Source organism: Patiria miniata, unplaced genomic scaffold (genome assembly GCF_015706575.1).
Source record: "Patiria miniata isolate m_02_andy unplaced genomic scaffold, ASM1570657v1 HiC_scaffold_5, whole genome shotgun sequence".
Taxonomy (NCBI): Eukaryota; Metazoa; Echinodermata; class Asteroidea; order Valvatida; family Asterinidae; genus Patiria; species Patiria miniata.
In genome coordinates, this window is record NW_024037072.1 from 26,177,792 (window position 1) to 26,395,211 (window position 217,420).

The window sequence follows — 217,420 nt, forward strand, 5'->3', positions numbered from 1 at the left end:
CAAAAATGAGAGTCAGAACGGTGCGAAAGCTGTTATTAGGATACATTCAGGGTGGATAAGAAATGAAGAATGAAGAAGGTATTCTTATCAATCGAGTCCTCCTGAGTTTTAATTGAATACGCTTACACCAGTTTAATGCAAATGAAAATGCCATTAAGGATTTATTTCTGCTCAAAACGAAAAACCTCCATAAAAGTCAAACTTTACGTCACCTAGCTGCTCTTCCAACGACATTCTGAAAATGACATTTGCAACAGGATTATTTCAAAAGATCTACAAATGTGTAATCTTAAATTAAGTAATTTTCTGTTTTTCTTTTGGCCACTGAGTATAAATGCCTTGCACAGCATGGCAGTTGATAACACAGTTACTCCGAGTGATACGACGTCTGTGTTATTTACCACAGTTCACTGACTTTGATTGTAACAGAATACAAATTACGTGACATTCGTGTCATTGCGCGGATCCCATCCTATCACATGTTTCTCATCAGCGAACCTTCCATTTCACTTGCCATATCACCTGCCATTTAAATTTGGTTTTTGACGTTTTATTGTGATTTGCTTAGTACAAGTTATTGGGAAGTGTCGAGTGACGATTACCATGACTGTCATGTTGAAACGATTACAGTGGTGCATGATGTAAGGCCCAGTCCAAATTAGTTTACTACGGCTTGAAATTATACACGAGTCTATGGGAATGGCTGCAGCCGCTACCGTAGACATGTGTGTAATTTCAAACCCTGGCGAAGTAATTTGGACACGGCCTATAGGCACAAAGTTTGGTCTATGATGTCACGGTATGCAAACATTTAATAGAAGAGGCACCATTGCCTCTAGGCGGCGCTCTTAACTCGTCCCGAACATTATACACCTCAACATCTAAACATACACATTCTAGTCCACCCAGGCGATAGTCGTCGACGCGCACCTTGCATCCCCGTTAATAATAATGGTACTTATAAAGCGCACGTTTCCACTTGTACTGGTGCTCAATGCGCTATTTGGGCCAATGAAAACATTTCAAAGACAAATTTCAGCTTCCAAGGGACTGGGAGTATACAGCTCAATGCTGCCATTTCGGCACAAAGCAGCCTAAATCAACCACAATAACCATCTCTGCCCTCACATACAGATACCATTTACTCCTGGGTAGAGGGAAACAATGAGTGACAAAGTGTCTTGCCCTAGGACACACGCATCACAACCCCAGACTGGACTCGAACCCACAACCTGCAGAATTACCCACATACCAAGAATTCAACACTATCTGTTTCGAGTTGTGTGGTTCTGAGAGGAACCGTTAGCGCACTTGTTGTTGTAGACAGCAACAAACATCGACTGCTGGCACGTGATGACAAATTGACAAGCTAGAACCCGGCCCTCACTCGTGAATATCTAGGAGGTTTGGTAATTGACCTATCGCCGTTTGCGAGTTAGCCAAGCCCCTTAGACAACCCTATGGCATTTTTGTACAAGTTTTGTTTGTCCTAGATTTTGCGCGTTCCGCGTCCATTTGTATATCATGTAATTGGACAATATTTCACAAGCTGCGTTGACGCGATTCTAACGCGATTCTACCGCGATAGGTCAATTATAATCAAACTGTGATACTCAGACTATGTTATGAATAGGAGGTCGAAAAAAAGACCTTTTGATAATTACGATTACCTATTTGAAAAGAGCACGGGAAAAGGTAATGGTGCATCTTGAAACCCTGCCACACTTTTGGTTCTTGAGGGGTATGTTCGTTCTGATTCCTCCATGGTTTGAAGCAGCAATACTTTTCACGGAACTTTTTACATTCGTATCGTAGAAAACAGTTTTGAATAAAATATGATTGTGCAAAGATAGACATTGATTACGTTTAGGGTTGATCAGAGAAATAAATATTCTTGTATAAATACATGAAATTGAAATAATCAAATGAATAGTTATGAAATGGAATTCGTATTATATCAAATGCAAAACCGTAATGGCATTATTGAAATAACTGAGGTTGCGCTGTATTTAAGACAAGTTATGTGGTTATTTTGATGAACGTGGTTAACATTTTTCAGAACAGTATATGATTACGACTAAATAAACTTACAGTTAACAGACCTGTGCTACCCCAAGTGCGGGTTGCTCGATCCTTGGTCTGAAATTGTATTTACTTTGAAACCTGAGATCAGCACTTACATTTTTTTTGTTCGCCGGCTGTACGGCTCGAAAAGTCTTTACACGCGAACACAGCATTTTGCCGAAATTATGATTAATTGCGCACACGGACCGCACGATCCCGCCGATTCTATATCTGCTGTCTCGCGCAACTGGATGAACAACATCATACAGGCACTTTCCCTGACCCGTATGCAGGCTATATTATCCACGACTTCCTTACTGGCCAAAAACAACTCACGAACACTAGACAGGTTCAATATTGGAACTGCACGTGTGCAATCACAAGCTCGCCAATCTTGTGGCGCTCAGGGTGACCATGGAGCTATTAAGCTCTATGGGGTGACACCGTGTCCAGCGTAAAACAAACTGATAATTTTATGGTTTGTAACTTTATTCAAAAAAGAAAGTCGTTTGGACTTCCTACAACTCAATCGGGTGAAAAGTATCCTGCACGCTTCAGGGAAGAGCCGCAAGTTGAGGCCGTGTGTAATGCTATCCAAAATGGATTTTACTTCAGGAACATTGTTCCCCTTTTCCGAAAACGAATGAAATGTACAAATAGTTTTCGTGAATATAAAGCCTGATTTGGAATATCCGCATGCATGAAATTGCCTCACACATCACAACGCTATATAATAACTTGAACATTTAAAAAAAAAACAAAATATAAATGTTTTATTCACGACAAGAAGGTATTACCATTAAAATTCATACACGAAGGCAAGAGGCTAGAATTTGTTAAAATAATCACCTAGCTTCCTTTAGCATTACTGATGATAATGAGTTTCCAGCGTGGACTGTTTCTGCTGAATTGCCTTTGGGCGCACCATAATGAATACAGTAATTCAAAACTATCCCTGGCAACTTGTAATTAATTTCGGGCATATTTTGATTTACCGGATACGCAGTCTAGGATTTCATGGCCTTTAACTAGCGACACGTGATAACCCAGGACAGATGGGAATTAATTATATTTATACGTTCTTGTTCCGAACGAGTAATTAAAATACCGGCAAATTGCAAACTTGCGATATTCCGCATCTACTTGTCTTATATTGTGACCTTTCTGTAGGTCACTATATCATCCTCACTGAGTGATTATTATATATAGGCCCTCCCTTTTATTTGCACATGTTGATTGATTTAGCTGTATGGGTGGAAACCTGCAGCAGCGCTGACTGGGAATATTTCAACCGATTGGGCAAGCAAATTGGCACGGTTGTTTAACACACAATCGTAAGTGACAGCGTGATTAACCACGTAGTTGTCAGGCAGTTGTCAAATGCGCCGAGATCGAAAGCTGCGGACAAACGTCTATACATTTAATAGAATCTTCCGATGTTATCGATGGATTTTAATATGAGATAAGACATAATGGACCAATTTTATATATATATAAAATCTTCCGATGTTATCGATGGATTTTCATATGAGATAAGACATAATGGACAAATTTTATATATATATATTTTATATATTATATATATATAAAAAAAAAGTTTTGAAATTTGGCTTGCAAACAAACTTGTCGCAGGCCAAGACCTTCACAGTGTTTTCTCGGCGACTAGATTAACAGGTCAGTTCTGAAAAATCATAAGCAATATAATGTGATATATTCGAAACGTTTATTTCCTATTCGTGGTAAAATGAAAGTATAATAATACAAAATACATTATACACTCTAAAAAGTCCTGGGTCAGAATCGACCCGGAAAAGGGTCATGTGGGGCCTGACCCTTTTCCGGGTCAAAAAATGACACTTTCCTGGGTCAAAATTACGCTGCGTGACTCATCTTACGGGTCATTTTGACCCGGAAAAGTGTCATTTTTGACTCGGGATAGGGTCATTTTTGACCCGAAAAAGGGTCAGGCCCCACATGACCCTTTTCCGGGTCAATTCTGACCCGGGACTTTTTAGAGTGTAGGGCATGAAAAAGGCCAGTAGAGGTGGCAAAACCAAACAGAGCAAAGCTAGTGCGAGGCTTGCCGAATTATGACGAATAAAAAAAACGGCAGTAATTATGCTTGATGTGAGAAAGGTTTACCTGATGTGACATTTGATAGAAGAGAAATGGGCCTATGTGAGTTTACAAGACCGATGGAGCGAGAGCTCTCTGTGAATTCGCCAGTTTTCCCAGGTGCATTTAGCCGATCTAATCCCAGGCGGCATTCAAACGTGCCTCGTCATTGCATTTGTTCTCCAATGGCCATGCTAAATATTTGTGTTGTAAGGACAGGAACCCTCATGCTCCAGTATGGCGATCGAATGTACTTGGAGCGAATTTGGGAACGAGACAATTTTTTGGGTGTTTTTCCATTGTAACTGTATAGTACACATTAATGAGATCAATGTTCCAATGGTGCTATCTGATACTACATACGTGGTACAATCAAATTTAAAGAATTTGAAAACGAAGGCCTATCGCTTCGGGTAACAAACCACATAGATACCCTATATTGCATCAACACCAAGATCGATGGATGTGAACATATACTGCCATGAACTAAAAACGCAGATCTGCAAATAGCCGTGGGACTACTTACTGAAGTACTAAATTTGGAGCCTTTCATTGCACAAACATAGGTACACCCATGAGGAGTCTGAGTTATCGCTTTAGTACTAGTAGGCCTTTATTTTTATTGCTTAATGCTACCAATACGTTTAATATGTCCATGTATTTGTTGCAGAGCATGATTGCAGTATAGGCTTTATTCGTATACAGCTTATGAGTGGCTAGGTTTGTCCTTTTGACACTCGATTACCGAACGGTTTAAAATTTACTAAACGTATTTATCTACAACCTATTTAGGATATGTCAGATCCAGTTAACCTTCCTCTTAAAATGTTCAAAGACAATGGCAAATAAAAGCATGTCCACAAAGTCTTCTGTTCTCTGAATTAGTTTATTAACTTAAAAATCACTCCTACTTACAACAATACATCAAGCTTGAGTTAATTACTCTCAAATGCACCACTTGTGAATTGTAATCAAATATATAAATAGAAAATATTACAGCTGTGATGGACTATCACATCCAAAGTCCGAATGAATACGGGATTAATCACACTGGTCAAATATACAATAAAAATGTTAGACTATCATGAACGGTTGAATCTACCCAAGATTCACCACCGTCTGCAAACTATGAATTTAAACCTTCCCAAAATATATGAAAACAAAACTCCTTAAACTTCACTGTTTAAGTGGAATCAAACTTCTCTCCGCAAGTATCACCAAATTACTAAGTTCTCTGTAACTCCACTCCCCGCAGGGTCTGTGTGAACAAAGTCACAAATTGAAATTAAATAATTTATCCAACTTTTGGTGAAGTTTCACGCCCTCACGTTACTACAAATTCAAAATACACTCTTCAGTAGCAGGTTCAGTAAGTTATCTAGCACATCAAAATTATTATTACAATACTACCAATGAACAATTACATAAATACGGCATGAAAACAACTGACTTCTTCCTGGTAGTTCTCGCCACCCACTCTACGGAGACACTGGAAATACTGTAAGCTTAAGCTGCCTTCAGTCTTTCTGCTGACTTCAGTGCCGGTGGCGTCACCTTTGTGCGTCCATCCTCGTCTGAGTTAGGATCAGAGTAGGCCGTCTGTAAATTTATAATTTTAATTAACTCTCACAATAATTTTGAGTCACTATACAAAATACAGGCCGAATCACCAATCAAATGTTCTTCAAAGCTAATCCTAAAAATGATATCAACTGTACTACTCTATACTTCGATCTCATGTCACTTAGACTTTTCTAATTCTTAAATTAACACAATTAAATCGACATCTGATATATACATACAGCATATTCATGCCCATTATGCGTCTGGAAAATTGATGCTTTAATTTTGAAAATTATCTCGAGAACTGTTAAAATGTTTGAAGACATTATTTTTATGTTTTTAGCTTTGTTATTTATTTGTTAACACACCCGTCTTTGGATTTTTGTGTGTGTGACATTATATAGTTTTATGGTATTCATATTCAATAGCTTTTCTAATAACACAGAGCCTGATTGCCTGAATTTTGTTTTCTTTTGATTGGGTTCAGGACAGGGTCGGCGGTAATAAAAAAAAAAAAAATCTTGGGTCGGAAGCAAACAATACGGTCAGTCGGAAATGAGAACCAAAGAAATATAGGGATGCCCTAAGATAGCAGACCAAATTTTCTATTATTTTTTTCTAGAATAGCGTTACTCATTATGGGACTGCTATCTCCCGTTTGACTGAGTCCGGGGTTCTTACATAAAGTTGCCCCACGCCATGTCAACAAAATGGCCCCATCGAACGTGACTACTGTATTGTTTCACAGCCTAAGGACAATCTTTAATTGAGCGGCCATGCTATATGAACACATAAATAGACTCCGCGCGATGACAACAGAATTGGGTCAACGGTCATAACGGCATGTATTGCTCGCCGTGGCATATTTTCCCATTTGGATATTCAACCGCGGAAGGACACTATAATCAGCTTAATGAAAATCGTCCCGAGGGGTAGGACACATGTCACTGGAGATATTGCCGGGCCCCATTGACGCCTGAAATATCAGTCAACATCAACGCATCAATTCCTGTTGATATATGGCTTGCTTTCATAATCGAGGTGTGTATAATTAGACTTGATCCAAGTCGGTCTCCGCGCTTGGTATGTGCAATGTACGCTATTATAGTGCATGCACGAGCACTGAGCTCGTAAGAAGGTGCGCCTCACGCGTCAGTTTCAGGCCAGCTCATGATGTATTTTATTCGCTCGTCCCACTGCCTTATCCAAGAACGCTGGCGACTGCTAATAACCACACAGATCTTGTAAAGGAAACGCATACGCCGCAATGCATTGTGGTCAGGTCGTTCACCATAACCAATTCACGCACATTCCGTGTGCACGCAACCTCGTTCTCATGGTGTCGAGCAATACGCTACTTTCTCTCTCACCCTGGTATTGGATCATTCGCATGTTCAGAAATCTTGCAAATTATGTAAGCAAATTAGGAATAGTCTGGTGCTATGGCTGTACTTTAATTCAGTGCTTTTTTTTGTACGCAGTGTCTGGGGTAAAAACAGAATCAATAATCCTTGCGGCGTGAGATCCCAAAGCACGATATTTAATTTCCCAAAGCAAAGATTTCCCCAAATGTTGCAATCTTATCCTGCCAATTTGCAGTATCACATTACATGTTATTATAAGCCAATGGAAAAGGGGGATTGTTTTGAGGTAGAGTGGACGAAACATAAAATACATTAAAAAGGAAAAAAAACGTAATACACGTTGGAAATTAAAACACCAAGTACACGATATCAATTCCATTACTTTGCTATATCGAATCAGGATACGGGAAGCACGTTTTCCCACCCAGGGGTTCCTATTGGAAACGAGATTGAAAATAAAGTAACCCCTGACCTATAGGGACGAGGTTGGTGCACACGTGACTGTCATTACGGAAGTGTCAATCTAGGTCATCGGGTAAAGACATTCCTCCAATAAAAGCTCAAATTAGATAAACAAATTAGAGTTGAAGAGGCATTTTGGTGAGGTGGAGGCGCGCGCGCGTGTGAAGGCAGCTTGTGTCGTGGATTCCGACTACTGTACGACTGGTGGTAAGTCTAAGTTATAATACAAAATTTTGCCGTCCGTATGAAAAATTGTCCCTTTCTATGGCGGCATCGTCTCGGCTGGTAATCTCATCAGTTACGCTAGGAAGGATTCTCCCGATCAGAAATACAGGATTACATGTTAGACGACCCGTATACTATATAGGCCATTCCTCCACGGCCGTGCGGCACACTCCCTCGAGTATTATCATTTAGTATATATGCACTGACCTCTTGACCTAGTTCACGTCTTAAGCAAAATATTTACTAAGGAACTGAAATTGCTGTTTTTGCTTGTTTGGCTCTATTTTCAAACTCTATTTAGAAAAAATTACCCAAAGGTTTTTCAATAGAACAAGCAATGGAATATATCTGACATTAATTTTGTTCTGACGAGGAACGACAAGCAACATAATTAGACAATATCACAGAGTATCGTTTTTCACTTAGTAAGTTCCCTTTAAAGTTTGGTCAACTTCGAATTTGGAAGAAGTGAAGAGATAGCGCCCTTGTGAACTTAAAAAAAAAATATATAGAAATTGAAAGAAATCGCCTCAATTTTAGCAATTCATATTCAGGGACACTTTTGCCCGAGATGCGCTCTTTTTGAGCTTTAAAACGCGTACGCCTTTCTAACGAAATAATTATTACAGTCGTTACAAAGTAGAATATAAGAGTTCACACAACTGTACCTTGAAAAGATATTGTTTCCGTGTAATAATTGCCGGAATGAATTTCGGTGTTCAAGGTTTGGGTTCCCGCAAAACCACTTAATTTTCACGATACCAAGACGAAAGGGCAAGTTAAAATCCAATGAGTTCGAACACAATTTTGGATTTCTTCCATTTTATAACATTTAAACTGCAACACCCTTTGTTCAAACAGTGGGTACTACTCTTGCATCGTTAATGTTTACATTGGGCATAATAAACTAACAGAGCATAATTACTTAAGTCAGTCAAACCATCACTCAGACCATCGACTCCATCCAGGCGCAGTCAACAGGGTCATGTGAAAGGTTTTCATTTGGAAAGGTTGGGGAGGCGGAGCCAACCACCCTTCTTAATTATGTGATTCATACAATACTGAAAATCTTGGTTCGTCGCACACATAGACATATTGTTGACTTCACAGTTAAGCCCCCTTGAAAAAAAGTGAACTGCTCTCAACATTTCAGCTATCCCATTTAAGAAATTCTGTGATTGCACCAGACCTCAACATGCAGTGCACCGTGTGGCACGCATTACCCACGCCAATTTTACATTTCCTTTCGGTGATTGAACGCCTAGATCTCTCGAGCCTCTGCCCGTCCAAAGTCCGCTAACGGGGCCCAGTCTTCGTGTTTGCCCATTTCTACGCTGCTTGGAAAACCTCGCACAAAAACCTTCCAATTTAATTACGATAATAAAGATAAAGTATCGGATGAAGTCAATGGGTCTCCAACGGCACTACAACTGTTTTCGCACTCGGGCCCTGCCTATAACGTGTGTAAATAACAAGAGTTTTGTAGTCATAGGCCAGACGCTGACTGGACACACTTCATAGTGTTACTAGGTAATTGTGACCGCACCCTAGCATGTGGACCTTTATGGTATTTATCCTTTTCGACAAATAAGAGGTGTATTTTTGTATAAGTGTCCACGCTAATTCATATTAACAATGATAAAGAAGCCTCAACAAAATGTTGGCTTGTCAACAAGCCGTCACACTGCCCTTTTAATTTCAATTACTAATCAGGCGCGTAGCAAGGTCATTTTGATCGGGGGAAGGGAAGGGCCGGGTAGACGTAAAAATGGACACATTGAGCTTCGCTAGGTCATCCGTGCTGAAAGGAGGGCTGGACACCATCCTCCTATGGGGACGCTGTTCAAAGCAGACGATCATATGCAATATGGGACAATATAGGTTGCGCTCGATCTTCATGGCGGGGCAATTTGGGCGATTCACAATGCAGTGTGCCACTAAGAGTTTACCATGGAGAGTCTATTTTTCAAGTTTACGGTCGACAAAACATGAACAATTTGAATGAGTGTCAGTAGACAACTTGAGCTAGTTTGATATCATACGCTTACGAAACTACTGTCCGGAAAAACAAACAATTTCAAATGTCCCGCGCTTCGAATTTGTCGACCATCTTTCACAATGCACTGGGAAAAATGAACTCTCTGTGGCAAACTCTTGGGGGCGCACTGCATTGTGAATCGCCCGAATTCGGCATAGACATAAAACAAGATTTCATTTTTCTATTGGTGGCGCTCTGCATTGTGAATCGCCCGAATTCCATATGTCTATGGAATTCGGGCGATTCACAATGTAGAGCGCCACCAATAGAAAAATGAAATCTTGTTCACAGCCTAGGACAAGTTCGCGCAAGGACTATAGTTGACCAATGGTTAACTAAGGTTTGCACGAACTCTGTCTAGTCGACGGTGGTTGACTACGCTAGTCGACTATTTGGAACCAGCCAACTGGGGTTGGTTGCTTCGCTGGTAACCAATAGCCGCACGCTTTCATAACGCTAGCAGAGAGCCAGTATCCAGAAGTTTTGCGATGACATTTTGACCAGCGTTTGACTAGAGACGTTCGCACGTTGCTATCAATGCGCAGGCGTAAGGTACGCCACAAATCAACCACTAGTAGACTAATGGTCCTTTCCCGAACTTGGCCCCTGAAGTCCATTTCCGCAAATGGACAGCAAAGAAAGAAGACAGATCTGCAAGACGATTATACATTGTGCGAAAAATCGCTGTGGGCTAAACTGATCGATAGTACCATTACCAGTGGCAATGAATCATCATTATCCAGGTCATTATCCAGCAATAGTCTTGTCAGAGCAAAACCCTCGTTTTAAATGATAATTGTAGATTGAACAAGATAAATATGCAATGAATGTAATCTATCCTACTGGAATATGTGGCGACGGAGAGAATATATATGCTCAGTCCACTATAGTCAGGTCGCATATGGTCGGAATCGTCAGGGTGACCGATTGGCACATATATTCTTATAGCCCTGAAGAAGATATTTAAAGGGGGTGACACCTCAAATTCTTTTGGGAAAGGTGCCTAATTTGCACTGGTCATAAATAGTCTCCGTGTAATATATTTATTCCCATATTTTAGTATATTTAATTGTTTTTCTTCATTTTTTGAAAAGTATATTTTGGGGATTCTACTTATACATAATCCTTGCTTCAATAACATTTTCTAAAGCATATAGGTGAATGGAAGATTGTGTTTCATAAAATTTTATTTAAGTAAGGATGTGTAAGTAGAATCCCCAAAACAGATTTTTCAACAAATAAAAAAATTAAAGATATACCAAACTATGGGAATAAATACACGGCAGCTATTACGATTTATGCAAATTAGGCACCCCTCCCAAAAGAATTTCAGGTGTCCCCCCTTCTAAAGATCTTCTTAAGGGCTATAAGAATCTATCTGCCAAGTTTGGTGCTTTGGACCAGTTGGTCACGATCTTGTCCAAAATTAGATCTAAGCCACTTGACTACACGTGATGATGGTGTTTTACGGTCGAAGTAGATCGTCTATTGACTTGAAGGCAAATGCGTTGCCAGAGACCAATGACACCGCCCTCTTGTGACAAGGTCTTTTACGAATTACGATTTAGTAAAATATCATGTGATTTAAGATTTCCGTCGGAGATCGTGGCAGAAATGTGGCCTGCAACGCTAGGTCACTCGTCACAAGATTGCAGGTTTGGGATTCGAGTCCCAGAAATGTTACATTTTCTTCAAATCCCCCCGCGCGCCCCCCCCCCCCCTTCAAGAAAAGTATTCTTTCCTGAAATGTGTTTAATAAAGTCCTACCGATCGATGAAATAAATTTCACCTTGTTACCTGATTTGTGGCTCTGGGGGATTTTTTGTTGAAAGGAAAGTCCGATAACATTCCGTTACCAACTGACGCATGCGCATTAAGGCCATTGACTCTAATTATTTGGTTGCAGAAGAAATAAAAGCGGGCGGTAGGACTAATTTAAAAAACAACAACAACAACAACAACAACAACAACAACAACAACAACAACAACAACAACAACAACAACAACAACAACAGCAACAACAGCAGCAACACAGCAGCAGCAGCAGCAGCAGCAGCAGCAGCAACAGCAGCAATTACAACAACAACAGCAACAACAGCAACAACAACAACAACAACAACAACAACAACAACAACAACAACAGTATACTTGATAGGGAATGAAAATAGAGGGCGTAATAGCATCCAACCATCCAACCATCTTATCAACTATTACAAAATTGTCGTTTTATCAGTTGATCCGGGTTCGCACTGCCAGTGTTTTTTTTTTTTGGCATACTTCTCATTTTATCTTTTAAATGAATGATTCCGGGGGGGGGGGGGACTTTTAATTCTTATAACACGTTATGCCGGGTTTGTGCTGAAGAAAAGAAGGCATAAGATATGCATTGGTCTTTGGTCACGACTTTTCTAATTCTGGTCGCCGGACGCGGATTCCACTATCCATCTTCTGCCGCAAGAGGGCGTTTCACAAGGAATCACTATCATCCACGAACGGCTATCACAACAACGTCTTGGGAATTTGGTAAAATCTTCTTCGTGTTGCTACACGAGTTGGTACCCCAACCGTCGATCACTAAACCTCTGGCAGGTACATTGTAGTTGGACTATTATTGTGTTAAAGGGAATGTATGAACCAGTGGCGCACCCAGGACTTGGTTTTGCGGGGGTGGGGGTGGGGGGGGGGGGGGATTTTCTTCAATTTATATTGATTTTTGAGAATTTTTTTTTCAAATGTTGCCCACAATTTTTTGGCCGCAGAAAAACAAATTATTTTTTTTTTGGGGGGGGGGGTATTTGGACGTTGGTGGCGCCATTTATACCCCTATTATACTACTCCGGCGAAAATAGGCCACATACATATCACCAGGGTCAACTCGTGGGACTAAACAAAAACAATTGACCCCATTCCCCCCCCCCCCAACAAACCCCCCCCCCAAAAAAAAAAAAAAAATACAACCTATTGGGGGGGGGGGGGCTCAGGCCCCCCGAAGGCCCCCCCCTTGGGTGCGCCACTGGTATAAACCATGTTGCCTGTGACGTCATACCCAACGGGCGCAACCGACGGGCAACCCATACATTTCAGCATCTTTCGCATGTTATTTTGCTCACATTAAACAGTTCATATCAACACTTTGTGTAAAATTTGCTAATGGACTTGGCAATAATTTAATAACAATCACTTGCTTCCCCCTAGCCATGCCATTGAATGAATCTAAGGAACAGTAAACAAATAACGCAACTCCCCATTAGAACCAAGCGCCTTCAACAAAGTCCCATCCCGTACATTATAAACATTTTGAATGCCGGCTGTGCGTGATTTCTTTGTGTGTAATTTTGTGTTTGGGGCATGCTGCCTGCTGCCTCCCCTTTGTTGTTGTACATGTATTGTTCTGCTGGTTTCTTTGGTTTTGTGGGTGTTTTGTTGCATTTTATTGAACTACCTTCCTTTTTGTTGGTATTGTTATGTAATTTTTAACGGTTCCTTTAATTGTATTTAATAGAAATGTCTCTTGTAATTTGGTTCCCGGGCACGAAGTGAGATAAATAAAATAATTGAAAAGAATTGAAAATAAAACTTTCACACCATATCATATTTCAGGAGATACATGCAGAAGAGAACAGTTTACTGAAAGTTGGCATCATTATCCACATACAAATGTAACATGGTGTATATAACTTTTGCATTTGTCGTAATTTTATAAAATGGACCGAGTTAAGGGCTAGATTTTTTTTTTTTTTTTTTTTTTTTACATATACACGTACCTTTTACGTAACCGAGCATACGCCCGAAGTCAGTAGCTGGCCTGTGCCCGTTAACGAATGTAGTATTTGGGGGAAACGCCTTTCAAACGATGGTTTGGGAAATGATGGTATTTTCTGTGTTCCTCTGATTAATTCACTTTTACCATAAGTTTACATCTTAGGCCTACACATTTCTCGCTCTCTTCTTTTTTTGGTTCTCATTGAGTAACACACCAAAACTTGTCAGACTTGCAGCCTGTTAATACCTTTCCAGCCGAGGGTTTATTTTATGTGAATATTGTCTCATCCGCTTGGGTTACATTAAGAACCAATAATTCCCCAGCCGATCTGCATCTTGCTAATAGGAAGGCGTGCACGTCACGCTTAGTCCTCTTGGGAAGGACTTCTTCATCCCTCGGAGCTCATAACCTGTCACATTGACTGATTAAATTCTCTCTTCTTTACAATTAGTCTGGTGGGTATACACAACGAGGTGAGAAACAACGTCAACGGGAAACACAAAAACTGGCTTAATTGGAAAAATACACTCAGATTTTTTTCATTAGCTTCTCATACAGACTTCTGAACAACAACTCTGTTGTGCTGTAAGACAACCGGCTGGTGGGCGTTCTATTTTATAAGACCTCGACTGCTGGCGAAGCCGTGGGGCGGGCGGCATGCCCAAGTTGTTGGTCATACAAAAACAAATGCCCCGAACCCATTTTAAAATTAGCATTAAGCGTAAATTTAAGAATAAAACCTACCGGAAACAGGGTTTTAAACGCGGCGCGGGGGTGGCTAAACAGAGCGTCTCCAAAAAGTGCAACATTCAAAAAACAAACTGTTTAATGTTTTTTTCTTCAATGAAATTATATAATACATTAAAGCCTGACTATTTCTCAATCCATTCCTTTTACCCCATTCCGTTTGGGTCCCTAGATCCAGGAATACAATCAATTAAGTAGAAGGGTGTAAATTTTACATTGGCCACTCTCAACTGGATATGCTGAATCTGGGTTAAGCATTGAATAGGCGTTGAATAGGCATTGAGGTTGTTGACATCACAGGTGAGAGTGGCCCAAGTAAAATTTACACCCTTTCACTTCATTGATTGTATTTCTGGATCTAGGGTCCCAAATGAAACGGGGTAGAAAGGAGTGGATTGGTCAGGCTTTAATGTAATACTTAATGTCATTGAAGAAAAAACAATAAACATTTTTAATTATTTGTTTTCTCGACGTTGAACTTTTCGGCATACTCTGTTGGCTTATGTACACTCTGATAACATTCTTAAATTTGACTGAGAAACGGTCAACTTAACTTGCACCCAGCTGGCCGGCCCTTACTATAGTCGGCCGGGTGCAAGTTGTGCTGCTTTCTAGTAAAATCTAACGAGGTGTTTTTACAGTGTACAAACCACTGCAGCAAACGAAGCGTTCAATATGATGATCATATCGCCACACTTCCTAAATAGTAATAAATAAATATATAAGTAAATTAAACTGAACCAATCGAAATAACTACCGTCCAGATCGAGAAGACAGTTTAGCATGTGCCCCATTGCCTTTAATGCGCGACGTTGGTGTAACCATCGCGTGACTCGATTTTTCCAGAAAAGTCACGCACGGTGCTCAGTCTCCAGCACAGCCGTTCGTGTACACAAGGTCCAGCAGCTAAGGTCTAGCTCCCCATTGCCCCGCGTTTCGCATTGGACAGGGCCGGTCAAGTGTTGCTGAAGCTGGCTGGGCATGTTCCTTGAACGAACCAATCTGTCCTGGCCTGTTTATCATCACATCTTTAAAGAAATATTGCAGAAATAGGACATTCTTCAACACAATTTCGACAACATTTTAGATTCTGAATTTAAACATAAAAACCCAACTGTACAGATGAGAGAGTGCGGAAAGTGACATCACAGCAACATTGCTCTCACGTGTCAGGAAACTTTAAAAAGAGAAATTGGCCATCAAAGACATTTTGACAAGCATCTTGGAGGCACATTGAAGAGTGTTATGGCAAATTATTATTAGTAGTTTTGCTGAACACGATTGGTTGCAAGATATCGCGAGCCAATCGTAACAGTGATTGAAATCAGTGTAGTGGACGAATTTTCCTTCGGAGCCGGCGATTCCAAAAGCAGAGGAGTTTGATAATACCCCGTCTGATTCTGGGACTAGTGGCAGCATAGATGAACGGGTTGATCGCTGAGTTGACCCACACAGTGTAGAAGACACCATTCCATAACAGCCAGCTACCCTCTGTTACCTTCGTGACAAGCAGGAACTGCAAGACATAATAGGGATCCAACATGTGGAAAACACGCCCACGATAAGGGCCAGCGTGATAGCGGACTTCCGTGAATTTTTGTAGGACCTTTTGGTATCTTGGGATGATTGGTCGGTGCTGTGGACGTGTGGCTCGTTTTTAGCACCGGGCTCTGCCGGTGGGTGGATTGTGTCAAGCTGCATTGGAGAAACTGCCGTACGAACCAAGCCTTTGGAGCGCTTCAGGATGTTGGCATATACCTTGAAATTCAAGTAGGCTAAGATGATTGCCGGTGCAACGAACCCTACAACTATTCGAGCAATGTTAAAGGAAAGCGTGTACAGCACGCCGAAATCGCAGGTGACTGAGTAATCAACCTTACCAAAGCCTCTAGCATTGGACCATCGTTCATTGCCTAAAACTGGGAAAGCATTGAATAACAACGCGAGCGTCCAGGTACCTGTTATGAGACAACAGGCAAGTTTCTTGCTCGTGTATTTTCGATACTCCAGGAATGTGGTCACCATGAAATAACGATCAAGACTGATAAGTGTCACTGCGAAGGCGCCCTGCATGCACGCCGAATAATCCACGACAGTCCAGAAGGTGCACACGGCTCGCTGAAAGGGCCAGTTGCCGGTATATCGCCAAATATTACTCACTGTTAGAGAATTGATACCAACACACAAGTCTGCGCTGGCAAGGTTCAGAATGTACATATTGGCTACATTAGACCTCAGCTGCTTGTCTTTGAGAATCACTACGAAGATCAGAATGTTACCAAACACCGCCAAAAAGCACATGAGCCATACAATGGTGGATATGATTATCTCGATGGATAAAGGGTGCGAGAATTCGCCAAGGAGACTATAATCTGAAGAAGATGACATGGAATTGTCCTCTATGATGCTTGCATCGGTGGGTGCCATCTTTCAAAGACAATTTTGAATTAATATTTCGATTAACAGAATTCGAATACACCTCAGTCTATATGCAAACTCACGACTCTCCCACGATACTATTGCGAGATTCCATCCTATGAGCGCTGTTCGATTGACAACGAAGTGACATTTGGATATCGGAGGTGATGTTACGAAACAGTGGCAACAATGGTCCGAAGTTCCCGAGTAAAAGCAATAGACTACATGCGATATTGATAAATGAACTGTTAAGGAAGAAAGTTACAAATATCTCGCGATTGATGAAATTGTCTAAACTCGGAGAATTACCAGGAAAGAAATGTAAGCCATGAACGCCACGGAGCACCTGACGCACACATGAGATTCTCGATGGGTAAAGCGTAAGAATATAGACCACAGAAACTGTAGATCTATAGCAATCGTAGTGGTAGAATGCAGATGCCATTTCCAGGAGCATGCGCGCAATAAGGGCTGTCGTTGTTTCCTTTCATATTGGTACGATGTATATATGAACTATTAGTGAGTGATTTTGTAAATTTTTAACAAAATAGTTAGTTTCTGTTGAATTATGAAATGCTTGCGATGTATTGTTAAACTGGGTCGGTCCAGCAGCATAGTCAGTCTTGTCCACTCGAAGTCACGTTGTATAGAAACAGAGACAGCAATTCGGTCGATGAATCAAATGAAATCACCGTACTTGCTGTGCCAGTCGTTCGGTGCCAAAACTAAAATTTGCTTGCTACATCAGGTAAAACAAACAAATAAGCGCGCGGGAACTGTGAGTTTCAATACAGGCAAAAAAATCATTATGCCAAGTACTTATCAACCTCATATTTAATTTCGTTTGTTTATTAAACGATATCAATCATTTTCTGGGGCAACAGATCTAAGTGTAAAAGGTGGTTTACTGGACTCGGGAGAAATCGCCTTGATGTGACCTTTTCTGATGATAGTTTCCTGCTCTTTTTTTAAGGTTGAGGAAAATAACGGCTCAATCCCGCTAATTAGTCATAAAATTCGTTATAGAATGAAAGCAGCCATTCCCGTGGAATGCCAAGAAAACAAATCTGAAGACATAGACACAGGCCTACGCAAGATTTCCCATCCCAGCTAATAAGCTTCAAATTGTAACCGGTTAGACACCAAAAAGGGAGAGAGAAAAAAGGTTGAGGACCAGTACACTATAAAGTGAGTACATTGTTTTCATGTATTTAGTGCGATTTGTACTCTCTAGAACTCATCAGATTTAGAGAGCGCTGTTTTTAATAGCTGCCATCATTTTTTTTCGATCCTCCTGTTTTAAAACTTCTTTATCGAGTCTGATCTTTACAATTTGTGATCATCTTGTTTCATCTGCGGGATGGAGTGATCCTTGTGTGCTGTACTTTTGATGGGCGTGTATTTGAAACTGTTATTTTTTAAGTACATTAATTTTGAGAGATTTGTGAACTGTTTGAAGTACCTGCTTAGTGCCTCTTTGGACATTACAGCTATACACTAGGCGTATGAGGTGACGCAGTTTCATGTGGCAGGAAAGGTTATCGACCATGCATTACCTGAAACATATCCGAACAAAAGAGGTAAGCATTTTTTTTTTATTGTTCAGGGAGTATTTCACGCCAGTTTTGGGGAAATGCTTCCTCAGTGACCCCTCTTTAGGTGGCATGGGTGGCTTGTGCGTAAAGCGCTCGCCTCTCACCAAGGTGACCACGGTTCGAATCCTGGCCGCGGATCGTATGTGAGTAGAGTTGTGCGTTGGTTCTCTCCTGTGCCACGTGGGTTTTTCTCCGGGCCCTCCGGTTTTCCTCCCTCCGGAAAAATCAAACACTTTCGATCTCAGGCTGTGCTCCGTGGTCATATATGGGTCGATGTGGCCGGCAGCCATAGGCGCCTTTACGTGCCAGCGGCCCGACCACGTTGTAGCCGCGTCCTTCGCAATTCAGCATACCAGCTGCGAGTAAGGATGATTAGCCTCCCAAATTAAAATTAAAATTAAGTACCTCTTCTTGAGCCAAGCTGACCCATTTGTTCAGGAGTAGAACTGTCGCCCGCCTTAATTGCGGTCAAATTGTCACCGACTGAAGGCAACCTTAACCAAATCACACTCGTTATGTGTGCGATAAACAAAGATTCCATAATGTAACGGGGGGGGGGGGGGTTCTGTTTAAGAAGGGGCACAACAATGTCCTCTTTCCGTTGAAGCTGAGCAGTTCCCTATACAGGCAGATGAGCAATGCAGGATATCAGACTATGGAACTCTTCATCATATTAACCTGGATATGTATCTGGCCACCATTGGATATAACGGTCTTCTGCGACATCTCGGAAAACGCAGGGTCTGATGATGATTACTGAACAGCTTATTCTAACTTGCCGGTACAGAGACGAGAATCTTCAATACACAAGTTGTATGACTGTGCAAATACGTACAACCTACCTCTGTCTGGGAATTGAAAGCACTTCGATTTTGATCTCACCGGAGATGCAACTCTATGGCGACCTTCCCAAGTTGACCAACAAGATATCAGGAAGACGAATGCAACTCGCCGGGCACTGTGTCTGCGATACCCAGAGTTTCCCGCCAGCCAAGTCATCATCTGCATGGGCACTGACCCATACTGGAGGATGAACCGTGGGCGTCCTTCTAAAACCATGGTCACGACCCTGATGCAGGGCAGTGGCGATGCGACTGCTGATGAACTCAAGATTACTGATGATGGAACAGGACATGTAGCGCGTCTGTCATTGTGCTCAACGCAAGTGGAAGTTGTAGTCAATCGAAGATGCTCCCTGTTACTGGCTCTTTTTAACAAAATAAAACATTTGGGAATAACCAAACGCCAGCGAGTCAGTTGAAGTGGAAAGCACAGAACTGTTGGCGACAGGAGACCATGAACAACCCTGTTTCGGTTCGTATCAAAATCCGATGTCAGCAAAACTAGTCAATAGAGAGACGTCAGAGAGAGCCACGAAACCTGGTGAGCATTCCCTGTGACCTACAGTTCAAGAGGACGTTAGCTGGTGCTTCTGGTTTACCGATTTTATTGCTTACAAATGCTCAGTCCTTATAAGTTTGCGGAAACTGAGGTTGTTTTCCCAACACTATATTGTAGGTATTGGAGCTATTAGTGAAACATGGTTCTCTGATAATCAGGTGCGGCGGAACCGGGGGGGGGGGGGTTACCCAAATGCCCCCTTTGCGGACATAAAATGTGTAGTCTATTACGTGTGAACAGCTTCACTAATCAATATTAGGCAAGACCCCGCCTCTTTACCTCCTTGATTTTGACCAATCAGCGGGCGCTTTATATATCGGGTCTTCGGTCATTCACCCGTTGCGCGTCATAGACATGGGCGTCGCGAGGGGGACAAGGGGGGCACTTGCCCCTACCCCCCCCCCCCCATAACGAAAAAAAAAAGAGGAAGAAAAAAGAAAGAAAAAAGAGGTGCTGTTAATTTCATGGGGGGGGGGTAGGGCAAATGCTCCCCTGCTCACGCCCGGAAAAATAATAATTTGAGAATATAATGAAAAAGTAAGGAATTTTGGGGAAAATTTACTTTGCCACCCCCCCCCGGAAAAAAATCCTGGCGACGCCCATGGTCATAGAATAACGTGTCACGCGCTCTGTGTCATGCTACACGATATCGCGCCCGGCTGTTGTTGTATTACAAAACACTGCATTCGAATTGACCAATCAAACCATTTAGTACTTATTTAGGAATGAAATGACGTCATGATTCCGTAAAGTCGACTCCGATAGGTTTGTGCATGGCTTGCATAATATCTGCATGTCTATACAAATCACGTTATACAGGAGACTTACTCTGTGGATAACGGGTGATGCTCAGACTACTAAATGTGCCCCAGGCGAGCATAAATGTGCCCTCTCGAGATGAAAACAAAACTGGCCCAAAAATTTCGGATGATTTGTTTTCAGTAACCATTTCCCAAAATGGTATAGAGATTCCTGACATGAACGAGGAATATGAAAACCAAGCCTCAAAACCCTTACAATGCGCCCTGAAAATGGGCACATAATGCGTAGTTTGCATAATGGCCGGTTTTGAAGAGCGCCCCCTAATTTGGAAGATGTTACCCACCGCCCCTCCCCCCCCCCCCCCCCCCACCACCACCACCAATATTTGATTTTACGGAGGCCAAGTGTCCGGTGAAAAAAGCGTGTCAACATTTCAGCACGGAGGTGCAAGTACCCCTTTTTGTGACCCCCCCCCCCTCCAGTTTGAAAACCGTTCCGCCGCCGCTGCTGATAATATGCAAGAGTATGCACTTGCTATTGATGGGTTCAATGACGTCTTTAAGTGTCGGCAGAATAAGAAAGGTGGTAGTGTGGCAGTGTATCCAAAATCACACATATTCAGCTAACATCGTTGATGACATTGTTGTCTCTGAGGATTTTTTGGAATAAGGTATGATCTAACAGATTACCTAGAGAAGTTTCAGTAATGTGTTTTCTATTTAACAACATAATCACCTCATTAACAGTTACTCCAGATATATTTGGAAAAAAGCATTGATCATTTGCGATCTAAATACCCGGATGTATATTTGGCAATCATGGGAGATTTTGACCGTATGAATGTACATCTTTAACCAGGGGCAATGATTTGATTCAAATTACACAATTCCATACCAGGGCCGATACGACATTAGATCTTATTCTTAACGACCGTAAATTGAAGCCATCCTACAACACATTACCGTTATCTCCCATAGGTAGCAATGATCACATTAATGTGTATTATGGAAACCTCAACTTGTGAAGAAGGTTAATCATTCATTCCAAATACAAGTCAGAATTATTCGCCCGATGCGCGATGCTGGTATTCGTGCTTTTGGTCGTTGGATACAGAAACGTGATTGGTGTCAGGTTTCAACTCTGAGTGCACTCAGGACGAGGCCAATTCTGTTTAGTATCTGCTCGATGAAGGAATGGAATTATTTTTCCCTATACAAAAAAAGTCATTAAGTTCATGTTAAAGATATTCCTTAGTTGACAGGTTGTATCAAAGATATGATTCGTTATTGGCAGTCTGCATTTTCTGTATCTGATACAGTTAAAAGACGTTAATTAAGAGTTCATATGAAGAGACAAAATGAAAAAATCACGATCTCATATAATGCCAATCGAATTAGGAACTTTAACAGTTAACAGATCCTCGGCAGTGGCATCAACAGGTCTTAAAGAAGTTGCCAATTTTAACCAAACCTGGACCCAACATTGACATCCAGTGATTGACGCAAGTGATTTGGCAGGGATAACCAATGCAATCAGAAGCAGATTAACAGATGTTTCAGTTGAGCTCCATCAGTTGGATATTTCACAGGTACTTGCTTCTTCGCCTGGTCAGTGTCCTCCTCGCGTTTATCCCTGGCAGGTGTATGCGGCTCTTAAGAAACTAAAAATGGATACATCTGCTGGATCGAATCAGTTCCCAGCTAATTTGCTTAATATGATGAAGAGTGCCATTGTTGTGCCCCTTCTTCAACAGAACCCTCCCGAAATTGACAAACTCAGGCCGATATCACCTACGTCAGATTTTGCTAAAATTGCAGAAGGTTTTGTAGCAAATTGGATTCTTACAAATATTGGTGATAAGAATGATGTGCATCAATTTGGCAATGTTCGAGGGGTTTCAACTTGCCATTATTTTGGTTAGTTTGGTGCATTATCTATTCCACGATACTGAAATATAGAGTACAGAAACTGCAGGTCTGAATCAGTCGTATGGTAGAACCCAGATGATATTTCCAAGAGCATTTGCGCAAAAGCGTTTTTATTGTTTCCTTTCATATTCGTACGAAGTAAATGCACTATTACTTGAGTGATTTTGTAAATTTTTAACAAAATAACAAAATAATTAGTTTATGTTGAATTATGAAATGATTATGCATAGTCGGTCTTGTCCACTTGAAGTCGTGTTCCTAATGTATATAAACAGGGACAGAAATTGGGTGGATGAATAAATCAATCACCGAACTTGCTGTGACTGTCGTTCTACAGAACTACAATTAGCTTGCCAAATGAGGTAAAACAAACAAGTTGAGCTTCGATCAATACAAGCAAATGTTATGTCAAGTACTTATCAACCTCACAGTAAAAAGCCGCTTGTTGGACGACGATTTTCTGGGGCAACACATTTAAGTGTAATAGGGTGGTTTTCTGGACTCGGGAGAAACCGCCGTAGCTTTTTCTGATGAAAGGTTTCCCGTTTGGTTGAGGAAGATGATAGCTCAATCCCGCTAAGTCGGGATATTACTTATAGATTGAGTGAAGCCATTCCTTACAGAATGAGATAAAACAATTATTCAGAAATAAACACAGGGCGCAAAGCTAGGTTTACCGCCGGCCCCAGCTAAGCTTCCATTTGTTACCGGCTAGACAAAATAAACTGATAGAGACAAATGATGTAGGATACACTCTACACAGTGAGTAACTTGTTTTCATGCATTAAGTGTATTTTGTCTACTCGAGGACTCATCAGCCTCAGAGGTAGATGTTGGTAATGACTGCAATTAATTTTTTTTTTTAGATCCTACTGTATTAAAAGTTTTTATCGAGTTTGATCTTCGTTATTTTTAGTCATGTTGTTTCATCTGCTGGATGAAAAGATCCTTGTGTGCTGAAGTTTTTTGGGGTATGTATTTGAAACTGGTTTGTGAAGCTTATTTGTGAGATTTGATGACTGTTTGGTGTGCCTGCTCAGGGCCACTTAGGACATTACAGCTAAACACTGTACGGAAGGTAAGGCAGTTTCATGTAGCTGGAAAGGTTATCGACCATGTGTTACCTGAACTTGAAGTATCCGAACAATTGTGGCGAGCAATTTTATTGTTCAGGGAGTATTCCACGCCAGTTTTGGGACAAATGCTTCTTCAGTAACCCCCCCCCCCCAACCTCAAGTACTTGTATAGGCTCGTGCCAAGCTAACACATTTGTTCAGGAGCTGTCGCATTGAAGCCGTAATTGTCAACGACTGAAAGCAACCTTAACCCAATCACACTCGTTATGGAATGTGCGATCATAAATTGAAATCTTCTATGACAACAATCCATTACCGGTACACATCTGTGTAAAATGGAAACCTAAACTTGTGAAGATGGTTATTCATTCCAAGTCAGAATTGTTCGCCCGATGCACGATTCTGGTATTCGTGCTTCGGTCGTTGGATACAGAGACGTGATTGGTGTCAGGTTTCAACTCTTAGTGCACTCAGGACTAGGCCAATTCTTTTTAGTATCTGCTCGATGAAGGAATGGAATAATTTTCACCTTCGAAAAAAATGAAGTCCTCGTTAACGAAAAACCTCGAACGACAGGTTGTATAGATTTTATTCAAGATTGTCCGACCACTTTTTCTATCTGGTACTTTTCAATGCCGTCAATTAAGAAATCAAATCAAGAGGTAAATTTAAACAATCAAGACCTCATTTATGGCAATCAAATTAGGAACTTACAGTTAACGGATCTACGACAGTGGCATAAACAGGTTTGTTACAACTGATAATGTAGTAACCAAAGGATAACGTATCACCAACCGATAATGTATCACAAATTGACCGATATTGTATCACTAACCGATAATGTAGCAAAAATTGACCGATAGTGTAGTAACATTTGTATCCGATAATGTATCACGTGTCGACGGATAATGTAACTACAAAATAACTGTATCCGATAATGTATCACCACGGAACAGATACTGTATCAACCGATAATGTATCAAAAATCAACCGATAATGTATCAGTATATTTGGAAAAGGTGGGAATAATATTATTTCAAATCAATTAAAGTCTAATAAGTGTCTTTGCTATGATAAGTCCCCACTCGGGAAAGTTTATCATTAAGAATATTTAAATTTTAACTGCATTCGCACAACCGCGCCGAAATGTGGACAAGTTCTTTTCTCCGGACACTTGGCCTCCGTATGGGCTCCGTGCTCCAACCCAAGAGGGCGTGTTTTACCACTTTTGAGAGCACCATGTATGGAGATCACTGGACGGGACACAGCATGTGCGAACTGTACTGTACTGGTTCGCGCGCAAAGTTCAACGCCACTTCCAGAATGTGCCAAGGCTATTAGCCGCAGCGTCTTCGCATGATTGTCAGGCAACGTCGGCGCGCGCATACGTTCAATTTAACTTGCGATGGTCTCACAGATTATTCCCTCCCCCAATAACTTTGCATCATTCAAAATACGCAGTGGATGGACCGGGACCAGTCTAGGTCCTCCCCCAACTCTCCGTTTCTGGCCGTTGAAGGGGCACTTGTGCACGGAGCCCATAGCTCCATGGTAAAATTAAAAAACTGAGGGGGTGGGGGGCTGGAGACCACATGACACTGGGGGCGCTGTTCATGATACAGATGTATCAGCTCATTTTAAGCTTTTTGTGCTTTTTCTCCCTTTCTCAGTACTATTTAATGCATTTCGGCGGTTGGAAAGTTTGAAAAACACCTCAAAATCTGCCCTTTTTTCTCTAAATACAAAATAATGGAGGTGGGGTGATCCAATAGCCCAGACCCCTTTCCCCGGTCAAAAAGTGGGGCGGGATACAAAGAACATAAAACAAACATTTGTGTACACCTTTTTCCCGTACTGATACATTATCGGTTGATTTTTGATACATTATCGGTTGATTTTTTGTACTTTATCGGTTGATACAGTATCCGTTCCCTGGTGATACATTATCGGATACAGTTATTTTGTAGTTACATTATCCGTCGACACGTGATACATTATCGGATACAAATTCTACTACACTATCAGTCAATTTTTGCTACATTATCGGTTAGTGATACAGTATCAGTCAATTTGTGATACATTATCGGTTGGTTACTACATTATCAGTTGTAACACAGGTTTAACAAGTTGCCAATTTTACAAAATCGGAACTCTGACATTCGAGGGATTGACGTGAGTGATTTGGCCGGGAAAGTCAATACAAGCAAGTCAATAGCAGATTCACAAATGTTTCAGCCGAGCTCCATCCTTGGACATGGTACCCGCTTATTTGCCTGCTGTGTGTGCTCCTCATGTTTATCCGTGGCCGGCGGGTGTATGCAGCTCATAAGAAACTGATATCAAAATCTGCTGGACCAGATTAGTTCCCAGCTAAGATAGCTAAGGAATTTGCTTATTGTCTGAATCCCTGAATTGCTAATGGGAACTGTTCAACTTCAATGGGAACATGTTATTGTTTTGCCCATTCCTAAACAGAATCCTCCCCGAATTGGCAAACTCAGGCCAATATAACTTACGTCAGACTTTGCTAAAATTGCAGAAGGGTTCGTAGCAAATTCGATTCTTAAATATTGTTGAAAAGATTGATGTGCATCAATAGCACAATAGCACAAGCCCCCCCCCCCCCAAGTAATTGATTTTCAGAGGCCTACATTTCAGCACGCCTACCTGAAAAATTCTGGATCCACCCTGCTAGCCCCCCCCCCCAAAAAAAGAAGAAAATATTGGCTTTAGAACCGCGCCTGTAATCTCGAAGGCATTTTGATCTTGTTGATCATACAATCTTAACTTAGAAGACTATTGCCGTGAGTTTTCGTGGGGCCATGTTTCTTGAATTTGTGATTTTCTCAATGATAGGCAACGTGTTCGTTATAAGAATGTTCTCTCTCCCTTCATCTCAAAAGGGGCATTCCAATATCAAACTAAAGAAACAGGACACACTACCACATGCTGTCTAATACACATGTACAAGTTAGGCTCAGGATTTGAACAAAACAACTATACAGAAAGTGCAGAAAGGGATATCACAGTACCCTCACGTGTCAGGAAGCTAAGAGACCGGTCGCCAACGACACATTGACGGGCAGTTATACAGGGTGGATAAATAAAAACGAAACCGAGATAGTATTGCTAATTGGAACAGAAGTAGGGCACATGTGAATCAAAGGGAGACATCCTCTGTGAGGGTTGAATCTCCTCTTTAAAAGACACCCTTACCATGTAATTACATTCACGGTTGACTGAGCAGTAACCAATTTTATGAAAGGGTTCATGGTTGCGCAACTTTTCAATTGTGGTTTTTGTGGAGTCATTTGTCTCAGAGTGAAATGCTATGGTTGCCATTCAAGGCAGGTGGGGAAAAAAAGAGATTTCACCATGAAAAGTGGTGCAATTCTCTAAATAGACCCTTGTCACTGCTTAGTCAACCGTGAATGTAAGGACATGACTAGGGTGTCATTTTAAAGAGGAGATTCAACCCTAACAGAGGATATCTCCCTTTGATTTACATGTGCCCTACTTGTGTTCCAATTAGCAATAACATCTCGGTTTCGTGTTTTTTTTATCCACCCTGTATATGTACATTGAACATTGATATAACTGAACATTATGTAAAGTTTGGATGAACACGATTGATTTAGCGAAACCGTCGTCCCTGCGGTAGTGATTGGAATCAGTGCAACGGGCGAATTTTTCTTCGGAGCCGGAGGTTCCAAAAGCAGAGGGTTTTGATAATACCCCGCCTGATCCTTGGACTAGTGGCAGCATAGATGAACGGGTTGATCGCTGAGTTGACCCACACAGTGTAGGAGACACCATTCCATAACAGCCAGCTATCATCTATCCCCATCGCCACCAACATGAACTGCAAGACGTAATAAGGGGTCCAACATATGAAAAACACTCCCACGATAAGGGCCAGCGTGATAGCGGACTTCCGTGAATTTTTGTAGGACCTTTTGGTATCTTGGGATGATTGGTCGGTGCTGTGGACGTGTGGCTCGTTTTTAGCACTGGGCTCTGCCGGTGGGTGGATTGTGTCCAGCTGCATTGGAGAAACTGCCGTACGAACCAAGCCTTTGGAACGCTTCAGGATGTTCGCATACACTTTGCAATTCAAGTAGGCTAAGATGATTGCTGGTACAAAGAACCCAACAACTATCTGGATAATGTGAAAAGAAAGAATGTACAGCACGCCGAAATCGCAGATGACTGAGTAATTAACCTCACCAAAGGCTCTAGCATTGGGCCAAAGATCATTGCCTAAAACTGGTAAAGCATTGACTAGCAACGCCAGCGTCCAGGTACCTGTTATGAGGCAACAGGCAAGTTTCTTGCTCTGATACTTCCGATACTCCAGGAATTTGGTCACCATGAAATAACGATCAAGACTGATGAGTGTCACTGCGAAGGCGCCCTGCATACACGCCGAATAATCCATGATAACCCAAAAGGTGCAAACGGCTCGCTGAAAGGGCCAGTTGCCGGTATACCGCCAAATATTACTCACTGTTAGAGAATTGATCCCAACACACAAGTCTGCGCTGGCAAGGTTCAGAATGTACATATTGGCTACATTAGACCTCAGCTGCTTGTCTCTGAGAATCACTACGAAGATCAAAATGTTACCAGACACCGCCAAAAAGCACATGAGCCATACAATAGTAGATATGAAAATCTCGATGTATGCAGGGTGCGAAAATTCGCCAAGGAGGCTGTAGTCTGAAGACGAATGCGTGGAAGTGTCATCTACGATACTTGCATCGCTGGTAGCCATCTTACAAAGACGATTTTGAATTATTATTTCGATTGGTAGAATTCGAATACACCCTCAGTCCAACAGGGTATCGACCTATTGTGTTATAGAATCGCGTTAGAATCGCGTCAACGCAGCTTGTGAAATACATAATGGACGAGGAACGCGCCACATCTGAGACAAAACTTGGCGTACAAAAATTCCATAGGGTTGTCTAAGGGGCGTGGCTAACTCGCAAACGGCGATAGGTCACTTACATATGAATGCAGACTGTATTCCGGTAACCATGCATACCCAAGAATCTCCCACGATACTAATGCGCGATTACATCCTATCATCGCTGTACGAATCACAACAAAGTGACATTTGATATCGAGGGGGATGAACAGTGGCAACAATGGTCCAAAGGTTCATGTAAAAGCAACAGAGTACATGCGATATGTATGATAAATAAACTATTAGTGAAGTCACAAATACTATCACATGATTGATGAAACTGTCGCCGTTTGCCTAAACTCGTAGAATTACGTGAAAAAGAATACAGGCCAAATCATCAATGCTACGGAGCACTAGGCGCACTCACGACTGAGGACATGAAATTCTCGATGTGTAAAGCATGAGAAAATACACCACATAGAAATTGTAATCTAAATCAATCTCAATGGTAAAATTTAGATGACATTTTCGGGAGCATGCGCGCAAAAGATAATTGCAGTATGTGAGAGTGATTTCGTAAATCTTTACCAAAATAGTTAGTAAGATTACACCCATACCCGAGACAGGCGTTCCAGATTAGTGTCAATATTTGACATATGTGTAGTCTATTATGTGTGAACAGATTCACTAATCAATATTAGGCAAGACCCCGCCTCTTTACCTCCTTGATTTTGACCAATCAGCGGGCGCTTTCTATATCGGGTCTTCGATCATTCACCCGTTGCGCGTCGTAGACGTGGGCGTCGCGAAGGGGGCAGGGGGCACTTGCCCCCCCCCCCCCGGAAAACGAAAAACAAAGAGGAAGACTTGCAAATGCTCCCCTGCTCACGCCCGGAAAAAAATGATAAATTGAGAATATAATGAGAAAGTTAAGGAATTTTGGGGAAAAATTTACTTTGCCCCCCCCGAAAAAAATCCTGGCAACGCCCATGGTCATAGACAATGGATAAAAAAACGTGTCACGCGCTCTGTGTCATGCTACACGATATCGCGCCCGGCTGTTGTTGTATTACAAAACACTGCATTCGAATTGATCAATCAAACCATTTGATCCTTATTTAGGAATGAAATGACGTCACGATTTAGTAAAGTCGACTCCGATAGGTTGGCGTATGGCTTGCATAATCTGCATGTCTATACAAGTCACGTTATACAGGAGACTTACTCCGTTGATAACGGGTGATGCTCAGACTACTAAATGTGCCCCCGGCGAGCATTAATGTGCCCCCTCGAGATGAAAAAAAAAATGGCCAAAAAATGTCGGATAATTTGTTTTCAGTTACCATTTCCCAAAATGGTATAGAGATTTCTGACATGAACGAGGAATATGAAAACAAAGCCCCAAAACCCTTGCAATGCGCCCTGAAAATGGGCACATAATGCGTAGTTTGCATAGTGGCCGGTTTTGAATAGCGCCCACTAATTTGGAAGATGTTACCCACCCCCCCCCCCCCCCCCCCCCCCCCCCCCCACCACCACCACCACCAATATTTGATTTTACGGAGGCCAAGTGTCCGGTGAAAAAAGCGTGTCAACATTTCAGCACGGAGGTGCAATTACCCCTTTTTGGTGATTCCCCCCCCCCCTCCAGTTTGAAAACAGTTCCGCCGCCGCTGCTGATAATACGCCAGAGTATGCACTTGCTATCAATGGGTACAATGGCTTCTTTAAGTGTCGGCAGAATAAGAAAGGTGGTAGTGTGGCAGTCTATCAAAAATCACACATATTCAGCTAACATCGTTGATGACATAGTTGTCCCTGAGGATTAATAATGTTTTGGGATTAAGGTATGATCTAACAGATTACCTAGAGAAGTTTCAGAAATCGTAGTGTGTTTTCTATTTAACAACATAATCACCTCATTAACAGTTACTCCAAATATATTTACAAAATATCATTGATCATTTGCAGTCTAAATACCCGGATGTATATTTGGCAATCATGGGAGATTTTGACCGTATGAATGTACATCTTTGACCAGGGGCAATGATTTGATTCGAATTACACAATTCCATACCAGGGCCGATGCGACATTAGATCTTATTCTCACCGACCGTAAATTGAAACCATCTTACAACACATTACTGTTATCTCCCATAGGTAGCAATGATCACATTAATGTGTATTATGGAAACCTAAACTTGTGAAGAAGGTTAATCATTCATTCCAAATACAAGTCAGAATTATTCGCCCGATGCACGATTCTGGTATTCGTGCTTCGGTCGTTGGATACAGAAACGTGATTGGTGTCAGGTTTCAACTCTGAGTGCACTCAGGACGAGGCCAATTCTTTTTAGTATCTGCTCGATGAAGGAATGGAATAATTTTTCCCTATATGAAAAAAAAGTAATTAAGTTCATGTTAAAGATATACTTTAGTTGACAGGTTGTATCCAAGATATGATTCGTTATTGGCAGTCTGCATTTTCTGTATCTGATACAGTTAAATGGCGTAAATTAAGAGATCATAATATGAAGAGAGAAAATGAAAAAATCACGGTCTCATATTATGCCAATCGAATTAGGAACTTTAACAGTTAACAGATCCTCGGCAGTGGCATCAACAGGTCTTTAAAAAGTTGCAAATTTTAACCAAACCTGGACCCAACATTGACATCCAGTGATTGACGTGAGTGATTTGGCAGGGATAACCAATGCAATCAGAAGCAGGTTCACAGATGTTTCAGTTGAGCTCCATTTAATATTTGGATATTTCACAGGTACTTGCTTCTTTGCCTGGTCAGTGTCCTCCTCGCGTTTATCCCTGGCAGGTGTATGCGGCTCTTAAGAAACTCAAAATGGATAAATATGCTGGATCGAATCAGTTCCCAGATAATTTGCTTATGATGAAGAGTTCCATAGTCTTATATCCTGCATTGCTCATCTGCCTGTATATGGAACTGCTCAGCTTCAACGGAAAGATGCCATTGTTGTGCCCCTTCTTAAACAGAACCCTCCCCGAATTGACAAACTCAGGCCGATATCACCTACGTCAGATTTTGCTAAAATTGCAGAAGGTTTTGTAGCAAATTGGATTCTTACAAATATTGGTGATGAGAATGATGTGCATCAATTTGGCAACGTTCGAGGGGTTTCAACTTGCCATTATTTTGGTTAGTTTGGTGCATTATCTATTCCACGATACTGAAATATAGAGTACAGAAACTGTAGGTCTGAATCAGTCGTAGTGGTAGAACCAAGATGACATTTTCAAGAGCATTTGCGCAAAAGTGTTTTTATTGTTTTCTTTCATATTCGTACGAAGTAAATGCACTATTACTTGAGTGATTTTGTAAATTTTTAACAAAATAATTAGTTTATGTTGAATTATGAAATGATTATGCATAGTCGGTCTTGTCCAGATGAAGTCGTGTTCCTAATGTATATAAACAGGGTCGGTCTTGTCCACTTGAAGTCGTGTTCCTAATGTATATAAACAGGGACAGAAATTGGGTGGATGAATAAATCAATCACTGAACTTGCTGTGACTGTCGTTCGGTGCAAGAACTACAATTAGCTTGCCAAATGAGGTAAAACAAAATCTTAAGCGCACTGGAAAGTTGAGCTTCGATCAATACAGGCAAATGTTATGTCAAGTACTTATCAACCCCACAGTAAGAAGCCGCTTGTTGGACGATATCAATCATTTTCTGGGGCAACACATTTAAGTGTAATAGGGTGGTTTACTGGACTCGGGAGAAATCGCCATGGCTTTTTCTGATGAAAGGTTTCCCGTTTGGTTGAGGAAGATGATAGCTCAATCCCGCTAAGTCGGGAAATTACTTAGAGATTGAGTGAAGCCATTCCTTACAGAATGAGATAAAATAAGTATTCAGAAATAAACACAGGGCGCAAAGCTAGGTTTACCGTCCCAGCTAAGCTTCCATTTGTTACCGGCTAGACAAAATAAAGTGATAGAGACAAATGGTGTAGGATACACTCCACACAGTGAGTATTAAACTTGTTTTCAGGCATTAAGTGAATTTTTGTCTACTCGAGGACTCATCAGCCTCAGAGGTAGATGTTGGTAATGACTGCAATTATTATTTATTTTTTTAGATCCTACTGTATTAAAAGTTTTTATCGAGTTTGATCTTCGATATTTTTAATCATCTTGTTTCATCTGCTGGATGAAACGATCCTTGTGGGCTGTAGTTTTGTTGGGTATTATTACATTATCATTACATTCATGATGCTGACCTCGATGAAAACCTCGGGACGGTGGTCCTCGCAAACTTCTCGAAGGCATTTTGATCTTGTTGATCGTACAATCTTAATTAAGAAGACTATTGCCATGAGATTTCGTGGGGCCATGTTTCTTGAATTTGTGATTTTCTCAATGATAGAATTAGGCAACGTGTTCGTTATAAGAATGTTCTCTCTCCCTTCATCTCAAAAAGGGGCATTCCAATATTAAACTCAGGAAACAGGACACACTATCACACGTCATCTAGTACACATGTACAAGTCAGGCTCAGGATTTGAACAAAAACCTCCAACTATACAGAAAGTGCAGAAAGTGATATCACAGTACCCTCACGTGTCAGGAAGCTAAGAGATTGGTAGTCTGGTTCCCAGACCAAAAGATTCTGACTATTCCTGATGAATCTTAGGTCCGGTAGCCTCCGGTAATACATTGTATTACAATTTACGTCATGTGACTAAAACGGGAGGAATTCCTCCTTTTTCCGAAAATTTCCGAAGTTTGCCGAAGTCGTTTCGTCGACAATCGGATAGTGCCCGAGTATTTCTGAGTATATAATATAGGTTTAATTAACTGCTAATTGCTTATTAATTTTATTTTAAATGAGTTGATAATTGATATTCATTGCTTTCATTTAGAAAACTTGAAATTCAACGACGATTTTGTGCATCAAATATACTCGGATCGTACGGGCGACATTTTTGCTGCGTCATGTACAATTTTGAATTTGACGACCGTTACCGAGATTTTCCAAAACTCGGTCTTCATTCGGCTCCGCCTGCTAACAGTGCTATTTGGGTGCCTAATTTTGAAGATTCCAGATCAACATTAGTCAATGTTATCTTACAGAAACATCAAACTGTATTATCATAACTGTATGATAATTACTAAGCAAGTGTTTTTTTTTTTAAATGTGATCAGAACATTAAAAGCTACAAGCGATAAAGCGAAATCGGAAACGAAGCCGATCTTTGAAAAAAGGGCCATCAATGTCGTCACTTTTATTTTTAGCCACGGAGGCTGCCTGACCTAAGATTCATCAGGAATAGTCAGAATCGTTTGGTCTGGGAACCAGACTAAGAGATTGGTCGTCAAAGACACATTGACGGGCAGCTAAACAGGGTGGATAAATAAAAAACGAAACCGAGATATTTTTGCTAATTGGGACAGAAGAAGGGCACATGTGAATCAAAGGGAGACATCCTCTGTGAGTGTTGAATCTCCTCTTTAAAAGACACCCTGATCATGTCATTACATTCACGGTTGACTGAGCAGGAACCAATTTTATGAAAGAGTTCATTTAGAGAGTTGCGCAACTATTTCCAATTGTGGTTTCTGTGGTGTCATTTGTCACAGAGTGAAATGCTATAGTTGCCATTCGAGGCAGGTGGGGAAAAAAGAGATTTCACCATGAAAAGTGGCGCAATTCTCTAAATAGACCCTTTCATAAAATTGGTCACTGCTCAGTCAACCGAGAATGTAATGACATGATCAGGGTGTCATTTTAAAGAGGAGATTCAACCATAACAGCGGGTATCTCCCTTTGATTCACATGTGCCCTACTTGTGTTCCAATTAGCAATAATATCTCTGTTTCGTTTTGTTTTTTTATCCACCCTGTATATGTACATTGAACATTGGTATAACTGAACATTATGTAAAGTTTGGATGAACACGATTGATTTAGCAAAACCGTCGTCCCTGTGGTAGTGATTGAAATCAGTGCAACGGGCGAATTTTTCTTCGGAGCCGGTGGTTCCAAAAGCAGAGGGTTTTGATAATACCCCGCCTGATCCTTGGACTAGTGGCAGCATAGATGAACGGGTTGATCGCTGAGTTGACCCACACAGTGTAGGAGACACCATTCCATAACAGCCAGCTACAATCTATCCCCATCGCCACCAACATGAACTGCAAGACGTAATAAGGGGTCCAACATATGAAAAACACTCCCACGATAAGGGCCAGCGTGATAGCGGACTTCCGTGAATTTTTGTAGGACCTTTTGGTATCTTGGGATGATTGGTCGGTGCTGTGGACGTGTGGCTCGTTTTTAGCACCGGGCTCTGCCGGTGGGTGGATTGTGTCTAGCTGCATTGGAGAAACTGCCGTACGAACCAAGCCTTTAGAGCGCTTCAGGATGTTCGCATACACTTTGCAATTCAAGTAGGCTAAGATGATTGCTGGTACAAAGAACCCTACAACTATCTGGATAATATGAAAAGAAAGAATGTACAGCACGCCGAAATCGCAGATGACTGAGTAATTAACCTCACCAAAGGCTCTAGCATTGGGCCAAAGATCATTGCCTAAAACTGGTAAAGCATTGACTAGCAACGCCAGCGTCCATGTACCCGTTATGAGGCAACAGGTAAGTTTCTTGCTCTGATACTTCCGATACTCCAGGAATTTGGTCACCATGAAATAACGATCAAGACTGATGAGTGTCACTGCGAAGGCGCCCTGCATACACGCCGAATAATCCATGATAGTCCAGAAGGTGCACACGGCTCGCTGAAAGGGCCAGTTACCGGTATATCGCCAAATATTTTTAATTGTCAGAGAATTGATCCCAACACACAAGTCTGCGCTGGCAAGGTTCAGAATGTACATATTGGCTACATTAGACCTCAGCTGCTTGTCTCTCAGAATCACTACGAAGATCAGAAGATTACCAGACACCGCCAAAAAGCACATGAGCCATACAATGGTAGATATGAAAATCTCGATGTGTGCAGGGTGCGAGAATGCGCCAAGGAGACTGTAGTCTGAAGACGAATACGTGGAAGTGTCATCTACGATACTTGCATCGCTGGTTGCCATCTTACAAAGACGATTTTGAATTATTTTTTCGATTGGTAGAATTCAAATACACCCTCAGTCCAACAGGGTTTTGACCTATCGCGTTAGAATCGCGTTAGAATCGCGTCAACGCAGCTTGTGGAATATTGTCCAATTGCATGATATACAAATGGACGAGGAACGCGCAACATCTGTGACCAAAACTTGGCGTACAAAAATTTCATAGGGTTGTCTAAGGGGCGTGGCTAACTCGCAAACGGCGATAGGTCACTTACATCTATGAATGCAGACTGTATTCCGGTAACCATGCATACCCAAGAATCTCCCACGATACTAATGCGAGATTACATCCTATCATCGCTGTACGAATCAGAACAGAGTGACATTTGATATCGAGGGCGATGAACAGTGGCAACAATGGTCCAAAGGTTCATGTAAAAGCAACAGAGTACATGCGATATGTATGATGAATAAACTATTAGGGAAGTCACAAATACTATCACATGATTGATGAAACTGTCGCCGTTTGCCTAAACTCGTAGAATTACGCGAACAAGATTACAGACCAAACCATCAACGCCACGGGGCACTTAGCACACACACGCGACTGAGGATATGAACTTCTCGATGGGTACGGTAACATACGAGAAAATACGCCACATAGAAACTGTAATCTAAATCAATCTTAATTGGTAGAATTAAGATGACATTTTCGAGACCATGCGCGCAAAATGATGCAAAAGATAATGAGAATGTGGTATTCTGAGAGTGATTTCGTAAATCTTTAACAAAATAGTTAATAAGATTACACCCGCACCCGAGACAGGCGTTCTACAGTCGAACAAACCAAATTAATGTCAATATTTGATTTTAAGGGATATTACGGTCTGGAATACGCCCAATTAGGCCTTAAAAAAACCCGGTTTTTTTACAAAATATTATTAAATGAAAAGTGCATTGACAAGTAGAAAGTAAACATCCACACGACCATCCTTTTTGTGTGTGTTATTTTTGCGAGAACCATATGTGAGAACGAATTTCGGGGTCCCGAAAAGTCGAGTTAGTTATGAATCCAGACGCGCAGTGTTCGGCTTCTGCGGACGTGTAAGAAACCACATTAGTGTATTGGTGCTGTGTGTAATTTTTGTGATACACAACGTGTATCGTACATTGAATGAAAATGACAGGAAAACGTGTGCGTACTCCGTCGTGTCCGATGTAAACGACCGAGTTTTGTCCGTCTTTTCTCGGGAACGTTAAGACATTAGGTTAGTTTTATTTCAATTTGACCTTTTAATTAGTATAAGTAAACACTCCAAAACATGAAATATTCGTTGATTTCAGGCGGTAATGTTCCTTTAAGTTCATGGACAATCTGACGTCTCAAACAATGAGTGACTTTACGCGCTAAATAGACGCCGAAAGATCAACTGTCAGAGTCGTTCAGCACGATGTAACTGTTGTAAATAATAAGGTAACGTGTTGTCAAAGTAGCAGGAGAGAGACCAAGAAGCCAGGTTCAGTATTCTTTTACTCACACATCAACATCAACATAATTAATACATGTACTGATATGTTTTCTGTCCTTCTTTTGTCCTTTTCGGCCATAATTCAGACATGGATTTATCTGTTGATTTTCATGGGTTAGAAACTGCTCAGGCAAAACAACGTCTGAGACAGAAGTAGGGCATGCTCTTCGAAAACAAAACACATATGTGATTGCGCAATAGCGATCTGTTCGTTATTCGTTTGATTGTACATAATTCTCCAGTGTGTTTCGTTAGCCTGTCTGAAACCAATCATCTATTTGGGTCGACTCGAGTCGCTTCTCAATATTTATTTAGTAAGGCGCAACTCTTGACCGTGAAACTGAATCGGGGTTATTTAATTGTGAAATGCTTGTAGATGTGCTTTTAACTTATCTGGGTCGGTCCAGTTCCATAGTCGGTCTTATCCACTCGAAGTCATGTTGTTCCTAATGCATCGAAACAGAGACAGACACTAAGTGGGTAAATATTTAAAGACATCAGACTTGCTGAAGCTTTCGTTCAGTGTTTTGCAAGAACAAATTTACAAAGCTGTAGCAATACATGCCTAATAACAGGAAAATACAACTCTGAAACATTTTCCTTGTTTTTTTAAACGTGCCTGTGAATGTTAATGTTTTGGGTATCAGGTTAAATCTGAGAGCTTTTTATTGCAAATACTGAAATCACGACATTCCGAAGTCTCCTGGGAAGGCATTGTCGTCCTCTCCAATTAAGACTCCTCAGCCACTCATTTGGTGGAATGAGGGTGACCGTCCCGCACTTTGATTCAGAACCCACTCTCACTGTCTGATTTATTTATGTTCCTTTTTTGAAGAAGAAGAATAAGAAGAAGAAGAAGAAGAAGAAAAGAATATACACAAAACCCAGGTAATTGGTCCAATTACAGACCACAGGTACATTAAAAAGACAAACACCAGTGTAAATAGGACCAATTATACCCTACAAAGGAAAATTTCATAAAGTGTACACAAACAAATATACAATTACCAATACATAATGAACAATTAAAAAGATACACTTAAAATTTGACGTACAGTGTTTTATTTTTGGAAAGGAGTAGAAATGATACAGGGAGAATTGAAATGATAGCAAGACTTTATCTGGCTTAATACCTTATAATAACCAGTGGCAGGAAAGAAATCTCCGAAATTTAAAAGGACGCATGAAATAATCGACGATTATAGCCCAAGTAAAAATGTATTTACAAAAAGCCGGTTATCGGGCCTACTTTATAGAAGCGACATATTAACCCACTTTTGATCGGATCTGGCATTATTGATCACATATGAAGTAGTCTTGGCCAAAGACGTCAGTGATCAAGAACGATAGTTGCATTGTTATGTAGTGCCCCATCATATTTTTTTTACTCTCTCTCGCTGATGTCTTGGTCATTTCCTAGGAATGGGGGGGGGGGGCCATGTTGCGCTCATACCGTCGGTACAGATTCCAACAAACACTGTTCCTTTTTACAGCTCCATGCTTGATCACCGCACGTAGCGCGTAAGTTTACAACCGTCGGGTGCGACATTGAACCTTTTTCTCTATCGCTGATTGGTTCCCTAAGAAAGCTTAGGGAGAAAACAACGAAACAGTTAAACCGCTGAAACGAAATGGCCAAGACGTTAAGGCGAGTAAGCCCGCTGGTCCAATTGTTATGCCACTATAGAGGGTGTACTATGCACCGTCCACTATCGACCACTAGCGTCTTGGGCCAAGACTACATACAAAGCTGCTGATTAAAAGCCAATTTGCTAATTTTGTTGAGTACTTTTTGGCAGCCCCTTTCCCCTATGTGTTTCAGAAGCCTTTTTTAACACTGCAGTTCGTTTAAGGGCTTTTTTGTGACAACGCCACGGCTTCCCACTCGTAGGCAGATAAGTTGACAACCAATAATGTCAGATGTAACATCACTTTGTAGTTGAGAGTACCGTTCCAGTTTTCTTATAGTTGAGGTAATTTTACAAATAGGATACAGACTGAATTTTGCCGGTTGGTCATGTCGGTGAATTCAAAAGAACTGATCAGGCTCGAACCGATTGGCTACCGTGTCTGACGTGTCGGCGTCCCGACCCTAACCTCCTCAGTTAAAAAAAAAAATCACCGAAAAGAATCGCCGGTAAAAAATACGAATCTGCCTTTATTTGATAATGTTAATTATACCAGAAGAAATTTGAGTATTAGCCTACACTTACGTGCATCGCTACAAAAAACTTTTTGATCATACGGTAATTTATTGACGATTTTGTTGTCGTATCGGCAATATTTCTAGGAAAACTCCGGCCAATGAAAAACGATCCGTGTCACCAGTTCAAAGTACAGGCTTTCATACACAGCACTCCAAGCGTCACATAAAACCCTCCTCCCACTTTTTGCATTTCACTCTGTTGGTTGAATATTACTGATATGGTCCTCCTTCTTCAAAATATATGGATTTGAAGATAAAACCCCCACTATACAGAGAGTGCGGAAAGCGACATCACAGCAACAGTGCTGTAACGTGTCAACAAAATACGAGCGATTTCTTGCAAGATTTAGCGAATCCGTCGGTGCAACGGGCAAATTTTCCTTCGGAGCTGGTGGTTCAAAAACAGACTGAGAGGGTACCCCGCCTGATCCTTGGACTATAGATGAACGGGTCGATCGCCGAGTTGACCCACACAGTGTAGTACTAGTAGACACCGTTCCGCATAACAGCCAGCTACCATCTATCCCCATTTAAGAAATACCATAATGTTCAGTGCTTCTGAAGATAGCATGTCAGTAACGTCTATCGCATAGCCTATCAAAATTCACAGCAACCGAATAAACCCTCACGCCTCCCTTGTGTGCAAGGGCGGATCCAGGGGGGGGGGCCAAAGGGGGCCATGGCCCCCCCAAAACGAAACCAATTTTTTTTTTTTTTATGTGACATCGCAATAAAGGCAGGCAATGAGTACACCACCATCTTTTCCTCAAAAAAACATTGGTTAAAGTGGTCAGAAATTGCCTCAGATCGCACCACAGAGCATCTAGAATCCAAAAATTTTTCGGGGCCCTTAAGCGGGCCCCGAACCCCACGCCGTAATTTTTTTGACCCACATTTTTGGGGGACCAAATTTTTTTGGCCCCCCCCCCGAAAATTGTGTTCTGGATCCGCCCTTGCTTGTGTGTTGGGTTGATGGTCATTAAACAGACCGATACCAAAGCATGCAATCTAAACGTATTAAGCCAAGTTTGCATCTGACACCGCGCGGTCAGCGTAATTTTTATTCCCAGGAGGGTTAGGGGCAATGTCATGAATAATTCATGTTTATCCATGAGAACGGACAATGACATCAACAGCATTGTTGTTAGTTACTCAACTAGTTACAATACATTTTAAAGAACGGTTGTCGTCGAGCTACCACACAGTAGCCTAGTGGATAGCGAGAAGAGCTATGGATACAAAGATCCCTGGTTCGAATCCACGTCGTCGCTGCTCATTTTCATCAGCTATTTTTCTTCTCCAAATTTATCACTGAGATAATTTTAAATTAAGGGGAAAATAGAACGAGAACCTAAGTCTTGCAATGATTCAAAGGAAAAACTGAATTATTCATGACATTGCCCCTAACCCTCCTAGGAAAACAAATTACGCGCGCGGTCACACCTTCCAACCTGCATTTTCATGAACCAAAGCTGCAAACAGTATTGTTCCGCATATAATGAATACAAAGTGACAACCAACTATGAAATATCAAGTTGAGAAATTCTGGCTTCCTGCTATCATGGCGACAGCCTCCTGACCAAAATAAGAAATCGTCGGCAGAAAATACGATTAAAGCTGTCCTTGTTTGTTCAAGTTTAATGATATCAAAAGTATTTTGAGCAAGTACACTCATTTCAAGACTTAAAAAGCGTTGAGAATACGCTCATTCGGAGCACTTATTTTGAAATGAAACGTGCGACGCAAATTACGTCTTAGTGTGGTCAAACTACTCATTTTTTTTTCGACGAAGATTGTGCACCCCGAAAATATTTTTTTGCCAGATTATTACACAAAAACCGGCAAAGTTGAGAGCATCATTATTTTTTTCCTTATTTCAATAACCTTTTGATTGGGCTATTCGTGGAAATGCGTTCCAGAGCCCAAAACGGCGCAATTGTTTCCCTCCATCCAACATTAAACGATCAAGTATTATGTAACATGCCTCATGGGATCGTCTCTTGGTGAGTACAAAAACAATTGTCCGTTGTTTTGGCGTCATTACTTTCGCATGCCACCTCCTGTACGGATCGACTGGTCAATAGAAACTGCACTTTGTTTTTGCACAACAGGCTCCATTAGTTGACATGCTAAGTGGTGTAAATAAATGGTTTCATACTTTGCATTTGAGTCCACATTACGTAAGAAGTTATTACTGACTCGGGTGGTTATAACGTCAAATTATCTTGTTATCTATTGGCAAGATGGCAACCACCGATGCAAGCGTCGTGGAGGACAATTTGACGTCGTCTTATTCAGACTACAGTCTCCTTGGCGCATTCTCGCACCCTTTACACATCGAGATTGCCATTTCTACGATTGTATGGCTCATGTGCTTTTTAGCGGTGTTTGGTAACATTCTGATCTTCGTAGTGATTCTCAAAGACAAGCAGCTGAGGTCTAATGTAGCCAATATGTACATTCTGAACCTTGCCAGCGCAGACTTATGTGTTGGTATCAATTCTCTAACAATGAACAATATTTGGCGGTATACCGGCAACTGGCCCTTTCAGCGAGCCGTGTGCACCTTCTGGACTGTCCTGGATTATTCGGCGTGCATGCAGGGCGCCTTCGCAGTGACACTCATCAGTCTTGATCGTTACTTCATGGTGACCAAATTCCTGGAGTATCGGAAGTATCAGAGCAAGAAACTTGCTTGCGGTCTTATAACAGGTACCTGGACGCTCGCGTTGCTAGTCAATGCTCTGCCAATTTTAGGCAATGACCTATGGCCCAATGCTAGAGCCTTTGGTAAGGTTAATCACTCAGTTATCTGCGATTTCGGCGTGCTAAACATTCTTTCCTTTAACATTGCACAGATAGTTGTAGGGTTCTTTGCCCCGGCAATCATCTTAGCCTGCTTTAATTTTAAGGTGTATGCCAACATCCTCAAGCGCTCTAAAGGTTTGGTTCGCACGGCAGTTTCTCCAATGCAGCTAAATACGGCCCACCCACCAGCAGAGCCCAGTGCTAACACTAATTCATCAGCCAACATCACTTCCCGAGACACTAAGAGAACCTACAAAAAACACCGGAAGGCCGCGGCGAGACTTGCCCTTATCGTGGGCATGTTTTCCATCTGCTGGATCCCCTACTACGTCTTGCAGTTCCTATTTATCGTCGACAAGATCAAGTTCAGCTGGTTGCTGTGGAATGGTGTCTACTACACCGTGTGGGTCAACTCGGCGATCAACCCGTTCATCTACGCAGCCACATGCTCCAAGATCAGGCGGCGTTTGGTAGAAGCTCTGTGCTTTTGGAACCATCGAATTCTGCGGCGAACTCGCTAAAAATATTGCGTACAAGGAAGGCAATAGACCCCACACATGATGACCCCAAGAACCTTGTTTCCTTGTACTTTTAAGTGTACTTGCTGGTTACATATTGAAGTTCTTCGTAAGTGAATTAATCAATTGCGTTTGTTATTTTGCGCACCTGCACATGTTTTTTAGTACAAACTGATTCACGAAATAATAAGATTCACATTCATTTACTCACGTCTTATATGAGGTGTGTTTGCATAGTTCGTGTCGAACGTTTTACTCGGAGACTTTGTAAATTTTAATATTTTTGGGGTAGTAATTGTTGACAGTTATCTTTGATATAGTCCTACCATAATTGCATGATCTGAGATGGCATTTTTCAACGTTAAAAATGTATTGCAAACAAAATTGGTTGTTGTCCAAACTAGTATTTATCGATCACTTAAAGGGTATATGACATGCATTTTTGTTAGAAACATATTTCGTGCAATTTTCCACTCCTCTTAAATGGAGTGGAGTGCTGTGGCCTCGTGGTTAAGGGCATTGGATTCGTGGTCTGCAGGTAAAGCTACAGGTTGTGGGTTCGAGTCCAGCCTGTGGTCATGGGCGTGTGCCCTTGGGCAAGGCACTTTGTCACTCATTGCTTCTCTCCACCCAGGAGTAAATGGGTACCTGTGAGGGCAGAGATGGTTATTGTGATCGAATTAGCTTCCTTGCGCCTAACATGCTGCATTGAGCTGTATACTCCCCAGGGAGCTGAGATGGTATTTGGAATGTTTAATTGGCCCAATGATCAGGGGTAAGAATAATGTGCTTTACATTATTTTGATCTTTATTAAAAGCGCTTTATATGAACCCGTTATTATTATGCCAACTGTTTGACATCCCTTTTGGTTATTTTTATTTACCAATACACTGTAACAATACCCTTGAAAATGGCAAAACAAAATTTGAAAACACGGTAAAATGGGACACAAAGGTGCATTCTCAAGGATTGCATTAAAAAAACCGCATTGCATGAGCCCTTTAAGAAAAATCGGTACTTATGTTGTTCGGAACTTGGTATTTCATCTGTGTAATTCGGCTTATCTTATACTGCCTGAAAGCCTGTCATGTCTTTCATAAAAATCCAGACATATATGTCAGAATTTCTATGAAAGACATTCCATTGGTTGCGTATTTTAGGAAATGAAACCACAATCCCCTCACAGTAGTATGACCATCTCTGTTTTTTATTCCGTTTTAAAAGAACAACAGTAAATCAGGACTTTTTTGTGGATACGCTACTGCGTTACATTAAAAACATGTTGTTATCCTGGAAGAATATTCTTTTGAGGGACCGCTACATTATGTTATTTTAATTCGGGACCGACGCATAAGCTAATTGTGACCCATTTTAATCTAGGTCTCCCGACACTCTCTTAATATCTGACTATCCTTTTAAGTCCGGAGCGAGGCTTAACACTGCATCGGCCAACTTTATAGAGGAATTTCTTTTTTTGAAATGTTTAAATATAAAAGTGGCATGCTATTAGATATGAAAGCACTCATTATAATTATGTCCAAGATGACATCAGTTGTGTATGGACAGGTTAAACAATAATTACTAAGTAGATTATTATTTAAAAAAAGACCATGGGTTCCCCACAACCGTGAAAATGCGGATCCTTTTTGTTGGTTAATCCTATTTCCCCTGGTCTTCAATGATGCTAGTGCTACAATATAATGTAGTATGCAAAAAGCACGCATAACACGGATTTGGGATCGCACTGGTTGCCTGAATCCCGCCTCTGCCATCGAAGACGAGAAGATAACCCAAGGGGGCTGCGGAGCCAGTCTTCTTTATTTCTTTGCATTTGCTCTCACTTGCATCTGACTATGCCATTGCTATGTCGTAGCAATTGAGGGCTCACACACTTCACTTTATGCAAGTCCATTTAATCATGACATGGGACCGGGACCGCCGTATTGAAACGAGGCTAGATCCTCCCACATCAATACTCCGTATTGCTCAGTAAATCCAAAGTATGGCTAAGCCTTGCAAAAGTCATATAAACCGTGAATGTAAAGGTAATTAATCAATGGTGTATGGCGTGCATTCTTGACATTTAATCAAAAATAAAGATATCTCTATTTATAATAGAGACATCTCTATTGCTAATAGAGATATCTCTATTAGCAATAGAAATATCTTATCTCTATTTTCTAATTGAGATATCTCTATTATTAATAGAGACATCTCTATTAATAATAGATGTATCTCTACTACTAATAGAGATATCTAATCAATGGCCGATACCGACAACATTTTAAACTTGTCAGCTTTAAACGGCGCCAAAATGACAAACCTTGGATAAACAATCACTTACGGAGGCTAATAATGCAACGTGATAGAGCCTTTAAAAGAGGAAATGGTACTTATAGAAATTTAAGGAATAGAGTCCAACGGATGATTAGATCTGCCAAAACACAATTTTACAGTCGTAAAATAGAGCACTTGAAACAATCCGAACCAGGAAAGTGGCACCAGCAGATCCGTCATTTGACCGGGCTAACTAAACGACCTTTATGCCTTCCTAGATGCAACAATCCACCCCTACAGGTAGCCAACGAGATCAATTCCCATTTTGCTGAGATATGTTCAAGGCTACCTCCACTTGACACTTCTACATTGACCCCATACCTGCCAGCACCGCCTGTACCTGTAATACACCGGAATCAGATATACACTCATCTTCGTAAGCTGAACACATCCAAAGCTTCTCATCCTGATGACTGTCCCACAAGACTTTTGAAGGAATTTGCATTTGAACTGTCTAACCCACTTACCATTATTTTTAACTGTTGTCTCAGTTCTGGGATTTTTCCAAATATTTGGAAAAATGCTTCACTTTGCCCTGTTCCTAAAACAACCCGAGTCACCAGTTTCGACCAACTTCGCCCTATCTCCATAACGTCTGTGATAGCCCGAATCTTTGAAGGTTTCTTGGCAGACTGGATTATGAGGGACATTAGACTGGCTATTGATACACAACAATTTGGGAATTTGAAAGGTAGCTCCACTGACCATTATCTCATTAGCATGCTTGATACTATTCACAATGGCCTTGATAAGGCTGGTAACTTTGTAAATTTATGTGCAGTAGATTTTAGCAAAGCTTTTGACCATATCAATCACACAATAGCAGTTGAAAAGCTTATACATTTTGGTGTTGACCGATCTCTCATTCCAACAATATGTAGTTTTTTATCACATCGCTCCCAAACTGTTCGTTTTCGGGGCTTTACTTCCACCCAGACGCGGTTCTAGAACCAATATTTTTGGGGGGCTAGCACGGTGAATCCAGAATTTTTTCAGGGAGACGTGCTGAAATGTTGACCGGTTATTTTTTCCAGACACTTAGGCCTCCGAAAATCAATAGGGGGGGGGGGGGGGGGCTCGTGCCATATTTTCAATGGGGAGCGCCAATAAAATCCTAAAATCATTCACACCTATATTAACTAATGCACACTTGTCAGTGCAATTTTTTTTTTTTACGGAATTTATTTTGGGGGGGGGGCTAGACAAAAAAAAATGGGGGGGGGGGGGGCTACAGCCCCCCCTAGCCCCCCGTAGAACCGCGCCTGCTTCCACCCCTCTCAGTCTTACTTGTGGTGTCCCGCAAGGCGCAAAACTAGGACCAATCATCTTCCTTGCCATGGTAAATGATGCTGCTCAAACACTGGCAAATCGCTGGAAATATGTTGACGACCTCAGTCTTCTTGATCATCGAGTATTCAGTTACATATTGACTCACTTGTGGACTGGTGTTCCAAAAATGATATGAAACCAAACCCAGCAAAATGCAAAGCTATGCAGATCTCATTCCTACGCAACCCACCTCCTGCCCTGCATCTAAAAATCAATGATGTCCAACTTGAGGTCATTTCGTCCGTTAAACTTCTTGGAGTGACCATCCAAAATGACCTTAAGTGGGACCAGCAGGTTCAGCAACTCATTACGAATGCCTCACGTACAGACTTTACATTCTTAGCAAAGTTAAAGGGAATGTACATCATTGGCTTTTGCTGTAATTTTCAGAAATGGACTATTTGAGGGTTTAGTATAATAGATCAAATGTTGTTACACTGACAAATTTGAAGTTTTGTGTTTGAAACTGCTGGAAAAACCAAGAAAAACCAAATATGTTCAAATAGTCTGGTTCCCTGACTGCACCAAAGATGAAATTGATCAATTTATATATGCCGGAAAATTGTAAAGTAAGTGTAACAGTCTCGCTGGCCTGCACCCGTTCATGAACATGTAACCAATAGCAGGCAAAATTTGCACTGAAAAAAATGGTACATTTGGAGCAGTATAGTTAAAAAATAGTTAGGTTTTTCCAACGGTGGTCGGCCGACCACCATTGGAAATTTACACAAAATAGCACTTTTCTATAAAATGACTTCACACCAGGTGCCATAATTTTACAGGATGCTTTAGACTGTCATTTACCAACATCCTAGTAAGATATTTTGTAAATATTTGGTAGTTTTGTTTTTCGTAGTCTGCAAATGTTGTATATTCCCTTTAAGAAAAATGGTGTTAAAATTGACGACCTCATCTTAATCTATAAGAGCTACATTCGTCCTACACTTGAATACGGTGCAGTGGTGTGGTCTTCGGGTCTGACTGTCAATCAAGTTCAAAGTAATGAAAGAATTCAGAAGCGTGCACTCCGCATAATCCTTTACCCAAAAGTCTTGCCATATAACGATGTTCTCAATCTCCTGAACATCCAATCGCTTTCAGACAGGCGTGTTGACCTCACCACTCAATTTGCCAAAAACTTGCTTACCTCTGAAAAACACCGTCACATGCTTCCCAACCCAAGACTCTCTCTCACCAAACGAAATCTCAGGAACTCCAACCACCTTACCATGCCTCGTATCAATACTCAGAGATATAAACAATCTCCTGTCCCCTCTATGATCAGATTAATTAATTGTCAGTAGTTGTGGTTTTTAGGTGTTCATATACATGTACTTGTTCCTCCTATCTTATTCTATATTAATTACTCAAATTTTATCTGTAATGTGAGTCACTGTTATTGTTTTTTATCTGTTCAAAATTTACTGTTTACATGTATGTAATGCTTAGCAATCATTGTAAATATTAATTATTACTGTAAACCAAATATTTTTAGTCCTTGGACTTTTTCTTTGGTCACCATTTTTTTTAACAATAAAACCGAAATGAATGAATGAATATCTCTACGGAGATATCTCTATTATCATTATCTCTATTATTAACAGAGATATCTCTATTTCTAATTGAAATATCTCTATTATTAATAGAGACATCTTTATTTTTGATTAAAATTCAAGAATGCACGCCATACTGGTAAGATGGGTGGCTAATGCGTAAAGTACTTGCCTCTATAGCTCTCACCACTGATGTGGCTTGGGTTCGATTCCTGGCTCGGACCATAATGAATAGAGTTTTATCAGGGAAACTTTTCTCAGGGCTCTCCGGTTTTCCTCCCGCCGTAAAAATGAACAATTTCGATCTGGCTGTGCTCTGTGGTCAGACATGGTTCGTATGGTGGCAGCTTAAGGCGGCTTACATGCATTCGGCTCGCCCACGTTGTAGCTGCCTCTTTCGCAATTCAGCATCTCAGCTGCGAGAAAAGTTAATTAGCCCCCTCCCCCACCCCATAAAGTAATGAATAAATACATAAAAATGAAAATAAGGTATAGCGTTGTTATAGCGTCGTGTTTTATAAGGTTCACGTGGAATGTTCCTCTCTAATAAAGTCGCTCTCATTGAACTTAATTTTGTAAAAAGTAATCTCGTGTGATTGACAATTAATTGTGGTTATTCTACCGTTCCCGCACTTGGATTAGTTTCGTCCTGCGGAAAGTCATTTCTTAGGTACAATTAGGAATGTTAAATCTAACAGTTGTAATTCTTCCGCAACCCAGTTGGCCCTGTAAACCTTAATAATAAATAATTATAATTAACATTGCAGACCATGAAATCTACTTTTGACGGTCGATACTTGACCATTTGGGAAGTTTATCGGTGTCCGCACTGGGCTTAATTTAAGTTGACAATAGTCTCTCCGTAAAGTTTACAAGAGTCTCCGGTAGTTTTACCTAAACAAAGCCTATATGAACACGGCTTAGACTTTGCAAAAGGCCAGCATGGTATTATAATCAATAATGTGACACAAATGTCAGTGTCTATAACCTCAAGCTCTTTGAGTTGTGTTTGGTGACTTTAATAAGATAATATCGATTACTACATCGATTTCAAATCTGACGCAAGTAAAGGTAAATATTATCACTAACATTTGTTCAGTGTTTGTAGCCAATTAAAAAGAACGAAAAAGGGAACTGACTCATGAGAGTTTTTTTGTTTTGAGGAAAATTTGTCCACTGACGTTGTGAATATCCTTGATGTAATACCCTGCGGATTCAATTAGAACCGGATAATCAGCTCCATGGGATTACATTGTCCTTCCAATCTATGGAAGGTCGTGGCGTTGGAGATGGATCGTCTGTGGAAAGGTTTTCATTTGGAAAACGTTTTCTAATAGTTTAACGAATTTACTTTTCAGTAACATTGAAGAAGGAATTGTTGCTGGCTTTGCGGAACGTCCATCTGCCTGTCAATAAACGGATAATAAAAGGGAATGATCGGAAGTTGAGATTCTTCTTACTTTAGCGCGATCAAGACAGGCAGCTTTGACAAAGAAATAATCGAATGTTACAAAGTGACGTCCACCATTTTCAGTTCGCTTGTGCAAAACTCCTTTTGAAACGAGGAGGAGTTGTTTTCCGGTGCACATTTTGTAGTAGAAAAGCCAAACTATAGTTTACAAACGTTTGAATTATTCAAATATGTATGATGGAAAGTTTGTAAATTCTGCTGAAAGTCGAGTTTTTTTTCCAAGAAATAGAAATATAGCGTCCTCTTTTGAAATTTCGAATGCAGTCAAATGACACCAGATAATTTCATACCTGAGGAGCAATCACTCTGCCAAAATATCAGTAAAAACAAAAAATTAGTGTCAGCTGAAGACAAAGTGTAAAATTGTGTAAAACATGTGCTTCGCGTGGTTTGTTTTAGTTTTGGGTGTTTCTTTGGTGCTTCACGTGTTTTTAGGGGTGTTTTTTGTTGTTTTTTTTGCATGTTAGTGCGGCATTCAGACTTGACCAAAATGTCAGGAGGTTTGTACGCGTCCAATTTCTCTTTTTGTGGCGATCAATCAATTTGCAGTACATGACGAACCAGCAATTTGGTTGGAGGCTTCAAAGAGGTTTCATTCAGACTTTCAAGTACAGGGTTTGAGTAAAAAAAAAAAAAAAGCGGAACGTAAACCCCCAAAAATATATTTCATATTAAAAAACGTATAGCACCAAAATTAATAATGACTGGAAAGCCAATTTCATAAGCTACTTTTAGATGAAAAAAATACTGAAATTGCTCAATCCGTTCAAAGAACATTACCATGTAAACGCAATGACCCTTAAATTATTTTGTGTTTTGACTGTTTGGAACAATAAAGAAAATGACACAGAATACTTGTTTCAACAACTGTAGTACACAATATCTTTAACAACCCTGGTTAGGCAAACAACACGATTTATAAAATCAACTTTTGTGAAAGACAGGCCTTCAAAAGGACTTTGTTGAATATTTGTAACTTTCAAACTGAGGTTTTATCGCTGTTGATGTTTGAATACAATTGTGACGACGATTCTTGAAATCGCATTTTTGGACGAGATAGGTTTTAGGGTCAGTGTTTAAAATATCCTTTAACTGATTGAGCAATTTCAGTAATTTTTATCATCTAGAAGTAGCTTTAAATGAAATTGGCTTTTCGGTCATTGTTGTTTTGGTGCTACACATATTTTTAAATATGAAATATAATTTTATGGGTTTGGGTTTCGCTTGTTTTGACTCACCCTGTACTGTAGAAACATACACGGGAATCAAAGGGCACTACGTACATGTAGGCATCTGGACATAATATTTTGAACCATTACAAAAGATGCGCGAACGGGAATGCATATGCGGCTCGGGGGAAAAATAACAACTTGCTGTTTATTTCTCGTATATCACCAGACAAACCTATATCTATCTACATCTCAACATTTTGCTGTTGGCTACGCACCCCACATGGTTTGCCCGATTAAATTATCGTACAAGAATGGTGGTTTAAATGCACTTTTAACGAGCCGCATATAAGTATTTCGTATTTGCTCCATGAAATAGTCTCTAATACGGTGTAGGGTTATTGTATAACATATAGTTTGTCTATTGATTAAGTCAGACTTATGAACCGTGAGCATCTTGATGTAATCAGCATGAAAGTGGACTGGGAAATCTTGAGATGCTTATGTTTTCAGGAACACTGTGTCTTGGAAAGCGCCCAATTGGGCTACAAAACACGTTTTTCACGCGTTTAAAAGTAGAATATAGACGTCTACATAACCATATTTTAAATATTGGCCATTTTGTGTTATTCTTGCAAGAACGAATTTCAGGGGTCAACATTTTTACTCTGAAAACATCGAGCTGTTTCGGTGCTAGTCGTGATTCCATCGATCGTTTGTTCGGAGTTTGTAGCCAATTAAAAAGACAGAAAACAAGAGACTGACTCATGAGAGCTTCTTTTGTTTGGGGAAAGTTTGCTCAATATATTGTCCGCTGACGTTGTGAATATCCTTGATGTAATACCCGGAGGATTCGTTAAAAAGCAACTATCACTGTAACCGGTATTATGGCAGGTGATCAGTTCCTTGGGATTACACTGTACTGCCACTCTAATCAAAGGTCGTGGCGTTGGAGATGGCGGTCGTTTGGTGGAAAATAATACTTTAGCAATTTGCTTTTCATTGATTTTGAAGAAGGAATTGTACAATACTGGCCTTGCGGAACATCAATCTGCCTGTCATTAAACGGATATTAAAAGGGAATGATCGGAAGTTGAGATTCTTCTTACTTTAGCGCGATCTAGACCGGCTGCGTCGACAAAGAAATAAATCGAATGTTGCAAAATGACGTCCACCATTTTCAGTTCGCTTGTGCACAATCTCCTTTTTAAACGAGGATTTTTTGCAGTTCCAATTTTGTTGTAGAAAATCCAAACTAATTTTACAAATGTTTAAAGGATTTGAGTATAAATAATGGGGAAAAAAAACTATCTGAAAGTCGAGTTTTTACAAGAAATGGACAAAATACAGCATCATCATGTGATATTCCAAATGCAGTCAATGGCACCAGATAATTCCATACTCGACGAGCAACAACTCTGCCTAATTTTAGTCATAACAGCAAAGCAAGTTTTTGGTTTTGTTTTTGTTTGTTTGTTGGTGCTTCAGGTGTTTTTGCATGTTAGTGCGGCATTCAGATTTGACCAGTATGTCAGGAGGTTTGTATACGTCCAATTCCTCTTTTTGTAGCGATCAACCAATTTGCAGTACACGACGAATCAGCAATTTGGTTAGAGGCTTCGAAGGGCACTACAAAATGGGCGCCACCAGTATGCGTTTCATGCAGACGCGTGCATAGCTATGTTCCCCAATGCCTATATGTTTCCCGAAATCCTTAACCTAACCCTAACCCTTATCCTAATCCTAAGGATTTCGGGGAACATCGGTATTGGGGAACATAGGTATTGGGGAACATCGGGTAGACCCCCATGCAGACTTATACGTACTAGAAACATACAAGCGAATCAAAGGTCATTACGTACATGTAGGCCTAGGCATCTGGACATAATATTGGGAACCATTGTAAAAGATGCCCAAACGGGAATACATATGCGGCTCGGAAAAACAACCTGCTGTTTATTTCTTGTACATGTATATCACCAGACCAACCTATCTACATCTGAACATGGTTTGCCCGATTAAATAATCATATATATATTTTTTTACCTAGCCAAATAATTATTTCGTATTTGTATCATTAAATAGTCTCTAAAAGGAATATGTGCAAGAGGAGTTATTGTTTCATGTGATCTATTGATGATCATGTCGGAACCGTGAGCATGTACGAACAAGTTTGTTCAATTGTTCCTGAGTTATAAATGAATAATAATCTCGCAAGTACTTTGATACATTATGGTGCAGTGTTATACTCAAGTACATTTCCACGAGAATGGGTATGAGTACGAGTACTTTGTCATGAGTACCAATATTTTTCCACAAGTATGAGCTCATTTCAATGTGTCACGTGATTTAAAAAAAAAAGAGCAGTGAAAATCTTGAACCTTAAAAAACATGACCTGTAAACGTTTTTTTTTCTTTTCGTCGTTTTTCAGAATTGAAGGTCAGCTTTACCAGTAACCAGTATTGACGTTTCGGCATTGATGACGGCGATTTTTTCACTGACATGAAGTTTAGAATTTCTTCTTCAGTTAGAATGTAACATTTCAATCATACCGAGCATATTTTCTGAAAAACACAACGTTCGAAAGGCCATGTTTTGGGGGTTCACGAATTTCAATGCTCTGTCACAGCGTTTTAGTACGTAATTGGATTAGCTTTCCTTGACAACGACCGACGCTTTGCCTTGGCGACCATATGGTTGACAAGGCTGGTGCAGCCTATCTTGGGTTTGTGTTGTGGAGAACAAGGCATTAGATATACATGTAATGGACCAATCAGAAGATGGGAATGTGTGTCGTTTGGGGGGGGGGAAGTTGATTGATCACCCATGCCGGAGTGGAGGATAGTTATTTTCAAAAAAACCCCGCGTGTTTACTGAAGTGAAGCCTTTCTGTTTTATGTTGTCATTTATAATACATTAACCAGTCATCAAGTGCTTGCGTTCTGCCTGATTGAGTACTTAAATGCAAACTGCAACGCCAGTAGAATCGGGAAGATAAGTAAGTTACTGAAACCTCATAGTGTATTAAATTAATGTATAACTTTGAGGTCTTTAAATAAACAAGGCAAGACTTGCTTGTCCATTCAAGCTAGGCCCGAATGTCACAGGAATCAGTGATATTTGAAAGCGGTAACAATTATTCAAATGGTATGAGACAGTGAGATACTGGAAGTCCTTGGTTAATGAGTATGAAAGCAAAAATTGGCTGAGTGCCTTTCAAGTATGAAGCATGCAGTCATCCTAGAAAAGGCATCCCTTTTTCAACAATAACACAAACATTGGTGTCGACGTTGTAAATAAAAATCTAAAACTTGGACCACGTTAGCCACAATTTGTATTAGTATCTCAGAACGTTACACTGCCAAGACCTTTCGGATATTTTTTTCTCTCATCGGCGGGAACGTGGTGTTTGGTCTTGAATGTGTGACAGGGGCTTCAGTTATCCATTTCACTTCAGTTGTACAGTTCGCTGAAGCGCAAAGCCAACATAAAAAACTCAAAAGTGGCTTTTCGTTACTCCCTGTACTTTTTTGTTCATCACGGAGTAGGCGTTACCGCGTTACCCTTTGTGTAACCCGTCTGATACGCAACGATTTCTTGTCAGGATTTGGAGGGTATGGTGTACTATTGACGACACACCGCGTCGCCCCTTCAACACGCGACGCGACGGCACGACGGCTACATTGCGTCATGTCGTCTAGTCGTGCTAGTCTATTGAATAGCCGGTTCCACACAAGCGTCAATGATATTCGCGCACATTCGGTGGCTAATTATGCCAACCAAGACTGCGTCTTGACCTACAGATTTTGACCATTCAGCAGGCTTTCTATCGAGTCTTCCTTAACCCGTTGTTTAATTACAAAAACATGATAACCAAATTGACCAATCAACAGCTTAGCCCACATTTCTGATCGAAATGACATCACAGTTTCTTAGGTAGACTCTGATTGACTGGCACTCGTGGTTGCATACAATTTGCATGCTGGGATATTATTATTAGACGCTCGGTGAGTGGCACTGCACTATAGTGCACTGCACTACTCCTGATCCCGCGACTACACTGTAAACAAAACCCGTAAAAACACTGTCCATTTCCCGTATTTTTTTACGGTTTATTACCGTTATTGCTCGAACCGTCGCAAGAAAGAACGTACTACGTGCATTTCCCGTAAACCTTGGTGCCCTGACGCAGTCTGGCACTCACAATGCTTTGTATTTAACTTTTCAAAACCCCTCCCCTTTCAAACCCTCACAACCGCCTAGTTTTTAAAGCTGTGATTCATGTGCACTCACGCAAGGTTCGCTAAGTGCTGATCATTGTGCTGTCAAAGCCGTAATGCTTTAATATTGCAGAATTTGGAGAACCAATAAGCTAATCCTGCGGCGTTTACCAGCAATAGGTCATAACATTTACGGGAAATTCGTGTTAAAATTACGGTCACCGTCATTTTTGGAAACCCGTAACTGACCGTAAGTTTACGGTCTTTTGTTGGCAACCCGTTTGACAGTGCTTTTACAATTTTAAAATTATGGGCAATTTTGTTGACAATGTAGCGTTTTGCCGTCGTTCACTCTCAATTGTTTTTGTACACAGTCTGGCGTCTCGTCGTGCGTCGCGTTGTGTCGTCCACCGGTTGTGTCCTGTCGTGTCATTGTTGTGCCTTAACGTCGCTCCTTCTTGTGGTCACTTTCTTATGAAATCAGATTTTAATCAAGTCTGCATTAGGCACAAGTACCCTTGAGAATGTGGTGGGAGGTTTAAAAAAATACGTTTGGCAATACAAAAAATAGCTCATCATCAGCAGGAGTACTGAAGCGGAGAGGATTAGTTAGGAGCTGTACAGCCTGTCTCCAAAAAAATGATACAATCGAAAACGATTTTTTTTTTCAATATTAAATCTCAACATCAGTAAGTCGTTTTGAGCATCACATTAAAGAAAAAAGACCAGGCTTTCCAATACTTTTTGTTTCATCTCATTTGCTTTTGTCAATCCAGAGATAACTCCAGTTTACTGCGAAACACAAAAATCGAGTTTGTTTCTTTTGCCAAGTTGCAATCTTTTGTGAGCTTCAAGACAGCATGGCACAGTGCTCAAAACAACTCTGCCCATGCATAAAAGTGGCACAAAATCGATTTTGGTATATCGCACTAAATTGATTATATCTCTGAATTGACAAAAGCAAATGAGATCAAACAAACACTATTGGAAAGCCCAGTCTTTGTTCTTTAACATTATGCCAAGTAAGAATTACTTATTTTGACATTTCATATTTAACCAATTTATTTTCTGATTGTACCATTTTTTTAGACAGGCTGTATAATTTGGAGCGTTGTAGTAAACAACGCCATTCTGGGCGTATAAACCGACGCTAATATCCAAGATTATATTCCTATGCATGTTGCTTTAATATAACCATTACATTTTCATAACATTCCAATTTTTTTTGATTGACGTTGAGTTGATATAATTGCTACACAGGAAAGGCTGCCAATCAGACTGGTTAATGAATAATCATCAGAGCCAGAAAATATTGTGCCCAGTTCTCAATCCTTCCCCTGTGAGTCCTCCTTGTCCAATGGCAATTAAGTTTTATAATTCATCATCTGTGTAAAGGCTTACCATTTCTATTCTTTACCTTAACCTTTACCTAGGCGTCGTCCATCCACTGCAGGATGTAGACCTCTGTCCGACCTCTGCAGGTTGTTCTTTCCTTTGCTGTCCTTGTCCTTGTCCTCCATCCAACTTTGATAGTCATCTCTCCATCTTTTGTGTGGTCTGCCTATAGATTTTGTTCCGTTCAAGGTTGCCATTCTGTTGTACTTATTGTCCATCTGTTGTCTGTCATCCTGTGTTTTATATTCTCTTAAATGGTTTATCCATGCAATTTTCCCCAATTTGCACAACTGAGTTTCAAACAAACAAGCAAGCTTTAAATTTATTGCAGCACCAAATGATGATTATATAATTCCGTTGGGTACTGTAAATTATTACATGTACCTGTTGTACCAGCAAACCTCGTGTAGTTTCCGATTGAAATCAGACTCGGGAAAACTCTACCTGAAGCAAAAAAAGTCAACGGAATTTCAACATTGAATGATGGATTTGCCGTGAAAAGAAATTACGAGTTTACCGAGTGAAATAATGAATTTTCCGAATGGAGTGATCAATTTGCAAATGGAAGCATATATCGTCGCGTTTCATACCCACTCCAGTGAATTCAGAGGGCATTATGTACGTCTTGTTGAATCGTAGAGCTGGATTCGATAACAATCGTTACCCAGGTGATGTCCAAATAAACTGCGTACAAGTGAGGGGTGATATCATGGGGCACTCACGTATATTTTAGTTGAGTGTATTCATGTAAGGTTAATCCATTGTCACCGTTGTTTGTGCGTGATCATTGTAAGTTTAACGAGCGGCGATGTGATGCGATTAAAAAGTGCAATATTAAAAGCGGAAATTTCTCTCGGTGGAAATTTGAAATTTGTAACACTTGCTTGGGTTGGACCAGCACATCTATTCCCTACAATTAAGTTGTGTGCGAATCGTCACACCCTCCGATATCAATTTTAGGGTGGTTGCAAGTTATATTAGATCGTTTGTTTTCGTTTTGAGTACGTGAAACTTAATTGGGTCAGATTTTGTCCATTCTGTGCAGACGCAAAAGAAACTTCTCTTGCTGACAATATGTTTGGTATGTCTTAATTAATTAATTGACATCGGGACAAGAAACGTTGTCAGAGAACAAAGACAATTAAACCTCTCTGTTGAAAAGCGTTATAGCTTGTACTCTGAGAGCCCCATAGTGGGACATATTAAGGGGGTTCTTATCAGATCGGTGCTTATTTCGTCAATATGCTTCCTGAAAGTTTCCTTGTACCCTTTGTTAGACTTTGGAGCTGGCAGAGTACAAGCTACAAAGCTTTTCACAAGAGAGGCTTGTCTTTGTTCTCTGACAAAGGATTTTGTCAGGGTGGAAGGATCTCCAAAACCGTTGGGGGAACTAAGTAGATAACAGGCTTGGTGTAGCTACTGAACCTTGACGGAGTTGAAATGAAGCACTAATCATTGAATCGCGTTCAAGCTGCTGCCGGCCTCCGATATCCCTGAGGACACGATGAACGGATCTGACGCCTTTTTCTACGGTATTTCCACCGCGACCTTCAGTCGTTCACAGTAACAGTCAGTGTCCCATGGGCGGCACTTGGCGAAGGACCGTACACGCTTCTCGGGGAACTCGGATCGCTAATTCTTATCTGATGTCCTTGGAGACGGAGCGCACTTGCCCTTTCGTGTGTTTGCCACGTTTTCTTCGATTACATTTTCCGCTATCATTTGTTTGTGTTTGTTTGCAATTTCGGAGCGGTCTAATAGAAAAGTCTGTATTCTGTGCATGTTGTATTGGGGGTTCAGGACTGGGGAGTTGCTATCTTACCAAATGCGGTACTCACTAACTTGGAAATTCTTTATAATCTTAGAAACGAAATTTGTAAACAAAACTTTCAGCCGATTTTCTACTTCCAGTTTTTCCCAAAGAGCCACCAAGTCTTTATATTTGTCTTTTCAGTCTGTGGTACCTTAATTAATTTCTCCTTTATTTTCAGAATAGACCTAATGTTGAATTAAGTTCGTATGCCAAGATGACGGCCAAACCATTGCAGATAAACCTGTACTGTATGAAATAGAGGAAGACTTTGCAACAATGCACACAGTCTGACAGTTATGTCCGACAAGCCACCTATAGAAATAACAGATCTTGACTTGTACAAATAACATGTCATATCGGGGAGTAATTGTCTCGTACCGATAGGCCTATTAACTTTTCCTTGAAGTATGACAAGAAAGAGTGCGTTGTTTGTTCATGATGTGATTACTTTCCGCCGATCAATTCGTAATGAAGGAGACCGTGGACGTTATGTTGTCATCCCTGGCTTACAACCTGTCACTCTTGATGGTTCATGAGGTGATTTGGATTTATTGGCTTTTTCGCAAATTTGCGAAAAAACCTTTCTTTTTGTTCTTTCCCAAGATCTTCTTCTTCTTCTTTCTGTCGCCTAAATCCCATAGACTTTGTATACGTATTTTTCTCAATGCCACTTTTGGCATTAATCTTTGTCATACATCATTCAAAGTTAATACAGGCATAGTTCCTATGGCTGAGTTGTATGCCGAAGGGTGACGTCATCATGACGTGACCATGGGTCACGTGACGTCATCACAAACGTGCATATTTTGAAGTCCTATATCTAAAGAACTGTAAGTCCTATTGGCTTGAAACTTGGTATGTAGGTAGACCGGGATGTGTTATAGGTAAACATTGAGGTGATGTCATGATGACGTCATCGTCCGATTTTATATGATTTTTTGAATTTTTGGACCTTTAAGCCATATCTCACGAACGCAAGATGCAAAATTCAAAATTCTTTTTGTATTATGTTTGTTAGGTAACAGGTATATGTACAAAATATTGTAAAATGTGTGACGTCATCATAACGTCATCAAAAATGCGATATTTTTTTTTAAAACACATATAAGGGAAAGTCCGATCGTCATGAAACTTGGTAGATAGCTAGATAATAGTACTAGTATGCAAAATCCGGAATGACGTCACCATGACGTCATCGCATGATTTTTAATGATTTTAAAAAAAATATTTACAAATTCATTCCCCTTTCAAAATTAAACACTTCCTTTCGTTGCATTGACTTCAAGCTTGGTACAAACCAAGACCACAATGCAAAAATGTGCATTGACAAGTGTTATCAAGATGACGTCATCGTAAGGCATGTGACGTCATCATAAAGGTGCATTTTTTAAAGGTACGTCTGATTTAATATGGATTTATTTTTTTTTGATGATAATATATCTCACAGACGCTACATGCTAAATTTTAAAAATTCTTGTACCGTATAATTTGAAACGTTGTACATGCATAGTATATGACGTATTATTGATAAAAAAAATTGCATAATGCGAAAAAGCCCTATGTTCTGTTGCAAACAGACATAGATCTCTAGTTAAAATTTGTTACGCCCTGAACACACTGCGCGCAGTAGGGTTACTCTATTGGGTCCAAAGTGCAGAGCAGTAAATTCAGATTCGCGCTGCATGCGCTTTTTTAATACCAAGTACGGTTTAAAGGCTATGAGAAAATCTGGCGCCTGCAACCTATGAAACATTGTGACATTGTGGCCTTGATCTCTTATAGTCCTCCTCTAGGTATCAGTAGGTTTTGTAATTATCGAAATGCATTTTTAAATGTGGATCCTCTCTGTTAAAGTCTGTAGCCAATGAGGCATTACGGAATCCTTGTTCAATTTTTTTGTAACATCTGCAGTAATGCATTGAACCGTAGGATTCCCGTAAAATACGGTATGTAATATACATGTAGCGTATACCTTTAAATCAATTGCGTCTGTACTTAGGGATATGATTGATTTTAGAGACGGCGTCGTTGAATGTGGAATTTTTTAAGGCAAAATGTCTTTGAAATAATTAACGATATCTGTGTCAATTTACTCTTTTTTTTCCTCTGTAATTTTCTTTGGTCTTCTTTGTATATTTTTGGTTGTGTTTATTAAATTTTCTGTACTTTTGTGTCATGAATTTGTGCGAATAAAGATATTATTACTATTACAGTGACAATTAAATGTGGAATATTGGGTACCTCGACAAAAGAACATGTGTTTGAAGCAACGGTTACGAAAAGAAACGTATGGCTGTAATCAAGACTAGCGATCCAACGGTTTGATTTATGAGTACCAACAATGTGTACACCGATATTCATTCGCATGGTATTAATTACACACAAAACCAGCAAAATGTTGAGGTATAATGTTGTGTTGTGTATAATCCTTTGAACTATTTTTCCAAATATTATGATTTCTTGGGAAACATTCTTTGAGAGCCGAACTGATTTGTTTCGACCAACCGTATCACAACGGGTAGAGCGCCGCCCCATCGGTTCCGAGGCTGCATGTTCCCCAATACCTATATGTTCCCCAACCCCGACCCTAAGGATATTGGGGAACATAGGTATTGGGGAACATCAGGTTGATCCTGGTTCGGAAGGATCTGCAATATTAATCCATATATACACAACGACCGTTAGACGAAATACATACCGACTTTTGAGTCGAGATATTTGAAGACTTATACGAGTCTCGTTGCAATGACATCTGAAATACCACACCACTCGGCAGCAGTGATACCGACGTCATCATACGTTGAAAACCAGGCACGCATACACATGTGTGTCGTTTGGCGAGCTTTGGGCACTGCAGAGTTTGCGTTTGAATTGCCGCACACTCTCCACATCTGCCAACTGTCGCGGCACGGTATATTAACTTCAAACAAATTCTTCGTTATCTGTTTGCATGATGGCTACCACCGATGTAAGTGTCGTAGAGAACAGTTTCGCGTCGTCAGATTACAGCCTCCTTGGCGCATTCTCGCACCCTTTACCCATCGAGATTGTCATATCTACCATTGTATGGCTCATGTGCTTTCTGGCGGTGTTTGGTAACATTCTGATCTTCGTAGTGATTCTCAGAGATAAGCAGCTGAGGTCCAATGTAGCCAATATGTACATTCTGAACCTTGCCAGCGCAGACTTGTGTGTTGGTATCAATTCTCTGACAATGAACAATATTTGGCGATATACCGGCAACTGGCCCTTTCAGCGAGCCGTGTGCACCTTCTGGACTGTCGTGGATTATTCGGCGTGCATGCAGGCCGCCTTCGCAGTGACACTCATCAGTCTTGATCGTTACTTGTTAGTAACCAAGTATCTCCAGTATCGAAAGTACCAGAGCAGGGTTATGGCAGGGGGCCTCATAACATTCACCTGGACCGTCGCGCTGGTATTCTACGCCATTCCCATCCTGGGCAATGAGTTATGGCCTAATGCGAAAGCCTACGGTGTTGTCAGCTACTCGGTAACCTGCGACTTCGGTACGCTGTACATCCTGCCCTACAACATCGCCCAGATAGCCATTGGTTTCGCTGTGCCTGCAGTTATCCTGACTTATCTCAATGTCAAGGTGTATTCCAACATCCTGCAGCGATCTAAGGGTTTGGTTCGCGTGGCGGTAGCTCCAGCTCAACCCAGTGCCACTACGGAAGGTGGGAACGACCCAGCCCTGCAGCACGGCCCCAACGCTGATTCAAAAGTGAATGCGGAGCCGGTGGCGTGGAACACCAAACGGACCTACAAAAAACACCGGAAGGCTGCTATAACGCTTGCCCTTATCGTGGGCATGTTTTCCATCTGCTGGACCCCCTACTACGTCTTGCAGTTGCTGTTTGTCGTCGACAAGATCAAGTTTAGCTGGTTGCTGTGGAATGGTGTCTACTACACTGTATGGGTCAACTCGGCGATCAACCCGTTCATCTATGCCGCCACTAGTCCCCGAATCAGGCGGGGTATTATCAAAATCATCTGCTTTTGGAACACTCGCCTGTTGAGGAAAATACGCCCACTTTAAGAAAATTATATTGATTGCTTAAAAATGTGTTCCCCATAGATAACATTAATTCCCAATTTGTACTATTTTGGGTTTTTTTCTTGCTATGAAAGCATGGTTTCCGCAAATTTCTGTAGAATTGTGTGGTTGACGTAAACCTGAAGAAACTCTCGGGGAAGATGATGACGAAATAATTTATGTGGGAAGCAAAACCCGACAATGATAGTCCGGGAATCCATCAGACCCAGACAGGAACTGAAAGCCAAATGCCAGTAACGGCCTTCATGTGAATCGAACATGGATCTCGCCGGAGGAAGACATGACAGTTTCTCTTCTATTCCCTTAGAGCCGACCGACGCCACTAAGCCTATATTTATTGTTTTAGCATCTTTTCAGGCCATTTCTTGAGGTAAGAGACTTACAGTCCAATAAGAATTGACATGAAAAGTAACCAACCCTAACATTTGAGTTAAATTAACAACATACTTTTTCCTCAAAATTTTTACTCAAAATCCTTTATGATGAACGCACACAAAATCATATTGAACCATTTTTGTCGATAGGAAAATATCATTTTTAAGCTCTTAAAATGGCGATTCTACACTCCAGAAATCATATGGCACAATTACAGAAGCCCAAGTTGGATCAATGCTAATCCAATACAGGCTAATCCTAAGTTGGTCACATTCCAATACGGGCAAGAGAGCATGGCAGCTTCCACAAACACCCATGAAACTCACGTAGCAACTTGTTACTAGTAATAACGGAATCACAGACTCAGTTATAACAATTAGTGCAATCCAATCGATATTAATTTAACCGAATTAATATCATTTTATAGTCAGACAAATTATGTTGCTGTCAAGATCCGATTTTAAGCATTTGGGGGACTTTTGTAAGTGTTTATATTTCTGTTATAAAGGTTACTTTGAATAGTTTTACGGCTATTTACACGAAGGTTTACCCCTAATTTTTTTCCTACTATGGACAGTGACATTCTTGAAATGCTTTTATCATAATAAATTTGGTCATAACCTTCACCAGTAGTTTGGACCTTTGACATTTTACATTTTTAGGTTGAAAACTTGCAAGAATCCTTGCCCGTTCATTCAAAGGTAGGATTTCGCTTAGATGTCGGAAATACATGCCTTTTTTTATAAATTGCACATCCCTTCTGTTTTTTAATTAATTAACATATTCCCCCAAGGTTGATTTCGATTGATTTTATTGAGGGACATAGCTTGAGTTCCAATAAACACATTGCCATCAAAATTTGCCTGTTAACTAAAACGTCAGGGTCGTCAATTCGTACTGGTTTATAAATGTCTGGCGAATATTTCTTGATTTATATATTGACAATGGGATAGCTAGGTAATTATCTTTTAGAAGCCTCGAATCGTGCGTAAGGGTCTTATTGTCCGCATGATCAAAGTGCGGCCTTCAAAATCATTATTTATTCACTCGAAATATCTGAAAAGGGTTCAGGAAAAGTAAGAGGCAACAGATTATATGGAACATATTTTGATCTTGTATATTACGTGTACACACAAAGTATATCCTATGTTGATCCTGTGTATGTTTACAAAAATACGTGAAGTATATCCCAGCCACATTGTATGTTTCCCCCTAAAATAATGGTATCTTTGTTTCATATACTTGGATATTTGAGTATGAATGGGTGTCACTTGTGTATTTAAATCGTAATGGTAATTATGCTTGTGCCTTTTATGCAGTGGTTATGTGGAAGTTTTTTTCTTTGTGAAGAAAATAGAGCATAAAATAAGTAAACCATGATTTGTAACGTTATAAACCGTGTGGTATATATGCTTATCCAAATTTGAGTTAAATATTTCTAATGGCCTTATGAGCTAAAAACATGTTCATTGTCATGAGTTTTTTTTTTACCAACACATTTCCAAATCTGTAGGTTTAGGAAACACAACAGAATGAGTGTATTGCATATTGGCACCGACAACCATTTTCTTTCGGGGACGAAAAGGAACTGTTGATGTTCATTTCAAGTTAATGACCATGCCTATTATTATAATAATAACTGTTGTCAATTTTTTTTCATTGAATGTAGATATTCATTTGTCCTGAGTGAACCACGCTGTTAAACTCCAGATTTTTCCTGGCCAATTTCGACTAAAATTCGTGTAATTTTAATATCTGTCTCATTTAAATTTTTATTGAAACTGGCTGCTTAATTCCTGAGGCCTACATCAACATTAGTCGTCAAAAAGGAGTCACCCAATGTCATTGCTTGGCATTCTCTAGACGAAAACGTTCAATCGAATTCCAATGTTCGTTTAGTTCATTCCATTTCGTCGAAGTCAGTAGTCAGAGGCTGGTTGATAAAGAATTCAGTTTTATTGGAAACATTCTCCAGTTGTGAATTCAAATTCGTTACTGTGGTATGTGCTCTCAGACTCATATTCATTATGTAATTGTATTTTTCGTGGAGATTTCATGCTGCGCGGTTCTTATGATAAACAAGTCTCTGTCAAAGCACTGTTGAGACTACCGATGTGTGGCCAATGTAGTTAGGTATAGAAGCTGATTAACGCGTATATAGAGAACAGCGCCCGACTAGCCACAAATAGCAGACACTCCAGGCAGCTAAGGACTGCCTCCAATTTGTATCGTGAATATCAAATTAAAACCCTCAAGTTTGATCTGAACTCGGTAATCTGCGTGCATTTGAAAGCGTTAGAATGAAAATGAACCAACGGGGAAAACCTATATTAGATTAAACTTACGATTCGTCAATATAAGTGCACATTTTTAACAGTGTTATAATAAGGGAATAAATGTGTGCATGGGAGGTGCTAAACACTCTGTTTAAGACCGGTTGAAGTCTGGATGCTGATAATTATACCCGAGCCGAAGGCGAGTGTAAGTTTCAGCATCCAGACTGCAACCGGTCTTAAACAGTCCTGGTACCAGATTTCAAAGGAGTCAATATTTCATGTGACACTGGAAAAGTGTTTAAGACCAGCCAGCCAAGTCAAGCCAACCATTTTAAACCGACCACGTGACGGGCTCCCAACCAATACTGTATGAGGTATTTATGAGTGTGCAGTTTGTCATTGAACGTATACCTTATGGTCCACACATAAGCAGCATGCCTTAGAAAATTACACCAAGTGGTTGGTGCAGTAGATTTTGTGCATCGTATTGTATATGAATTGCAAAATCTAGTTTTATGACAAAAGTGTTATTGTAAGTGTAGTCATCAGTTAATTATTGACTATTGGCATTTAACTGAGTTGTTGATCAGTGTTTTATAGTAAAGAGCAATTCCACGGTAAAGTAAATAACTGTAATTTTTTGGAACACTGTAACATTAATTCCTGTGTATTTATCACACCCAACTCATCGTGAGGTTGTGGGTAAAGATTTAATGTGTAATAATTGAGATTCAAAAAGTTTACGTGGGTCAGTTTGAGGTCAAAGTTTGGTGAAGTACGAAACTAAAGACTTGCCCTCTGAAGAGTGTCATCGTAGAATATAATCGCCCTGTGCCAAAATTACTCAGTAGATGGGAAGATTATTCCTTTAAAGAGAAGCCGAGTCTGAGTTATTTTGAATTTTGAAGGAAGTATAATAGTCAGGTAACTGACGTTAGTTTAAGAAACCTGTGGCTCGTGTACATGGTAAAAGTTGGGTAAACGGGTTGGTAATTGTGCCCAATGTTGGTCAACAAATCAACTGCCGACACTCTTGGGAAAATCACTTTTTACCAGAATAAGTAAACGATTAGTTAACGTCATACTAAGACATATCCCAACACTGTTTTACCTAAACTTTTGTGTGTGTAAAAGTATTAATAGCGACAGGAAACTGTAGAAAGGAACCAATAGGCAATTTGTAAGCATCTTAACACAGGTGAGATTTTTGACTTACAGTTCATATATTTTCCTTATCAAAGAAAACTTTGCATGAATTAAATATTTTATCAAGTTATACGTATGACCTGATTGTCACTGCCTAAAAAAAGCTTCAGTCTATTTTTTCATTGTAAAGACTTTTTGGTGCACATAATGTAATAAACGTATCAAATAAAACGAAAGCCGGGTTTGCAATGGAATTTTTGGGGTAAAACAAATGGAGACTTTTGTCAACTTACCCAAATTAGGCCAGAGCGGGCGGACGCTAAATACTTCCCAAATGGTCAAGTGAAGACTGTCGATTGTAAGTTTCAAGCTTCGCAGCCCCAAGTTTCACAGGGCATACAAGACATCGCGGAAGAATTTCAATAATTGTTAGTTTTACGTATAACGAATGAGTTTCCACGGGCCGAAATCAATCCAAAAACCCAGATGCTGGGTAGAATAACCACAATGGAATGGTAACAATCACACTCGGTTACTTTTTACAAAATTAAGTGCAATGCGAACGATGCTCAACAATGCAATTCTTCCCCAGATCTCTGTCATTATTATGATGCCGATTTCTGAAAGTTCTGTCGAAATTTGCTGACGCGTGATGTCACCAAAGCATTTCGGTGAAGGTTTTCCTTGTAACCCCCCCCCCCATATCTCCTTACGCGAAATTATATTAATAATGTCTATAGTTGCAAATCATTCTGACAGCTAAGCAGGCTGGCAGCAAATGCCTAGATTTCTTAAGATAACTAAAAGTGAAATGGTGTTCTCAGCTTTTCGACAGGTATAAAGCTTCATTTATTTGACGCAGACTGAAAAAACGCCCAACGTTTAGCATCATGTCACTGCGATTGGTATATCGCAGTTCTGCCACAGGTTAGCGCTCTTTGCTTCTGCGGAACCTTGTTTACTCCGTTTATGCATCAACAAACATTGTTTCAAGGAGAACAGTAATCGTGGTTTATAATGGACCTAGAGCCTCAGAAGAAATGACAAAGGGGATCTCCACAGGCTACGGAATAACTCTTCCGGAATATCTGTTCGGACTTTGAATGTCAATCACGTCTCAGCGGCCCTCGTCCGTAACACTGCAGGGAACCTACGTCAACAATGATGAAAAGCAGTTGCCATGGGAGTGTCATGCGCTTGGATTGATAAACAATCATATCGCAGGGAATTGTAATGTTTTTATACTTCCCTTATATAAGTACATCAATTTTTACAGTTACTTCATTTCGAGAAATGAAAATGTGTCTTCTTGATACTATTTGGCTTCTTAACTTTCAAGGAGACCTGAGTTCTTACACAGCCAAAATGAGCTTTGTACACAACTGTGTGTGCTTACGCAACCAGGTGCTATGAACTCTACAAGGCAACTACGTCAGTCTCATGCCCAACTTAACCTTTTGTTTTTGTTTTAGAGAGACGAGACTTTTCTATGCCCTTGTTCAGACGTTTTAACGTTGTGTCAGGTTCTTGTGAAGAAGGCAAATGAAATAAGTTTTGGAGATTGTCCAAGACCCGGGGAGAAAATAAATCACATTTTTTACCGAGTTTTTTGCTAATTTTACAATGAGAAAGGAAGATTTAACTAAATATGTGACTAATCGGTGAATGGACGGCATGCACTGTCCCCCATCCAATCCTGGTCGGTTTTTAAGAGCCCGTCGCGGTTGAAAGATCATTCTGCAATTACCATCCAGCGAAACCCAATGACCAAAGACAACACGATGTAGTAGCCATATGGGTGAGTTACTATCTTCCACGAGTTTTGAGTTGTGATTTTCAGACTTAGTTTCTACAGTTACAGTTGTTCTATAGTTGTAATGTTGATGGAAGTTCATAGGTTTTACTTTTAGTTCTTAAGTCCGATTATTTTGTTTGCAATTGTTTGAATCGAGTTAATATGTATACATTGTACTTCTTAAACTTTTTAAAATAATAATTGAAATAATTATGGCTAGTCAATCGTATGAGACACTGGGTTTTTTTTGCGTTCTTAGGACGAAAGTTACCTTCAACCGTGAAGCCAACTATATGGCATTAAATCGTTATTTTTTCAAGAGGAAGTGGTTTACACATTTCGGATATTTACGGATTTTCTTCATTCATCCATCGAATTTATCAGGCACATCCACAAAATCCAAGAGACAAATGATTGAAAACAAGGTGGTTCTCGGACCGCCTGCTTTCGCTATTATCTTTAAAGAGTGACCTTTGAACTTGGTGTGTGACCTTTGACATCAGTATTATGTGAAGGTTCTCATGTTGCATCTATGACCCAAGTTCAGTTCCAATTGAACCTCAACTTTTGAAATGAGACCAATTTGACATGTTCAGCCTATTTTACAACTTGACCTCAGATGACCTCTGACCTTGGTAAGTGACCTTTTACATTGTCATGTGAAGGTTCCCATGTTGCATCTACGTCCAAAGTTGGGTTCCAATTGCACGTCAACTTTTGAAATGAGACCAATATGACGTACATGGACAACCTATTTTACAACTTGACCCAGATGACCTTTGACATCACTATCATAATGGATGTTCCCATGTTGCATCTGTGATTCAAGTTTGGTTCCAACTGGACTTCAACTTTTGAAAGGAGACCAATTTTACGAAACCAAAAAAATTAACCAAAATACCACATACATACTACATAGGCCTACATACGTACGTACAGACATAGTGATTGGTTCAGTAGTATCTAAAAACACTCCATCTATCCATTAACCTCTTTTTCATTTATTTTCTCACAAAACATGCATACAAAACTCAAGTATATAAAGATCTCGTCGATATAAAGATCCACTCACTGATTCTCTTCGGCCCACGTCTCTTTGCATTGAGAGGAAATCTATTTACCTTTTTATATAGATAAGGGCGTCCTTTTTTATTTCTATGGTTCTCATATTGATGTTTTGCCTGTGAAGTAGTGTCGGTCGGTTGAACAAAAATGTTGCCGAGTGCATATGGTCTCTATAGTTTTGTGTATTGCAATGATTTTATTGTTATCACTGAATACAACTTCCTCTCATCTTCTGGATTGCTACAATACGCCGTACTCCGCGCAAAAAAATCTGGTATTCGTTTTCAATAGCTTTTCAAATATATTCATTATTTTTTATCATTTGTTTTTGTTTTCAATGGGGATTCAGCCAGGGTCGGTGGTAATAAAAAGGCTTTTTTATTATTGGATAGGGACACCGAAATAGGGTCGGTTGGAAATGAGAACAGAACAAATTAAAAGGGATGCCCTAATAAATGTTGTATCGAATTTACATGCATGTGATCTGAAGTGAACCAAAATGAAATGAATTGGAAATTGGTACAGAGCTGAAGGGCAGCATTGCTTAACTCAGTCCACGGACCATTTACACAGTCCATCTCTATGTCTGGTATTTTTGCAGTCCTGACGAAAATGATACCTAACGAAATTTAACACTAGTGAGTAAAACAAAATTAGTATTTTGAATTCTTTTTTATATGGGGATGGGGAAAAACCTTAGAAATGTGGCGGGGATCGGGATCTAACCCAGGTCATCCCGCTCACAAGAGCCGTTGCTTACCCACTACACCAAATGTGCTACACAACTGTTGGTGGAAATTTAATACATCTTATGATTCAGCCCAATCTTAAAGAGTACAACACCCTCTGTTGACATGGTACGGCGCTCCAAGAGTGCCATCCACTTCTTTATTTACTCAGATAATTTATCACGTCATGTTGACATATTGCCGAGAGTAAGGCGACTTAATCACATAATTGTATCGCCCAGTCGACTAACCGAAGTCGCCTTGGTGACTTGTCAGATGCATTCCAAGTCGACTTCCATAAGTCGACATGACGACTTGTCCAGATGCATTATCTCTCCAAGTCTTCTTCCATAAGTCGACATGACGACTTGTCCAGATGTATTATCTCGTCAAGTCGACTTTCCGAAGTCGAGATGACGACTTGTCCAGATGTATTATCTCGCCAAGTTGACTTCTCGAAGTCGAGATGACGACTTGTCCAGATGAAATATCTCGCTAAGTCGACTTCCTGAAGTCGAGATGACAACTTGTCGAGATAAATTATCTCGCCAAGTCGACTTACGATGTGGAGATGATGACATGCAAAAATCTCGTTCTGTATGGATAACCCGTTGTTGAAGCACTGTCGTTGATTCTTTCATGTTCGTCGGTGCATTAAAGGTTTTCCCCACCCGTTCTTATATGAACAATAAACCGGCAGAGGAACAAGAGATAAACTGTAGGGTATTGATTTGATCTGGGTCGAAGTTGATTTGTGTTTTTTTTTATTTTCAACTTGTTTTAAATTACTCCCCCAAGTTTCGTAGGAAATCACACCTCTTCCTAGTTTTCCTCTATTTATCCCGTTGAAAAGTAATTCACTTCACGTTAAACATTAACAATCATAAATTCACAAAAATGTCTTTATTGGCAGGTTGCTAACTGCTCAAAACATTAGCTAGCCTTAGCACACTAAAATCACACTGTGATCATCACATTATGATAAAGTTCTGTTCCTAGCAATATAGAAGTTGTTCACTTTTGAATGAGACTTCGGCCTCAATATTACTGTGACGTTATTCTGATGTCATGAAGTATGAAATTACCCAAATCGACCTAAATCAAATTACCCAGATCCCAAATCGACCTAAATCGTTAAGGCTGAGAAAATCCCTCAGGAAGAATGACATTTTGTCAAACATGTAATTCAAATTTCCAAGAACCTAAACAATTTCCCTATTAATAAGTTAATGATACTTTCCTCCTCGACGAAAGACACCAGGGGGAAGACGTTAAAAGAGAGTACTTTTTTGCTCATCCAGTCAGTGGCGTGAGTTTTAACCTAATTCCGGTGGGTGGGGGGGGGGGGGCACATGGGTGCACACAATTTTTAATGGGGCACTGTAGGCAAATGACAAATTTTTGTTCATTTCAAAATTTTAAACGGGAAGCGCCGGGGGGGGGGGGCACGGACATTCGTTGTGGGAGGGGGGGACAACCCAGTTACGCCACTGATTGTACCGGTATATTTTACCTTTTTTTCAAGAAATGAAAAAGAATTTATAACTGTAAATATATGTCAGCATGTTTTTTTTAATATCCTTCCTTTATCCCCATGCAAACGGTGGCCATATTTTACAGCATAACCGGCTAATTCGACAATATTATATTTTATCACATCTGCCTGTGAGTTGCGCAAAAGGAACGTTTTCCCTTTGGAATGTTGTTGTCAGTCTCTCTTTTTGGAAAAGCCGAATATATATTGGCTAATAGGACATGATGCAAACCGCCTTGCGAGTGGTCGGTTTCAGAGTACAGGTTACTGATGAGGCTACCGTGTATACAACCATGCATGCGGTGCTCAATCGATAACGATTCGCAAGGCTTTCTACCGGCTTCTCCTTGCAGGGGAGTCAAAAAAGAAAATGACTGAATTTGAAAATATTCAAAAATATTCGGCTTGCTCAATTTCATTATTAAAAAATGATAAGGTACATCTTATTGACTTTTAACTGTGAACATTTCACGTCATTTGCATACTTTATTCCCGCGTTATGTCTAAAACAAGATAAGTTTGCGGTAGCACCATGTGAATAAATCTCTTTTGTGAGTATGTGTGGTTCTGAAAAGAACCGAGGGACTCAAAGTTTCGAACAGTATGCTCTGCCCGTCGTCAGGAGAATGTTATTCACATGCTGCTATCGCAAACTTTTCTTGTCTTAGTATCTTTCCACTATGCAAACCTACAAATCTCACGTTATGTCTATTTGAATAAAAAGATCACAAAAAACTCGGCTGTCCACCTCTGATAATTCTACGAACTGGTTATACACTGAGTATTATGAAACATTGACGTTTTCCCACCTCGATGATTGAACGAGAACTTGCAAAGGATTTTTATATCGCTAACGACATTTCAGAAGAAAAAGAGTTGACTTGTTCCTCATATGCAAACCATTACAACTGACAGTAAAAACAATGGTCTTGATTTCAATTATTAATACATTTATCTCATTTTAATGAATGCTTGTGTGTATTATCACTACGCTCAATGGCACTCCAAGGACAGCTATAAAAATTGTTTCTTTAAGTAAAACATGCATAACTTCTGTTGGCATAGATCAATATCAGTAATTGCTTTTTTTTCCAGATGAGTGGAAGAACATGCTCTTATTAGACATACTTCATTGTATCAAATTTGTGTATCAAATTTGATTGCATTTGGATCACCTTGTAGACGATAATAATTGCCGTATATGCACAACAACAATTGGGGCGGAACCAGGAATTTGTGTGTGTGTGTGGGGGGGGGGGGGGTTCATCAGCAAATCAATGCTGAAATGTAGACAGGTTTTTTTGTCCGGACACTTAGCTCCTTAAAATCAATGGTGGGGGGGGGGGCGTACCATACTTTCAAAGCGGTCGCTTTTCAAATCCGACGATTATTAACAATTTGTTACGGGATGTACAAATACCCCCTAACCCAGCATCGTATTTTGGGGAAAGGCGTATAATACCAGTATAATTTGTCGGGGTGTCGGAGTAGGGGCGCTGGGCAGTACTATTGTACAGGATTACCCCGTAACGTCTCACGAATGGGCTATTGTGTACACAGTACAGATGCATGCAAAGGCCTCAATTGAATAGCCATTCGGAGCCAGTTGAATATAATTTTTTATGATTTGGGAAAAGCTTGGCTAGGCTTGACTTGTCTTTTTTATTGCCACAAGAAGATTTAATTTTACCTCAAAATAAGTCATCAACTATTTACATCATTACGATGTTATCAAAATATAAAACAACAAACCAAAAAATTCGACCAAATTTATTTCTTTGTAGATTGTGTTTATCCGGCTTACAAACTCATGGGGCATCGAACAGGGGACATCAGTGGTTTAGTCGAGTAAACACACACAAAGACATGTAAAAATAGAACTAAAGGAAAGTTGAGTGTTCATACGTTTGTGGTACATTTTGAAACGTGTAAATTATTTTCGCAAACGGACTTGATATTTCTTAATTATTTAATAGCATTCGTAGAAACTAATACCCGACGACACCGAGACTAAAAATTGATCAAAATGCGGCGCACAGAGGCAACTAATGGTTGTGTCTCTTTCGTTGATGTTCATAAAAAATGCAAAACGTCTGCTCGTGTATTTCCTTTCCACACATGAAGCGGCACAAAGACGGATGATTAATGATGTCATTAGAGTTGTTTTCATTGAAAAGGTATTGTTGCTTTGATGCAAAGCGTTTGGGTATTATCATCTGTGGAGAAGCAGTTAAGCTTGACGAACATGCAACGCATGATTGTATAGTTTAGGGAATTTGAAAGGTTATTGTTGGTATAATTATATACGTGCTTTTTCAAAATTTAGATTTTTCTTTTCCGAACGAAATGTAAAAGAAATATAATGTCCTGCAACAAATGCCCCCCCCCCCGGCGCTCCCATTTAAAATCTTGAAATGAACACAAATTTGTCTTTGTCTTCAGTGCCACAGATTTAATGTTGGCAATAAGAGCCTTTATAGTGATTTTTTATCAAATTATTTCTCGTAATATATCAGACAAGAGTTTTGCTAGCCGTGAGAGTCGTTTTATCTTAATATGATCTCAATGTGATTTGAAGCAAATCTTGAATTTGTAAGTGTCATTTCTAGGCAACCTGTCAATAAAGACATTTTTGTGAATTTATGATTGTTAATGTTTAACGTGAAGTGAATTACTTTTCAACGGGATAAATAGGGGAAAACAAGGCAGAGGTGTGATTTCCTACGAGCCTTGGGGTTGTAATTTAAAACAAGTTGGAAAAAAACTCAACTTCGACCCAGATACCCTACAGTTTATCTCTTGTTCCTCTGCCGGTTTATTGTCCCCCGGGTGGGGAAACCTCAAATGCACCGACGAACATGAAAGAATCCACGACAGTGATTCAACAACGGGATATCAATGCAGAACGAGATTTTTGCATGTCATCATCTCCACATCGTAAGTCGACTTGGCGAGATAATTCATCTCGACAAGTTGTCATCTCGACTTCAGGAAGACGACTTAGCGAGATATTTCATCTGGACAAGTCGTAATCTCGACTTCGGAAAGTCGACTTGACGAGATAATACATCTGGACAAGTCGTCATGTCGACTTCTGGAAGTCGACTTTGAGAGATAATGCATCTGGACAAGTCACCAAGTCGACTTTATTAAGTCGACTTGGCGAGATAATACATCAGGACAAGCCGTCAAGTCGACTTCGGTAAGTCGACTTGGCGATACATTTATGTGATTAAGTCGCCTTACTCTCGGTGATGTGTCAACATGACGTGATAATTTATCTGAGTAAATAAAGAAGTGAATGGCACTCAAGGAGCGCCGTAATACGGATTGCCACCGGCAAACCTTTAGTAAACGTTAGCTTGCCGGCATTGCTATCCACTATCTTTCAAGTTCTGTCCATGTATCACTGAAAAAAAATGTGTTTTCTTTCAGCAAACCGAAAGAAATTCGCACTCATCCCTATGTGAATTGTTTTCGTTTTGCTGAAGGAACGATTACCTTTTTTGTGATCCGTAGACAGAAATTTAAAACGGTGGTTGGAGAAAAGTACATGGGCGATTTGAATTCTTGTACAAAAAGAAAGCTTATCAATTAGGCTTTCATATCCTAGAATCTGATAGTACTACGTACATGCAGAACTTCATTAAAAGATTGGTCCTACCATTTTGTGTTTCCTTTTTTTGACTCACTCTGTATAGATATTGCCTGTGCACCACATTTCCCCAGTGTTGTAGTACTCGTACTCGGTACTCTCGAGTACTACTTGTGTACTTTTTTTTTTTAGTACTCGCACTCGCACTCGAATGACAAAGTACTCGTACTCGAAATGACGGTACTCGTACTCGGGCAGCAATGTACTCGTACTGGGCATGTCGAAATTGTACTCGATTATCAAAGTACTCGTACTGGAATAGCTGCAGTACTCGGGGAAAATGGTATAGCTTGACTTACCACGGCCTTATTTTATCGATACTTTCAGTTTGCAACAGTTGATTGGCTTACGTCGAAGTTTCCTAATTTTGTGATTTTCGGGTTGGGTCGGTAGGGTCGGTTAATTAGCCATTTGGAAAAATCCCGAAATAAACCGAAATACACCGAAACAGTTCGGAAATTCACATGGTGCAATATACATGTATATTGCAGAGTCACTGTGCCCGGTACGACCCGGTACGATCTGTTTCAGTTCGGATTCGGTTTATATCTACATGTACAGTATAATGTTTCGGGTCAGTTTGGCCTAGTCAACCCGACTCTGTGATGCACAGCAGCAACACTATAGTCAGATGGTGTCCAGCCGCCCTGACCCCCGGGCCCGCCCCCATTTCGAACTTCCAAGCTGCTGCCCATACCACTTGGCGAGGAGATCGCCTCCTTCGTACAGGGATCTCCACTCATCAGGAATTACATGGCCTTCCCACGTCGTATAGACGAAAGTACGCAAGACCGGTGGGATGTAAACGAACTGCTGAAGAGTCTTTACATTGGAATAAAATAGAATTTTTGTCCGGATATGTAGTAAGACTATCTTGTATAATAAAGTATTTATTACCGTGGTGTTGTTGGAAGTCTAAAAGGGAGTGGCATTATATCTATTTCGATGAAAAAAAAGAAGCTCCCCGTCACTAAGTTATTGATACTGAGTCGAGATACTTAAGTCCGTCTTAGAAAGTCATCTGATACTAACGCAGATGCATTTTGCTTGTTTCATGCCGTTGCCAATTGCGCTGCCGAATTCTGCGCCCAAATCGCTAGCGTAACAATTAAAGACCAAATAGATTGACACTGCGTTTTGCATAGGTACATGTACATGTTAAATACAAGTTATATTTTGTATTCCTACACACAAAAAAGCAGTCAATCGGCACAATGAGGACGTACAAATATTAATCATCAGCAATTAGCGTCTAAATGACAAACATAAATGGATTGATACAAAAAACCCGCTTAAGACAAGGCCACACGCTAATACTGTTGGATTCCTTTAGGTCGGAAAACTAATGAATCTTTTTTTTTTTTGGGGGGGGGGGTTATTAAATATTTAATTTTGGTGCACGTTGATCCTCTTTGGCTGCGTGGCCCTGGTGGCCAGGCTGTGATTTTTCCCAAACGACATACGTTTCCCATCTTCTGAATGGTCCATTACATGCATATCTATGATACCTTGTTATGTTCTCCACAACACAAACCAAAGATAGGCTTTACGTCTTGTGAGAAATGTTCCTTCCTTACGTTAGTTATTTGTTAGGTATTAATGAGAAGTGAAAAACGCTCACTGGGGTTTGAACTAGACGACAGGACTACTTCCAACCAGCCCACAAATGAGCTGCATATCATCGGCATTATTCATTGTTGTATTCTATAAATCCTGGACATCGTGAATATGCATATAACGCAGAGAGAGCGCCCTCTTTTGATAAAGTCGGATCTCGTTTTGGGAAAACATAATTCGTGGCCAGGCTGCTTCAATGCGCTGGCACTATTCTCCAGTCCAGAAAGTATATGGCTGTCCTTCACGCTTTGTACAAATCTTTCACGTATCTGTGAATCCATTCTTTGTCTTCCTCTTCTTTAGTGACGATCTCGCCTCCTTCGTACAGGAATTTCCACTCATCAGGAATTATCTGACAGCTCCACCTCGCGTAGGGAAACGTACGCAAAACCTGTCAACGAAAATGAACCGAAATATTGAGTGTAAACACTTTTGAAAAAAAAAGAGACTGCTCTTCAACTCTTTTCTTTTTAAATACCAAAAGAAAATGTTTGAGTCGTTTCGTTATTTATTTATAATAGCAAGTACAACCTTTGGGAGACACTTTGGCGTCATAAGTTATACCTTAGGGAGACATATCAATGTCTGCCTAATTCCACAGCCCCTACTTAGAGGCAACATTTGACAGTCGCAAATAGGCTAGATCGATTGCTCGTGGTCCAATTAGTCAAAATACCGAAATTCGTGGGAGTAGGATAAGGTCAAATTGGGGTCAGGGGTCGTTAAAGTTTGGGGAAAATGTGTGCACAAGTCTATGCGAATGTCTCCCTAATACCCAATTATCGGTAATTATTATTACTATTATTATTATTTATTTGGGGGGGGGGGGGGCATATGTAAGTCTCCGGAGAAAAAAAGCTGAAAGGGCAGTGGGAACCAGTCTGTCCTACGAAAACTGAATTATTGTAGGGCCAACTATAATTTTGTGAACTGAGGGTACTTAATAATTATTGTATTGCTAGAAATAAAAGCAATTGAAATTAACAAAAATCGGGTAGGTGAAACTCGAAATTGCACGGACAGTTCAGGGTGACCGAAAACATATGCAACGCTGAAACAGTTGCCCTTTTTTTTCAAAAACATGAGAGCTTTTTCTTTCAAATCCTGGAGAAAAAAATCATGACAGCACATTGGGTTGTTGACAAAATGCCAAATATGTAAAAGAATTGTTTCCAAAGATGCTTCAAACAGTGAAACATGTTACTGTAAGCCCACCGTGCAATATTATAGTCTTTCATTTGTGCAATTTATTTAAATTTTTGACATTTTAATGATGCTGAAAAGGTTTTAAAATAGAACTTAAAAAGATAAGATACCTGTTCAGGGGTAAAATCAAAGGTTTTTCGTCAAATTCATTAGCACTCTTGTCCTATCATGTGCCGTGTTGTTTGTATGGATTAGGACACAATGGGCCACATGCATTTCATATCCAAATAGGTACAGTGTGAATCCCTTTACTGTGGTAATGCCATTGGAATGGACAAAAAACGAGTTGTGTTACTTAATTGGTATTTTCTCAGCAACTCACTTTGCTGTCTTCATGATTTGTTCAGTATTTGAAAAAAAAGCTCTCAGCTTTAATGTGCTATCCAACACATACAAATTCACAGATCACGTTTTTGAATGTGGCAAATGTTTAAGGGTTGCTTTTTTGGGGAGTCACCCCATGCAAAAGCACTGTCGATTTCCGCCCAAGATACATACATTAGCAGCAATGACGGTCACTTGTTTGAATTCTTCAAACCCAAGACATCGATAATACGCCTCGTTGCTTTCAGAACGGACGCTGACATGGAGGTACCGACTTCCAAGGCAGTTCTTAGCGTAGTCTTCGATCAGTTCGTGGAGCTTCCTGCCAAGTCCTTCATTTCGTCTAGTCCTCTTGATTGCCACTGAGAAAATGTACAACGATGTTGAAGAAATTAATTATCGAGGCATTCCAAATAAAAGGACGAAGTTTTCAGTCGTCACCCATTGGGGCAAGGGAGAACATCGTCCCCATCGCCTTATCTCATTGGAGCGCTGGTCACTATACTGATCTTCGTCACAAATACTTGTGAGGATATGAAGATGTCGCAAGCATTAGTATACAAATAATGAATGTTTGTGAGTGCAATGGTAAGAATAATTTCATGAGGTGACAGATGAAATGTTCCATTCCACGAGGCGTAGCCGAGTGGAATGGAACATTTCATCTGTCACCGAATGAAATTATATTTTCCATTGCACGAACGTGAAACATTCATTATTTGTTTTATATAACACCTGAATAAATCCTTGTCATCTGATTGGTTGACTTTTAATAGCCAATTTTCTCAGGTTAAAAACTGTTTGAAAGTTCGACAACTTCATCATATTTATATTAATGCAAACTGTTCAACAGGTTGAGAACAATCGTATTCAATTTAACTCGATTTAAAACAGCGCCACCACCAGCAGCAATGACCGTGCAATGGAAGTTGTATTCACCGTGCAATAGAACTTCCATTGCACTGTGCGCTGCGCGCCACGCGCGCACCGTGCGTTGGTACGAGGAATTCAATGACATGTGATCAATGATCCACCAATCAGATGAAATTTTATTCAGGCGTTGTATAAAAGGTCACATCGGGAACATGCCGTACACGCGTGTCAGAGTACCAGTATAGATGGCTAAATTAATCGAAGCCAAGTGCGTACCGTCTCTAGTTGTGTATAATTGCAATGACTTTATCATAAGTTGATATTGAACAAATAACGAATGTTTGTGAGTGCGATGGTAAGAATAATTTCATGAGGTGACAGATTGAATGTTTCGCCTCGTGGAATAGAACATTCAATCTGTCACCGAATGAAATTATTCTTTCCATCGCACGAACGTAAAACATTCGTTATTTGTTTTATACAACACCTGAATAAATTCTCGTCATTTGATTGGTAAATTATAAACTACAATTTACTTTGATTTTAAAGATGTTGAACTACCCCTTCACGAAAATGTTCGAACCCAACGCTGTAAGGCTGGCTCTTTGGAACAATACGCGCTACGCTGAACGCGCACACCAGCATGCATTTTGCACGCAAATACCGCGTCATGGAACAAGCGCAAAGTGAAACGGTATAACGCATGGGTATAACGCATGGTCGCACCGTGCATTATACCGAATAATAATATGTCACATGATCTACAATTCACCAATCAGATGACGGGGATTTATTCAGGTGTTGTATAATATACAAATAACGAATGTTTGTGAGTGCGATGGTAAGAATAATTTCATGAGGTGACAGATTGAATGTTCTATTCCACGAGGCGAAGCCGAGTGGAATAGAACATTCAATCTGTCACCGAATGAAATTATTCTTTCCATCGCACGAACGTAAAACATTCGTTATTTGTTTTATACAACACCTGAATAAATTCTCGTCATTCGATTGGTAAATTATAAACTACAATTTATTTTGATTTTAAAGATGTTGAACTACCCCTTCACGAAAATGTTTGAACCCAACGCTGTAGCGCTGGCTCTTTGAAACAATACGCGCTACGCTGAACGCGCACACCAGCATGCATTTTGCACGCAAATACCGCGTCATGGAACAAGCGCAAAGTGAAACGGTATAACGCATGGGTATAACGCATGGTCGCACCGTGCATTATACCGAATAATAATATGTCACGTGATCTACAATTCACCAATCAGATGACGGGGATTTATTCAGGTGTTGTATAATACCGAATAAAATAATAAAACCGTATTTAGCAAGATGTATACTTGACTTACATTATATAGTCGCAAACGTTTTATTTTCTGTAGTGACACCTTAAGTATGATGAGAGGCAACATCCTCTCAACTTCTGGGATTCCACTGGTTGCTTTTACACCGTACTTCACGTACAAATCTGGTATTCATTTTCAATAGCTTTTCAAATAACTAAGCGCCTGTTTGCGTTAAGTTTTGTATTTTGTATTTTGTCCACACACAGGGTCGGCGGTAATAAAAAGTGTGGGTTTGTTGTTGTTGTTGTTGTTGTGGTTGTTGTTGTTGTTGTTGTACTTGTTGTTGTTGTTGTGGTTGTTGTGGTTGTTGTGGTTGTTGTGGTTGTTGTGGTTGTTGTTGTCGTTGTCGTTGTTGACCTCGATTCCACGTAATAGAAGCAGGTAGCAGGTGAGAGACGAGGTAGTGGGAGTGTACTGCTCGCCTCGTCCCCAGGGGAACAAGGCTACCCGCTTCTCATTTACACGTACCTGACTCAATATACACACTCTGCTCACATTGTGGATGGACTTGTACGATTCTCACGTGGCCCAGCACTTCGCTTTTAGCGCCCTCTCGTGTTTCTATCAATACCAGTGAGCAGGGCAGACCAGTACATTTTGACGTTTCAACCACTTGCAGTCTGGAGTTGAGGCAAAAAAAAATTGAATCATTTTTTTTTTCGAAAAAGGAGAGAAAAAGAATCTTGATACCGCATTCAACAAAACAAAGTCCCAGTTGAAACCGAAGGTGTCGGCTTGGTTCAATTAACAGTAGCATCATAAAATGACATAATAATCATTTTAAATATAATCATATAAACGTATAGGGTGCTATCATAATAGCACCCTATACGTTTGATCTACACGCATGTCTGTGTGACTGCAATCAGGCCCGGATTAGGTGTTCCGTAGGCCCTAGGCACCTTTGTTCCGTAGGCCCTAATACTCCACCCCAGGCACCGGCACCAAAATCAAAGTACAAACCACTGTACAAATCAAGCCAGACAAAACTGGTATAGGTCCTAGCTCTATAAGCAAAATACAAAATGGATTCTAGACGCTCTGTCATGCGATCTCAGGCAATTTCTGACCACTTTAACCAATATTTGTTTCAGCAAAAGTTTTTTTAAAACATCATTTTCGAGTTTTGAGTCATCGGATCAGCTATTCTAAGTTTTATAATAAAAAGGAAATATGTACGTTACAATTTTGTTTATTCAGGGACGAAAATAGTTGGGGAGGGGTAACGTCATGTTCCACCGGCCCCCTATCGACGCCCATGGTTGGCACCGCGCTTTACACGACATATACTTTACACGTAAAATGTATGGCCTACATGACGCCTATACATGATGTAGGCCTACATTGTATAGCATCAGTTGGTGAAATCAAACATTCTGAGAGACCCTAAAACTGTTTTCTGCGTGAGTGCGTGTTGGTAGGCCTATTGTGTTTTATGGCACACTGCGGTATTTTCGTAGGCCCCAACATTTTCGTTGGCCCCCGAATTTGTCGTAGGCCCTAGGCACAGTGCCTACGTCCTGTGCCTATTGGGTAATCCGGGCCTGACAACAATCACACAAGGTATTTCAAAGCAAAAGTAATGATTAAATGTCTTATTTTATGCTTCATTTCCAATCACTGGAAACTAACATTATGTTAGAAACTCATCAAAATTAAAGGAAATGTACAACATTTGCTTTTGTTGCAATTTTCAGAAATAAATGGATTTGGAGGATTAGTTTGTTATAGCAAATATTGATAAACTGACTAGTTTCACTTTTTGGGCTTGTAGATGCTAGAAAAAAAAACAAGAAAACCAATCAAGTTCTTGTAGTCTGGTTCCCTGACCCCACTTAAGGTTAAATGGAGCAATTTGTAGACTTTGGGGAATTTTAAGGTCAGAGAATCAGTCTAGCAGGTTTGTTCCCCTTCTAGGTGTGTAATGATCAATTGCAAATAAAGAAAATGCAGAATAGATTAATATGAAAAGTTAGCCGGAGCAGTTTTTGAGAAAAAAAAAATTTCTCTAACGAGTAGTCGGCCGACCAGCTTTGGAAAAATACAATTTATCTTGAAAATGTCGGCACACCAGGAGCCACGATTTTACAGGGTGCTTTAGACTGACACTCCCTAACAATCCAGTAAGGTACTTCGTGATAATTTGATTATTTCGTTTTTTGATGTTTGCAAATGTTGTATCTTCTCTTGAAAAAGTTTTAAAACTTAACAAACAAAACGTGTCCCTCCGCGAATATTGTTTACGCAGTATGTTGCAAGTGGACACCGGAACAGTGCACGTACCATGCGGTAGCCCTGTCCATATCGCGGCGAGCCATCTTTTTGACATGCGCACTGCATCATTAGAATGGATGACAAGCAAGAAATGCAGTTTATGCACAAACTTATGGGGTTATATAGGAACCAGTCAAGCTTTAACCTATTTTTTTCTTCATTATGTTTTTTCAAGATTGAATTTCAACGAAAAGTAAAGAACACATCACAACGATTTGTAGCACCGTACTTGGATCATTATAAGGGAAATAAACCCTGAAAGTTGCATGAAGATACGGTCTTCCAAACGGGAGAAATTAATTTTCAAAGATTTCGCCCCCCAACGTGAACATGATTGTGTGTGTACATGTAGTTTCATTCAAAGTAAAGTGTTACGTAATCTTTAGAAATCGCCCTTCGCAACCGCATGGCTGCGAGGGGGTCGGCGAAATATTTTTTTTTTATATTTGCATACGTGTTCAAACATTTTGCACATGCCAATGATCCAATACCAGGGTGAGAGAGCAGGTTGTGATGGGCGCGTACTGCTCGACACCTTGGGGACGAGTTTGCACATAGGCCATATGCTGCCACATCACAGCGTGGTCACTTCGACCCCTATCGGTGCAGACAAATCGGTCCGAAATTGCCTACGCCGGCCAAATCACGATTAGCATGCCCTAAAAATCTTCAGTATTTGAGCATGCTGTGGACCATGAACTAGAGGGTTTGTAAAAAATATGGGTGGAAGCCGTGCACAGGACTGTGAGCTCGCAGTTCCGTTCAATTTGGATGAAATTGGGGCCCTCAAAGCGCTCTATTTTACAATGGAGTGTAGGCATCGTCTTTCAAAATGGCGATAGATTTCAAGACTATTTTAAGGGGTGATCATCTTCGAATGGTAATTTCTCCTAAAAGTCATCATTTAACCCCCCTTAGGCCAACAAAAAAATAAGTCGGTCCGTTGGTCAGCGCGCGCGTCGATTTTATTCATGCGCGTCAATCTTTTTTTTCCAAAATGTTCCGCGGTTGCTCCAACAGCGCCCTCTATTGCCGCACCTCCTCAATTTTTTTTTACCAAAGAGCACCAAGGAATGGGAAATTGCACCACGGCAAATGATCGAGAGCACCAAGGTAAATTATGAAGGACACCAATGTACATGAGGACACCAAAAAAGCAAAATAGTACCCCACCTTGTCTGTACAATCCAAGCTTGAAGAAAAAAAAGAAAAAAAAGAAAAAAACCCGCGTCGCCGCGTCAATTCCGGAACTTTGGTCTGACCAGAGACCGAATATTTTTTTTTTTTGGCCTTAAATTGAAAAGAAAATGAAAGATGATGAAATAAGCTTTAATTTGATGTGTGTCTCGAACACTTTGGAGAGTTGTGAGTATTTTCCCCGAATTTCTGTAGTGGGAGCATTTATCATTGGGGTCAATGGAAGTTTATTTACTTGTCTGCAACCCTATGACCGTGGCAGTCATTTACACTTGCTTGCCGGCCACAAACCACATTCGTAAATCACGACCGGCGAGGCGTGTCCATGGAAGGCCATCACGCAGCTAGCTGATCGGTCAGATAGAGGTCACTGCTACCGATCATGCACAAAGCAATAGCCTCGTTGGTGTGTGTACAAACTTACCAAAAGCATCGAGGCCGTTTCTGTATTAATGCACTGTTGATGTACTAGCACATGAGGAATTGTTATGTATGTAATTAGGGCTCCCCATTCCCCTCCTCTTGCTCGAGTCCCTTGCCACACACTTGTGCCCCTCTACGCTGAGAATTTGGATTGGAGAAGGCTAAATATAGCTGGTACAACTATAGAATACAGGGCCACTCCATTCTATATCCGCGCATCCGATATGGCTGCGTGGAGGCGTGGAGGCGCAGTCGACCTACCTCCGAGAATTATAGCTTTGTACTTTTTTTAAACTAAGACTAACCCCTGTGTGCCCACCTCAATAACTAGTGAGCCCCTCCCCGGCCCCAAGGCCCCTTGCGAATGAGACCAGTGTTGCGCTTCTGGCAGCATTTTTTTATCATGCACACATGCAGGTTCTTACCTTTCGGCCAAGCACATTGGCCACTCTTCTTTGAGGAGTCTTACAGTGTCTTCAATCAAGTCTTGGCGGGAATGAAGAGGTTCCAAGGTGTACGTCATTGCGGTAAACAAAGTGCCTTTTCTGAATTAAAGGAGTGGTTATAGCAGCATGTACCTTCTGAATTGGAACAATGGTCAACCACAAAAAAAATGACCTTTGAGCATAATTGCGGGCCTGGGGGTCGGGGGCGGCTGGACACCATCTGGCTTTAGTGTTGCTGCTGTGCATCGCAGAGTCGGGTTGACCAGGCCAAACCGACCCGAAACATTATAGGCCTACATGTAGATATAAACCGAATCTGAACCGAAACAGATCGTACCGGGTCGTACCGGGCACAGTGACTCTGCATTATACATGTATATTGCACCATGTGAATTTCCGAACTGTTTCGGTGTATTTCGGTTTATTTCTGTTTTTTTCCAAATGGTTAATTAACCGACCCTACCGGCCTAACCCGAAAATCACAAAATCAGGAAACTTCGACGCAAGCCAATCAACCGTTGCAAACTGAAATTATCGATAAAATATTATAAGGCCGTGGTAAGTTAAGCTATACCATTTTTCCCGAGTACTGCTATTCCAGTACGAGTACTTTGATAATCGAGTACAATTTCGACATGCCCAGTACGAGTACATTGCTGCCCGAGTACGAGTACCGTCATTTCGAGTACGAGTACTTTGACATTCGAGTGCGAGTGCGAGTACTCAAAAAAAGTACACAAGTAGTACTCGAGAGTACCGAGTACGAGTACTACAACACTGGGGAAATGTGGTGCACAGGCAATATCTATACAGAGTGAGTCGAAAAAAAGGAAACCCAAAATGGTAGGACCAATCTTTTAATGAAGTTCTGCATGTACGTAGTACTATCAGATTCTAGGATATGAAAGCCTAATTGATAAGCTTTCTTTTTGTACAAGAATCATTCAAATCGCTCATGTACTTTTCTCCAACCACCGTTTTAAATTTCTGTCTACGGATCACAAAAAAGGTAAGCGTACCTTCAGAAAAACGAAAACAATACATATGGGGATGAGTGCGAATTGCTTTCGGTTTGCTGAAAGAAAACACATTTTTTCAGTGATACATGGACAGAACTTTACAGATAGTGGATAGCAATGCCGGCAAGCTAACGTTAATACTAAAGGTTTGCCGGCGGCAATCCATATTACGGCGCTCCTTGAGTGCCATCCACTTTTTTATTTACTCAGATAAATTATCACGTCATGTTGACATATCACCGAGAGTAAGGCGACTTAATCACATAAAATGTATCGCCAAGTCGACTTACCGAAGTCGACTTGACGACTTGTCCTGATGTATCATCTTGCCAAGTCGACTTAATAAAGTCGACTTGGTGACTTGTCCAGATGCATTATCTCTCCAAGTCGACTTCCATAAGTTGACATGACGACTTGTCCAGATGTATTATTTCGTCAAGTCGACTTTCCGAAGTCGAGATTACGACTTGTCCAGATGAAATATCTCGCTAAGTCGTCTTCCTGAAGTCGAGATGACAACTAGTCGAGATGAATTATCTCGCCAAGTCGACTTACGATGTGGAGATGATGACATGCAAAAATCTCGTTCTGCATTGATATCCCGTTGTTGAATCACTGTCGTGGATTTTTTCATGTTCGTGGATTTTTTCTTGTTTTAAATTACAACCCCAAGGTTCGTAGGAAATCACACCTCTGCCTTGTTTTCCCCTATTTATCCCGTTGAAAAGTAATTCACTTCACGTTAAACATTAACAATCATAAATTCACAAAAATGTCTTTATTGACAGGTTGCCTAGAAATGACACTTACAAATTCAAGATTTGCTTTAAATCACATTGAGATCATATTTAAGATAAAACGACTCTCACGGCTTAAATTGGAATATCGGAAAATTAGCAAAACTCTTGTCTGATATATTACGAGAAATAATTTGATAACAATTCACTATAAAAGCTCTTATTGCCAACATTAAATCTGGGGCACTGAAGACAAAGACAAATTTGTGTTCATTTCAAGATTTTAAATGGGGAGCGCCGGGGGGAGGGCATTTGTTGCAGGACATTATATTTCTTTTACATTTCGTTCGGAAAAGAAAAATCGAAATTTTGAAAAAGCACGTATATAATTATACCAACAATAACCTTTCAAATTCCCAAAACTATACAATCATGCGTTGCATGTTCGTCAAGCTTAACTGCTTCTCCATAGATGATAATACCCAAACGCTTTGCATCAAAGCAACAATACCTTTTCAATGAAAACAACTCTAATGACATCATTAATTATCCGTCTTTGTGCCGCTTCATGTGTGTAAAGGAAATACACGAGCAGACGTTTTGCATTTTTTATGAACATCAACGAAAGAGACACAACCATTAGTTGCCTCTGCGCGCCGCATTTTGATCAATTTTCAGTCTCGGTGTCGTCGGGTATTAGTTTCTAGGAATGCTATTAAATAATTAAGAAATATCAAGTCCGTTTGCGAAAATAATTTACACTTTTCAAAATGTACCACAAACGTATTGACACTCAACTTTCCTTTAGTTCTACTTTTACATGTCTTTGTGTGTTGTCTCGACTAAACCACTGATGTCCCCTGTTCGATGCCCCATGAGTTTGTAAGCCAGATAAACACAATCTACAAAGAAATAAATTTGGTCGAATTTTTTGGTTTGTTGTTTTATATTTTGATAACATCGTAATGATGTAAATAGTTGATGACTTATTTTGAGGTAAAATTAAATCTTCTTGTGGCAATAAAAAAAGACAAGTCAAGCCTAGCCAAGCTTTTCCCAAATCATAAAAAATTATATTCAACTGGCTCCGAATGGCTATTCAATTGAGGCCTTTGCATGCACCTGTACTGTGTACACAATAGCCCATTCGTGAGACGTTACGGGGTAATCCTGTACAATAGTACTGCCCAGCGCCCCTACTCCGACACCCCGAGAAATTATACTGGTATTATACGCCTTTCCCCAAAATACGATGCTGGGTTAGGGGGTATTTGTACATCCCGTAAAAAATTGTTAATAATCGTCGGATTTGAAAAGCGACCGCTTTGAAAGCATGGTACGCCCCCCCCCCCCCCCCCCCACCATTGATTTTAAGGAGCTAAGTGTCCGGACAAAAAAACCTGTCTACATTTCAGCATTGATTTGCTGATGAACCCCCCCCCCCCCAACACAAATTCCTGGTTCCGCCCCGATTGTTGTGCATATACGGCAATTATTATCGTCTACAAGGTGATCCAAATGCAATCAAATTTGATACACAAATTTGATACAATGAAGTATGTCTAATAAGAGCATGTTCTTCCACTCATCTGAAAAAAAAAGCAATTACTGATATTGATCTATGCCAACAGAAGTTATGCATGTTTTACTTAAAGAAACTATTTTATAGCTGTCCTTGGAGTGCCATTGAGCGTAGTGATAATACACACAAGCATTCATTAAAATGAGATACATGTATTAATAATTGAAATCAAGACCATTGTTTTTACTGTCAGTTGTAATGGTTTGCATATGAGGAACAAGTCAACTCTTTTTCTTCTGAAATGTCGTTAGCGATATGAAAATCCTTTGCAAGTTCTCGTTCAATCATCGAGGTGGGAAAACGTCAATGTTTCATAATACTCAGTGTATAACCAGTTCGTAGAATTATCAGAGGTGGACAGCCGAGTTGTTTGTGATCTTTTTATTCAAATAGACATAACGTGAGATTTGTAGGTTTGCATGGTGGAAAGATACTAAGACAAGAAAAGTTTGCGATAGCAGCATGTGAATAACATTCTCCTGACGACGGGCAGAGCATACTGTTCGAAACTTTGAGTCCCTCGGTTCTTTTCAGAACCACACATACTCACAAAAGAGATTTATTCACATGGTGCTACCGCAAACTTTTCTTGTTTTAGACATAACGCGGGAATAAAATATGCAAATGACGTGAAATGTTCACAGTTAAAAGTCAATAAGATGTACCTTATCATTTTTTAATAATGAAATTGAGCAAGCCGAATATTTTTAAATATTTTCAAATTCAGTCATTTTCTTTTTTGACTCCCCTGCAAGGAGAAGCCGGTAGAAAGCCTTGCGAATCGGTATCGATTGAGCACCGCATGCATGGTTTTATACACGGTAGCCTCATCAGTAACCTGTACTCTGAAACCGACCACTCGCAAGGCGGTTTGCATCATGTCCTATTAGCCAATATATATTCGGCTTTTCCAAAAAGAGAGACTGACAACAACATTCCAAAGGGAAAACGTTCCTATTATAAAATATTCGGTAAGTCGACTTGGCGATACATTTAATGTGATTAAGTCGCCTTACTCTCGGTGATATGTCAACATGACGTGATAATTCATCTGAGTAAATAAAGAAGTGGATGGCACTCAAGGAGCGCCGTAATACGGATTGCCGCCGGCAAACCTTTAGTAAACGTTAGCTTGCCGGCATTGCTATCCACTATCTTTCAAGTTCTGTCCATGTATCACTGAAAAAATGTGTTTTCTTTCAGCAAACCGAAAGCAATTCGCACTCATCCCTATGTGAATTGTTTTTTAGTTTTGCTGAAGGAACGATTACCTTTTTTTGTGATCCGTAGACAGAAATTTAAAACGGTGGTTGGAGAAAAGTACATGAGCGATTTGAATTCTTGTACAAAAAGAAAGCTTATCAATTAGGCTTTCATATCCTAGAATCTAATAGTACTACGTACATGCAGAACTTCATTAAAAGATTGGTCCTACAATCTTGTGTTTCCTTTTTTTGACTCACTCTGTATAGATATTGCCTGTGCACCACATTTCTCCAGTGTTGTAGTACTCGTACTCGGTACTCTCGAGTACTACATGTACTTGTGTACTTTTTTTTTGAGTACTCGCACTTGCACTCGAATGACAAAGTACTCGTACTCGAAATGACGGTACTCGTACTCGGGCAGCAATGTACTCGTACTGGGCATGTCGAAATTGTACTCGATTATCAAAGTACTCGTACTGGAATACCTGCAGTACTCGGGGAAAATGGTATAGCTTGACTTACCACGGCCTTATTTTATCGATACTTTCAGTTTGCAACAGTTGATTGGCTTGCGTCGAAGTTTCCTAATTTTGTGATTTTCGGGTTGGGTCGGTAGGGTCGGTTAATTAGCCATTTGGAAAACCCCCGAAATAAACCGAAATACACCGAAACAGTTCGGAAATTCACATGGTGCAATATACATGTATATTGCAGAGTCACTGTGCCCGGTACGACCCGGTACGATCTGTTTCAGTTCGGATTCGGTTTATATCTACATGTATAATGTTTCGGGTCGGTTTGGCCTAGTCAACCCGACTCTGTGATGCACAGCAGCAACACTATAGTCAGATGGTGTCCAGCCGCCCTGACCCCCGGGCCCGCCCCCATTTCGAACTTCCAAGCTGCTGCCCATACCACTTGGCGAGGAGATCGCCTCCTTCGAACAGGGATTTCCACTCATCAGGAATTACATGGCCTTCCCACGTCGCATAGACGAAAGTACGCAAGACCGGTGGGATGTAAACGAACTGCTGAATCTTTACATCGGAATAAAATCGAATTTTTGTCCGGATATGTAGTAAGACTATCTTGTATAATAAAGTATTTATTACCGTGGTGTTGTTGGAAGTCTAAAAGGGAGTGGCATTATATCTATTTCGATGAAAAAAAGAAGCTCCCCGTCACTAAATTATTGATACTGAGTCGAGATACTTAAGTCCGTCTTAGAAAGTCATCTGATACTAACGCAGATGCATTTTGCTTGTTTCATGCCGTTGCCAATTGCGCTGCCGAATTCTGCGCCCAAATCGCTAGCGTAAAAAATTAAAGACCAAATAGATTGACACTGCGTTTTGCATAGGTACATGTACATGTTAAATACAAGTTAGATTTTGTATTCCTACACACAAAAAAGCAGTCAATCGGCACAATGAGGACGTACAAATATTAATCATCAGCAATTAGCGTCTAAATGACAAACATAAATGGATTGATACAAAAAACCCGCTTAAGACAAGGCCACACGCTAATACTGTTGGATTCCTTTAGGTCGGAAAACTAATGAATCCTTTTTTTTGGGGGGGGGGGTTATTAAATATTTAATTTTGCTGCACGTTGATCCCCTTTGGCTGCGTGGCCCTGGTGGCCAGGCTGTGATTTTTCCCAAACGACATCCGTTTCCCATCTTCTGAATGGTCCATTACATGCATATCTATGATACCTTGTTATGTTCTCCACAACACAAACCAAAGATAGGCTTTACGTCTTGTGAGAAATGTTCCTTCCTTACGTTAGTTATTTGTTAGGTATTAATGAGAAGTGAAAAACGCTCACTGGGGTTTGAACTAGACGACAGGACTACTTCCAACCAGCCCACAAATGAGCTGCATATCATCGGCATTATTCATTGTTGTATTCTATAAATCCTGGACATCGTGAATATGCATAACGCAGAGAGAGCGCCCTCTTTTGATAAAGTCGGATCTCGTTTTGGGAAAACATAATTCGTGGCCAGGCTGCTTCAATGCGCTGGCACTATTCTCCAGTCCAGAAAGTATATGGCTGTCCTTCACGCTTTGTACAAATCTTTCACGTATCTGCGAATCCATTCTTTGTCTTCCTCTTCTTTAGTGACGATCTCGCCTCCTTCGTACAGGAATTTCCACTCATCAGGAATCATCTGACAGCTCCACCTCGCGTGGGGAAACGTACGCAAAACCTGTCAACGAAAAATGAACCGAAATATTGAGTGTAAATGCTTTTGAAAAAAAAAAATGCTCTTCAACTCTTTTCTTTTTAAATACCATAAGAAAAATTGTTAAAGTCGTTTCATTATTTATTTACAATAGCAAGTATAGGCCCAACCTTTGGGAGACACTTTGGCGTCATAAGTTATACCTTAGGTAGACATTTCCTGTCTCCCTAATTCCACAGACCCTACTTAGAGGCAACATTTGACAGTCGCAAATAGGCTAGATCGATTGCTCGTGGTCCAATTAGTAAAAAAAAAAATACCGAAATTCGTGGGGGTAGGATAAGGTCAACTGGGGTCAGGGGTAATTAAAGTTTGGGGAAAATGTGTGCACAAGTCTATGCGAATGTCTCCCTAATACCCAATTATCGGTAATTGTTATTACTATTATTGTTATTTGGGGGCCGGGGGGACATATGTAAGTCTCCGGTGAAAAAAAAGCTGAAAGGGCAGTGGGAACCAGTCTGTCCTACGAGAACTGAATTGTTGGAGGGCCAACACTAATTTTGTGAGGCTGAGAGTGCTTAATGACTATTGTATTACTAGAAATAAAAGCAATTGAAATTAACAAAAATCGGGTAGGTGAAACTCGAAATTGCACGGACAATTCAGGGTGACCCATAACAAATGCAACCCTGAAACAGTTATCCACTTTTTCAAAAACATGAGAGCTTTTTCGTTCAAATACTGAAAAAAAATCATGAAGTCAGCACATTGGGTTGCTGAGAAAATGCCAATTATGTTAAAGAAGTGTGTTTTCTTCCTTTCCATAGGTGCTTCAAACATTAACAGTGAAACCTGTTACTGTAAGCCCGCTGTGCAATGGTATTGACTTTCATTTGTGCAATTTATTAAAAAATGTTCTCATTTTAATGATTCTGAAAAGGTTTAAAATAGATTTTTAAAAGATAAGATACCTGTTCATGTGGAAAATCAAAGGTATTTCCGTCAAATTCATTAGCACTCTCGTTATATCATGTGCCGTGTTGTTTGTAAGGTTTAGCGCACAATGCGCCACATGCATTTCATATCCAAATAGGTTCAGTGTGAACCCCTTTACTGTGGTAATGCCATTGGAATGGACCAAAAACGAGTTGTGTTTAATTGCCATTTTCTCAGCAACTTACTTTGCTGTCTTCATTGATTCGTTCAGTATTTGTAAAAAAAAACTCTCAGCTTTAATGTGCTATCCACACATAAAAAATCACAGATCACATTTTTTAATGTGGCAAATGTTTTAGAGTTGCATTTTTTTGGGAGTCACCCCATACAAAAGCACTGTCAATTTCCGCCCAAGTTACATACATTAGGAGCAATGACGGTCACTTGTTTGCATTCTTCAAACCCAAGACATCGATAATACTCCTCGTTGCTTTCAGAACGGACGCTGACATGGAGGTACCGACTTCCAAGGCAGTTCTTAGCGTAGTCTTCGATCAGTTCGTGGAGCTTCCTGCCAAGTCCTTGATTCCGTCTACTCCTCTTGATTGCCACTGAGAAAATGTACAAGAAATTAATTGTCCAGGCATTCCAAATAAAAGGACAAGTTTTCAGTCGTCACCCATTGCGACAAGGGAGAACATTGTCCCCATCGCCTTATCTCACTGGAGCGCTGGTCACTATACTGATCTTCTTCACAAATACTTGTAAGGATATGAAGATGTCGCAAGCGTAAAGCCCGGTTCATACTTCACGCGAAAGCGAAAGCGAAGCGAAATTCGTGACGTCAACAATACATTCGAAGCGCGTCCACCATTAATTGTTGACGACATGAATTTCGCTTCGCACAAGCTTTCGCGTGAAAGTATGAACCGGGCTTAAGAAGGTACACATCGGGAACATTCCGTACGCGCGTGTCACAGTTACAAGTATAGATGGCTAAATTAATCGAAGCCAAGTGCGTACCGTCTGTAGTTGTGTATAATTGCAATGACTTTTTCATAAGTTGATATCACCGAATGAAATAATAAAACCGTATTTAGCAAGATGAATACTTGACTTACATTATAAAGTCACATACGCTTTTTTGGCTGTAGTAACACCTCAAATATGATGAGAGGCAACATCCTCTCATCTTCTGGGATTCCACTGGTTGCTTTTAAACCGTACTTCACGTACAAATCTGGTATTCATTTTCAATAGCTTTTCAAATAACTAAGCGCCTGTTTTTCGTAAAATTTTGGATTTTGTATTTTGTTATTTTGTAATGGGTTTCCACGTCCACACACAGGGTCGGCTGGGAGGCTAAATGTGGGTTTATTGCTGCTGCTGCTGCTGCTGCTGCTGTTTTTTGCTGCTGCTGCTGCTGCTGCTGCTGCTGCTGCTTGTTGGGGTGTTTGTTTGTTTGTTTGTTTGTTTGTTTGTTTGGGTTTTTTTTGGGGGGGGGGGTGGTCGGGAGCCCAAAGGATACTCTTATCGATAGATAACGTCTGGGACCAAGACTAATGCAAGTGAAAAAAATGTAGGCTATCCCTTCTGCAAAAACCTCGTCCCCAGGACCGACTTTATTTTCGACCTCGATTCCATGCAATAGAAGCAGGTAGCAGGTGAGAGACGAGGTGGGAGTGTACTGCTCGCCTCGTCCCCAGGGGAACAAGGCTACCCGCTTCTCATTTACACGTACCTGACTCAATATACACACGCTGCTCACATTGTGGATGGACTTGTACGATTCTCACGTGGCCCAGCACTTCGCTTTTAGCGCCCTCTCGTGTTTCTATCAATACCAGTGAGCAGGGCAGACCTGTACATTTTGGCGTTTCAACCACTTGCAGTCTGGAGTTGAGGCAAAAAAAATAGAATCATTTTTTTTTTCATAAAAGGAGAGAAACGAGTCTTGATACCGCATTCAACAAAAGAAAGTCCCAGTTGAAACCGAAGGTGTCAGCTTGGTTCAATTAACAGTAGCATCATAAAATCATTTTAAAAAATAATCATACTAAACATACGGTGCTATCATAATAGCACCCTATACGTTCAACACGCATGCCTGTGTGACTGCAATCAGGCCCGGATTAGGTGTTCCGTAGGCATAGGCACAATTGTTTCGTAGGCTCTACTCCGCCCCAGGCACCGGCACCAAATTCAAAGTACAAACCATTGTACAAATCAAGCCAGACCAAACTGGTATAGGTCCTAGCTCTATAAGCAGCGGCAAAGGGCGTCAATCGCTTCTCAAAAGTGGGGGTGGTACATACAAAACAATTCAAAACCATGAAGGGCCCCGAAAACAAAATGGATTCTAGACGATCTGTCTTGCGATCTGAGGCAATTTCTGACTACTTTAACCAATATTTGTTTCAGCAATTCAGATCTTCATATATTTAAACATCATTTTCGAGTTTGGAGTCATTGAATCAGCTATTCTGAGCTATAGAATAAAAATGCAAAATGCATGTTACAATTTTGTTTATTCAGGAACGAAAATAGTTGGGGAGGGGTAACGTTATGTTCCCCCCCCCCCCCCCCCCATCGACCTTCATATGGTTGGCACCGCGCTTTACACGACATATACTTTACAAGTAAATTGTATAATTAGGGCCTACATGACGCCTATGTAGGCCTAACAAGAAAGTATTTATAATTGTGTTGACTGGCTATACACATTTGTTTTGTACTGATACAAGGCAAATATCCACACAGAGGGTTAAGGCTACCTTTGTTCTTATGCCTAAAATTGAAAACTTGGTCCCATGGTCAATTTGACCTCTCTTGGAAAAATTACTCATGACTGTCAAAAAATATCAGATTTTGACGTTTGATGTCACGTTGGAAGGGCGTATCTTTCAAACCATATCTATATTATCTACGTTGGTTACACATCCGACGTCTGACAATCCGTTTTATTTTGCTTGCATTTTGTTTGATTTATACACACTGTATTATGTCAAATACTTTGACCTCCACGCACTCAAACCACGGATTTTCGTTCTGTCATGCAGTTATGCACATATGTGTACCTGCTATGATACCGTACCTTTCTGCCAAGCACATTGGCCACTCTTCTTTGAGGAGTCTCACAGTGTCTTCAATCAAGTCTTGGCGGGAATGAAGAGGTTCCAAGGTGTACGATGTCATTGTGGTGTACATGTACCGCCTCTTAAACGTACCACGAAGTTAGAAACACAATTACTCATTCAGTACAAAATGGTCCAAAATCTTCAGCATATACGTGTGTATAATTATATGTACATGTACATGTATCCGTCGTTAAAAGCACTGAAGCGTAGATCAGTTCAAAGGTCGTTCCGTGTCCCAAAATATCGCAAATCCCCGTATCAAGCGAACAACAGAGGGAGAATTTGCGAGATGAGGCGCCCATTTTGGGGCGATATATAATGAGTTATAAGGAAAGTTGCATATGAATAATTATGCTGACCATGGGAAACTCCTGTGGATTTTCATCAATTGAACACAATGGAAATACATGGGACATTGGGAACACCATGGGACACCATGGGACACCATGGGACATTTTTGTGAGAATCTGTGTATTGGAGCCGGTAACTGAAGTGAGACAATACATATGTGAAACTGCAAGCTTCTGTCGAGACCCTTGTTTTTTTTGTTCTTCTGAATTTGCGTAACACTGCATCCCTTAGTGGCAGATCGACCGAGACCACCGACTTCCGCAACACAGACAGTTGGACAGCATGCATGGCCATCGATCCAAGCCGCATGGGTGGGACTAGAATGGTAGTCATTACCAAGGCCGTTGGTTCGAATTCAACGCTTGTCAATTCTCTGTGTCATCAAGGGGGGGGGGGTGGAGAGAGAGAGAAAGAGATGAGAGATGAGAGAGCAACATAATTTTTGGAAGATTCTTGGATGCCTACATGAATAGAAGAAAATTTCCTTATAAATAGAAGAAAATTGTGTTTTTTTCTACTGAGAAACTTTATTCCATATGATTATGAATATTGATGACACTCATACAGATTTCTCTATACTAAAGTTTAAAATGTAGTTCTTAACTAATACAAAACAAATCATACTGCTATAATGAACTTGAAGATACTTTACAAGTACAAGCATATAGGGAGACAGAACTTACAGATCCACCAGAATGTGAAGTGATTGCTCTGTCAGAGTTGCTCACTTCACATTGATTTGTGTATTAAATACATGTGGAGGGAAATCGGAAAATTGCAGACAGTTCGAATAAATTCTCATTTTCAATTTTGCGATTTACTCCATACCGCAAAGACTCAACAGGTCTATGCATGATTTGTGCACATTCAGATTACAATTGCTTTCTTTGTGTGTCCTGCACAGGTATGATGGTCATATAGTGGCATTCTTCTACCTAAGCAAAGTCTGAAAGTTACCAATCCAGTTCATTGCTAATCCTGCTCCAGGACCTGCAGTCGAATCTCGTTAGTACAAACTCTGTTAATACCAAATTCTGGTTATAACAAACATAAAGTCTTAGTCCCGACTGTGCATTTATATGAACAATGAATGGGACTGATGTTTTTTTTCTGATATAACAATTTGACTAGGTCCAAACGAGTTTGTATTAACGAGACTCGACTGTATTTCGAATTGCCGCTTTAAAAAAGGAATACACATTGAACTATATTCTTAGACTAACTATGGCTTAATCGTTTGTTTCTTTAGTATTGAAAGATCCATATTCATTTCAAAATCATCGGTATTTCAGTATGTCATACAATTTCCAACTGTATGCCTTCTGAACAAATCTTTTGATGCCTCTTTGAGGCCAACATATAGAAAACTTGTTTTCATATTCATTTCAACTTGAATCAGCGGTATTTTACTACAGTGTTGTTTTTATACAATTTCCAACTGTATGCCTTCTGAATAAACCTTTTATGCCTCTTTGAGGCCAAGATATAGCCAACTTGTTTTCATATTCATTTCAAAATCTGCGGTAATTTACTATTTCACACATTTCCAAGTTTGTATGCCTCTTTGAGGCCAAGTTGTAGAAAAAGTTTGTTTTCAACTGCCAATAAACCTTAGAGACAGATACAATGGTGAGACCATACAAGTATGCTGTGATAATGCGTCATGATACAAAAATATATATATTGTGATATCTTGCCAAGTTAACGAAACAAACGTGAACTATTTTAGGCACCACATGTGTGTCCGAACACATCTTGTAACTGTGTATACAAAATATAAACCGTTTGAATATGTACCTGAGATGAAAGCACCTTTGGCAATTTCCACACAAAAAATACAATCCAGTGCATAAAAACAGAATACAATGTACATTGTGTGTGGATACCTTCAAAATGAATAAAACAAATGCGTAATGCATGTCAAACAGCTGACCTACACATAACTATCGCAGATTCACAATGCATATATTTGCATGTGGTACTATGACCCAGTGGCACATGCAGGATTTGGCTTTAGGGGTGGGGGGGGGCCCTCACAATTCTTTTTCAATTTTTTTAGAAAAAAATGGCAGACCATTTTGACTTTGGTGGCGCTACTTACTAATACTACTCGAAAATAGGCCACATACATTATCACCAAGGTCAAATCGTGGGACTAACAAAAAATATTACAAAAAAAAGTAAATTAAAAAAATTGACTACCTCTGGGGCTCATCCCCCCCAGAGGACCCCCCCCCCCACACACACACACACACACACACACACCGACATTTTGGTGCGCCACTGCTGTGACCTCAGTAATGTGTGAGATTTTATTTTTCCTCCCCCCCCCCAAAAAAAAAAAAAAAAAAAAAGAAAGAGTATACACAAAACCCAGCTTATTGGTCCTATTACAGACTATTAAAAAAAACACCAGGGTAAATAGCATGAACTACAAAAGAAAAATGATTAAGGGCATGCGCACGAGCAAATACAAAATTACCAATACAAAAGAAACATAAAACAGATACACCTAAAATCAGACCTCCAGGTTTTTTTTAAGGACTGGATATGATAGAGGAGGAAAAATTGAAAAAAATGGCAAGAATGAAAATATACCTCGCTCAAAACCCGAAATTAAACCGAAGCAAAAAGAAACCCTGAAACGTAAAAAGGACGCATGAGAAAATCGACGGTCATAATAACCCAAGTAACAAAAATATTTTTAAAAGCCGTTTATACGGCCTCTCTAGAAGTGACATATCAATCCACTGTATGTGGCTAACATACGGAGCTGCTACAGCCAATTTGCCAATTTTGTTGGGTACTATTTTGCAGCCCCCATGTATTTCAGAGGCTAATTAACACTGTACTTTTGTGTTTGTTTGTTTCTTGTGACAATGCCACGGCTTCCCACCTCTAGGCAGATAAGTTGACAGCCGAAATGTCATGTCGCTAATTGACTTTTATCGCACTAAGCTACCTATCAGTAAAATCGCTGGATGTGTCAAAATGCTAAAACCATATTTTCTCAATACTACCAAAGTGTTGACATTATCACCAATCACATAAACATCCTTGATGCAACAGTCAGATTGATTACCAAAATATACATATACAGTGTACATCTGTCAATGAAAGTCTTACCAAAAAAGTCACCTGCATCAGTTTGAAACTGAAAGGCACAAACTACTTTGACACACATGTATTGCTTTCCAATACCTATCCACATAACATGTACATCTCTGAATTGTTGTATGAGTTGAATCAATGTGTCAATATAATTTATACATAGATTTTCTTTTTAAAAATTGTTAAAACTTCCTAATCACAAGTAGATTTCAGTAGACTTCAGGACTGTGGCATGCTAGTGCCTTTAAATAATAATACATGTAATAGTACTGAGTATTGAATCCCTGAGTGGTTCACCTGCCTAAAAAGTGAATTTCTGAGTAACACCCTTGAACAAGTAAGTAAGTAAAGTCTGTCGCGAGCCAATGTGGCTCATCAGGCCGGCGTTCATCTCCGGTTTCAGTAGCATGAAACGACTGAGAATATTTCTACTCCCCCTGGATGGGATGCTAGTCCATCGCAGGTTACTCCCCAGCTAATGCCAGTACCCATTTATACTCCTGGGTGGAGAGGGACAAGTGGGGGTGAAGTGCCTTGCCCAAGGACACAATATATGACCAGCGGCTGGATTCGAACCCCGGACCCTCTGATCATGAGTCAAGAACCCTAACCACTACGCCACACACTCCCCCTACCCTTGAACAAAGAAATTGAAAAAAGTGGGAAGCCACCAACATACATGTAGGGCTGAAAAGCTCAGACAGACAAGCGCTGGTACAGGTAACCTGGATGTCGCAGTTTTAAATCCTGCTCCAGTCAATTCCTTTGTTCAACTTTATAAAATAAAAGTTCATAACTCAAAAAGCAATTAAAAGAACTACCACCAAAGTGTAAATACTAATTAAGAAAGTGTATAAAAAAACACCAAATATTTTACATTAAGTGGGTAAAGAAAACACCATGGCCCAATTTCATGGATCTGTTAAACATGAAATTCTGCGCTTACAATATCCTTGATTAATAGATGCATACATGCACAATATCCCAAAATGTCTGGCTTACGCTTGAAATAGTGGGCATCTACTTGACAAGCAGTGCTTTTGGGGAATCCCCACCCACCTTTACTCCTCTCCAATTTGTTGTGATAGTAATTATTGTTGACATCGCTATCATATCTTGTAATGTGGAAATCATGTAAGGTAAACTTGGTTTTTTTTTATTGGTTTGCAGAAAGTCTTTGCTTATAATGTGCAGAGCTACGAAATTTACCCACGTCACTATTCCTTCATAACTTCATTGGACCTCTCACTGTTACGGCTTGTTCACGAATTTGATATCACGAACAAACCAAACTAAAGCGGAAATGTGTTCCAAATGCTAAAACGCATTCAAAATTCAAGTTTGCACCGAGTATGAACCGGCCTTTCTTGCCTAAAGCCCGAGTAGTGAAGTGCACATTGCAATCAGAAGTCCGAGAGTCTCAAGTCAAGTCACAACTTACTCAAATGTATAAAGGCTTTCCTTTGCCCAGGGCAAAGGAAAGCCTTTGTTCACCTCCTGTTTGTGACCTCCATGGACCGATCCAGTAAGCCCCTCCCACTGTGCGCATGGGCAAATTAACAAGTGCTCCTCTCCAATGCCACACTGCATTTTCCTGCCGCGCGCATCATACGCGCGTGCACGCATATCGGACTTTTGTGCACGCATGTCGGACATAAATCACGGCTGTGATTGGTCAGAATACCATGGGGTGGTGCTTACTGGATCGGTCCATTGTGATGGACTACTGACTTCACCCATAAAAAATTTGTATCCTTGTGGAGTCATTTCTTTGTTCTCGTGTACTTAAGTTTTCGAGTTTGAAAGTGCACTTTCAAAATGCTCTGTTTTTAACCAGAATTAATTTCCTGGGCTGAAATTCGGACTAAATATCCCTTACATAAAATACTTCAATTTGCGACGGATCAACACACCTCGGATATTCCTAGTTTTTGAGTAAAATCCATATATCTACATTTGTGTGTATTTCGTGATAACTTTGTGGAGACGTATTCAACAATAGAAATTGCTCTGGGGAGACATATATATACAATCTTTTGTTCCCTATCGTGCACATGTCTCCACAGGGTACCGTGTGCCAGATCACTCGTGCTGAACTTGAGCTTGACCTGTGACTCTGTGACTCTCAGGACCAGTTCATGCTCGGCGCAAACATGCATGGAAATTTGTGAGGTCATTTCAATTGAGTTGAAATGAGTTGAACGAGTCAAATTGAGTTGAACACATTTCAACTCGGGAGAATATTGCTGCAATTGTTATGTGACGTCAAATTCACTTCACATTTGAATAAAAGGCGAGGCATGAGCCAGCCTTATACATGACTTTATAGTGAGTGATAAATCCTCCGTGTATTTTAGGCGGGACATTTAGCCAGGTCCGTTTCGGGCCCGTCCACTTGGAATCTCCCCATCAACACATTGGAGTTCATCCGCCCACCAGTACTTGGGCCTGGCTGCTGACCGCCGGCAAACACATCAAAGCGTCCCGGCTGAAGGACCAGGCGGTCAGTGTAGGCCGCTCTCACACGGGCCGGAATGGACAAAATGACCGTTGTAGTCTGAAGTGTGGTGATGCTGATGCGTTTGAAGGCTGCCAACTGGATCTTGGGCACTGGGACGGTCGCGTCCAGCCACTGAATGTAGACTTGGACCACCTACAAAATGCAAAAGATCCCTTGGGTAAAACGAATGATTAGGAGGATCAAAGCAGACTTTCCTCTTGAGGTATGTTTAATGCTTGGTCCTTTTGGGGGGGGGGGATCCTACTGTTATTCAATGCTGGGAAGGTAACAGACTCGCTGTGGAGATGTACTTGAAAGCCTGGTGTTTATTCATTCGAGAGCTGTGTCCACACGGTGATTTTGGAAGAAAATCTTATCCCTCCTACATGTAATGCACACTAAGAGAGTTTGCAGGCCATTTTGCATAGCTTAGCGATATTCTGTACATGTACAATGTTGAATTCAAAGTCTACAGCAGTGGCTATTACCAGTATGTTGGATTTTAATGGTACCCTATGTTACCTAAAAGTGTTGAAACATTATTTGCAACCAAAATATTGTCTCCCTGTCAAAGCAGTTTAATATTGCTTTTAACATGCTTAAATTTAGTCAATGTTAAATTCTAGACCACCATTGGAGCTTGTAAATTTTTTGAATCTAACAAATTTGGAAACAAAATTCCTTACCGGTACCTGCCTCAAATTGTTTGGTTATTTGAAACTTTCCCACCATTTTTAACCTACATGTATTCAATAAACATACATTGTGTGATATTAAAAAACAACAACTAAATTTCCAGCTCATCAGGGGACAATGGTGCATAAATTTTCCACCTTCAAACAAAATTTCGGAGACGGATACATGTATATATAGTGGCAATTTCACAACCAGCTAAAGCATTTAAAATTGAACACTCGTGACAGGGAACCTCCATGCCACTTTATCATTAATCTCTTCAAGATTCATAGCTATGCTAATTTCATCAAAAAGCATGCAAAGGCTTTTACAAAGTGCATGTAATCCAAGACATTGTCATTAAACCTACCTCCTCTCCTGAGTATGCTCCCACATTTTTCAGAGTCACATTAACGAAAACGTCATTACACGGAGAGATGCTGACAGGTTCCACGACAAACTTCAAGTACTCAAACTTGGTATAGGAGAGTCCGTAACCAAACTGATAGAGCGGTGTTCCACTGAAGTAACGATAGGTGCGGTTCACCATGGAGTAGTTTATCATTGGGGGTACCTGATGATAGCCGAAAAAGATAATGCAGTGTGAGTTTCTATTAAAACAAGCAGTACGTGTTATAGTAGAATCCAAGTCCGAGTCAAAAAAATCAATGGGTCGGTTGGCTGCTTCAATGTAAAATTTACATCCCCCGACACTCGGTTTTAATTTCAAACTAGTAGTGTCATAGTTGATTTACTTGACTTGAGTCTGAGACCAAATCTCAAGTAATTTGGTTCAGGTCCGAGCTCGAGTCTGAGTCACGACTTCTTTGCGAGTAACCTCCACTAGAAACCTCTGAGAGAAAACAGTCAATTTAACTGTAAACTGGCCAGTCCTCTCATCTTTATCTTAATCCTTTGTCCAAACAGTGGCTTTATAATCCCTAACACTTACACCGCGTTCCCACTTGAATTGGAAAAAGGTGGATCAAGATCCGGCATTTTGGTGTGATCGTTATCTTACCGCAACGAAACCGCAAGTCGCGTTCCCACTTATGCTTGATCCACCTTTTCGTATGGAAATGTTGGGTCCGAAAGGTCACTGAGTTCGGAATAACGCGCGCTCTGTGGGAATGCCATTGTTGCATGGTTGCATGCTAGGCCAGGATGGGTCAGTTTTCAAACAGCACTATCAGAATTCACAGACAAAAAATTACGCGAATTCACCAACATAAATCACGGATCCGTAGAGGATCCGTGCGTGCATAAATTAACAGGTGAAATCCAACAGAGCCGCTCATTGTGTGACATCACGGCAGAAACCAATGCATCGATAAGGGATTCCCAGGTTCTGAAGCTTCTCATTGGTCACATGATGTACTACGACATCATTTTCCAATTTTCTATAATCAATACTTCAGATTTGTCACCTCCGTACGTACCGCGTTATCGGCACTATTCTCATCGCATACTTGGCTTTTCCATGATTCTGTGCCAAAGTGAAGTCTTTTGGTGAGTGCGGACTCAGAGTCATTTATGGATGGAAAAATAAGTAAAATTTCAGGAATGAAAAAGGTTTAGTAATGGACGAACACGCAACAAAAATAAGGCCTATAGTGTAGTTTTAGGATACCACGTGCGCTTTTGCATGCGCGGTGCTAGCCCGTAGTTCAGCGGTTGTTTATTGTGCATGTTGTTTACGCTGGAAATGTTCACATGAGCTACACGCCTGAAAACGTGTTTCTTCGTTCATGAGACCGCAACATTTTCGCGCCACTCGTGCACCGGGCGGATGTTAACAGGTCAAATTGCCGGATCAGATCCACCTTTTGCGTTCCCATCTGATCGTGATCCGGCAATTGCCGGATCTGATCCACCAATTGGGGGATCTGTATCCTGGTCCAGAGGTGGATCAGAAAAGGTGGATCTGATCCTGATCCACCTTATAACGGTTAGCGTTCCCACTACACACAATTGCCGGATCTGATCCACCAATTGGGGGATCTGATCCAGGAATTTGGCAAAAGGTGGATCAGATCCCCCAATTGGTGGATCAAGTGGGAACGGGGTCTAAAGCGCACGTGGTATCCTAAAACTACACTAGGCCTTATTTTTGTTGCGTGTTCGTCCATTACTAAACCTTTTTCATTCCTGAAATTTTACTTATTTTTCCATCCATAAATGACTCTGAGTCCGCACTCACCAAAAGACTTCACTTTGGCACAGAATCATGGAAAAGCTTACGAGTATGCGATGAGAATAGTGCCGATAACGCGATACGTACGGAGGTGACAAATCTGAAGTATTGATTACAGAAAATTGGAAAATGATGTCGTAGTACATCATGTGATCGTTTCTAACCAATGAGAAGCTTCAGAACCATGCATTGGTTTCTGCCGTGATGTCACACAATGAGCGGCTCTGTTGGATTTCCCCTCGTTAATTTATGCACGCACGGAAATACGGATCCGTGATTTATGTTGGTGAATTCGCGTAATTTTTGTCGGTGAATTCTGATAGAGCTGTTTGAAAACTGACCCATCCTGGCCTAGCATGCAACCATGCAACAATGGCACTCCCACAGAGCGCGCGTAATTCCGAACTCAGTGACCTTTCGGACCCGACATTTCCGTACGAAAAGGTGGATCAAGCATAAGTGGGAACGCGTCTTGCGGTTTCGTTGCGGTAAGATAACGATCACATCAAAATGCCGGATCTTGATCCACCTTTTCCCAATTCAAGTGGGAACGCGGTGAAAGTGTAATAAAGCCACATGTGCTGTCACACAGCTGATATTGACATGTGCAGGGGATTAGCAGCAGTATCTGAAAACAGGGGCCAGATTGTTGACAAAGGGATTAACAAGATAAGAGTGTACAGCCAGAAGTACTATATTCTTTCTGAGTTTACAGGCCATAACTGGGAAAGCTGCTAGAAGCACTTACACCTGATGTGCAGGAAAAAACTTATCTGAATTATGTTTTTAAAAGCTAATTTTGAGTAAAAAAGTGACTCAAGACAAAAAGCAGTCGAAAAGTCGGTCAAGGGTTCGAGTCTCACCGAAGGATTCTCCATTACAACTCTTGGAAGCACTGATCATAGTGCTTATAAAACCTGAGTTACTGTAGGGTAAAAAGAAATAAGTAAAAAAGGGGAATAACTAGAAGTATTGCTTCCACATTACCTGGTCCATGGATGCAGGCCATGTGTAGGGAAGCCTTCCTGCTGGGTTGTTGACACCAAGGTAGTTGGTAAACATGTTTCTGATGGCCACACCAGTAGCTTGGGCTGGAAAGAAGCACTGTACGATCACCTGGACAGCGGTGTTGTTGATGGCCCAGGAGATGTCAAATGGTCCGGCAGTGAAGAGCAGCAAGACAACTGGCTTACCATTGGCTGGAGATAAGGGTAGAAATGAAGAAGGACATCAGCCATCCAACTAATCACAATGAGGACAACATTGCTGAGGCAAGGCAACATGACAATTTTTGTCCTAATTTCAATAATAGGTTTTGCCCTTCAATGACCTTTTAACACTGCATACTCAGTGTGCTACCCGCCAAGTGAAAGTGAAAAAAAATCACTCGGGTGGGACTCGAACCAAAGACCTCCTGCTTTCTAGTGCAGACGTCTTACCACTCGATCATAGAGCTTTAGGATCAGCTGGCTGGTTCGAATCTGATGTAGCAGCGAGTACCGCAATGAAACTATTCATAAGATGGAATTTCCGTCGGGGTGATGTAAATTCAATATTAGGCTTTGCCCTTCACCAACATATAAACACTGTATACTCAATGTGGTCCCCCCCCCCCCCCCCCCAAGTGAAAATGAGAAAAAATCACTCGGGTGGGACTCGAACCCATGGCCTTCTGCTTTTTAAAGTGCAGACGTCTTACTCCACCATCGAGCTTGCCAGGATCAAATAGCTGATCAAATAACGATCAAATCGCAAGGAAACTATTCATAAGATAGAATTTGGGTCAGGGTGATATAAATTCAATAATAGGTTTTGCCTATCACCGACGTTTAAACACTATAAAAGTGTGTTACACCCGAGTGAAAGTGAGAAAATATATCACTCGGGTGAGACTCAAACCCATGACCTCCTGCTTTCTTGTGCAGACTCGACCACTGAGCTTGCCGGGATCAGCTGGCCGGTTCGATTGTTTGCAGTGGCCAATACAAACAAAACTACATGATTATTTTGATTATTTTTCAATCATGTGAACACATTTCATTGCACAAAACAAAGTGCAATGGTGACAACATTGAAAGCCTTAATAAGTTACATTACGAATCAACAACTACATGTAGTTGATCATCAATGGTCTATGAAGGAACTTCCTTGTAATGGGAATCTTACCAGCTTTGACAGCATCCTGCAGAAGTTGTAGTTGGCTGCCGGGCAGGGCGAGGTCTTTCCTGTCTCTACCCTCACTCTCCACCGTCACACCTGAAATAAACAATAACAATTTGGGAGGCTAATCATCCTTACTCGCAGCTGGTATGCTGAATTGCGAAGGACGCGGCTACAACGTCGTCGGGCCGCTGGCACGTAATTGCGCCTATGGCTGCTGGCCACATCGACCCATATATGACCACGGAGCACAGCCTGAGATCGAAAGTGTTTGATTTTTCCGGAGGGAGGAAAACCAGAGGGCCCGGAGAAAAACCCTCGTGGCACAGGAGAGAACCAACGCACAACTCTACTCGCATGCGATCCGCGGCCAGGATTCGAACCGTGATCACCTTGGTGAGAGGCGAGCACTTTACGCACAAGCCACCCATGCCACCCAATAACAACCAATGGTATCCAATGATTTACAGTTCACAGCGTACTCATAGTGTGGTAAATCAAAGTAGCGGTGTACATTGGAACCGGGTACCCAAGTACCTGACCGCTGATGTCGGGAACTGGTTCAAGCTTTTGGGATCGGGTACCCGTATTCAAACATTGCAAATAAGTGACTTCTCAGACAATGAATAAGAAAGGTTTGGAATGTCGTTGGTGAGGAATTTTCAAAATGAAAACCAGGCAACAACAATGTGCATGGAAAATTATAACAGATGTCATGTTTATTTCCATTTTAATGTGCCACAGATGACACTCACAAAAGTTGCAGTCACACAGTAAAGCTAAAACCATTCAGACACTACCAGTATAAGACCGTTTTTAATTCAATTGGTACCTGGATACCCGTGTTTTACATCAATAGGGTACTGTAGTCTCAAAACTCATGAGAAAAACCAATATACATGTACTGCTGATTTCGTTTTTAAATCACAAGGCAAATAGCCACTTACACATGTACCGGTACATATAAATGTAAAGATAAAGAGCTTTACATGTCTGTACTAAAATGCTCCTTTTTTTCATGGCCTAAACTGAAAGCATCCATGGCCAGGGACCCATAAAAGATTGTGTTCATCGATGAACAAGACAGGGCAAGCTTAGTAAAACTGGCCACAGACTGCACACCATTCTCATCAACTGTTTCAGAATGGCTATCACTGGAAACTTCTTTTCATGCATCTGGTGTGCCCAATTGGCCAAACTAACTTAACTATAAAGCCAGAATCGCTGGTGTTACAGGGTAATCCTACATGTATATGTTAGCACAAGTAGGTGTGTTCTTGGGCAAGACACTTCACTACAATTGCCTCTCTCCACCCAGGAGTATAAATGGGTAACTGTGTCGGTAGAGACTAGAATGAGCTCATCTCAGGCTGTCATGGCTGTGGCCACACATCTCATGGCCTGATGAACACGGTAACAATTGTGAAGCACTCGAGACCTTTTGTATAAGCGCTACATAGCACCACATTATAATTATTATCATAACCAGTAAGATGACTATCGGTATATCTCTACTCCCCTATTACAGTCGACTCTCGTTAGTACAAACTCTGTTAATACAAAATTCTGGTTATAACAAACATAAAGCCTTGGTCCCGACTGTGCATTTATGTGCACAATGAATGGGTCTGAATTTCCTCTTAATACAAAATTCTGATATAACAAACAATTTGGCTACGTCCGAATGACTTTGTTATAACAAAACTCGACTGTATAGGTTTTTAAAATAGAATTGGTGTCAGGAAATGTAAATTTTCTTTTCTATATTTAAAAGCAGAGTAAATCATCTGCAGTTACCCCAAAAGTAACTGACAAAATTATTGTTCAGAAGCATACTTGGTTTAAAAATGGTAATGGTACTAAACTCTGCGAAATAATTCTTTCTGGCATGCTGTCATGTTGAAGAAAACAAGAAAAGAAGGCATTTTTCAACGACGCATTTAAAGACACATTTTGGAAATTGTCCATAAGTAGTTCGTTTTTAATTCGGCAAAGCCGTAATGAGTGCACGCAAGCGTTGACATGATGCAGACGCACACCAGGCACAGTTGCTATTATTCGTCAGTTCTGTGCGTGACATCACGAAGCTGCAATCGATTGAATGAGAACGTGTCCTGGATGCTGATTTCGAGCGCAATTCAAAACATGACTTGGCAACTTTTGAATTGAAATCGAGATCCTAGAATATTGTTTTCTCGGAATATACAGCATTCACTGCGCTGAGACTTCATCAGGTAGTTGTTAAGCACTATTGTTGCTTCAAACGAAACAAATGCACAAATGACAAATGATGTACTCCACCTAAACACTGTATACTCATTGTTGTCCCGAGGGCTTGCAAGAAAACAATTCGCAAGCTTACTCGGGTTGGACTTGAACCCACAACCTTCTGCTTAATAGTGCAGACTTCCTATCACTCGACCATCGAGCTTGCTGGGGTCGGCTGGCTGGATACTGCAACCAGACATTTTATAAGACGGAATTTGCATCGGGAAATTTATATAAATCTTATATTGGTTTTGCCGACATAACTGTGATTTTTTTGTTCTTGTGGGCCTTGGGACAACACTGAGATTACAGGTTTTTATAAACTACATTGGCAAAGGGCAAAAGGCTAAGAGACAAGATTAACAAAAGGTTAATCTCCTTGATTCTGCTATATAATTTAGTTTCTCACCTGAACCCAGACAGACGACGACAAAATCAGAGCCGTTTATTGCCTGAACAACACTGGACTGGTTGTACAGCGCACACGCACAAACAGGGTTGTTACATCCTGCAGCAAAGCGAGTTTCATTGGCCAAGGGTTGCAGGCCAGCCAGTGGTGTGGTGACGTATTTTGGCAACGGTGTGCCTGCATAGTCCCCAAACAACTGACCGGAGTCATTTCCAAACGGACCAACAATCTACGACCAAGCAAACAGTACCACTACATGAGTGCATTAAATTGTTTGAAAAAGAGGGAGCGTTTTAAAAGAAATCTATTTGTTCAATGAAGGTGCTACCAGTATTTAGGACTTGTGATGACCTGCGAGGACTTACGAGATCTAGTGAGGACTTTGACTGCAACGTGTTCTTTTAAACACTTACCGCAAGCTTCAAAATACTTTTCACTGGTAGTATGCCATCGTTCTTCAGCAAGACAAAGCTCTTGACAGCAGCTTCTATGGCAAGATTCTGGTGTGCAATGCTTTCAACTACATCCTCGGCACGCAGCTTGGTGTAAGGGTTTCTGGCTGGTGGGTCAAACTCCCCAAGCCTCATTCGGGTGTAGAACAATGGACGCACCAATGCCACCACGTCATCGTACGACACCATCTTCTTTAACACTGCCTCTGTGATGTAGGTATAGACGTTAGCTGTCACTGATGCGAGGTCCAGATTGACTCCAGCCTTGACGCACACTGCGGCAGTCTCAAGAGGTGTAGACGTGTATTTGTGCGCAGCGTAAACTGCTCTCAGTGCACCCGCATCACTAACAACGTACCCCTGAAAGCCAAATTGGTCGCGGAGGATGTCTCGCAGGAATCTTGTGTTGGCACAAGCTGGTACTCCGTTGATGCTACATGTACATAAGATGTAATTAAAACAAAAATTAAAAGTGAACAAAACTGCTGGAAACTGCCGTCTGAATGGAGATGACCTCAAGCACGCAAACCAAAACAGTTTGAGCAGCTGACAATTCAATCTCAGCAGGATGTTTCTCAAGGGATTTATCGCTGACCACAACCTCAGGTAAAATCAGCTGTTAAAAAAATTAATTAAGAAGAAAAACAGTCTCCAAGGCCAAAAAAAAAAAGTCTCCGGTTTCTGGTATGCGCGCGCGTCGCCGTAGCCATGCGCGTCGGCAAAATGAAAAAGTTTTTTTTTCAATACAAGATGATGTTTCAAAACCGCCAACTTCACTGGTTTGACTGGAATTCTGCTGCTGCACAATTTTAACGTGTTTTTAGATGGGGTTATGATCGAGAATAAGATTTATGTGGCCTCTCTGGACTCCCATATATTTGCACTAAGTTTAGTCGGGGCTGTCGGGCACCATTTGCAGTCATCAGCCGACATTTGAAGCCCAAAAGAAAAAAAAAAAAACAGGTAAAAAAAAAAAAAAAGCCGCGTCGCCGCACCACTTTTGGGGCAAGCTCCATACCAGAAACCGGAGACTTTTTTTTGTGGCCTAACCAACTTCATTAACGTTTACACTTGCATCGGTATATGCAAGCATCTACATGTACTCATGATTAATAAAGTAAATTAAAAGTACCAACTAATTTTTCACAACATTCTCCAGCATGTCCAGAGAACTGATAATGGCATCGGTATTTATCAGAAGTGAGAAAACCACTAGACTACTGACCAGTGTAATTAAATCACAGAAAGAATGTACACAGAATCACTATCTGTGCAGTTGCCTAATGAATACATGCACATTTGTATGTATGCGCACATGTATTCATAGCCCGCACTGTGTAAAATAACACATAATTCAATGAATGAGTAGGCCTACATGTGTGTATTTTTTTGTAACAAATAACAAGTACCTGTTGTAACTGCACATGATGCTGTAGCTACCAGCTTTGACGCACTCATGAAACTGAGGTAGAAAGGTCATGAAGAGGTCACGGTCTGATACCTGGACAAGGTGAAAAATGCCGGAAAAAAATTGACTTCTCTGGGTTCTTCATAATGTTCAGAAAATCTGTGCTACTAATTAAACATAACAAGTAGGAAGTTACACTTGTGCACATGCATGCATCTGGTACAGGTCTACTGGTACGTGTATGATTTCGGTCAGCTATATGTATTGTATGGTGTCCCAGCTAGTGCACGCCATCAAAGTAATCACATTAAATTACATCTCGCGAGATGCGAGATGCGAGACACAAGATGCGAGACGGGAGATGCGACGAGACGCGAGACACGAGACGCGAGACACGAGACGCGAGATGCGAGAAGCAAGACGCGAGATGCGAGATGCGAGATGCCAGACACGAGACGCGAGATTTTGATGGCGAGATGCGAGATTTTGAAGGCGAGATGCGAGATGCGAGATTTTGAAGACGAGACGCGAGATGCGAGACGCCAGATTTGGGACACCATAGTATGTATCGTAGGAAAGGTGATCAAAGCATTTTGTGGGAACTACAGCCCAAGGGCACTGCATGTTTAAGCTGTGACATGTGACACTTTTGTATTACCTACATGTAGTACTTTAACCCTTACCCTACCAGACCCTCCAACGCATGCCAATATGTGCCTCAAGAAAATCTCCTATGTTTTTTGCATGGCCCTCCAATATCTGCCATGTCATTTCAAGGGTAACTGGACAGGCACTCCAATACATGCCACAGAGAACAATGAGAGTCCTCTGATAACAAAGTGAGTGCCCCCAGCTGGTCAGTATCAGGCACCCTCCAGGGCCTCCAACTCCTGCCAATTGGAGCCTTCACTGTTAAATAAAACTATCTGCCAATAAACTGCAGCTGGAGGGCATTGGCATAACCAACTGACATGCAGTAAACTACCCTCAGAGAGTAAGGGTTAAATTCAAACAAACCCTGCTTTATCGCATATATTGTACCATGGTCCACATCCTCCACTCTCCTCGTATCGCACTATTCCATGATGATGCACGTGCCATTCCTGAGTGCACGTGTGGATGTATAACTGCTAAAAAATTCCTGTACAGTGTGTGCCTGTTCCATTTTTACTGTGAGTCAAGTTTACTTGAAGATAAATTTGTTATCCCACTTGCGCTCATGGAACATGGAAAATGTATTGTGTCTGTGTCCCATATGTGGGACACAGACGTAATGCATAATTATTCCATGTTCTACTCACACTCCAGGATAACTAATAGTATGTATACAGGTAGAGTACGCATATCACTTATTCATATTGACAATGTAGTCGAGACGTCAAATTCTGAGACCAAGACCAATTAAATCCAAGACTAGGACGATAAGAGGCCAAAGCAAGTTCACTACGGATCCATCAATAATACAAAAATAATACATGTACAACATTCCGTACATACTCACTTTGAATTGCACTTGTTGGCTTATCCTTTGGAACACTTTTCTTCGTTTAATGATTTACTCTTTTCAGCAGTATTCTTTTTCATGAATTATGTCACTTTTATATGAACAGAATGTTGTAAAATTTGTTTGTCATCACCGTGAAAGACGGTAAAAGCCACAATGTGGATAAATGTCTTTACTGACAGATCCCGATCTCAATAAAGGCCTGTTGTTACTTGACCATGCTAAAAATGTCTTGAGGAAAACTTAAAGATGAAACAAAAACCGGAAAAGTGAGAGATCATTTAAATGTACCGGTTTGAGTTGTTTTACAACGTGAGGTAATCTAGTGTAAAGTTCAACTAACAAGCACAGTCTGCGGTAATTCTTTATTAGGCCCAAAAAAATTAATAATACATGTAGTTCTGCTTACAGTGGCAGATATTTTTTTTTTTTGGCCTATTTTCATTTTGAAAGTGTAATCTACCAATGGATCCTTCGGCATCAAGCTACTGCAGTGTGATTCGGCAAACTGCCCAATTCACATTGAAAAGGGAATAGCAGGGCACCGATGCAGGTCAGTGAACATAAAAGGATTTCACAAATACAGAAAGTACTTGCACACACAAAAACCAGTATGAACGTGTACAATGTACCGTAGGCCTACTGTGCATTTACACTGATCATAGTAAATATTGACTGCTTCTTGTGAAGTAGTAAAACTAGCCTCCTGAGGTGATCCATGAAGCATTCCACTCAAAATGCAATCAAATCAACCAAACTGCATGAAATTATGGCACACATCACATGATTCACATTACACCATCAAAATCAAACTTAAGTGTGCGTTTATGAGAAGACCATGCAAAATCCTGAAAAATCGACAAGGTGGGGGGTCAGCGAATTAAGTTCAAATCTTGGCCATTTGATCCCCACCTGAGACGATACCACTCGGTGGAGTAGCTCGATAAATAATCACACGGTGGCCGAGTACGGGGCACCAACAATTTTGAGCAAAAAGGGTGACTTCCGGGGAGTAAATTTGTGTTGTTTCTGGTGTAAAGTTATAGCCTCGTTTATACCCTTAAACTAAATCGTTTACTGTCGACCTACATATCAAAAGAAAGGGTTTAATCTCCTCTAAACGATGAAATATAAATCTTTGATATGCAAGCATTCACTGCGGAGATATAGGCGTAAGAAAAACACGTATCAGCTCTATTACGAAATGAAGTCCTTTACGCGGTAAACCATAACTTAATTAATGCAGGGCTGAGAGTCAACAAACTTGGAGGAAATATAGTTCAGATATCCGACTACAATAATAAAAAATAAAAAAACTGTCAGCTCTTCTTGTTTTTGTTTGCTCACGGTCAACAAAGTTGAAAAATTCCTAATTTTCAAGACCAAACCTACATAGCCCCCTAGACAGTTCCGAGTGCAATTGGTTGCCCTTAATTGACATTTTGCAGGAATTGTTGTAAGAGCATAACAAAATGTACATTTTGCAGACTTCACCTATTGGGTGGGTGGGTGAGTGGGCTACCTTTGGTGGTGCGCACTGATCCGGTAGGAGGGGAACGTCCTGTTGCCGCCCACCCAGTTAGCGCGCGGTATCGAAAGAGGGCGCCCTCGCATTACATTACCGTCAAAATGGCAGCCATGGACATGCCGTCTGTGCGGCCGGCTGCAATGTGATTTTAGTAATTTTGAGTATAGCAAAGCCATCGAATGTGGTGTAAATCCCTCTTATCTGCGCGAACTAAATACAGTGCAACTTAATCGATGCACAAAAGACATACGGAGCCATTTGCAGAAGTGGAAAGTCGCTGCATATGATGTGAATGTCGAGTGGAAACTGATCCTCCTGCGATGTGGTTTGTGCGACGTCGATGCATACACTGATAAGACAATACGTCCAGCGCATAGATACAAGTTAGGGTTGAGTTGGACATCATCAAGGAAATGTTGTCATCCACTCCATAAAGGGAAAGGCAAACCATTCCGTGGTGTGAATAAAACAACTAGCCGTGAGATCATAGATGTTTGATCGATGGGGTACCATGATCACTGTTGGAACAGGTAAGAAGACAGAAATCAAACAAAAATACATTTTTGAAAATTAAAATGAATTAATCATGGTCAAGGTCCATTTCTGATCAACTGACTTTGTTCCTGGGTAGGTTATATCAATTAAATCCCTTATCATGCAGTTGACTTGGGACCAGTGAAATTTATTATTGTGCGAAAAATTAATACTGGTTGTCACAGCTCTGGACCACACACATGGTTTTCGGCAGTGGACACACATGAATTTATTTTGTTTTATATAAAGAAAGTTAAAACTGCACTGAACATGCGCAGTTTGGGGAATAAAACATATATATTTTTTTTGCACTTACATTGTTTTTTTTTTTACTTTTATTCACGAGATGTGACTCATCAGACCATTTACAACTTAAAGAACAATTTCAGATTTGTTTCCCCTTTTATACAAATCCTCCAGAGCCAGCCACATCAGAAAAAGAAAAAGTAATAAGTGCAATTAAATACAGGCAATATAAAATAATAAAAGAAGATTTCTTATTTTTTATTTATTTATTATTTTTTTTTTTGGGGGGGGAATTTATGACATGGGTTTTGTTCAAGGCATCTATTGCTCAATATTGTTGGCTACATACGCCCCGCTTTATATCTTTTACTTTAAAAAAATATTAAGCCTGCTGCGGCCTTAACACTTTGTTAATTCTCACTGTTCATATAACTTTCAGGTATCTGTAGAGGTTGTCTATCTTAGCACAAACAAGCAGTTACGCACCAGACAGCGGAACAATTACCATCTAGCGATGTGCTCTCTAAGGAACAAGAAGAGCATCAGTGTACAATCAGTGATTTCACATCGCCGGCTGGTGTACCATCTCTCCAACCCACCGACACAGCGTGCACTTCAGTTCATGAGGTAAAGAGAGTGAACTAAGAATGGACCTTGACATATTGCATCTCATTTATCACAGATGAATTGTAAGCACTCTTCTTTGAGTACATCAATTTGTATTTCAACCCTATATGTAGCATGCATCTCACTGTTTTTATTTTCTTATGATTATTTCTAGCATACATCTGAGTCCTCATCAACTGATGGAGATATTACACAGGATGTAGGTGCACTTGACTCTTCTTGGGCTCCAACCCCCTGACCAAAGAATGTGGAGCTGCAATTCCTGAACACTTTCCTTACTCAGGGGGGAATGTCTGCTGTTGATGGGCAGCTTCATATGTCATTAGAATAAGCATCTGATAGCACCATCCATTATTATAGAAGGAAGGCAAAGGAAGCCTTTGGTTTAGTTGTTCATTGTTTAGCACCACGTCAAGAAGATGGGCTCATGAAGATTACAATCGGTGAAACAACTGCTTAATCATCACAAAGTGGTCAAAATTTTGATAGTAGTGCCCGTTTTCATTTTTTTTTATTGCATCCTTTTTTACCAACATTTTTGCATTAGTGGTTCCATGTTCTCTTCCTTTACGTATTTTGTGTTTAAACAAAGGGTTATCATGGTTTGTTATTTGAAGACAGTGACTGTTTTTGTTTTTTAATGTTAATTTAAGAAGGAAAACAATTTCTTGATTTATATTCTATTGTTTTTTCGAGTTTGATCGTTAGGTTGTTCCATGTGTCATTCTATTTTGATACTGTGTTGGTTCAGTTTTCTTCTTTCAACTTCCATTTAAGTTTAAAGTTCAATTTAGTTTTGTACAGTTGACTCTCGTTATAGCAAGGTCGGTGAGACTGCCCAAACTACCTCTTTAAACAGAAATGTTGCTTTAAAAGGACAGAGAAACAAAGAGACACAAAGAGAACTAGAGATTCGAGACCTCAGAATGTGCTCTATATAAGCAGCAGTAGGACATCTTTGTAAAAGTGTTCTTTATAACAAAAGTCGACTGTAGTACTACCATTTTACTTATTTGGTGGGGTGGATAACAGGTTTAAGGTTTGGATAAAAGTTAATTTGGATCCTTTTTGATTATTGGTTTTTTGAAAGGTTTTCTTCAAATTTTGGTTGGTAAAATAAATCATTCTTTTTTGGTCTTTCTAAAACTTTGTTTGTCATTGTTTCTATTTATTCAAATTCCTCTCTACTTGTTCCTACCCCATCTAGGTGTGTCTCATTTTTGACGAGTACCCCAACATTTAGCGTTTTTCTCATTCAATTTATTATTTTCCTAGTTTATTAATTTTCCGGGTTACATTAACATGCCAAAAAAATAACAGAATTGTCATCCAAGCCTCATCATTCCCACATTTGGTGCGCGATATGTGGCAGGGTGTAACCCCCCCCCCCCCCCACCACCCCCATTGTGTCTTCATTTTGTTCTGGTAATCTCGGGAATTCTTTAGATGATTATTGGGGGATACTTCTGTTAACAAAAAGACAAGTGTGTGTTGAGTATAGGAACATTTGTGGGGACTCCCTCTGCCACAAATCGGGCAGGGTATACATTCCATCCTGGACTCTGAAAGGTGGCGGCCATATTGATTTAAAGTGAAACCCCCTACCCTAAAAATGGGATAAATTAAGGAATTATAGCACCCCTTATGGCGTCTCCAGTATTAAAATATGTTTTAATTTTTTTGATCATGAATATATACACGTTTGCCAATTTTCATAACATTCAAGCAAAAAAGAAAAAAATGATGTGAAAAATACACTTTTTGACCAAAAAGGTGCCCAAAAAAAAGCCCTCTGTTAAAGATTTTTAAAAATATTTTTGACGTCATAATTTACAAATTGGAAATATAAAACTTGGTAGCAAATTTCATAAAAATTGGTTGTCGACTTTTGAAAATACAGAAAAGGGGGGGGGGGCACTGTATGCCCCTCCCCCGTCCCTTTACTAGCGAAAAATAGGGGTAAAACAGACTCCTGCCATTTTATACTAAAAACTGCTGACAATGTTTTTATTCTTGATACTTAAGGACCATGATAAGAACTCTCTTTCACCTGAGTGTCATTGTTCAAAGACCTGCACTAATGACGCTACGGCGACTTAAAGATCGCTATTTCTATGACTCAACTTTGGGGGTACCCTTAGTGCCGTTGCCTCCTAAGAGCAATTTTTTTCTAAATTTTGAGTACCTGGTTTTAGGTCAGGATACAACCTCAGGACCCTGCAAATTTCATTTCTCTGCTGCTTTCCCCTGTTGAGCAGCACGCGTTTAAACGTTTGTACCCCAAAATCATAAAAATCACCATTTTTCACTAATAAAAACACATTTTTGGCTCTTTTTTCTGCTACGGAGGTCAGATTGGCCAAATATTTTGTACAACCTCAAGGCTACCTATGACCCACCTACCCCCCAAATTTTAACCAAATCCGCCGACCCCCACCTTGTCACGGTCTGCATGGTCCTCTCGTGGACATACTCTTAAACAATCATAATTTTAATATCTAATCTTGCCTGTATGGCGAAATGTACAGTGTATGTAAACCTACATGTTCACATGTACCACGTTTAAGTAAAAAAGTCACTCAGTTAAGGCGGCCATTTTTTAAAACTTTGTCAAAACGGCCGCCATATGGGTCAAAATGGCCGGCATATTTTGTCATGGGACAAATCTGTGCTGACAAGTATATCTGGAGGTCTTTAATTAGGTGCAAAATGTCATGCTTTTATAATAATAATAATAATAATAACAGGTTCTTATATAGCGCTTTTAACTAAGATCAAAGCGCTTTACATTATTATTACCCCTAATCATTGGGCCAATTAAACATTCCATTTACCATCTCAGCTCCCTGGGGAGTATACAGCTCGATGCTGCCTGTTAGACGCAAGGAAGCTAATTCAATCACAATAACCATCACTGCCCTCATAGGTACCCATTTACTCCTGGGTGGAGAGAAGCAATGAGTGACAAAGTGCCTTGCTCAAGGGCACACGCACCATGACCCCGCCAGGACTCGAACCCACAACCTTTTATGGGAAAAAAAACATTTTATTCACACCTAATGCGCCAAATATATTGTAAATAACGAGCAAATGAAATGGCCGCCATTGTTGTCATACTAGGCCAAATCTGCGATGGCCCTATAGCCAAATATCTTTCTTAGGACATGCTCTGCATGACTGTGTGCCTAATTTTATCATGATCATCAAAAGCACGATTCCTGCACCTACATGTATGATAATGGCATGACGAGATCTTTTCAACGGTAATGTACACGCACCTTGGCGTCAAAGGTGAATCGAGAAACAGGGTAGTTATCAGGCCCATCGTAGGCGGCATAGTGTTTGCAGCCAGCGTTGGCCCGGACGTAGCGCGAGTCATTTCCTTGCAAGCCAGTCACATACGCTCTGGTCATCTCCCCGCTTAGAAACGGACCCTCACCGTATGTTTCCTATATAGTGTAATAAAAATGAGAAAAGCAAGATAAGTTGGATGTGTATACACTGCATGACTGTATGTGTTCGCAAGTTGATTGCAAGCTTACATGGTATAAACATGAAACTTTGAACAAAGATCAACCATACATGATCCCGAAGTGTTACTCCGCCGTCAAGATGATGTCAAGTATTAAATTGCAAGCGATTTTACATCAGAAAGTGACCACCTTGTTTCACTTATAACTCTTGAACAAAATGATCAATCATTTTCATACTTTGTAATCTGACTGACCATGACTTCATAAACTTTTCCTGTGTACGTAAAGTCGCTTGACCTTTCCATCTAGGGTTACAGGAAGGCCAAAGTTAGGTGAAATCAAAATGCACAGAAGCCTCAATTTAAGGGATTACGATACGATCTTGTACGAACTTGAATCCTGGTCCAAAGATATAAATATTTTGTAACGTCATCATGACATCATTACCTGTTTCAAATTACAAGCGATTTCACTCAATGTAGTGAAGGCCCTACCGGTACGTGTACATGCTTACTGAAATTTATCATGTACCCCAAAAGGTTTGTTTTTTTACTGTAAAGGCTGAAATTCGTGATCCTTTTTCTGTTCTGACATACATGTAAAAACACAACTTTACTGGTCCATAAAATAGTTGTACCGGTAACTCAACAAATGCTAAACCGGTAGCTCTAGTTATATGCTTAATAATACAGCCTGTCCTGATCTCTGAAATCATAGCCACCGCCAAAGTGATAGGGACGCTATCATTAAGATGAATAAAAAAGGAACTGGGCCTGGGAAATGTTGAATTCACCTAAGGCCCAAAAAAAAAAGTCTCCGGTTTCTGGTATGGAGGTTGCCCAAAAAGTGGTGCGGCGACGCGGCTTTTTTTTTTACCTGATTTTTTTGCTTCAAATGTCGGCTGATGACTGCAAATGGTGCCCGACTAAACTTACCGTAGTGCAAATATATGGGATTCCAGAGAGGCCACATGAAGCTTATCTCGACCATAACCCAATCTAAAAACACGTTAAAATTGTGCAGCAGCAGGATTCCAGTCAAACCAGTGAGTTTGGCGGTTTTGAGACATCATCTTTCATTGAAAAAAAAAATTGGGGACTCAGTCCCAAAACTTAAGGTATCCATATCGTGCAAAAGTTTGTGCTGCATAATAAAACCAGTGTGAATCAAATTTGCAAGCTTCTCACTGATCATTACAGTTTCCTCAATGTTCCCCAAATCTTCTGCCTCGCAAAGTTGCTGTTGTGAGCATTGCATCACCAAAAATTCAGCTTTTAATTATAATTTTGCAGAGAGTTATCGAAATCCAAACGTGAGACATCACGTTGATGTGTACTGCAATGCATTGTGCAAAAAGACTCCTCAGCTATAACATTTTCACCGTGTAGATAAAACAGCGCCCTCTTGTTGATCCGAGTGAATGCAGAATGTTTAATGGTTTAACAGGGGGCGCTAAGTTCTTTTGGCCATCGATTAAAAAACAAGTAAGCTGCAAGGCACTTCGTGCATCTACCCAGAATACCTTGTGAATCACATGCACGTTTCTAGATCGTGGAGAATGACGTGGATGGTTTCTGAACTGCCAAAGACTTGCCTTAAAATTGGATTTAAGGTCTCAAATTTCACTGGTGATGTGCTTGCAACTACATGTATAGCATTTTGATGTTTGTGTTGTGTGGGCATTAATATTTTATAATAAGCCGAATGGTGAGTAAAAAAACGTCAGTTTCTTGCTTCCGAGTGCCAAATTTGCCAACACTGGATTTGAGTTGTCAAGTTATTGAGAGCACCATCATGATCTTCGGCAGCTACACCATTCTTACACAAGTTACAGTGCTTGTTGGGATTCGGGGGCTGATTGCATATATTAGGTCAACAAGATGTTTGTAGCCAGGTTTTTTTTTCATCGGTTGGGAAAGGGGAGAGCTTGGGGGGGGGGCACAAGTATGATATGGGGGACACCAATGGCAGCCCCGCAAACAATTTCCACCAAATTTCCAGGCACCGACTGGCAACAGGGGTGTGAGTGACCACTGATAAAAATAGCTGAAAACAGCTGAAAAAAAGTGTACAAAAGCTGAACTTTGGAAATCTCCTATACTTTTATACACAGCAAGTGAGGGAAAAAGCTGAAAAAAAGCTGAAATCCAAAACAAAAAAAGCTGAAATCAGCTTTAAAGCTGAGATTTCACACCCCTGTGGCAAGGTAGGTGCTGGAAATTTGAAAATTAGAAAGGGGGGGGGGGGAGGTGGAATTGCTAGATGGTGATATGTTTTCATAAAATTGATAAATTCACACATAAAGCCGTAGGGTTCAAATATAAGGGGTTTAGAACCAAGCACCAAATAGTCATCTACATTCCTCTTGTGTTTAATTACTCATAAAAGATACTTTAAGTAGACACTTCCTTGGCAAGCGGCAAATTTTGTTGGTTTATTTGTCTGGAGGGCACGGGGGGGGGGGGGGGGGGGTCGCAAACTGGCAATTTGTGTGTGTGGGGGGGCATGTTCCTCCCAGGCACCCCCTCCCCCCTTGGCTACGCCCCTGTAATTGCCAAATGTGGCAGCAGCATTCTACAGTCTGCACATGTATGCAGATTGTTTCTGTTATAAAACGAGCGTAATTTCCAGTACTTCCAACATCTGGTAAAGTAGTATGATATTCTGGGGACTTCCTACCTGGTTGCGGCCCCACAGTGGATGCCTCATGATGTTGATGACAGGACTGAAGCAGCTCAGGCCACCTTTGCTTACATAGATGCCGTGCTGGGTCAGGTTGTTGTGCCTGGCTCGGACCTCAGAACCAATAGCTTCAGCAACTCTGTACAGCAGATCTGTGCTAAAAGGCAAATAAAAAAATGACATTGGTTCTTGGTTCTTGGTTGGTTCTTCTCCTAAATACTCCACGTGGGAGTTTATACAGGAGGCCAGAAACACCGGGGCAAACCCCTTCAGGCCAAAAAAAAAAATAAGTCGGTCTCTGGTTAGCGCGCGCGTCGATTTTAATCATGCGCGTCAACCATTTTTTTTTCCAAAATGTTCCGCGGTAGCTCCAACAGCGCCCTCTATTGCCGCACCTGCTCAATTTTTTTACCAACGAGCACCAAGGAATGGGAAATTGCACCAAGGCAAATGATCGAGAGCACCAAGGCAAATTATGGAGGACACCAATGTACATGAGGACACCAAAAAAGCAAAATAGTACCCCACCTTGTCTGTACAATCCAAGCTTGAAGAAAAAAAAAAAAAAAAACCGCGTCCCCGCAACAATTCCGGAACTTTGGTCTGACCAGAGACCGAATATTTTTTTTTTTTGGCCTAACAAAAATTGTTTATTTCTTTGTTTGTAATTATTTGGCAATTGGCCAGGATAGCCCACAAAAGTGTAGGCCTAAGAAGAAAGTGGCGTCAGGTTGCACTATTAATCTTTTCATGTTTTCCATGGCATGAGATAAATTTAACGACTATAGTACAATTACCTAAAAGTTGCAGCCAATCCAATAGACTGCGGGAATGATGTTGCATTGTAGACCAGATCTCCGTGTAGGCATTCGTCGTCCCAGATGAAAGGGTTGATGTTTAGGCGGGGGATCGGTGGCGCCGGGTCGTTCTTGAGGAAGCCGCCCCGCGCCATCTGAAGGGTCATTTCGTCCAGGGCCAATCGAGACATCAAGTCATCCAGTCGCTCATCCCAAGGGAGTGAATCGTCTTGGAACGGGAAAGTGGTCGTCACTACTCCCGGCAGGACGCTCACTTGCATAAAGACGATGTAAAATAGGCCCCCTAGTAGAAAATTGCAGGCTGTCGACATTGCGAATATTGTGAACACTAGAACATTAACAGGTTACGTTGTTGATGAATTGAGAAGTCTAACTGTGCATGGCGCACGCACGCACTCACTGCCACTGCTCGTGCGTGTGAATGGTCGGAGTGGGTGAAGAAAAATAAAAAAATATTGGAACAAAAGTCGAGTATTTACACAGTGCTGCCTGTCAGTTTTCACGCTTTGGTACAACTATAGAATGCAGGGCCACTTCACTCTACATCCGCGCCGCCGTACGGCTGCGTGGAGCCGTGGAGCCGCCGGCCGTCGAGTCGCTCGACCTACCTCCGAGAATTGCGCCCTCTGTCGGCGGCGCGCTTCTCTGCGGCGCGCGTCTCTGCGACTCCGCGACAGCCGCGTCTCCGGTCCGCGTCTCCCTGACTCTGCGTCTCCCTGACTCCGCGCCTCCGCGTCTACACAAAGAAATATCTTTATCTTATTCACGCATGACTGAATATCGTTGAAAATTACAGCAAACGTCAAGTCCATACCCAGACCAATGGACCGATCCAGTAAGCCCCGCCCAGTGCGCACGTGGGAAAATTAACACGTGCTCCTCTCCAATGCGCGTGTGCACGCATGTCGGACTTTTGTGCACGCATGTCGGACATAAATCACGGCTGTGATTGGTCAGAATACCATGGGGCGGTGCTTACTGGATCGGTCCATTGTTGCCCCGTCGCCCTCGTACCTTCCTTTGCGAGGAAATTAACAATGGATATGGATGCTCCGTTCTCTAAAAAATACCTCCGAGAATTGCGCCCTCTATCGGCGGCGCGCGTCTCTGCGGCGCGCGTCTCTGCGACTCCGCGACTCCGCGCCTAGCCTCCGCGTCTCCCTGACTCCCCGCCTCCCTGACTCCGCGACTCCGCGCCTCCGCGTCTCCGCGACTCCAGTGCCTCGTTGCCATCCTACCTTCCTTTGCGAGGAAATTAACAATGGATATGGATATGCTTCGTTCTCTAAAAAATACCGCCGAGAATTGTGCCCTCTATCGGCGGCGCGCGTCTCTACGACTCCGCGACTCCGCGCCTCCGCGTCTCCCTGACTGCGCGACTCCCTGGGCGTTTTCGAATCCCTGTTCTTGACAACACGCGTGTAACACGAGGACGTGTTCTCGAGCTGGTTGTTACGAACGCGCGGGTGCGTGTTGCATCGATATAAAGCAATGCAAAATGGCCGACAATCGTCTGAATTTGTACTTAGGCTATTCCAAATGAACGAGGACGACTTTTGCAAAACCGGACATGCGGGGATAAAATTGCAGACCTGCATTATAATGGTATTCTTATTCCAATCATTAGGGTATTAGCAAAAAAAAAACACAAACAACTTGAGAATCTGCACAGTCCGCCATTTTGTTCAAGCTGCACCTCGCGGAACCCTCCATCAACCGGGGAGTGAAAAAATCGATCAGCGAACGCCCTCTCGGGTCTGTTCGTTACGTTCGAGACCGCTGTTCTCGTGTCGGGTTCACCCGAGTGTGGTCATGAACAGGGAATCGAAAACGCCCCCTGACTCCGCGACTCCCTGACTCCGCGACTCCGCGCCTCCGCACCTCCGCGTCTACACAAAGAAATATCTTTATCTTATTCACGCATGACTGAATATCGTTGAAAATTACAGCAAACGTCACGTCAATACCCAGAACAATTGTTGGCTGAAAAAAAGGCCTTGTAACTTTACAATTTTCTGTGAGAGACAGGATCGAATCCAGAGGGACATTTTTTGTACTCACCCTATACAGTTGATTTGTAATTGTTGATGTTTAAGCAGCATGTGTTAATGCTGACAAGTTAAAAGTTTTGCATATGACAAGCTGATTTGAATTTTAGATTTTTGATGATGAACAATCTCCAGTGTGGTCCCGTCCATGTAAAGAACTCCAAATAACCATTTAAAAACTCTATGCAACAGGGCTCTGATCTGTAAGATGTTGTTGGAAACATCGTGGCAAGTACACTGATTAAAAAGTAAAATTGCTTGAATTTGTACACTTGGATGATTTAACACAGCTTAACATGGAAGAAGTTTGCGTTGAAAATGTCTTCAATGTAAAACATCATTTTGTGAGCCTTACATTTGGCTGGTCCTCAGCAAGAGTTCACTTTATAGCAGAAACATTTGAGTATTTTTTGTGGTAATCCATTGTGCCAAAATTGACACAGCCAAGGGAATCCAGCAGTTTTGTGGATAGATACATGTACTTTAATGTAATGTATTTGTGTTTTACATTGCTAGATGACGTTGATGGCATTTAATTGTTGATATTCAAACAGCAGCTTTTAATGCTGGTAGTTCGAGCGAGCACATCCTGAGAAAAATAAATATAACATGGTAAATGATTTGTTTGCTTTGATATGGTTCGCGAGTCTGTAGTATGATTGCTTTGGACTACCAGTACATGTGTAATGTTTGCATGATAGTCACAGAGATTGGTGCACAATATAATGGAAATTGTTCATTTTTATGATGAAGGCATGAAACTTGACACACATTCAGAGTATCATGGGAAAGATATTTGGCTATAGGTTTGTTGATATTCGAACAGCAGCTTTTAATGCTGGCAGTTCGAGCAAGCACATCCTGAGAAAAATAAATATAATCCGGGTTGACAATTTAATAACCAAATCTTAAAATTAATGTGGCCTGACGTTGCGAACTTAGCAAGTTCTTCTTCAGAGGCTAAAACAGCCTCTGAAGAAGAACTTGCTAAGTTCGCAACGTCAGGCCACATTAATTATAAGATTTATATATTTCAGGTCCATCCAGTCAGTAAGCAGTTTGCAGCAGTTTTACTTTTTTTCAATTTAATAACCATTTAAATACCTCTACATGTATGTAAGTTGGCTCTGATCTGTTACATGTAGATGTTGGAGATGTATTTTGACAAGTTAATTGCCAAAGGGAATGATGCCGTCACTATTGCAATGTATTTTTGAATGATTTAACAATTGAATGTTAATGCCATTTGTAAGGCAAGGCAGGGCAAATTTCATTCCAACAAACACACCTTTATGTAATTGCCCTGCATTGTTTCGTTATTATTCTAATTTGCTCAGACTTAGGCAGTACTCATAGTCACTGAAAATATTTGATGAACACTATCACAATTCATGCATGACTCAGGAGGCTGCAGTCTTGAAGACTATTTTATGTGCAATATTTTGTTATTTGAATTGGTGGTGAATGTTTGTAGCACTGAAATATTGGCAAATCTATTTTTTTTCCTTGCCAAAATGTTGTCATCTTGCCACAACATGACATATCTATATTATATACAGTAGCCTCTTTTTCTTTTCTTTTTTAAATTAACATGGTAAATGATTTGTTTGCTTTTATATGGTTCGCGAGTCTGTAGTATGATTGCTTTGGACTACTGTTTGCATGAAAGTCACGGAGATTGGTGCACAATATAATGGAAATTGTTCACTTTTATGATGAAGGCATGAAACTTGGCACACATTCAGAGTATCATGGGAAAAATATTTGGCTATAGGGCCATCGCATATTTGTTCTTTGAAAAAATATAGCTAGAATAAAAAGCAAAGGTAGCCATTTTGAAAATTGCTTGTTATCCTATATACATTTTTTCAAAGTACAAATCTGCGATGGCTCTATAGCCAAATATCTCTCCCATGAAATAGATGTACTCTGACTGGGTGCCAAATTCCATGTCTTTATCATAAAAGTGAACAATTCCATCACAAATCTGCCGTACTATGAAAGACATGGTCAGCTTCTCATAATGCTTTGGTCACTTTCTCAAAGTCGTGAAGGGTTCGTACTTGGAAAGTGTGAATTGGTACGATAGGCAGACATGACTCTAGGCAATTTCCATTGGATGTAAAATAAGAATTGGACGGCGTTAAAAAGGATTCTTTTTAATAATGTTGCGAGAATTTCATTAAATTGGAGCAGTATTTATTTTGTATTCATTTATTTGATTCATTTTATTTACAAGGGTAGCCCCACCAGTTAAAAGGAAATCTCACTGGGCCATGAAATGCATAAAAAAAGTCATGTTTAAGCATGCAATGAAGGATAACTTGACTTTTTAAACAAGTTAAAAGAACTGACAAGAAGCTAAAAGAAATGTTTGTGCTTTTTTAGAAGATGATGAAAATGTCTGAATTTAATTTAAAGCAAGTAATTGCAATCCAAATGGTTTCAAACACTTCAATTCGTGGAAATTCAGATGACAATATGTTCTTGAAAACATTTTAGTGTTGATATGGAATTTAAAAGGCAATTACCATCCCCACCATAAATACACAACACAAAGACCAGCCGCTCCACAAAATTGAAACATGCTGACAAGTTGGCATGAATCCAAAAACACACCGGACCTTAACCTCTACCATTTTGACAAAGTTTTGAGTGTGGTGACATTGGGATTTCGGTGAACGTGGCTATTTGTCGGTGTACGCGTTACTGAATTTCCAATGTGTACTTCTGAAACAGTGAGTAAAACCATGAGAACTGTTATTCATTTACTAGACATACTTTTAATCCTTTGAAATAATATTTGTTTGCATAGTGCTTACGTTTGTCTTCGCAATGTTGATCGCATGGAAGTCCTCAGAAATATGGTAATAAATGCCTTGTGTTAGTCCTCGGTCGAACTGCTTTTATTGTGCAGCTATTGAACACGTATACTATCCTCACAAATATAGCAGTTCTTGAAAATATCCTCGGTTGTATAGTTCAATTCAAGTCGATGAAAAAATAAAATTCTTAAACGGCAATTAAAAAAAAAACGATGTTAAGTTCAATTTCTCAGTAGATATGCTATATTGTTCAAATAAAACGCCCTCAAGGGCATGTCCTCAAACAGAAGTATATTTCCAGTGTCCTCGCAGATAATTGCGAAACGCGTATGTGTGTTCACACATACTGCACAATGGCGAGTGGTTCTCGAAAAAGCTGCAAAAAGTAGCGCAGATATTCACCCCTACTGGACAATGGTATCGCCCGGCAGTAAGGTTGCTCAGTCAGTCGACCGCCTACAATGGTCGCTCAGTCGACTGCAATAATAATGTGCCCGCGCAGCCACCACGGACGTGTACATACGGAAACATGGTACGCAGTGCTATTCAGCCATGCTGGCCTATAGTATCTCCCTACAATGCACGTGCCCGTCCTTTTTGCATTGTTTGCGTCATATTGAGCGCGCGCGCTTAAGCTCGAGCATGACGTAAACAATTGAAAAGAACATCATTGCGTGGTGGTCTAGGCTATATACTGGCACGTTTGCCTCAGAAAAAAACTGCTTTTTTTGCAGCTTTTTCGAGAACCGCTCGTCCAAACAACTTCAAACTTGACACTGCACATTCCGGTGTCCCAAGCAATGGACCCGCCGATTTTCAACTTCATACGGTGCCCGGTTCTGGAGATAATCGACGTACAGGCAGACAGACACACACACGCGCAGAGATTCCCAAGGGCGGATCCAGAACACAATTTTGGGGGAGGCCAAAAAAAAAAATTTGGTCCCCCCAAAAAATGGGTCAAAAAAAGTACGGCGTGGGGTTCGGGGCCCGCTTAAGGGCCCCGAAAACTTTTTGGATTGTAGATGCTCTGTGGTGCGATCTGAGGCAATTTCTGACAACTTTAACCAATGTTTTTTTGAGGAAAAGATGGTGGTGTACTCATTGCCTGCCTTTATTGCGATGTCACATAAAAAAAAATTGGTTTCGTTTTTGGGGGGCATGGCCCCCTTTGGCCACCCCCCCCCCCCTGGATCCGCCCTTGGAGATTCCTCGAATTATAGTAAGGATACGGGAGCGATACGTATGAAAGTTTGTCGATGTTACACCAAACTTGTGCCAAAATGATGTCTCTAAAACTTCTCACTTCTAATTACATGACGCATAAGGCCAAAAAAAATTAAATAAGTCGGTCTCTGGTCAGCGCGCGCGTCGATTTTAATCATGCGCGTCGATCTTTTTTTCCAAAATGTTCCGCGGTAGCTCTAACACCGCCCTCTATTTCCGCACCTCCTCATTTTTTTTTTACCAAAGAGCACCAAGGAATGGGAAATTGCACCAAGGCAAATGATCGAAAGCACCACGGCAAATTATGGAGGACACCAATGTACATGAGGACACCAAAAAAGCAAAATAGTACCCCACCTTGTCTGTACAATCCAGGCTTGAAGAAGAAAAAAAAAAAAAAATCCGCGTGGCCGCGTCAGTTCCGGAACTTTGGTCTGACCAGAGACCGAATTTTTTTTTTGGCCTAATACATCTCACATTGCTTTGGGAGTAATTTTGAGGGTACATGTTGCGGAAAATGTAGGGATTTTCGTAGATGTTGAGGCATGAAAGTTGTCTGGTTTATGCATAATCGTTTGTGCGTTAATAATGGCAGCTTGAGGCCAGCGAAGCGTGATGTTATGCACATGTACAAAGTACTGTACTACGATACCTATAGCTGTGTGTGGGAGTTCAATACAGACACGTATACTACTACCAGACGGTGCCTGAGGCTTTTTGTTTGTAGACATGTTTTCGGGTCCTCAGAAGATCTCTTAATTTTAAATGCAGGTCATTTGTTTCAGAAACACATCTATATCATAAGGCCCATGTGATAAAGTAGTGTAAGTCCCAATATGGAGTGGTAAGCTCTTTCTACGTACTTCTGAGAGAAGGTAATTAATAAAACAAAAATAAATTTATAAGGAAAGTAGGCCCTACGTGTACGTGGCTGCGCGATGCTGAAACTGAATGTTACATTCCCGAAACGTATGCGTATACGTGTGACGTCATACGGATACATACATGTATACGGATACGTGAAATTTTTCCCGTTTGCCGAACCTCTCTAATACATCCTTTTATAATAATAATAATAATAATGAAAATAATTTGGGAGGCTAATCATCCTTACTCGCAGCTGGTATGCTGAATTGCGACGGACGCGGCTACAACGTGGTCGGGCCGCTGGCACGTAAAGGCGCCTATGACTGCCGGCCACATCGACCCATATATGACCACGGAGCACAGCCTGAGATCGAAAGTGTTTGATTTTTCCGGAGGGAGGAAAACCGGAGGGCCCGGAGAAAAACCCACGTGGCAAAGGAGAGAACCAATGCACAACTCACATGCGATCCGCGGCCAGGATTCGAACCGTGGTCACCTTGGTGAGAGGCGAGCGCTTTACGCACAAGCCACCCATGCCACTTGTCCCAGTTGACTAATACGGAGGAATGTTTTTAATCCACTGACTGACTCAATGACTGACTCAATGACTGACCGTCACTTGTGGGTGGACGATCCGCTGTTCAATTGGGCCGGTTTTTTCTACCTATTCATGTACATGTATGTGAATTAGCATCTATACCACATGTACATTAGGTCGTCTCAATTGTTCTTAATACCATCACTTCGCTACTTCAGCTTATTCTGCGTTCTGTTGAGTCATTCTAAATCAGTTGAACTTAATTAAAGTTTGTCTACTTTGGGAACATTCTTGCCTTATTTCCTTTTAAAAGATAAATAAAGACCAAAACCTATTCCTTTGACAACAAGCGTATTCGAGCTTTTGTGACTGACTGTATTTGTCTGTATATTAATTTCTTTTGATTCAATCCTTGAATATGTATCTTTATGTCCCACTAACCTTGTTTTCCATTTTCATTTGCCATTTTAAGGGTACTTTTTGGTTTGTATGCTTATGCAAATTTGCATATTCATGAGTATAAGTGTGATGTCATTTTAGACACAAACCTCATCTCACAGCATTACAGGGGGACCAGGGTTTTTTTCAGAATTTGAGAAATCTTCTGAGATACTTTATAGCGTCACAATTAGAACATCAATCATTATTCCTATGAATACATGAAATACAATACTGCTGTTGGATTGAAATGTGACAGTTCTGACTTGGTCTACCAAAACATGTTTCAAATTACATTGCATTATAAAATGAAAAGAAATATCCATCGACAAAGATATCAAATCAAGAGGGTTTTTTGCGCTCAGTAATGTTGCACTTTCACCCACTCAATCACTCGCTGAGTCGGCGACAGCCGAGCCCTGGCACGGATCTCCCATTGCACTTCCCTGTGTCATGCAATATACCGGCATAAGTGACTATGCAGATGGGATCGCAATAGGATATCTGAAAACTAGACGAAATTTACTTCACATAAGTTCAGATAACAGGATTTATTACAAAAACTTAATTTCTCTTGAGAAAGGTGCATGAAACTGCATGAAATCTAAGTACATGTAACAAGATCGATGCACCATGTTTCGCGTCGCAACCTTTTTTTTTTTTTTTTTTTTTTTTTTTTGGTAGTTGTTTCGGAGTAGGGCCTAAACTCTCCGAAGCAGCTCTTGTTTTCGTTAAAGTTTTATATTTTTTTCCTTTTCCCCCTTTTCCCCATCACCCCCCCCCCTTTCCCCTTTCATGTTTCTTTTTTTTTCTTTTTTCAGACTCCGTTTCTTCTACCCATACAATTTTGGCACTTTCGTAAATCCGATCGACTTTAGACTTGGCACACACTTAGGCCACATTTGAAGATGCCTGCCGAAGATTTTCATTGCGATGATGTAATCAGACGTCAAGTTACGTCACATTAAAGATGCATTTTTCTAAGCGCGATATCTTCTGAAGTACAAGTCTGATTCGGTTGAATCTTTAGTTGGGTATATAGACAGCAAAGTGTTATACATGTGAATCTAAGTGACGTCATGATGAATTATGATGACGTCATCACGTGTCATATGACCTCACATTATATGGGCATGTTTCTTAGGCATATATATAGAGAATTAAAAGTCCAGTTCACTTATAATGTTATAATTAGTGACATCATGAATTCATGATGAAACATTTTGTCATCTCGCCACAGAGCCATTTCAAAAACAGACAAAACAGCTAGCTTGTGCTCGTACACGAACACATTTCTAGGGTTTTGGCCTCAAATAGATCCGTTAGTTATTTGAAAGACACACCTGGAAAAAACATACAGCCTGTAAAGAGTTTTGGGGTTTTTTTAGAAAATTTTGCTGGCTCGGCGCACTATAGTTCTCCGAGTTCAGTATACATTCGTGCTCTGACAATACAACGCCAACAGTCAACGAACAATGCCTAAGTGCATTCCCTGTGTCACGCAATACTGGCATGCGTGGCTATGCAGATGGATCGCAGTAGGATCTCTAAAATATATATATATATATATATATACATCAAACTCAATTTACTTCACGCCAATTCAGACATTAAAACAGGATTAATTACAAAAACTGACTGCCAATCATGGGCGTCAATCGGTGGTGGAGGATCGCCAGTTACTTGAAAGACACACGCGGTAAAACGTATAGGGTATAAAGAGTTTATCTGAATAGAAAAGTTTACTGGTTTGGCGCACTATCAAATAGGCCTACGAGTAAGGATTTAAGAACGTTGCGTTGTTTGACCCAAGCCAGGAAATAATAGTCACAAAAGCTACGTTCAATCGAGTCTGATAGCAGCGGGTACCGCATTAACTATTCCTAATATGGCATTTTTGAGTCGGGGTGATGTTAATCAAAATTATGTTTTGCCCTTCTTATGAAATGCCATCTTATGACTAATTATCATTGTTTCTCACTCAAATACGCGATTTGAAAACAAGCGTGATCGAACAAAGAAACCTATCCCGATGTGAAAAGTCGCAACGTGAAATTCGTTTTAACTTATCTCCAAGTGATATCTTGTGAAATGCTGAGATATAATTCCAACATGAAATTTTCTTGGGTGATTGTGGTTAGAATTCTTTCTGTCAAAATTATAGCAACAGAAAGGGCAACCCCGTGTAAAATGCCGCTCGACGTGTTGAGGAGGGTACGGAAACTCAAAGACAAAATGGCGTACTTTCAGGTCGGAAAGAAAGCACTTTCGGCAGCCGTCGTACCGCAGTGAGGGGTTGAGTGTGTATTATGTGTATACTCAGCACGCGGACGAGTCGGGTCTACGTTACGCGACACGAACAGGCATTCTGGAAAAGTTGGCCGATCGGACTGCCGGTAAGATGAAGCCGCCAAGGGGCACACGGTAGCCAATAAGATTGAAGCAGCTTTAATTGAGCGCGTTAACTGTTCTGTTATGTGCCGTGATGTAAAGTCACATTTCAAGTCTACAACAAGCGGGAACTCACGCGAAAGGCCAAACGGCACCATTCTCTGTTCATGGACGTACCTCCCAAACCGGATCTCCAATACATGTACGTACAGAAGCGCAAGGCTATACACCAGTATATCAAAGGGAAAACAGTTAGGGCGAGGAAATCAAAAAGAGAATTGGCACTTTGCCAATGATGTGAGTATTTTATTAACCCCCCCCCCCCCCCCGAATAATGGAGGGTTCCAATTTGTTCTGATTCCTATATGGCTGTATTACTGTAATGAACTCCGCATTGATGTACCTTCAAAGCTATAAAAGATGCTGTTCATGTTGCTTTGACGCATCTCGAACTCGATCACCATAAAACACAGATACAAGCAGAAAGAGCAGTCAGTGGGTGCACAACACTTCGACCTCAACTAGCTCAATAATAACGTGAGTACATATTTACGTTGAACTAATAAACTTACGCAAAATGAATTTGTCTTTTTGAATCATGTCACGTTTGGTTGTATCATTGTCCGTTAATTGCAAAGATATCTTCTTAGTTGTAATATGTATACAGAGCACAATTCGTACCTATTTACCCAATAAAGTGGATGGTAAATTGTAAACTGGGCTTATTTCTAAGTCTGAACGTCTCCTTAAATTCCTTGGATCCTCGGCCGATGGCGTAAGTTGGTTTAAGAAGGAGCTTCATGCGTTTGTTCTTTGGGAAAAGCACATTACGACATTGTAAAGTTTACCACACTGGAAAAGAAAATTCTGAACGTGTTCACATAACTATTGCAAATTAAATATACATTATTATTATTTTTGTTTGTTTCAAGTTTCACGACGATTCTGTCAATTCGTTTTGTAAACTTGTACTTAAATTGTGTACTTTTTTACCATTTTTTTTTAACTAATCATTTTGTGTGTATACAACAACACTGTATTTTTGTCCAACGAAGCTGGTTCACGATGTTGGTTGAACTAGCGATTCTGACGATCATGACCGCCCTGGGTCCCTTCGGTGCTCTGTGCGAAAATCCGCGGGTCAACATCAACGGTCTCGGTGCCGTGGTCGGAGAGACCGTACATTTCAAGCGTGAGACCTATCCTGTCCTGGACACCTTCGTAGATGTCTACCGGGGAATCCCCTTCGCTGAGCCACCAGAGCGCTTCGCCAAACCCCAGCCTAAGAAGCCATGGTCTGGTGACCTGGACGCGACGGTGTTCGGATCCATATGCCCGCAGCTGGATTCCACCCTGATCGGCGTCATTGGCGCAGAGGACTGCCTTTATATGAACATCTGGGTGCCTAACCAGGTATTGCCAAATGATATCACATAATATGTCACAGCCTTTTAGAGGCCTTTCAAAATGTTCGATGTTTTTAAATTTCGACAAAGTGGGTGGGATGTGGTCAAATTAATTTATTGAAATTTTTGTTAATCGAAATTCTTTTTTTTTTCAATTAAAAAGATAGAAATAGCTCTTTTGACTTCCGATTCAACTCTCTGCGTTCCGATTCGGAAACCCTTTGCCCGTACCGTACGGGTACAGTATGCATCCGGTACATGTACAATGTACCGTGTATTGTGTATACGTCCATCGGAGCACCATATGCATGGGGACCAGTGAAGTTAAAACATGCGTAAAATCAGTGTGCCGCTCCAATGGAGAAGGATACCAGGTTCATTTTGTCTTAATACACGCCACGAGTGTCGGTTACGAATCGCGACAACGAAATAACCCTACTTGTGTTCAAGACTAAAGCGCAAGTTGAGAGTTCAAATTTGCTTTTTCTATCAAAACGACTGAAATTTCTAAATAAACTTCATGAATAATGGGAGTCATTACACCTCTTTACGCCTAGACAAAAGTTTTTTTTTAGAGCGACCTGATACTTATTATTACCGTTTAGAATGGACAAGTTGTACGTATTTCCAGGTGTATTCCCTATACGTACGGGAATGCCAGTGGGCCGTGTTGTTGCAAATGTATTGTATACGGACTGCAGCTGCATTCCGCCGTCAATAAACTGAACATTCGTTATGTTTTTTTTATTGAATGGAAAATCAATATTTTAAGATCGAAAATTTGGGTGGGTGGGTGGGTGGGTCAAAACAATTTAAAAAAAAAACACCGAAATTTAAAAACATCGAAAATTTTGAATGGCCCCTTAGAGGCAACGGACATACTTTGTTACCACACTCAAGCCCATGGGTACAGCGCTGGGTATTTGGGTATAAATCCATTCCATGCTCAGCCGCGGATCCAGAGGGGGGTGGTAGGTCAAACTTAAATTATTATTTAAAAAATATTATGACAAGTATACCGGTAATAATGTTCGCCAGTACACAGCATTCGGACTGAGCCAGCTGGGGGTACCCGTAGTATTTTTATACACTATTCTGTAATATAGTGTACATCATCGTCAGATTTGAACAGCGCTCCCGTTGAAAAGTAAGACCCCCCCCCCCCAGTGATTTTACGGAGGCCAAGTGTCGGGAGGAAAAAAAACTGTCTACATTTTCAGCATTGATTTGCTGATAAACACCTCCTCCCCCTACATGCCCCTGCATGTTGAGCTCGAAATTGGTGTGTTTATATCCCACATGTTTGTTAGGCGAGCAATGCTGCCGTAATGCTGTTCATCCACGGTGGGGCGTTCCTGGTGGGCTCTGGTTCCATGGAGGGTATCAGTGGGCTTCCCCTGGCCGCCTATCATGACGTTATCGTGGTCAATTTCAACTACCGACTCGGACCGTTCGGATTCCTCAGCACTGGTAAGTCTGGCGTTCTGCCATTTATGCAAAATACAAATTTTGTTAAAATTATAAGCGACATCATTTCCCATCAAGGATACAATGTATATAGCAAGTTTCCACATTTGACGACTTTTCAGGGGCGAACAAAATGATTTTGGGCCGCTCTAGGGCAAAATGTCATTCGGACTTTCCCCTTTGGAACACAGACCCGAAAGAAATACTTTCTTAAGATCTAGGTTCGAGAAGAAGTATTTTTGTGACCGCTGGTGGATTTTGAGGATGGAAGAAAAATGCCTGGAAGAAAAATGCCGACGGCCCAAAATAACGGATTTTCTGTACTCCAACGAGCGCAGTATATTGATGCTGCACTGCATGCAATCCGTTCCCTTATTATTTGGCCTCCACTCATTGCAAAACTACATTTTCCCCTCGCGAAGTTTGGTTTATTCTAATTCCCGAACTATTCAAATGATGCTGTCCGTATTTTGAGCGCACTCCACTTTTTTGCAGGGGACGACAATTTTCCAGGTAACATCGGAATGTGGGATCAGCTTGAAGCACTCAAATGGGTCAAGGAACACATCGCTGGTGAGTGTGTGACTTTAAGACGATAAGCAGTGGTGCACTCAAGAGAGGGGCGGGGGTTGACCCATGCACTCCAAGATCTTATTGATTAGCTTCTCCTATAGCATCCCTAATCGCAAGAGAAATAAAATCTGATATGTTGATACGTCCCAGATATAGGAACAAAGATTGATTCAGTGGAAAATGGTTGATTGCTGTGGCCCCATGTGGCGTAGCAAGGCCATTTGTATTGGGGGAGTATTTCCGTTTGGTTCAGATATTAAAATCTTGAAATGTGTCTGATACCATCAATGAAGTACACGGTCAGGGACGAAGCCACGGTTTGTCAAACACCCAAATTGCCGCCCTTTTCATCTCATTGAATAATCGTCATTGTTCCAGACTTTGGAGGAGACAGCAGCAGGATCACAATCTTCGGACAGAGTGCTGGTGGCGCATCGGTCAGCCTCATGACTCTCGCCAAGCAATCTTGGGGTTACTACGACAGGGCTATCATGGAGGTAAGTGGGCATGTGATTAATGTGTGTGATCCACGCCTTTGAAGACTGAGACTTGGTCGGACACTTGGTGGCAGCAGACTTAAGTGCTCCCTGACCACTCAAATGGAGGCTGCGTATACCGATGCAGTCTCTCCTTCCCCCACCAGCGTCCGTCACACAGCATTTCCGTACAAAATAAATGACTGTGATATCCCGACTTGAATAGCTCGTGACTCGGAGTCGACCTGCGTAAGTCGTGACTCGGACTCGGTGACTAAATGTTTGGTGACTCGAATACAAGTCTGTGCAATTGCTCAGTAAACGACTATATAGTGTTTACATTTTGAGCACTTTCATATTCGGGTGTCATAGGGTAAGGCACTCAATGAAAGCGTTGAATAGATCAGCGGGAAAAAAATAGAAAAGCAAGGGGGCGTGATTTGACGCTTGGAGGCGCTGTTCATAACAGTTTAATTACGTATTTACCAAAACCGCGTTTTGGAGTTCTTTAAGCAGTTTCTCCTGCTCAGTATACATTAAACAGTAACATATTCACTTCGAATCTCTCCTGTTCTTGTCATTATTTTTCTCCTTTTTCAATTTTTCCCCCCCCCCCCCCCCCCCCCCCATCCTGGCGACGCCCATGCTTTCATTGTAGCCTAAAACACATGAATATTATCCATTGCAGTAAATTCGATTTTCTTCATCTCAGAGTGGAATAGCAACAGCACCGTGGGCATTAATGGCCACAGCCAAGGCCCGAGAGGACGCCTTAAATCTCGGTAAGGCTGCGCTCTGCTGGTTGCCAGGGAGCTCGGGGAGTAGTTCCCGACTTTTATCTTGCCTCAAGAGGAAATCCATGGTCAATATCATGAAGGCCGCGTCTTGGGTAAGTTAACTAGAGAGAATGATACAAAAGGACCGGCGGAGAGGAAGCATAGAGGTTTTATTAACTGCGGGAACGCAGCTAAGCAGGTCATTGTGTCTCTCCGTTTTAGTTATTTGTAACAAATACTGGAAACGCACCTGTGTGTACTATATTGGCCAACTACTCCCTAAGGCCCTGTGTCATTTTAATGCGTTTCCAGTGAGGGAAGACAGAGTTGCATTATCAAGCTCGCATTGTGACGTTCAAAAAATGGGAAATCCTTTATAATTAACAATCACGACTAAGGGAGCAATTGTGCATTAAAAGTCCTTGCAGTGTTGCATTATCGTGGCACAAATACGTCACTCGTGCATAAACTAGGCGCGGTTCTACGGGGGGGCTAGGGGGCTGTAGCCCCCCAAAAATTTTGTCTAGCCCCCTCCAAAAATAAATTCCGTAAAAAAAAAATTGCATTAGGAAAAAGAAGGATTGTAATGTGCATGCGAATGTGCACCCGTGACAAGGGTGCATTAGTTAATATAGTGTGAATGATTTTAGGATTTTATTGGCGCTCTCCATTGAAAATATGGCATGAGGCCCCCCCCCCCCCATTGATTTTCGGAGACCTAAGTGTCTGGAAAAAATAACCGGTCGAACGCCTCCCTGAAAAAATTCTAGATCCACCGTGCTAGCCCCCCAAAAATATTGGTTCTAGAACCGCGCCTGGCATAAACACATACTCAGTGGTCCGCAGCTAGCACCTGAAATCAAAGCTAAGGTTCTACCGTGGTTATAATGTTCCAAAATTGACACCTTTTTGTTGTTCGTCTTCTGTGATGCATAATACTCGATATCCGAGGAATGTTATCCTTTCAGATTGTACAGTTTTCCCCTGCATTCGTGGATGATCACAAATATCTCCCAGCAGTCAAAGTCTATATGTGCCGTAGATTGGTTACGTCATACGCCGTTGAGGTCACGCGTTGCTTGGCGTTATGTTTCAATACTAACCTCGCCTTCAAGACAATAGCACAGTGCCCATTTTTTTGTCGTTTTTTTATCCGTTGGAAATTTGAAGGAAAAAAAACATATCCGTCAAGTTCTGTTTGCTACGAATCGAGCACTGCCCCATTTTACAATCTTTTTTATATTCTTACTATCTGAGAAATCTCAATTGTAGTAGTGTTCACAGTCACCCGTGACATTGCGTGGAACGGTCAATACGACCCCGCGTGACGTCACACTTCTACGGCGTATTTTAGCCTGTACAATCTTGCGTTCAAATGATCACAATTTTTAGTCTAGTTCCCTGGCCTTACAATTCCCCGACGCCCTCTTGTCTATGAATTGTAGGTCTGGCACCCATTACCGGGCAAAAAAAAAATAAACATGGCGGTCCTGTTCCAAAGCTCGGCTTCATTTCCAGTTTGGCTTTATCATTAAAAGCTTTCACTGTTCTCATCATTTTTTTAATTATTATTTGCTGCATACGTCATGCACTTTGACATTTGTGTAAAGAAACATTGACCGATGTTGAGCAAGAATCTTCAAAGTTAAAGATTGAAATAGCAGGCGAAGCCGAAAATGGAGAAAATGCTAAGGTTTGGGAACATATCCCGGCAATCGTCAGGCTCCAAGCAGTGCATGGCACAGCACAGCTCGCACCTTGTACAATCTGAGTGCATATTCACAAAATTTTCATTGGATTTCTGTTCTTTTAATGGAAGCAATCAATATCAATTATCTTTTTCTTTTTTTTAAATAACATGGCAGGTAAATAAAACCTTCTCTATACCCAGAAATACCCGAGCGCAATCCGAGATTGTCGACGAAATACATTCAGCAAACTTCGAGCATTTTCAGAAACATTGGGTCACGTGCCGTAGCGGCTACCTGACCTTAAAGATTCATCAGAAATAGTCAGAATTGTTTGGTCTGGGAGCTAGACTGCGCCATTTTGAGTGCAATGAACGGATCGTCACGCTCAACCTGAGGCAAACGTTTGCAACAACAATACAATAGGAGGATTTTTTTTAGAAAAGTAAATTTTCTGGTTCTCAATTATTTCCAAGGGAGGCAGTTTAGTTTACCACCGACGTTCCCAAATGTCTCTTTCAATTCTGAGTTCGCAGTGTCATGTTCGAACTCACCCCGTTTGTTTTATGTCAAATCAGTGTTTCCGTGATTATTCTTTTCGTCAGGTGTTGCGTTTCAGGCTTGTTAACTTGGAAAAAGCAAACGAGATCCCATTCGTACCTACCATCGACGGGGAGTTTCTGACCAAAGATCCGGCCGAGCTCTTGCGACTAGGTGATTTCAAGAACAGCGACGTCCTGCTGGGCACCGAGCGGGACGATGGCACGCTGATATCCATGATGGCCGTCCTATCTGACTCCTTGAGACACTTGCATCTCCCCCCGAAACACCCCGTAATCGACAAGGAGAAGTTTGACGAACTGCTCAACATTTATGTCTACATCGAGCACGACCAAGAGATGTTGGACTTGATCAGCGCGAACTACACGACCGCGGACCAATCCAACTACTTGAAGCCGTTGTATCACACCGCTAATGATGAGGGCTTCGCCTGCCCCACCGATACCGTCGTGAAAGCCTTCGCTGCGGCCAACCCCAACACCTACCAGTACCAGATGACTCATGTGTCCTCCTTCCATTTGCAAAACCAAACCTGGCCCGACACCGTGCAACACGGGGACGAGCTTGGCTACGTCTTTGGTAGCACCTTCAATCCAGACCTAAAACCACCCCTTCAGTTGACGGAGGAAGAGGTAGACATGTCGGTGGATGTGATGCGATACTGGACCAACTTTGCCAAAACCGGGTAATGAAATTTGGCTTCAATTACGCTGCGATACTCTTTCTTTTTCTTCTCTAAATACGGGTGTGGGTTTATCCAGTTTTCCAAAACAAACAAGGAGAAAGAAGCAATTAGCATATAGAAGGAGAGCCTATTCAACTTTACAGCCATCCTTTTATAGTTAGAAGTATTGCTTCGAGCTTCGTTATCATTTCTTTTTATTGGACAACCCCCTTTCTAGTTTGAGAGTATTTGTTCCCTTTTGGAATATTCAATGGTCTCTCTCTTTTTTTCCTGATCAGTAATCCCAACGACAATGAGACACCTGTTGCCAAGACTTGGCATAAGTTCAACACGCAGACCATGTACTACAAGGACCTGTCCCCGCCAATGGTTGACAAGCAGTATCTTCTGCAAGACAAATGTTATCTCTGGAATGTTGAACTCCCCGATATGGTACCAAGGTATAATGACCGTTCTTTTAATCTCCTTTTCACAATGAACAAGGTTCAAAATAGGTATCGCAAGGGGCCTTGATGGTCAGAACGTTTTATGAAACAGGTAGGGTACAAGATACGATAGGGCCTAGTTCAATTTGGAGAACACTTTCCGGAGTTATACGGCAGCCTATAAACGCTCAGACAGTGCACAGAAACGTTGTAAAATACGGACAACCTGATACAAGCAAGAACCTGAACAGGACAGTGAAAATGTGAACCTTATCTATAAATCCAATTTCAAATTCACTGAGTTAATTCTTTTTAATGGATGTCCTATTCTGTTCTTCCTTGAATTTCCCTCATTTTCCAGAGGCCCATTGTTGCCAAAGTTGTGTTGATAAATGGAATATTCCATGAATAATTGTGTTAGTAGTGTTTTGGGGTAATCACAAAGAGAGGTCTGTATCTTTTGCATGCATGGATGAATATCAGTGAAACTGTTACCGTTCTGCGGCAGACAAAAACGTACCCAAAGGGACTTTGCTTTTTTGCTCACCATTTAGTTTAACACAAGTCTGAACCTTTATTTAATTTTCATTGGTCCACCAGCATTGTATACCAGCCGAGCAGCGAGGAGAATGAGCCATTGTCTGACATCCCCTGCCAAGTGATCGACCGCAACTATGACGGAATAGTGCGCCGCATATCGGATCGTCTCAACAGAGGTTCGTAAATATCCTGCACATGAGTCGGCTAAAGCGATTGGCTATCTTTGGTATCGTTTGGGTTTTATTTAATCAGCTTAGATTTTCATTTCTTTTACAGATTTTGTTGGTTCTTTCTGATGATAGGGCCTAATGATTTAGTATGGGAATACGTTTTTCTTTGTTTCATCATCTAAAGCCTTATTAGAATTAACAAAAGAAATAAAGTTGACCGTCAAGCAACTACAAGAGCTTAATTTGTCAATTTATTTAACTGCTATACATTTTTTGGGATAAATAGCTATACGATTACCCCTTTATTACAAGGGACTCTATTTTGGAGAAAAAAAACAGTAGAATGCAAACACAGCATAATCCCAATCCGGGGGCCTAATGGACAAGTTCTGTTCTTTATTGCTTACAATTTTGTTTTACAGGTACACTTCTTCTATGTGTAATACTTATACAATTATTCTCAAATTATCAAAAGAGTTTTTCAAATATGCAAGTATACCTTACTTTACGGTACACTCTTTGTAGTGTTGTTTAAGGTGCAGTACAGTGACTAGATTGGTTCCCAGTCCCTTCATTGTCCTTAGGATAAAACGCCCACCTGAATTACAACGAAGATTTATTCTAATAGATAATTTCATTTCTTAAAGTTCTTTTTTCCCAAGTTAACGGATGTTACATCAATTAAAATCATGAAATCTAAATCTTCTTCGTAACTGTTCGTAACTGTTTAGATTATACCTGTTTAAACATTTGGCTGTTTCGTAACAGTAATTGTGAAAGCTGACAGGTCATTCGTTAACAGAATCCACTTTTTTGATTGATGTCGTTTTACTATACCATCCATCTTTGCTCACGTCGTTAAGATCGTTGAATCGATGTTTAGTGTACTGATTGGAATCAAAGGCTAATAATGTTTACCACGTGACCTTTTATTTAAAAAAATCGGTAAGGGTAGATTTTGTTTCTATCGAATGGTTTGAACAATCGTTCAGCGCTTGATGATTTCCGTTATTTTCGTTTACTACTGGTGTTGTGATTCTCTCTGTGAAGTTGTTTCACATTGCAACTCACCAGGACACACATTAAATCAACCGATGGGATCTCAATGATGGGTAGAGAGGGAAACGGCAGAACAAAAGAACATTATAGACTGGACTGCATATTCAATAGGCCTCAATAGGGATCGTGGCTTTTTGTCACACTATTCACCATTGATGACTGATTCATGATGTTTACCACACTCTGTGTTTAGTGTACAGTATGATGCCCCTCTTCATTGCATCTGATGAAGCAGTTGTAAGTACGAAAGCTCACGCACATTTTATTCTCTAGTTAGTCATTGATGACTAGTGATCGACTTTTATTCAACTCATCTCCGTGAGCCTTACAAGATGATTCACTAAAAATGCCACGAAGGCCAAATTAATCCTTTCCTTTTACAGAGTATATTTGACACAATTCTCTAATTCCAATAAGTGCATGTCGAATTGGGACAATATTTCATTTATTTTGATCATTTTGGTGAAGGTTATTAAAACATGATATTCACTCGACCTGTTCGAACCTATTCTTTATTTCAGGTTTGTTTGGTTTGTCGGTCTTTTGGGCTATTTGTCTGTTGGTTTGTTTGGTTGTAAGGATTGTTTGTGTGGGTGTTTGTTGGGCTGTAAGTAAAATGGGTGAGTCAGTTTTTGCGATCAATAGGGGACGTTGAACAACAGAGGATAATAGGGTCCACAATTCTTGAAAGTCCACACCGATGGGACAATATATAAATATTGGGTATTATATTAAAAAATCGTAGTGTTAATTCTTCATGCTCTGTACAGATCCTTTGCATAAAAACGATGCCAGATTTTGTCGTCCTCTTCCTTGGTGAGCGATTCGCCTCCTTCGTACATGGATTTCCACTCATCGGGAATTATGTGGCCTTCCCACGTCGTATAGACGAAAGTACGCAAGACCTGTGGGTGTATAAATTGAACTTTTGAGTCTGATGGGCCATCATTTTTACTCTCAAAGTTAATCATCATGCACTGAAAAATTGCCTGGGTTAATTTTACCCGAGAAAGGGTGAAAACTGGAACTACCCAAACTTGAATTGTTCTATAACCAATTGCTTGGGTTAAAATTTCTGCTAAATTCAACCAAAACTTGTGGTCATTCAAGACCAAATTTAATTTGGTCTTGTATGACTACAACTTTTGGTTGAATTTAACATAAATTCAAACCCAAACAATTGGTTATAGAACAACCCAAGTTTGGGTAGTTCCAGTTTTCACAATTTCTTGGGTAAAATTAACCCAGGCAGTTTGTCAGTGTGGAGGGTTCTTACAGCGTGATATCTAGTACCAGTTGTCTGTTATGGTAACTTAACCGTCATAATAAAGCAACGAGTGTGATGATGTTTACAGCCGTATATAATTGGGAATGGCCCTTTATTTTCTCTCTTATTAACAAAAAGAAAGAAGATTAACCACCGAAATGTGAGAAATAACGTAGTTTGGACTTCTCCTTAAAATGTTAAACGTGTTGCCATTTGTGTTAGCGATAATATCAGTTATCCTGCGAGCGCTAGTGGAACCCGTACGGAATTCACCCGAAAATGATAATTTATGCAAATGAGGGCCGTAAGGCAGAAGCGTAAGTACCATTGAAAATTCTAAACATTAAGGTCATTTTCGGTCAATTTGTCCAGGATTTCTCGCATTTTTTTAATCGTAATAAGTAATGTAATCTGGCATAATTGTTTCTTTTTATTCACAAAATAAAACAATTGAGAAATGTTTTTATCTCGTGCGCACAATATATAGCAGGGCCCCTTTCCGCACGAGTAAAACAAAAATACCCGTGTTTCAGGGTACATTCCTTCAAAGTTTTGGCCGAATCGCGGGCTGAATCACGGGCTGGCTGCGCCGACACAAGCGATGTCACACGGTTCGCAGTGTACGGGCGCCCAGCACCCGGGAACTGGTCACACAGTACACGGGCAGTGGGCACGGTAAAAAAAAAAGATTACCTGGTCAAAAGTGAGAGGGGCTCAAATAATTATATCACCGTGGGCCTTATTCACGAGTCGGCCAAATTGAATTGAAAGTTAGGTAAAATCTTAATTTTCTGAACTTGCGAAGAGAAATGAAAGCAAGATAATAACTAATTAATTCCAGTCTGCTTCAATGAATAATTTTTTTATTTGTAATTAAACATTCCCTGATGTTTAAAGCCATATTAAAAAAAACAAAAAAGGCCAGTAAGATAAGGCTGCATTGTGCCTGCATAAATAGTCTGGCGCCATCCCATTCAACAGTTAACAATTAATGAAATACATTCAGGGAACTCGACAAAAATGGCCAACTCGTGAATAAGGCCCATAGGCTTCGCCTCGGGTGCTATGCCTCCCCCCCCCCCCCCCCCCCGAGTGTTAAAAGCGTCATATCCCCCATCAGTAAAAATAAAATGTGTTAATTTGTAGCACGGCTTGTTGTAGCCTAAGTGGATCGACCAATTAGGACGGATGATTCAATTTTAGTTGAAGATAATAATTATGAAAATGCATAAACGTATACCTACATTAGCTGCGATAAGAGTCGTTTCTGGGCAGTCTTCAAACCCAAGACGTCGATAAAACATCTCGTTGCTTTCAGTAAGGACAGTGGCATGGAGGTACCGACTTCCAAGGCGGTTCTTAGCGTAGTCTTCTGTCATTTCATGGATTTTCCTGCCAAGTCCTTGCTTTTGTCTATTCTTCTTGATTGCCACTGAGAAAACGTACAAAGATTTTAAAGAAATTCATTGAAGCATTCCGAAAATAATGACGTATGGTGATGATCGGGTTAGGCTAGTCACCCATTGCAGTATTGGGAGAAGGCGAAGTCGTACTATGGTAAAATAAATTGTCATTCGCTTGTCCGGCGCTCTATCGTACTGAAGCGTTAAAGGGACATAATACAAACTAAAAAAAAAAAGAACTAAGTCATAATTATGACTTATATCTCATAATTATGACTTATTATTAAGTCATAATTAAGACTTATTATCTCATAATTATGACTTATTATTAAGTCATAATTACGACATATATCTCATAATTATGACTTATAATTAAGTCATAATAACTTATTACTAAGTCATAATCATGACTTATATCTCATAATTATGACTTAGTATTAAGTCATAATTACGACTTATATCTCATAATTATGACTTATTATTAAGTCATAATTATGAGATATCCTAAGTCGTAATTACGACTAAATACTAAGTCGCAATTATAAGATATAATTCATAATTATGACTTAATAATTAGTCATAATTATAACCTTTTTTTTTAGTATGTCCCTTTAACGCTTCCGTACTATCGCAACTGGGAAGCTAGGGAAACTGATCTCATCATGAAGACATCGTACACATCAGTGAACGCGTGTCGATGTCACACGCACACCGAAGTGTTGTCCCCCAGTCATGCCTATAAAGAAGTCGCTCGTTTCCAAAGTCCTCCCTGCACAGGGAGCTGGGAAGGGCTAAGGTTTCTTCGGGGTGCATGAAATTTCTTCGAGCCCCCGTTGGATAACACGGGTCAACACTTCCGCTTGCGCATGACAGGTGCGCACAAAATGTACATGTCAGTGAGGCAGTTATAGCCGCCCACAATTCTTTGCAACGTCTGTGCTTCACGAACTGTTGCGAACGAGCGAAATGCAAAACCCATCCAATACTTTGTTCCTAGATCACACGCTGAACAAATCCGTGCGAAGGCGCACCACTGTTGTGCGGCGGCAGTCTACTAACTTCTTGGACCATGCGAGTGAACAAAAGGACTTCCCTTAGTCTAGTTCGTTCCCATAATATGGGAACCGGCAGTCATGCAGTTCCCTTTTAAGGTGTTGGATCTCCTAATAATAAGCGCGTGCACAGTATGAAAATGATGTTTACGAAGTTGCGCATGGATGACAGTTAAACATGGCTATCAAAAAAACTGTCTCTAATAAACCAGTATAGGCACAATCGCCACAGCGTCTGCACGAAGGCAATTTTCAAGCATTTCAACTGCATGGGTTTCATTTAATTCAATGATACTGAAAAGCAGTGCCCCACTCTTTATTGACGGTTGCCAGCGACACTTTTGAATTCAGCGAAAATCGAAACCACAAACTTCCATTAGTTGTAGCATTGTTGCCATTTTGCGATACGCATTGTTCCGCGTTTATATACATTATCGTAGAGGTCTTGTATTCAAGGGCCAGCAATTAGTCGTACAATGTAGTTGCACATGATGGGTATTATCTTCCTAGTCCTTCATATAATTTGCATACGTTAGCCTGAGGAAATCCTCCCGATGTATTCCTAATCCATTGGCCACTGCCGGTCCCTACATTCGAAGTCCTCAGGACAATGGAGGGACCGAACCAGTGTAGAAATCCCCTTCGCCAACCTACGTCCCCAGGGCCTTCTTTGAGTGGTCGGGCACAACCCAACCACTGTCTAGAATTGTTCTCATAAATCGTCTTTGTTTGGTTCTTTCTTTTTTTCCCGGACAATACTTCTCCGCGGGTTTTCTCCTAAACGGTTCATGATATGAACTTGTAACTTTCAGTATACATCGACCCTCATCCAAAGTGGTGCATATTACTCTGACGTCATGATGACGTCATAGGGTGTCAAATTACAAGCGATTTTACATGAAAAAGGGTCCAATTACTTTCACCCATAACTCTTGAACAAAATAACCAGTGATGTTTATATTCTGTAATCAGGTAGACCATGAATTGATAAACATTTCTTTTCTGTACATGAACTCACTTGACCCTTTCTTCCGGGTCAACCGGAAGGTTAAAGTTACTTAAAGTTAAAGTTAAAGTCTTAAAGTTAAAGTTAAGACTTGAGCCTGAAATCAAAACAAAGCAAAATTTCTTACGTACGGTTTACGGTATGATCATAAAACCTAGTGTGAACTTGTACCACGTTACGAAGATACTATTATATTTGTTACGTCATTATGACGTCATCATGTATCAAATTACAAGTGACTGAAGGGCAAATTTTGATGAAATAGTTTGCGCTATATCTTTTGAACTAAATATAGTATCGTGTTCGTTTTTTCGTGAGTCTGTAGACTTTGCTGTGAGAAACATTTCTTGTCCCCGGACACAAAACCGCTTGACCTTCACTTCCGGTGTTACCGGAAGTGCAATAAAAACCGAGTATAACTCAAAAGCGGAAGCATTTTACTACACCCATATATATTATGAAAGTGTTTATTGAGGAATGCCAGACACAAAACAGTGTGATGACGTCATCTTTCGAAAGGGCGCCCCCTAGCGGCATATTAAATATTGTTTGCTTTCTTTAATTTGAAAATCATCCGTTAAAATGTTACCAAATCGCCCCTTGAAATTCTTTGATTAACAACAAATAATTTGGCAAGGTTTCAAATTCATGACGTCATCAGACCGGAAGTTACATCTATGAGAATTTGAAAACGATAATATTTTAAATTTAATTGCATCTTTTGATTCATGCCGTTTATCTTCGTACCCCAAATAACGATATCCATTTGATTCATGTCGTATATCTTCGTAGCCCAAATTACGATATCCACAATGTTCACCCTTTGCTTCCAAATACTGTGACGTCATCAAACCGGAAGTTAGGTGTTATGAATACATTCAGTTATATTTTCCATATTTTCATACGTTATTAAACTTCACAACAAACATTTATCCACTCCGAAATACATCAGTATTCAGTTCCCGTTTTTGAATAATGACGTCATAAAGCCAGAAATAACTTGTATGTGTACATAGAATGTTTACTAAAATTTATCGCACCGTTAAAGATGCATTCTAAACAATGAATTGATTGTACTGGAAAGGATTTAATTTGTGATCCTTTGTTCTTACATAAACATATTCATAACTCAACTCGGCAGTGTTTAATGAACAAATTGCCTGCCCGACCACTCTGCGTTTGTAACAACAAACGCGAACCTCTAGTTATAGTTTTTAATCTTGTTTCCAATATTATCATCAGGTAGCGGGTGAAAGAACAGATAGAGGAAGCGTACTGCCCGCCACCTAGGGAGCAAGGTTGTCCTCTCCGCACTATTACACGTATAGGCCCTACCCAATCTCGTCCCCAGGGTGTCGAGCAGTACGCGCCCACCACTACCTGTTCTCTCACCCTGGTATTGGATCATTTGCATGTCCAAGATTTTTGAAAACGTATGCAAATGAGAAATAGTCTGGTGCCTGCCTGTGCGTCACAGTTGCGTTTGTTTTTGTATACGGTGTCTGGGGTAAAAACAGAATCAATTCGTTGCAGCGCGAGCATGGCGTGAGTTACGAAAACACAATTTTATTTTAATCAAGCTGTTACGATCTTAACGAGACAACCATGCAGTATCACATTTCATATTAATATTAACAAAGTGGAAAGGAAATGAATTATTTTCGAGAAGGCGTGGACGAATGATCGCGAAAAACACGTACTGCACGTTGTGAATGACAACACCAAGTACACGATATAAATCCATTTCTAGCAAATTGCGGTATCGAATCAGGATACAGGAAGAAAGTTTCTTATCCAGGGCTTTCTATTGGAAACGAGGTTGGAAATAAAGTAAGCACTGGGGACGAGGTTAGGCCCTACCTGACTCGAGATACACACGACATTCACTTTCTGGATGGACTGGTACGAGTCGAACGTGGCCAAGAACTTCGCTTGTAGCGCCCTCTCGTGTTTCAATCAATACCAGTGAGCAGGGCAGACCTGTGCATTTCGACGTTTCAACCGATTTCAGTCTTGAGGAAAGGTAAATCGAAAAAGGAAAGAAAGACAAATATTGGTGCCACCATCAATAAATAAAATTCTTTGGGAAAACCGGAGATTTCAGTGGTAGCTCCCTCATAATTCGTCGCCGTTTTTACGAACCGGCGAAACAAGCATTTCACGTAAAAACTAGATTTCGAGAAAACCGCTTTCAAAGTTATACGAGTTTTCAGATGACAAATTTTATAGTTCAACATTCACAATTTCGGGTAAAATTTTGCAGGTCACCTCCACAGAAGGTGTTTTTAATAACACACCTACGGGTTAGATTCATAATCGGAATTTTAGTGGAGAAAATGAACTCTAAACAAGTTTTTCGGTTCGTAAATCCATTTTTTATGCGCTTTTGTATGATGTACGTTGTGAATGTGAGAGCTTTTTTACGAACTGGCGCACGTACTATTTTATCACTTCGTAAAAACAACTTGACAGCTTAGGACATGCATGATGCAATGATGTTTACGAACTGACGCTATACGTGGAAGTTCGCCCCAGATTGTTTTTATGTGCTGAATTATTGTTTGCAAACCAAATTATCCATCGGCGAAAGTAAAATAAAAATGTTGTTCCCACATGTATTATTATTGACAAAACATGATTGATTGATTGATTGATTGGATGCCCTAGACGGTTGCGAAGTTGATGTCTACGTCACGGGGTGTTCAAATTAGTTTATTAATCAATCCGGGTTGCCAAATACTAGAGCAGACATTAATACAGACATCACTACATATCCACTGGGTGATTTTCAACTACAATACAATGTACATGTTATTTTATTCATATTTAATTAGGTCTTAATTTTAATCCATTGCCATCATCAATCTCCATTTACTTACTAACTTTTAGCATGGGGGTATGTTAATTTTTGTTTAATTTCAGGCCCCTTATTAAATTCTAGTGAGAATGACGCAAGCGTGTGCACGCATGGAATCCACGAATCGACTATACAGTATACATGTATTATGGACATGTTGAGAAAAATATCTCTCTCATCATCCCTTTAGCTAACTCTACGTACGACTTATACAATCCATAAATACGACTTATACCTCAGTACCTACGACTTATGAAATGTAACTTGTACGGGACGTATGATTTTTATGTCGTACGCACGCCTAAAATATCGTACACTCGACTTGCATGTCGTGTGTACGATTTATATATTGCCTTCGTACGACTTATATCTCGTACGTCAACTTATATCTTGTACGTACCATGTATCTCATACGCACGACATATGTCGTACCTACGACTTATGAATTGTAACTCGTACGTACGACATATGTCGTACCTACGACTTATGAAATGAAACTCGTACGTACGACATATAAGTCGTACCTACGACTTATGAATTGTAACTCGTACGTACGATGTATAAGTCGTACCTACGACTTATGAATTGTAACTCGTACGTACGACATATAAGTCGTACCTACGAGTTATGAATTGAAACTCGTACGTACGACATATGTCGTACCTATGACTTATGAATTGTAACTCGTACGTACGACATATAAGTCGTACCTACAAGTTACATCTCGTACAAACCACTTATATGAATTGTAAGTCGTACATACGAGATATAAGTCGTAAGTACAACATAAGTCGTACGGGTTGCAATTCATAAGTCATACGTTCGTATTTGCGAGTTATAAAGTGTACGTACAAGTTATTACTCGTAAGTAAGTACGTGATATTATTGTTGTGTGTACGACATAAGTCGTAAACACGAGTTACAATGCATAAATCGTACGTAGGTATGAGTTACATCTTGTACATACGGGTTATGAATTGTAGGTCGTAAGTACGTTCAAAGTACGTACCTTTTACAAATTATAAGGCATACGTATAATTATGAGTCGTACATACCAGTTTATAAGGCGTACGTACGAGTACTTATAAGTCGTATACCTACATAAGAGATTGTAAGTACGACATACGAGTCGTATGTACGTTCATACAATTCATAAGTCGTACGTACGAGATTACGTTGTATTTACGAGTTATAAGTAGGCGAAGGTACGAGTTAAGAGTCGATCATACATACGAGATATATATAAGTTGTACGTACGTACAAGATATAAGTCGTATGTACGACATATAAGTTGTATGCGAGTTACAATTCATAAGTCGTATGTACGAGACTAAGTTGTATTTACAAATTATAAGGCATCCGTACGAGTTATGAGTCGTACATACGTAGGAGATACTTACATGCTACTTATGAATTTTAAGTCCTACGTATGAGATATGAGATCTAAGTCGTATGTGCGCCATATACATGGTATGTACGCGTGGCAATTCATAAGTCGTACGTACGAGATTAAGTCGTATTTACAAATTATAAGGCATATGCACGAGTTATGAGTCGTACATACGAGTTATAAGACGTACGTATATGTCATACATACAGATGATGCATATTTACATGTTACATGTATACAAGACGTACATATACGAGTTATTAGTCGTACGTATGAGTTATAAGGCATACGTACGAGTTATGATTCCCAAGGCGTTTGTTCGATATATAAGTCGTACGTATGAGATAAGTCGTACGTACGAATTACAATTCATAAGTCGTACGTATGACTTATATGTCGTGCCTACGAGTATATGTCGTGCGACGAGATATAAGTCGTACACGTTACAATTAATATGTCGTATGTACGACTTATATGTCGTACGCATGATTTTCAAGGCATACGTACGATATTTAAGTTGCATGGTACGACTTGTTAGTCGTATGTACAAGTTAGTCGTACATACAGTTGTACGTATGACACCGTAAGACATAATTATAAGTCGTACGTACGAGATATAAGTTGTACGTACAGCTTTCAAGTCGTACATATTACAATTCATAAGCCGTACGTATGACTTATATGTCGTGCCTACGAGTATATGTCGTGCGACGAGATATAAGTCGTACACGTTACAATTAATATGTCGTATGTACGACTTATATGTCGTACGCATGATTTTCAAGGCATACGTACGATATTTAAGTTGCATGGTACGACTTGTTAGTCGTATGTACAAGTTAGTCGTACGTACAGTTGTACGTATGACACCGTAAGACATAATTATAAGTCGTACGTACGAGATATAAGTTGTACGTACAGCTTTCAAGTCGTACATATTACAATTCATAAGCCGTACGTATGACTTATATGTCATGCCTACGAGTATATGTCGTGCGACGAGATATAAGTCGTACACGTTACAATTAATATGTCGTATGTACGACTTATATGTCGTACGCATGATTTTCAAGGCATACATACGATATTTAAGTTGCATGGTACGACTTGTTAGTCGTATGTACAAGTTAGTCGTACGTACAGTTGTACGTATGACACCGTAAGACATAATTATAAGTCGTACGTACGAGATATAAGTTGTACGTACAGCTTTCAAGTCGTACATATGAGTTAGCTGAAGGGAGAGTGAATGGGAACCCCCTCGAAAAGCCAAAAAAAAAGAGAAACAATTTTATGAAGGAAAAAAGAAAAGAAAAAGAGGCGCGAAGTTATATTGCTGTTAATTTAAGGGGGGGGGTGGCAAATATACATGTATTGTCGCTGCCTCCTTCGAAAGAATATGATGAAAAAGTACAGGGTTTAATATGGGGAGCCTGAGCAAATTTGCTTTGCCCCCTCTCGAAAAAAATCCTGCCTACGGCCATGGGAGAGATAATGTTTTTTCTCACTATTTCCCTAATACAGCTTCGTTACATAGCATTGAACTGCGTCGGTTCGGGGCAAGCGCGTTCAGCGCGCTCCCGACAGGAATCATTGTATGGGCGGGTTTTACGAACTGACCGCGTATTGTTTTGTCACTTCGTACAGACCGAGTTTCAACGCTTTGACTATATTTCGGTCACAAGATATTTTCAAGATTGTTTGTATCTTAGAATCTAGCGCGTTTTTAGAGTTGAAATTTCACGTGAAGGTAGATTTTAATAAGTAAGTTAGTAATATGTAAAAATTAGAAAATCGAAAAATTCATGCAATTTGCCTATATTGCCGGTTCGTATAAACGACGACGAATTTATCTACACGCGTGTCTATGTGATTGCAATCATGCAAGTTATTTCATGATCACAGAAATGATGTTTAAATTACTTATTTTATGCTTCATTTTAATTTCATAACAATTTAACTTTCATAACAATATTAACCAAATTAATTAACTTACTTAACTTCCACCTTGTATGAAGGACCGTCAATCAAACTTTCTTTCTATAAGTTTCATAAAGATCAGTGCTGTCGCTTTGAAATTAAAAGCATGTTTTAAAGAAACATACATGCCCAGCTTCTACATGTAGTAGTTTCTGGTATACCATTCATATCCACACACAACGTATCTCGAACGTGCATCAATCAAGCCATCAGCTTTAAAGTCCCTAATTTTTATATACCCTGCTACCAATGAGGTTGAGATCAAGCGATTTGTTTTAAATCACCGATTCAATACAATTTTGTTCATTAAAGGCATTTTCGATGTTAAGTGGGAATTTGGTTTGTACGGAAATTTCTGAATACTGAATTGAGTTTCGTAGATGATTGGTATATGAACGTGAAAACTCCTTGTTGATAGGTGTAAAGGTGCATGGGAAGATTTCGACAAATTATGAGACAAGTCAATGTTTTGAAAGATAATTTTTTTTTTAACAATTCCGATTTAAAGTTTAAAATAAAATCAGATTTTTCGATTAAAGAAACTATAAATGAATATATAAACCGTCAACCCTGACGTGATAGGCCTATGTTTCACGAATGCGTATAAAATGACTATAAGAAAGAAGAAATTTAAAATTTGCCGGTGGGTATAGAACCAAAACGTTGGTATAATTACCGACTTCAATAAAAGTCTATAGTGTTAAGCTTACTTGCACCGGGCGCATGACGTCCGTCTGCGTACTGTATCAGCCAGATTTTCGTTCCATTTGTCATGCATGCCATTTTTTACACAGGTTCTTACCTTTCGGCCAAGCACATTGGCCACTCGTCTTTGAGGAGTCTTACAGTGTCTTCAATCAAGTCTTGGCGAGAATGAAGAGGTTCGAGGGCGTATGATGTCATTGTGTTGTTCATGTACGTGCCTCCCCATAAACAAAACTTACAAATATTCCGAAATCGTTGGCATATTCAAGTATAGGCCTACCACATGTACATGGGTTTATATCAGTCGTCACACCGACAAGCGCAGAGAATGTTCAAAGGTCGCCACGCGTCTAACAATAACGCCGTATCATCTCGTATAAAAACTCCTGGGACAGATTGACCCCGATCTGAGTCTACTTTATGTTCTGCACGGATCTTTTTCGGGTCAACACTTCTCTGGATCAAAATGATATAGAAATTGCCATTTTTTTACCCGGGAAAGTGTAATTTTGACCAGAAAATATCATATTTTTTATCCGGAAAAGGACTGTGCAGATATAGACTTAGATTTTGGGTCAAATCTGACCCATAAACTCATTAACTGCATGAGTTTTACCGCAAACCGAAAGGATACTAATTATGTATTCGTATTAATTAAAGACGTCGTGCTCAATGTTAGAATATTGGAATGGTTTCAACTTCAGTACGTACTTCGGTTTTCTAGTGTTATGTGCTCAGGTCATCTCCGTTTGGGGTTTTATATGAAAGTTGTTTATTTAATATTTTTAACTGTAATTTTTATGTTCCCGGCAGGCCCTGGATATTTCATAATATATTTGTATGTGCTGCTTTTTATTGTATTTAGCTGTTCCCAATTTCAATTGGGAACAGCTATTGTTTTCGTTAAAGTTTTTTTTTTTCCTTTTTTTTTTTTTTTTTTTTTTTTTTTTTTGGCTTTTTCGCAATTTTGCGAAAAAGCCTTTCTTTCTGTTCTCATTTTTTTTGTATCTTCTTCTTCTTCTTCTTCTTCTTCTTCTTTTTGCCGCCTAAATCCCATAGACTTTGTACACGTTTTTTCTCAGTGCCACTTTTGGTATTAATCTTCGTCTTACATCATTCAAATTAAGCATAGTCATAGTCCTTATAGCAGAGATGTGCCCCGAAGAGTGACGTCATGGTGACGTCATTGACTAATTTATTATAGATTTTTGAATATTTAATTTTTCCCATAGACTTTGTACACAAAAATTAAGAAAAAATTGTCGATTTTCAAAGGGCATTTTCGACTCTTTGCCAGTAATTCATTTACACCAATCTTTGTCCAAGCAAAGACCCTAATTCAAACAACATTGTGGAATGATGACGTCATGATGACGTCATCCAGTGTTTATTTATAGGCAATTAAATTGTGACACTTTTAATATTTAAAAATGCATAAGAAATCAACCGTCCGCGTCCGCGGCATTCTGTTGCCGGCAAGTGGTAGAGTAGGTTGAGGTCTTTATTTCATTCAGTGTGCGTGCAATCACGTGACCCTTGCTTCCGGTCGAAAAAGGCCCAAACCGGAAGTGGCTTATTATTTAAAAGTGGTAATAGAAATGAACTTGCTTTTAACGGTGTTAGTCTCTTGGCTAAAAGTATTCTTCAAATCATCTACCAATGACGTCATGCAATCTTCGAGCGCCCTCTAGCGACAGGTTGAAAATTAGCAAAAATGTATTTTGAATAGATGTCTGTGGCGAAGTTTGTCGGAATCGCCTAAATATTGGTGTATATAATGACCTTGACCCACTTAAGACGTGTGCGAAGTTTTAGGCAAATGACGTCATCAGACCGGAAGTTATAATAAAAAGACCCTTTTTCATTTGAAAATTCCTGAAAAATCAACCATGGCAGTTTTTATGTTAGTTTTTACTTTAATCGTCGATTTAAGGGTAGGTCTAAAACATATCAAAGCTTCGAGGCAATAAGCGAACTCGGACATGCCCTGCGCACGCTTAAAACTTCAGGTTGACAATACCTCTGCTCTAAAACATGCACAGAACGTCTATATGTACATGTACATACACGTACGTTACGCACATACTGTACATCGTATGTCAGTCAGCCTGCAGAGCACGTGTTGACGAGGTCAAATCCTGTCCACATCACAGTGACCGTTTTAGCCGATTTTCGGCTAACCTTGACAGATTTTATGTTCATGCATACGCATAGTCAGGGGCGTATAATAAAAAATCATAATGCCGAAAAGCCCTATGTTACGTATTTAAAGGTGCAGTTTTTCTGCAGTGGGATTTTCCACAAGTCTTTTCCTATACAACACTGATATCTTACTGAGTAGTTCTGAACCTCAGCCGAGAATTACTATGAGAAGGAAAGAGAAATCGTATTTTTTTCGGTCTGTCATTCGATTGAACATATTCCTAAGGGTCAGAATATCAAGTAATATTTCATAAAAATGTTTCAGTTCAAAGGCAAATTACAAATTAAAGGTGCAATTTTTCTGCAGTGGGATTTTGTTTAGCCCGTTAACTTTGTACACGTGTTAGCCCATTGACTTTGTACACGTTTTCAAGCCACCATTTCTATAACTTGGCGATCTGGAATCGTCATCAATGTAACAGCCAAGGAAGACCCTCATACAAAAATTATGCCAAGACTATGACGTCATGATGACGTCATCACCCAATTTTGTTTATTGATTTTTGAAAATTTACGTGCATATTATGTTGTCCTATATCTACAGAACTGTAAGCCTGATTGGGTTGAAACTTGGTATGTGGCTAGACCGGGATGTGTTATAGGTAAAAAAACCAATTAGGTGACGCCATGATGACGTCATCCGGAGATTTTATATGAATATTTGAGGTTTTTGACCTTTTAGCCATATCTCATGAACGTAACATGCAAAATTAAAAATTCTTTGTGTATTTGGTCTGTTAGGTAAAAGGTATTTGCACAACATTTTGAACAAAATATCTGACATCATTATGACGTCATAAAAATGCGATTTTCAAAATACACATATAAGGAAAGGTCCGACTGTCATGAAACTTAATGGGTAGGTAAATAATGGTACTAGTATACAAAGTTTAAAGTGACGTCACGATGACGTCATCGTTTGGTTTTTATAATTTTAAGATATTTTAAATTGTATTGTGCTTCCACAAATTGCACACTTTCTTTCACCGGATTGAAATTAAACTTGGTTCAAACCAAAATCACAATGACAAAATGTGCATTGAGAAGGGTCTTAAGGATGACGTCATTGCAGGGCAAGTGACATCATTTGATAAAATTATACTTTAGGAATTATTCTAAGCGTTTTGAACAACCTTTAACTGCATAAAGCACTCTGAAAAGTGACTGCAAAAGGACAAACGAAACAAATATTTGTAAAATGCGTAAAAGCCCTGTGTTCTGTTTGCAAACAGACATACAGCTCTAGTTTTTTTTTCTTTTTCCACTTTTCCCCATAGGTTTTGTACACGTTTTTATTCTACAAGCCACTTTGGCAATTATTTTAAATCTGATCAACTTTAAACTTGGCATAGTTATTAACCATCATCTGAGGATGTATGCCGAAACTTTTCGTCATGCTGACGTCATCACGTGATTTATTATAGAATTTTGAATATTTAATTTTTCCCATAGACTTTGTACACAGAAATTTTTTTTAAAATGTCAATTTTCAGAGGGCATTTTCGACTCTTTGCCAGTAATTCATTTACACCAATCTTTGTCCAAGCAAAGACCCTAGTTCAAACAACATTGTGTAATGATGACGTCATGATGACGTCATCCGGTGTTTATTTATAGGCAATTAAATTGTGACACTTTTAATATTAAAAAATGCATAAGAAATCAACCGTACGCGTCCGCAGCATTCTGTTGCCGGCAAGTTGTAGAGTAGGTTGAGGTCTTTATTTCATTCAGTGTGCGTGAAATCACGTGACCCTTGCTTCCGGTCGATAAAGGCCAAAACCGGAAGTGGCTTATTATTTGAAAGTGGTAATAGATATGAACTTGCTTTCAACGGTGTTAGTCTCTTGGCTGATAGTATTCTTCAAATCATCTACCGATGACGTCATGCAATCTTCGAGCGCCCTCTAGCGACAGGTTGAAAATTTTCAAAAATGTATTTTGAATAGATGTCTGTTGCGAAGTTTGTCGGAATGGCCTAAATATTGGTGTATATGATGACCTTGACCCACTCAAGACGTGTGCGAAGTTTAAGGTGTATGACGTCATCAGACCGGAAGTCATGAATATTTAATGAGACACTCTTTACAGTCTTATAACTATGGAACTATTTGACCGATTGATCTCAAATTTAGTAGGTACACAGACAGGGATGTGTTATAGATGAAAATTGATATGTCAAGGTCATGTGACCTTCACTTCCGTTTTTACCGGAAGTGGTCATTTTAGACCCCTAAATCATATTTCATGAATTATTACTCTGATTAGGTTGAAACTTCACATTAATACAAAGCTATATTGACAGATAATTTTCTTGCATTATTATTACTGTGCACTTAATTATTGTCATGTCATGACGTCATGAATATTTAATGAGACAATCTTTACAGTCCTATAACTATAGAACTATTTGACCGATTGATCTCAAACCTGGCAGGTATACGGACAGGGAAGTGTTATAGATAAAAATTGACATGTCTAGGTCATGTGACCTTCACCTCCGGTTTTACCGGAAGTGGTCATTTTAGACCCTTATATCATATTTCATGAATTATTACTCTGATCAGGTTGAAATTTCACATTAATACAAAGCTATATTGACAGATAATTAAATTGAATTACTATTACTGTGCACATAATTATTGTTATGCTATGACGTCATGAATATTTTAAAGGTTGTATATTTAAAAGTAATAATTTCAATTTATTACTTTCATTTTTTGTTAATCATTAAATCATTTTGTTTACGGTCCAATAGAGAATCAAAACTGGGAACAGCTCTGTGGTTGTTCACAACCACAACCTCTAGTTTTTTTTTTTTTTTCTTTTTCCACTTTTCCCCATAGGTTTTGTACACGTTTTTATTCTACAAGCCACTTTGGCAATTATTTTAAATCTGATCAACTTTAAACTTGGCATAGTTATTAACCATCATCTGAGGATGTATGCCGAAACTTTTCGTCATGCTGACGTCATCACGTGATTTATTATAGAATTTTGAATATTTAATTTTTCCCATAGACTTTGTACACAGAAATTTTTTTTAAAATGTCAATTTTCAGAGGGCATTTTCGACTCTTTGCCAGTAATTCATTTACACCAATCTTTGTCCAAGCAAAGACCCTAGTTCAAACAACATTGTGTAATGATGACGTCATGATGACGTCATCCGGTGTTTATTTATAGGCAATTAAATTGTGACACTTTTAATATTAAAAAATGCATAAGAAATCAACCGTACGCGTCCGCAGCATTCTGTTGCCGGCAAGTTGTAGAGTAGGTTGAGGTCTTTATTTCATTCAGTGTGCGTGAAATCACGTGACCCTTGCTTCCGGTCGATAAAGGCCAAAACCGGAAGTGGCTTATTATTTGAAAGTGGTAATAGATATGAACTTGCTTTCAACGGTGTTAGTCTCTTGGCTGATAGTATTCTTCAAATCATCTACCGATGACGTCATGCAATCTTCGAGCGCCCTCTAGCGACAGGTTGAAAATTTTCAAAAATGTATTTTGAATAGATGTCTGTTGCGAAGTTTGTCGGAATGGCCTAAATATTGGTGTATATGATGACCTTGACCCACTCAAGACGTGTGCGAAGTTTAAGGTGTATGACGTCATCAGACCGGAAGTCATGAATATTTAATGAGACACTCTTTACAGTCTTATAACTATGGAACTATTTGACCGATTGATCTCAAATTTAGTAGGTACACAGACAGGGATGTGTTATAGATGAAAATTGATATGTCAAGGTCATGTGACCTTCACTTCCGTTTTTACCGGAAGTGGTCATTTTAGACCCCTAAATCATATTTCATGAATTATTACTCTGATTAGGTTGAAACTTCACATTAATACAAAGCTATATTGACAGATAATTTTCTTGCATTATTATTACTGTGCACTTAATTATTGTCATGTCATGACGTCATGAATATTTAATGAGACAATCTTTACAGTCCTATAACTATAGAACTATTTGACCGATTGATCTCAAACCTGGCAGGTATACGGACAGGGAAGTGTTATAGATAAAAATTGACATGTCTAGGTCATGTGACCTTCACCTCCGGTTTTACCGGAAGTGGTCATTTTAGACCCTTATATCATATTTCATGAATTATTACTCTGATCAGGTTGAAATTTCACATTAATACAAAGCTATATTGACAGATAATTAAATTGAATTACTATTACTGTGCACATAATTATTGTTATGCTATGACGTCATGAATATTTTAAAGGTTGTATATTTAAAAGTAATAATTTCAATTTATTACTTTCATTTTTTGTTAATCATTAAATCATTTTGTTTACGGTCCAATAGAGAATCAAAACTGGGAACAGCTCTGTGGTTGTTCACAACCACAACCTCTAGTTTTGTTCTGTTTTTTTTATGTCCCCCAATTTTTCTGCTTTTAGTGACTTGCTTACTATAATTTGCTTGGTTTATATTTTTTTTTCCTCTGACTCCCGTGTATTTTATCTTGATTTTTTTTCTGAAATAGTATCTTTTTTATTCTTTTAGTTATTGTATCATATTTTTAAAGCGCCTGGGTGCATTTTATTTAAATGGATTTGGCGCTATACTTATAAATGTACTTATTATCATTGTTAGGGGCCTAAGTACGTGCGTGTACACAATCGATGACCCATTTTTGCGCAAAATGAAATATCCACTGTCAGAGGGTTGCAGACGCCCAAAATCGGAATGAAGCAGGTTGTTTTTTCCGTTAAAACAAAACATACAAATCGAAAGTTCGTAAGGAGAAAAACAATCCGTTTCAGTTTAAGGAGTTCGCTCGTACCCTCCGCCCTGCAAACAGGGCGCTGGGATACTCTGATGAGCTTCACAGAATATTGTGGAGGAAGTGCCCTATGACCTACGTATAAAGCATCTGGCTGCAGCTGTTCAAGACCGCAGTTAGACAATGTGCGCAAATGCTATCCGAAAACTTCCCATAGAAATGCTCGCATTCCATACTGGATGTGACTTCTGTTTCATTGCGCACCATGTGGACAAAATTTTGAGCATCGCATAATACAATCCGACCGTTCGTGATTCAAAAACGGAGCCTGAGCAAGTGACGGGAATTGTAAATTTACAACACAGATAAGTTTTACAGAATTTCCTACATATTATTACGATTTTCAAAGAAAAAAATCATCTCTAAACTGGAATAAAAGAGAAATTAATCCGTCTTAACGGCCATTTCAAACCTTGCAGAGTCATGACTGTGATGACGCGAAGGTCACAGGTCACGCAAAATCCAACCAATCAGAGCGTGAATTCATCAAAGTATCCCAGCGTCATGTTTGCAGGGCGGGGGGGGGGGGGGGAACGGACGGGCGTACGAGCGAAGGGTTATCTTCGCTCGTACCCCCCGCCCTGCAAACAGGACGCTGGGATACTCTGATGAATTCATGCTCTGATTGGTTGGATTTTGCGTGACAAGTGACCTGTGCGTCTAGGTCATGACTCTGCAACGTACGGCCGTACGTTAAGACTGATTCATTACTCTTTTATTCCAGTTTAGAGATTTTTTTCTCATTGAAAAGCGTAATAATGTAGGAAATTCTGTAAAACCTATCTGTGCTGAGTTTACAATTCCCCTCACTCGCTCAGGCTCCGTTTCGAATCACGAACGGTCGGATTGCATTATCCGACGCTCATAATTGAGTCCACATGCGGATCCGCGCTGAAACAGAAATCATATCCGGTATGGAATGTGCGCAATTCTATGGGAAATTTTCGGATAGCATTTGCGCACATTGTCTAACTGCAGTCTTAAACAACTGCAGCCAGCTTTATACATAGGTCATAGGCCATTTCCTTCACAAGATTCTGTGAAGCTCATCAGAGTATCCCTGTTCCCAGCGTCCTGTTTGCAGGGCTAGGGCGGGGGGTACGAGCGAAAGGGTTATCATCTTTAATAGTTGCCAATGGAGGGCAGCACCCCCAAAACAGAAGAGGGCGCTGTTTTTGTAAAGCAAACATGGTGACCGTTTTAGCCGATTTTCGGCTAACTTGACAGATTTTTTTTGTTGAAAAAACGAGTTTGACAGAAAATTTGATGGAATGGATTTTTTTGCAGATTTCTGGCAGAATTCTGCAAAATGGTTATTTGACAGAAAAACATAGCAAATTAAAAAAAATGGTACATTTGTTTAACAAAAAGCTTCAATCTTTTCAAACATACCCTTGCATAAATGGGACAGGTTAGCTAGTGGTGCTGAGGTTTACTGGGAACCGGACTTTGATCGTGACGCAGGCACGTTTTGCCTGAAAGCGATGCAATTTCGTAACATATTTATGTGACTTATATATTGTTTATAATGTAATTTGAAACTTAATTAAGGCAATACTACAACATCTGCATGTGATTTTAAGTGTTTATAGTATATTTTGAGTAATTCTGGGGAATTTGGCAGATTTTGATAAATCTGACAGATTTTCGAAGTGCATTTAGCAGAATTTGGCCATGTCCTTACGGTCACCCTGAAAGCAAACGTGAAAAAAACGAGTGTGTTCTGCATGCAACGTAACGTTGCGTCTGGGATAGAATCCGGTAAATCCTCTCCTTTTATACTTCTTATAGCATGAATATAGTATGAATCGAAGTGTGAACCAATTATTCAAAATCTGAACTAAGTAGGAAAGGCATGGGCTCGTCCAAGAAGCACAAGGATCGCGACAGGGACGAAAAACGACACAAGCACAAACGCGACAAGGATCGCGACGCAGATGAGCGCAAAGAGCACCGCGAGAAAAAACGGCACAAACACCGGCACCGATCACGGTCACCGAGGGACGACATCGGAGAGGCCGACAAACGGGACAGACACGACAGGAAAAAGAAGCACAGGCATGACAAACGGGACAGAAGCTCCAGTCCAAGTGAGGACGGTGGCCGTGCTGGCCCCGTACCGGACACTTTTGTGGACGAGGTGTTTCAATTGGTGAAGGAAGAAATCGACGGGGAATCAAAAAAGAAGATTGCTCCATCATCAGCTGGAGCAAGTGGTGAGTTCTGTCTGATATTGAAATAACTTCCAGAACTGAATTTTTTTCCGACCTCCAAACTCTCCTGTCACAAAATGTTCAGCCTCAGTATACATTTCACAAAATGATCTTCTATAGACTCTAGAGGTTTCTCTTGTAAATTTCTCCACATTTCCCCTGAACATTTTCGGTTAAAAAGGAATTGTGGTACGACCCCGATGTCTCGCTATACATGATATTATTGGTCATGAATTTTGTTTCAGTATCCATTTCGAATTTCACTCACTGACTGACTGATGCAGTTAATTTTATAGGCACTATATTTTCGATATGTAAATTTATGTACCGGTAGGCCTACCCTGTACTTTAATTTTACCCAGGCTGACTTAAAAAGGTGGAGGAGTGAATTCAGTGTACATGTAGCCTAGTATGTAATGATCATGTTTTATCACTTGTGTTGTGCAACATTCTGGCAACGCATCCTACATGTACATTGTACATCCCAGTTTTAAATTCTTGCTTCAATATTTTGTTATCAGGTGGCAGTGTAAAAGTTGAGAAAGACCAAGAACCCATTAGTGAGAAAACTGGCAGCGGTTATGTTGAGTCTCTCAGCATAGCAGAAACAAAGTAAGTCGAGATTTTTTCCTTAAAACATGTTCTAGTATAAAACTTAAAAATTGCCATGACAAAGACATTAAAGAGATGGAATTTGCATCGGGGTGATGTTAATTCACTATGGGGTTGCCCTCCACTGACGTATTTTTTTTTAATGAACACTGTTTACTCAATGTTGTCCTGAGTGATAGTGAGAAAAAATCAATCAGGTGAGACTCGAACCTACGACCTCCTACTTACTAGTGCAGACGTCTTACACTCAACCACCGAGCTTGCCAGGGTCGGCTGGCTGGTTCATATCATGACATCACTCACACATGTACATGCATTGTGCACTGTTAGAGTTAACAGTGCGCTGTTAGAGGGACTTGAACAAAGACATTTGTTAGGTTACATTTGCACTTTTAGCCAACTTGTAAATGACACCTGCCTCTAGACTGTGCTGCTCAGGTAAACAACAAGGCAAGCAAAACTATTGCAAAGGAATTTGTCAGTAATTGATTTCAATAACCTCTTTGATTATTTAAAGGAATCTTCAACCCTTACAGTGCCCTTTTAGTACAAGTGGATACTATGAATGACATGAAAGGTGTAAGATACTTGCTATTTCTTTTAGCAAGTGGGAGTAAAGTAAGCTTCTTACAAGAAAGCAGTGTCTTCTACACCTCAAAATTGGGCAAATTTTTGTAATGGGCAAATTTGTATCATCACGAGCACTGTAGAGATTGGCACTTGGACTAATACATAGGTGTACATTACACTTGCACACTGTTAGAGTTAATCCAATAATAATAATAATTTATCGGCATTTAAGAACGCTCTTATTAGTAAACTAAATCACAGCGCTTACAGTATTATTATTACCCCTGATCATTGGGCCAATTAAACATTCCAAGTACCATCTCAGCTCCCTGGGGAGTATACAGCTCGATGCAGCCTGTTAGGCACAAGCAAGCTTATTCAATCACAATAACCATCTCTGCCTTCACAGGTACCCATTTACTCCTGGGTGGAGAGAAGCAATGAGTGACAAAGTGCCTTGCTCAAGGGCACACGCACCATGACCCCGGCTGGACTCGAACCCACAACCCGCAGCTTTACCCACAGACCACGAATCCAGTGCCCTTATAACCACGAGGCCACAGCACTCCACTGTGCAATCCAATGTGCATAGTGCATAGTGCCAGTGATTTTGATAAAGATTTGTTGAATTTCTTTTTACTAGTAAAATCCGAGCCAAGCTCGGCCTGCCCCCTTTGAAGGTGGACGGGAACGCAAGCCAGCCGACAGCGGAAGGCGGGGATGGAGCGAAGAAAGAGGGGGAGGATGTCCACAAGCCAGCCGTCAACCTCGGGGAGAAGAGAAAGGCTGAGGAGATCAAAGCCAAGCTGGCCCTCATCAAGGAGAAACGCAAGATCAACCAGAAACTCCAGTAAGACTTGCAGTGCAATGGGGGTGTTAGGGATGCAATGGGGTGATTGGTTGAGTAACGTTGGGTTGACTGAGTCAGATTAGACTGCAGGTTGATTGCAATGGATTAAATCGGATCGACTTGATGAGGCTGGACTTGATTGGAATTGAGCTATGCTGAGTCAGCAATAGCATCAGTTTGTTTAGGTTTGGATGGTGTGTTATGTGACATGATTCTGGTGTGGGTAAGGGCTCTGTTAGCAAACACTTTCGAGAGCTCAGTGGACAGGACACACAGTGTACGCGCACTTGTTCGCAAGGGGTAAATCACGAAGTTCGCACACCTTGTGTTCATTTTGAATCTACTCAAAGCCATTGCATCTTCAATTAGAGACAATTAGAGACCGTGGAGCAAATTGGGGAATGTTCAGTTGTTTTTTATTTTAGCCTTTGTCGCAAGAAAATGGAAGACCTAATTTTTTTCAAGGTTGGTTTCAAAAACACTGTTTCCAAAACCAAAACCAAATTGTGGAATTCCAACCAAATTTTAAAAATATCCGGATTTAATTCCTACCACTATTTAAATTTCAACCAGGCCTAAAACAAGTCACAAACAAACCATGTTCTTGTGTCTTAAGACGGAGTTAAAATGTGTCCACCCTTTTCTCCCAGGAAAGTCAAGAAGATAGCACAGCAAGAGGAGGACCTTGACGATGTAACGGCCTGGGTGGAGCGTAGTAGGAAGAACCAACTGGAGCGAGACATGGCTGCCAAGCGAGCCAAGATGTTGGAAGAGATGGATGAGGAGTTTGGCATTGGCACACTGGTGGAGAATGAGTTCGCTCCCAAGAAGGATGAGGTAGGTCAAATTTTGGTCACAGTACATAATAGTAACATTGATAAGGCGAAGTAAAAAAAAAAACAAGTTTCTCGTCCCTGCCCGCTTCCTTTTTGGAGGCCGCCTGGATTTTGTTATTATTTTTTATTTTTGAAAAATGTGGTAGAAAAACACCGAAAAAGTCTACAAATTCATCGGAAAATAAATACCAATACCAATACAACTCTAAATGACACTGTAAATATGTTCAGTTCTCTTGTCCAACTTGTCTTTCATCTTTAAAAGTGTCTTTGAACAGTGGAACACCAACGGTTGCAGGAAATTTTGAAAAGGCGGTCATCTTGAAAAAAATAAAAAATAAAAAATAAAAAGCCCCGCTTCCTCCCTTTTTTCAAAAACCCCGGACGAGAAACTAATTTTTTTTTTTACTCGGCCTAATTATCATAGTAATAATTTGGTGCTTACATGTATGCAAATGTAACTAAGCACTGCACAATTATTACCCTAGTCTATCGGGCCATGAATTCAGTTATTATCAGGGCAATCTGTTCTCTACCATCACTGCTACCATTAATACCCCTGGTAGAGGACAGTTGTTGTAAAGTGTCTTGCCCAAGAAACACAAGTTCTGTGATTCCCAGCGGGGTTTAAACATATGTACCATCATAACTTGGGTAGGGTGCTCTACATTTCAGGCCCATCTGAGGCATCCCCGGGCTTGGGGCACCGGAAATTTCATGTGATTTAGAAGGGGTTCAGGGTGTACCACAAGTTTATCAGAACTCTGCAGAAGTTTTGCAGAATTATGTCTTTATGTTAGAAAGGACACTGTAAGAGAGCATCTAAAATTTTGAAATTTTCCAGTTCCATTTCAAACTTGAAAGTACCAGTTTACAGAAGTGTTCTCCACTGGAACAGGGAACAAGCCAGTACTTATTTCACAGTCATTTCCTTCTGGGAAAAAGAAATTACTTACTGTTCTAACAGCACTCATGTCCAAGTATTTTAGAGTTTTTGAAACAGCACCCAAACAAGCGGTAGAATCAGTTCGCACATTGAAGTGGAATTGGGAAACATCCTTCAAACTTGACTCTCAAGTGAATATATCGTCATGTCCGTGCAACAAGGATGTATCTCCTAAAATGGCATGTGACGTCATGTATGTGAAACGTGAGCTTTCATTGTCTAAAGGTCATACCATGCTTAAAATAACCCGGATACACAAAGTCAATGGACATCGGTATGTGCGAGATACAACGTTGTTGCACTGTTCGTATTTTTCTGCCATTATATAATACAGAACTTTGACACTCTTTACCTTGCAGGCGTATTCCTCCAAACACATCCGTGACTTGAAGGTCTTGCACTCAGTCGGCTCTTTCAAGGAAGGCAAAAATGTCATCCTGACCCTCAAAGATGCAGGTGAGCCCTGTCCTCGTCAAGATATTTTTACCTTTTGACTTTTTCATTCTTCCCATTGTGTTTTGTCACGAAAAAGTGGTGCTTAAAAATTGTCAGTTCAAATCTGGCAGTTGGAACTGTACATGATTGTAATCAAGTTATTGCAAATAAACCATGGTCAATCACAAATAAGCCAGTCTTAAAGGTAGTACATCATTTGTCATGTGTTGCAGATGTCTTGGGAGAGGATGAAGACGAGTTGATGAATGTCAACATCCTGGATGATGAGAAGGCGGCTAAGAATGTAGAACTCAGGAAGAAGAAGAAAGACTACCGGCCCTACGAGGGAGACACCATCGATGAATATGGGATTGTATGTGATTTTATTGTGCTTTATACAAATGTTTCAAATTCGTGACGATTACCAGCTTTTTGTCAATCTATGAGATCAGTTCTATGCAGCTTGTTCAAGATCAGCACAGTCTGTTCTGTACCTTCATGAGTACTCATATGTACTCCTGGGAGAGACAATCATAGTAGAGTGTCTTGCCTGAGAACACAAGCACCATGAACCTTGTCAGGGTTCAAACAAATGGTTCAGACACTATATCCATTGGACCACGCTGGTCAGATATAATACTTTACTCTGTGCAGTCTTGTATCTTCTTTTTTTTTGAAAACATAATAATAATAATACCAGAGTCTTATATAGCGCACGTATCTACCAACAACTAGGTACTCAAAGCACTGGAAATTATGTCTATTATTAGAGACAGGTGAATGAAGTACATGAGAAATATGAGACCCATTATGTAGCACCTTTATAAGGGTTTACAAGGTGCCGCGGCGCATATTGCAGCCACTGCAAGAAACACCAGCGCAAACCCCTTCTCTTAGCGATAAGTGTTACTGGGTTCTTTAACACCCTGAACCTACGGCTTTACGTCCCATCCGAAGGACGAAGCAATAATGGTAAAGTGCCTTGCTCAAAAGCACAACCACCATGTTCCCACATTCAGGAATCGAACCCATGTACCACGGCACACGGCACACACGTCGAACACCGTAGCCATTGGACCACAGCACCCCACTATAAGGACATAAAAGAACCCCTATTAGGAAGTGGGGAAAACATTCTCCCAATGACTGTTTTGAGTCCACGATTATTTTGATTGGCAAACCGTTTGTACCTTTTCTATTTGGTTTGTTACAGATGAAACCGCGTGACGTCTTAACCAAATATGATGAAGAGATCGAGGGAGCTAAGATAGAATCCTTCAGGCTCGGTGACTCGGCATCTTACGATGATGAAGAAAAATGTCTGGAGAGAATACGAGCAAACCTCCAAGCTCAAGCGGTGAGGCTGGTGGCTTATTCGGTTTATTATTAGTAGTATTATTATTCTATTGTATCCTGTCCATTTAGTTATTCATTTATTTAAAGGGAATATACATCATTTGCCTTTGCTGTAATTTTCAGAAATGGATGGAATTGGGGGGTTGGAAATATATAGAAAATATAGTTACACTGACTTTTTTTAGGTTTTGGGTTCGAAAATGCTATAAAAACCAAGAAAAACAATCATTTTCCTGTAGTCTGGTTCCCTGACTCCATATAAGAAGAAACAGAGCAGTTTGCATACATTGGGGAATTGTAAGGTCAGGGAACCAGTCTAGCTGGCTTGTACCCGTTCATAGGTGTGTAATCGATTGCAAATAAGTGCGATGGTCAATTGGGGCCAGTATTTTAAAAAAGCCAGTTTTTTCCAACGCTGGTCGGCCGACCAGCATTGGAAATTGATACAAAAATACCACTTTTCTTGAAAATGACAGTATACCAGGTGCCATGATTTTACAGGATGCTTTACACTGTCATTCACTAACAGTCCAGCAAGGTATTTCAAAATGATTTGGTAGTTTTATTTTTTGATGTTTGCAAATGTTGTATTTTCCCTTTAATTCTTATTTTAACTGGGTAGCCCATTCAGTGTAATCCACCGATCTCCCATGGGGCCCAGTAAAGAGAAGAAGACAATGTGAAGAACTTACAGTTTTAGATGTGGGTTGAAAACCACAGAAGAATATTCTGTGGAAAACCCACGGAATCAGGCAGGGACTGAAAACCTAAATCACATAATGGCCCAGGTGGGAATCGAACCCAGGTCACAGCGGTGGAAGGAGAGGAAAGTACCGCTACACCAACCTGACTCCCCGACCCATGACATTCCTGTTTCTGGATGTGCTGTCAGAATAAGCCTCCATTTCACCATAGTTGTGAGGCTTTCTGGCAAAATGAGATCGAACTGGGCAGACAGAGGTCCAAAGGAGGGATTTTGGGTTTTAGGAAAGAAAAGAAAATGCTCTTCACAATACTGTTTGTTGCACTTCAATTGGACATTCCATTGACAAGTTATGGGTGTTTAAAGTTCACATTTATCGCCATGTAAAAAAAAGTGCAATGCTGAAAAAAATATTACAAAATAAAGTCTAATTGTTTTTCCTTAAAAACACTTTTATTATGCAATCTTTATATTGTTTCCTTAAAATATATTTAGTAGACATGTCAAATATTACAAATATCAGTAAATCTGAAAATCAAAAAAAAAATTTTTAACATTGAACTGTGACATGCAAATACTGGCCAAGAAAATGGCCTGAGGAATTTGATCTTAAGGACAGCGATAGCATACTGTCTGAAATGTTGACAACATTCCCACTACCGGTTCTTTCAGAACAAACACATTTGTGAGTTTGTTGGCTTCCGAAAACAGGGGAGTGAAATCTCAGCTTTAAAGCTTATTTCAGCTTTTTGGGTTTTGAATTTCAACTTTTTTCCATCACTTGCTGTGTACAAAAGTATAGGAGATTTCCAAAGTTCAGCTTTTTTAAACCTTTTTCAGCTGTTTTCAGCTATTTTTATCAGTGGTCACTCACACCCCTGGAAAAGAAGCTTAGATAAACTGAAATGTTAAAAAAAACCACACAAAATCAGTATTGTAGTCGAGTACATCACAAATCCCTTTTTCAAATCTGGTCCAAAGTAAATCCCAAGTCCTTTCACAAGTCAAATCACAAGTAACAGGGATGACCAACAAGAAAGGAATGCTTTTGTCACTTGAACAGCTCGTGACTTGACTTGTGACTTAAGGACTTGTGACAGACTTGTGAAGGACTGCGACACTGCCACAATCGTACTCAGGGAGTCAGGTTGGCGTAGCGGTACTTTCCTCGCCTTCCACCGCTGTGACCCGGGTTCGAATCCCGCCTGGGCTAATATGTGGATTGGGTTTTCAGCCCCTGCCTGATTCCGTGGGTTTTCCCCAGAATATTCTTCTGGGCTTTTCCTCCCACCTCTAAAACTGTAACTTCTTCTCATTGTCTTCTCTCCACAGGTTTCTTCAGGCTTGCGAGCTACAGTGCCTAGGGCACTTTTGAGGAATCCTTGGTTTCATTACCAGAAATGATTAATAATAATAATAATAATATCACTGACTGCAGCATGCAAACCATTCACATCCGATTGCACACAGGTCAGTCTGGACTTCAAGGCACCCACCCTGGCCAGCGAGTACTACACACCGGCCGAGATGGAAGCCTTCAAGAAACCCAAGAAGAAGAAATTCAAACGCAAGATCAAGAAGAAGTTCACCGTAGACGACCTGACACCAGACGATGCTGATGCCTCCGATGACCACGGTTCAAGGTTGGTTTCCTCATTTGCGTATCCTTCAAGAAAAACACTCCACAAAGACCACCTGAGAAGCTTCACTAAACCGTGAAAAAAACGTCAAAGTTTCGTTTCGTGGACATTTCCCAGTTGAGTTGTGAATATTTTCATGCCAAAACAGAAGAACAAAACAATTACAAAATTCAGCCTTTCCAGTGTCCTTTTTGCGTTTGATATATATTTAAGCATAAATTTTCACCTACACGCTATTTCGGGTTTGATAACGTCATCAGTTAAAATGTGCAAATAAATCATTGATTTAGTTCAGAGAGGATACATAATCATGAAGTGAAAAAAAACTTTGGAACACATAAAAATTACAATTTATGTATAAATGTATCCATGTGTTAATGACGCCTAACTTCCGATTTGATGATGTCACAGCATTTTGTCTCCCAAGATCACATACTGTTCCTGATATCATTATCTATGATAAGAATATAGTCATTTGACGCAGATCAAATTGTTGGGTGCACCGCGAAGTGACGTATCGTCTATGGACTTTGTGCACACAATACGTGACTTCGTGGTGCGACCGACGAAATGATGGATTTGAATAAATAAAAGAAACTGATCAGTTTCGAATTCTCCCTACTCTGGGGGCAATTTGGTAAAACTTTGATTAATGGTTTTTAAAAATCAAAGAGGTTTAACTATCTCTGACATGCCGCTAGGGCCTCTGGTGATGACGTCATCATATCGATTTTTGCGTTTGGCATTCCTCACTGAACATTTGCTTCTGTTTTCAAGTTATATTCAATTCTCATTGCACTTCCATTAACACCGGAAGTAAGGGTCAAATGGTTTTGTGCCCGGGAAGCATATTATTATATTGCCTGAGGCACAGAAATATGCACATCTTCAGACCAAAGTTGCTGTTGGTCTCAAAGTTCATGTACTTGCGTTAGGAAGAAAACTCGCGGAGAATTATCGTCAAGAAAAACAACAACAAAGAAATAAGATTAATTGTTGCAACATCAATAGGTGATCGGTTTGAACCCGATCATCTAATTAAGATGTCAAACAGAGAAATATGAAAATAATGCACTAATACTGCATTTGAAAAAAACTAAAAGGATGAACAATTGTCCTTTTTACTCATTTCATGGGATCAGATCACAACAATCAAACTTTTGTGATATATTTCACTGTTAATGTTCAAAATGTATGTAACCATAGAGGAAGAATGAGACGACGTCCGGCGGAAGATTCCATTACAGACAATGGGGAGGCACCATCAGTGGAGGGGCTAGATGGAGACCAACAGCCAATGGATATGGATCTGGATCTACCAGATGTAGAACAGTGTAAGTAGTGACATTTTTTTATTTCATCTTGAACAATTTTCGCTCACGAAATGTGAAAAGGGTAAAGTTGTATCATCAAATGTCTCTTTGTGAACAGCAAGTCATAAACAATCATTTAGTAATACCTCAATATCCTGTGCTTTGATTTATTTATTTCCAAGTTTTAAAAAAGGAAATGTAAGGCCCCCCAAAAAAGTCTACGGTTTCTGGTATGCGCGCACGTCGCCATAGCCATGCGAGTTGGCAAAATGAAAAAGTTTTTTTTTTCCATGATGATGTCCCAAACCACCAAACTCACTGGTTTGACTGGAATCCTGCTGCTGCACAATTTTAACGTGTTTTGGACGGGGTTACGATTGAGAATAAGCTTTATGTGGCCTCTCTGGACTCCCATATATTTGCACTAAGTTTAGTCGGGCACCATTTGCAGTCAATCAGACATTTGAAGGAAAAAAACGTTAAAAAAAACCCAAAAAAAACGCATCGCCGCACCACTTTTTGGGCAAGCTCCATACCAGAAACCGGAGACTTTTTTTGGCCTAATGTCAGTATGTATGTAAGTTTGAGCAAACCAAACAGTAAAAAACAAACTGAGTTTGACCAAGAAATTGATATGCACATTTGTTCAGCTGATATCATGGGACCAGACGAAGAAGATGACTTATACAGCGGGCCACCCATTGAAGACGAGGCTGAACAAGAACTCCAGATGGTGCTTTCCAAGGCTCGCAAACTGAAGCAGAAAAAGAGCAAAACGCAGGCCAAAGTGGAAGAGAAGGTGGGAAACCAGACTGACAAGACAGCAGCCTCAAAACTCAGTTTGGCATTCACAAGAAATGTCAAAAGTGACAGAGGATAACAATGACAAAGAACTTGTGACTGACTGACTTGTGATTGACTTGTGAGGACTCGACAATAACCCTGCTGATCTGATTCACCGTGCCCTCTGGAGACATGCACACAATAGTGAACAAAAGATTGTGTATGTCTCCACAGGGCAATTTCTATAGATAAATACGTCTCCACAAGATTTTCACAAAATAGATACAGTCAAGTCTCGTTAATACAAACTCGTTCGGACCTAGCCAAATTGTTATATCAGAATTTTGTATTAAGAGGAACATCGGTCCCATTCATTGTGCACATAAATGCACAGTCGGGACAAAGGCTTTATGTTTGTTATAACCGGAATTTTGTATTAACAGAGTTTGTACTAACGAGATTCGACTGTATATGGATTTTACTCAAAAACTAGGAATTTCCAAGGTGGGTCCAAAAAGTTTTAGAAAAGGGATATTAAGTCCGAATTTCAGCCAAGGAAATTAATTCTGGTTCAAATAAGAGCATTTTGAAACTACACTTTCAAACTCGAAAACTTTAGTACACGAGAACAAAGAAATGTCTCCACAAGGATACAAATTTCAGTATGGGTGTACATGAATAGTATAAGAATTTTTTGGGTAGGGCGGATCACAATCGTTACAAATTATAACTGTTTTCATATCTGAATACAAACGATGCAATGCTGTTCCAGATCGCCGAGGAGGTGGCCAAGATCCAACAGGAGCCCATGGATGCGGAATCAACAGCGCCCTCAATAGCTTTGCCTCTCATCGGCTCGTCGTCAGGAGCGAGCAAGGGAATCAACATCACGCTGAATTCTACGTCCGAGTTCTGCCGCACTCTGGGGGAGATCCCTACATATGGTGAGCTCATCACTTGTTGCTTTAGGCACTGGATCAGTTTTTAATTGTTCTGGGTTTTTTTTGCTTGTGGCTGTGGTTATCTTAAGCCAAACATGTTTTGGCAACAAGTCAACTACATGGTGAAAATGCATTGCAATAAAAACCCAGAGCTAATTTGCAGTTGACCCTTTTCCAAATTGCTTCGTATTTGTGAGGTGTTCTGGCAAAATGAGACAGAGCCGGGCAGAGGTCGAAATGAGGGTTTGTAGGTATTAAGAAAGAGAATAAACTACAACTTTTGTGAGCATTATCTGTTGCATGTAAAAATGCACAAAAATCGAAATATGATTTGGTTTTCCATGAAGCCCGGTTTGCATTTTGAAAATTCCCACAAATGGCATTAAAAAGTTTCTTTTTCATTGTCTGTGAAGTTTCGAAGTGATTTGTAAAGTTGGTTACGGGTACCCGATCCCATAATCTGGAACCAGTTCCTGGCATCAGTGGTCCGGTACTCAGGTACCCGGTTCCAGTGTAGTATAGGCTGTGTCTCAAAATACGGCCATGCAATTTCCGACTGGTTTTGTGCTGGAGGGTCACATATTGTCAATGCTATTTCTTAGGCCAACAAAAAAAATACTTGGTCTCTGGTCAGCGTGCGCGTCGATTTTAATCATGCGCGTCAACCTTTTTTTTTTCTTCAAATTAACACGGAAGCTACAACAGCCGCGCCTCCTCAAATTTTTGTACCAAGGAGCACCAAGGAATGGGGAAATTGCACCAAGGCAAATGATAAAGGGCACCAAGGCAAATTATGGAGGACACCAATGTATAATGAGGACAAAAAAAAGCAAAATAGTACCCACCTTGTCTGTACAATACAAGCTTGAAAAAAAAAAGCCACCAAAAAAAAAAAAAAAAAAAACGCGTCGCCGCATCAATTCCGGAACATCAGTCTGACCAGAGACCGACTATTTTTTTTTTTGGCCTTATGTAGGTTTGGCAGGAAATCGGGAGGAAGACGAGGATGAAATTCTTGACTATGAGCGGGAGAGGCAGGAGATGGAGGATCTTGGAGATGAAGCAGGGCAAGAAGGATGGAGCACTGTCAATCTGGAGCAGGAAGAGGACACTTACACAGGGGTGAGTGAAGAATCTTACCTCCCTCGATCTCTTCATCATACTTGGTTAAGACGTCACGCAAGTTTTAAAGGCATATTATAGGATCATGGCATTTGCCCCAAAAGTGACCTATCAAATTATTATCAAAATGCTTACTTGGATTAAAGATTGTGCTGGTACTAGACGCCCCGTGAAATTAATCCGTCTGGCTTGCTGTCATTTAGAAGAAATCAAGAAGTATAGGTGATTCCCCACAATCAGTCAATTGACAGAGTTTTGGAATAAAGAGTTTAGAGTTGAAGTTTTAAGTGTGCCTTTGTCTTGTTCACACTGTCCTGTGGCAATACCACATTAGTAGCAGTGCTTGAAGACATAGGATACATAAAATCCATTGAGCCAATTTGTAGTTATAAGGAATGCTAGCTTTATTAACCCTAGCTCCCTAGGGTGATTTACTACGAACCTTACTCATCCTTGCAAATCCCAACACCATATGGTAAACTGTGCACACGAATAGTTGGACTAGTATTATTGGTGGTATGCCTAATCCCACCTTAAGCAGTCAGTTTACTAGTGCAGTATTTACCGACAGAACAGATTCCGACAAACCATGATGTTGGAGTTTGGCTGGTTGGGGATCCTTAGGGTTAATCGGTTAGCGGCTCTGCAGTAAGGTACTTCAGAGCTGGCATTAGGAAAGATTTGAGGCCCACAGGCCCAGGCCTTGCCAGGCTTTTCAAAAGCCATGCCCAGCCAGCCCTACCACTCCCTCCTACATGCATCACTGTCGTCACTTTTCTGAATTTCTCTCCCTCTCAGCAGGACGTGGCGGGGCCCGTCTTGGAGGAGGAGCCGACGGTACAAATGGGTATCGCCGGCGCCCTGAACCTGGCCGTGAAGAAGGGTTACATAGAGCAGGAATTCATCAAAGCTGTGCCCAAGTCTAAGAACGTGGAGGATCTGGAGGCAAAGAATTTCACTGTTGAGGACAAGAACTACAAGTAGGTTGATTTATTCTTTTTTAAAGGTGTTGATTTTTGGGGTTTTTTTATTCTGATGGTTTGACATTTACATCTTTACTTGTCTGTCTGTGAGAAAACAATTTACTGTTCACAGACATGGGATTTGAGCTCGCATCATGTAGTTGACGTTTGTGTCATCTTTGGTGTAGGCTGATGTGGGCTCCGTGCACAAGTGGCCCTCGACGGTTGAAAAAGGCCAGTTGTGGGTGACCTCTGGGAGGGACATTAGAATTCAGTCTTAAAGCTGCCTGACACTCACGTGATGACACCATGAGCTTGTGCAGATTCAGAATGGAATTAATCGTGCGTACTACGAGCATAACATGCCAGAACCAGCAAGCGCTCATGAGATGTCCCTCCACTCGAGATCTCAAAAAGTGCCATCTCATGTTCTTTCACGGAGGCATAGATTCAAATTCCTTGGGCAGGGTTTGACTTTAGCCGTAACCCACTAGCCAAATGCTAAAACAGTGGCGGGCTAGTCAAACTATTCCTTTAAGTAGCTTGGCTGGTGAGTCAAAAATTAGATTTCTTTATTAAACATGTTAAAACCCTGACAAGATTGCCTCAGGATACATGTTTAACATTTATGCACATTGTTTCTTTTTAAACCCGCTATAAAAAAAACCCAAGTACCAAGTGGTACAACCAACGGCAGGCGGGTAACGTGTGAAGACGGCTATACGGCACCGTCTGTGCACCCGGGCCGTACCGCAATTTTTTTTTGTCCCAAGCGACATCCGCATGGGATGTACGCTATGGCGTTTTGGACTTCACTTCCCTTAAAAACATGAGAAAAAAATGTGAAATTAGAAAAAAAGAAATGAATTCGAACGTACTGAAATTCGGATTTTATTTCCCTTAAAAAAAATCCACCAAAGCCTCAAGATTAGAAAAGAAAAAATTCGGGTACAAAATGGCGACTCGAACCCACAACACCGCGAGGATCCCTCGCAGTACAAATTCACAACCCTACCGACTGAGATATCGCAATGCTCAACAAATTTTGGAAATTCATGGTAATATATACCTGCGTACGTATCATAAAAGTACCGTAGAGAGTGCTAAAAAAACATGTATACATGGATGTAGTTTGGGAAAAGAGAATTCACGGCTATCTTTCAATTTTTCAATTCAACTCAAGAAGACATTTATTTCGTACTCCTTTAGAGAAATACGTCAATAAATAAAAGATTTCTGGTACACAGCAAGATAACAAATTCAATAAACATGTCACACAAAAATGTAATAAAAGTAAAATATGCTATGAACAAGTTATAAACCGTACCAGTACCTCGAGAGTACCGAAAACTAAAAGGAATGGGGCGCGATCTAATATGCAAAAGTGTGCAAATTGGATGCATGCGCAACAGTGTTTGCAAAAACCGGTCTTCGAATGCAAAGCTGTTATACTTGTGTTGTATGAATACAATATATGGCGGAGTAAAGTGTCCATCAACCAACCCACCAACCAACCCACCAACCAACCAACATAAGCAGCTCAAGCCCACAGCGTGTTTCACACCACGCCGTGGGAAAACAACATGCAGGATAGTGAAAATGCCCGCGGCTAATTAGAGTCTGTTTCAGTAGCCCGGCTAGCTAGTGAAAAAAGTTAAAGTCGAACCCTGGTCAACCTTGGCAAGGTGTACAAGGGTTGAACTGGAATGTGTATTTACAAAACTTTGTGAATTTAATATTGTGGTTTTTGGCTTTCAGTTAATAGTTATGATTGGTTATCCATGACCAAATGCATCTGAGTAGGAACTTGCAATATCTGCTTAAAACCCTGAATTGTTTGTTCAAATTGTCTGATTTTTGCCAATATTTCTTCCCTCCTTAGTGATATTGATGCTAAATACAATAAGCACGACCGGTACCGGGGGCCCCTGGCTGATTTCAAGGAAAAGGAAGGTTACAAACCTGATGTCCAGCTGAAATATGTGGATGACAATGGACGGGATATCAACCAGAAAGAGGTAAGGCAAAACAAATCAAAATTGTACCTACCACTATGTGCAAGTCATGGCCCTTGATCAATAATTTCCATCCAGGCGGGTTGCTTATAGTAGGTAGACTGGAGACGTGACTTAATAGACCATTATCATGTTGCGGCCATCTTAATTTTTCCCCATTGAAATCAACGTAACCAAAGCGAGGCTGGAAGGAAAAATAGTCTGGTTCCTCTTTGCACAAAAACATTGTAATTTAGTACTGTTATTATAATTAGATACAGGGAACACGACTGAAATGGTGGCAGCATGATAGAGGTCTATAGGGCGGTGACACATTTGATTGACACAATTGATTCCAGGTTTAAAAAAAAGAAGAGAGGGACATATAAACATGACCCTTCCATATCGGAGGATTTCTTTCACTTTAAAACATTTTTTTCTTTCGTTTGAATTGATCTCCCTTCCTGTCCCAGGCATTCCGCCAATTGTCTCACCGTTTCCATGGCAAGGGGTCAGGGAAGATGAAGACGGACAAACGTGCCAAGAAACAGATGGAGATCGAGGTGGGTTTGGACAAATCTGTTACAGTTTTCGATTAAAAAAAGGCTTAACCTTTAACTTCTAATATATATATTTTTGTAAGGAATCTGCCTGAATCCTATTGTAGTAGCAGTGCTTCAACTTTACTCATCCTGTAAATCCACCAAAACCTGCTAGTGGATTCTGAAGGATTTTGAAGGGTTAGGGCGAATCTTTAATGGGATGGGTATAGCCAGAGTCTTCAGAAGTCCCTGGCATTTAAGAAGTCAATTACTTGCCTTTAGGGCAGATTTAAAATAATAAACATATCGATTTGTTGTCTGCAGCAGGCAACATTTTCAGCATATTTATTGGCTCTCCAATTCAGAGTTGTAATGCTTCGACTCGAGTCCGACTCGAGTCACAATTTTTGGTGACTCGACTCGACTCGAGTCCCTAAGGGCAAATGACTCGACTCAACTCGAGTCACTGTTTGCAAATGACTCGACTCGACTCGAGGAAGGCTTAGAAGACCCGAGTCCCAAAAATAAAAGCAAAACTTTGCGAAAAATATTTGCAATGACTTACGCCGGTGCCAGTTTTTGTTCTCGTCATGTTAGAATGTTCGCAAATAATGTATACATATACATACATTAGTTGAATGGCGATCACCTGGCACCCCGTTTTTATTTTCATGAAGAGTCAATTGTGGTGTCACCACATGTTGTAGCCGGAATGTGAAATTTAAAAAAGCCAAAAAATGACTTTCTCTCTTGTGTTTATTTATTGTATAGTGTTCAAATATTTGCGACTCGAATTGACTCGAGCTAAATACTTGACTCGACTCGACTTGACTCAACTACACACTGTGACTCGACTTGACTCGACTCGACCTTCCTTGCCCTAATGACTTGACTCGAGTCTCTTCTTTAAAATGACTCGACTCAACTCAAGTCACAAAAATCAGTGAGTCGTTACAACTCTGCGAAAAAGTTCAGCGACAGTAAAAGAAAACATCTGAATTTAATATGTTGCGGAGGGACTCAAGGTATCTTAATTTACTAGATTTGAACATCTCTGCCTCAAATTTCTACACATGTACAAGAATACCAACCACTAGTTTGCATTTCTTCACTTTGTAGTCCGGTCAAATTTCCCAAAAATAGTGGAACCCAGTGAGAAATTAATCGACTGTCAACAAAAAATGGGGAAAATCGTTCGTTGGCCCAACTTTATGAGCATGGCATTTTTGGTGCTTAGAAATTTCCGTGCTTTTTAGCATCTCCAAGGAAAACACCCTCAAAGGCAATTCAAGCTAGGCAGGGAGTTACTTTATTGGTGTGTTTCATATTTCACCGTTTCTGTCCCTGCTGTTTTCCCACCAGGCAATGAAGAAGATGTCTTCTACAGACACTCCCCTGAACACGGTGGCCATGATGAAACAGAAGCAGAAACAGACCCAGTCTCCATTCATCTTACTCAGCGGTGGATCCAAGAGCCTTACAGCGTAAGTCCAAGCTTAGGCAGTTGGGCCCAGTCCTAAAATCCCACATGTTGGGCAGAACAAAGCTCAAAACTTCATGTTTGAAAATGACTCCAAAATATTCAGTCATCAAAGCAAAGAGAGTAATAAGGGCAAACACACACAAAATATTCAACGGCTTCTGAAGACAAAGATGTGTTTACAAAGATCAGATTACAATATTAACCCTAACCCTTGAGGGTATTTTGGCTAAAAACCCTGCTGAACACAGCAACATGCAATTTTTGTCAAGGTCGAAATACTTTTAACAGGTCGAAAATATCAAGGTCAAACTGCCTCAGAGCCTGTGGTCACCAACTGCAGCAGGATACAACTGTGACATTGTGCAATGGAACTAGCTCTGTGACTGTTTCAGAATTGGCGGTTTATATGCACTGTTGTTGATGTCTTAAAGCAGCAAGGTCCCACAGACTTTTACACCTGATGCACTTGTGCTGGTATTGACTTCTGTGATGTTGGATTTCTTCCACCGAAAATCACATGTCTCACATCAAAGAAGTCAACAGTTGTTCTGTTGGTGAGCAAGAAAGATGAGAGCTGTGACGTACTCTTTCGAAAGAAAATACATTAAATCATCGCAGTGTGATCTTTGGTGATCTTTGATAAGTGTGAGCTTTCTTTCTGGGCATACATGGTACTTGGTACTTGGTTGGTTCTTCTCCTAAGGACTTCCACAAGGGAGTCTAACGAGGAGGCAAGAAACACCGGGGCAAACCCCTTCTCTTAGCAATAAGTGTTACTGGGTTCTTTTACGTACGTTAGGCCTCATACAACACACGGGACCTCTGGCTTAACATCTCATCCGAAGGAGGGGGGGGGGCTGCCTTTTTGTGTTACATATGATGTGCCAGATAGTATTGGAGTGACATAAATGATTTGTTGTTTTTTAAAGTCCCCCACCCCACCAACCAATGTTGATTATTTACATTATGAATAAAAAAATCCCAAATTTCCATACGTTCCCTGAATATCGCCATACAATATTGCCAATATTGATTGTTTTTTATGTGTTGCCGGACTGCTTCATCACACCCTCCCCCCCCCCAAAAAAAAATCGTGGATTCAACGCCTCAGCCATTCCCCCTTGGAAAATCCTAGATTCGCCACTGACATGTGACCATTTAAAGCCACATAAAAATTCAACATTCACAAATTTCACTTTCTGAATCAAGAAGTAACTTTCGTTAATCATTATAGTGTTCACATTTGAGGAATGCTATTTACATTCTGCATTTGTCTTTCTCTCTTTTTCTCTCCAGGAACACGTTAGCAAAGTAAACACCATCCTCAGCTGTAAGACGTGAACCAGAGTCAGGCAGATTCAGCTGTTGCAAAAAAAACCAGCGGACATTATTGCAAAACCCGTCTGATGGTGATGAATGTTTGTGTTTACTGCGGTAGATGGGTCATCATCACACTTCATTTTTTTGATCATAAAAAGGAAACATTGAAAGGAAGTATATTTTGTACATTGTATTATAGTTTTAGTGTAATTTGAGTAAATGACATCTGAGATACTTTATACAAATACTTTTTAGGGCAAGAAAATGGTTTATAGATTGTCCGTTCGAAAAGTGGGTAATAAATTGAATGTTTTAAATGGTTGTATCATTTTTTTTTATTCAGTGTTTTTTGTTCAGCTCAAGAGCCACATCTGGACACAGGTTCCTAAAAGGGCTAAACTTCAATAAATAAGTTGCCTATGATTCAGTTGCCACGTTGCCTCTTCATTCAGTACTTTGGGTCATAAAATATCTTTGGGTTACCTGGGTTCGAATGTGGAACAGTGAGTTGCCAGCACCACGTCAACAATTGTTGCATGCCAACTAAAACAACTGCCTCAGCTATAGTTGGGACTGTCCCATGTGTAGTTGCAATAGTCCCAACTAGAGTTCAGATGAACCCAACAATAAGTTGGGATCGTCCCAACTGTAGTTGGGGTGATGCTTGAGTTGGGATGGATCATAATGACATTTCTATGCATGCAAGTGTTTTGTGTTCATGGAATGAGTCTGTATATTGTATTGTGTTGGTACATAACTGTGTTGAACAGGTTGACGTATACCTTGTTTCCAGGACTGATACAGTTCTCAGTTAATCTTGTGCCGTACGTCAGGCCAAAATTGGTTTTAAGGAATCTTGTCCAAAATGACTTAATTGTGCTTTCCTTTAATTCCTTTATATTAATTTCACAAGTTCAAGCCCAATTGATATATGAAATAAATAACAGAATATTTTCATTCCGATTTCTCAAAAGTGTGGTTATGGGAGACTGTGCACTTACATGCCTAGCTGCCAGACAGATGATAAAAAGGGACGATGTAAAAGATGATTAACAACCAAAGTTTTAATGTTTCGTATCTCCGTCAAACTGGTATGCAGAAAGCATTGTTGAACATTTTCCCTGGCTATTAAACAAAACAATTGCCGTGTACTTTTTGAAATTTCGGTAATTTTCCCTCCTAAACCATCTGATATATCACTATGGCTTGCTAAGTTACAAAAAAATATAATGTTTGAAAAATGTCATTTTTTTTTGTGTTAATGACTTCCTTTTTATTCAGCCAGATGTTTTTATCTTAAATATCGGCTGTCAACTGGGCAAGCAGAAGTCAGTTATGTTTTTGTTCACTTCTTGCATACATGGAGTTCGATGTGTTATTTGCACTGGTCTTTATTCATTTTGAACCTCTCTGATTTCAATACAGCCCGGCCTGCACTATACGCTTTCTGTTTGTTGACTTGATATCTGGGTAATATAAATAAAGTGTACAGAACAAATTCATCCAAACCCGTTGTTTTCATTCTGGTTTTATTATTGCTCAACGGACGGCAAAGTAAAAATATTTAAATATACACAGTTTACATGTTTAAGAACATTACACGTACAAAAAATATTAAGCAACCAAACATATTACAGTAATAGTTTTCCTACAAACCCTGTTTTTAGGTTCTGTGAAACGGGCATGCAACTTCCTGCAGATCAGCTAGTTCCCCCTTCTTTTAACTTCTCTTGTATGCCATTAAAGGGAATATACATCATTTGCTTTTGCTGTAATTTTCAGAAATGGATGGAATTGGGGGGTTGGAAATATATAGCAAATATAGTTACACTGACTTTTTTGAGGTTTTGGGTTCGAAAATGCTATAAAAACCAAGAAAAACGATCATTTTCCTGTAGTCTGGTTCCCTGACTCCATATAAGAAGAAACAGAGCAGTTTACATACATTGGGGAATTGTAAGGTCAGGGAACCAGTCTAGCTGGCTCGTACCCGTTTATAGGTTTGTAATCGATTGCAAACAAGTGCGATGGTCAATTGGGGCCAGTATTTGAAAAAAAGCCAGTTTTTTCCAACGCTGATCGGCCGATCAGCGTTGGAAATTGATACAAAAATACCACTTTTCTTGAAAATGACAGTATACCAGGTGCCATGATTTTACAGGATGCTTTACACTGTCATTCACTAACAGTCCAGCAAGGTATTTCAAAATGATTTGGTAGTTGTATTTTTTTATGTTTGCAAATGTTGTATTTTCCCTTTAAACATAGAAACACACTTCAGAGAGTCTTGTAGACTTGGAATCTCCTCGTTCATCGCGACTTAGTTGCTTGCCTGAAAAGTGCAGAATCTTACAAGAAATGCATGGAAGCTAACGGCACACTAGCCCCATAAATGTGGCCTATTTACTGGACTGCCTCCGTAAACATAGGCCACACATCCACATGTACAAAAACGTGTCGCACTTTGCCAAATTTTGATTTTCACATTTAGGCTTAGTTTGTAGGATTGTTTTGCTTCAGAAGCATACTCACCCTCTTTATAGGCTAGTCAGAAAGTGCTGCCTTTTTCAGATGTCTAATTTTTGTGAAATTTCATGTTGAAATTTTGATACGCAAATGTGTAAAAATGAATCTGGAAATTTCACGAAAAATATACATCTAAAAAAGGCAGCACTTTCTGATTAGCCTATAAAGAGGGCGTGTATGCTTCTAAAGCAAAAAACCCTACAAACTAAGCCTTAATGCGAAAATCAAAATTTGGCAAAGTGCGACACGTTTTTGTACATGTGGATGTGTGGCCTATGTTTACGGAGGCAGTCCAGTAAATAGGCCACATTTATGGGGCTAACGGCACACATACCAGTATCATTTCTGAAAAAATCAATGCAAATAGTCTCTCAAATAAACTGGATATTTCTTTATTATTCCTCATCAGTACGTGACTATTGGATGTTTCACACTCGATTTGTTCAAGTAACTACTAAATATACATATACACATTTTTGGGCAAACAGAAAGATAGATCAGGCCAAAACTAAATAATATCGGAAGGGGCCTCGCCTCACCAATTTCTCAGGGAAGGCATCTTTGCCATCTCGCTCACAAAATGATAAATTCATGAACACACCCTTCACATACACTCACCTTTTCCACTTGACAGAGTAGCAGTGATTTCAAATGCTATTTCTATAAACGTATAGAGACGAATCCGTGCAAGTGATCGCTGTACACACAAGAGGCCCTCTTCAATGCAAACATTGTGAGTTCTATTGTACAAAGCAACTGCCCCGTGACGGATTATCTTATCAATAGCTAGCGCAATGCTTTCGCCATTGAAGGGGGCCTTCGTGATAGAATTGACATCGTCTCTGGATTGGTCTTTACTAACACCGGATGGTTTCAAGTCGCCCATTCCATGCTTTAATCCAGCTTTTGTAAACATCGGTCAAGAGATGAATACAGGGCGAGTAAAAAAAAAAAAAAAAATGTCGGGACTATTGGTTTAGTGAAGTTCTGCATGTAGCACTTTCAAAATATAGGATATGAAAGCCCAATTCATAAACTTTGTTGTAGTACAAGAATCATTCAAATCAGACATGTACTTTTAAAGTTACGGAATTTTAAACACAACCACCGTTTTAAGGTTCTATCCACAGATCACAAAAAAGTTCAGTGTTTTTTCAATAAAAACGAAAACAATGTGATTTGTTTTCGTTTTGCTGGAAGAACACACACCTTTTTCGTTTTCGGATTTTTTTTACTTGCCCTGTATAATTTTCAAGAAAAAGCTTTATGACAGACTCTCAAACACTGTTCACCCCAAATTTTGAAGTGTGAAAAGAACAAATGGGACAAAGTCAGCATTCATTTGCAGGTGATCCACATGGTATCCAGTTCACATGTTTGCATGTATTACCATTTCTGTTGACATTTGTTGGTAATGTTCCTCAGAAGTGAAAACCAGATAATACTGCAGTATAATATGCACATGGAGGAAAATTAACTTTAAAGGTCAATGCTTCCAAGTGGCCTCATCAACAGAATCTCTTGGTGGCACACACAGTCTGTTTTACTGTACAAGGACCTGTACTGTTCCTTCTGTTGTTCTTATTGTTGGAGTATATTTCCTAAAGTTTGTACATGAAAACTATTTGGGTTCCACCCCCAGGGTTATCGTTATCTCAGCTAACCCTTTGTTCCACAAACCCAGTCGTAAAGAATAGCTTATTCATGTACCCTGTTTCATGAATCGCTGCGATGTTCAATTCTAGGGGTGTGCATTTACGGGTAGTATGGGAACCGGGTACCCGATTGAAAAATACCCGGGTACCCCTTAAAGAAACCTAACCCCAAAATTTCAATTTCGGAAGTTGCTGTTCAGATTGTTCATAAAAGTCCGCATGATATCTCTGCGTCGATACAGCAAAAATAGTAGTGCTTTTACAGTGTAAGCTGCAACTTTCCTGAGCGTCATAAACATGAAATAAACATGTTTGTTTGTTTTTCCATGTAGCATGGTTTTTGTTTTTTAAATCCTCCACAAATGACATTCACAACCTTTCTCTTTTATTGTCTGAGAAGTTACTTCGTAATTTGTAAAGTTGGTTAGGGGTACCCGATTCCAAAATCTGAAACCAGTTCCTGACGTTAACGGTCGGGTACTCGGTTCCGATGCACAGCCTATTTCAAGTCTAAAGACTTTCCTTATCACACTCAAACATGAAGTGCCTTTAACTGCAGTCGTTCAGCATCTCCAATCAGGCCTAGCTGCCCCCCCCCCCCCACACTAGGACATGTTTGACATCACTTGCACCATCTTCCGACCTAAACCCTGTTGAGTTTTGTGACCAGCAGCACCCTGAGCATCTGATCGAAGGACGTACAGACACACATCCCCTCCCTGTCAGGACTCCAGTCAAAGCCCCCGATGGGTTGCGTTGACAGGGCAGCATTCTGTAAGAGATTCACGGATCCAATCACGCCCATTTCTACTCCGTTACCGTCATCTTTGACCCTCTTCTCTGGATAGGAACTGAATCGGAGGAAACAAAGTAGGATTTTTCAGACGACAAAAACGTACAAAAGCAACCTGTAAACAAGTTGTGGGACTTAGTTGCACTGTGTAGTCAGCAGGTGCAGCTAGTATAACTGTCTCATACAGAGGCAACTAATGGGAGCTATTTCAATAAAACTAAAAGTCTTTGAGGCCAGACTTTTCTAAGACCTATTGAGATTTCTTGCATTTGCCGGTCCCAGAGGGCCAGCCTAAAATGCCTAAATTTTACTGAGCCGGGCAGTGCTATTGAAAAGTGTTACCTCATAACATCAATGAATGGGCTAAATCCAGCCCACGGTGTAGATCAGCTATATGAAGACTTCCAGTGAGTAGCCATTCTGAATAATATTGACTGGAATTTTGTGCGTTCTGGGACCAGCTCATAGAGCTATATTAAATTACTAGAGCGCTAACTCCTCATTCTGCGCGCGGAGACGCTTTGAAGCTGTCCTGGGCGCAGACATTTTTGAATTCATGTGCGTGTTCGTAGAACATAATGAAATTAGATGGATTGAATTTTGAAAGTGTACTCTACATGTAACGCGAAAGTAGAACATACGCAAACAACTTAAGCGCGTCATGACGGTTCAAAAAACGTGACGGCAAAAAGCATCTGCAGCGAATACGCGCACGCGTTGCGCTGTTTGCGTAGAGCAAAATGACACGCTCATTTGCTGATCGTGCGTTTCGGTTTTGGGCGTATTGGCTTCGATAACGCACTGGTGTGGAATGCAAACGCAGATATGCAAATAGCCGTACAACAGCTGTACAAAATTTCTAGGTCTCCATAGGTTTGTGCACAAACATGGATGCGCCCATCAGGCATTACTTTGTACACAAAGTTAGCGCTCTAGTAATTTAATATAGCTCTATGGACCAGCTTTACCAGGCTTGCCTCATCTTTTTCATAAATTAAATGTTCAAAGACAAAATAAGTCAAATAACTTGCCCAAACAAATTTCATAATTTGATAAAAAACAAACCGAGTCAAAAAATCATTTTCAGGCAGATGCAGGTACAACTGTGTGTTTTCAAAGTCAAAATCTTACCAAAACCATGCCTCCAACTGTTTTGTTTAACCCTATTTAAAACTCACATAACCCCAACTGTTTTGAGATATATCTCATTAAAGTGAGACTTAAATCAGATCTTATGTTCTACTATGGTCCCAGAAAAGGTCTTGACCACAACGTTGAGAAGTATTTTAGTAATTGTCTGGAAATCGGTACACTGTTTTTAGGTCAGAAAATAATTGACAAATAAAACAAGTCGATATGGAAAGCATAATCTTGTGTGAGGATGTGACTCACCGTAAGGTTGTTTCACTATTGAAAAGAAGATGATGACCTTAAATTTAACAGAAACTGGAATATCCACTTACTATTTCCAGAGATTTAATGTGCCTGAGCCTCCAAGTGTCATGAACACATCACGGTTTTGTGGAAGATGTCTGGCCAGCCAAATAGTGGATTTGTGAGCCTGAAAAAAAGATTGGACAAATATGATGAACAGTCACCACTAATTCGTCATCGGCACCACGAACTGACACTCATCTGAGCGTGAGTGCGCTGCACGTGCGCGTATTTTACAGAACTGGGATATTTTGGGTTTCACGAACTGACATCGTCCAAAGTGCGGCACTTTTAGAGCGCACCCCGTACATGACCTTAATTTCACCAATTAAACGTTTTTTAAGTAATTTTTTTTGTGTAAGCACACAAGCATACAGATGGATTAAATTTGTAAAACCTTTCAAACCGTTTTTCTCCATTCTGTGTTGCTGCATCATGCCTGGATGTCCGAGTTCATGAAAACGAAAATCTTCCTGTTTTGCCTCAGTGCCTGATGTATACACACGCACTACCTGGTGTCAGTTCGGGAAACCGAAATTGTTGGTTTTCACGAACTGACACCCACTTGCGTGTGAGTGTCAGTTCGTGGTGCCAATGACGAATTGACAAATAATTATCTGTTATCAGGCAATGTCAGGGGGATATATTTTCTTTGTAACTCGGCCATAAAAAAGAAGCTCAACGCTCAACATGAAAGCTGTCTTTTTTCCTTGACAAGCCAAGATAAGTATTGGGGCTAAAACTGAAACTTGTTTATGCTATTTGTCTTTTTTTTATGCCGTTTTAACCCTAACCCCCTTGAGTGATTTACTGGGAACCTTCCTCACTCTTGCAAAATCCAACACCATATGATAACTCAACACCCAAACTGTGGGACTCTGATTACGGTGGTATGCTTGACCCCATGTAAAGCATAATCAGTTTACTTGTGCAGTGCTCACTCCAACAGAATCAATTATAACATGCAGTTGGATTTTGACAAGTTCGGGGTGGCTAGGATTAATAAAATTAACTGTCATTTTTTAAAAACATGTAATCATTACATAACTCATAACTATACATTTGAACATATTTGAAGCAACCCAGTGACAATACAACCTTTGAAGTCACAATAGGCTGTTAAAAATATGACATTTTTAACATACAAAATAATTTTTTTTAAAAATCAGGAGAAGTGCTTATGTTACTGGGCATACTTACAGTTTCGTTGAGTGAAGCAAAGCCCTTTGTTGGATGTTGCGTACGCATGTCAAAGACGTGAAACGTTGACTCCAATGTCGTAGCAGCAAGTTTGTTCATGCTGATGTCCTTCCTGTCAAACTCAACAGAGCACACCTGAAACAAAAACCATGCCAAACAATTTAATTTATGAACATCTGACCCCACATCTCGTTGCTTTTTTTAATACACCGATGATGTTGCAAAACCAAATATACAACCACAATTAGGATATTCAATAATAAGTTTCTTATACTGAAATATGCCATTGGAAATTAAAATAATCACCAGGACCAATGGAATACCACCAACTCCATTCTCAAAATGTCCTGGTTGAAGATCCCTATTAGGCCTACACACACAAAATCAGAATTAACCCCTCCTTCAAACTCCTGACTTTGCCTCATGTGGTACACCCTGCAATTTGCCCTGAAAATAGGGTAGTAGTGGATCTAGGGGGGTGGGGTTGCAATCCCCCCCCCCCCCCCCCCCCCCCGACCATTCAGCTGTTGACTAATGTTACGATACTAGCAAAATGGGGCCAAAAACAATAAATGGAATGCTAAAGTTCCTAAATTAATTCTTGAATTGCCTTAGAATGCAGGGGAAAGCATCATAGGTTTCGAAATTGCCCAGGAGGAATGCCCCCACCCCTAGCAGGGCGTGCCTGCATGCCTCCTACTTACCCCATTCTTGATATTTGTCTCCCACCGAAGACTCATATTGCGCAAGTCAAAGAGTTTGATGTCTCCATTGTCATAACCCGCTGCGATACACCTGTCCGACTGGTTGTAAGCATGACCTGGTAAAGACAGAAACATTTTATTTATTCAGGACAAACTTGACCTTCCACAAAATCTCAACCCTGCTTTCAAATGTTAACTCTTCTTTCTGAAGCCCAGCCCTGTCTCTTAAGCATGCCAAGAAACGGCAGCTCTGTAAAGAAACCGATTTTACAAGCAAGCTGATTTTTTTCTTTCTACGAAAATTTCAACATCAAAACCAAGTTTACAAGTCGGTGGTAAATAATCACGATTATAAGATTATGCTCCACTAAATGATTTAGCAGAAGTGATTCACAATTTATTATTGGATTTTACTGAGGGTTGTCCTGTTTTGTTTCAGAGAAATTTGAAATTGAAAACACCTGGATGAGATCAGAAACAATATCCAAAATGTTTGCAATATTGAGTTTTGCCCATCACTAGGTTTGCAGAAAAATGTACAAGGTTGCTCAGGTGGGACTCAAACCCACAATCTCCCGCCTGCAAGTGCTCAGAGGCTTTTACCACTCCACCAACTGCCTCCCAACCCTAGCAAGGTTTTGGAATTTTGTTTTGCAGAGAGTATACTGTGATTGTGTGGGCTATGCCAGTGAAGCCTATCTGGCGGACTGACCAAATGCCACTGTCCAGCAGTCTCTCTTGGTCTCCCCCTCGGCTGGCTGCATGTTGGCCACTGGGTCGTCTTTTTGCCTTGGGTCCCAGACTTTCACAGCACCTGTTGTTGAAAGAGTCCAAGATAAAGAAACTCAATGTCTGTTAGAATTATCAAGGAGCAATCCATCATGGATATATATGCAAAAGATTCTGTTTAGAAATCGACCACTTTTCAAGGCAACGTCAGGACGAATAGACTAGGAAATTTTACACAATAAAATGAGCCATGGCAATCATTGCCTGGTCTCACCCTGCAAGTTCTCAAGATATGGCTACTGCATTAATAGTGTTTTAACTTTGTTTTTGTTTTTTCATATAAGTAGATTTCAATTTTTTCCTAACAGATTGTCAATTTGAATTTTTCATTCTAATGAACAAAAAACCCACTATTTTTCGCATCTCGAAAGTGGATAACTTTTGTATTACTAGAAAAACAGCACTAAACTTAACCCTGTTTTGTAAGGTGAAACTTGAAAAATAGCACAGTGAGAGCAACATTAAGGGTGAGAGCAAGACAGAAGGATGCCATCATACCATCTCTACTCCCTGTGACAATCTCTGGCGCTCCTTCGCCTATACCAAGGCCTCCTACTCCATCGATGCAGTTGATGATCTCTGAGTGACCACTGGCTGAGTACACTGGAATATCAATCTTCTCCAAATCCCTACCAAAAAAACCCAAAAAAGAATTCTACTAAAAACATGTTTTTATATTTGGATAATACATTTTCCATCAATTTGGAGATTTGCAGTCTCTGGTTTGTTACACTGTAAGTGAATTTGTTGGAGGGGGGGGTTTAATTCATGAATTCAAAATAAGCCAATATATTTCTGTGAATTGAAGGCCTAATTATTAAAAAAAAACTGACCAATGTCACATAAATTTAAAAATACTGGATGAGTGACTTAAAAATATCAACCTTTACAATTGACGCCCAAAATAACAAGAGACCTCTAGCTATGCATTTAACGATTGTGCGACGTGACAGAATGCAAAGGGCTTAAACTCTTAAACTCTCTTTACTCTTAAACTCTTGCACATTAAACTCTCAACATACACCCCTCCCCCTCCCAATTTTCAAATTTAAAGAGCCAAAACAAATTTCAATTTCTATTTTCTTAGGTAAATGAAAGCTATTCACTTTTGATTGAGAATATCGAACGAAAACTCTGAACCAGAATATGTACAAAATGTATTACTGAAATTTCTTCACAAAATTTGAATTTTTTGTGGCCCCATAATAATTCAGCTCTCACAGGACGGGTTCATTTGTGCACTCAAGGAAAGCCCTGTTTGAGAAGGGGAAAAAAAGTGTTTTTGCTATTTTTGTTAAAACAAAACATACAAATTGAATATTTGTTGGTCGAAAATATCAAGAGCATGGAGCAACATTAGAGCATGGGGCACACATCTTTAAATTAATATCATCATTTGCTGGGAAGTACGGTAATCCTTACCTTTAGGACCCCGTTCCTATATAGGAAGGGAAAGACTCACCAAAACAGTTGACTAAATGACACTCAAAGTTGACATTCTGATACTTCTTGGCACATCTGAACAATTGGCAATGACACCTTCTTGAATATCAGCAGGTTTAATTTTGTGGAAAGAGGGTAGGGCTTTGATTTATGAGGGAAATTCAGGGGTAAAAAGACGACGATGACAACCAGAAAACAGACTCAAAAACTAAGATGGCAAACGTGAAAGCTCGATGCGATGAAAGCTCGATGCTGATTGGCTGATAAAAAATAAACATCTAATTTATTTTTAGTCTGGTTCCCAGACCAAAAGATTCAGGAATAGTCAGAATCTTTTGGTCTGAGAACCAGACTAACTTATATATTTTTAGTCTGGTTCCCAGACCAAAAGATTCAGGAGTAGTCAGAATCTTTTGGTCTGGGAACCAGGCTAATTAATTTTTTTAGCAGCCAATCAACATCGGGCTTTCATTATGTAGGGCTTTCACGCGTGTGAGAACTACAACATGCACGTCTGACTGCGAAAAAAGGTAGTAAAGTCACATTTTCTTCGAAAGTGCTTTCAAAACTACAACTAACATGAGTTTATATGAAGAAAAAAGACTGCTTTAGCCTGCAAAAGTCACTTTGGTACTGGACAGTCATCTGCAAAAGTCAGTTTTGAACAGAACTTGTAAAAAATAGAGGTGTCCTAAAAGTAAGGATTACCGGAAGTACTGTGATAGAGTAAAGGACTACATGCCACAACAGCTGCAAAATAGTCAAGTATTTTGCCATTCAAATTTCCACATAGATAACGACAGTATTAATTTTTTTAAAATTTGTGGTCAATCACCATATTCTTAAATTCCCGTCAAAGTCTCCGGTTGCTAAGTGTCTCTGGTTAATGTTGGATGCACCAAAGGTGCCACAGCGGAATGCTTCTTTCTTTTCAACCTGCAATGGACATGGAAAAATGTACTTATTAAAGTAATCATAGAGCAAGCAGGCAACAGCATTATCAATCCAATAGCTTTTTCAATGGCTGAATTAGCAACAAAATTTGAACAAGTTTTTTAACTTTTAGTATTAGGTTAAAGTATTTAACATCCAGTGTAATGATTAATTATTTTTTTTCTTAAAAAAAAATTACAGAGATTTGTTAAATTCTGAAGATGAGTTTTAATACCCTCGACTCGCTGGTGTGAAACTTTTCCCCATTTGTCGGGATATTTTACAATTTTGTCGTCTGGTAAGTCTTTTTTTTAATTAGCCATATTAGCTAACATAGCACAATCCCATCTGACAAGTTCCAAATATTCCATTCAAAGATAAAACTCTAAACGGCACATCACCTCTTGCAGTAGTTTCGCGTCACCTTCAGCCGACATTTCATAGACGTGCAAGGCGCCGGTCTTGCGTGGATGGTTGCCAAGCACGACGAAGCGGGCACTGCACGGCACCCATCTTGTGTCGTACAGAGTGAAATTCAGAGACTTCTGAATATATGCGATGATCTGTGGTTTGTCTTCCATTTTAGAAGCGGCAGTTTTTTTGTATTTCCAACCCAAAAATGTAATTTCATTCGGCTATTTCAATGACTAAATTCAATGCTGCTGACGACGGACGAAGTGCCTTCGTGCCGACGACGCGTACCGGGTATGCATGATGAACAGCGACCTCTATAGTCTAGTTTGAGTAAGTAGACTGGACAACAACCCTATTCTTCACGCGAAAGTGTCGACGGGTGCTAGTCAAGAGGGCGCACTAAATGATATTGCAACTTTCGGCATTGTCGCATTTTGGTTCAATTTTGGGCTGAAAGTTGAAACAAATCACCATTCCAAATATGTCCAGAGGTAGTAGTGCAGGGTTTGACCGCTTTATTACAGTCTTCTCCCCTGAAGGGAGGTTGTATCAAGTTGGTAAGTGAGAACGGTGGCTGTAATTTGTGAATTTTCATCAAGATATGTCTGAATTCCAGTTTCCGGACAGGACAAATTTAGTCGTGTCGTGACAAAATTAATAAATAGGCCTAGGCCTTATATTAATCAGTAATTTACTGATTAATATTAGGCTATTAATTTTAACTATTTATTAATTTTAACTATTTATTAATATTGGTACAACTATAATATTAACTGAGTTAATATTATTATAACTTGTAGTTGTACGAGTTCGAGTCCGCGCGTGACCGATGTTTTTTAAACATTTGTTTTGTGTCCAAAAAAATAAGAATTGGCTGCTTTAGGCCCTAATTGTTTTAAATCAAATCCTACATTTACATGTAATTGCACTGTCATGACTGTTTGCAGAGTATTTTCATCTTCGCTTTCTGATTTGTTGCTCTGGCATGTCTGGCATATTATTTTTGGGTGTCGGACGCTTCGCCCCATTTCCACGTCGCCCCATGTCACTTCGCCCCTAACTACTTCGCCCCATCCCCACTTCGCCCCATCCCCACATCGCCCCATCTCCACTTCGCCCCATTCCCGCTTCGCCCCATCCCCGCTTCGCCCCATCCCCACTTCGCCCCATCCCTGCTTCGCCCCACGTAGTATGAAAAAGGTGAAGGCTAGGGGTGCAGACCAAATAAACTACCAAAAAGACCCCAGATAATAAATGCTCCCAATTCTAGAAACTTAGGAAAAATACAAACTCTCTGATGAGGTGCTCGAGATACAGATGAGAGAAACGATGGCTCTATCCCATTCAGAGACGCCTCTCCTATTGACTTGTGAATAAAATCATCAGCCGCTGGATTCAAAAGAATCCGTAAGGGTCAGTGAGTTAAAAGGAACTCACTGCCTTGAGGAAAATGTTCCGTCAAAATTTGTCTGATATGTGACACTTACAACTTCATTTAGATGAGATTGGTTCCTCCAAGAATGAAATTAGGATGTCAAAGGTATTGTCGTTCTCAGATAAGTGGGAGACGGGTTGGTATAGCCGGGTTGGGAACAAAGTTGGATCTTTTCAAAGTCAAGCTTTTTTCTCGGTAGGGGAGAGCCTAGCTTGAGAGGTTGGTTATGAATTGTTCATTTGGTGATGGGCTAATTCTTTCCGTTGGTTAGCAATTAGTGAATCTGTTGAAATTGTTTTTTTAAGCCAAAAAACTAGATGAGAATTTTTTTTACATGTAACGGCTGGGGCGAAGTGGGGGTGGGGCGAAGTGGGGGTGGGGCGAAGTGGTGACGGGGCGAAGTGGGAATGGGGCGAAGTGGGAATGGGGCGAAGTGGGGATGGGGCGATGTGGGAATGGGGCGAAGTGGGGATGGGGCGAAGTGGTTAGGGGCGAAGTGACATGGGGCGACGTGGAAATGGGGCGAAGTGTCCGACATTCTTATTTTTTAAAGGGAAATAAAGTCCGAAATTGTAAGGTAGTGGATATTTTGCCGGAGGTAATGACGGCAAACTAACGATTACTAAAGGTTTGCCGGCGGCAATCCATATCAACAGAGGGCGCTGTACTCTTTAAAATAGGGCTGAATTATAAGATGTATTAAATTCCCATTAAAAGTTGTGTAGCACGTTTGGTGTAATGGTTAAGCAAAGGCTCTAGTAAGCGGGAAGACTCGCGTTCGATTCCGACCGCATCACAATTTTTAAGGTTTTTTTTCTCATCCCCAAATAAATAAGAATATTCTTCTTTTATTATTTTAACACGTCTCAAACAGTTATTGCAGAGTATTACATTTTCTTTTTCAGATTTGTGGCTCTGGAGGATTTTTTTAAAAGGGAAATAAAGTCCGAAATTATAAAATGGTCTGAATCCCATCTTGTGAATACGAGGTAACAACGATAATTTTGGCATGGAGCCAGACTAAAACTTGTCACCGGAAAATGTTCAAGTACAAAAAAACAGTAACTGCGCATGTTCAGTGCATATCCGGCAAACTAACGTTTACTAAAGGTTTGCCGTCTCCGGCAAAATATACACTGCCAAATTGTAATAGGTCTGATTCATCATCTTAACACGAAGTCACAATGACCATGATGACAATATTAGCATGGAATTAGACGAAGATTTGTTGCGGTAAACATTTCTGAAGTCCAAAAAAACCCCAGTCACTGCCCATATTTAGTGCCATGCCACAACACTGAAAAATTGGGGACCGGTTCACAACTTCACGGTCAATATCCGCTGCCTTATTTTTTTATTTGTTTACATTTTTGACTTTGCAGTTAGCCTGCTTTTGGAAAGAATGTTGCAACCTGACGCCACTTTTTTCTTCATATATCATCTCAATGAAGGTCACTCATTGCAAAAATGTTGAAAAGACATGAATCTGGGACTGAGAAACATTTCCAGTTTGGGTAGAAAATACTTAAAAGATTTTCTTGACTCTCAATACACTTTGTACACAACATTTGCCGAAAGCCAGATAGCAGTCAGGATTTCAAATATTCTGGCATTTTAATTTATGTAGACCACTTAGTAAAATTTTAATCGCAATTTGCTATTAAGAAAATTTGTCATCAAATGAATACATTGTAGTGCCATTTTACATTGTTTAATCTCCCGACCAAATTTTTTTAATATGATTTGAATGTTTACATTGGAAAAGAGATGCAATATCCTGATGCCATATTTTTCAACCCAGTGGTGGTCAGTCATTGTAAACATTGTAAATATTTAAATTGGCACTTAAATATTAGCAATTTTCTGTTTTCAGATAGCAGTGTTGAAATCAATCACAAATTCTTTCACAAGTCCAGACACAAGTCTTTTCATAAGTCCAGTCACAAGTACATGTAACGCGATGAACACTGACAAAGGAATGCGTTTGTAACAGTTAACTTGAATAGTTAGTGACCTGACCTGAGACTGAATGGACTTGTGATGGACTTGCAGGGACTTGTGATGGACTCGACTATAACACTGCTTAGTAGAAAATGTTCCTCCACATATAGAACTTTGTGCAAAACTACCAAAGCTACATCTGCAATAATTTTTCCTTTGCTAGTTATGTAAATGTGTTCCTTTATACAATTGCAGCTTGAGACTTAAGTGGGTATGTGTATTATAACACAATAAAAAGATATAGGCCTAATTCAACACTGAGTCTTGGCTTATCTTTTTGTTTTTCTTGTCTTGTCCAGAATATGCCTTCAAAGCCATCAGTCAAGGAGGGATGACATCAGTTGCTATAAAGGGAGCTGATAGTGCTGTAGTCGTAACCCAGAAGAAAGTCCCAGTAAGTATTACGTCTCATCCACAGTGAAACTATAGTGACTCGAGAGTTTGGATCGTCTCCACATACTGTAGAATGGGCCATCACATCCCAACTAGAGTTGGCACCTATGCTATAATCATGACATTAGTCGGCCATTCTCTAAATTTTTTTGATTAATGGATACACCTGAGTGTGACTGTGGAGCTGCTGATCAGACAGCAAGGCACATCGTCAACGAGTGCCCAATCAGAAAACTGGACGGTGGCATCGTTCATCTGGCCAGCTGTGACCCGATCGCGACACGGTGGCTGTCGGACATGGACCTTGGCATTTGATTCGCCAACCTTGACATTTGATTCAGGGCTGCATACGAGAGAGAGAGATTAATGGATAGGCACAGTTTTTTTGTTTGTAAAGTCATTTTAATTATAAGGTCAACCTTATATGGCATGGTATTGAGAAATTGTGCAGGCATATTCAAAACCAGACAAAGTCTATTCCAACCGTCTGATTTTGTTCAAACCTAACGGACGTAAATTTTAAGAGCTCAAAATGCTGTAGTTCAGTTCAGCAGCGTGATTCAATAAAAAATGCCTTCCTGTAAAACCATGTGGGATTTTGGGACAGTGCGGCTGTTCCACCTCATCTACATTATATATTTGCATTTTCTTAACTATAGTTGAGACAATCCCACCTAGGCACCTAAAGTAAAACTATAAATGGGACTGTTGCAAATGTAGTTGGTACTGATGCTATAGTTGGAGGACAACCAGATCAGGAGTGAAGAAATTAAGGCCAAAACAAAATTACACCAACTTTACCTAGGCCATCAAAATTACCCAAAATAAGGCACAAGACAGTCCCAAATGTATCACCCTTTACTTGCAGTTCATGTAACTGCCTAGTTGCACCTGAACTTGATGATGTTTTGATATCTTTCATTTCACAGGACAAGCTTCTAGATGCAGAGACTGTCACCCACATGTTCCCAATCACAGAGCACATTGGATGCGTTATGACCGGCCTCATAGGTAATGTTGCGTCTTCAAATTGTAATCTCTGTCCATGTCATTGCCATTAAAACCCATCTGATTATCAGCATCATTATTATCATCAGCGTCATGATTATCAGCTATTATGTATTTCTTTGATGTTGCCATCACTCCTAGCATCATCCAGAAATTCAATAGATTCCTATAAACTTGATTTGAAAATTTGACTCTGGCTCTCTGGGAATTGACTCTTTGTGGTAGCTGATTCTAGCTTCCTCAGTGATGCTGACTGTTCCTTTTTTTTCAATGAAATTTTACATCGAATCAGAATTAAATCATGACTTCTAAATGGAATCGAAATTTTAAAGATGAATTTGCAGCTGTCCAAACGGGGTGTCATCATCTCTAACCCTAACTCCCTAGGCCTTTTTGCCAGGATGTAGCCTCAATCTGGCAAAATCCTCCAATCGGCCTCATGGAAAAATAGCATATAGCCTCTATCCTGCAAATTCCTCCATTATTTCTTGAATATGGTCCGTGGAGGGGTGACCACTGCCTAAATCCTGCAAAATCCTGCAGCAGTCAATATGTTTAGGCTTGGCCAGTGACATCCTGGAGCAGCACAGAGGATTTCAAGCATAATCCCAGGCCTATATTTATGCATGGCTGAGCAAAAACAACACAAGGTTCTTGACCTTGACAAAGTGCATCCTACGAAATCAGTAACGCACTTTAGCCATATAACCTCAATCCTCCAAATTCCTCCACTTTGGCAAAGAGGATTTTGAAGGATTCAGGGCGGTTAGGGTTAATATATGTCTCTATTCTCATCAGTGTCATCTTTGTCCTGTCACCAGTGTCAGCATCGTTATAATAATCATCTTCAAAAATATTGATATCATTGTCTCCTGATCATCCTTTTCAGCCTTAGAATCACCCTCACATCCAGCAGTGTCATCATCACTATTATCACCAACTACTAGAAGTTTGTATTTTTTATCACCAACTACATATATTTTGTATTTTAGTCACCATAGACAGATAATTGCTCATGTCATCACTCTTAATTGTGACCTGTTCTGTCAAAAGCAGACGCTTCTGGGCAGAGGTTGAAGTCAAGATAGGGCCAAAAAATGCTGTGGGGGTGATTTTTTTTTTGATTTTCTAATTCTTGCATATTTGTTATCCTGCACATGTCTAAAATATACAATGAAAGTTTGAAACCCTAATTTGAACTCTAAATATAGTATTTTTGATGATTGGCTAAGGTATATCAGTTAAAGAAATTACTGTTTTGTGACGTTCGTGGCCATTTTCTCCGTTTTCTACTTTTCGACACAATGAACTTCAAAATAGCATAACTCTGCCCAGGAATGACCGGTTTCAAAACTTAAACCACCTATCAAAAGGCAACAGAACTTTTTTTAACAATATGCAAAAATCTCATTTTTGACTTTATGCCCAGAAAAGTCTGATTTTGACAGAACAGGTCACAATTGTTACTCGATCTCATTCAATCTCATTCTTTTTTCCCAAATTCAGCTGACAGTCGGTCACAAGTATTCCGAGCCCGCTACGAAGCAGCTAACTTCAGGTACAAGTTTGGCTATGAAATCCCTGTTGAGATGCTATGTAAACGGATAGCTGACATCTCCCAGGTGTACACACAGAATGCACAGATGAGACCACTCGGATGCAGTGAGTAGTTGGACTGATGGAAGTGTTTGACTCGGGGTTTTTTTCCGAAATATTCTTTGTTCTTTTCGGTTAGATGTATTACCTCATAAATATAACCCAGGACAGATGTACAGTTGACAATGAAAAAAGTGTTTAGGCAAATACCTTTGATAATTTAGTATCGAGATTATTAACTTCTTTTTAGAAGGCATGTATAAAGTGGCTCATATAGGTATGAAGACGCAGTGTATTTTTATCCTTACTTAGTGCCACAAGATCCTACAACAGACATGTTTTCAATGGTCCAGTCAATCCAAACACAGAACAGCAGATGTATTTTTCATTCTAGATGTTGAATTTGGTTGCAGTTGGCAAGCTTCATGTACACATACATCACTGTTTCTGGATTTTGCATGAAAGTAATTTCAGAGGCAATAGGTTTCAAATAGCCTTCAACCCAGTTTTAATTATTTTGGTTAAAAAGTGGTGTCACTCAGTGAGTCTGTGCTAATTTATGGTAATGTCCAAAATGGACATTGCTGTCAATGGCTATGGCTTTTGACCACACCGCACCAAGGACGAACTTAAAAGTCATAGCCACAAGATACCCCATTCAGACATGGCTATGTCCAAGAGAAACCAACTCAAGTTGCAGGTTGTAGCTGCAGCTTGTAGATGTAAATCTTCCTTGAACACAAGAAAAGTCGGCTCCATTTATCTTTTTTGAAATTATCGACGTGATATTTGTTTTGCTTGCAGGTATGATTTTGATTGGTTGGGATGATGAGGTGGGTCCACAGGTGTTCAAGACAGACCCGGCCGGCTACTACTGCGGATTCAAGGCCACCAGCGTAGGGGTCAAACAGACCGAGGCCAACAGCTTCCTGGAAAAGAAGATCAAGAAGAAATTGGACTGGACTTACGATCAAACCATAGAGGTAATTAGCCATGCTGAAGAGCCGTATCCCATGAAGTGCCATTCTGCATCCATTGAATACATTTTTTGTGCACTCCAGGACCAACTTTAATAGACTTGGCCAGTCTTGTTATGTTGGGTAACAATGCACTTATTCTTGATTATCGTTCCTTCCTAGACCGCCATTAAATGCCTGTCATCCGTGTTATCAGCCGATTTCAAACCCTCTGAAATTGAAGTCGCCGTGGTCAATCAAGACAACAACAAGTTTAGGTAGGTGCTCTAGGAAGGTTAAAATTGCATGTTTGATATTAAAATGTAACATCAACTATGTAACTGGTCTACAGTGGATGTGCCGCTAACAACATGATTACTACGTAGTCTCATTTTATGGCATGACGCCTGACCAAAGACTGCCAGCTACAGTGCAGGGTGGTCAAAAAAAGGACACTTTTTTCAGAGGCAGATTTCTCAAAATTGAAAAGATCTAGACATGTTGAAATTGATTTAAGATATTCCTAAACTACAAGACCATGGAGGTGTATGGTGAAAAAGGCGTTGAAAATAAAGCTCAAGTTAAAAAATAGCACATATTTACAGAAAATTGGTCAGTATCTAGTTTGTCCTCATCTATGGCAGTCATGTAGACCTAATTACAATTATTGCAGTTCTTTGTGTGTGCATTGCTATTGTATTGACCATATCTCATAGACTTGCATGTGGACAAACTGGTGTTTGACCATCTTTCTTTAAACCATCGCCATTTCTTAATTTAGGCTGTATTTTCAGCGCCGTTTTCACCATATACCACAAAGATGCTGTAGTTTAGGAATATCTTGAAACAATTTTAAGGTGTCTCCCCAATTCCAAGAAATATGCGTCCAAAAAGCATAAACGTTTTTTAGACCACCCTGTTTTTTCCCTTATAACCAAGTCAACCTTTCTTAAGACTATGGCCACGTCAGACTTACTTCTCAATAACGCATATGTCTGTGGGAAATGGCTTCAGCCATATCCATAGCCGCATATATCATTGCAAGCCATTAGCAAGTTATTCAGTTTTGGTCTACTTTATGAGTAACTTTGCTCACACGGGGATGGTTAACTTTGGACCCCTTCCTAACAACCAAGGTTGAGGGTTTATTTTATTTGTTTATTTTTTATTTGCTGTCTTATTTATACAGGGTTGCTTTCCGTGAGGGGCCCTGGTTCATATTACTAAATTTTATAAACAGCATAAGAAAGTGAATTAAAACAAAACAAGAAACATAGATATTACTAACAATACAAAGATTAACAATCAAATTAAATGAGACAAAAAAAGTCCAAATATACCAAATCCTCAATTGAAAGATAAATAAGTAAAATCTCTAAAATACAGGACAGGAAAATAGGAATTAATAAAGAATTGTTAATAATAAAATGCCAGTAAAATTATCATATTAAAATGTATGAACAACACATTATGGAGACACAAAATTCACAACAGGTTTGAGAAAGAATGTGATTGAAAAATTCAAGCCCTTGCAACTTTGAAAACAGTTTTAAAGCTTTTCAAGTTTGCAGCAGTCTATTCCTTTTGTAAAACATTTGAGGTTTTGACATTTCTTTAACCAACACAATTATTTGTGCCATTTACACTTTGAAGACACTGTAATATTCAAATTTAAATAATTATCTCTTTCTAAATATGTCAATGGCGAAATCAGGTTTTTTTGGTTATTTGGTTGTTTTTTAAGAAAAATAATTTTCATCTTTTTCTTTTACTGTGTTTGATTCTTTTTCAAATAAATTTCTTTTATCTGTTCCTTTTCTCGAATAGGGTGCTGACAGAGACAGAAATTGATGTTCATTTGACAGCGCTTGCTGAGAAGGACTGACGACATTATGTCTACCTTAGTTTGATAAAAAAAAATCTTCAAGTTCATGCAGCACCACGCATTCTGTGTCCACAACTGACTCGATCCGGCTTGCTACCTTACTTGCTACCTTACTTTGATAAAAACAAATCTTCAAGGTCATGCAGCACCACGCATTCTGTGTTCACAACTGACTCGATCCGGCTTGCGTTTTCCACAGCTACCCCGAATGCTGTAGTCTCCAAACTTTTTCTGTTTCTTTTAAGGGTGGTGTCCAAACCCTAAAGGCTGATTTGCAACATTTGTAATTTCACACTACATGTATCTGTGAGGATATGTTAGTAAGTGCATTGCCGAAATGGTTGTCTTAAAAATCAGATAAGTCCTTATTTCAAGAAATATTTGAAGAGTCTATTTGCAAAACGCATTTGAAAAAGGTTAATAAAATTGTACAAGGTTATGAACTTTAAAGGGAAAATACAACATTTGCAAACATCAAAAAATAAAACTACCAAATTATTTTGAAATACCTTGCTGGACTGTTTGATAATCTAAAGCATCATGTAAATTCATGGCACCTGGTATACTGTCATTCTCAAGAAAAGTGGTATTTTTGTATAATTTCCAACGCTGGTCGGCTGACCAGCGTTGAAAAAACTGGCTTTTTTCAAATACTGGTCCCAGTTGACCATATTTAGTTAGTCCGCATTTGTTTGCAATCGATTACACACCTATGAGCGAGTAAGCCAGCTAGACTGGTTCCCTAACCTTACAATTCCCCAATGTCTATAAATTGCTCAGTTTCATCTTGGAGTCAGGGAACCAGACTACAAGAAAATGATTGTTTTTCTTGTTTTTTATAGCATCTACGAACCCAAAACGTCAAAAAAGTCAGTGTAAAAATATTTGCTATATATTACCAACCCCCCAAATCCATCCATTTCTGAAAACTACAGAAAAAGCAAATGATGAATATTCCCTTTAAAGAATGATACAGTATAAATGCTGTTTCTAAACTTCATTTTTTGCTTTACTGTATTAAGTTTATAACAGCCGTCGAAATTGCTTTTGGGCAGCCAGGAGAGAGCAGGATTCTTCAGAGAACAAAAAAAAATTGGCCTTTATCTTCATTTTCTTGTCCACATGTAGAAATAGTAAAAGTAATACAGCTTAGAATTAACCACTAAACCTCATTCTTTAATTAAAAACAAATAGTAACCTAGTTACCTTTAACAGCAGGAAGACCACACTTAAAATAATAGTTATGGAATTATTGTTTGCATGTCATTGGCTTTAGAATTTTCTAACCCACGACATCACAGGCCTTTTACCAATGATGCATGTAATAAAAGAAACCTCTGTTATGGATTGACCAATATGCAAATATAGTGTTACATGGTCTTGCAAAAGAGGAGGATCCAGATGTCAAAATGGGGTTGGAGATATACCGACCATGAATAAAACAGCACAGCAACAAAAATGCTGGGCAACCCTGAAAAGGAATAGACCCTATGCGTGTGGTCGGAGTCATGGGGCAATGGCTTTGTATCGCTTGGATAGGCATGAGTAAACCTTTTGTGTATTCACTGTTTTTAGATTAGAAAATAAAACGAAGGACACCCTCCCAACGCATAAAGCCCGGTTCATACTTCATGCGAATGCAAAGCGAATTTGACGTCATGAAACATTCGCTGCGAAATTAGCCCGAGTAGAAATATGTTCAACTTTTACGAATTCGCAGCGCGAATACTTGCCATCACGCCACAAATTCGCTTTCGCGCCGAGTATAAACCGGGCTTTAGGTCTATTGCTTTGTGTGGTGGCTTATTTCGCACATACTGTGACCATAACTTACTTTTAAAGGGCCATGACATGAATTTTTCTTGGGAACATATTTTGTGCAACTTTCTACTCTTAAATATATGAAAACTATTTGACATCCCTTATTGGTTAATATTCAAAGGTGCTGGGCACTGTTGCTGTGATGTCTTTTCAGGAAGACGCTGTTCAGATTTGGGGGTTTTCTGATAACTTGTGAACCCAAAAATTTGCTCATTGAAAACATTTTTGAGAAAAGGTTGCTCATTGGCTTACTGACACAATAACGAAGCACAAAAGAAAGAAACTTTAGTACTGCAGAAGATCCAAGATTCTGGCAACTTTTGGTGCTAAGCTAGCTGTAACATTGAGATTTCTGCCTGAAATGACATCACACTTTTGCTCATGAAAATGTAATTCTCTTTAGTATAAAAACCATAAAGGCACCAAAATACTCTTGAAAACGGCAAACCGAAAATTGAAAATAAGGTTAATTAAATAGGACACAAAGGTGCATTTTCAAAGATTGCATTAAAACAAATTAAATTTGACAATTTATTGTCCATACTTTGTAGGACAAACTCACGTCTTGCTCTGCACATATTTCACCCTGACATATTTTAACTAATCCGAATACATGTATTTGCCTTTTGTGACAAACCATGGCGATTGGAGCATGTCGCTTACTGCTGAGTAATCCATGTAGATGTACATGCTCGAGTAAACTAGGAGACATTTATGTTAACTTCACGTTAATATGTGCAGGGATCACACAATCAAGTGTACATTTATCACAGCAGTCGGTGGCTCAGAAATAAATCCATTGTTCCAAAATCAGAACTATACTAAAATGTTAGTTTCACATTTGTATCAAATTGGACAATAATTATACTGGGTTAAAAAGGACTAACATCAGTGTGGGGGTTAATAAACTATCATCGCTTCTCATTCGCTCAAAGTTTTGAAAATTTAAGGCAGCTTACATCTCGATCGCGCCATTTAGTGCTCTAAAACGCGTTTACCCCGATTTGATATTTATAAAGTACAATATGAACATGCACACAACTGTTCTTTTGAAATTTGTCGTGTTCGTGTAATGACCTCGCAAACGAATCTGAGGATACAAATCAAACCGTTTGAGTGCTGGTGTTGATACTAGTAACGCGTATACGTTTCTTTACGAAAATGTTTCCCCAACACTAGTGGTTTAAATATTTTGGTACCTGAGTTTTGACAGTTAAGTTTCACTTGCTTAGTACGCGTTATTCTGCGGCGATGGTCTGACGTTGACGGCTTTGGCTCATCAAAATTCAATTCCTTTATTCGCTGCTGGAAATACGTATATTGTATAAAGGAAAAAAAGCTGCCGCGTATTAGATGTAATTAATTGTCTCCGTATAATGTAAGACATTATATCGATTTCATGTTTCCCAGGCCTTCGACACACAACCATACTTTAATTGGCTGTTTTTGTGCTATTCTTGCGAGAACAAAATTTCGGGGTTCACGGTGTTAGTCGTGTTTTTTTGTCGCATAATTATGTCCTTTGTATAGTTTTTTATATATATATATATATACACATCAATACTCGTGTACATTTTTGTAGGCCTATTGGTGCTGGTAGTAGTACATGTACATCTATACACGCACGACGTGTACCGTTCATTGAATCGTCTGACATCATGGACACAGAAGATAGGGGAATCATTGACCTCCTAAGTCCAAGAAGGACTTATTTACCACTGGAAGGTCATAATTATTAATTATGCCAGAAAACGTCCACCGCTTCAGGAGTAAACAACCGGTTGTTCCCCCCCCCCCCCATCTGTTCTCAGGAACAGCGAGACATTAGGTTTAGTTTTCTTGCAAACAGACCTTTGAAATGGGATAAGTAAACAAGTCAAAACATTTTTTTTTCTGCGATTTCAGGACGATGTGCCACTTTAACACACGCCTACATTGGGTGCCTCTTCAAAACTTGAATAATTGACCAATCAGACTTGAGGAAAGGAAGCATATCATTATGGCGCGAATACAGAAGCCAGCAATTCTCATTAACGAATTCTTGGTTTGTCTCCGTTTTCGGCTTCAGGCTTCAGCTTATGATTTCAGTCAGCTTACTTGATAGACTCAGTGTATAATTTTGATCTATTTTCTGAGACAGAGACACCTGTATTCCGCTACGCATGGCCAATAATTATGGTCGTTGTATTTTCATTGATTTGAACGTAGCAGGATTCTCATGAACTTGAGCTGGAGACGAAGTCGGAGACGAAGCCAGGGGTTTCGCAAACTACATTGATAGGTCATGACTCTAGTCTAGTTTCAAGCTCTCTTGTGAAGAAGACTAATCCCCCACCCGTCACTTTCAACCCTCCACCTCAATCAGTCTTTGTGTGGTCACTCAGGTACGACGTTTACCGTGTACGTGTGTGGTAAAGCGTACCGTAACTAGGCAACATCAGGCCGGGTATTTATCCGACCATACCTCATAACGCACACTGTACAATGACATAACAAAAGGAGATTTAGTCTATACGGACGGGTCGTGTATACTACTTGGGATTTTGTGCAACTACGCGGTAGTAGTGTCCCAAATTACAGCATGTTTATACCCCTATGTTGATAAAGTCATCCAAAATATCTCCCCAAAATCCGTCATACCGTAGTTTTAGTTCCTCCGTCGCCGATAATCCATCATGACGACCAGAATGGCCATGCGGTCGACATCGGTAGAACCGGGGCCCAAGGTGCGCCCAAATTACTCGGCTGATCTCGACAACAGGTAGGTGGCGATTATATAGAACTCTTAGTTTTGCGAAATGATAAGAGGATAACATATACGTGTATATGGCCTGATCGTGGATCTGTACTTACTTGTAAAACAAGAAGATCAACCCGTTTTGACGTAAATAGAGGGGAGATTTTTTGTACACTTGTCTTCCCGTTGGATTCATATCATGAGGGAATAAAAATCCTCCATGGTTGGATTAACTACCTTTGTTTAGTTTTTCGATTAAACCAATGCTTTACAAATCCCTGATGTTTTTGTGATTATCGTACACCGTTCTGTGATAACATTGCGTATTCGAATAAAAGTTATCTTTTGTAGTACGGTAAACATTTCACAAGATAAGTTTTATTCTGATGCAAAACGTGTTATATTATCATATAATTCCTTCCTCCATGGTATCATTCAATCACAAACCACATTATTGGTACTCGTCACTTATATCTTGCCTTTGTGAAACTCCATCATTAACTTGTCAGAACGTTTCTTCGTTTTTACACTCAAATCGTTTTGCTCAACAAGGTTATTTATTTAGGCATAATATCATTCAAGACCATCCTCACTAGGCTTTTTTACACATGCCTAAGGAATTTTTTCTTCATAAAATGAATCCCTGTCCCTCATTCTTTTCCAACTCCGTGAATGTAAACTGTCGGCGCGAATTGGCTGTGTCAAGCCAATAACGGTCGGCGGCATGACAAGAAGAGATCAACTCAAAGTGCTGTATTATCTGAACATAAATTGTACCGGTATTGATACCTGAAACGGAGACCATTCTCCGCCACCCATTTACCATCGTTGTAGGAGGTACAGGGCACGACCCCGGCGGCTGCTTGCATAAAGCGGTGCTATAGACGCTTATCAGCAGTGTCTGTCAAGAGTGATAAATGTTCGGCCGATATTCCCTCGGTAACAAAACCATAAAAACACTGCACTTATATCGACTCGCGATGAAGCAGCGGAACCAGGAGAGGGGGCGTAATTAAGGGCAGGGTGAGGGGGTAGGGGAGGGGAGACAGAAACACGCCACCAACGTATTGAGCTTGCTCCCTGTCTTGCTCAATACATGTATAGTGGGGGCATGAATGTCAGCTATTGTGTGCGGATATAGCTAGGTTGCAGACCAGTAAATAAACTGCCATAGACCCTAGTGATTTCCGATTAAGATTTTGGGTCAACTCGTACCCGAGTTAACTCGTACCCGAGTTAACTCGTACCCGAGTCAACTCGTACTCGAGTCAACTCGTACCCAAGTCAACTCGTACCCAGGTTAACTCGTACCCAGGTTAACTCGTACCCGAGTCGACTCGTACCCGGGTCAACTCGCACCCAGGTCAACTCGTACTCCCCTCCTTTTTTAGTTTGGAAGTACGGATGGATGGTTAACAAAACTTCCGATTTTACCCTCAAAAACGGCAACTGAGAAATAGTAGTTACGCCGCCAGAAATACAAATAAAGTTCAAGGATTAGTTGAAGGCGGTGGTATCAAATGTTGATCACAATCTGGATGAAAAGGGAAAATGTACCATTCATCGGCAAGGGCTTCATCGCGAACGGACGGGTACCGCGCGGAGAACATTTTCAAAACGGCATCAATGTGGTACTCGCGAGTCGACGGAGCCCTCACTGATAAACGGTAAATTTCACTTTTCATCCAGATCATCAGATGTGTTATTTTAAAATTTGTGTAGTATTTTCTCTTAGTAATGATGTTTTGTCTTTCTTTTTTCAGAGATCTTGGATCACTGAGATTGCGGAGTGACTGGGCGAACTGCTACGTCTTTTTTTTTTGTTCGGTCGAACGTGTTTTAAGGGCATAGTTTTCTTTTTACGAATTTAGTATTTAAGACCTTTATTTTTTTTAAAAGAAAGCTGCTATTAAAAAATGAATTTTGTAATGTAAAAGTACTATTTTTCAACGTTCACTCACTCCATTTTTGGCATCATTTATTCAAGGGCGGATCCAGAACACAATTTTGGAGGGGGCCAAAAAAAAAGTTGGTCCCCCAAAAAAGTGGGTCACAAAAATTACGGCGTGGGGTTCGGGGCCCGCTTAAGGGCCCCGAAAATTTTTGGATTCTAGATGCTCTGTGGTGCGATCTGAGGCAATTTCTGACCACTTTAACCAATGTTTTTTGAGGAAAAGATGGTGGTGTACTCATTGCCTGCCTTTATTGCGATGTCACATAAAAAAATTAAAAAATTGGTTTCGTTTTTGGGGGGGCCATGGCCCCCTTTGGCCCCCCCCTGGATCCGCCCTTGCATTTATTGAATGAAAACTGCACATGGCACAAATCTCTTTGGGAAGATTGGGGCCCTGAAAGTACAAATCTGAAGAGAAAATATATTACAGGAAACTTAAAAGAGTCACACGGACATCGTTATTTAATTTATAATGATTCTTTAATATGTTGGTCATTTTTTGTACAATTAGTTCGGTAAATGTCGTAAAAAAATCTTGTGCAGCTTAAATAAAATTTCTGCGATAAGTTCAACTAGAATATTATTTTGGTAACAGAAATGTAGGATTTTTAATTATTTGTTTACATTTGAGGCATCAAGGAAGTAAACACGATAAAGGAAAATGGTGGCTCGTTTCATTCAGAGATGCTCTTTCTATAAGTTTTAGGGGACCAATTTGTTAGTTGATCCTTGGGTGTGAAAGATTGTTTGACATTAGCAAATTGTAATTCAAGTGCAAGAGAAAGTGTTATCATCTTAAACAAAACTGAGCTAATCGGGTTTCGTCCTCGAAACTTGACATCCGATTCGATTCATCATGAACTGTGTGACAGACCATCCGATCGATCGGTTTGAGCAGCAGAAAATGGTTCATCGGAAAACCACAAGATCATCTGTAATATAGAAATAAAATAAATTGATAAAAGCATGCATACTTTGGCCGATGAGTGCGCGCACAGGCTCGGCAAAAACGATGTCACCGTGCACGGTACGACCACGTTGGCCGATGAGTGCGCGCACAGGCCCGGCAAAAACGATGTCACCGTGCACGGACGACCACGTGGACCGGCGAGTGCGCGCACGGGCCCGGCAAAAACGATGTCACAGACTGTGCACGGTACGACCACGTTGACCAGCGAGTGCGCGCACAGGCTCGGCACAAACGATGTCACCGTGCACGGACAACCGGCCATATCCCTCCGATCTTCCGTTCGTTTCACCATGGAGCTATAAACACATGGTTTCACTGATTTTCTTTTCGAAAATAGGCAACTATTTGAGCTGCGGGTACGAGTTGACTCGGGTACGAGTCAACTCGGGTACGACTTGACTCGGGTACGAGTAGACTGGGGTACGACTTGACTCGGGTACGACCTAACTCGGGTACGACTTGACTTGGGTGTCAATTTTGGGGTACGAGTTGACTCGGGTACGAGTTAACTCGGGTACGAGTTGACCCATTTCCGTGATGAATACCCCCGGTACTAGGCCTACGGCAGATAGGTGATGGGGTTGTGCCTTTGATGATACAAGCATGGCATTTGGCACCGTCAGAGTTTGTCATGAGAAAGATATTTGGCTATAGGGCCATCGCAGATTTGTCCTTTGAAAAAATATACATGCAGATAGAATAACAAGCAATGCCAGCCATTTTGAAAATTTTGAAACTACGATTGTTATTTTACCCATAGTTTGTCTAATCTGCGATGGCCCTATAGCTTAATACCTTTCTCATGACAAACTCTGACTGTGTGCAAAATTCCATGCGTGTATCATCAATACAAAGTTACAATTGCCCCAAATATTGTCCATATCTGCCCCACTATAACTTCCAAAAATCAGGACAATACTCACAACTCTTCAAGGGGTTTAAGACACACATCAAATTAAAGTTTATTTCGTCATCTTTCATTTTCTGTACAATTTTGATGGGTAGTCCGATGACTTTGGTAGAAATTTCCATCCAAAGATGATCACCCCTAAACGTAGTCCTGAAGCCCATCGCCATTTTGAAAAGTGATGCCTACGCCCATTGCAAAATATATAGTAAGTTGTAATAGGGCCCAATTTCATGCAAATGTCACAGAAATACAAGCTCACAGTCCTGTTCACGGCTTTCATCCTTATTTTTTTTACAAACCCTCAAGTTCATGGCCCACAAAATGCTCTAATAGCAGAGAATTAAATTTGAGGGCCGCTGATGCAAATCGTGATTTGGTCGGCGTAGGCAATTTTAGGGGTATGCATGTACATGATTTACTTTTTTTTTCTGCAACCAAGTAGAGTCAATGACCATAATGCGCATGCGTCGGTTGGAAACGGTGTCATATGAAAATCAGACTCCTATGAAAATCGGACTCCTATACCCTTTTATTGGTTAAACCTCTCAAGTGACCGGCCACTCTCCTAATTATCTTCGATAAGGCATGCGCAATACTACCATGATCCGTATTTCATAGAAACCTCAATTCACGCTACAACGGAATGGTTCTCAGACTTTACTTCCCTTAAAAAAAATCCTCCAGATCCATGAATCAGAGAAATAGGTGAAATGCATTTTGTTGATCAGTATGTCTTGACACATTTTGAGAAAGAAAATTCACTTCTGGAAAAGCAAATGTAGCCTATTCGGAATCGAACCCACACATCCATCATGACCATAATCCATCGGCATAACCTAACACACCAAAATGATGCTTCAATCTTTGCCGAAAATCTAAACTACATAAAGTTATTTCAAAACACTTCACGCATGCGTATTTAGGTTAATGACTTTGCTAGCCTGCAGAAGAAAAAAATGCGAACGGGAGAAACATGAGGCCGCAATTTAGAAAATAATATGTAATATTGTGTTAAAATATACTTGCTTTCCATTCTAGACTTGCATACGGCAACCTACCGCGCTGGATCGTGCAGGGTGTCGATGTACCAAAAGATGTAAGGATTATGCAGATGTCACATGCCAAGGGACAGAGAGCTGTGAGTAGCCTAATAGTGTATAGATCTGAAAACACTTGTTTTAAATTGGCAAATTTAATTCTAGAACCAGAAATCATTAAAACAAATTAACCACCACTTTGACCTAAAAAGAGAGTTTTTGTTTGGTCTTTTCTTCCAACGTACACTATGACATATCAACAATCAGTTATCGAAATAATTCATCAGAAAAATGTTAATAAATGATCACATTTTACTCAGGTTTTAGACCTAGAATCAACGAGATTACAGCCAGAATGATGAAGGATGATTGACTGTGTCCAAGTTTTTCATCAACACTTTATAGTTACTGTGTTTTAATTTCCTTTCGACAGAATCCACCCCTGTATGCTGGTAACAGCACTGGCATCATCAGATCAGCCCCTCAACCACGCCCCGACCCTCAGGTCAAACCCTACACCATCAAGACCCCCTGGGCTGGGCAGGGCGGAGAGACATATACCGCATATGGTAAGGAGGGCTTTAATTTGTACTTCATTATAGCTTTCGTGTGTAGGTTCTGAGTATTCGCTCTTTGCATTGAATCGCCACATTCGAAAGAAAGCGTGACTGCAGTTGCAAAACTGGACTAATTGGTGTACTGATTTATTTATTTATTTATTCCATTGCTTTACCCAAGGTATGCCCAAACTGTTTGAAAACCGGTTTCTATTGGGGCCCTGCATATATTATAAATTGTTAAGTAAGTAAGGAAAAGTGCATTGGTGAAACATACTACGATCATTACTATTTACAAATACAAGTATTTCAGAAATATTACAGAAATAAAGCTATACAACACAAGTTCATTTTAACTAATAGAGTTGGCACTCATCAAATTTGAAAATCCCAAGATGACTGAAGAAAAAGTTCCCAGATTTCCGAAAATTTCAGGATGATGTATCAAACTTGCAAAAAGGGTTTGTTTATTTCTAATGCATCGAATGCATGACTTTTCTTTGTTTAGTATCGAGGAAGCAATCAGTACCCAACCTAACTGACTCACCCTACGCCTACTCGGCCTCTCACCTAGGAGAGCAGCCTAAACGATCCTGGAAATACAACGTCTACAACACACATGCCAAGCAGGGCTTTAAGTTCTGGCTGGAGGAGAAGCAACCAATCAACAGTAAGTGGTTATTATTGTACGACGGGCCTTATATTCACGGGATGGCCGCCTTATATTCGCGGGATGGCCGCCTTATGTTCATGGGATGGCCGCCTTATATTCACGGGATGGCCGCCTTGTATTCACGGGATGGCCGTCTTATATTCACGGGATGGCCGTCTTATATTCACGGGATGGCCGCCTTATATTCACGGGATGGCCGTTTTATATCGCATTCTCCAAATCCATTTTATTCACCAACACCAAAAGAGTATGCTTTCATCACACACATTTAGGCCTACACAAAGTTGACGGACAATATTTTTTTGTTAATTTGCAAGGCAGATCCCAGTCACATGAAAATGACTGTTCTTTTCCAACCGATACCATTTCGGGTGGAATAATTTCACAGGGTATTTGGTATCAGCCCTGTCTTGACCAATTATTACGGATTTCTCGCTCACTAAATCGTTAGTTCGTTCCCTGGTAAGTATACCAATATACGTGCATTTAAGTTCATTTCAAAAATTTGCGATGATAGCCTGGATTTCGCAGCTGCCGTGTGTAAGGCAAGATACTCACCTTCCTGAAGTTAGTTTGCTCAATTCTGAGAGGATGTGCGTCCAGCTTTGCCCATTGATTTATCTACGTGTGATGCTGTAATGTTTGTCTCAGTTTAATGTGTGAAGCCAGCAGTAGCTAACAAAAGTACCTTTATTTTCTTGTTTCTTATTACTCTCTGCAGAATCACAGAAGTACACGTTCGGTTCGACGAAAACTTTCCTGGGACTTGGAAATGGGCCAAGAAATTAGCATATCGTCTCCTTCCAGATTGCATTTTATCGTCCATTTTAATGATGCACATTCATGATCTCGTACATTGTCGAGGGTAAAACAGTTACAAATTGAACATTCGGCCGAGAGCAGATTATTGCAAACATAAACTGGAGCAAAACTGACCTTTGCATGGCCAATCAGGCGCATTGGTGTTGTTCAGAACCGTTGAAAAGTTGTGCTTGTTGAGTTGCTGTGTCTTCTCGCTTGAAGCGTATTATTTGACTTTGGCAATCTGTATGTTGCTGTGGTGTTTTTTTTTTGAAGACATGAAAGCGCTGCAACACATCGAACAGTGGGCGGCAACGAAAGCCGAACTGAGTAAAAGCAGTGGTTGTTTCGCGCATTTTGCTGTGCACGACGAAAACAAAAATAAATGCAATATACAATTTCTGTAAAGTTGTGGCAATGCTATCAGGCTGAATCGACCATCTTATGGTTTATCTGGCGTAATTGATTGTATACATGTTTGCATTAGACATGTTGTTGTAAATTGAAACGTATGAGAAATTCCCGGATTTTTTGAAAACCCTACTCGCCCTACCGTACACCGGCTTCATCCGCGTAGCCGGCAAGCTCAATTGAGGCCTATCTTCCACATGCACAAACACCATTGAAACTGTCTATAATTGCCACAGTATCAAGAAACCAAATAATCTATTAACCAAATATCTAGCTTCCCGTGCAGAAGCTGTTCTTTTTCAATTAAATGTTTAAACCATGCCTCACAACTTACTCACAATTTTTCATTGTTAATGCTTATACAGGGCGAGTCAAAAAAAAAGCGAAACCCAAATGTCGGACTGCTGTTTCAGTGAAGTTCTGCATGTAGCACTTTCAAAATCTATGAAAGCCCGATTCATGAGCTTTCTTTTAGTACAAAAATCATTCAAATCACTCACGCAGTTTTTAAGTTACGGAATTGTAATCACAACCACAGTTTTAAAGTTAAAATTCCGGGTGTTTTTTTTTAACTCGCTCTGTATATGAATCAGTGTAATTACTCGTATAAATTTGACATGTACATGTATATAGTGACAAACAAAACGGTGTACTGTTCCACGTTGCATTTTTTTTCTATCCTTTTTAAAAGTATTACATATGTGTACTTAATTTCTGAATTAAATTCGATAACATTTTTTTTAAAATTGAATGGTGTTGTTTTGTTACGTATTAGGCCTATATTAAATTATAATTCAATTATGTTTAATGTATGATACTTATCTTAAATAAGCTAACAACATGCAGTGTGCTTTTTATATGCAATAAACTTGTTTTTGTTCACAAGCTTCACAACGTATGTATAGTTGCATTATTGTGGCGGTGCTTTCTAGTATTCATGAGTATTAATTATGTTGAACACCAAATTTGTATAGGCCTAATCTCTGAACTAAGGTTGTCAATTTGAGTCTAAAGGATGGAGATATTCCAGCAGCGTTATAAATATTACCTATGTTCATCCATTACTAAAGAAGCCAGGTGTGAATCCCGAACAGAAGCTCTGGGAGCCGGTTGTCTTCTCTAGAAAAGTTTTCGCTGCGCGGCAACCCGTGGTCCGATTTTTATATTTTTGGTATCAAAAGATGCGCATGGCTCAAGGCTAAAAAGTCATAACAGCTCAGGTCGCGAAAAACAAAAATCAAAGCTATCGCGGAAAATTGAGGAGGGCGGATTCCGCCCCCAACCCTTTTAGGGTTAAATTGAAACATGGAGTCCCCCAGGGATCTATAGGCAGGCCATTGTTTTTTACCATCTATCTCAGTGGTCTGAAACAAGTCTAGTCTTGGAATCTTTAATCTCTTTTATAAAAATAAAAGTCCTGCTTGGCTTCCTTCTGGTTGAACAGGACCCCTCGGCGGAAAACTCTTGTGATGGTGGTTACTTCTATGTGATCTGCCGCCATCTCCTCCGCCGGGTCGTCACTTTCCGTCGACGAGCTTACCATCTCTGCGTGAAGCTGTCGGAGCAGCTTCAACGACTTTCCCCCAGTCTTGGGGTGGCCGTGGAGGTTGAGGGGGATGTGCTTGTGGAGGGGACCGGGAGAAGCTGTAGTTCTGGCTCTGGTGGCATGGTGGATGGGGACCGCGACTCAGATGTTTGAGGCTTGGTGCAATCTTTCTTCCTATCATGCCTGTGGGAATCGGCGTGGCGGTCTAGGCTGAACTTTCTGGTGAAGCACTCCCCGCAGGAGGTGCAGATGAAGGGCGATGGGTCCGCATGCACCTCCCGTACATGTCTGGCTAGGCTGGCCCTTGATGCAAATTTCTTGCCGCAACTTCCCTCGCGACAAGGGTAGGAGGTGGCGACGGTTGGGTTTGTCGGGGCTGGTTTGGACTCAGGCTTCTGTGGATTCGGCTTCCTTTGTAAGGTTGACACCGACCATGTTGAGCTGCTGGGACGTTCAGCCCTCTTGGCTGCAGTGCTATGGTGATCGCCGGTCCCCTTACGGTCGCGCTTGTTAGCCCCGCGGTCCTCCATCCGCTCCCGGTCGCATGTCCTGCCCTTGCACGCCTTGCCCCCCCCCCCCCCCCCCCCTCATCTCGGTGTCGGTCATTCTTTTTTTCCTCAGGCATTGCAACAGGGAATGGTGTGCCGTCGGCTCCCTGTTCCGCTTCTAATTCTTGACGGTAAGTGATGCCTCTTGTCAGCACGAAAGTCTGTGGTTCATGCACCAACTTGATGGAGTCTCCGGTGGTTGACGGCTGAAGTGGAACTTAATGCGGTGGCTGTGGTGGCTGAAGTGGAATGTGTGGTGGCTGTTGTGGCTGAAGTGGGGAGTGCACAATTTACGAGGTCAACGTGACAAGGTTTAAACACAGAATGAGGCATGTACGTCCATGCCGCGCCGCGCCCACACAATGCACGTACGCGTACGTACAAACGGTACACGTTGTGCATGGTTGCTATCAGTGTGGCCACTCTTTTTTCTTTTTTTTCAAGATCGCCATCTAAATTTTTTCAAGATTTTTCAAGCCTATGAAAATTACTAGACCAGCCAACCTGTCCCATTATGCAAAGGTTTTTTTGAAAGGATTGAAGCTCTTTTCAACAAATGTGCCATTTTTTTTCACATTTGCTGTTAATTTTCTGTCAAAATACTATTTTTGCAGAATCCTGCCAGAAATCTGCCAAAAAAATCCAATCTGTCAAAATTTTCTGTCAAACTCTTTTTTTAACACAAATTCTGTCAAAGTTAGCCGAAAATGAGCTAAAACGGTCATATTGCCCTCTCCCGGAGAGGGCATCTAATGAAGCGCGCGTCATGCAGTGCCCAGCCTATAAGCTTACATACACTGCAGGGTCTGACCGTAAGTATAGCGCGTCAATGCTAAAAGAATTACAAAGTAAAAATAAAAGTCGCTAAA

At 40.3% G+C, this 217,420-nt stretch overlaps 14 protein-coding genes and 1 long non-coding RNA gene across 19 annotated transcripts; 7 read left to right on the forward strand and 8 right to left on the reverse strand.

Annotated features, from left to right (window-relative positions):
* Window positions 1–15,835: 15,835 nt before the first annotated feature.
* On the reverse strand, window positions 15,836–16,768 carry LOC119741319 (D(1A) dopamine receptor-like). The gene has a single exon (XM_038217069.1). It carries the CDS (start codon window positions 16,766–16,768, stop codon window positions 15,836–15,838), a length of 933 nt encoding a protein of 310 aa, XP_038072997.1.
* Window positions 16,769–27,191: 10,423 nt separating this feature from the next.
* On the reverse strand, window positions 27,192–28,295 carry LOC119741320 (histamine H3 receptor-like). Its single transcript, XM_038217070.1, has one exon. The coding sequence runs from the start codon at window positions 28,293–28,295 to the stop codon at window positions 27,192–27,194; it is 1,104 nt and encodes a 367-aa protein (XP_038072998.1).
* A 6,018-nt stretch (window positions 28,296–34,313) lies between these two features.
* Window positions 34,314–35,515, reverse strand: LOC119741321 (histamine H3 receptor-like). Its single transcript, XM_038217072.1, has one exon. The coding sequence runs from the start codon at window positions 35,513–35,515 to the stop codon at window positions 34,412–34,414; it is 1,104 nt and encodes a 367-aa protein (XP_038073000.1). The 3' UTR covers window positions 34,314–34,411.
* A 5,784-nt stretch (window positions 35,516–41,299) lies between these two features.
* On the forward strand, window positions 41,300–43,083 carry LOC119740517 (histamine H3 receptor-like). The gene has a single exon (XM_038215859.1). It carries the CDS (start codon window positions 41,473–41,475, stop codon window positions 42,556–42,558), a length of 1,086 nt encoding a protein of 361 aa, XP_038071787.1. The 5' UTR covers window positions 41,300–41,472; the 3' UTR covers window positions 42,559–43,083.
* A 17,699-nt stretch (window positions 43,084–60,782) lies between these two features.
* Window positions 60,783–62,309, forward strand: LOC119741847 (beta-2 adrenergic receptor-like). The gene has a single exon (XM_038217754.1). The coding sequence runs from the start codon at window positions 60,795–60,797 to the stop codon at window positions 61,902–61,904; it is 1,110 nt and encodes a 369-aa protein (XP_038073682.1). The 5' UTR covers window positions 60,783–60,794; the 3' UTR covers window positions 61,905–62,309.
* Window positions 62,310–75,992: 13,683 nt separating this feature from the next.
* On the reverse strand, window positions 75,993–95,114 carry LOC119741856 (N-alpha-acetyltransferase 80-like). Of its 3 annotated transcripts, none has more exons than XM_038217772.1 (4): window positions 94,988–95,114; window positions 93,635–93,786; window positions 92,317–92,504; window positions 75,993–76,504 (listed from the first exon to the last, which is right to left on the reverse strand). In XM_038217772.1, exons 1-4 carry the CDS (start codon window positions 95,098–95,100, stop codon window positions 76,355–76,357), a joined length of 603 nt encoding a protein of 200 aa, XP_038073700.1. In that variant the 5' UTR covers window positions 95,101–95,114; the 3' UTR covers window positions 75,993–76,354. The 3 variants fall into 3 exon arrangements, with proteins under 3 accessions (XP_038073700.1, XP_038073701.1, XP_038073699.1); XM_038217773.1 differs by lacking the exon at window positions 75,993–76,504 and adding an exon at window positions 89,840–90,978 and having other exon boundaries at window positions 93,662–93,786; XM_038217771.1 differs by lacking the exon at window positions 75,993–76,504 and adding an exon at window positions 89,840–90,978.
* Window positions 95,115–100,394: 5,280 nt separating this feature from the next.
* On the reverse strand, window positions 100,395–122,540 carry LOC119741025 (beta-D-xylosidase 4-like). 2 transcript variants are annotated; one of them, XM_038216595.1, is made up of 10 exons: window positions 121,950–122,540; window positions 121,150–121,309; window positions 118,276–118,446; window positions 110,560–110,651; window positions 109,112–109,583; window positions 108,699–108,927; window positions 106,028–106,117; window positions 104,849–105,060; window positions 102,038–102,241; window positions 100,395–101,145 (listed from the first exon to the last, which is right to left on the reverse strand). In XM_038216595.1, the coding sequence occupies exons 1-10, from the start codon at window positions 122,279–122,281 to the stop codon at window positions 100,846–100,848; spliced, it is 2,262 nt and encodes a 753-aa protein (XP_038072523.1). In that variant the 5' UTR covers window positions 122,282–122,540; the 3' UTR covers window positions 100,395–100,845. The 2 variants fall into 2 exon arrangements, with proteins under 2 accessions (XP_038072523.1, XP_038072524.1); XM_038216596.1 differs by having other exon boundaries at window positions 121,150–121,304; window positions 121,950–122,137.
* LOC119741026 lies at window positions 112,875–116,678 on the forward strand. The gene is made up of 3 exons (XR_005272712.1): window positions 112,875–114,120; window positions 114,810–114,997; window positions 115,152–116,678. It is a non-coding gene; the product is annotated as an uncharacterized LOC119741026 (long non-coding RNA).
* A 10,187-nt stretch (window positions 122,541–132,727) lies between the features above and the next one.
* On the forward strand, window positions 132,728–142,624 carry LOC119741623 (cholinesterase 1-like). The gene is made up of 9 exons (XM_038217450.1): window positions 132,728–132,841; window positions 133,360–133,717; window positions 135,021–135,180; window positions 135,673–135,750; window positions 136,129–136,247; window positions 136,939–137,115; window positions 139,296–139,936; window positions 140,215–140,376; window positions 140,962–142,624. The coding sequence occupies exons 2-9, from the start codon at window positions 133,370–133,372 to the stop codon at window positions 141,083–141,085; spliced, it is 1,809 nt and encodes a 602-aa protein (XP_038073378.1). The 5' UTR covers window positions 132,728–132,841; window positions 133,360–133,369; the 3' UTR covers window positions 141,086–142,624.
* Window positions 142,625–142,875: 251 nt separating this feature from the next.
* On the reverse strand, window positions 142,876–154,113 carry LOC119741624 (N-alpha-acetyltransferase 80-like). The gene is made up of 4 exons (XM_038217451.1): window positions 153,888–154,113; window positions 148,719–148,870; window positions 144,642–144,829; window positions 142,876–143,035 (listed from the first exon to the last, which is right to left on the reverse strand). The coding sequence occupies exons 1-4, from the start codon at window positions 153,998–154,000 to the stop codon at window positions 142,886–142,888; spliced, it is 603 nt and encodes a 200-aa protein (XP_038073379.1). The 5' UTR covers window positions 154,001–154,113; the 3' UTR covers window positions 142,876–142,885.
* Window positions 154,114–162,479: 8,366 nt separating this feature from the next.
* On the forward strand, window positions 162,480–182,929 carry LOC119740858 (U4/U6.U5 tri-snRNP-associated protein 1-like). 2 transcript variants are annotated; one of them, XM_038216311.1, is made up of 17 exons: window positions 162,480–163,016; window positions 163,535–163,625; window positions 164,839–165,045; window positions 165,696–165,882; window positions 167,187–167,283; window positions 167,496–167,635; window positions 168,476–168,619; window positions 170,792–170,964; window positions 172,168–172,295; window positions 172,925–173,073; window positions 173,830–174,001; window positions 174,975–175,120; window positions 175,919–176,100; window positions 177,965–178,100; window positions 178,550–178,639; window positions 179,981–180,102; window positions 181,398–182,929. In XM_038216311.1, exons 1-17 carry the CDS (start codon window positions 162,656–162,658, stop codon window positions 181,414–181,416), a joined length of 2,544 nt encoding a protein of 847 aa, XP_038072239.1. In that variant the 5' UTR covers window positions 162,480–162,655; the 3' UTR covers window positions 181,417–182,929. The 2 variants fall into 2 exon arrangements, with proteins under 2 accessions (XP_038072239.1, XP_038072240.1); XM_038216312.1 differs by having other exon boundaries at window positions 175,922–176,100.
* A 3,249-nt stretch (window positions 182,930–186,178) lies between these two features.
* Window positions 186,179–193,600, reverse strand: LOC119740302 (WD repeat-containing protein 92-like). The gene is made up of 8 exons (XM_038215568.1): window positions 193,300–193,600; window positions 192,801–192,901; window positions 191,021–191,151; window positions 190,446–190,547; window positions 189,734–189,849; window positions 189,030–189,164; window positions 187,859–187,956; window positions 186,179–186,453 (listed from the first exon to the last, which is right to left on the reverse strand). The coding sequence occupies exons 1-8, from the start codon at window positions 193,477–193,479 to the stop codon at window positions 186,246–186,248; spliced, it is 1,071 nt and encodes a 356-aa protein (XP_038071496.1). The 5' UTR covers window positions 193,480–193,600; the 3' UTR covers window positions 186,179–186,245.
* Window positions 193,601–193,660: 60 nt separating this feature from the next.
* Window positions 193,661–203,029, forward strand: LOC119740303 (proteasome subunit alpha type-6-like). The gene is made up of 7 exons (XM_038215569.1): window positions 193,661–193,869; window positions 197,048–197,142; window positions 198,071–198,152; window positions 199,656–199,811; window positions 200,550–200,728; window positions 200,885–200,979; window positions 202,529–203,029. The coding sequence occupies exons 1-7, from the start codon at window positions 193,794–193,796 to the stop codon at window positions 202,584–202,586; spliced, it is 741 nt and encodes a 246-aa protein (XP_038071497.1). The 5' UTR covers window positions 193,661–193,793; the 3' UTR covers window positions 202,587–203,029.
* A 3,838-nt stretch (window positions 203,030–206,867) lies between these two features.
* Window positions 206,868–214,829, forward strand: LOC119740304. Its single transcript, XM_038215570.1, has 5 exons — window positions 206,868–207,168; window positions 212,017–212,116; window positions 212,449–212,584; window positions 213,081–213,242; window positions 213,967–214,829. Exons 1-5 carry the CDS (start codon window positions 207,083–207,085, stop codon window positions 214,032–214,034), a joined length of 552 nt encoding a protein of 183 aa, XP_038071498.1. The 5' UTR covers window positions 206,868–207,082; the 3' UTR covers window positions 214,035–214,829.
* Window positions 214,830–216,026: 1,197 nt separating this feature from the next.
* LOC119741322 (zinc finger protein 48-like) lies at window positions 216,027–216,533 on the reverse strand. The gene has a single exon (XM_038217073.1). It carries the CDS (start codon window positions 216,531–216,533, stop codon window positions 216,027–216,029), a length of 507 nt encoding a protein of 168 aa, XP_038073001.1.
* Window positions 216,534–217,420: the final 887 nt, after the last annotated feature.

Bases quoted from the DNA above. Each gene is read 5' to 3' on its own strand.
- LOC119741319 (XM_038217069.1), bottom strand. From the start codon at position 16,768: ATGGCACCCACCGATGCAAGCATCATAGAGGACAATTCCATGTCATCT.
- LOC119741320 (XM_038217070.1), bottom strand. From the start codon at position 28,295: ATGGCTACCAGCGATGCAAGTATCGTAGATGACACTTCCACGCATTCG.
- LOC119741321 (XM_038217072.1), bottom strand. From the start codon at position 35,515: ATGGCAACCAGCGATGCAAGTATCGTAGATGACACTTCCACGTATTCG.
- LOC119740517 (XM_038215859.1), top strand. From the start codon at position 41,473: ATGGCAACCACCGATGCAAGCGTCGTGGAGGACAATTTGACGTCGTCT.
- LOC119741847 (XM_038217754.1), top strand. From the start codon at position 60,795: ATGATGGCTACCACCGATGTAAGTGTCGTAGAGAACAGTTTCGCGTCG.
- LOC119741856 (XM_038217772.1), bottom strand. From the start codon at position 95,100: ATGTACACCACAATGACATCGTACACCTTGGAACCTCTTCATTCCCGC. The intron at 93,787-94,987 runs GTACGGTATCAT...CCTCAACTCCAG, and splicing joins CCAATGTGCTTGGCAGAAAG to ACTGCAAGTGGTTGAAACGC. The intron at 76,505-92,316 runs GTATGTAACTTG...TTTCGTTGACAG, and splicing joins TGACCGTCATTGCTCCTAAT to GTTTTGCGTACGTTTCCCTA.
- LOC119741025 (XM_038216595.1), bottom strand. From the start codon at position 122,281: ATGTCGACAGCCTGCAATTTTCTACTAGGGGGCCTATTTTACATCGTC. The intron at 108,928-109,111 runs GTAAGTGTTTAA...GCTTGGTCGTAG, and splicing joins AAAGTATTTTGAAGCTTGCG to ATTGTTGGTCCGTTTGGAAA. The intron at 102,242-104,848 runs GTAATGTGGAAG...GGCTATCATCAG, and splicing joins GGCCTGCATCCATGGACCAG to GTACCCCCAATGATAAACTA.
- LOC119741623 (XM_038217450.1), top strand. From the start codon at position 133,370: ATGTTGGTTGAACTAGCGATTCTGACGATCATGACCGCCCTGGGTCCC. The intron at 137,116-139,295 runs GTAAGTTAACTA...TCTTTTCGTCAG, and splicing joins TCATGAAGGCCGCGTCTTGG to GTGTTGCGTTTCAGGCTTGT. The intron at 140,377-140,961 runs GTATAATGACCG...TTGGTCCACCAG, and splicing joins CTCCCCGATATGGTACCAAG to CATTGTATACCAGCCGAGCA.
- LOC119741624 (XM_038217451.1), bottom strand. From the start codon at position 154,000: ATGAACAACACAATGACATCATACGCCCTCGAACCTCTTCATTCTCGC. The intron at 148,871-153,887 runs GTAAGAACCTGT...CCTTTCCTCAAG, and splicing joins CCAATGTGCTTGGCCGAAAG to ACTGAAATCGGTTGAAACGT. The intron at 143,036-144,641 runs GTAGGTATACGT...ATACACCCACAG, and splicing joins CGACTCTTATCGCAGCTAAT to GTCTTGCGTACTTTCGTCTA.
- LOC119740858 (XM_038216311.1), top strand. From the start codon at position 162,656: ATGGGCTCGTCCAAGAAGCACAAGGATCGCGACAGGGACGAAAAACGA. The intron at 165,883-167,186 runs GTAGGTCAAATT...TTTACCTTGCAG, and splicing joins TCGCTCCCAAGAAGGATGAG to GCGTATTCCTCCAAACACAT. The intron at 173,074-173,829 runs GTGGGAAACCAG...ATGCTGTTCCAG, and splicing joins AGGCCAAAGTGGAAGAGAAG to ATCGCCGAGGAGGTGGCCAA.
- LOC119740302 (XM_038215568.1), bottom strand. From the start codon at position 193,479: ATGGAAGACAAACCACAGATCATCGCATATATTCAGAAGTCTCTGAAT. The intron at 191,152-192,800 runs GTGATTGACCAC...TTTTTTTGGTAG, and splicing joins GACGGGAATTTAAGAATATG to GGATTTGGAGAAGATTGATA. The intron at 189,850-190,445 runs GTCAGTCCGCCA...TGTCTTTACCAG, and splicing joins CTGCTGGACAGTGGCATTTG to GTCATGCTTACAACCAGTCG.
- LOC119740303 (XM_038215569.1), top strand. From the start codon at position 193,794: ATGTCCAGAGGTAGTAGTGCAGGGTTTGACCGCTTTATTACAGTCTTC. The intron at 198,153-199,655 runs GTAATGTTGCGT...TCCCAAATTCAG, and splicing joins CGTTATGACCGGCCTCATAG to CTGACAGTCGGTCACAAGTA. The intron at 199,812-200,549 runs GTGAGTAGTTGG...TTTTGCTTGCAG, and splicing joins GATGAGACCACTCGGATGCA to GTATGATTTTGATTGGTTGG.
- LOC119740304 (XM_038215570.1), top strand. From the start codon at position 207,083: ATGACGACCAGAATGGCCATGCGGTCGACATCGGTAGAACCGGGGCCC. The intron at 207,169-212,016 runs GTAGGTGGCGAT...TTTCCATTCTAG, and splicing joins TCGGCTGATCTCGACAACAG to ACTTGCATACGGCAACCTAC. The intron at 213,243-213,966 runs GTAAGTGGTTAT...TACTCTCTGCAG, and splicing joins GGAGAAGCAACCAATCAACA to AATCACAGAAGTACACGTTC.
- LOC119741322 (XM_038217073.1), bottom strand. From the start codon at position 216,533: ATGGAGGACCGCGGGGCTAACAAGCGCGACCGTAAGGGGACCGGCGAT.